Source organism: Aedes albopictus, chromosome 3 (assembly GCF_035046485.1).
Source record: "Aedes albopictus strain Foshan chromosome 3, AalbF5, whole genome shotgun sequence".
Taxonomy (NCBI): Eukaryota; Metazoa; Arthropoda; class Insecta; order Diptera; family Culicidae; genus Aedes; species Aedes albopictus.
This window is the reverse complement of record NC_085138.1, coordinates 220,324,136-220,564,313: the sequence shown is the minus strand read 5'-3', so window position 1 is coordinate 220,564,313 and position 240,178 is coordinate 220,324,136. Positions and strand designations below refer to the sequence as shown.

At 43.4% G+C, this 240,178-nt stretch overlaps 9 protein-coding genes and 2 long non-coding RNA genes across 16 annotated transcripts; 6 read left to right on the top strand and 5 right to left on the bottom strand.

Annotated features, from left to right (window-relative positions):
* Positions 1-5,359: 5,359 nt before the first annotated feature.
* Positions 5,360-7,500, bottom strand: LOC109417150 (kynurenine aminotransferase). Its single transcript, XM_019691276.3, has 4 exons — positions 7,144-7,500; positions 6,590-6,977; positions 6,236-6,527; positions 5,360-5,999 (listed from the first exon to the last, which is right to left on the bottom strand). The coding sequence occupies exons 1-4, from the start codon at positions 7,386-7,388 to the stop codon at positions 5,470-5,472; spliced, it is 1,455 nt and encodes a 484-aa protein (XP_019546821.3). The 5' UTR covers positions 7,389-7,500; the 3' UTR covers positions 5,360-5,469.
* A 1,267-nt stretch (positions 7,501-8,767) lies between these two features.
* On the bottom strand, positions 8,768-9,687 carry LOC109411963 (cytochrome c oxidase subunit 5A, mitochondrial). The gene is made up of 2 exons (XM_019685622.3): positions 9,530-9,687; positions 8,768-9,420 (listed from the first exon to the last, which is right to left on the bottom strand). Exon 2 carries the CDS (start codon positions 9,409-9,411, stop codon positions 8,953-8,955), a length of 459 nt encoding a protein of 152 aa, XP_019541167.1. The 5' UTR covers positions 9,412-9,420; positions 9,530-9,687; the 3' UTR covers positions 8,768-8,952.
* A 1,499-nt stretch (positions 9,688-11,186) lies between these two features.
* On the top strand, positions 11,187-28,992 carry LOC109411962 (uncharacterized protein CG16817). The gene is made up of 4 exons (XM_019685621.3): positions 11,187-11,388; positions 11,826-11,909; positions 11,977-12,236; positions 28,445-28,992. The coding sequence occupies exons 1-4, from the start codon at positions 11,372-11,374 to the stop codon at positions 28,606-28,608; spliced, it is 525 nt and encodes a 174-aa protein (XP_019541166.1). The 5' UTR covers positions 11,187-11,371; the 3' UTR covers positions 28,609-28,992.
* A 140-nt stretch (positions 28,993-29,132) lies between these two features.
* Positions 29,133-33,431, bottom strand: LOC134291357 (uncharacterized protein K02A2.6-like). Its single transcript, XM_062858994.1, has one exon. It carries the CDS (start codon positions 33,422-33,424, stop codon positions 30,356-30,358), a length of 3,069 nt encoding a protein of 1,022 aa, XP_062714978.1. The 5' UTR covers positions 33,425-33,431; the 3' UTR covers positions 29,133-30,355.
* Positions 33,432-33,546: 115 nt separating this feature from the next.
* Positions 33,547-34,644, bottom strand: LOC134290619 (uncharacterized). The gene has a single exon (XM_062857790.1). It carries the CDS (start codon positions 34,642-34,644, stop codon positions 33,547-33,549), a length of 1,098 nt encoding a protein of 365 aa, XP_062713774.1.
* Positions 34,645-71,671: 37,027 nt separating this feature from the next.
* LOC109417146 (protein mini spindles) lies at positions 71,672-134,184 on the top strand. Of its 5 annotated transcripts, none has more exons than XM_062858987.1 (16): positions 71,672-72,037; positions 85,122-86,251; positions 86,314-86,494; positions 89,087-90,332; positions 90,494-91,016; positions 99,362-100,366; positions 100,424-100,746; positions 101,264-101,419; positions 120,577-120,900; positions 120,992-121,181; positions 121,248-121,504; positions 130,625-130,718; positions 130,781-131,221; positions 131,287-131,416; positions 131,485-131,558; positions 132,475-134,184. In XM_062858987.1, the coding sequence occupies exons 2-16, from the start codon at positions 85,166-85,168 to the stop codon at positions 132,748-132,750; spliced, it is 6,306 nt and encodes a 2,101-aa protein (XP_062714971.1). In that variant the 5' UTR covers positions 71,672-72,037; positions 85,122-85,165; the 3' UTR covers positions 132,751-134,184. The 5 variants fall into 5 exon arrangements, with proteins under 5 accessions (XP_062714971.1, XP_029730105.2, XP_029730106.2 ...); XM_062858988.1 differs by lacking the exon at positions 71,672-72,037 and adding an exon at positions 72,517-73,064; XM_062858989.1 differs by lacking the exon at positions 71,672-72,037 and adding an exon at positions 84,317-84,335.
* Positions 101,427-108,213, top strand: LOC115267320 (uncharacterized). Its single transcript, XM_062858992.1, has 2 exons — positions 101,427-107,779; positions 107,856-108,213. The coding sequence occupies exon 1, from the start codon at positions 103,808-103,810 to the stop codon at positions 106,673-106,675; it is 2,868 nt and encodes a 955-aa protein (XP_062714976.1). The 5' UTR covers positions 101,427-103,807; the 3' UTR covers positions 106,676-107,779; positions 107,856-108,213.
* Positions 122,158-123,139, top strand: LOC115267319 (uncharacterized). The gene is made up of 3 exons (XR_003897736.2): positions 122,158-122,437; positions 122,500-122,585; positions 122,645-123,139. It is a non-coding gene; the product is annotated as an uncharacterized LOC115267319 (long non-coding RNA).
* LOC109433001 (uncharacterized) lies at positions 123,449-129,960 on the top strand. Of its 2 annotated transcripts, XM_062858991.1 has the most exons (4): positions 123,449-129,526; positions 129,589-129,674; positions 129,734-129,828; positions 129,887-129,956. In XM_062858991.1, the coding sequence occupies exon 1, from the start codon at positions 123,503-123,505 to the stop codon at positions 129,335-129,337; it is 5,835 nt and encodes a 1,944-aa protein (XP_062714975.1). In that variant the 5' UTR covers positions 123,449-123,502; the 3' UTR covers positions 129,338-129,526; positions 129,589-129,674; positions 129,734-129,828; positions 129,887-129,956. The 2 variants fall into 2 exon arrangements, with proteins under 2 accessions (XP_062714975.1, XP_062714974.1); XM_062858990.1 differs by having other exon boundaries at positions 129,734-129,960.
* Positions 134,185-139,659: 5,475 nt separating the features above from the next.
* On the bottom strand, positions 139,660-180,836 carry LOC109417145 (NACHT and WD repeat domain-containing protein 2). The gene is made up of 16 exons (XM_019691267.3): positions 180,577-180,836; positions 174,313-174,401; positions 158,361-158,551; positions 158,173-158,302; positions 157,960-158,104; positions 157,227-157,894; positions 156,965-157,165; positions 156,051-156,896; positions 155,597-155,989; positions 155,318-155,502; positions 151,395-151,624; positions 150,977-151,164; positions 150,600-150,913; positions 150,324-150,542; positions 139,955-141,044; positions 139,660-139,891 (listed from the first exon to the last, which is right to left on the bottom strand). Exons 1-16 carry the CDS (start codon positions 180,677-180,679, stop codon positions 139,757-139,759), a joined length of 5,127 nt encoding a protein of 1,708 aa, XP_019546812.3. The 5' UTR covers positions 180,680-180,836; the 3' UTR covers positions 139,660-139,756.
* Positions 141,074-174,179, top strand: LOC134291353 (uncharacterized). Its single transcript, XR_009999045.1, has 2 exons — positions 141,074-142,331; positions 173,914-174,179. It is a non-coding gene; the product is annotated as an uncharacterized LOC134291353 (long non-coding RNA).
* Positions 180,837-240,178: the final 59,342 nt, after the last annotated feature.

Below are 240,178 nucleotides of genomic sequence, written 5' to 3'. Positions count from 1 at the left end.
CCCCAGGATATGCCCCAGGAATTTCTTCAGGATTTCCTCCAGGAATTGCTTCTGAACATCATTCAGAAATTATATCAGCAATTCATTCAGAAATTTCTCCAGGAAATGCTCTAGGGATTTCTTCAGAGATTCTGCCAGGAAATTCTCTAGGAATACTTTCAGATTTTTTTCAAGAATTCCTCCAGACACTCTTCCAGAGGTTTTTCTGTCACGCTTTTTTTTTTTGTCTCCGCGTGTGTTTCAATCCAGCGGGTTCCGTGATGTATCTTAAAATTAGTTCGTGAGCGTGAAAACTTTTGCTTTTGCCAAGATTTAAATTTCGAGATTTTTCAAATGTTGCTTTCAATTGGTTAGAATGTGCGCTAGAATTGGTAATTTTTTTTGAGGGGAATAATAATTCTGCTTGAATTTGGGAAAAGTGAAAAATGCGGCATGCTTTAGTGTCATATGATCTTTTGGGGGCTTGCTTTCGGTGCAGAAGAAAAGTTAAGTGGACAAGTGAAGTGAGTGGCCCGCATTTAGTAGCAGCCGATATATTGTCGTCGGTGCAGAAAGTTAAAGGAGTCGAGGCGTGTAAGCCGCCATCCAACGATACAGAATTGGGTGAGATCTTTCTGATTTTTGTCTTAGTGACCATCACAAGAATTAGTCCGGTCTACAATCACCGGACCAAGACCAAATTTCTAATACATCTTCCCTTCCCATGTCCAAACTCCTAGTGCTTCCTCGTAGTAACGCAGAGAATTCCTCGGTTATTGGCCTAAGCGAGATTCACCTCATCACTTCCTTTCCTATCCTCATTTGATCTGCATTCGGACGCGGCCGGTGCTGGTATTGCTTTTTGAATGGTATTGGGATTCCAGCATTTACACAATGAGGGCCCATATAGCCGAGGCGGTAAACGCACGGGTATTCAGCATGACCATGCTGAGGGTGACGGGTTCAATTCCCGGTCGGTCCAGGATCTTTTCGTAAAGGAAATTTGCTTGACTTCCTTGGGCATAGAGTATCTTCGTGCCTGCCACACGATATACAGATGCAAAATGGTCATTGGCAGAGGAAGCTCTCAGTTAATAACTGTGGAAGTGCTCATAGAACACTAAGCTGAGAAGCAGGCTTTGTCCCAGTGAGGACGTTACGCCAAGAAGAGGAGAGGAGGAGGACAATGAGGAGAAAGCTAGTCCCAAGCATCATCTGTTGGTTCTTTGTATAAATGCAGCTGTCCTTGCAATAACAGAGGAGCAACCGCGAGCGGTCAATCATGCTCATGCTCAATCTTACAGAGATTTCTCCTGGATTTTCTTCAGGGTTTCCCCCACGAATATCTCCTGGGATATTCCCAGAGATTCCTGCAGAAATTCCTCCAAGGGTTCTTCCAGGAAATCCTCCTGGAATATATCAAGGGATTTTTTCAGAAATTTCTCCAGCAATTCCTCCCAGGATTCCACTGCAGATTTCTTCAGGAATTCTTCCAGGGATTGCTCCAAGAATTCATCCAAGAAATTTCTCCTGGAATTCCGGCTGGGTCTTATCCAAGTACTCCTCCAGGAATTATGCCCGGAATTTATTCAGAAATTTCTCCAGACATTCCTCCTGGATTCTCGCTAGAGATTTTCCCAGGAACTATTTCAAGGATTCCTCCAGGGATTCTGGGATTTCTACAAGGGATCCTCCAGAAATTTATGTAGAATTTCATCTAGGATTTCCTCATGAGATCTCTTCAGAAATTTGTTTAGGTATTCCTCCCATATTTTTATAAAGGAATTCCTCCAGGTTTACTTTCAAAAATTCTTCCTGGGATTCCTCCGGGAATTCCTACAGGGATTCTACAAGGCTTCCTCCAGGCACTCCTGTAGGAATTGTAACTGCGATTCATCCAGGTTTTTTCAGGGATTTATCCAGGAAGTCTTCCAGGGATTTCTCCGGGAATTCCACAAGTGAATTCGTCACAAATTCCCCCTCTCTATAAAAACTCATTCAGGAGTTCCTTCGGAAATATCAGAAATCCTACAAATATCTTTTCAGGGATGTGCCCAAGAACTTTTTCAGGATTACGTGATGTTTTTTTTATTGTTTCAAGAATTTGTAGAAGAATTCCTCCAGCGAATACACGAAAAGAAATTTCCTTAATAAATGTATTAGAAAATGTTATACATTTTCGCCATTTCGTTTTTCTAATAGAGCTCATTTGAGAGTGCACAACACAGCATAACACACAATAAATGTAATGTATAAGTTTAACTAATGAATTGCATTCGTTGTTTCTAATAACTGGTATTAGGAGTGTAATAGTATGTATGCGTCAAATCTAATGAAATTTATTACCGTATATTTTGATTATTGTCTTAATATTTTACTTTTTTTTCCTTTTTGGAATAAAAATAAAATTTAATCCTCGATTTGGACATGATAAGTTTATTGTATAATCATTATTTAAATCACTTTACATAAACGGACCTGAATCGGTTCCGATGCGTTCAATTCCTTCCTAAACTGCTCCTTATCGGCCAAGACGTGCGATCTCATTCGGTGTAAAGCTGATCTCCTTCCAAGATTCCGCCCCATTCTCGGCAACGACACCCATGGCTTCTGCTGCGGCGAGTGGAGCTGTACTTCCGAAACCGATGAGGTTGAACGGAAGATCCGGTCAGGGTGTTTCGCTGGTATTCAAGGAAACTTTCTTGGGTCCTTACTTGTGATCGCGTTCCAGACAAAGTTTCAATAGCTCCAGGGATACTCTGTAAAAGAAAAAAGTGGTGTGAGCTGCAGCATAAACTAAACATATATTTGATTTGGGTAATACCTACCGAGATCTGCAAACGTTTTATGCTGAGTACTTGGCTAAGTATCGCACAAAATAACTTCCAAAAAGACTTTTCTGCTGCGCGGAAACAAAACTATCGCGCGACAGCAATGGCTTCCTTCGTTGAAGACGACGAAGCCGTTTGTTTGTAGTGGAGAGAATTTTCAAAGCAATATCTTAAGTAATGTATTAGTAGAAAATTATACATTTTCACCATAACACAAAACTTATACATGGTATAAGATAACGTTATACCTTGCGTTATACCTTTCAATATGTTTTCTTATTAACAAAATAAGTTAATGTTATAAAAGCAATTAGAGCGTATCTAATAGAAAGGATGAATCGATCCTAATAAATAAAATAATTAAATTTCTTTTCTGGCAGATGATTTAAAACGGATGCATACAGAAAATTTTAGGTTAGTCTTGAAAAAAGTTCATAAATTTCAAAAGACTTCAGCTATTATTTTTCCTATGATTTGTTTGTAGACTTTAACAATATAAAAATCGGAGCAAAATAATGCACGAGTGAAAACCTTCGTCTGGAAGCCAGTTTTCGATTTCAAGGAAGGGAGGAATCCTTTGCGAAATTCTATAGAGACATCTCAGCGCTTTTCCGTTTCGTTGATCCACCAATACCAGATGACGAAAAGTTCTTCCTGGTGAAGAAGTACATGAACGAGAACTACGCAGCAATCGTAATAGCAGCAAGATCATGTTCACTGGAAGAAATTGTGGAAGTACATATGCGCCGGATACGACGAGACAAGAATGCTTCTGATGAGGCAACGCAGGATTCCGACTTCGCACAGCGTGCTTCTGGAACCGAACTTCGCCACGCCAGTAGCAACCCGTAAACCTCCACCAATTCAGCATCAACAACAACCACAGCGCTTCAACAGGGTCCATGCCGAAGACAATTGATTATAAATTGCAATTTCCTTCAGAAATTCTTATGAAGATTCCTGCAAAAATATCTTTATGGATTGCTTTGAAACCCTTCTATAGATTTCTGTAGTTTAAATCCTCCAGAAATGACCAGACAGGTCATTCACGATGCATGGGCTAAGGAATGGAGGACCAGTCGGTCCTTATTCCTAAGAAAAATCAAAGGAAATACGGAAGTTTGGGTAGACAGATGCAACTTTACCGGGTACTCACCTGCGGCGCTCGTAATACAGTAGAGCACATTCTTTGCGAGTGTCCTATTTTTGAGAATCTCAGGGGATTCTATCAACTGGGCAACATTACCGACGTGCTTCAAAACGACGAGGCAAATGAAACAGCTCTTATCCGTTTTCTCAAAGATTCAGGTTTACTTGCACTGATTTGATGCTTTTTTACTATCTCCTCAACAGCTCCCTACGCAACTATGTCGGGTGCACCCCGGCTTGGGGCATGCACCGCGGCGTTCTTTAAAAAAAAACCAAACCTAATTGGGTACAGACACTTGGCACTAAAACGAACAACGAAACGGATACCTGGAATACCAGTTATATTATAACAACGACCAAGGGAAGGATTCCGGATAACGAGCATGACAACATGACAATCAACTACGACAACCGAATAACCAAAAATATCTGACAGTATTATATTATTGTAAAGAAACTCGCCTTTGTAACATCAAACTCTGTAATAGACCACCTCAAACGATTACTATTTTTACCGAAATGAACCAGCCCTGGGCTGAAAATCTCGTTAATAAAGATAATAATAATAATAATCGTTTATATTTCTTTTGTAATTTGATCAAAATTTCCTTCAGAAAGTCTATTATAGATTCTTTTAAAAGAAGAAACCTATAATATTGCTTAGAAAACCTTCCATTATTTCCTTCCAAAATTGTTCCATGTTTACTAGAGATTGATCCATAAATTTCTGCTAGAATTCCCCTAGAAAACCTTTCATGAATAGACTGTGCTTCACAGGATCATTTCAGTAGGCAAGTTTTCACCACCTTTCATGAATTTCCTCATACAATCCTCCAGAAAACCATAAATTTGGAATTTCTTCAGAAATGTCTCTAGGTATTTCGTTTGCAAAACTGCCATTAATTTTATACCTACAAAATTTATCCAAAGATTATTTTTATTTAAAGCCTTCAATGTATTAGAAAATCTGCAAGAGATTCTTTAACAAACTTTTGCAGGGGTTCCTTCAAAATTTCTTCCAGTGGTTCTCCACAAATTATTACAGACATTCCTTCCCGAACTAATCCAGGAATTACTGCAAGAGTTACTATTTGAATTCCATTGGAAATTCTCGCTGAAATAATAATATAGGCAGAGCTACACGTGAACACGTCTTTACTGGGTGAGAACGTCGACAAAAGAGATAGAATTTTCATTTGAAATTTCTTAGCCTACTACTAATATAATTACATACAACTTATATCTAGTTAGGTTGCTAAGGGCAACGCATGGTCAGTACTCAGTAGCACACTCAACAGCTACGGTTCTGTCTAATCCAAATATTTGTGTGTAGATATAATTGGACCATACTAGCGATAAACCTGTCGAGGATAATATATCTAGGTAGTAAAACAATTCAGTCAATTTGATATAAATGGAAAACTTTATTTCGATATAAAACAATTTTTAGTTTTACTTCTCTGTTGAGAAAAACAAAAATGCTATAGGCACCTAATGGGTAATTGTAGTCCTAAGAGGAGCCCTTCCACTTGCGCAGGATTTCCGCCGCCTTCTGTAAATTTTCATCTTTTTTGAAGAAACAATACCGAACGAAATCTTCACCCAGGTGCTTGTTTGGTTCGCTGTAGAAGGCGGACGGAGGAATTCCCTGCAATCCGACCGATTTGGTCATCCACTTGGTAAAACGGTAGTCCTTCCGGGCGTCCGTTTCCCGCGTAAGGTCCACCTTGGAATCCAGGGCGGACCAATCGGCCACCATAAAGTAGCCTCCCTGCGGAACGGTAGGATTCATTCCAACCTCGGCCAAAAAGCTTGCCATGTAGTCACGCTTGGCCATCAGTTCGCCGGAAATGCTGTTGAAGTAGCACTCGGGACTCTTCAAGCGTTTCAGCTCAGTCTCGAACCCGACGGCAATCGCTTCCTGGATGGGGGTGGCACAGGTATAGACACAGTTTTGGTGAACCATCTGGAGGTTCTTTAGCAACGCTGCCGGACCGTAGGCCCATCCGATTTTCCAGCCAGTGAGGGAGAATGTTTTGCCTAAGGGAAAGTAATAAGGAACATTAGCAAAGAGATTAGAATATTACGCACGGTAGAAATGGTCTTCTCAGACCCAGAAAAAAAAATCTACTCAGTAACTTCGTCAGGTTGGACGATTGTAGAAATTTTCTCTAGATTAGCGATAAGACCTGATAAGAATTGTTATGTCGTTGAGCCGAATTTTTCTTACGGTATTTACCTACGCCAGTTTTCCCTAAACTGCAATTGCCACTTACCAGCGGAACCGATCGTGATGGTACGTTCCCACATGCCGGGCAGAGTGCAAATCCGGATGTGCTCGTACGGCTCGAATACCATATGCTCGTAAACCTCGTCCGAAACGCAGAGAACGTTCCACTTCTTGCAAAGATTGGCCACCACTTCCAGTTCGCTACGGTCCATCACCTTGCCCAATGGATTATGCGGGGTGTTTATAATGATCATTTTCGTCTTCTCGTTGAATAGGGCTTCCAGTTCGCTATTGTCCAGCACCCAATCGGCAGATGAGATGGTTCCTCCGGTTTTGTTCTAAAAGACGGACAGTTTTCAACACAAATTCAATCAACATCAAAGGAAAAATCCGAGCTCACCGGCTTGAGTGGTATAAATCGTGGCACTCCTCCAGCAGCTTTCACCATCGGTTCGTAGCAGTCGAAGAACGGCTCGATGATTATCACCTCATCGCCCTCGTCCACGTGCCCCTGGATAGTGGCATACAGCGCTTCGTAGGCACCGACGGTAACCAGAACCTCTGTCATCGGATCAATGGTGCGGTCTATCAGCTGCGAATAGAGTTTGCTCAGCGCCTGCACCAAGCGGGGATGGCCAAACCCTCTCGTGTACTGATTGGCCAAGGGATCAGGACTATTGGCAGCCGCTGCCAAGGCATCGAGGGCGTACTTAGGCGCATGGTAATCCGGGAAGCCTTGGCCTAGATTCAGAGGTTTATACTGGGCGGCCAGCTGGATATATTCCACCCTGGGAAAGAATAGATAAATTTACATCAACTTTTGATTTTAATTTCAAATAGCATTTTGGCCGGCTGTAAGGCAGTAATCACTCTAATACTTATCACACATAACTAGAAACAAGCTAATAAATCGATTAACTATATGCGATTAGCAACTATGCACAAACTACTTACCATACGCTCTTGGTGCTGCCTTGATAGCGCCGAGGAAGGTCAAATTTGTTGCTCATAGTTTCGTTCGATGTCGAGGTCATCGTTCGTACTGGTTTGCCGTTTCTGGGATGGACACTATTCGTCGCTACACTGGTCAATGCACTGCTTTTATGCTGCTGCACGAGAAACTGCAGACCCTGCTGCTGTACTACCGCGGTTCTTCTTATCGCAACACCGACCGAACTGTGGTTACGGAGAAACATCATCTGCTGATGGGGTTGTGAGTGACGTATAACAATCAAATAAGAAGGGCTTAAAAAATTAAACAGAAAAAAAAATCGCGGCTATCAAAGACGTTTCGAATCAAAATGACATAAGAGTCCACACGCGCGCAAGAAACTGGCAACAAGGGCTCTTATCAAAAATTCATTCGTTGTTTTGATTCATGAACAATGTTTAACAAATTTTGTTCCGACTGACTGGATGCGGCACCTTTCGGTAACTAGCGCAACTACGCATGGAGAAGATGACAAAAAGAGCAACTCCACCAGAACATGTGTGGAAAAATCAAGTTTATCATAATAAATTTCTTAGCTGTCTTTTGCACTCGAAAAATAAATGCATCGCACATAAATTCAAATTACGCATTTAGAATATAAATGCCACTGCACATATTTTCCATCCGACTATTAGATTTTATGTGCAACCTTGCGTGGAGAATGTTTATGTGCTCGCATATATAGGGCACTGCACTGTTTTGATTTTGTATGGGATTTTGACATTTCCTGGCCTTGTTGTTTACTAAATCTCAATGAGAGCGAAAGAGAGGGTGAGAGTTTCGTGCAGAGCCCTATAGGGCACTGCATTGTTTTGATTTTATATGGGACTAGCTGTCCCGGCAAACGTCGTACTGCCTGCCTACTGTGTTTTTTAACATGCAGCTCCATAGGGAGGTCCCCGGCGAAGTCATCTGTATGGGAGCCCCCTGTTTCAGAGAACGGAGAGGTCCCGCACCAAGTTAAGAACCTTCCCCGGCCCCAAAAATACCCACATACAAGATTTCACGCCGATCGGTCCAGTAGTTTTCGAATCCATAGCGGTCAGACAGACAGACAGACAGACAGAAATTCATTTTTATATATATAGATTTTGACGTTTCTTGGCCTTGTTGTTTACAAAATTTCTGTAAGAGTGAAAGAGAAGGAGAGAATTTCATTGGGAGCCATTTGTAGACTCAAAATTGGCTAAATTTGACCGCGTGAAGAAAATTAGCTCAAACTTAAATATAGTAAAACTTTAAGAAATAATCAAATTATGGGTTGACATGAGCTGAACTACACAGTTTATATTATGGGTTAAGCCCTAATCTATACGCTAAAATCTGTTTTCCGGCATTTTGTCGAAGTCAAAAGAAGAAAAGTACCCTAAACGGGCAGTGGCAAGAATATTGCCACCTCAAAAGTTTTTGTGGTAAACGGGCAGTGGCATCTATATTGCCACCAGCGTTTTTGGGCTTAACCTAGATTTTGAAGTTTCTTTCAAACAAAAATTGTTTTGTACATGTTATCATGTATATAATCATTTCCATAATAGTATGCGTTGACAACTCTTCTGGTTTTCTCGGCCTTAAAGGGTTAACACAAAATTCATATTTTTACCAGTTTTATTTCGCATTTCTTTCACTGTGACGACCAATCGCCAATGATTACATAACCATTCTTAAACGATTTTTTCTTATTCCGGAATATTTCCGACCACTTTATTCACTTATTTCAACTAATGTTGCTCCAGGGCCTCTTCTAGGTAGCACCATTGGTCAATACAACCCATTTAGTGCATATCGAAAACCGATTTCAACGCCAGCTCCGGCTGGTCGTAGCCCAGCTCCTCGGGTGTGTCGATGCCCAGTTCGGTCAGAGTTGGGCGAATTTCCTGCAGCAGATAGGGATAGATTTGGTTGACCTGGTTTCCGCACTTGTCCTTGCAGCCCTCCAGGAACCGGATGGCCAGAGCGTAGTCGTTCAATCGGCGGCAAGCCTTCAAGGCAGCAATGATCACCTTTGGCTCTGGAACCAGATCCATACCGAGCAGATCGTTCATTCCCTTGCGGGCCTCCCAGTGGTCAATGTCCGATCGGCTGAAGTAGGCCTCATAGCGAGCATCGAATTCTTCAGCACTCTCGTTGCTGTGCGAGTGGCGGACAGCTCCAGCAGCGCCCAGCCGGGATGTCGTCAAGCCGACGGTTCCGCGGAGAACACCGAAAAGTTGACCAGCTGCAGAGCGAAGCATGATTGTTTTCTAAAAATAAAATCAAACAGCTCGAATTAACGATAGAACGCCAACGAAATGTGTCCAGGTTCGCTGGAATTTGATAATTCCGGTCATGGAACCTGTTAAGTAACAATACCTTTTCGCTTTTCCTAGCACTTGCGAAACACTCACGATGGAAAAAAGTGTGACAGAAACAGATGGACGACGATCAAAATCTTTCAGAACGAGATAAAATTTTGACGTTTTTGACAGTGCCCTCGGGCTACCAGATGCGAAAAAATATCCCTTTACACGCAAATTAAAAGTTAGACGGTTTTTGGACAAAATATATGACCCTGTGACTGGGATCTTTTATGTTTTGCAAGATGACGTCACGAATGAACACTCGGTTCGTTCTCGTTCTTCCTGTCCTCTTCCTTCCCACACAAATTTTACAGTGTTTCCGGTGATTTGTTTGGATTCTCATTCGTTGCCGATTTTTTCCCTCGCGGGGAGAATATTTACGTTAAAGCTCAATTATTACCAAGAGAACTCAATTCTGGGTACACACTATTTTTATTTCGCTGGAAACCAGCAAAATTTTGCTGGTTTTTGACATGCTGTAAAACCAGCAATCCATCCAGCAAAATATTTCTTGCTGAATTTTCAGTAATGCGGTTTGACAGCTTGTTTTGCTGGTCGTTCAGCAATTTTGTCCGAGCTCGAGTCTGGCCGAAATGTTTTGTTTTTTTTTTTCTTTTCAGACGAAACAAAAATTGGTAGAAAAGTTCGTTTGAACTTAATGTTCGGTATCCAGAGATAGCAAACGCGATGGACGCTCATTACAGAAGTGGCGCATTCCATTTTAATGTACTCCGCGATGAAAAATATACATTTTTTGAATGAATTTTCACGTCCTTCTGCTCGCTCCAGTGTCTCGGGCAGGAGCGCACACACCAAATTTTGATTTTTTCGTCCAGCAAAATGAATTGCTGGAACGCCATCAGCAAACTGTAGTGTGCCGAAAATTCAGTAATGATAGCTGAAGATTCAGCAAAGTTAGAAATTGCTGAACATCAGCAAGAGAGTTGTCAAACACTTAGCATTTTCCTGGACACATTTTGTGCGCTCCTGCCCGAGACACTGGAGCGAGCAGAAGGACGTGAAAATTCATTCAAAAAATGTATATTTTTCATCGCGGAGTACATTAAAATGGAATGCGCCACTTCTGTAATGAGCGTCCATCGCGTTTGCTATCTCTGGATACCGAACATTAAGTTCAAACGAACATTTCTACCAATTTTTGTTTCGTCTGAAAAGAAAAAAAAAACAAAACATTTCGGCCAGACTCGAGCTCGGACAAAATTGCTGAACGACCAGCAAAACAAGCTGTCAAACCGCATTACTGAAAATTCAGCAAGAAATATTTTGCTGGATGGATTGCTGGTTTTACAGCATGTCAAAAACCAGCAAAATTTTGCTGGTTTCCAGCGAAATAAAAATAGTGTGCACAAAATGTGTCCAGGAAAATGCTAAGTGTTTGACAACTCTCTTGCTGATGTTCAGCAATTTCTAACTTTGCTGAATCTTCAGCTATCATTACTGAATTTTCGGCACACTACAGTTTGCTGATGGCGTTCCAGCAATTCATTTTGCTGGACGAAAAAATCAAAATTTGGTGTGTAGTTTGCCGGTTCCGTGATAGTTCACACACGTGCGTACATATAATTTCCCCTGGGGCTAATTTCCCTTTTTTGATCCCGATGCGCGTGTTTGACGTTTCGGCCGATCCGTCACCGTTCACGTCAGTCAGTGCAGTGCGCGAAGAAAATCCACACAGAAAGCGAACACGAGAGAAGACTGCTGCTGCGACGCAAAGACGCAGTGAAGAAAACTCGTTTTTCGTTACGCCTTTTGTTCGCCCCGGACTGGAGAAGAAAGTTGCGGCCCGATTCTGTCCTCTGCGTTTGTTTTAAATTGACGGAAAATTTAAGGAAAAATGTCTTCGGAAGTTGCGTGAGTATCGAAACCGTAGAAAACAAGTGTTGGATGGAACTATTCTGGGCTATATCGGTGCAGTTCTGCAGGCAGAGCGTTTCGCGTGTTCCCGGCGTCCATTTTTATCGATCTGTCGGTGATTAAGCTGTTTTCCGTCGAATCGGTACCCGGAAGATTTTACCTTTGCTAAATGAACCATTTCCGGTAAAATGTAAACCCATTTGCTTGCAGAAAGGTTGAAATTGAAATTCTAATTGCGTTAATTAAAACGTGAATTTGAGTGAAAAAATGTTGTCTGAAGAGGGGTGCGCCTTCCTTCCCGTTTCCATGACACTGACTGTTCATAACCTTTATTTACATAAAATCGCCGTGGTAGTCTAGAATGATCTCGAAAGTGAAATTATACTTTTCTTGGCATGAAGAATCGATTAATAATCAGTTCCTTTTCATTTCAGTGTTCCTCCCCCGGTCGTATGGGCCCAACGAAACGACGTCCTCTATCTGACCGTAAACGTAGAATGTCCGGATCCTACCTTCAAGTAAGTATAGAGATGTTTCACTCTTGTTGTGTGTTCCTATTAATAAAGCCGGATTCCCGCCCCGTAGGTTCACAGAGGATACCATGTATTTCAAAGGTGTGGGCCTACCAGACAAGAAAAACCACGAAGTCACCATCAACTTCTACGGCAAAATCAACCCGGACAAAGTGGTCAGTAAAAACATCAATCGGTGCATCGAGTTCGTGATCACCAAAGCCGACACGAAAGCCTCCTACTGGCCCAAACTAACGAACGACAAGAACAAACCCCACTGGCTCAAAGTTGATTTCAACCGGTGGAAGGACGAGGGGTCGGACGATGAAATGAGTGAGTAATTTCCCCTGTTATTACCCAACTTAGGAATTTTGCAGTACAATCGGCAAAACAATGCAAACGATGAAAATGAAAAGAAGCTTCAGTCTTGTAAAGTAAATTGAACTAGATGGTTGTGCAGTTGTTGGCTCTGCGAAATTGAAGGAATACCTATGCTGCTTCAGGGGGCCAGTTTCTTCATCTGTACACTACGATTTTAATCACTACACCGTCAACAAGCGCTGTTTATTCGACCCATATTCTTCATTACACCAACAAAGCCAGCCACGAAAATGTTTGACAATTCTCAGGTCATTTTGACAGACCACACACATGCAAGAAAAAGACGGATCATGTATGTTATGACGGATGTCATCATTGGCTTACCCGATGTACGCGGGGAGCTGAACGGGACGAAATAAAACGCGGCGGACTACATTTGAACTAATAATGGACTGTATTTAATTAACTTTACAAAGGTTACTGATTGGAAGAAAAAATGTTCGACCGTTCGGTCTGACGACTGTACTTGTTCTGTCTTGTTCATTGGTTTCTCTCTCGTTGTAGGAAGTTGGCCGACGCTGGCGGCGCGCGCCGACAGCGGCGACGTCCGGGTGCTAGGGGTGTGCAGGCGTTACCCAAAAGCGCGCAGGGTTGAACTGCACGCGAACATCCACCCGGCCCTTGAGGCGGATGCCTCAATCCAGTGGAAGCGGAACCAACTTGTGCACCGCTCGTTGGTATTCGTTCTGCCCTCGACGAACGGTTACGGTGCGGACTACACCATATTGATCCGGATGGGTTGCGACGATTCTTGCGAGTTCCCATGCCGCTGGTGACGTGTTGTCGTTCTTGATCAGGACCAACTGCCCCGAATCCAAGTTCTGTTGAACGGACTGCCATTTGTTACGAGGCTGAAGCGTGGCGACGTATTCGTTTCTCCATCGTGCCCAAATGTCGTCCACGTGGCGTTGAACACGTTGCCATCTGTCCAGACGGCCTTCCTGGAGGTGACGGATGTCAGGCTCGGGCAACAGATTCAGTGGTTGGTTGATGATAAAATGCCCCGGCGTGAGGGCTTCGAAGGAGTCGGGCGATGTGGAGAGCTGGCACAATGGACGCGAATTCAAGCACGCCTCGATTTGCGTCAAGACGGTTGAAAGCTCCTCATACGTCAGCGTCGCATGCCCAAGGACGGCCCGGAGATGTTTCTTGAAACTTTTCACGGCCGCCTCCCAAATTCCTCCCATATGGGGGGCGGATGGAGTGATGAACGTCCACTTCACTTTCAGGTCCGCTAGGTAGCGGCTAACAGCTTGGTTGAACTCCGGCGATTGCAGATGTTCGCGGATACTTCGGTCGGCACCCACGAAGTTCGTGCCGTGGTCAGACCAAATTTCGCTACAAAGACCACGACGACCACAGAAGCGCTTTAGGGCCGCCAAGAAAGCATTCGTGGACAGATCAGACACTGCCTCAAGGTGTACTGCCTTTGTTACAAGGCAAACAAAGACAGCAACGTAGCCCTTTATTGTCTTCGCCGATCGTAGGGTTGATGATCGCAGAAGGATTGGGCCCGCGTAGTCCACGCCGCAGTGCACGAAAGGACGAGCTGGAGTTGTGCGGACTGATGGCAGGCTTCCCATTAGTTGAGTGGCTGTTTTTCCTTTCAACCGACAGCAGCGCATGCAGCTCGCCACAGAGCCACGCACCACCGTCTGGCAGCCAACGATCCAATATCGCTGATTGAGTGTCGCGATCATCAGAGTTGGCCCTGCGTGTAGGTTACGGAGATGTACTTCTGACAGAAGCAACTTGGTATATTGGTGATCCTTCGGTATGATGATTGGGTGGCGAACGTCGTATGGTTGGCTTGAGTTCTGGAGGCGACCACCAACCCGTAGAGTGCCATCAGCGTCGACGAAAGGAAAGAGGTTCTTCAGCTTGCTGTTGCCTGGAAGAGGAGCGTTCTTGACCAGACAATCGATTTCCTTTTGGAAGCAGTCGCTTTGCGCTGCTCGTGCCAGCTGCAAACAGGAGTTGTCGATTTCCTTCGGTGTGAGCGGTCCTTCAAGTCGGGCCACACCACGTTTACGGGCCAAAGCGTTGTGTCGTAGGCGATTGATCCAGCACAACACGCGCCGAATATGGGACAAATTTGAGTATCGGTTGAGGAGGTACGTCAGTGTTTCGTGGCCACCGCTGGGACACGCCGTAGCACTAGCGTGCAAGCAGGTCACCGACGTTCGCTGTTCAAGAAGCTCGTCATCCACGACTGAACGAACAGATTGAGTAGGCCATTCGTCTTCTGGTTGTACAAGCCAACCGGGGCCCCTCCACCACAGCGGATGCACCAGTAGTTCCAAGGGCGTGACACCGCGCGAGGCGCAGTCGGCCGGATTGTCCTTTGATGACACGTGACGCCAGTGGTTCCTGGGAAGATGCTGCAAAATCTTAGAGGTGCGGTTGGCCACAAAAGTTTTCCACTTTCTTGGTAGCGAGGTGAGCCAGTGAAGAACAATTTCAGAATCGCTCCACGCAAATAGTTCGACCTCCAGATGCGAGAACGACTCCTGTACCTTGACCATCAGATCGACGAGTAGCTCCGCCGCCATGAGTTCCAGACGGGGCAGCGACACCTGGAGAATGGGAGCCACCCTGGTTTTGGCCACCACCAGATTCGTTTCAACCCTTCCATCCTGGTTAACGGTGCGTGCGTACACGACGGCTGCGTACGCGGCTTCAGAAGCGTCGGCAAAACCATGTAGTTGGAGCTTCCCTCCGGCGTGCGGAATCCATCTTCTAATTCGAATTCTTTCGATGTGGTGCAGGGTCTCCTTCAAGGTAATCCACTCCTCCAGGATGAATGCGGGAAGTGGATCGTCCCAGCCCAGGTCGTAGAGCCACAGGTGTTGGAACAGTATTTTCATTCGGATGATCACCGGCGCGATCCAGCCGAATGGATCGAAGAACTTTGAAGAATCGGACAGCAGTTGACGTTTGGTGTTTGTGCTGTCGATGTCGAACGAGAGTTTGAAGCTGAACGTGTCATCTTGAGGTGACCATCTGATCCCCAACGCCTTGACGGAATCATCTTCCTGCGGCAGCTTCATGTGGACCGGTTCATCTTGTACCGCATCGCTTTCTAACAGTTGCGGTTCGTTGCAGCTCCACTTGCGAAGAGCAAAGCCACCGCTATCCAAAACTTGAACGATGTCGTTGCGGAGAGATTTGGCTTCTTCGATGGTATCCGCCCCCGAGAGCAGATCATCTACGTAGAAATTTTTCGGAATCCGCTCGGATGCCAGCGGATGTGCGTCCTTGTTGTCTTCAGCAGCCTGTTGCAAGGCCGCCATACCTTGATACGCCGCGCTCGCGGTACCGTACGTAACGGTCAGCAAGCGGTAATGGTCCAAAGGTTGGTCGGGAGAATTGCGCCACAGTACTCGCTGGAAATCGGCATCTTCTTTGGCGACAAGAACTTGCCGATACATCTTTTCGACGTCGGCACAGAAAGCAATCCTGTAGGTGCGCCAGCGGGTGAACACGTTGAAGAGAGATTCGTTCACGTTCGGTCCCACTAGCAGGCGATCATTCAACGACACCCCGGAAGCACTCTTGCTCGAGGCGTCGAAAACGACGCGAAGCTTCGTCGTTGCGCTGTCCACCTTCCACACGCCGTGATGCGGAAGATAAAACGACTTCTCCGGTGCGACTTCCACCTCGCTTGGCGGAATTTTCTCCATGTGACCGAGAGCCTCATACTCAGTCATGAACTGTCGGTAGTGCTGTTGTAGTTCTGGATCGATGCTGAACTTCCTTTCCATTGCCTTGAACCGCCGGATGGCAGCGGTAGCCGATTCGCCCAGTTCTGGCTTGGTACGGTCGAAGGGTAGGCGAACCACGTATCGCCCTGTTTCAGTCCGAGAAAGGGTGGAGTGGAAGTGCTCGACAGCGCGCAGCTCGTCCGGGGTAAGCTGCTTGGATTTAGGCACCTCCTCCACTTCCCAGAATTTCCGGAGCGTTTGATCCAGATTCGTCGTCGTCGTCGCGAGTCCCAGTATCGGACGACCATCGGTGGCACGTGCTGTGTTGAAGTGGCCACCAACCAGGTAGCCGAAGATGGAATTCTGCGCAACTGGTACGCCTCGACCGTCGTAGAGCTTGCCCGGTTCTAGAATGGAAAAGAAAGCTTCTATTCCCAACAAAAGGTCAATCTTACCACATTCGTTGTAGGTTGGATCTGCGAGAGGCGCCTCGGCCAGGGCACCAACGTCGACGTCAAACTGGTGACTCGGTTGGTCCGGAACCAGGTGATTCAGGATTAGCGCATCCACCACGATGACGATACGATCGTCGAATCGCGATGAGATTTGCAGTGTGACCGCTCCTGTTGTCTTGCTGGGTTTCCCGTCGGTGATACCGCTCACGAGAATGTTGGCGTTGCGCCTTTCCAGGCCAAGACGTTCGAAGGCTTGCTTGCTGATGAGCGAGTTCATACAGGCGGAATCGACCATTGCCCGTACTTCGTGGAAGACGTTGTTCTTCCCCAACACCTTGACGACAGCCGTAGGCAGCAAACTTAAGAAGTTCACTGAACAGCTGGTCTTGAGATCCGCGACATACGATGCCACCGAATCCGCTTGTTTTGGTTCTCCTGCTTCTTGCTTCTTCGCAGCTGCTTCTTCCCGGGGCTGGCCTGAGTCGGAGGCAGAGCTGTCACTTGTGCAAAGCAGCGAGTGATGTTTTTGTTTGCACTGTTTGCACACCAGTGGGGATGTGCAGTTCTTCACGCCGTGGGTCGCTTTCAAGCAATTGAAGCAGAGCTTGGCTCGCTGAACGAGTTCCCGTCGATTAACCACCGGTATCCTCTTGAAGCTGGCACACTGGTATATCGTGTGAGCCTCTGTGCACTGCGGGCAAGCTTGCTGGGTGTTTGCATGGAAGCTTTGGATTTGTTTACCCACCTTCGTGTTCGGATCCACTTTCCGCTCCTGCTCCTTCTTCGTTGTGGCATCGGTCCCCTTCTTGGAAAAGGACGCGCAGGTTTCCAAGGCATCGCATCGCCGCTCAAGGAACGTGATGAAATCTTGGAAGCTGGGATTGTCCTCATCGACCAGCATTTGGGCCCACAGCGATCGGGTTTCTCGGTCGAGTTTCTCGAGGAGCAAATGGATCAGCCACGGGTCACGAGTTTCGTATTCCTCTCCTAGGGCCTTGAGCTGCCGCACTACATCATCCGAGGTTGAGGTAAGCTTGCGGAGTCCGACAAGGGTTGGCGCAGTAACTGGCGGCTGGTCCACAAACTCCTTGACGAGTGCCGCGACAGTGTACTTTTTCTTACCGTAAAACTCGTTGAGCCGGTCCCATACCTCCACGTAGTTGGCGTCGGTGATAGCATAAGAGCTAACCATCTTTTTCGCCTCCCCATCCAGGTGGGAAAGCAGGTACTGAAGCTTCACGGAGTTTTTCAGGTTCTTCGAATGGATGCAGCTTTCGAAGAGGTCCTTGAAGGATGGCCATTGTTTCCGGTCGCCTTTGAAGACTGGCAGGACAATCGTTGGCAACCGTACCTCCAGCGGAACTTGGCCCCTGGACGCCTGTGCGTCAGCAACCGGACGGGAAAGGCTAACGGAACCGACTTGGCCAGCCAACTGCGACACCGTGTTCGAAGCTGCAGCCTGGGACGTCATCAGGATTCGCTGCGAATCCAGAAGCAACCTGATTGCCTCCTTCAGATCATCCGCTGGTTCGACGATAGTTCCTTCACTGCTTCCGTGGGGGTTATGTTCACCGAGGAGCTTGATGTACCGCCCTTTCACGTCATAATACATTTCCTCGAATTCCAACCGATGGTTGAAAATCGAGTTAATTTCCACTAGCGCATCGACTTGTTCTTCTATTTCACTTTGCGCTTTATCAAATTGTTCACACAGGTCCGAAAGTTTGTGCAAGCGCTCCTGGATTTCACCGGCAGGAGGCTGCCTTTTTTCCACCACACTCGCGTTTTTCAGCTCCCACTTCATGCGCTCGAAAAGCACATCGCGGCGTCTGCGAATCGATTCCATAGCGGTTTCGCGAAATATCCGGTTCGAAGGACCAAAATGTACGCGGGGAGCTGAACGGGACGAAATAAAACGCGGCGGACTACATTTGAACTAATAATGGACTGTATTTAATTAACTTTACAAAGGTTACTGATTGGAAGAAAAAATGTTCGACCGTTCGGTCTGACGACTGTACTTGTTCTGTCTTGTTCATTGGTTTCTCTCTCGTTGTAGGAAGTTGGCCGACGCTGGCGGCGCGCGCCGACAGCGGCGACGTCCGGGTGCTAGGGGTGTGCAGGCGTTACCCAAAAGCGCGCAGGGTTGAACTGCACGCGAACACCCGACGTCTCCACTAGACAGAAATGTCTTGCCATTTTGCTGGACAGATGTGTCATGACAGAAATGTTCTCCCGCTGTTTGCATGGAAAGCGGCGGTGTTGATCATTTCTGTTACGTTTTCTCTTTCTGGCAGCAAAATGGCAAGACATTTCTGTCTAGTGGAGACGTAGGGTTAGATATGACCGACTCGCTCGGTAGGTTGGTTCAGACTGTTTTATTGTATTTCAAACTATCTTATTCTAATGTATGTACGCGCAAAGGTCCGAGACACTGCGCATATATAAAAATGCTGAGATCGCATGGTTCCCACGGGAAGGTAGGAACGATGCACACGTATTCTACTTTATCGATCTTGTTGCCGTCCTTTCCATGCTCATGTTACATCTGTCAAAATGAGCTGAGAATTGTCAGTCACTTTGAGGTTAGGTTCGTTGGTGCAATAAAGATTTGCCAAATCGGTAAATGTGCGAAATTTCAGCAAGACCATGCTGAAGATGACGAGTACGATTCTCGGTTGGTGTTAAATCTTTGTTTTGGAAATTTCCTTAACTTCCTCGGACATAGAGTTTTCTCGTGTCTGCCGCACACTGAGGATACTGCAACACCGAAAATCGAAGTTGGGGTGATTAGAAGCCTGTTAGGAAGTCAGTCACAGTCTTGAAATCTGAACGCAATGATATTGTAATTGTAATTGTAATTTATTATTCAACGTAAACCTGTCAGTTACATTAACTTTTAACCAAGTCAAGGACTAAAAACACATTAAAAATAAACAATATAGTAAACTAGATCTTATCTGATTGTACAAGCTATTCTTAGTTGTCTCTGTTGAGCGCAGCTTCAAGAGCTGCCAGTGAAGACTGTTGCCTAACATTCAGCGGAAGGGAATTCCAGGTGGATGCTCCGTACACCAGAACACCTTTCCGAGCGCTGGTGGTGTGATGTGGCAGAACGAAAGACCTGGCTCGCTCATTTCGTCCTACTGGTGTGTGCTGTCGGATGTAATCCGGATGACTGCCATGGTACGCACCGTACATGAAGTGGCATACACGGCGACGGTAGTTTTCTAGGAGCTCGCACCCAAGTATTGTGTGCCGCACCACTTGAGTTGAGTCTCGCCGTCGCAGTCCGTACACAAACCTCACCGACGACTTGAAGCAGCGATTTAGTTGCTCTCTTTGCGCAGCTGAGAGTCCAGGGAAAAAAACTACATCGGCGTAGGTGAAGATCGGTATTAGTACTGCTTGCATTAGTTTTCTCCGGGTTTGAACGGACAGTACTTTCTGAAATCGTCTGAATGTGCGCAGCGTGTTGTAGACTCTTTTGGTAATCTCGTTTACTTGGCCACCCCATTTCAAATTTGAGTCCATAAAATAGAGGTAATAAACTATAGAGGAAGAATGTCGCTGGCGTCGCTGCCGAAACATCTCTTGCTGGCGGAGATAGGCCGAGCTATAAGTGTCAAAGCGAAAAAGTATGCAGCTTGACAGATAGATACCCGACATGTTTGCGAGCGAGAACAAAGGGAACAGCAGCGACATTCGTCCTCTATAGTTTATTAACTCTATTGTCCATAATGATGCCGAGATTTTTTACTTCATTCGAAAGCGCAATGACCTCACCACAAAACCGGATGTCGTCTTGTGGAGTCACAGCACCTACTTTGCAGAAGATTATTGCTTTGGTCTTCTTGGGGTTTGGAAAAAGCTGTTTTTTTGTAGCCCACCGTTCGATCGCGGCGAGATCGGTGTTGATCAACTGCACTAGTCTGTTGACTTCGCTAATCGGCCCCGAAACGTACACCTGTAGGTCATCTGCGTACAGATGATACTCGCATCTAATAACGCTAGGCAGGCTGTTGATGTATAGCGAGAACAGCAGCGCGCTGAGACAAGAGCCTTGTGGTGTGCCGTCCGTTAGTACCCGAGGAGTCGATGAGCTACTGCCAAGGTTGACTCGTTGGCTTCGTTGATCCAGAACCGATGATATGAGCTGGCAAGCCGAGTCCGAGAAACCAAATTCTCTCTTCAGCTTCGTTTTCAGCAGACGATGTTTGACGCAGTTGAAGGCCAAAGAAAAGTCGACAAGGACCATTACCGTGCATCCGCCTCCGTCGAAGTTGTTGAGGATGTCATGGGTGACTTTCACTAGCGCCATTGTAGTGCTGTGGGCTTTCCGGTACCCAGACTGGTGCTTGGCTAGAGGAGAAGGGTTGGCTGATTCCAGATGTACGGTTATTTGAGATAGCACAATCTTCTCGAAAACTTTGGACACTGCAGGTAAGACGCTGATAGGTCTGAAGTCTTTAGGAGAAGTTGGGTTGGACGTTTTAGGTATGGGTGTTACCACAGCTTGTTTCCAGACAGAGGGGAATGATTGGGCTTGGATGACTGCGTTGAAGAGGTGCGAAAGAAGCGGTAGGATAAACGGAGAGAGCATTTTTATGAACGAGATTAGAATCTCGTCGGTTCCTTTAGCGTTGGTATCGATTTCATTGATTCTCCTACAAACTTCTTCCACATTGGTCTGTCGGAACTGAAAGCCACCTTCGGATTCATTCAATGCAGGTTCATCGAGACTTGATGCTGGACAAGGGATTCCGTGCTGCATTGACAGATGACCCTCGGAGAAAAACTGGTTCAGCTGCTCGGGATCAAACTCTTCAACGGCGCGGTTTGTCTTAGCGTTATTATGTATCCCCTCCCGCTTCAAATTGCTCCATAGTTGTTTAGCTGGAAGGTCGCTGCTGAACTGCGTCTCAGCATACCTCTTTTTCGCAGCGCTGATTAAGGTGTAGGCTCTGCTCTTCTTCGAGACGTACTCTTGCCATTGCGCATCTCCCCTGGTACGATTCGGATTCCGCACATAGAGGGAGTAAGCAAGGTCACGTATGGCAATTGCGTTTTGGATTTCGTCTGTGATCCACGGCGTGCGCTTGTCCCGAACACATATTGTTCGTTCTGGGGCGTGTCGATCCAGCAGCGCTCGAAGTTCAGTGTTTAGGAGTTGTGTTTTGTTGTTGATGTCTTGTTCTTCGTAGAAGTTCCGGAAGTCCTTCGATTGGAAGTCTGCTTGAAGTAACAGGGGGTCGATTCCGCGGAAGTTTCGTATTTGAATCCGTTGTGGCGCAGCCACTGGAACGCGTACATCGGCAACCAGGTAAACAGCTTCGTGATACGATATGGCATTTGCACTGACTGCTTTGGATTTTTTGATGAACTGGGGGTGATCGGTCACAAGTAGATCAATCGTGGTGGAGCTGTTTTCGGTTATCCTCGTGGCAGATGTTGGCAGCACAGTCAGATTGAAGGTAGCGTGTATACGTTGTAAGGCGATCAGATTTGTGGTGGGTTGACTGGTAGCGACATTAATGTTGTAATCCCCTATTAGGAAAATCCGGTCGAAAAGGTGTTGCAGAAGATCAAGCAAGAGCTTTTCGTATTGTTGTACAAAATGTGTACTATTTCCAGATGGGTTGTACAATACTACGATACAGGTGTTCAGTTCGCCGATTCTAGCTTGGACGGCTAGGTACTCGAGCCGTTGGCTAATGGGAACCGCTGGATCATAACAAGACTTCACAATAGGCACTGCTCTTATACCCTTTCTTACATAAATTCCTACGCCTCCGCAGGTTTTGGTACCCCTACCACGTCCGGAAGATAATGCGTGCTTAATAAAATTGTACCCGGGGATACGAATCGGTCCGACTGGGGAGGATTGTTTGAGTTTGGTCTCGGTAACACCAAAAAAATGGTGTTGGTTTCAGTCGAGCATTAGTTTGACACCGTCAATATGTCGTTCGAGGCTACGAACATTCAGGTGCCCAATTCGAAGTAGCTTAGTGTTTGTTGTCATCGTTATATGGTGGGGGTGGAAGAGTCGTCGTGTAGGTAGTGCTGCTACGGAGGTGAGACGTGGGAAGTTTCCGCTGATACTGCGTCGAAGAACACTGAAGAGTCGTCGTTTGTGGGGACAGAGTTGGTGAGTTCCAGGAGTTCGTTGATGCTGCTGACCAGTGTGTAATCCTCTTGACCATAAAGAAGAACAGAAACAGTGTCATTCCTTATGAAAACCGACTTGACTATCTTCCTTTGCTTCAGCCTAAGCGAGAGGTTGCGTATGCGGAAAGTGACAGAGCCTCGTTCATGGTAAACCGGTAGTTTAGTTGCAGGCCGTTGTCAAGAATCGACAGCTTTGCATCCCTGTGCTTCTTGTAGTACAACCGAAGAACAGTGTTCCTCGTCTCGTTACTGTCAAGTACGATGATGATTGTAGGGGTGATTGAACGGTCGGACCATTTCGAAGCTCGGACAGGCAATCGAAAGCACTTGTTGATGCACGGTACAAGCTGGGATACTCCAAGGAATTCGAAAATTTTATTTACGATGCTTTTTAGATTCTCATCGGATCGGTAGGGAATCTTATTGATGGCAATTCTGACGCAATTGATGTTATGCGAGGTTATGTTGGCAAGTTTAGCTCCGGATTCGATGATTTCGAGTTTCTGTTCAATATTTTCTAGAAACTTGGCTTGTGCTGAGTGCCGCTCGTGTGTTCTGTCTGCTTCCCGGACATAGTTCTGGAGACGTTCGAGCTGCTTCTTGCACCACGAACGGGATACCTCAGCTTCCTCTCGCAGCTTCTGCAGCTCCGTGGATAGATCGGTGATTTGTTTCGACAGAAGTTCGTGCGCACTGTTCGAGACATTACTGTCGGGAGGGGGGCCAGAAATTGCTTCGTTTGGTTTGGGAATTAAACTCCCCTATGAGCAGCAGGATGGACAAAAGTACCAGAAGTTTTTAAGCTCTGGTAAGACCAGCTTGTTAACCGAAATGCATGTTGCATGGAACCATTTCAGACAGCTGTCGCAGCAAACCCAGCTTACTTCGTCTGATTTCGGTTCCTGTTTTTTTTTTCCCTTTCCTCTTCTGCGCGTCGGAGGATTTGCACGACCACAGCTGCTGCAGGTATCTTCGTTGATCATGATATTGGCACTACGAGCACTACCGTACGACGATTTCCCGGGTGTTTTCACTGGTGTTGCATATGTAGTAAGTAAGGATTGTATATTATCAAGATGTATATTAACCAAATTTGAGACATATTTTATTTGTGTGAATACCTGGTATGATAAAAGTAATTTAAATTATTATGTGGGGAAAACAAAAAAAAAAACTTTATGTTGATTTACTATGATAAGTTTTGGGCGCGATTTTGTTCCAGTGTACTACATGCGATGAGCCTCTGTACGAATTCGCCCTGTCCCACTCACTCCCACAGAAAATTTGAAAACACCGCGCACAGTAAAAGTCACGTTTGACTTTTACTGTGCGAACTGTTTTCAAATTTTCTGTGGGAGTGAGAAGTACGCCAGATTTATGCAGAGAGGCTCATAAAAACATCGCATAGCCTGCTTGATGCTCTTGGAAAGAAAGCTGGTTCGAGCCAAACCGTCGCGTCGGCTCGTTGATCACACGGCGAACGCGTGAATGAAAAGAATAAGAATGAAATGTGTGCGAGAGTGAGATAAGTAGATGAAAGTGCGTTGGTGTGGGATTCGTCGGTCGGGACGGTGGTGGCCGAAAATGAATAGGACAGGCAGTTTGTTAACGAAGTTTGTGACAGAAGGATGTTTTTGTTATGTGATGCGAAACGATCGGGAGTTTGGTTAGATTGTTGCCGAGGATACCACATGGCGCAAACCAAAACAAAGTCCGAATTTTCGCTAGGAAGTAGGGTTAGAATCCGTCGGAAACGTTTTACACTCGGAACGTATGCGGTACGTTACGGACTGTCGCGACGCGATCGGAAATTGGTAGACGCGGTACTTAGCTACGTTCCGGAAGTATTAGTATCTTTTATTAAGTACTTTTACTATGGTTTTATTATTGACCTCGCGGCACCAAATCGGAGTTCACCAGTTGGACTAGCGAAGCGAAGTTTTCAGCAAACTTTCTGTCATTCCTCATCCGACCCGACATGCATCCCTGATGTTTTCGTTTTCAGTCCGACGCCGTGTCGACAATCACGACTTTATCCCAACTGGACGGCTGTCAGTGCGAGCGCGCCAAATTTTGCGTGAGTGAGCCTGTGGTGTTGGTGGTTAAGGACAGACTTGTTAGAGTCCCAAAATGGCCGCCACTATGACCGACTTTGACACCTACTCACGATTTCGATGGCACAAATCTCTTCGTAAACAAAACCAGCGCACATGAGATTTCTATTTTAAGCTTATTACATGTGAGCAAGAACAGAATAATAAAATGCACTGTTGTTTGAAGCTTGCTTCTTGAGATTTGTGCGTCTGAAGTTCTGATGCAATGTTCAAGCGGGATTTCATGACGTTTGTCCTTAAGGTGAAACGGTATGCTAGCCGCTATTTATAGGAAAAATTGTTTCGGTAATGTCAATCGGCTTTTTTTGCGAAAACGCAAACTGAAAAGTATTCATTTACTAAAAACAGTAAGCGCACGGGTACAATAAGTTAGCAAGTTCGGAATTTTGTGTGAAATTGATTTTTGTTTTCACAACGTAAAAATCTGGAGCTCGATTAGAATAGGTCGTATGTGCTTTTGTCGATTAAAAATTCGATCAGTTGGATTCGCTTATTATAGCGAAAATTGTTGAAATTGAGCAAAGTTGGTACATACAGCAGAATCCTCACAAAACAGGCTTTCTGTTCCAACATTGAAAGTTTGCAAAATATCTGCCATATTGCTACAATGACTAAAATGAAATGATCGAATTTTATATCGACAAAAGCACATACGACCTATTCAAATCGAGCTCCAGAAATGTTTCTGAGTACCATGGTGAGTTCGTCTCGTCTCACCTTAAGTTCGCTAGTAATGCAGTGAAGTTTGAGCGATGCTCATTCTTCGGTTTTCTTCCAAATCCACAATATTGTGTATTCAGTTCAAAGTTGGATTATCCCGACTGTTTGTGAAACTGTTCAGAACAGTCGTCGAATATCGAGGGGATGCTCGATGTATTCTACAGAAACCAATTAATCAGCAAATTTGTTCAAGCACATCATCATTTTAAGCGTATAGGTCTCCAGAATAACAAACATTAGCAATTATCCTGGAAATACTTTAAATAGGCTCCTAAAGGCCTATCTCAATTTCTGCATAATTCGATCAAGCATTGATTAAAACGACATGTTTACTCATTTTTTAAGTTTTCCTATTAGGTAAAGTCCATAAAACATATTTTCAAAATTTTTAATAACTTTTGCAACACTCCTTGTTTAGCACTCAATTTTGGGTAAATTTTGTTTACCGTGTATGTCAAACAGGAATATTTGCTGTCAAAAGTGAGCCAATGTGATGTCTTTTGCAACCCGCCGTTTCACTTTCGTTACGTCAAGGTTGACCTGGAATGTCAAACAAGACCTGATCATCATTATTTTATTTTCGAGTTTATTAACTATTCTGTCATTTTTTAAGTTTGGAAAAATTACCATTGAGATCAGAAAAGCATGCTCCTTCGTGTTATGCAGCAAAACCGGGAAAATATTTTTCATTTTAGGACCCTATTGCATTTATTAAACCTCACTTTAAAACATTTAAAACATTTATTGCGAAAAAAATATTTCCATAAATTTGTTGAGTGATAAACATTGCATCTAAACACCCCCCGACTTCCGCGCAAAAAGCTGGCGGCTTGGCTGCCGGCAACAGCTGATCAGAGCGACCGGTTTGCTGGCCTTGTTCCACCAATTGAATGTTTTTGAAAACGCGTTGGCGCGCGAAATCTTTCTCGCTCATTTCTGCTGTCAAATTCGTCACCGACTGTTTCACCGACCGTTTGAAACGCCGACTGTTTCGAACGGTCGTGAACAGTTTGGAACTGGACGGTCAATAAAATTTAGGACAGCGCGAAAACCGGCGTTTGCTTTGGGCCAGTGTTGCCAGTATTCACCCGACAAACGAGAGAGATAGTTGTTCCTAACCTTAATACAAAAAACACAAACAGATTGACGCATTAATGAAAAAAAAACCAGGTCTCAAAATTTTCAGTACATAGTCTGAAATGCCATCTATGTTGTCCCCAAGTTTAGATGCTTTTCACCATACAAAATAAAATGGATTTACTCCTGCTGATCAACTGTGGGTGTGCGCCAAGTGGGTAGTCCATTGATCAAAAATGCATACTCCCACATTCATTGTCCAATAACTTTTGCTTCTTTGCATGAAAAAGTACTTCGATCACTGGAATGTGATATTGTGATGTGATGCACAAATGATGAAAAAATATTTGGAATTTGTTATTTTCCTTTAAACTACAAGTGTATGAAAATTGACCCATTCTCACCGAGAAAACCGAATTTTATCCGCATTGATAACAAAGCAAGTTAATAAAGTTCTGGACAAGGTTGATACTAGAGACTGTATATATAGAGACACGCAAAGACAACTTCTTTTGAGTGTTGTTCTTCTTCTTCGCCCGACTTTGTTTTCACAATTTTGCAGGCTACAGTCACTATATACACAGTCTGGCGGACTGTCACTTTCGACCGGAGCCAATCGAGCATGACGTCATAGTGTCCACACCGATAAATGCTACACCGTGACGTCATGCTCGATTGGCTCCGGTCGAAAGTGACAGTCCGCCAGACTGTGTATATAGTGACTGTATTGCAGGCGTGCTCGATAGGTAGCCGATTTGACAGTTCGATACGTAGATTTGGTTTCACTCTTTGCGGGACTGTGTTATAAACAGACTGTAGTTGATACTACTTAATACCAGTAATATATTTTGTGATGGCTATGAGTTAGAGATTCTAAAAAGTATCAATCCACCTAAAAGTGTGATGTTTCATAGAGCCTTAAAAGTGTAAAATGCCACAGGCATTTTTTTTTCCAAGCTTTTTTCTATGATTTATCAAGCATTAACTAATTGCTCTAGAAGCCTATTTTTTGACAGGAACTGATGGCAACTACGAGGATGACACCATAAAAATTTTGATTCGATATTCGCAATCTTCTTTGTTGAGATATTTAAGATAATGTTTTGACCCAATCTCGCCCCTCTGATCCATGGTCACCTGCAATGACGGTACAGGTCGGACTCGATTATCCGGGTGACTCCAAAATTATTTCACCCCGGATAATCGAATCACCCGGATAATCGAGCCATGCTCCTTTTGTTTTATTTTTGGTGTTCTTAAATTAAAAACTGTTCCTTAAACATAGAAGCTAACATACATGACGTTGTAGTGCCGTCTGGTATTATTATAACCATGTTTTTTTGAAAATAAAATTTCAGCTGAAAAATGTGAAAAATTAAAAACATTTTCAAATAGGCTAAATTTTATTTACAGGCGTTGTCTTTGATGTTTATCACATCTTTGTGACATATTGTTATCTAAAAATTTGTAAACAAAGTCAAATCAAACTTTTCCCCGCATAATCGAGCCATTTTTGCCGGATAATCGAGCCCCGGTTAATTGAATCCCCGGATAATCGAGTCCGATCTGTACTTTCAATATGGGACGCTGATGATTTGGTTTTTTTTTCACACATTGACTTAAAAATCCGAAATTAATGGGACTGATATGCCAGTGGAGGCAGATTAGCGCTCTTAAAATGCTGGATAGGAACATCTTTTTTGCCCAAGACACGCCAGTTGCTTCACTAGGATTACGTTCAGTCCTATCTACGATTAGTTTCAAGCGTTAACTTTTTCGCCGTCCGGCAAGTAACCTTCCGAAAAAAAGATATCTCTGTTTCATGATTGCTGCGAATTACTGGGCTGTAGTATCTATACGATGTAGTTTTACAAATGATTCCGTTGCACAACTAATCCCTAAAACCTGTTCTGTGCTTTCAGACGAAGGAGACAACCAAATGTCGCTGGAAGACATGCTGCGGATGAAAAACGATAGCAAACTCTCCTTCGACGATCTCGATGATGACCAGGAAGATTCGGATGACGAAGCAATGCCTGGTTTAACTGAAGATAAGGACGACAAAGAGGAAGAAGAGAAGAAGTAATGGAAACTCCTATAGTAAGCTTCCTTTATGGCTATATTAACATACAGGAAAGCGCTCGGGACCGTTCGGAAAAAAATGCCAAGCAGTCAGAAATAATCATTGAAGTGTGTAATTTTATTTAAGATGTAAGAAGGTATGAACACAAAATATTAAAATTAGACCGTTAAGAAATGTTCGAGGGCGTTGCGTTCAGCAATTGAAATTCGTAGATGGGAGAGGATTTTCAAATAAGTAACTAAGAGATTACAAGTCTCTAGTAAAACACAATAGATTACAAGAACGAAAGATTCATTTCGAACCTTACATTTAATCGTTCTCTCATTTGCATTGGTTTAGTTTTCTGTTTTAATCTAAATAAGAAAATAAACATACATACATTACAAACTTAATGATTACTGTTTACGGTGAAAGAAAAAAATAATGCAAAATCTACTGTGTCCTCAAACTCAAGTATGATTCTGTAACATTAGCCCAAATGCCACTCTCTGGAATATTACGTTATTTTGGCATAAATGGTGTATGGATATTAACCCTTATGTGGCCGGCAGGGTATCCGGGTACCCAGCACCCATTTAAAATACACGGTGTAGAAAAAAGCAAAAAGTTTGTCGGCCACATAACGGTTAACGATTCCTATTTTCAATTTCGCTCTGTTATGGAGTTATATCGTTTGAGCCATTTGTTGGTCCTGTCACGTCCATCAATTCGACGAGCCCCAACGTCCCCTCTTCTATGAACGCGAACGATCAGATGCGTCAACACTGAGGACACAGATGTGTCCACAAACTGTGTCACTTCACAGTAATCTTTACACAATTCATCACTTTACATGTGGCATCCACGCACTAATGCATGAACCCTAGTACAAAGAATAAACATAATATTATATCCGAACAACACTCCGACATCCGCATGAGCCTTGTACAGATGCACGACACTCCGCGGTCTGTTGGCAACAAGCGATTGCAATCATCACTTCCCTCCCAATTCCCACATTGACCTGCAACCTGTAACCGGCACAGCAGACGCAACAGCGTTCAGTCTCAAATAAAGTCGAAATATATTTGTTTCAATGTAATGGAGTATTCAAATCAAATATTTTTCTTTTTGAATTGACGTCCAGGCTTCCGAATGCTAGAATTAAAAACAATAACAAAAGTGCTTTGAATCTAATACTAAAGTGTTATTGAATAAATGAAAAAAGCACTTAGGCCGTGGATCAATGATTATTTTTCTTTATTTCAAAGTCGTTTATTTTTGAATTTAATATATATTTTTCTGTGTGTGGGAGCTGATTTTTTAACCCTCTCTTTCCCATGGTAGCACAGGTGATCCACTACTTTGCACTGTTCATACAAATACAGGATAAGTTAGATCATTCCCATTTTTTCGTCAGGTGTTTGTATATGTTTAATGAACTATTATATCAAGTTGGGTCAAAATTTCTCTGCTCGTTTTTGTTCTGGAGCTAAATGATTGAGCGAAAGTCGGTATTTTTTTCTATTTTAATTCAAACTGTTACGATGGGAAATAAGGCCGAGAATTATGACTCGTAACAAACAATAACTTTATTAAAGCGAATATACAAATAAAGTACGAATTAAAATATACTGGACGCGCACGTTGCGGTACTTCTACTCGTGGTGAACGAACGATGACAGTCTCGGTATACGTGGCAGTTTGACCCGAGCCTTTGACAGTAGAAGGATAACAGAGTCGGCGCTAGGGGTGCCAACACCTCCCCTGTTTAATAAAGCTGATACGGCTCGTACCGAACTGGTGCGCGCCGCTGCCGGGACGATCTTCGCTGGATAACTTCCTCTAACTCAGGTTGCCTAACCGGAGTACGCAGTCGACGTCGTTGCTGATCAGGCTCCATCAAGCTACGCAAGAATTCCAACTGCAACTCGTCCAGTCCTTCAGGCTCCGCAGGCGGTTCAACTGTTTCTACTGCAGCACCAGAGCTAGATGGGTTCAAACTCCAAGTGTCGAGCAAGATCTCGAGCGGAACTTGAGGGCCGATAACCTCCGGCGGGCTGCTGCTAGTATCGTAGCGTTTTCGTAACTGGTTGCCGTGGCAGCGAATGAGCCGTTGTCGATCAGGCAGCCAAATGTTGTACATGACTTGCCCAATACGCTCCACTACTTCTCCTGGTACCCAGCTCCAATCGTTTCCGTGGTGTACTTGCGCGTACACTTTGTCCTTGACTTCGAAGCATTTCGTCTTAGCCCCATGTTTCTCGTTGTACTGGCTAGCTTGCTTGGAGTTGACATCCCTGTAGAACTTGCTTGGTGGTCTCATGAGCTCAAACGATGTTCGAAGCGGCTTGCCGAAAAGGATCTCGGCTGGTGATTTTCCTCCTGGTGCATTTCGGCTGGGTGTAGAGCGATAGCAGAGTAAGAAAGTATCTATGGCTTGTTCTAGATCTTCCCCTCCTGCTTGAATTTTCTTCATTGTTCTTTTGAAAGTATCGACGAATCTTTCTGCCAACCCATTGCTTTGGGGGTGGAAAGGCGCTGTTCTCAAGTGGGTGATACCGTTGGACTCGCAGAACCGTTCGAAAACGTCGCTGGTAAGCTGGGCCCCGTTGTCGGAGACTAGGACCTCCGGCATGCCGAATCGGCTGAAGATTTTGCGAAGAATTGCTATGGTGGCTTCTGATGTGATGCGCTTGGTTGGTACTACCTCCGGCCATTTGGAGAGTGAATCAACTAGCACAAGGTAGTAGGTATCGTTGACGGGTCCGGCAAAGTCCACGTGAACCCTCTGCCATGGTTTCTCGGGGACTGGCCAGGATTCCAATTTCGTTTTTGTGTCCGTCTTCGCTACAGCTGCGCATTCCTGACAGTTTCGGACCAAAGCAGTGATATGGTCGTCTATGTTTGGCCAATACACAAAAGTTCGCGCCAAGGATCTCATTCGATCGATCCCCGGGTGTCCTTTGTGTAGCTGATGAAGCACCTTCTGTTGGAGCTTCTTGGGAATGACAACTCGATCGCCGTACATCAGGACCTTTTGGGCTTCATACAGCGATTCCCGTCGAGCGAAAAACTGTTGTACGCCTGGATCTTCGGATGTTGCTTTACTTGGCCAACCTTTCCTGATGTAATCCCTCACCATGCGGAGGGTGTCGTCTTCGGATGTCGCCTCCGCTATCATTTTGTATGACACTGGTAGGTACTCGATAGATTGGCCGACGATGTTGCAGATAACCTTCTCGATTTCGATGGAAGCAATCACGAAATCCTCATCTGGCTTGATGTGAGAATTTATTAGTCGTGACAGAATGTCTGCGTGTCCGAAGTGATCCGTAGAAATGTACTCGATTTGGAAATCGTACAACAGCATAGTTAGGGCCCACCTTTGTAGGCGGTTGGCAGTGTAAGGGGGGATTCCTTGCTTGGAACCAAAAATAGCCACCAGCGGTTTATGGTCGGTCTGTAGGGTGAAGCGTCTTCCGTAGACCATTCGATGAAATTTGGTGACCGCGTAAACCAGCCCCAGTGCTTCTTTCTCGATTTGGCTGTATCGGGATTCAGCAGGGGTGAGGCTTCTGGAAGCATGGTACACTGCCTTTTCGGAGCCGTCTGGGAACCGATGAGCTATGCGGGCGCCAATGCCCACATTTGATGCGTCTGCTGATACAACTATGTCCATTCGGGGGTTATAGTGCGTCAGCATGAGTGGAGACTGCAAAATCTCCTTGAAACGATCGAATGACCGTTGGCACTCATCTGTCCATTCGAAACTGACTCCTTGCTTCAACAGTCCATCCAGCGGGTGACGAAGTTGTCGCATCTCCCGAATATACTTCCCGTAATAATTTATCGCACCTAAGTACGACCGCAGCGTCGGGACGTCGTTTGGCGGGGGCATGTTCACTATCGCTTTCACCTTTTCGGGATCAGGGCGGATGCCCTCCTTGTCCAGAAGTTGGCCCAGATAGTTCACCTGGCGCATGAAGAAACGGCATTTTTCAATTTTCACGGTGAATCCGTATTCCTGGAGGCGTTCTAGCACTTTGTACAGGTTCTTCCTATGCTCTTCTTCTGTGCGTCCCCCAACGAGGACGTCGTCGAGGTACGGACACGTGCAGTCTAGTCCGGCTAGCATCGCATCCATGATTTGTTGGAACGCTCCTGGGGCGCTCTTGATACCGGGTGACAACCGGTTAAACTGGTAGAGGCCCTTGTGAGTGTTGATATTGATCAGTTTCCTACTTTCTTCATCCACCTGGACCTGGAGGTACGCATCGGATAAATCGATATGGCTAAACATTGTGCAGTTAGCCATTCGATTGAAGATATCCTCCGGAAGAGGCAGTGGATAATTGTTTGCCTCCAGTGCGTTGTTGAGTCCGGTGGAAAAATCGGCGCATATCCTGACAGTGCGGTCTGGTTTACGTACCACCACGATTGGTGCAGCCCAATCTGCGTACGTAATTGGCGTGATGATACCGTTGTCCTGGAGTCGCTTCAGTTCATCTTCCACAACGGCCTCCATATTGTACGAAACCGGTCGCTTTGGCTTGAACACCGGCCTGGCGTCCTTCTTGAGCGACAAGTGCACCTGCATTTTGGAGCATAACCCCAACTGGCCGGTGAAAACGGTCGGGAACTTGGACTTCAGTTCGGCGACTTGGTGGTCTTCTTGTTTGGTGTCCACCAGTTTGCAAAAGGACGAGAATGGTACGTCCCACAGCCCAAACTCATCGAGGAGGTCTGAGCCTAAAACGTTTAGAGAGAGATTAGAGCTACAGACGTAACAGTTACCTTCTCGTTGGTCGCCACTGATCGAAATGTTGGCACGGAACATGGCATCGATTCCCAGCTTGTCACCGGATGCTGTCTGCACTTCACAGTCCGGTGGCGATGTTTTGGGCGCTCCGATCTTGACCCAGTTCTGTCTGGATATGATGGTAATATCGGAGCCGGAATCTAGCTGGAGGTTGACCGGAACACCGTTGATGGTTGTCTCGACGTATCTCCGGCTGCGCGTGACATTTTTAACGACGACAATTTTCGTTGAATGCTTGTTCCAATTTCCTTGCTTTCCTTTTCCCGGCTTTGGCCGAGGTTTGGATGAAAAACAGCTGCAATAGCCTCTTTGTGGCCCGTCCTACCGCAATCCCGGCACTTGTGATCCTTGAAGTTGCACTGGCTTGAAAAGTGCATGCCGCCACATGACCAACATGGCGTTTTCGGTGCTTGATCCTTCGCTCGGTTCGGTTTCTCCTTTCGATTCGGCTGCGTCCGAACGGCATTCGAGGCGACCACAGTTGACGAGGGTGGTTTTCCCCCAATGAGCACCGTGTCCCGCTTCAAATTGATGAGACTCTTACACTCTTCGACGATCTTCTCGAGGGTCATATCGCTGGTCTCGTTCATTCTGGATAGAAGGCGCATTCGGATGTCCGAATCCTTGGATGATTTCAGCCCACATACGAAGATAAGGCATTTGAACTGATCTTCCTTCAGTTCTTGGAGCTTGAAGTCAACACACGCCTTGTTTACTTTACACGAGTAACTGATAAAATCCTCATCTTCGTCCTTCATCGTCTGAAGGCACTGATAACGTCGATGGAACGTAGAGACAGGTGTGCCAAAGATAATCTTCAATTTGGCGACGGTTTCCTCGAACGTAAACTCCTTCGACAGTTTGGGGAGGATGAATGACGTGTACCGTTCGTGCGCTGAGGGATTCAGTTTTCTCAATAACAACCGCACCTTCGCATCGTCCGCAAGCTGAGCGGCGTCCTTCTCAAAAAGGTCAGCATAACGCGAAAACCAGGCATCGAATGAACAACCTTTCTCAAGGTCATAGGCGAATTCAGTGATATTTGTCGCTAGGGAGTCCAAAATCAGTTCATTGCGATTTGCATTCTGGACGTTCCCTTGGATTGCCGATACCTGCTGCGATAACTGTGTCATCAGCGCCTGCTGATTGCTGAGTATCTGCAAGATCGTTTCCTTGAATGGCTGCTCTCCGCCGCCCGACATCGATGATTGTGCTTGAGGTGGTTGCGACTGCGACATGTTTCCCCCACGGCGGTTATTGTCTAAACTTTCGACGCGAAAATAGACACGACGCGAAAATTCCGCAGACTCGTCGCCACTTTGTTACGATGGGAAATAAGGCCGAGAATTATGACTCGTAACAAACAATAACTTTATTAAAGCGAATATACAAATAAAGTACGAATTAAAATATACTGGACGCGCACGTTGCGGTACTTCTACTCGTGGTGAACGAACGATGACAGTCTCGGTATACGTGGCAGTTTGACCCGAGCCTTTGACAGTAGAAGGATAACAGAGTCGGCGCTAGGGGTGCCAACACAAACAATATTTGAATATTCAATATTCCGAAACATCAACATTATTTTCATCGGAAAAAAATACTAGCATGCCCTACAGTATGTATATTATCACAATAAAATACCGTTTCACAAACAAGTTGACGATAAAACACTAATTTCATGATCAAACATGTGGATCATCAGTGATCCATTGGGAACATAACGACATTTTTATCCTTCCCGATCTAAACTGTTCCTTGTTAACATGTTTGTTTACATTCAAGATATTTTCCATTATTAATAGGGTTTCATGTAAATATGCCATTATTTCATATAATGTAATCTATTTAGCGCCGGCAATAAGTCGTAGATGAATCCAGGAGGGTTTATATGGTACCAGGAGAGAATCCATAGATTCGAAGCGAATCATGTCCGAATAACTACTTATGATAACTGCAAGAAGTCCGACAAGTTTTATTTAAGGACATATATGAGCGAATCCAAAGATGGCCGTCACAATGGCTGCCTTGCAAATACCGAAAGCACGGATTTCATCATCCAAGCAACAAACAGAGATGAAAAAGCAATGAGTAGCCTTGCTCACTCGCGGTAAACACTGAGAAGCATGTTTGTTTTCGGGCATTTTGTGGATGACGAGATCGGTGCTCTCAAAAACGCGAGTCAAAAATGCATTTGGACGCGCTCCTATTTCACCTTAAAGTGTTACTATGGTCGGGACAACGGACACGGCAATAAAACCCGGAACAGTTACGGAGTAAAAGACAACACGTTCTGTATATTCAAAGTTGGGTTATAATACATGACAATAAAAGATAAACATTTAGCACTTGACATTCGTTCAAATACATAGGTGTAGCATATAATATTCAGTAGGGGCACGAAGCAGTGTTTGCAGACTCAACACGCCCCCTCAAACTCTGCACACATCCACTCCTAGGTTGGCTCGAAGATTCCGGAAGGCCGGAGCTGGTAAACTTTTAGTAAAAATATCTGCTTGCTGCATCTTCGAAGGAATGTAGTCGATCTGGATGCAGCCTCCCTCCAAAAGCTCTCGGACGTAGAAATGTTTCACGTCGATATGTTTCAAACGGCCTGAGTCCTTAGGATTGGATACGATCTTAATGGTGGATTGATTGTCCTCATAGAACCGGACTGGTTCCTTCGATGGCCACCCCAAGTCGCACAGGACACGAACCAGCCATTGGCTGTGACACGCAGCACCGCATAAGGCCACTAGCTCGGCTTCCGTTGACGATAAGGACACTGTTGGTTGTTTCCTAGCGAACCAGCAGACGCTAGCGCCAAATACTTTGAAAACGGCTCCCGATACTGATCGACGATCTACGATGTCATTGGCCCAATCAGCATCCGTATAAACTGCCAACAAGGTCTCGTCAGCGTCTCCTCTGTAGATTAGTCCAAGGTCTAGTGTTCCTTTTACATAACGCAGAACTCTTCGCAAGTGCACCCAATGTTCGTCGGTTGGGCAGGCTTGAAACTGGCTGAAGTAGTTGGCGGTTGCAGCTAGATCCGGCCTTGATGTTAACGACGCATACATAATGCAGCCTACTAGCTCACGATAGGGTTTCGACGTTCGTTTGGATTCCTCGCCTTTTGGCAACTTCAATCGATTTTCCATCGGCGTGGAGATTGGACTACAGTCCTCCATTTGGAAACGGGACAGAAGACCTTCCAGGTAGCGACGCTGGCTAATACACATGATTTTCTTCTCCTTGTTTCGATCGATCTTCATCCCAAGAAAGTTACGAACTTCTCCTACGTCGGTCATCTCAAATTTCTTCGCGAGACACGCCTTGACGGTGTAGATAAGCTTTTCGGATGGACTCACGATAAGAACATCATCGACGTACAGAACTAGAACCACCTGATCCTTCCCGGTACCACGAATGTAGAGACAAGGATCATTGACACTTCGCTCGAATCCTAATCGTTTCACAAACTCGTTGAAGCATTCATTCCACTGCCTTGAAGCTTGCTTCAGGCCGTAAAGCGATCGTTTTAGACGGCATACGAGGTTTTCCTTGCGGGTGAATCCCTCCGGTTGCTCCATATATATCTCTTCGGTTAATTCACCATTCAGGAAGGCCGTCTTAACGTCCATTTGATGGACGATCATTCCCTCGCGATTTGCCATTGCCAGCACCGTCCGCAGTGTATCCAGACGAGCTACAGGAGAGTAAGTCTCCGAATAGTCGAACCCTCGCTTCTGACTAAATCCTCTTGCAACCAATCTCGCTTTATATCGGGTTGGCTGCCCGTCTTCACCTGGCTTGATTTTGAAAATCCACTTACACGAGATTGCACTACGTCCCGCTGGGAGCTTCGTCAGAGTCCACGTACCGTTTCGTTCTAGTGAATCCATTTCCTCTTTCATTGCCTGTTGCCACAAGTTCCTATCGTCTCGGTTCTGCAAATCCGACAATGATTCTGGTAGATCCTCCACAAATGACAAAGCATTCAACGCAAAGCTCGCATGATCCACCTCGTAGTCCCTATGCCACACAGGTGCACTACGATTTCGGACCGATCTTCGTATAGCAACACTCTCCTCAGGATTTTCAGGACCACTTTCTGCACTAGGATTTTCTTCTTCAATCATGCTTGTAAACTCTTCATCTTCATCATCTTCTTCGCCGCTATTTGCTTCTTCTTCTTCACTAATTTCTTCGGTTTCTCTTCTTTCTTCATTTTCAATAGCAAACTCAATCACATCGTTCTTCTTGATATTCACTTTCTTCTGCGCATCTTTTTCTTCTTCCGCGCTCTTCGATTCCACAAAATCGACGTCACGTGCCACTACGATTGATCCAGTTTTTGGGTTCCACACTCTGTACCCGTTGGGTGCGTATCCAACAAAAACACCTCTCCATGCTTTTGCGTCCAATTTCTTACGGCGCTCTTTCGGTACATGTACGTAAGCGACACATCCAAAAGTTCGCAGTCGTGACACATCAGGGCGACGTCCGTTCCATAGTTCAACAAGAGTTTTTCCCGAGTCATTTGCACTAGTTGGACACCGATTTACAATGTACGCGGCTGTTTCAATCGCTTGCACCCAGAACACTTTTTCAATCTTCGCATCTTCGAGCATCGCCCGCACTCGCTCGACAAGTGTGCGATTCATTCGCTCACTAGTCCCATTTTGTTGGGGCGTGTACGGAACAGTGAAGTCCACCTGTATCCCTTTTCGACGGCAGAACGACAACAAAGCCTTATTCTGATATTCACCGCCGTTATCACACTTGAGCCGGGAAATATTCAGTCCGAATTTCGCGGTAACCAACGACTCATAATATTCGAACCAACCAAGCACTTCGTCTTTCGTCTTCATAGGAAATGTCATCACGAAATGGGTCCAATCATCCGTGAATGTCACAAAATAACGTTCACCGTTCCGACCGGCTGGCTGTACCGGCCCACACACATCGGAATGAATGACCTCGAGAACTCGCGACGATCGTTTGCCCTCGTGAGCGGAGAAAGGTTTACGCGACTGTTTGCCAATTATGCATGGCTCACACACAATCACTTTATCGTCCGAACCATCACACTGTGTGGGTTGCATGCCATCAACCAAATTTCTGCACACCAATTGTTCGAGCTGCCTCTTATTTAGATGTCCGAACCGGCGGTGCCACAACTCAAGACTCTTCTTAATACGACCACAAGCTATCAAAGATTCACTCTCACATTCATCGACAGTGTACAAGTTCAATTCGTATAGCTTGCCATGACGCGACCCCGAAGCAACTAATTCGGAACCGTTCCAGATGTGCACTTTTCCGTCATTGAACACTACTTTCATGCCTCGTTTTTCTACGTTTAACACAGAGAACAAATTAAAACGCAGTGACGGTACATAAAGCACATTGTTTACAGTGCAAGGGATGCACTCACCGTTGACCACGGAAATCAACTTCACTGTCCCACTATGCCGAGCCACAATAGTCTCTCCGTCTTTGGCTACTGCAATTTCCACAGGCTTTTTCAACGGCCTTAGCTCTTCGAAAAGTTCTTCGTCCTTCACTAGGTGGTCAGAACATCCCGAGTCCACAAACCACTGCACTCGCCGTTTTTCAGAAATTCCACTGCCGTTAGCCAAAGTAACGAACGACACTGCTTTATCATTCGCTAAGTTCGCATTTGGTCGCTGTTTTCCGTGCTTAAATCCTCGGTCCCGTTGTTGGTTTCGTGGGCACTCCGACAGTTTATGTCCTTCCTCCTGACAACCGAAACACCTCCATTTCTTCTTTTTCCTCTGCTTCTTCGATCCGGTGAACGCCGCTCCGTCTACTTTCGAAGCAGCCAATTCAACACCCGCTCCTCGCTGTTTGATCTCCTCGTCGAGTAAGCGGCACTTGACGAACTCCAAGGATAGACTCTCTTCTGGCATGGTTTCAAGTGCTGTTACGACGGTGGAATACACCGGCCCCAGAGTGAGAAGAAGATGACAAACGACGTCCAAATCTTCAATGACAGCTCCCGTCCCACGGTATTCTCTCACCAGCCGATCAAACTTGAGAAAGTGATCTTGCAGCGAACCGGATTCGAAACGCAACGATAACATTTGACGTTTCAAATGCATCCGGCTGGCAATACTTTTGCGTTCGAAGACGCGGGACAATGCATCCCAAATCTCTTTTGGCGAAACCTTTTCCTGTACATATTCTAATTGGGAATCGTGGATCCGGGATACCAACAAGGATTTGCACTTCCTATCTTTCTTCGCTCTTGCTTCCCGTTTTGCCTTCTTTTCTCTTTTCACCTCCGCAGAATCGTCCGCCTGCTCGATCAGCTCAACCAAATCTTCCACCTTCGTTTCGATGCAATCTGAAAGCTCATGTTCCTCCAGCAGCACTCGCACCCGAAACTTCCACGCGGTGAAGTTAGTGCCATCGAACAAAGGCAACAAAAACCGTTCGTGTTTCTCGTCATCCACCATTTCGACACTTTTTCCGACAACGCTACGCGACTCGCGACAACTGGGACCCGTAACCTAAAGTGTTACTATGGTCGGGACAACGGACACGGCAATAAAACCCGGAACAGTTACGGAGTAAAAGACAACACGTTCTGTATATTCAAAGTTGGGTTATAATACATGACAATAAAAGATAAACATTTAGCACTTGACATTCGTTCAAATACATAGATGTAGCATATAATATTCAGTAGGGGCACGAAGCAGTGTTTGCAGACTCAACATTATTAAGTTTTACAGAAGGGCTAGATAAGAATCTCGAGATGAATTAAAGGTGTAATAGACGATTTATAAATATATAGTTTTGAAAAAAAAACAATATACAAATAAAAAGCTAAATTTATATATGTGAATTCAGTGCATCCATCTTCCCAATGGATCACAGGTGATCCACCCAAAAAATCATTTTTTTCATTTCTAACGATATTTTGGAGTAAAACTATACATCTTTTGTTCTGGTGATTTTTTCAGAAACCATTTTATCTATTTTTAAATGTCAAAAAACCTTGTGGGAAAGAAAGGGTTAAAAAATGCCACGGGAGTGTGTTTGATTTGCCGCCGGAATTACCCGACAACGTTATATCTCTGGTACCTACTCGGTGATTATGGGAAAGTAGACAGGATATTTAGTACGGGAGAAATTCCCAGCCGGTCTCGGACTCAACCACGTACACACTGGCGTACGCGGTGTATATGTGGACATCGGAAAAGAAATCCCAGCATCACCGGATCGGATATAGGCGACTGGAGAGCGAGGGTATTCTACGATGGACTAAAGAGGAAATGTTTCTCTTGTAATATGGAAGGGCATCAAAGAGACTTTTGTCCAAAGCGGAAAGCTCGAACACAGAAGAAGAAAAAGAATAGGATGTTTCATATGCGGGAGTAGTTGAAACAGGAGTGAAATAATTTCTCATACTAATTTAATTCATCACTTAAAATGTTTCAATTTTTTATTCCTAGTTGGGTATATAAATCAGGGAACGTTCATAAATTACGTCTAACATTTTTGGGAGGGGGGGGGGTGTCTAGGAAAGTGTGACAGTACGTGTATAAGGTATAGGGAAATAGCGAGACAGAGGGGGGAGGGGGGGTCTAGAAATCCCAAAAAACGGTGGACGTAATAAATGAATCCCAAGTAACCACAAACATTATAACATTGCACGAATAGACCATTCCCGTCAAAAATTTTTATGTGCTTAACGGCTTTCCGACAATTTATCGAGCAAACTTTCTCAAAGAACACATATGTTTTGAAGCCTCTAACTATTGAAAAATAGCGAAAAACCTGCGAAGTAGCACTTTAGCCCTATAATCTCCTAGAAAATATTTTTTCACTAAACCCGATGAACCCCTTTCTCCCCTACGGCTTTCTCGGAGAGATGTGGAGAATTTTCGATCAGTTGGCTGTCAATAATGACGTTTGATATTTTGTTTTGATCTGCTCCCATCCGCGCTGTCCGCTCTCAAAACGACGACTACGAAAACAAAAAACGTCCCGGAAGATGTGGCCGGCATACTTTTTCGAGTTCAATTTTCGTTTTCAAATGGTTTTTGACAGTAGGAAGTTTAAGCTCTGCTATTATAGGAACAAGAACATCGCTTCATCAACGGAACACTGGAACGATTGAGCTAAGCCACCTGTAAGTAGCATTCCGCGGACTCGCCATGGCCTCGTTCGTTTTTCGAATCCTGTTTAACGATTTTGATTTCCTACAGGTAAGCCTTCAATCGACTTCTACCTGATGCAAAATCCGAGCGGACGGCAACTGTTTGGTCATTGACGGCCAGGTGCATTGGGTGTTCGAACCGTAGAACAGCGAAGCCGGGTATGAATCGTAGGTCAATCCATACGTGACACGGATCTTCTGGACCACACCGGTAGCTACGACGATTTTGTGCGCAGCAAAGTGCTGAGGAGGAATGCCTACGCCAAAAGATGATAATTCCTGGATAAATGGATTTCACGGAGAGGCTATTCAGAACGGTTACAAACAAGTTAGGATTCGTTCGCATATTACGTAAAGCTAAGATGGGAGGGGGGGGGTCTACTGCTGTGTTGAGCTTCATACAAAAATTCAAAATTCCCCAAACAAAAGTGGGGAGGAAGGGGATCTAAAATTGGGAAATTTTGCGTTACGTAATATGCAAATGAATAATTCATTAATATAACATAATAATAATTCTTAGTAGGGATGTCAGAATAGTTCCGGAATAAAATTGTTTTTATCAAGGAAGCGGATGATCTTTGAAAATGTCGTGAAAATCTTGGGAATTCAAGAAAATACTGAGAAAAAAACTGTTGTGTCCTAAGGAAATCGCTAATGTTCGAAATTACGAAGAGAAAATGGTTACTTTTAGGAAAAAAGGAATATTGAAAAACGATTTCAGAAGGCGTGGCTTCTAGGAGCAAGCCATAGGCTTTGGAAAAATCGGGTGATTCATTGGAATAAGGAGTAGTTATTGAACACGTCGGACGACTTGTACTTGTAGATTCATTCAGGAGTTCCTTCAGAAAATCCACCAGAAGTTCCTTCTAAGATTCTTCCTGGAGCTACTTTCAGGATTGCTTTCCGAATTATTACATGAATTCCATCAGAGACGAGCTACCTCTGGGAAATCTTTTTGTATTGTTAGCACTGAGTGGGGCTGTGTTGAGGACGAATCTCAGCAAGCCTTGATATATATAGCTGTAATGTCAAATTAGAAAATAAATTCAGTTCTTCTCTAACCACTAGTAAAGACAGACGTCTTAAGCTAACTCTCTACAGGTTATGGGCCTGTTGCATTGAAAAAATGCCATCGAACTCCACTTCAAGTTCCGGTGGATCATCAAGCCTCCCACCAATCGAGAGATTGGCCGGACGAGAAAATTGGTCGTCATGGAAGTTTGCTGCGAAAACTTTCCTGCAGCTGGAAGGACTCTGGGATGCAGTGAAGCCGAAGCAGAATCAAGACGGAACATTTGAAGCGGTCGATGAGAAGAAGGACCTCCAAGCCAGATTGAAGCTGATCCTGCTCCTGGACCCCACAATTTACGTCCACATCGAAGACGCGGAATCGGCGCGCGCGGCGTGGGAAAAATTGGAAACGGCATTCGAGGACAAGGGCCTGTCTCGGCAAATCGGCTTGCTCCACAAGCTCATCAAGTCGGATTTGGACTCGTGCGGCTCGATGGAAGAGTACGTGAACCAGGTAATTTCGACAGCGAACCAGCTGAACGCCATCGGATTCAAGTTACCGGATCTGTGGGTTGGAATGATTCTCCTGGCTGGTCTCCCGGACGAATATCGACCCATGATCATGGCGTTGGAAAATTCGGGCGTTGCCATAACAGGAGACTTCGTCAAGACCAAACTTCTCCAAGAGCGACCGTTGCGTAGCAACCAGAAAAACAGTCAAGCCTTCGCAACCAACAAACGGAAAGAAAATTTCAAGAAACATCAGCCTACTCCATCCAAGGGACCGCAATGCAGGAAATGTGGTCAGTACGGCCACATCGCGAGGTTCTGCAAGGATTCCAAGAAAGGCGAAACGTTTCGAACGGTACTTTCAACGTTTGGCAAGGGGGACGCGAACGAGTGGATCTTCGACTCGGCGGCGTATGCGCACATGACGAGCAACAAGCAGCTCCTGGAGAACCTCGAAAACGCCAACGGTAAGGTTGTTGCGGCGAATGGTGGCACGATGGACATCGTTGCATGCGGTGCGGCAAATCTCCAACCGAAGTGCAGAGGCGATCAAGACGGCGTTACGGTCAGTGACGTGCAACTGATTCCCGGATTAACGTCAAATCTTCTCTCGGTGAGTAGAATCGTGCAGAAGGGGTACTCGGTCAAGTTCGACAACGATGGATGCAAGGTGCACAATCCCAGGGGCGAGCTGGTGGCAACTGGTAGCCACGCAAACAATCAGTTCAAGCTGGATCAGGCGGTGAGTAACAAAAGGCAAAAGGCTTTGTCGTGTGGTGCCGCTGGAAGTTTCGAGCTCTGGCACAAACGGATGGGGCATCTCGGAGCCGGAAGTTTGAAGAAGCTTGCTGGTGGTCTGGCGACCGGCATCACGTTGAACAACGAAGCAGGTGCCGATTGTCGAATTTGTCCAATGGGGAAACAGTCGAAGCTACCATTTCCGAAGAAGGGCTCTCGTGCGGCGGATGTGCTGCAGGTAATTCATTCGGACATCAGCGGACCGATGGAAACGAATTCGATCGGTGGGAACCGATTCTACATCACTTTCATCGATGACAAGACGAGACGCATGTTCGTGTACTTTCTGAAAACGAAATCTGGAGATGAAGTACTCGGAGTCTTCAAGAGATTCCACGCGATGGCGGAGCGTCAAAGCGGAAAAAAGCTTAAAGCAATCCGGACGGATAACGGTAAGGAATACCTAAACAAAAATTTCCAAGACTATTTGCAGAAGGAAGGTATCAGGCACGAGACGACTAACGAGTATACGCCTCAACAAAATGGCTTGGCGGAACGCGCCAACCGGACCATCGTGGAAATGGCGCGGTGTCTGCTCTTCCAGGGCAATCTTCCTAAAGGTTTCTGGGCGGAAGCTGTGTCAACCGCAGTATACCTCATCAATCGTTCTCCGACCCGTGGACACAACCTCACCCCCGAGGAAGCATGGACTGGAAGGAAACCAAATCTTTCACATCTGCGTGTGTTCGGGACGAAAGCAATGGTTCAAGTTCCTAAGGAGAAGAGACGCAAGTGGGATCCCAAATCCCAAGAATGTGTTTTAACGGGCTTCGATGAAGAAACCAAAGGATATCGGTTATACGATCCGAAGAGGAAGTCAACCATCGTGAGTCGAGAGGTCGTTTTTTCTGGACGAAGGCGTTCCATCTGATGCGATGTCTCCGGCGGAACCACGCCGGAGGCCTACGACGTTCGTTCAACTGGATTTCGATAAACCGTTTGTGACCCCCGTTCCGGAGCAACCCGTGGCGGGACCAGAAGATCCAATAACCGAAGATGAAGCGGAATCAGATGACGACTACGGTGAATGTGTTTCAAGCCAAGATTGTGATACAAGCACTTCTACATTGACTGACCTTGTGCTCCCTTCGCGACAATCTTCAGAACCACCTCGGTCAAAGGTGTTGAGGCGCAGCGAACGGGAGCACGTCCTGCCAGGCAAGTACAAACATTTTCTTGTTGATACCACTGGCCTACCCGGTTTACCACTTCCACAGCCAACCTCCGACGATGATTCGAGCGACTTCCATGGGTTCCCTGATGACGACAGCACTGGCAGACCACACGATGACGATGGTCTTGTAGCGATGGCATCTGGCATGGATGGCGGATCAGGAGACGACCCCGCTTCGCACCAAGAAGCGCTGGCTCGGGACGATAGAGACACGTGGAAACGTGCCATGCAGGAGGAGTTCGACGCGCTGGTGGACAACAACACCTGGACCCTCACCCCGCTCCCGAAGGGCCGGAAAGCGATCAAGTGTAAATGGGTGTACAAGACGAAGTGTGATGCGGCCGGAAACCCTCAACGACACAAGGCACGTTTGGTCATAAAAGGCTATTCCCAGCGAAAGGGGGTAGATTACGATGAAACTTACGCTCCCGTTGTGCGATACAGTTCGCTGCGATACCTTTTCGCTCTCGCTGTGAAGCACGACCTCGCGATAGACCAAATGGATGCAGTAACGGCCTTCCTGCAAGGGGATCTCGACGAAGAGATTTATATGGAGCAGCCCCCATGCTTCGTAGACGGAAAACGGAAGACGATGGTATGCAAACTGAACAAGGCATTGTACGGTTTGAAGCAGTCGAGCCGAGTTTGGAACCACAAACTAGATGCGGCCCTGCGACGATTTGGATTAACACCAACACAGTACGATCCTTGCGTGTACATCGGTTTCCGAGGAGGCAAGGTCATGATCGTGGCCATATACGTAGACGACTTGATGATGTTCAGCAATGACCGAATGTGGACGAAGAAGTTGAAGGAATAGTTATCCAATTGTTTCCGGATGAAGGATCTAGGACAGGCGCAGCAATGTCTGGGAATTCGGATCGACAGAAGCAACGACAGCATCGCATTGGATCAGGAAGCCTACGTTGAGTCGGTTCTCAAGCGATTCAATATGGATCATTGCAAACCCGTAAAAGTTCCAATGAACAACAGCGAAAAGATTTCAAAGGACGCAAGCCCGAAGAACGAAGCCGAATCCGCACTGATGAAGGACGTCCCATATCAGGAAGCCGTTGGGTGCCTTATGTATTTGGCGCAGTGCACTCGACCGGATATTCTCTTCGCGGTAAATACGCTCAGTCGCTTCAACAACAACCCCGGAGTCAAGCACTGGAATGCGGTGAAGCACGTTCTGCGGTATCTACGCGGTACCTCTAGCTTCAAGCTGGTCTACAGGAAGGACATAGATTCCGGTATAATCGGCTACTGCGACGCTGATTGGGGATCCGATCCAGACGAGAGGAAATCGACTAGCGGCAACGTTTTCATGGCACAAGGCGGCGCGATTTCCTGGATGTGCAAGAAGCAGCCCACGGTAGCACTATCTACGTGTGAAGCTGAATATATGGCCGTTTCAGCTGCCGTGCAAGAAGCCTCTTGGTGGCGTGGAATATCGGCCCGACTGGATAACAGCAACGAAGCAATCGAAATCAGATGCGACAATCAGAGCTGCATCGCCTTTGCGAAGAATGGTGGGTATAATCCTCGTACGAAGCATATTGATATCCGCCACCACTTCATCAGGGATGCTCTCAGCCGTGGTGTGGTAAAACTGGAGTACGTTGGCACGGAGGAACAAATTGCCGATGGTCTCACCAAACCACTGCAGCGGACAAAGTTCGAAGAATGTCGGAAGATGATGGGAATCTCTGCGGCTTGAGGAGGAGTGTTGAGGACGAATCTCAGCAAGCCTTGATATATATATAGCTGTAATGTCAAATTAGAAAATGAAAATAAATTCAGTTCTTCTCTAACCACTAGTAAAGACAGACGTCTTAAGCTAACTCTCTACAGGCTGTCCATAAACCTCGTTGTCATTTTTTGAGAGATTCCCATCACGTGGTTTATGGATGGCCCCAGTTGGTGTCGGAAGTATCTTCTTTGACTTCCGCTGCCTTTCCTATGCGTTAAACATAACGTCGGAAGTAGTGCGCTATATGGAGCATCAGATTTACTATGTAACGCACTAATCGACGTTATGTTTTACGCATAGGAAGGGCAGCGTATGTCAATGAAGTTACTTCCGACATCAATTTAGTACTAATTCCACAATAGTTCCCCCAGAATTTTATTCTGATTCCTGTTGAACCTTGTGAATTCCACTACCTATGAATTTCTGGATTTTTCCAGGAAATCGATTTTTGATTCTTTCAAGGACTCATTCATGAATTGTTTGTGTTTCAGCGAAACCTTCAGAAATTATTTCAGATTCCTATTTGTTAATCCTTCAGGAATTCTGAATAGGATTTTAAAATAATATTGAGGAAGAAACTCTCGGTTGAACCTACATTTTTTTTTAGAAGATCCCAGGATTCCCCTCAAAGAGTTATTACTGGGAATTTTCCAGGAATTCTTGCTGGTGATTCTTCCAGGAATTCTTTCTCAAGATTCCTATTTCCCTCAAAGTACTCCTCCAAAAATTCCAACCGGGGTTTTCTCCCGGAAATGCCACCGAAAATGATGAGGTTGACCGAATTTTGAAGTTAGGTGCAGGGGTAGGAGGTCCGAAATAGGTATGTTATTACAATGCCGGCAGGGTGCCCGCGATGCTAGGATGATTGTGTCCGACGGTTTTCTATCGGTTCTCATTAAGCTGGGCGACTTCTTGTCTTTAGTGTACACAGTTCATTTTCACCGGTGGAAGTTGAGTGGACCTGGGATCGGTGGAGGGCTGGCGGGATTGCAATCATTTCGGTTTCGTGGGTGCCCGGGTACCTTCCGGCATCACACGGATGTATTTTTGCTGGCCATGGATTTTATTCAAACGGTGGTCACTTATTGCCTTGCTTCTCTTCTAGCTTATCAGCCGGTGAGGGCGAGGAGGTGACGTGTGGGAGTTTGACATTTCGAAACGTAAACATGCCAAAATGACGGCAGGGTTGAGCGCATATTCTCCACACCGAAAAACATCTCCACATCCCAGGGGTGAACACACTACTTCGCACGGTGATTTTAATTTCAAATTGGAGAGATTTTTTGAATTTTCAAAAATTTGTATGAAAATCAGGAATACATATAAAAATTATTTAAAAACGGCAATGATCATTGAAAGCAATTGTCTTTCGAAGAAAAATATAAAAAAGGGGGGTTAGGTCAGACGGGAATGGTCTATTAGACTGAATATCAACCTTTGCAATGCGAAATGCAGTAATTCCACACTTGTCATGCAATAATCCTTTAGATTGGCATTATCAATGTTGTTCGCGCCCATCGGACGCTCCGGTGGAAAATGTGCCCCACTTTCCCCTACGAGCATGAGCAACTCCACTCCAGCTCCCACAAACGTAAACACGGCAGCGACAGCAAGCCCAGCGCGGGACCACTCACCACTAACGATGATGTTTGATGATGACAGCTGCTTGCGAGCGCGTGTCGTCGCGGCGGCACCCAGTTGGAAGAACATGTGCAGGCCGCTCGTGAGTGACCGTGAGTTACTTCGTTCGAGCAGTGCAAGCGGATCTATGTGCTGCATCCCAGTCATCGCAAAGGAGTGATCCGAGCTGTCGACGTGAGGATTGGCAGAACAATCTACCGACGAGAAATCTCCAAACTTTACCGATCGAAGACAACTGCAATCCACATTGCAATGCTTCAGATGACTTCCAGCCCGGGGGTGCATGTTCGCTACCAGCATGTACGCTCCGGTGATAAACGTGCCCCACTTTCCCCTAATACGCGAGAGAAGACGGAAAACGTCAAACGCGGGAGCACCATCATCAGCAGCAAGTTGCTCACCCGCCGCCAGCACCACCATCATCGCCACTCATCAATGTAAACACGCGCTCGTGAGTGAACGCGCGCGCTGCCGCCATCGCCAGCGTCGGGAACTCAGCGTCATCATCATCATCGCCGTCATCGCGCGCGGAGAGAGCCGACCGCGTGTGTTGCAGTGACACCAGATTTCCGGATTGTTCTGGAGTTTTCGAATTCTTGTCGTGCAACATTTTTGAGCGCTATAAAAGCGAACATGGACCGACGTACTGCGAAACAGTTTGAATTGACCCGGCAAACGGTCAAGAAGTAGTGAAGTGTAATCGAAGTGTACAAGCGTTCGCGTGGCTTCGACAACGCGAAGTAGAAGTGTATAAGCGTTTGCGTGGCTTCAACAACGCAAAGTTAAGTTGAATAAAGTGCTTAGTGAAAAGTACAATCCCGTGTTTCTTTCTTGCGAGGAAGAAATTTCCCGCTTGAGGCACTGCGGCGCCTCAACATTTGGTCCTTCGAGCCGGATACCGTACCTGTGGAGTGGAACCGGCCTACAGTTCCCGGTTCACCGTCGAAGCGTCCTGCTGGTCATCGAGGCGACCAGTCGAGGAATCCCTGCCGGTCTGTGGACGATCGGCACCAACGGTGACGTCTTTGCCGCCGGCAAAGACACCATCCCATCGGAGAATTTCTACCGATCGACGAGTCGGTCGGTCCCAACGAAGATATCTGCTGGTCGAGGAAAGATCAGTGGAACCGAGATCCTTTCCCCTGGAGGATTTTACGCTGGTCAGCGAGGAGATCGGCACCAGCGAGTTGTTCCCCTGGTCAACGAGGCGACCAGTCGAGGAATCCCTGCCGGTCTGTGGACGATCGGCACCAACGGTGACTGCTTTGCCGCCGGCAAAGACACCATCCCGTCGAAGGAATCCCCCTGATCGACGAGTCGGTCGGTCCTAGCAAGGCGTCCAGCTGGTCATCGAGGAGACCAGCCGAGGAGTTTCGTACCGGTCAACGAGAGATCGGTATCAGCGGTCCTTACCGCCGGTGAGGACACCAGCGCATCGAAGAGGAATCCTGTCGGTCAGTGTACGACGAGCATCAAGGGTGACATCTTTGCCGCCGGTAAAGACGTCACCAACGAGAAGATTTCCTGCTGATCAACGAGGTCATCGGCCCCAGAAGAAGTGCTTCCCTGGCCAACGGGCGAGAGTGCCGGTCAGTGTACGATCGGCACTGGATGTATAATTTTTGTCGCCGGCAAGACCACCAAGAAGAGAGTTTCTAACGGTCAGTGAGGCTTGCGATCGGTGGCGTCAAAGTCTTCTGCTGATCAAGAAGGTATTAGTGGAAGCGGGACAGCCCCCGCTAGACACCAAGGAGAAGATCGCCGATCAGTGAGGCGTTTGTCCCTGACGAATCGTTCCCCTGGTCAACAAGGTAACCAGTCGACGATTTCCGCCGGTAAAGTAGATTGGCACCGTCTGTGGACTCTTGTGTGAGCACCGAAAAGAGGACTTGTCGACCAACTACCAACCGTCGAAGTTCCCCCGAACGTGGTGAAGCATTCGAGATAAGACACCGCACACCGGAATTTGAGAACTCCGCCATGCATGAGACACAGCTGCTCATACATCTCCGTGAACAGGTCTCGCGGAAGGCCCGGCACATCTTGGGAAACCTGGTGGAGGCAGAGCACGATTCGTCGAAGATAACATCATCGCTCCTGCGAGTGTACGAGAAGAAGTTAGGCACGTACTACCAGGAGTACGCCAAGCTTCACCAGGAGATCTTGGATCGCATCCCGGCATCGGAGTTTGAGGATCAGGGTGACCTGGAGATGGACTTCTACCGGCTGCACACCGAAGCGCTGCTAAGGATAGAGCAGCTATCCGCGAGCTTGGCTGGTGAGTATGAACTCAGCAAGAGTGAGCGCCGTGTTTTGGAAAGCTTCCAAAGCAGGCAGCGATCAGAACCTGCTCCGGAGGAGCTCTCAGGCCAGTCCAACGTGAAACCGCTACATCACGTTGCGACAACCGTCAGCAATATGGAGTCCGCTCAGAAAGAGCACTCTTATTGGTCCAGTGTGACACCAACAAATCACACTGTGACGCCTAACCAGTCACCAGCCAAGTCGCAGCCGAAAGAGTGCCGAACGTTTGATGGCTTTCATAATCGGCATCAGGTGGAGTCCGCCTCAGAAGAATTCTACGACTCATCCAGTCTAGAGCCGCCGGCAATCTCTGAGACGTCCAAGGACCAACCGAACAACGTTCATAGGGAACACGATAGGTCGTCCTGTACGAAGGAACCGCGTCACACAACGAGATGTGGCGTACCAAGCATTGAAGATCGACAAGGCGCGGAATGGAAGCCTGACTTCCCTCCCCACAGAGTTGACACCGACGAAGCAATCCAGCCAGTCCTGTATGCCGCTATCGAGTGGCACTGCGATCCCCGTCCAGGTAATCCAACCGGCCAGCAAGGATTGGAGATCTTCGGGAAGAGTGCGGATTCGCCACCAACCGCAGTGTGGTAGCGAGGAGCTCTCCGACGCGCCCAGAGTAGTGCCATCGACTCAGAATGTGCAATCAGGCCATCCAACACGAAGTCTACAAGCCAGAAAGTGCACGCTGCAACCCCGACGAGCAAACCCCAGCGTTGTCTTCTGTGTAACGAGGATCATCGCCACTTCGAGTGCCCTACGTTCAACAAGTGGACCACCGCGCAACGTACAGAGAAGATAAAGGAGTTGAACCTATGCTTCAACTGCCTAAGTCCAGGACATCGATCCGCCAAGTGCCCATCCAGGAAGACTTGTGCGGAGTGCCAGCGAAGGCACCACACGCTTCTGCATGAGATCCCGAGGCCATCACCAGAGAAGCTCGCTCAACCGGTACAGCAGGCAAGCACAGCTCCAGTGAACCAACCGGCGTCGCCATCGCAGTTACCTTCTCGATCATCGTCAAACACGGCTGTTCCGAACAACCAACCATTGGAGCAGAAGACGGTGATGCTCATGACAGCTCTGGTGAATTTGCGAGACCTCTGCAACAGGAAGGTACCCTGTCGTGTGCTTCTGGATTCTGGATCGCAGATGAGCTTTATTTCACGGAGTATGGCAGATCGTCTAGCGGTACACCGGGCTCCAACGCTTGTACCAATTACGGGAGTAGGTGCAACCAGGACTTGCGCTCATGAGAAGTTGACAGTGGCAGTCGAATCCAGGTACACTGACTTCTCAACGATGGTCGAATGCTTGGTGATTCCCAAGGTGACAGGAGTCATCCCCACGACCCAGCTGGATATCTCGGAGTGGCCGATTCCGACATCTGTGTTTCTGGCTGATCCCGAGTTTAATACGCCTGGCCAAATCGATATGCTGCTTGGCGTATCCCATTTCCTCCGACTGCTCAAATTGGGAAGAATCCGGCTGCGAGAGGACTTGCCCGACCTCCAGGAGACGCAATTTGGATGGGTGGTCGCTGGTGACGTCGAGGAAGAACAGAACGATCAGCAGTGCTACGTATCCACAGCCAGCACACTCTCCGAGACCATGAAAAGGTTTTGGGAAGTCGAAGAAGTCAACGATGCTGATCAACCTACGGACCAGGAGGAATGCGAAAAGAAGTTTCTGGATACCCACTATCGAGACGTGGACGGCAGATATGTTGTGTCGCTGCCTTTCCGAGAATATCCTCCCCAGCTGAAGGACAACCGAGAGTTAGCCCTGCGTCGCTTCTTTTCCCTCGAAAGGCGGATGAAGAAGGATCCTGCTCTCAAACTCCAGTACAGCAAGTTCATCGACGACTACGAAGCCCTGGGACACTGCCGAGAGATCATCGAGGATTGCGATGCACCGAGTCAACCCCGGTACTACATGCCCCATCATGCGGTACTTCGTCCATCGAGCTCCAGTACAAAGCTTCGTGTGGTGTTCGATGCATCAGCCAAGGCTTCGCCATCTGACGTTGCTCTCAATCAAGCTCTTCTGGTGGGAGCAACAGTGCAGAACGACATCTTCGTCATCCTCGTTCGCTTCCGGAAGCACTTCGTCGTGTTCACGGCTGATATTTCGAAGATGTATCGGCAGATCAAGGTAGTTCCAGCCCATTCGAGCTTCCAAAGGATTTTCTGGCGAGATGATCCTGCGCAACCTCTTCGGGTACTGGAGTTAACATCGGTGACGTATGGAACAGCGTGCGCTCCATTCCTCGCGACATGGTGTTTGTTGCAGCTGAGTATCGACGAGGCCGATTCCTTCCCTATCGCTGCGAACATCATCCGAGAAGATTGCTACGTCGACGGAGCTGATACCGTAGCTGAAGCCATCGAATGCCAGACCCAGCTTATTGGAATGCTGAAATCCGAGGGGTTCCCTGTCCATAAGTGGAGCTCCAACGCTACGAAGCTGCTTGAACGCATCCCTGAATCAGATCGTGAGGAATTGGTAAATCGCAGTTACAGCTGTGACGGAGTCATGAAAACACGGGGTATGCCTTGGAGTCGACTGAGGGATGAGGTTGCATTCGACGCGAATCATTTTACCGACTACTTGAAACCTCCGACCAAGCGATCTGTACTACCCGAAATCAGGAAGCTCTTCGACGTGATTGGCTTCCTTTCCCCGGTTATCAACATAGCCAAGCTGAAGAAACCATTGGTATCCCTGCAGGCCTTCGTGCGGAACCGTATTGAGAAAATACAGCTACTCACAGGCTCGTCGAATGTAAAATGGAGGTACATTTCAACGAAGGAACACCCGGATGACGTCGTCACGCGAGGACGGCTGCCAGAAGCACTGCGTACCGGCGAGTTGTGGTGGACTGAGCCCAAGTTTTTTCAATGTGCAGATTACGATGTGGAGATTCCAGCAGACCTTCCTGATGATGCTATCTCGGAGATACGAGCAACACCGATCGTCACTGCATCCGAAATCAACCAAGATGAGCTGCCTCTATTTTCAAAGTACAGCTCATTTCGTAAACTACAGCGTGTGACTGCTCTAGTTCAGCGATTTATTCGGAACTGCCGACTAAAGAACGCTTCACAGCGCGTTACCAGTCATCGTCCAACGATTCCAGAGTTACGAGATTCTCTGGAACTCATCGTGAAGGTTATCCAGCATGAGACGCTAGCGGATGAAATTCATTGCAGAGAAGCCAACCGTCATCCGATGCCGTTGCTTCGACAGGAATACTTCCAGCCCGGGGGCAGTATGTTCGCGCCCATCGGACGCTCCGGTGGAAAATGTGCCCCACTTTCCCCTACGAGCATGAGCAACTCCACTCCAGCTCCCACAAACGTAAACACGGTAGCGACAGCAAGCCCAGCGCGGGACCACTCACCACTAACGATGATGATTGATGATGACAGCTGCTTGCGAGCGCGTGTCGTCGCGGCGGCACCCAGTTGGAAGAACATGTGCAGGCCGCTCGTGAGTGACCGTGAGTTACTTCGTTCGAGCAGTACAGCCAGATCGACGGAAGGTTGTAGAATGTTTTATCCGGGAATATTGTAGAACATTCTGGATGCCTTCCGGTGTGCTATAAAAGGAGAGCACCACCACCGAACAACGAAATAGTATCATCTGACCCGGCAAACGGTCAAGTAGTGTTTAGTGCTAAGTGAAGAAAAGTGTAATACAAGCGTTGGCGTGGCTTGGACAACGCCAAGTGAAGTTAATAAAGTGTTTTAAATGAAAACCCGTGTGTTCTTTCTTGCGAGAAAGAAATTCCCCGTTTGAGGCACTGCGAAGCCCCAAACAAATGTGATGATGCATTGCATTTTTCTTTACATTCTGGTTTATTAAAAGGTGATCCAAAAAGATAATCCAATAATTCAACACTGCAAAAACTGAATAAATGCAATGTACAAACTAGCAAAGTTTACTCTAACAATACAATTATAAAAGCTTGACTCTAATGGTAAACAAATGAAATCAAGAAGATTGAACAATTTTACGGTCAACTCTAGCGGTCTTCAACATTTCTGGTTCGACTCCCGACCAACTTAATCCCCGTTTGAGCCACCGATCGACGACAGCAAAAGCTATTTAGAGATGAACTTTTCTATGTTCTGTAGGCTGCAATCTCTTAGAATTAAGGAAAATGCGTGTAGCTAGGTTAACGGTAATGGAAGGAATAAATTTATTTCTGACATACATGTATAAGGACTACTATGATTAACAACTTCAGTATTCTGGATTGCAAGGTTACTACGATGCACATGCTTCAACACTCCTCCTCAAGCGTAGTTTTCATGATCAATTTCAATCCAGATGCGTCTCTGAAGGTTTGTAATTTGATTTTTGATAAAGGCTTCGTCATCATATCGGCTATTTGTTCAGCCGTGGGGCAATATTGTACATCGATAACTTCATTTTTCTTCAAATCTTTCGTGAAGGCGTATTTTGTATCGATATGTTTTGAGCGTTTCTCCACTCTTTCGTTCTCCAGTTGGTGTATACAGCTTTGGTTATCCTCCATGATCTTGATCGGCTCACTGTTCTCACCAAAATCGTCCAGTAATTTCATCAACCACAGTAACTCCTGACAGGCTTCAGCTAGAGCGACGAATTCAGCTTCGGTTGATGATAACGCCACACAGTTCTGTTTGCGAGCGGCCCATGAAATCAATCCTCCACCGAAATATACGAGATATCCTGAGTTGGATTTCCTGTCGCTGACATCGCCTGCCCAGTCTGCATCCACGAAACACTTCAGGTAATCCTTGCTAGCGCCCAGATGCAACCGCAGGTCCCGGGTGGTCATCAAATAGCGTAACACTCTTTTGGCTTCTGTCCAATCAGCATAAGACGGTCTGCTCACTTTTCTCCCAAGGATTGATGTAGCGATAGCAATGTCTGATCTGGTCATCACAGATACGTACAATAGTGCTCCAATAAGGCTTTGGTACTCGTCATTCCTGGGTAGTGCTTCAGAATCCTCCTCCTTTCGTTGGATATATCCTGGGTCCATGGGGATTGCTGACGGCTTGGCATTTTGAAGGCCGAATTTCTCCGCAAGCTTGGAAATGTACGCCTTCTGACTCACCATGTAGCAGCCATTGTTGAATTCCACATGCATTCCCAGGAACAATTGCAAACTTCCGAGCAGCGACATTTTGAATCTCTTCTCCAAGGAAGCCATGATTTCTTGAAATTCGGTTTCGCTGCTACACGCGATTACCATGTCGTCTACATAAACTGCGATGAACGTGTGTCTCTTCTTCGTAATCCTCTTGTACAAACATGGATCAGCCGTAGATGCAACGAATCCCATTCTCCGAAGTACTTCATCCAGCGTTTTATTCCAAACACGACCAGCTTGCTTGAGGCCGTACAAGCTTCTTCTCAATCGGCAAACTGTGTTGGAACTGGGTTGTTCGATTCCTGGAGGTACCTTCATGAATATGGTTTCTTGCAACTCACCGTACAAATAGGCCGTCTTAATGTCCACGTGCTTGACAATCAGGTTCTCGCGAGAAGCAACAGTCAACAGGACCCGGAAGGTGGCTTGCTTCACAACAGGAGAGAAAACTTCTTCATAGTCCAATCCATAGCGCTGGGAAAAACCTTGGGCCACCAATCTGGCCTTGTAGCGCACGATTTCACCGTGTTCATTCGTCTTGCGTTTGTATATCCAGCGGCAACCGATGGCTTTTCTTCCGGGTTGTAGCTCAGTCACTTCCCACGTCCGATTCTCCGCCAGAGAGTCCAATTCTTCCTGCATCGCAGCAACCCACTGATTGCGCTCGGTACCGCTGACAGCTTCCGTGTATGAACGAGGCTCACCTTGCAAATTATCAACGACCGCGCCGGTGATTTCTTGATATCGAAGTGGAGGAATTGGCTTCTTTAGCGGTGTTGAGATAATTCCATATTCTGAATCTGCATGCGAAACTGAGCCGAAATCCAAATTTTCATGAATTTTGGTGCCCGGGAACCTATTTAAAAATCAATTTGAAGTTTGTATGGGAGCGATTTGTCGAATCACCCCTCGTCGCATTTTGTACTGGGTGGAGCTGTCAAACAGTTACCCAGCTGTCAAAAGGTGATTTCAAAAAATCTTTTTGAAATTGATTTTAGGTACCAAAATAAAGTTCTAAAAATCTGAAAAAAACCATAGTGGCTCAGAAAAAGGTGCTCTTTCGTATAAAATCAAAAAATTGATACATTTTTCTTAATTTAAAAACCCAATTCCCTTGGTAATTCGTTCCGAACGCCTCGGTGTGACGGTGACGTCCGCCTCTTGATCTTCAAACGACGATTCGGCAGCAGATTCAAACTCCTCCTGAAGATTGTCATCAGTGTCTCGTTCTTCCTGATCTACGACATCTGCCACAGGATCTTCCTCAACAGGAAACGGTTCTTGTTTCTGTTCATCCAGATCATATTCCCAAACTTCCGGTTTGCTCGCGATGTCTTGATTGGCCTGATGTCCTCCCGAATTGAGCTCCATGAAGTCCGCATCTCGGCTTACAACTAGCTTCAGCGATTTCATGTCCAGGAACCTCCACGCCTTATGGTCCATCGAATATCCAACGAACGTCATTTTCTGCGAAACAGGACTTAGCTTCTTCCGGAGTGGCTTCGGGACATGCACATAGGCTTCAGATCCAAAGACTCGCAAATGCTTCATATCCGGTTTCCGCCCGTACCAAATTTCATGTGGAGTGGCATCAACGGCTCTCGATGGAAGTACGTTCTGAAGATAAACCGCCGTATTCATTGCTTCCGCCCAGAATCGGTTGTCCAATTTGGCATCAGTCAGCATACATCTCGTCATTTCGGACAGGTATCGGTTTCTTCGTTCAGCAACTCCATTGGACTGGGGCGAGTAACTTGTAGTGTATTGTGCTTGGATACCGTTTTGCTTGTAAAACTTCCGCAGCTCTGCACTGACATATTCTCCACCATTGTCCGATCGTATGGCTTTCGGAACTCGACCTTGTTGCGTCTTGACCAATCGTACGAAATCTTGAATTTTCTCCGGAACTTCCGATTTTTTCTTCAGAAAGTAGAGCACATAGAAACGGCTATGGTCATCGATCAGGGTCACGAAGTACTTGAATCCGCTCAGTGAGTACGTATCCATGGGGCCGCAAACGTCGGTGTGTACCAGGTCCAACGTAGCCGTTGACTTTTTCTCGGTGGACTTCGGGAACGGTTTCCGAGCTTGCTTTCCCTCGAGACACGGTTCACAAACTTCGTCGGTTCCACAGTCACGTACCTGTATTCCGCTCGCCAAATTCTTGCTGATGATCTGTTGAATGACGGCTTCATCCCGGTGCCCGAAACGCCTATGCCAGGTGTGCTGGCAGTTCTCCGTGTGATTCTGTCCGGCAACCATCGCGCGTTCACCGTGGATCTTCAACCGGTACAGGCCTCCATGCTTGACTGCTACAGCAACTACTTCCGTCTTGGACAAAATTTGACAACCGTTTGTTCCAAACTGCACGTTTGCGCCTTTTCCGATCAGCTTACCCACCGAGATGAGGTTCATTTCCAATCCAGGGACGTAGAGAACATCGGACAAGGCCATGATCGTCCGATCGCCGTTGGAATCCACGCAGAAAACCCTGATAAAAAATATCATAAAAATACGATAAATTTTATTGTTACAACACCATTTTTTCGCAAAATATTCACCATTAAACGTATTGTAATTAAAACAGCACACTCACCACCACCCCTATTGTTCTATACCATCCGGCGAATGGTAAATGGCACTTTTACAATAAAAAATGGTGGTCGTTATGTATCTTAACCATAAAATTTTGAGAAAATTTTCATACACTTTTTCGCGAAAAACAATAGAATGTATTGTGTTTTTATGAGACATTTTTAGGGCAATTTTCAAAAGAAAACCATATATCTTAATGTTTTTTCATTGTTCTTACAATACAACTACAATTAATTGAATGGCGTCAAATAAATCCTTGTTGCAATAAAAATACAATAATATTTGTTGTTATTTGTAAGCAGTTTTCGCTTTTGAAAATTCATAGAATTTATATTTCCCGCTAACATTTATATCCAGCATTTACGAGCACTAACAGCCGCCTGAATGATATGCACATTTTATGATAAGAATCAAACACTCTGATGTCTGTCTGGTATGTGTTGCTTGGCAGCTGTTGATAAGATCTATCATCAATCTTTTCAAATAACTGCCAAATATCACAAGTCAGACCTCAGGTCGTATGATTCATACCATAAATCGTTCACAATTCATGTGGCCATTAGAATCTGTAAATGCTGAAGAAAAATGTTACCGAGAAATATGAATTCTTTGGTTTTTCAAAGGCGAAATCTGTTTACATAACAACAAATATTATTGCATGTTTATTTTCACATCGGTTCAATTCACCCCATTAAACAAATTGTATTTGTATTGTTATCAATGGTAGTTTACTATTTTCTAGATTCCTTTAATTTATTGGAAAACATTAGAAAAATCATTGTTCATCTTTTTCTTGTCGTAACGTCCTCGCTTGGCTTAAACCTGCTTTTCAGCTAGTTTTCTATAACTACTTCCTCAGTTATTCATTGAGAGCTTCCTCTGCCAACACGGCTTGACATCTGTCAGTCGTTGAAGTTTTAGCGAATAACATTCGATAACCGAAACATCTACTGCACTCAAATTTAAAACGAAAACTATAAAAAAAATATGTCAAGTGATTTTGTATTTGATTATACAAACATGATCCAAGCAACAATAATGTTTATTGTTATTTATTTGTTACGAATTGTTTTTAAGTGTAATTGAGAAATAAACTCTTTTTTAATAAAAAGTCCATGAGAACTTTGCAGGCACTTTTGCAACTATATAAAAACAACTTAAATTAATTTTTACTGATAGTAACTTTAAATTATTATAGAATTATTGAAAAACAATCGAATCAATTAGTCACTAATAAAGCTAATGTTAACTTATTGTACGAACTATATGGGCTTGATTTCTATTGTAAAAAGTAACAATAAATCTACTATGTGTTTTATTGTGAACAATAAAACCAGTCATATGTTAATAATATTTACCATGTAATGAATGGTGATTTTTTATCCGGGAATCTTCACCACCGTTCCAGTTCCTTGGACTTTGTGTTGAAGAACAACCTCTGGCAGCACGGTTGTGTCATCAGGCAACCGCCGCTACTGTGGTGTGCCCCACCGAACGGGCGGCACTGTGGTAGCTGTCAAATGTTTCCCTCCATTTTATTATTATCAAAGCGTATTCAAATCAATACAGACGTGTTTGTTATTTCTCTCGAAGTGTGTTCGTTTTATTACTTCCGGTTTCTCCGTGTCCATCCGAAAACCCATTTCAGGTTTTGGGTCCAGTAATCGCGTCGCGCGTGTGGAACAGTCGGAACATTTAGTGAAAAGTGGAACTCGTGATGGAGGAGGAAAAAGTCGAACGTGTTTTTCTGCCGCTGTTCGACGGCACAAACTATGCAGCATGGAAGTTCCGCATGCTGATACTCCTGGAGGAGCATGAGCTCGTGGAGTGTGTGGAAACTTTTGCTGCGGATGTGCCGGAACTGCAGGAAGTGCCGGGCGACAGTGAAGCAGTGAAGAAAACGAAAGAATTGGCAAGAGAGAAGAGGAAGAAAATGGACCGCAAGTGCAAATCGTTGCTAGTGTCGCGTATTCACGATTCGCAGCTGGAATATATCCAGGATAAACCCGCTCCGAAGGACATTTGGGATGCATTGCGTCGTGTGTTCGAGCGGCGCAGTATCGCGAGCAGGGTGCATCTGAAGCGGCAGATGCTCACAATGCGTTTCGAAGGTGGTACGCTGCAGCAACATTTTCTCCGGTTCGATAAATTAGTGCGCGAGTACCGGGCGACGGATGCGGTGTTGGAGGAGATCGACGTGATCTGCCACCTCCTACTGACTCTTGGCAGTTCGTATGCCACCGTGGTTACCGCGATTGAGACAATGCCGGAAGAAAACTTGTCGCTTGAGTTTGTGAAGTGTCGATTGCTAGACGAAGAAACCAAGCGAAAAGGTGTCGAAATGTGTTCCCCCGCCGCGTGTGGTGAAGCTGCTTTCTCCGGCTCGAAGAAGCCGGCGCCGACGAAGCCGAAGAACATGAAGTGTTTCGGGTGCAAGCAGGAGGGACACAAGTTATCGGAATGCCCTGTGAAGAAGAAGAGCGGGAACAAAAGTGCAAAATCGAAAGCAAATGTTGCCGAACAAGGTGGTGTTTGTTTTGCCGGCTTCAGCAGGGGTTCCGAAGTACAGTGTGGGTCGCGAAAAGTGAACTGGTTCATCGATTCTGGGTGTTCGGATCACCTGGTGAACGACAGATCGCTGTTCGAGGATCTGAAAGTGCTGGACCGTCCGATTGAAATCGCGATCGCGAAGAATGAACAGTGCATTGTGGCGAAGCATTCCGGGACTGTTCGTGTGCTCTCCCATGTCAACGGAAAGCAAATCGAGTGCACAGTGAAGAACGTATTGTACGTGCCAGAACTGAGATGCAATTTGTTTTCGGTGATGAGAGTGGACGATGCGGGGATGAAAGTGATCTACGAGAAAGGGAAAGTGAAAATTCTGCGGGGATCGGAAATAGTCGCCACTGGTTCGCGTGTCGGACGATTGTACGGTTTGAATTTTTCAACCGTCAAGGAGAGTGCGAAGGAATCGTTGCTCTCGTGCGGGCGGATTCCAAGGAGCTTGGAGCTGTGGCATCGTCGGTTCGGACATTTAAATGCCAGAAGCCTCGAAAAACTGATTCGCGATGAGATGGTGACCGGTTTGAAAGTGGACGGCGCAGTGAAAGACAGAGACATGACCGTGTGCGAGTCGTGCGTCGTTGGCAAGCAAACTCGAAAGCCTTTCGCAGTGCGTGATGGAAAACGTTCGTCGCGTGTGCTCGAGCTGGTTCACTCGGATGTGTGCGGTCCGGTTACGCCGGTTGGAGTATCGGGGGTGAAGTATTTCGTAACTTTCACCGATGACTGGAGCCATTTTGCCGTAGTGTTCCTGATCACATCGAAGGACGAGGTGTTCGAGTGTTTCCAGACGTACGAGGCGTTGGCGACGGCGAAGTTCGGGCAAAGGATCCATCGGCTGCGATGCGACAATGGTGGTGAGTACAAAAGCAAACAATTCGAACGTTTTTGTAAGTCCAAGGGCATCCAAGTGGAATGGACTGTTCCTCACACACCTGAGCAGAATGGAGTAAGCGAGCGGCTCAATCGAACTCTCGTAGAGAAGGCTCGATCCATGCTGGAGGACTCTGGAGTAGATAAGCGGTTCTGGGGTCAGGCGATTCAAACCGCAGCGTTTCTGCTGAACCGTAGTCCATCGTCGGCAATCGCACCGAATGTAACACCGTATGAGCTGTGGGAAGGTAGTAAGCCGGACGTGAGTAAACTTCGGACTTTCGGCTGTAGCGTATACGTGCACGTTCCGAAGGAGCAGCGAAGGAAGCTGGACGCGAAAGCGTGGAAGGGGATTTTCCTGGGATACGCCAACAATGGTTACCGCGTATGGAACCCACGGAGCGGAAAAATCATCCACGCTCGGGACGTAGATTTTCTGGAAGCTGGAGAGCCGAAGACGAAGGTCGACAGAACAGTTTCAAGTGACGTATTCTCGGTTCCGAAGAAGGATGACAGGCAGGACGATAGCGATGTCAAGGAAGAAGCAAACTCCGATGATGAGTCGAACGAAGAGTTCGACAGTTTCCGTAATGATGATGGGTCGGATTCTGCCGAAGAACCGCCGGAGGAAAATCATGGAAGTGGACCAAGCGAAGTAGCTGAACGAAGCAGCGGTGAATCAGGAAGACCGCGGCGGAATCGGAACGTTCCGTCCTGGCACGCGGATTACGAAGTGGACTATGCTGCATACGCGCTGAATGCAACTAGCTACGTGGAAAATCTTCCAAATTCCATAGCAGAAGCGAGGAATCGAAGCGACTGGGGCCTATGGCAGGCTGCCATCCAGGAGGAAATGGATTCTTTGAAGAAGAACGGGACGTGGAAGTTGGCGAAGCTACCGGCGAACCGTACACCGATTACCAACAAGTGGGTTTTCAAGGTGAAGCGCGGCGTGGACGGAGCACCGGATCGATACAAGGCTCGATTGGTGGCTCGGGGATTCAGCCAACGGTACGGGATAGACTACTGCGAAACATATTCTCCAGTTGCGAAGCTGGATACTCTGCGCACTGTGTTAGCTCTGGCGAACCAGGAGAAGTTGGTCGTTCATCAAATGGACGTGAAGACGGCCTTCTTGAACGGAACGTTAACGGAGGAGATTTTCATGGTACAACCAGAGGGATTCGAGCAAGGAGAAGGATTGGTTTGTCGTCTAGAGAAGTCCATCTACGGGTTGAAGCAGGCCTCACGCGCGTGGAATGAGCGGTTCCACAACTTCGTCGAGCAACGGCTGAAGTTCAAGCGAAGCGAGAACGACCAATGCCTGTATACTCGAAGGATTGGTTCGGAGAAGTTGATCATCGTTTTGTATGTTGACGACATTCTCATTGCGGGTTCGTTGAAGGCAGTCAAGATGGTGAAGGAGCTCCTGTCCCGAGAATTTGAAATGACCGACATGGGTGACATCAAAAGTTTCTTGGGGATGAGAATCGACTATGATTTGGAAGGCGGAGTAATGCGAATCAGCCAGCAGCAATATCACGAGGACGTTTTGAGAAGATTCGAGATGAGTGATTGCAAGCCGATTTCAACTCCGCTGGAGCATCGTCTGAAGTTGCCGAAAGGAATAGAGGAGAAAAGGATCACCAAGCCGTATCGAGAGCTCGTGGGTTGTTTGACCTATGCGGCAATGACAACGAGACCGGATTTGGCAGCGGCAGTGAATTTTCTAAGCCAGTTCCAGAGTTGTCCGAATGAGATTCACTGGGTGCACTTGAGAAGGGTCCTACGATACCTCAAGGGAACCGTTACCGTGGGATTAGTGTACCGCAGAGGAAGTGATGCTGCAGCAGTGGAAGTATACTCCGATGCTGATTGGGCCAATGATCAGTTCGATAGGCGCTCGGTCAGTGGCTGTATTTTCCAAGTGTTCGGAGCAACGGTTGGTTGGATAACCCGAAAGCAGCAGACAGTCTCCCTTTCATCGACGGAAGCAGAACTTACCGCATTGTGTACAGCAGCTTGTCACGAAATGTGGTTGATTCGATTGCTGGAAGATCTGTGGTGGAAACCGAAGGAGGCGACTACGTTCTACGAGGACAATCAGTCAGCGATGCGGATCACCGAGAATTCGAAGGATTTCGGTCGTCTGAAGCACGTGGATGTGAAATTCCACTTCTTGCGGGATCTGGTGAAGCAGGGGCGAATTCGACTTCAGTTCCTACCTTCGTCGGATCAGCCAGCCGATATGATGACCAAGGGTCTACCAGGGCCAGCTTTTCAGAGACATCGAGCTGCTATTGGTCTGTCGAGTTGCAGCGGTTGAGCAGGGGTGTTGAAGAACAACCTCTGGCAGCACGGTTGTGTCATCAGGCAACCGCCGCTACTGTGGTGTGCCCCACCGAACGGGCGGCACTGTGGTAGCTGTCAAATGTTTCCCTCCATTTTATTATTATCAAAGCGTATTCAAATCAATACAGACGTGTTTGTTATTTCTCTCGAAGTGTGTTCGTTTTATTACTTCCGGTTTCTCCGTGTCCATCCGAAAACCCATTTCACTTTGGCCTCTTTCCCATTTGCAAGATAGACACTCTTCTCCGAACTTGGCTTCTTACTTACCTTACCGGTCAGGCTAAGGCCGGGGTGGCCTCTGCTGTACATAGTAGTCGCCTCCATTCCACTCGGTCCATGGCTGTTTGTCTCCAGTTCCGCACTCTGCGTAGGGTCCGCAGATCGTCCTCCACTTGGTCGACCCACCTAGCTCGCTGCGCTCCACGTCTTCTTGTACCGGTCGGATGACTCTCGAGAACCATTTTAGTCGGGTTGCTATCCGTCATCCTGATGACGTGACCCGCCCACCGTAGCCTCCCGATTTTCGCGGTATGGACGATGGTTGGTTCTCCCAGCAGCTGATGCAGCTCGTGGTTCATTCGCCTTCTCCAAGTCCCGTCTTCCATCTGCACTCCGCCGTAGATGGTACGCAACACCTTCCGTTCGAAAACTCCTCTGCACGTAGGGTATGCAGGGGCATGTTTCGTGCCCATAGAGGACGACCGGTCTAATCAACGTTTTGTAGATGGTTAACTTCGTGTTACGGCGAACTTTATTCGATCGTAGAGTTCTGCGGAGTCCAAAGTAGGCACGATTTCCTGTCACAATGCGCCTCTGTATTTCTCTGCTGGTGTCGTTGTCGTCGGTCACCAGTGAGCCCAAGTACACGAATTCTTCAACCGCCTCGATTTCATCACCGTCGATATGAATTCGGGGTGGCGGGCGCGGCGATTCCTCCCTGGAGCCCTTTGCCATCATGTACTTTGTCTTCGACACATTAATGACTAATCCGATTCGCCTGGCTTCCCTCTTTAGTCGGATGTACGTTTCCGCCATCGTCTCAAATTTACGAGCAATAATATCAATATCATCGGCGAAACCAAGCAGCTGAACGGACTTCGTGAAAATCGTCCCACTCGTGTTTATCCCCGCTCTTCTTATTACACCCTCCAAAGCAATGTTGAACAGCAAGCACGAAAGACCATCACCTTGCCGTAACCCTCTGCGAGATTCGAAGGGACTCGAGAGTGTCCCTGATACTCGAACTACGCACATCACTCGATCCATCGTCGCCTTGATCAACCGTATCAGTTTATCCGGAAATCCGTATTCGTGCATAATCTGCCATAGCTGTTCTCGATCGATTGTATCATACGCCGATTTGAAATCGATGAACAAGTGATGTGTGGGCACGTTGTATTCGCGGCATTTCTGCAACACCTGGCGGATGGCGAACATCTGGTCCGTTGTAGCGCGTTCACCCATGAATCCAGCCTGATATTGCCCCACGAACTCTCTTGCAATCGGTGATAGACGGCGGCATAAAATTTGGGAGAGTATCTTGTAGGCAGCGCTCAGTAGTGTGATCGCGCGGTAGTTTCCGCAATCCAACTTGTTGCCCTTTTTGTAGATGGGACACACGATACCTTCCATCCATTCCTCCGGTAATACTTCCTCCTCCCAAATCTTGGTAATGACCCAGTGTAGTGCTCTCACCAGTGCTTCTCCACCGTATTTTAGAAGCTCGCTTGGTAGTTGATCTGCTCCAGCGGCTTTGTTGTTTTTCAACCGGCTAACCTCCTCCTCAATCTCTTGAAGGTCAGGGGCCGGAAGTCTTTCGTCCTGTGCACATACTCCTAGATCTGTTACCACGCCACCTTCGGTACTTGCAACGTCGCCATTGAGGTGCTCATCGTAATGCTGCCGCCACCTCTCGACCACCTCACGCTCGCTCGTGAGAATATTCCCGTGATTATCTCGGCACATGTCGGCTTGTGGCACAAAGCCTCTGCGCGAGCGGTTCAGCTTCTCGTAGAACTTTCGTGTGTCCTTAGCGCGGTACAGCTCTTCCATCGCTTCGCGATCTCGTTCTTCCTGCTGGCGCTTCTTCATCCGGAAGACTGAGTTCTGCCTGTTCCGCGCCTGTTTGTAACGTGCCTCATTCGCTCTCGTACGGTGTTGCAGCATTCTCGCCCATGCTGCATTCTTCTCGTTTTTCAACTGTTCACATTCGCCGTCGTACCAGTCGTTTCTGTGATTCGGAGTCGCGAAGCCTAGTGCTGTAGCCGAGGTACTGCCTATGGCGGATCGGATGTCCCTCCAGCCATCTTCAAGTGTAGCTGCGCCAAGCTGCTCTTCCGTTGGTAGGGCCACTGCTAACTGCTGCGCGTAGTCTTGAGCCACTTCTACGTTACGAAGTTGCTCGATGTTGAGCCGCGGCGTTCGACTTCGACGCGTGGTGATAACTGTCGAAAGTTTTGAGCGCATGCATACAGCGACTAAGTAGTGATCCGAATCTATATTCGCACTGCGGTATGTGCGGACGTTGGTTATATCCGAGAAGAATTTACCGTCGATTAGAACGTGGTCGATTTGGCTTTCTGTTTGGTGGTCGGGTGATCTCCAGGTGGCTTTGTGGATATCTTTGCGGGGAAAGAAGGTGCTTCGGACTACCATACCATGGGAGGCTGCAAAGTTTACGCATCGCTGGCCGTTATCATTCGATACGGCGTGCAGGCTGTTTCGCCCGATTACCGGTCTGTACATTTCCTCCCTTCCTACCTGCGCGTTCATGTCGCCGACAACGATTTTCACGTCACGCGGCGAGCAACCATCGTATGTTTGCTCTAACTGCGCGTAGAACGCTTCTTTCTCGTCATCTGGTCTCCCTTCGTGTGGGCAGTGGACGTTGATGATGCTGTAGTTGAAGAAACGGCCCTTAACTCTCAACATGCACATCCTTGCGTTGATCGGCTGCCACCCGATCACACGTTGTCGCATCTTGCCCAACACTATAAATCCTGTTCCCAGTTCATTGGTGGTGCCACAGCTTTGGTAGAAGGTAGCCGCTCGATGCCCGCTTTTCCACACTTTCTGTCCAGTCCAACAAAGTTCCTGCAACGCCACGATGTCGAAGTTGCGGGGATGTAGTTCGTCGTAGATTATCCTGTCACATCCTGCGAAACCTAGTGACTTGCAATTCCATGTTCCAAGTTTCCAATCGTAGTCCTTATTTCGTCGCGTGGGTCTTTGCCGATTGTATCGAGTTGGATTTTCTCCTATGTTATTCGCAATGGGGATTTTTACAGGTGGCTTATTGGGCCTACGCCAACACTCCTGTCTCGCCGGAGGGCCACCGTGCCAGTTCTGTTTAACGTCCCAACCAACACTGGGACGACCACGCTGATGGGGCTACCACCTTGGGTCTAGCTGGGCGTGGTGCAGCGTTTCTTACTCAGCCGCTGGATGCCAGAACAGACGCTGTTTGAGCCGCACCTCCTTGGTGAACAGACACTCGGATCGTACCTCCTCAATCTAGCTGAAGTCAGAAGGACAACAGTGCCCAGGCTGCGCTACCAGCTAAGCACACAACTCTTAGCTGGCGGTCTTTGTCATCGTTTGACCCGTGGAAGCATGAGGTAGGAACTTGTGAGGACCAGAGCTATATTGGACTCTCTCCTTATCGACTCACCGTTTTGCAGCCCCCGAACTTGGCTTCAGGGCTTCGAAAAAAAAAAAAAAAAAAAAAAGAACTTGGCTTCAGGGCTTCGAAAAAACTTCTGTCGCAGCACACATGGGACGTCGCGCCGGAATCAACGATCCAGTCAGCCCTCTTCCGATCAGCAGAATCCAGAACGAACGCGTACAGCTTGTCATGAGGCTTACCCTTACTAGTGCCAGGATTTTGCTTCGGTTTCGAGTTCTTGTTCGCAGGTTTGTCGAGATGGCTTGATCTTTTGAAGGCTTGGCAATCTTTCTTCTTGTGCCCCTTCATTCCGCAAAAATGGTAGGTGATCTTCTTTGCTTCTACCTTGAACGCGGATTCATCAACGACAGCATCATTCTCCTGTAGCTTTCGGGCGTAGTCCAAAACTTTTCCCTTGACGAAAGACATCTTCAGTTCATCGTCCTTCAGAACCAGCAACGCTGTCCGGATGCTTTCGTAGGATGCCGGAAGGCTTCGCAAAAGAATTGCCACTTGCACATCTTCTCCCAGGTCTTTTCCTGCACCTTGAAGTCTTGAAAACAGTTCCTCCAGTTCGTACATATGCGCTTCAAGATCTCCTCCTTCTGATAGCTTCTTATCGCAGACTTGACAGATGAGCGATACTCTTGAACACATTGTAGTCTTCTGGTGCTGCTCCTTCAATCGACTCCAGGTTTCCTTCGCAGTCTTGACGTCTCGGATGAGTGGATGTTGTCGCTTCTCGACCAATAAAGCAATTGTCGCTCGAGCCTTCCTGTCCCCTGTTGTCCACGCTGCAGTGACCGGGTTGGGAGCCGCATCGACGACGTACTTCCAGAGATCTTCACGCTCCAATAACATCTCCGCCTCAAACGACCACTGGGGGTAGTTCTCGTTTGTCAGCTTTTCTATACCGAGCTTCGAATCCATTTCGTATTGCTGCTCTCGGTTTCTTCACCTAGCTCTTACTGGGTCCACAACCTCTTAGAATTAAGGAAAATGCGTGTAGCTAGGTTAACGGTAATGGAAGGAATAAATTTATTTCTGACATACATGTATAAGGACTACTATGATTAACAACTTCAGTATTCTGGATTGCAAGGTTACTACGATGCACATGCTTCAACACAATCACATGCCAATAACGATAGAAATCACAATTGGCTTCTTTAGTGGTGTTGAGATAATTCCATATTCTGAATCTGCATGCCAAACTGAGCCGAAATCCAAATTTTCATCAATTTTGGTGCCCGGGAACCTATTTAAAAATCAATTTGAAATTTGTATGGGAGCGATTTGTCGAATCACCCCTCATCGCATTTTGTACTGAACGGAGCTGTCAAGCAGTTGCCCAGCTGTCAAAAGGTGATTTCAAAAAATCTCTTTGAAATTGATTTTAGGTACCAAAATAAAGTTCTAAAAATCTGAAAAAAATAATAGCGGCTCAGAAAAAGGTGCTCTTTCGTTTAAAAATAAAAAATCATTGAATTTTTCTTAATTTAAAAACCCAATTAGCATATGAGCAATGTGCGAAGGGTGTTTTAGTCGAGGTTTTTATTTTCTTATGTTGATTAAATATCTTCTAAAATGCATTATGTAATTTTCAGTAATTTATCGGAATGTGATAGTTTACTGTATTCTATTACATATGACATAGTCGTTTTACCCTCTACTGCAATGATTGCGATAGAAGAACATTTTCCTTTTAGTTAATGAAATATCTATTGTTATCACTGCAGCAGAAACGGTCCAAGGTGCCAGCGCGTATGGAACTCATCTAGCGGTCTTCAACACTTCTGGTTCGACTCCCGATCCGACTACAAAAAAAATAATGGTTAAAACATTAATGTGTGAGGGCATCAGTACCGTCGATAACGAAACGGTGCTAAAAATAGATTTTTGTTTTGGTTTTTCGTGTTGCACGTATCAAGCATGTCAAATGCAAATGTACAGCACATGCATTTATATAGTCTATTTTACGAAAGGACAACAGTGTTGATATTGATATTAACACTCACGGGCTTGGGCGCAACCTCCTGTCAAATTTTCATTCATGAAATGAGCGATCAGCTGATCCGAAACGTAAAATGGCTCACTTTAGCAATGGCTGTCAGCGTGCTGCAATATTAGAAATCCTCTACATAGAGATAAGCGGAAGTTACATATGTCGATTCGGCAACGCTGTTCATTTTGTTTACATCAGCTGCCAACACTTGCTGCAAAGCTAGATGTTCAAACTTTGTGCGTGACTTCGTAGTGGTTCAAGTTGTTTTGTTTACATTTTCTAATTATGGTAGATTTTTTTTTCAAAATTTTGAAAAAAATAGCGGAGCAATCGATGAAATCTGAAATTTATTGCAAAGTGTTAAGCTAAACATATCGGCAGAAATGAAGCAAGAAGCAGCAATGAAAGTTTTTTCGAGAAGTGCAGCAACAAAAGTTTCGTCATAAGCTTGAGCTTTTGAAAGCAGAATTAATTAAATTCTATCTTTTTACTAAACTTACATATACCGTCAATTTCTCGATATTAAAAATAAATAATTTTAATTTATTTAGTTCGGATTGCAATACCGTTCAATCGACGCCTTCTTACGAACGATCAGCCTGTTCATTTGGCTCACACTTTGACAGTTCTTTCTGCACGATTGGCTTACAATGGCCGCCTCCGCAGATCTCTATAATGTAGGATTACTATGCAATATGTGGCACTAATTTGATTTTAGTGGGGCCCTTTTCGACTTTAATATTGCTTCAATGGGGTGTTTAAAGTAATGCAGCATTATATTCATAATTTTAATTATCAATATATGGCAAAATTGATGCACTTATATACGGCTTCGTGGTTACTTGGGGAACCTTCCCTCATTGCGACCAGTTTTTAGATCTATTGTGACAAGTGCGGAATCTCAAATAATAGTGCGATTTGGTATCAGATCGTTTCGGTGTCTAAACCACACTTATGCGCTCATAATAAATCCACATTGGGCGGCGGCGATATGGCCGCGAGGAGATTCCCGCGATGCCGACGCAATGTCAAAATCCAACAGATACTGTCACCCACCCAGCAGCATCGCAGCAGCCTTCAGGCCATTCATATCAAAACAAAAGTTAACACAAATGGCAAATCAGGTGGCCAGAAATCGTAATAATATTTATCGCGACATTGATTCACTATACGCATACGCATCACCTCGTCGGCTTTGTGTTTAATAATCGGGATATTATTTAATGATGCTGCAGCGAGATGCGGCTTCATCTTTTCCATTTCCACATTGCGTCTGTATCGCGTGCATCTCCTCGCGGCTATATCGCCGCAGCCTCATGTGGATTTGATATAGGTAAGCGCCGCATGCAGATTTTCTGACCATCAGGTCGCTCATAGTGGTGCGGTCATATTTTGACAACTTGATGAAAAAGAAGAAGACAAACGCGTTTCGCGGATTTATCTTGCAAGGAACAATATCTTCCTTTGTTGTTTGCAGTTCAACTATTGGTAGTACAGTATTCTCTTCGGTTTCCTCTTCAATAATGTCGATCTTCCCTAAATCCACCTCATCCAGCAACGCGGTTGCAGCGCAACGCTATTGCCACTTGTGTTGCCGATTTCAAATGGCCGTTAAATTCCTTACACAGTTTTGGAACCGGACTTGGATGTCTGTTCTCTGTGGTGCAGTGTACACTATGCTACTTTTTTACACTGGGGTGTGACATCTGCGCGAAACCGTTGATTTCGAAACCACTTTTCGAACCTTTTTCGACCGAAACAAAAACGCACGTTTGACAGTTCGCCGTGATCGTTTTTTGTGTTCGGTTCGTTTTCGTCTTCGCACGCAAAAGGAAAAGAAAGGTCCGCCGAGCAGCGAGCGAGCGCAGCGCAGCAAAAGCAGGAAAATTTTGTCTTGTGTTATTGTTTCATGGACGCGAAGTGACAAAGTGGAAAATAATCGCGTTCGTTTTAGGAGTAAAAGATTGCTTTTGGTGTTAAAATTGTGTGCAATTTGTCACTTAATGTGTGGTGTTAGTGCGGTGGCCGTTTAAAATTGTAAGTAACAGTGTTGAGGCACAGAAAATGCGATTTTTCCGCACAGTCGTCGCGAGGAAACGGGACTGATTGTAGGGTGAAAAAATGTCTACTGCGATGGGTGATGACGGTGATGGCTGCTGGCTGTGCCGCAAAGTTGAGTAGGCCGTAACAAGAGTTTCTTCTCGCGGTTCATGAAAACATCCGCCGCATTCGAAGTAAGCGGTGAAGTTGTAGATTTCTCGCCGTTCTCACAGCTTGCTGCCACAGATAGGTTTTTTGGGAGATTTCTATGAGCGGTGCAATGCACAACGGTCCCAGAGGCGTATTTAGCTGGACAAAATCGTTTACGCCTATTACATTAAATAATTATCACCCGTTAAACCCGATTAATTGTAAACTGTTACTGGTTTACGTTCGATCAATAAATACAATTACAATTTGTTTTAGCTTTATTATAACATCAGTAACAGTTGTTTATAGAATATAGAAGCTGATAAGCTAGTAATAAAAAAAATCAAAAACATAGAAACTTTTGTGTCCAGTAAGTGCCGGTTTCGAAAGCATTGTGCAATGGAAGATGCGTTTAAATTTAGTATGCATTCAGTTTATTTTTGGCCAAACTTTCTAATTTTTCGTATGTAGGCACATGCCGAGTACGATGCACAGTGCGTTAGTGCATTTCGGTGTCTCGGGTTTCTTTATAGTTAAAAGTCACCGAGTGTTCCATTTTCTTTTGATTATCCATTCTTTCAATAGTGAGAAAACAATAAGATTAAGAAATACACATTCGGTAGTGTTGGGGAAAACTCCCGTTATTGAGGGCAACTAGGTGGTATGCTGTGCAGGTCGCAGTACTTTTGTTCCGGTTGTGAGCACTAGTTGTAGGTGTACGGTGTTGTCTGACATGGCTAAACAGTGAAAATGATAAAAATGTATAACAAGTGAACTAAACTGTGGCCAGAGGAAACTATAGCGGAGCTTACGAGGTTTGGAAAAGACCCTCGGACACACATAACCTTGTTTCCTAGTGTTTTACCAGCCAGCAGTGAGTGTTTATTCATAATATCGATTTTTCATGGTGTTGTTTTTTTTTTCACTTCTGTGGATTTCCGTCTCGTTTGTGATTTCTCCATAATGAGAGATGGTTGTAGGTATATGGGCAACAAATTATTTTCTTTTTATCATTTTTTAATCAATAATCGTTGATCTGAAATATATTCCTGATGCAACACAGCTTAAAAATAAATAAAATAAAAGTTAATAGTGAATAGTAGTTTGCAGACATCAATTAAAAAGTGAAGAAATGTACGTGAATTTTGCAACAGAATTGAGAATGTATTCTGGACAAAAATACTGTATTTTCAATAAAATTTCTGAGCTGGCGAAAAAAATAACAACGTTCTCGACTTCCATAAATCACCTCATGCTTAAATGATTCATTCTGAAACCTCACTTTTCGTTGCCACTCTTTTTGTATGAGACCTTTGAAATTTTTGTAGGGATCATCACACTGCCTAAAACCGCATCCCCCTCCTCAAAACGTAACATAATTCATTAATGTTCACTAATAGGGTAAAAGCATCAGGTTTGGCCATAGTGCGTTTCACCCTGTTGCGATCTGAATCAGCATAAATTTATTCTTTACTACTAGATCCTAATAGGGTATTGGTTCCCTTCTTAAGCATGTGGCTCCCATTTTTATCCTACGAAAAACAAAAGATTGTAGCGCTGTTTGTTTTGTTTCTTATTTTTGTATTTTTTATTAAAAGTGAGCACCCATGAAAACAAAAAGAAAGAAATCAATCGGTGCCGTAATCGCTTGTTTTCGAATAGGATGAATATGGGAGCATGAGATTACTGATGGAACACATACCCTACATATGATGTGATGATTAAAGCGGTGGACATCATATATTTTTATTGAAAAATACAAGAAAAAAAATTTCCTTAAGAAATGAGCTTCCATATGCCGATTTTGGCCATGGTGCTTCTAATTTGGTCACTCCCATAAGATTTTTTTTTCTGAAATCGAAGAAATTAAAGTTAAAGTACATATTGATTTCTGCATTTTTCCTACAAAATATAAAATGTCACATTGGTTGTTTTCATAGGATTCTTGGTTATTTTTATAAAAATGATTTCCCTTAGACTGGCCAAAACCGGTGCTCATACTCTACCGTGGAGGGCCCAGGCCCATATTCTGCGCATCTAAGACTTTTTCAATTTCAATCAGCTGTACTGCCGTGAATCGCAAGTCAGTCCCATATGTAAAAAGTAGGCATTGAGAAAATGGACTCTGAAAGTTTCAAAATCGATTTCTATCTAAAACTTCAAAAAATCACCATACTACCTACTTTGATTACTAAGCAAAGGGAATTTTAATCATAATACACAAAAGGATTTTGTAGCATTATCGAATACTACTACGTAAAACTTTTTAGTTATTCGCATACGCACATTTTAGTAAAATTTACTTTCATTTCTAAAGGCAATATAAACTTTTTCGCCATGACAAGGTGGCACAATCTTTGTTTGCAAACTGAAACTTCTTTCTTGTCTAACTCCAGGGTTTCCACTGTTTAAGAAAGTTCCACATCACATCATATATCGCATTTGACGAATGCTTGCATGAATCCATAAAATTTCCCCCGAGGTTGATAATAAATGTTTAAAACAAGTGGTTAGTCCGGTCGAACTATCAGATCAAAAATTCAAAAATCGTAAATTAGCCTTCAAAGTTCATAAACTAACTTGTTGAGCCGTAATTACATTCACCGGATTGCTAGAAACATAGAATATCCTAGTTATAACTATGGTGGCATTTATATGATGTTTGTTCATTAGTTATATGTTCAAAACTTAGTGTTGAAATGTCTGCGCAGAATTAGGACTACCGTTTAATACCGGTTCCTATGGAGCGGACCTGGTGTGATGGTTAGAACACTTGACTATCACGCCAAGGACCTGGGATCGAATCCCACTCCCGACAAACTCGCAAAATGTGAGTTCTTCCTTCGGAAGGGAAGTAAAGCGTGGGTCCCGAGATGAACTTAGCCTAGGGCTAAAAATCTCGTTAATACAGATACAAAAAAAAAATACCGGTTCCTAATTCTGCGCATTTAAGAAGAACAAGAAGATTAAGATAAGAAGAAGAAAATTCAATTGTTTTCTGCCGATTCTGATTCCTCGAAGACAGCAGTTACAGGATGCGCATGGAAAAGCAGACATTAGTCCTGTTCAACGACGTAGGTTGAACTTGCTCGAACTTGCTCCATCCCGCTCTTTCCCGTTTGTTGACAAATGGGTAAGAGTAGGATGCAGCAACTTCGAGCAAGTTCAACCTACGTCGTTGAACAGGACTATTCTCTTCATTATTTATGTCGCAAAATGCTTCAGCTCATGAAGCCAAGCTTGCGACCATTCATTTGCAAAGATTCACATTCATTTGCTATTATCTCAGTTCAGAAGCATGCTATCGAAAAACAATGTATGGATGAATTTACCTTTGTAGTTTTATCTAAAAGTTTGCCGAATAACATTGGGGTCGCACACGCATACCAAAGTCGTGAGCGAGCTGTGAAGGCAACTTTCCACAGCGTGAATATAATTTACATTCACCGCGTGGAGAGTTGCCTTCACAGCTTGCTCTCGACTTTGGTATACGTTTGCGACCCCAATGTTATTCGGCAAACTTTTAGATAAAACTACAAGGTTAAATTCATCCATACATTGTTTTTCGATAGCATGCTTCTGAACTGAGATAACAGCAAATGAATGTAAATCTTTGCAAATGAATGGTCGCAACCTTGCATGAAGCAACTTTTTAGCAGTTTCGCTAACGGACACAGATTTCAGGCAATTTATAGTACTTGCAACATCATTTTATTTTTTTTACAAAATAATGATCGTTGATTTGAATTTTTTTTCTTCACAAACTTTTTCATTACTATTGAAGCAATATTCAAAAAATATATTTGAAGCTAATATTGAACTAGCGTCCGTGATTTTGTGGTATATTCGAGAAAGGGCGCCGAATTAGGGACTGCGCAGAATTAGGGCTGGTCACGGTAATTTACTTTAAAGCAGCTTTTCCCTGGGCTTAGATCACAGAGAAATATACGTAACACTTAGAACAAATTTCTTGAGCTTAAGCTTAACCGCCGTAGATAGTATTCTAGTATCGCCAGACCAGCTACACTCACACAAGGAACTGTTAGTGTATAGCGTAGGAAGCCATGACTGTTCAAATAAAATTTTCACTTTCTGTTCACAAGTCGAACGAATAAGTCGTTTCTTTTACATTCTGAAGATACAATAGGTTATGGGCCTATCGTTTTTCAAGCCGAAGCTCTGAAGATTCAGGATGACTACCGGAAGTTCAGCGGGATCAAGCAGCAGTTCCGTGCAAGGAATTTCAAGCCTGCCAGGTATTGAGCGGTTATCCGGACGAGAGAACTGGGCTACGTGGAAGTTTGTCGTTCAAACGTACCTCGAGCTGGAAGATCTCTGGGGAGCCGTCAAGCCGGAGCAGAATCCGGGCGGAATCTACGAAGCTGTGGACCCTGCGAAGGACCGGAAAGCAAGAGTCAAGGTCATTCTTCTCCTTGAACCGGTGAACTATGTCCACGCCAAGGAGGCGAAAACAGCGCAGGAAGTGTGGGGGAACCTGGAGAAGGCGTTCGAAGATTCCGGCCTCACCCGGGGGATCGATCTCCTTCACAAGCTGGTGAAAACCGATCTGATGAGTTGTTCGTCGATGTCCGAATACGTAAATCGGATAATCTCCACGGCCCACCAACTCAACAGAAATGGATTCAACATTTCGGAGGAATGGATTGGTGCCCTGCTGCTCTGCGGACTCCCGGAGGAATACAGGCCAATGATCATGGCCCTGGAAAATTCCGGAACCAGGATTACCGGAGACGCAATAAAAACGAAGCTGCTGCAAGAGGTGCAAATTCCGTCGTCGGATGCGGCGTTGTTGTCGAAGGGTAAGCGTAGCCATGGCAACCAGTTGCACGGCAACCACAGCAGCAACGGCAACCAACATCGAGGCAGCCAATCGAAGCAATCTAATCAACCGAAAGGATCGAAGTGCAAAAAGTGTCAAAACTACGGACACATTGCGAGGGACTGCAGAAGTCCAAAAAAGGGAGATGCTTTCTGCTCCGTCCTGTCAACGTTCGAGGCCGCCAGTGATGCGACTGGTACTTGAATTCAGGCGCGACCAATCACATGACCCGAAGCAAGGTTCTGCTACAGGACCTGAAGCCGTCCAGTGGCACCGTAGTGGTTGCGAACAAGGTCGCTATGAAGATTGAAGCTACTGGAACCGCTGCACTCAAGCCCGTTTGCCAGGAAGAAGGAAGCGAAATTTCCGTGAGCGATGTCCAGTATATTCCGCAGCTGTCCGTCAACCTCCTATCCGTCAACAAAATCGTAAGCAGAAACTACTCGATGGTGTTTGACAACGCTGGCTGCAAGGTGTTCAACTCGAGTGGCGGCATGGTGGCAACAGGGAGCCACGAGAACGGACTGTTCAAGCTGGAGCAGCGCGAGCCATGTGGATCCGGCAAGGCATTGGCTGTTCCGCCGGAAGATTCCATGGAAGTTTGGCATCGGCGCATGGGGCATCTCAGAACGGCGAACCTGGAAAAACTCGAGTGGCATGAATTTAAATACTAACAGTATAAATAATTGCAGCGTGTGCGCCAAGGGGTAACAGTCACGAATGGCATTCGGAAAGAAGGGTTCCCGAGCGAAGGAACTGCTGGAGGTCGTCTACTCTGATATTTGCGGCCCCATGGAGGTACCGTCGCTAGGAGGTAGCAGGTACTATATCGTGTTCGTGGACGACAAATTCCGCCGCATGGTCGTCTATTTCCTACGAACGAAATCCGAAGACGAAGTTTTGAGGGCGTTTCAAGCCTTCCACGTGATGGCGGTTCGAAAATCAAGACCATTCGAACGGACAACGGACTGGAGTACACCAACAAGAAATTCCAGAGCAGAGAAGTTTGGCATCCGACATCAGTGAACGAACGACTACACCCCCAGCAGAACGGTATGGCAGAAAGGGCAAACCGGACGATCGTCGAGCGTGCAAGGTGCATGCTGTATGAGGCCAACCTACCAAAACCGTTTTGGGCGGAAGCTGTTTCGACGGCGGTGTACCTCATCAATCGATCGCCGACCCGTGGTCATGGTATGACACCCGAAGAGCGGAAAGAAGCCAAATTTGTTGAACGTTTGGATCTTTGGGACCAATGTGTTGGTGCACGTCCCAAAACAGAAGCGGCGTAAGTGGGATGCAAAGGCCCACGAATGCCGGTTGGTCGGATTCGACGATGACACGAAAGGCTATCGTGTATACGATTCAGCGACGAAGACAGTTTCGAGGAGCCGAGACGTCACGTTCATCAACGAGGACAACGTTGGTACCCGCCGGCAGCAGTCAAGAGCAGCAAGCCAACGAAGCCAACGGTTATCAAGCTAGACGTTGAAGAAGTGGTATCACTATCTCCGGACTCCGAAGAAGCGCTCGGCGGTCATCCGAATCTCGAGGATGATGCAATTGGCCAAGTTGAAGTCGAGGAAAGCGATTGGGACGATGAAGATTTCGAAGAAGCAGCAAGCAACATAAGTAGTTCTTCCGCCGATACTGTGACTGACATCTCTGTGCTCCCTCCACACCAAACTTCAAATCCACCTCCGTCACAGGTGTTGAGGCGCAGTGGTCGGGAGCACAACTTCCAGGCAAGTATAAGGATTTTGCAATTTCGAGCATAGGCTTGCCTCGTTGTAATTTTCCCCAGATTCCTGCAACCGATGGCAACAACCGTTCCGATGTGGCGAGTGAGGAAGCAAGTGGTCCACCCCTGGGACCTGGGACCTCAGGCCAGTTAGCCGGCATGGCATCTCAGCAGCAGAGTGACGAGCGACAAGCGATGCCCGACGACCCGGTAACGCACCAAGACGCGATACGTCGTGACGATGCGGACAAGTGGAAGGTGGTCTTGACGGAACTTCCTAAGGGCAGGAAGGCGATCCGTTGCAAGTGGATGCCGATGGGAACCTTGACCGACATAAGGCGCGGCTGGTCATCAAGGGATTTTCGCAGCGAAAGGGGGTGGATTATGACGAAACCTTCTCCCCGGTGGTTCGTCACAGTTCGCTACGATATCTATTCGCCATGGCGGCGAAGCACAACCTGGACATCCAGCAGATTGACGCTGTATCCGCTTTTCTCCAAGGAGACCTGGCGGAGGAAATCTACATGGAACAGCCTCCGTTGTTCGTCGATCGTCGGAATCCATCCCTGGTGTGCCGTCTCAACAAGGCCCTGTACGGGCTGAAGCAGTCCAGTCGAGTTTGGAACAAAAAGCTGGACCAGATGCTGAAGGAGTTTGGGCTGACTGACACGATCTATGCGTGTACTATCGCATCGAAGAGGCAGCATGATATTCGTGGCAGTCTACGTGGATGACGTCATGATATTCTCGAACGACCATGGATGGACACCACAAACCAAAGCGTTCCTGAGTGGCCATTTTCGCATGAAGGATCTTGGCGCAGCGAAGAACTACCTCGAAATCCGAATCACTCGGTCGGACGGAACCATAGCGTTGGACCAGGAGGCATACGTGGTTTCGCCATAGTGTACCAGTTATGGCTAACCCCATAAGGAATGCATGCAAATAGTGCGAAAAGGAACCGAAGTTAAAAAATGTAACCATAACTGGTACAGGGTTCCTATCATTGGCACACGCTGTAATCAAGATAAAAAGTATTTTTGGCTCCGTTTCTAATTTTTCCTGTGAAGTATGGAAACTAATCTGTCTTTTAACTTATCGATGACATTCGTTGGTCTTCTCATTATTTTTGTATAAATAGCTTTCCTTAGGTAGTGTCATAATTGGTACACGCACCCTACATGAGCTGTACACATCGATAGGAGAATATAGAGAAAGTGGATAGATATTGTCGCGCTTATCTTTTATTAGAGTCCTGCGGCGGTCGTACGCTCGCAAGGCATACCGCCGCATGACTGTCGCAAGGCAAAACAAAAGAAAAAGTGTTCCCGCCAAAAACAAAAGCACGTGGGTTTCGCGAAGTGACAGATGTTTTTGAATGTATTTGTGACGAACGGCAAGAGTAGCTCAGTGGAATTAGTGTTCTTGTTGTCAAACCCCATATAGTGGAATTATATACTTTTAAATCTGGTGACGCTGTTATGATTAGTGACTGTCGCACTAATATCAGAAGCCAGAGGCAGATAATCGCCATATTCTGATTTTTCTTGAGAGGCATAATACAAAGTAGAAGGAAAGGGACGGGCCAGGGATTGATCCCAAAACCTTCTGCATATGAATCAGAAGCGGTAGCCACTAGACCACCAAGCCCGTTGGTGATAGAAAACAGAAAAATGCGATTTATATTCAGAAAGTTATGAGCATGAATTTCCCTTGTTAATGAATCAGGATCAGGATAATCATTATTATTGTATCTATATTATGCGTGCAGTTGAAACCCGGAATTTTCGACTAGCGAAGTTGGATTTTTCTCCAAGTTGGATTTTCAACTAAATTGAGAATATTAGAATTAGGGTGCCTGTACCAGTTATCGCATTACCTAAGGAAAACTATATCTTCAAAAATAAGAAGAAGACCGACGAATGTCGTCGATAGGTTAAATGATTGATTAGTTAGAAAATACAAACAGGACCCAAAACTACTTTTAGTATTTACTACGGCGTATGCCAATGATAGGAACCCTGTACCAGTTATGGACACATTTGTTAATTTCGGTTCCACTTCGCACTATTTACATGCATTTCTTATGGGATTAGCCATAACTGGTACACTATGGCGAAATAGGGTGCAAGGAAGCCGAAATTTTAAGAAAAAATGATTTATTTCTATCTTGGGCAAATTGTGAAATTTTAATGAATGCAATCATCTCATGTTAACGTGATCTGTTGTTCACAAAAATTTTCTTGTTGATTTGCATCGTCTAAGGTTGAAAATCAGCTATGGCGAATTTGAGGTACTATAGCCATAACTGGTACACTGAGCCTATTGTGATTTTTCTAACACAGAATATGGATAGATCCTAGATGATACCAGATACGGAGATCTAAACTTATTCCTTGAGTAATCGCGCTCTAGTATGTTGCATAACACGTTGAAAAAAGCTCGTATTGTATTGATCATTAGCGTGATGCTGGTGGTGGTGGCCATCTGCGCGACTGATAAAAGATTAATCACGCTTTACTTCCCTTCCGAAGGAAGAACTCATATTTTGTGAGTTTGTCGGGAGTGGGATTCGATCCCAGATCCTCAGCATGATAGTCAAGTGTTCTAACCATCACACCAGGTCCGCTCCACTTTAATCAAATATTTTTGGTATTTCTTAGAAAATTTTCTTAAGACTGTTTTGAAATCTTTGAATCTTATTCTAGATGTGTTTAAGAGAGTTACAATTATTACTATAACATACGCCACGATATAAAAAGGGAATTTCTCTTTGTGATTAACCAAGGCGTCTTTTCTAAGATTTTCTCAGAGATTTCTCCAGGTTTCTCCACAGGAATTTTTCAAAACATTCTTCGTAGCTTTTCCAAAGACAATTTGACAAATTCAAAATTCCAGATAATCGAGCAATTTTAGTAATATGTTTAAAGACCCTGGGCTTGGATTATAACTTCCAGGAAGCTTTGATTTCAGGCATGTGGTCGATGGCCTTTGCAGTAATGATTAGAATAGCTGAATGTATAATCAATAGCAAACAATTCTGTAAGAATCAGATCTCCAAGTCATCTGATATAGTTATACTGATCATGACGCTGCATAGTATATCGAACATTTGTCGAAGTCATTTATGTGCCGGGAAAATATAATTCCAAGTTGGAGAGAATATTACAAACTGAGGGAGGGTAATAGGCCCAGTCAGACCCCTGAATGGGCAATATGGGTTAGTTTATGGGAATGCCATTGAAGGTTTGTAATATTCTCCGAGGCTTTCGAAATCCAACAGGGCGCGTCCCCGGGTTGCGGATAGGGGGAAAAGGGAGATTTTTCACATTTGTACTGTAATCAGCCAATGTGGTATTATCTCCTATGGTGTTGTAGTGCGAATGAATGATCTCATTCTATGGGAATTCGAACCTTGTAATGTATTGTTTATCAACTTCAATTTTCTAAGCTTGATAAGGTTTTGAAGACAAACATGAGATGAGAGGATTGCCTAATAGGAAAGTCACATCAGCAAAGCTTTTACATATGTAAATGCTATCCATGGGGTCATGTCTAGCATTTAATATGTATGGCAATGACTGATTCTTACCTAGCAGGGGTACTACAAGACCACGCGGACAATTCGATTAAAGGCTTAATTGGGGATAATATATTTTCCAGAACTGAAGGGACATTTTTTCCGGGGTGACTGGCGAGTCGGAGAGGGTAGAAGTTTCCGTTTGTTATAATTGGGTTTTTAAATTAAGACAAATTTATCGATTTTTTGATTTTATACGAAAGAGCACTTTTTTCTGAGCCACTATGATTTTTTTCAGATTTTTAGAACTTTATTTTGATACCTAAAATCAATTTCAAAGAGATTTTGTGAAATCACCTTTTGACAGCTGGGTAACTGCTTGACAGCTCAACCCAGTACAAAATGCGACGAGGGGTGATTCGACAAATCTCTCCCATACAAACTTCAAATTGATTTTTAAATAAGTTCCCGGGCACCATAATTCATGAAAATTTGGATTTCGGCTCAGTTTCGCATGCAGATTCAGAATATGGAATTATCTCAACACCGCTAAAAAAGCCAATTGACAAAATAAACAATCGGGCGCTTTTTCTTTCTATGACTTGCGTGGTATTTTGTGGATTATTGTTTTTTTGGTTTTGGAAGGTATGTGATTCACTATTGAGCCTTAAAATTATTTTGCATCTGAATAGCATTGATATCGTCAAGTCTGCACCAACACCCTAATCCCACACCAAAATACCCTTTTCCTATCCCATGGCGTTTATGTGGTCAGCAAAGACTATTCAGCCATTACCCCTCCTTATCATCGGCTTTGGACTGACTAGCGCTCTCATTGCCCCACCAAATGCTGCAAAATGAAAATGAAAATGAAAATGAAATTTTAGTAATATGTTTAAAGACGTTCTCTAGAAGACGGGCTTGAAGGTCTAGTGACTACCGCTTCTGATTCGTATGCAGAAGGTCATGGGTTCCCTGGCCCGTCCCTTTCATCCTACTTTGTATCTTTCTATCCACTTTTTCTCTCTTTCTTCTCTACATAGACAACTCATGTATATTTATATGTTCATAGCCATCGCTAGAACCAGAAACGAACTGCAAAAATTCCTTTCCCTTCCTTCCAATTTCCATAGCACACTGCATATAACGCCTACAAGTTATGCAACCAAAGCGAACTGTGCCGCTTGTCCTTCATAGTAATCATCACCCAATCTTATCACCTTACGAACATCGGTCTTTAGTAGCAACAACCAGCACACTCTAACATTCCTTTCCCTTCCCAACTGACTATAAGGACGTGGCCGGCGCCGCTATTGATCAAAAATGTATGAGCTGCTTTAATTGCACTTTGAAAATAAGTGGAGTGTCCCAGCCCTTGTTCACTTGGATCTCAGTGCAATTGGTACAAGCTCAGATCAATCACGGAGGAGCAACCATTGACATGTATAGTCAGATTTGATCGTTTGATCGTTGATCGTAAAGACGTTCTCTAGAGTTTTTACAAGGATTTCCAGAGTAAATAATTTGGAAATTTTAACAACATGGATTTCCTAGAATTCTTCTAGGCATTTCATTCGTATTCGGTCAAGAGTTCTAACAGGGAACATTATCAAGGATTCCTTCAAGAGTTATTCCAAAAAGTTCACAAATAATGTACTCTGATTATCATAACTACTTCTTCAAGTTTTTTTTTTAAATCCTCCAGAGATTTTCGAGGAATTGCTTCAGTGGACTCTAGAGAAATCTATTCAATAATGCGACATGATTTTATTTCCAACGATATCATTTGGCATTTCCATTACAAATCTCTATCATAATTTTAGTAGGATTTTTTCCGTAGCACTTAACACATTCAGAAAAGTGAGAACCGAACGCACCGAACGATTCGATTCTGATTGATGTCTTCATTCCTCATTTCCCTTTCGCACGCATTCTTCATCCGACGGCGCTGCGCGGAAGACACACCTACATCAGTGTTTATGACCTCACTTGATAGAGTTACCATATTAGGAAAACGACCACCTCATTGCTCGCGGTGTTTATGGTAACTAACCTTGAAGCCGGCGCAATTATTACACTAGTTTACAGCATTTTTGAACTCGGTAAGCTGATAATCATTTTTGGTGTAGAATCATGCTCTGAGTTCAAATACGCGAAGGAAAAAAATTACAGTAGAGCGGAAATTTTTTCGACTTTCCATACAAGGTTGATGATTTAAAATCGATTTTTGTTCTATTTTTAAGCAACGTCGTTCACTTCACACATTTAATTCTCCGTAATCAATGCTCCGATTGAGCTGAATTTTTTACTGTAACTCGCCTACATATGATATGTCAAATAAATGTTTAGAAAGAATTTTTAAATTGTTATTTTCTTATTGAAAAAAATAAAGGAGATCGTCCATAAAACTCATCAATATCTTGAATTTCATCAATCTGACGCAAAACCTGCATTCAGATGATCGAATGGTATTGTATTCAGCTTTCAATTTATAGAAAAAGATTTGAAATTGGTTGTACAAAATGCAAGATATTTGAATTTTAGTAAATTCTAAATTTTTAAAAGTTGTAAAACTCGATATTGAGCTAAAACTCAAAAACTGCTCTACTTAAAATTTTTTGAAGCACGGTTTCGAAATCAGTGCTAAATTGTACTTCAAAAATTTCGATCGTTGACACAAGTTCATGACTTTCGTTTTATTTTGTAAACTAGTGTTATTGGTCAGATTGTTGTCTTCCTCCTCAAAACGAGTTGAACTTTTACTTTCGCATCCGACTTAAAAATCAGTGCTGTTTCATAATATTTTGTTCACTTTTGTCTTTCATTGCAGCTTGAGTTTAAGATCTAAGCTCTCTTCATCAGTCGCTAATAGCCATGGAGGAGGATACCGAGTACAAGAAACTACCGATCGATGAGCGATGCGTGCATAAACTGTGGAAAGCTCGCGTCGATGGTTATGAGGAAGCGGCCAAACTGTTCCGCACAATAGATGACGAAAAATCGCCCGAATGGAACAAATATCTCGGATTGGTAAAGAAGTTCGTCACCGACAGCAATGCCGTGGCCCAGGAGAAGGGCCTCGAGGCGACGTTGGTATTTGTCGAGAACAGTGGCAATGCCGGCAAAACTGTCGGCGAAGTCATGAGCGGAATCGTTACAAAATGTATTGGAGCTCCCAAGGCCAAAACGAAGGATCTGGCTGGACAGATCACTCTTATGTACATTGAAATCGAGAAGCATGAGATTGTGCTAGAGGAACTGTTGAAAGGAACCGAACAGAAGAATCCCAAAATAGTGGCGGCTTGTGTGGTATCGATAACACAAGCCTTACGCGAGTTTGGTAACAAAGTTATCAGCATTAAGCCGATCGTCAAGAAACTTCCGACCTTGCTTAGCGATCGAGACAAGGCAGTACGAGACGAGTCCAAAGCACTGACGATTGAAATTTACCGATGGATTGGAGCTGCTTTCAAATCGCAGATTGCTTCTCTTCCGGCTGTTCTCCTTACAGAACTGGAAGCAGAGTTTGAGAAAGTCAGCGGCGACAAAGCGATTCCGACGCGATACCTTCGATCACAGCAGGAGAAGCAAATGTTGGCCGCAGTAGCCGCCAGCGGAAGTGGAGAAGTAGATGACGGCGGTGACGATAACGAAGCAGACGAGGCCGAAGAGATTGATCCTATGGATCTGATCGACCCGGTGGACATCCTTTCCAAACTACCGAAGGATTTCTACGAGAAGCTGGAAGCGAAAAAGTGGCAGGAACGAAAGGAATCCCTTGAAGCATTGGAAGCTCTACTGCAGAATCCAAAACTTCAGCCCGGCGACTATGGTGACGTGGTCCGTGCCCTCAAGAAAATCATCAGCAAAGACACCAATGTCGTTCTGGTGGCACTGGGAGGCAAATGTTTGGCCATGCTCGCTAGAGGATTGGCGAAGAAGTTCAACACTTATGCTGGGGTACATTTCTCAGCTTAGATTATTTCCGAATTTTAACTAATTTAATTTATCGATTTTTGTAGGCATGCGTCCCAGCGATCCTCGAAAAGTTTAAGGAAAAGAAAGCTAACGTCGTGACTGCCCTGAGGGATGCCATCGACGCCATCTATCCCTCCACGACGCTGGAGGCCATCCAGGAGGACATTCTGGAGGCACTGGGCAACAAAAATCCGAATGTTAAACTGGAGACTGCTTCATTTTTGGGTAAGATATTTATTCATTTAAATCACATTACCTATGATGAATTGGTATGGTTCATACAGCGTTTAGTAATATAACATTAGGCTGACTAAGGGTTCAACACAATAGATTGACAGTTAGGGATGTTCATTCTGTAATACACCTCTGAACGATAAAGACGTTGTCTTATTGAGTTACTACACAGCGTGACTTTGGATATTATCGGCAGGTTTTTTTCTCTTCGTCATGAGGGGTTTTTGTCAGCCAAATTTCCTGAAACTTGGTCGTATGATTCAGCTTGGTTGAAAAAGATATAAGGTCAACTTTGTGCTCGACAGGGATTATTTTATTTCTATATGATTTACCTATTTCAATCGCTAAAGATTGAATACCTATTTAATCGTTAAAAATCTCTGTGCGTGCATTTTAACTGCTACGTACACTAATGAAATGGAATGAGAAGCCTCAAACAGCTTCCGCAGTTTTCACAAACCCGGTATCATCTACATGCAGTTCAGTAGAACCTAAATCACTTAGCAGTGAGTTCATACACCTGTGTAAATCCTGTAAATCACATCAATGTTCCAGTAAGTGTGTGGTGGAACAAAACTACACGCTAAAATCGCTCAGCACTAAAGTGCATAATTTCCAGACTACACTAAAAATGTGTAACCCTTACACATTCACAAAATCAGCTCTTGCGTCCACAAAATCGTGAAATTCGCAAATATTTTCGTACGGCAATCTAGCTAGGTTTACTAGTGACCTTGGTAAACAAAAAAATATCGAAATTTCGCATCTAGAAGAGTACGAGCTGTTTTTGTGGATTGTGCTACTTTTCCCCGAACGCCGGTTCCCCGAGTTGCCCGTTTCCCCGAAAGTCAATTCCCCTAATGGCCCGTTTCCCCGAAAGTCAGTTCCCCGAATGGCCCGTTTCCCCGAAAAGACTATTACATTCTTGTTCAAAATGATCACGTGCCACAAAATGTTCGTGTCCTAGGACCAATGTTACTCAAAAAGATATTCTACTATAGTTAGACAGGTCGTTGGAATCAATTTGATTCTAGAAAGAACGAGCAGCAAAGGAAAGAAAAAGTCATACATATTACCATTTTTCATTCAGCAGGGTTTCAGCAGGTCTGAGGAACAATAAAACTTGAAAGAACCGCCTATAAAATAAAGAAGGGATTCGGGGAAATGGGTCATTCGGGGAAAAGTACCATTCGGGGAAACGGCATTCGGGGAATCGGCGTTCGGGGAAACGACATTCGGGGAAAAGTAGCACAACCGTTTTTGTGAATGTGTAACTGTTACACATTTTTGGTGTAGTCTGGAAATTATGTACATACTTATGAGTAGGCCTTACGCATTCTAGGTGCTGAGTGGTTTTAGCGTGTACATATGTTTTCAGGTAAACGTGAAGAATTTTTGGAGTGTATGATTGATTACCTTTAAACGTTCGCACCATGGATCCTGTCCGACACATCTCCTGCAGCGCTACGATGCCGAACATGCTGTCCTTCAGTAAATCGTCGAGTACGCGGGTGCTCCCGATAATATTGAGAGATCTCTCTTGTTTTGTTTCCTTTTCGCTGCTTGTTGGTTTTACGGCTAGCTCGTAAGGCCTGACACCAACTCCCAAACATTCCGTAGAACCATAGTGCACAGTTATGCTGGTACTCGGACGTTGATCAGCTGCCCAGGAAAGACGCTTAGGCTTGCAGAAACGAACGCCAGCTCTCACCCCTTCCTGTCATCCTATGATCAAAATTCCCACCGGGGTTGCTTTTCCAATCTTCCCGAAGGTTGTTGGCAGTTTCCGGCCTATACCATGGGGGGATAGGTATGAGAGTTACTGCGAAAAGGCTATAGTGATCTCAATGGCATTTGAATCACGCAATACCCAAGCTTTACCGTGTCATTTTCCCATAGGTGCATTATATTAACTTCAAGCTTGAGAGCATTCCTCTAGACTAAATAGATTTAACCCAAATTTTACTGAAGCTTCTTTGTGACAAAAGGAAGGTAGAACCGAGGCTTTTTTATGTTTGAGTTTTTTTTTTCATATGAAATTTAACGTTTCTGGCAATCGTCTATGGCTAGTTTCCACTTCGTACGTACTGTGCAAAAAGATAGGACAAGTAATGGTCAAGTAATGATTCCGCTTCAAAATTACTTGAGCGGTTCGCAGATGTGTAACACTCATAACGCCTCCCGTGCGAATCAAATGGAGCTGTCACTTTTCCTTGCGGAAAAATTGTCCGCGCTATTATTCCGTAAGGAAAAGTAACGTTTCTCCCCATACTGGATCAGTTCAGTTGTCAAAATTACTTGCGGAAAAAGAGGAAATTTTACTTGAACGCTCTACTTGGCAACACGAAACTTAGCTTATGCATTAAAAAACACAATTGATTTTTATTTCCTGTTACGTTTTGATTTTGCGTTCCGTTACTTCCCGTTTCATGAACAGAATGACGTTTGATTCGTTTTTGAAACGATAAAGAAGATGAAATTGAAAACACATTTAAAGCGATCAAATAAACGGGGATACTCGATACTCTCTTCTATTGTTCCATGCACATACTAACAAGTGTTGTAAATTGTTTCATTTTACAGCGCGAGCGTTCACCAAGACCTTACCAACAATACTCAACAAAAAACTCTTGAAAGCAATAATCACTGCACTTCTCAAAACGTTAAACGAACCGGATCCGGCTGTCCGTGACGCAGCTGCCGAGGCTCTTGGTACAGCTATGAAACTGGTGGGTGAGAAAGCCATCGGTCCCCATTTGACAGAAGTTGATGCTCTGAAGCTCGCAAAAATTAAGGAATGTTGCGAAAAAGCGGTAATTACTATTAAGATACCCGGCCCCAAGAAGGAACGCCCCGCGACCGCACCTCCGAAAACGACCTCGACGACAACAGGTGCCGTCAAAAAGGGAGGTTCCACTGAGCCTAAACCCGTCGCCAGACCAGCGACGGCGGGTGTGAAGAAAGCTGTTCCGGCGAAAAAGGCACCAGGTACTGGCGGTGGAGGAGGTGGGGGTGGAGGATCTGGTATAGCTAAATCCGCCAGCTCCTCAAAGGTACTTCCCACGGAACGTGATATGTCTGCTGAAGAAATCGATGAGAGGGCTGTTGAAATACTTCCTGCAGATGTCGTACAAGGGCTAGCTGACTCAAATTGGAAGACTCGCCTTGCCGCAGTGGAGTCGCTGACGGGTGTTATCTCTGAGCTGGACCCGAAATGTGGTCACTCCCAGGTTATACTGAGATTTATAGCAAAGAAGCCTGGCCTAAAAGATACGAATTTCCAAGTTTTGAAAGGCAAGCTTGAAAATGTGAGGGCTGTGATTGAAAAACTCGGACTGACAATCACCACGGCGGATTACATTATGAATGACATCACAGAGAAATTGGGCGATGTAAAAAACAGTGGACCTGCGGGCCAGGCGTTGACGGCCGTTGCCGAGGCCATCAAACTGGAATATGCCGTGTCCAAAGTGATGGAGTTTGCGTTTGAACAAAAATCGCCGAAGGTGCAGCAGGAAGCGTTAACCTGGGTAAACAACGCAATTAAGGAGTTCGGGTTCCAGGTCAATCCGAAGCTACTGCTGGAAGACTCGCGAAAGGCGGTTCAAAGTATCAATCCGGCTGTCCGAGCGGCTGGAATAGCTCTCTTAGGAACGATGTATCTCTTCATGGGTAACACGCTGGCTATGTTCTTCGAGAATGAGAAACCTGCTTTGAAACAGCAAATTCAGGCGGAGTTCGATAAATGTGCTGGACAGAAGCCACCCGCTCCAACCCGAGGCATATCCAAGTGCCCCAGCCGTGGTTCAGTGGATGATAACTTGGAAGAGTAAGTACTACGAAAAAAATCCATATCTGGCAAAGATCACCCTGAACATGGGTATCCCTACCGTTCTCATAACTGATTTATTGTTATTAGGCTGTTTTGTAGCTTTTCAGTAGAAACACTTATACATAAATCTGCATTTTATTCCTCTATTATTTTTGCAGCGACGCCGAAGCCGACGACCAGCCAGCGGTTAACCTTAACGATCTCCTACCAAGGGTGGACATTTCGTCCCAAATCACCGAGTCTTTGCTAGCTGAGCTGTCCGACAAGAACTGGAAAACCAGAAACGAAGGCTTGGAAAAGTTGAAGGGCATTGTCAATGAGGCCAAGCTCATTAAGCCCAATCTCGGCGATTTGCCCCAAGTGATGGCCCAACGGCTGGTCGACAGCAATGCGAAGATTGCCCAGACGTCTGTGGAGATTTGTCAGATAATAGCCATCGCCATGGGACCACCTTGCAAGCAATATGTGCGAGTGTTTTTCCCTGGGATTTTGAAGGGCCTAGGAGATGGCAAAGCATTCATCAGAAGTGCATGCATTTCCTGCATCAATACTTGGGGCGATCAAGCCGGATATAAGGAGTTCTTTGATGGTGAAATGATAGCAGATGCGCTGAAAACTGGAAGTCCAGCGCTGAAAACTGAACTGTGGGGTTGGATAGCGGAGAAGTTACCGCCACTACCGGTAAGAAATTTGTGTTATGTTTTTCAACGTTTTTCTTTTTATTTATTTTAAACATTGTACAAAACTGATACAGCCAGCGATTCAAAATTACACAGAGAATGATTGAGTTCTGGACTAGCTAGCCAATTCTTTCGGCTTCCGTAAGATCAATAAACGGCACCGGTTTATTCTTCAGATCATCCAGGAAGGGAGTAATTTTAAGAGGTTACACATACCTCGAGGGCAATAACATATCAAACATTTGTTATTGTATAATCTGAAAGTATACCATCTAGAGTATAGATTCTAGACAATGTACATTTTAAAGTGCATAAAGATTGGAGCGCTAAAACGGAAGTTACAACCCCTTAGTAGCGCGCACCTTCCATAAGGATAAGACAAGGCGCGAAACTTTGAACGCGATTATTGATTTATCGTCGTGGATAAAAATTAGGATACGAACAATTACAAACAATTTTTAAATTCGTCAACAGTTTTTATGATATCGTGATCACCGCAACGGTACTTTTTATATACACTTTTTAGCATGAGTAACGTCGATCGACACCTCGGAAGTTAGGGTACGGCCAGAGTGGAAGCGTCACGCGACGCGATGCGGATTTCCCATACGATTTGACAGCTCCTTCTTATTGATTGTTATTCCTTTGCGTGCAAATTTCCGCGCCGCGCCGTGTTGCGCGTCTACTCTGGCCGGTACCTTAGGGTAGTTGGAGCCCGATAAGAAGTTTAGTTTTTCGGGAATAACGTTTCATAAGATATCTTTAAAAAATCACAGAGAGTGTTGAACACTTGTAGCGATCGAACGTGTTTTATTGTCGTGCGAGATATTTTAACCGTCTATCGTTCTCATAGTTTTTTTTGTGTGTTTTTGTTACACGTTTTGTGCTATCACAGGGGTTACTGTAGCAGGTCTACGGTTTGTGATCAGTACATTTTAAAAGTTTTAATTTTTCCGCGAATTGTGCGCGATAGTTTCAAGTGCAAACCCCCTCATCCCATTCTTTTCTGTGAGGAAGGGAGCAACAGGGGGTGGATCTCATCACTGTGGCTAAACCGTCTTCGAAAGTGTGTTGCAAGGAGAAGTGCTACAGCACTGAACTGCATTGAACCCTATACAGTGAGAGTACGAAGAACGAAAACGTTGAGAGTAGCCTACTTCGGTGGAGACTGTAAAAGGCTAAGTGCAAGGCACTCATTCTGCCTTCGGTCGTTTTTTCCGTAGCGATCTAGTGACAAAGAAGAGCGTAATATCATATCTCGCGAGTGGACAGTGAAGAGAAGCCACACGTGCTGCTTGTATCAGCCGAAGATTTGTTTTGGTTTCGTTGGCGCTGTTTTTTGACTACAACCAGTGGTTGAAAGCGATATAATTTTTGGGGGGTCGCCGGAATGGCGACGGGACCGGGGGGTCCCAGCAAGAACTGGGATGACCCCCCCTCAAATGGTGGGATGATGATCGATGGAAGTTGCTCCGGTGCGACACTGCCCGCATACATGGACCCGAATCAGGAATATGGACCGATGCACATACTGAGGATTCAAGGAGTAAACGGCAGCAAGCTACCCGAAGCTCCCTTCATGATCCGGAAATCTATTGAGGCTTTTCTGGGATCTAGAATAGAAGGAGCTTTTCCTGAAGCAAGGACCGGTTCTTACGCTTTAAAAGTGAAAAACCCTAGGCATTTCAATCGTTTACTTGTAATGGCCAACCTATCGGACGGGACCCCGGTAGAAGTAATAGAACACCCAGCCTTAAACCAAACGAAATGTGTTGTTAGTTGTCGTGACGCTATTAAATTATCGGATGATGAGTTGCTAGAGGAATTGAGCGAACAAGGGGTGAAGGGGATTCGACGGATTACACGTAGAGAAGGTGGAGGAAGGATCAATACACCTACTATGATTCTTACGATAAGAGGGACGGGATTCCCTCAGTTTATCGATTTCGGGTACGTGCGCTGCAGAACCCGACACTACTACCCAGCACCCATGCAGTGCTTTAACTGCTGGGCATACGGCCACACCAAAACTCGCTGCCTAAACAAGCAGAAAATATGTGGAAACTGCTCAGTGGAACATATGGTTGCTGAAAATGAGAAATGCACTGAAGGAAAGTTCTGTCACAACTGCCAGTCAGACAGTCATGCTATTTCCGATCGAAAATGCCCTCTGTGGCAAAAAGAGAACAAAATTCAGCACGTCAAGGTGGACAGAAATATTTCGTATCCAGCAGCTAGAAGGATCGTTGAGCAAAATAGTGGACCTGGAACCTACGCCGGTGCTGTAGCAACTGGAAATCAAAACGAAATAGAAAAAATGAACCGAAAAATCGATGAGCTGATCGAGATAATCAAGCTTCGTGACCAACGTATAGAACAGCTTGAGGCCACACTTAACGAACGTAGGACCTCAGTAATTGACATTGGTGTCAATCATGCCCCCGCCAACGAAGTTCCATCTGCCATTAAGGCTATTCTTGAACAACAGGCACAAATGTTCCATAATGCCGTTCAGACAATGCTCAGGACTCACATACAAACTCAAAAAGAAGTTCAGGAACTTAAGAAGACCGTTTTCCATCCAGCCCCAGCCAATATCACCACCAAAGTAAACACGCCTGCCTCCGTTACTGCCCCCACTCAAGAAAACGTCAACATTCAGCAGCAAGAGGTAATTGAAGTCAACGTTTCAAGCAACAGCAGTTTCACTACACTTGTTGAAGAAAATGAAGCCACTACTGATGTTGAAGACCCACTCTCAAGAACCCTAACGAATGTAGATCAAATCACCGACCTGTTGGACACTAGCAGTGAAACGTCCAGTTCACCAGATAGCCCAAACCCGCAACTACCAATTGGAACACCAAGGCCCTCTGTTACCGGCAATAGTACACGAATCAAGGAAAACCCACATGGTAATCAGTCGGGCACCCCCAAGCGACCCTTCAACAAAGTAAACTCTCCCGAAACAACACAACCGAATAACAATGCATTAAAACTCCAGCGTCAACTGCCTTCTACCCGGAGCAGTCTCAAAAAGCACTTCTAAGAACTTCCCAGTCAAACAGCAACCACCGTTAAGCACCATCATGGCTGTATACCCATCGATCAATCCACTCTCCCACAATAGTCTGCTTTTCTCTACTAGTAGCCGGAGCACCATTGGACCGGAAACCATACCCCAACCGGAACCTCTGGATCGTCTCCGGCACCTGTGTGAAGAAACAGATGAAGAAACAATACCGTCGAAGAACTGTGCCTTGAGCAGTTGGGGCGCCGGCAGACCGGAAGCCTGGATCCCACCGGAACAGCCGAATCGACCCCAGCGTTCAACGGACGAAAATCGTATTCCAGCGATAGCCCCTGGTTGCTGGGGCCCCGTCAGTGCGGACGTCTTTTCCACACCGGAACTGCCGGACTACCTCCAGCCCCAGGGGAAAGCTGAAGGAGGGACGGACAAGGGTAACCACGCCTATTCCCCTCAGGACGACGAGGGACCGATGAAGAGTATGCAGAATGGAACCGGGACGCAAAAAGGGGTCTATCCCTATCCCCCGCGGGACTTCGTGGGACTCACAAATATCCAGCCACAAACAATGTCATCCGAGGAGTATACTGCAGCAACCAAGCCAAACCAACAAGTGTCGACTTTCGTTCACCTAACCGTCGAAATATTCGAATCGCTGCCCGCTTCCAGTACAGCCGTACTTCGCTTGACCTCCGTGCCCCCCGGACACCTCAGGATAATAAACCCGGGCGAATCTATCGCTTTTCTTGCCGCCAGGACATCCTTACTTACGGTGGATGTCACGCCGTCGTCTGCCCCCAGTCTGACGCAGCCTCTTTTGATCATCGTCAGCTACACGAAGCCTACCGTATCACCGCAATCCACAGAAGCCTTTGTGCATCCGCCTTCGATGCCCCCGGAGCACCCCGGGAGAGCATTCCTGGGTGGTAAGTCCCACCCGCTACTTCGATCATCCACCATCCAGCCTTTCAGCCTAACGACCAACTCCCGAGCTTTCCCTGTTCTTCGTTCCATCGGGGCATCATCGCCTTTTGTGGGTGGCACGCTGTTATCTGCTTTTGGTCTGGCTCTGCCTCATTCGGCCGTTGTTAACTACACGAGGCTTCATAATGTCACAGTCAACTAAAACAGCCAAGAACCCTGCACCGGCGCCCTCTAGGCGTCGCGAGTATTTCAACATAAATGACCAGACCCATCCTGAACAACGATCATCCTCCTCTTCGGTACCCGCCAATGTGACACCAAGCCTTCACGTTAGTAGCAGTCCTCTTTTCCCGATTCCGACATTACCGAAACCAATTAATTTCTTACTCCAATGGAACATAAACGGTTTCATGAACAATCTCGGTGATCTCGAGGTCCTCGTACAGTCCAACCTGCCTTGGTGCTTAGGACTGCAGGAAGTGAACAAAGTCACGATTCAGCAACTCAATCGATCTCTTCGAGGACAGTATCAATGGATACTGAAAAGAGGAAGCAACTTCCGTCACTCCGTGGCCATTGGAATACTTCAGGGGATCCCTTTTGAACCTTTGGACATCACTTCTGATCTTCCCGTCGTTGGAGTTCGCTTGAAAGGAAACACCAACCTCTCAATCGTGAACACTTACCTTCCCTGCGGATCAATCCCGGATCTTCAAAACAAAGTTCAGGAAATCCTTGTAAATGTGCCCGAACCCGTTATGTGGATTGGTGATATGAACGCTCACCACCCTGCATGGGGCGACCGTAAAACGGATCCCAAAGGAATCGCACTGCTAAATTGTTTCCAAGAAAATGATCTAACCGTCCTTAACGATGGGTCAACAACCTTCGAGAAAGGCCACTCTTCCTCCGCAATAGACATCTCAGTCGCTAGCACATCCGTAGCCTACAAATATGATTGGTGCGTAAACCCCGACCCTCATGGAAGTGATCATCATCCAATACAGATATCGACTTTTGCCGATATGCCCGCCTCTACGCGGCGACCCCGCTGGGTCTACGAACACGCAGACTGGGTGGCCTACGAGGATGCCATCCGGACAGCCCTTCAATCCCAAGAGCCCACTGACATTGCCTCCTTCTCCAACCTTATATACAAAGCCGCGGAAGATTCTATACCTCGCACCAGTGGCAGAGCGGGGCGCAAAGCTCTACACTGGTGGACGGAAGAAACTAAAATAGCAGTAAAGGCTAGAAGAAAAGCGCTCCGTGCGGCCAAAAGACTTCCTGCAAACCACCCTGACAAGGAACAAGCGCTAATCTCCTACCGAAAGTTACGCAACGAATGTCGGCAAGTTATACGAGATGCGAAAAAAGACAGCTGGGAAAAATTCCTGGAAAGCATAAGCTCTTCACAGTCATCATCCGAACTTTGGAGTAAAGTCAATGCACTATGCGGTAAGCGTAGATCAACACCCCTCACGCTTAACCACCAGAACTCCACAATTACCGACCCGGACAAAGTGGCCGACGTTCTCGGCGGTTACTTCGAAAGCCTAGCGTCGATTGATAAATACGAACCCGACTTTAAACGCCGCATCCAACCCTCAAGAATGTCCATTCGCAATCTCGTTATTCCAACGGACGTAAGAAATCTGCAAATTAATGAAGCCTTTTCGTTTAGCGAGCTTCTTCATTCGCTAAGCTGTAGCAACGGTAGATCGGCGGGCCCCGATGGAATAGGTTATCCCCTCCTGAAATATCTACCCGCCTCCGGTAAGTCCAAACTGCTCGAACTTTTCAATAAAATCTGGACTGAAGACTACTACCCGCACGAATGGAAAGAGAGCATCGTTATACCGATACCCAAGCCTAACTCAACTGGGCGGGAACCGGCCAATTTCCGGCCGATTTCTCTTACCTGTTGCATGGCCAAGGTTTTTGAGAGAATGGTCAACAGAAGACTCCGGCAGCATTTGGAAATTGGGCAGCATTTGGACAACCGGCAACATGCTTTCCGTGCTGGTTTTGGTACTAATACCTATTTCGCCACTTTGGGCCAAACCCTCAAGGAAGCCCAAGATGAAGGAATGCACACCGAGATCATCTCGCTGGACATAGCTAAGGCGTTCAACAGGACGTGGACCCCACTGGTATTGCAGCGTCTCATTGAAACAGGGCTCAATGGACATATTATTCGCTTCGTGCAAAATTTCCTAACGGAGAGAACTTTCCGAGTGGCCATCGGGAATACTCTCTCCAGGCGCTTTCAAGAGGAAACAGGTGTCCCCCAGGGATCGATTTTAGCGGTTACATTGTTCCTCGTGGCTATGAATAGTGTTTTCGACAATCTACCATCAAATATTTACATCTTTGTCTATGCTGATGACGTCCTACTTGTTATTCCCGGTCGGACTCTGGTACGAACCAGAATTAAAGCACAGGCTGCAGTCAACGCCGTGGCAAAATGGGCATCCTCGATGGGATTCCAGCTCTCCGCACCAAAAAGTGTCCGATGTCACGTTTGCTCCTCTGGCCACCGGATCCAAGGCCCCCCGATCAGAATAAGCAATCAACAGATCCCACTCAAGAACACTGTCAGAATCCTCGGCGTCCTTCTAGACAGAAAGCTTACATTTCGACAGCATTTTGAAACGGTCAAGAACAACTGCAGAACTCGGCTAAACCTAATCCGGACTATTTCGAAACCACACCGAACCAATAATCGGGCAATCCGATTCAGAGTCGCCCAAGCCATTATAGATAGCCGCCTTCTATACGGACTGGAACTTACATGTCTCGCCCTCGACCGGTTAGTCAACTCCCTCAGTCCCATTTACAATGGATACATACGCACCATCTCCGGGCTCCTGCCATCTACTCCAGCCGATGCTGCCTGTGCTGAAGCTGGACTCATCCCTTTTAGGCATCGTATTTCTATAGCCCTGTGCACAAAAGCAGCGGCATTCATCGCGAAGACAACCGGTGATGATAGGATCTACCTCCTCGAAGAGGCGTGTAGAGTCCTCCGTATAGTGGCCGGCGAGGATCTCCCCCCGGTGGCCAAGATCCACTGGCATGGAGACAAGTGCTGGCATTCGAAGAGCATTCATATTGACCGCAAAATTCAATCCAAGTTTCGAGCTGGCGATAACTCTGACCGATTACGAAAATCTGTCCTGGAGCTTCTTAGAAGCAAATATCCTAACCACGTCCATCGATTCACAGACGGATCTCTCTCCAACCGGGGAGTCGGAATCGGAGTATCCGGAGATGTTTCGTTCAGTTACAGTATGCCACCCCAGTGTTCTATTTTTTCCGCCGAGGCAGCCGCGATTCTTATAGCCGCAACAACCCCTGCCGATCGTCCCGTGTTGATTCTATCCGACTCTGCCAGCGTTATTTCTGCTTTGCAGTCTGAGACCCCCGATCACCCATGGATTCAAGCAATCATCAAAAATACTCCGAGATCTACAAGCTTCGCTTGGATTCCCGGCCATTGTGGAATACCTGGAAACGTCTCAGCCGATTCTCTTGCTGGTACCGGTCATTCCTCCCCCCGATATTCTGTCGACGTTCCTTTTCTCGACCTCAAACGTTGGCTCGTTTACACGTTTCGAAGACGATGGCAAACCGAATGGAATAGCATGAGAAGTCATCATTTGCGGAAAGTGAAGGAATCGATCGAAGCCTGGAAGGATACCCGCTCACATAAGGATCAGCAAAACATTTCCCGATTGCGGACAGGTCACTCTAGGCTGTCATACAATATGGGAGGCCGCCCTTTCCGGATACAGTGTCCAATATGTAATGTACACGCGACGGCAGAGCATGTACTTTGCGCTTGTCCAGAATATGAGTCTTCCAGGCAACTTCATGGCATCTCCGGAAGCATTCGGGATACACTTAGCGACGATCCAGCTGCTGTGAAAGCTTTATCTGATTTCCTCAAAACTACTGGACTCTTCAATAAGATTTGATCGTTCAAGATCGAGTAGTCAATTCGAGGAGGAACTCGAAAACCGTGGCGCACACTATAGTTATTAATGTTGCTTTGTTAGTCTTGTTCAAATTTGTTGTCTTTGCTTGTGTAGTAACCTCTAAAAGATAAAGCGGGAAGGGGTAATTTTGGTTAACTTACCCCTCTGATATAGGATAAGATGGTTAATCTGACTAGTGATGAACCCTCCTACGGAGGAAAATCACTTTAATAAAGAATAAAAAAAAAAAAAAAAATATCTTTAAATTGTCATAAAAAGCTTTTATGAGATTTTTGATAGGTCTAATGAATTTCTTAAGAAATTTTTGCCTCAGTATGAGCAAAATTACAAGCATTTATAAGATCACTTGGAACAAGCACAACAAAAACTTTATAATGCGTTTTTTTTTTTCAGACTAAAAGCATCCAGAAAGACGAGTTGGTTGCAATGTTGCCCCATCTGTACGCCAATATCTGTGATAGAAATGCGGATGTTCGCAAGAATGCCAATGAGGCCGTCCTGGGCATTATGATTCACTTGGGATACGATGCCATGATGAAGGCCTTGGACAAACAGAAGCCAACCTCGAAGAAGGACATTCAAGCCGCTCTGGACAAAGCCCGGCCAAATCTACCGGTCAAACCATTGCCGAAGAACAAACAACAGGCTCCTATCGTGGAGGAACCGAAGGTGGTACGCCCCGGAACCGCCAAAGCGCAGAAGGCCGTTCTCGGAGCTTCTGCCAAGGCAAATCCTCCGGCAGCATCGCGTAAAAAGGAGGAAGAGGTGGATAACTCTCCTCTTCTGGCAATAAACAACATGAAGAGTCAGCGCTTGTTGGACGAACAGAAATTGAAGGTTCTCAAGTGGACGTTTACTACTCCCAGAGAAGAATTTACAGATCTGTTGAAGGAGCAAATGACGTCGGCAAATGTGAACAAAGGGTTGATTGCGAACATGTTTCACGAAGATTTTCGGTACCATCTGAAGGTGATCGACGCACTGATAGAGGATTTGCCCAAGAACGACAAAGGATTGATCTGCAACTTGGATCTCATTATGAAATGGCTCTCTTTACGGTTCTACGATACCAATCCTTCTGTCTTGCTCAAAGGGCTGGACTATTTGAACCTGGTGTTCGCGATGTTGATCGAGAAGCAATATGTTCTCGCCGAAAACGAAGGCAGCTCTTTTGTGCCTCATTTGTTGACAAAGATAGGCGATCCAAAAGATGTGGTACGCAACGGGGTTCGAACTCTTTTACGGCAGATCTGCTTGGTATATCCCTTTGCGAAAGTTTTCGTGTTTGTGATGGATGCTCTCAAGTCGAAAAATGCGCGACAACGTGCGGAATGCTTGGATGAACTGGGCTTTCTGATTGAGACGTACGGTTTGTCGGTTTGTCAACCCACACAACAGGTATGCCCGAGGATTTTTATCAGCATTGTGAGCATTATAAATGACTTTCTTTTACAGGCTGCACTGAAAGAAATCGCCAAGCACATCTCGGATCGTGATAACTCCGTGCGTAATGCGGCGTTAAATGCAGTGGTGCAAGCGTACTTCCTTGCCGGCGAAAAGGTGTACAAACTCATCGGTCAACTGTCGGAGAAGGATCTGTCCATGCTGGACGAACGTATCAAGCGGTCGAAGAAAACGGCCGTCAAGAAACCAGCAAGCACCATAGAAATAGTCAAAGTGTCCTCTGCTACGGAAGTTAACGTTGTGGAGGCTGAAGTTGCCGAAGAGGAAGAGGAACCGGTTCCGGTGGAACAACCTGTGGAAACGTTACCCGCGCGGTAAGTACGCCAGCTTGAACTAAAGGTCACATATCAAAAAGATCGACAATGCACAGTTTTGTTCGCGAACTTCTTCTTTTTTTGAAAACTTCCATCGCTTTAGAACAAACAAGAAAACATTGTTGCTATTTACGGGGTTTTGAAAAAAATGTCGAATGGTCATTAAGCAAAATACCTTACAAGTGACCAGGATTTCGTATAGCCTTGCTCTTGGATTTTCATGAGACTTGAACGAAAGGCTTAATAAAGAAAGAGGGGGATCACAAACGTCAAAGGTATTTTTGAGAAAATATTAATTTCATTCCTCAGCATTTGATTTTATCTGGTTTCAATCTCTTTCGCGTTAAAATGTGCATTTATGCCACGTTGTAAGTTGATCTTTTTTGGTATGTTGTCCTGAGTTTGAACGCTTTGTCAAAAGTTTGAAGTTTGCTGCCACCACCAAGTTTGACCCATTCATCGTGCACACCATTGCTTTTTTTCGCTCAATCACCATCCGTTTTACCCCCGTATAAAGTAAGCGTAGATCGGTTATGTTTAACAATAACATAAGAACGTTCGACGATGGCGGCTCGGGACTTGTTGGCATATTAGTTTCGTTAATGGGCAGTGACGAGAGTGAAGTCGCCAACAAAAGACCTCGAGGAGATCCGGACATTCCGGAATGTTCTAAGTTAGTATTGTAGATAGATGAAGGTGAAGGCTTCAGTTGGTCGGGTCGCTGTTTGCTGTTTTTGTGTGTTGATGTGTTCAATCTGAGACCATTTTTGTCGCTGTGTTTATTTATTTTTTACTTTTACATAGGGGTAGGCGGGGCATTATGGACACCCTAAGGTTTTTGCCAACTTTACCTGGCAAGATGTCAAAAAAGTTTAGTTTTTTGATACATGTATCCTTTTAAAGTCTATTTAGCATCTATTGCATAAGAATGCTCACGAAGAAAAATGATTTATCCACTTTAAAAAATGTTACGAAAAATGTTAGTTTTTCATGACCGTCTTCAAGCATACGGGGCAGAATGGACACCCCCATGGGGCAATATGGACACCATGAGACTTTTACGAATTTCGTACATTATTTACACCTATAAAGTCATTTCATTACAAAACAACTATTTTGGTTGAATAATACGCCGAAGTAGTTCATTTTTGTTCAGTTAATTTAAATTCAGGCTGTTTTGGATAAAGCTTCGTTTTTGTTGTCATGTACAGCTGTGCCTAGAACAACTATTTTCCACTGCTGTCGTTTTTTGACCAATTTGTTTCACCCTATGTCTACTATAATGAACATTTAACCGGAAATGTACCGAAATCGAAGAATTTGGTTGGTTTGTGATTTAGCTTATATTTTTCCTTTGCCGCTTCTTTCAAAAAGGTGAGTGTCCATTTTGCCCCGGCAGCAGAAGATATTTCCAAACTTGATTTTTGATATAATAAAGAAGAAAATATAAACATGTTAAGTATGTAGATACAGCAAAACTACTTGCATGTGTTCTAGAAATATCAGGTTTTAATCGACCTGCAATAAATTAATCACTAAATCTTATTTTAGATAGTGTGAAAATTATAATTTCCATGCACAAAAAACGGAGGACGCAACTTTTTCGTGTAAAATCAAGTATAATTTTAATTTCGAATGTTTCTTTCCTGAAACTACGTTTTAGACAAATGGACTATATTCTCCATTCATTAAAAGTTCAAAAAAGTTCGCATATTTCAAAATATTGAGGGTGTCCATTCTGCCCCGGGTGTCCATAATGCCCCGCCTACCCCTACAGAACCATACGGGATAGTGCAACATAATCAATGTGAAGTAGAACTATGCTGACCCCACTCGCATATCAGTCCCATTTGAATTTTCATCACTATCTCAATGGAGGACAAAAAATACCAAACCATGAGCGTCCCATATTGAAAGTATCCGCATAACAGTCTTATCATGAATTTGTGTATCCTGTAACACAAAACTGATTTTTTTAGTAAACATAATATTTTTAACAGTTTTGTTTATTGGGATGCAAAGCAATCTGTGTAAGTTTTGAGATGATCGATTTTTTTTTTTAAATTACTGTTTTACATGAAAACGAAATTTTGAATGCCTATTTTTCAATTCCTACTTTTTACAAAATGGCACTGTTTAGAATAGAAAACGGGGGAAAATTTCTTCCAGTGTAACAATGAACTCGTTTGATTCGTTTTGAGGCATTTCTAGTTTAGTGCATTTATGAAATAATCATTTCCTGTAACACTGCAAAAGTAGTATAAAAACGGATTTTCGTCAAACCAGACGTGTTTTCATATCGTGACGAGAAATTACAGTCCACCGAAATTGCTTCCCACGTGTGATATCAACAGGTAGGGTGTGGGCACCGGTTATGGCCAGTCTAAGGGAAATCATTTTTATACAAATAACCAATAATCCAATGAAAACTACCAATGCGTTAAATGAAAGGTTTCGATCTATAATTTATTAAAAAAATGCAGAAATCAAGCTAATACTTGATTTTTGTATTAAAAGTGGCACTGGCCAAAATAGAAGCCTTGTCGCAGCCAATTACGTGTATTTCTTATGGGAGTGGCCAAATTAGAAGCACCCTGGTTGATGCGGCGTGTAGAGTTACATCGAGCGACCCCCCAGTATCGGACGACGCGCGCTCGGCGCGAACATGAGTGGAGAGAAAGAGAAGAAAAAGAGTCAATTTTTCAGTTGGAATAAATACGTTGAACAGTTCACACGCAGTGTTTCGATTCATTTGCAAATCCTCAGAAAAACCAATTCCTCCGATCTATTTCCCGAACATTTTGGTCCATTCGAGCCAGATGACCGTTTTTGGGATGGTTTTTTGTTGATTTGTGGGGAAATATCGGTAAAACGAGAGAACTTTCTGATTTCCACCTTGTGGAAAATTCAATCGGCGTCGACGCCGAGCGACGCGTCAGTGCAGTGTGTTGTGCGTACGCGAAACATGTATGATCGTGTTTGAAACACGGATTCTAAGTGAAGGGAATTCCCTGAATAAACTTGAACGATTTGTGAACGAACAGTGAAAAGTGGTGGTCCCATGACCGAAGAAACTCCTCATACGCTACGGAGTAAACACCCGAGAAAGCTGCTTGGTTCTGTGAGTGGTACACCGGCGGCGATTTACGAGTCCGTACAGAAGCAAAAGCAAAAACAAGTGAACAAAGAAATGGCGAAGAAACTGGACAGAATTCTCGATCATCGTGATCTGGTGAAGGAGCGGATGCTCCGGATACGTGAGAGTTTGAAGCAGAACGTCAACATTCACTGGCTCAAGCTACAACTGGAGACGCTTCGTCAGTGTAACGATGAGTTGCAGAAAACGTACGTCGAAATTTGTGACCTTGTTCCGCGAGAGCAGCGAGATGAACACAAGCAAAATCACTTCCGCTGCGAAGAGCTGCATAACGAGTTGTTTGTGTACATCCAAACGGAAGTCGCGAAGTGGAACGCGGCAGAAGAAGAAAAACAACGAGGAAGAATGAGTGCGTTAGCTCCTGTTTTCGTACCGCAGCAACCGGTGGCAGTGAACAACTCGATGCCTCACTTACAGGTACCACTGCCAACATTCGATGGCAGCCTTGAAAATTGGTATTCCTTCAAGTGTATATTCAAAACTATAATGAACAGGTATCCCCACGAATCCCCGGCCATCAAACTGTACCACTTGAAGAATTCGCTGGTCGGAAGCGCTGCCGGTAAGATAGACCAAGACGTAATCAACAACAACGATTACGAATCAGCGTGGAAGATGCTTGAGGAAACCTACGAGGACGAGCGACTCATCATCGATACCCATATAGACGCTCTACTCTCGTTGCCCAAGATGACGAGTGAGAACGCTACTGAGTTGCGGAACTTGCTTGATGCTTGCATGAAACACGTTGACGCACCGAAGAACCGATCGTTACCCGTTGAAGGACTCTCTGAGATGATCCTGGTCAATGTAGTAGCGAAACGATTGGGCAAGGAAACCAGGAAGTTGTGGGAGTCGCAGATTCCGGCTGATGAGTTACCTTCGTACACTGATATGATCGACTTCCTTCGAGACCGGAGCCGCATACTACAGAAGATGAAAAGCTACGAGCAGTACCCACCGGCTCCAACCAAGCAAAGAGGAAAATTCATTGACCAGAAGCCCGCCCAAGCCAGGAATGTTGCACAAACTTCAACGCAATCCAACGAAGTGTGTGCATGTTGCAACGGCGATCATGTAATCTACAAGTGCGATGTATTCGAGAATCTCACAGTGAGCGACCGATACACCAAAGTGAGACAAGCTGGCCTCTGTTTCAATTGTCTACGGCGTGGGCATCGTACTGCAGATTGCAACTCAGAAAGGACCTGCCGAACATGTAAGCGTAGACATCACAGCCTTCTCCATGAAGAAAAATCGACGACCACACAGCCGCAGGTTAGCCAACTTGCCGTGAAAGTAGAACCAGTCGCAAAAGAAGATCCAGAAAATGATGAACCAACGCAAGAATCGGTGAATTGTGCCCGTACGGGCATGACGAAACAAGTGCTCCTTTCGACGGCAGAAGTACTTGTTTGCGATGCCAGCAACAGACGGGTGCTATGCCGTGCGCTATTGGATTCCGGCTCCGATGCCAACCTCATCAGTGCGGCACTTGCGAAGAAGCTCAACGTCATCCTACAACATGTCAATATTCCGATTAGCGGCGTCAATAACGCCGCAACCCAAGTTAAGTATAAACTTCGTACCAAGATCAGCTCACGCGTTAATTCATTTGACGCAGTTCTAGATTTCCTGGTCGTGCCGACGATCACTGCTAACCTGCCCGTCACAAAGGTGGACACGCGCTCCTGGAACATACCCGCTAACATCGCTTTGGCGGATCCGTCGTTCCATGCTCCGGACGAAATCCAGATGATCATCGGTGCTGAACTATTTTTCGAGCTGCTCAAGGGCGGCCGCATGAAACTCGCTGGCGGAACACCGATGTTGGTAGAAACGCAACTTGGATGGATTGTAAGCGGTCCAGTCAAGGTCAACCGAACCGGTCCCGCATGTAGCGTATGCCAGTTCAACCATGCTGAAGAGCAACTTAACCGCACACTTGTGAGGTTCTGGGAGATAGAGGCGTGCAACGAAGCATCACCATACACACCAGCGGAACAAGCCATCGAAAAGCACTATGAACAAACAGTATCCCGCAACGAAACGGGTCGGTATGTTGTCAGACTACCGTTTAACGAAAACAAAGGTCAACTAGGTGACTCGTTGGAATCGGCCCGATCTCGATTCAACCGACTCCTGCGATCGTTCGTGAACGAAGAAAAAAGGAAGCGCTACTCCGAATTCATGGCAGAGTACCTAGCACTTGGCCATATGGTTGAAGTTCACGGTCAGCCCGATGATTGTTACTTCCTACCACATCACGCGGTCTACAAGGAGTCAAGCTCGAGTACAAAAATCCGTGTAGTGTTCGACGCGTCGGCGAAGACCACATCTGGTATATCGCTGAACGATGCTTTGGGGGTAGGACCGACAGTGCAAAACGATCTCATCACGATTCTTCTTCGATTCTGCTGCTATCCTGTGGTACTAACCGCCGACATTCCGAAGATGTACCGTCAGGTGCAAGTACATAACGACGACAGAAAGTTTCAGCGTATCCTGTGGCTCAACTCTAACAACGAAATAGCTGCATTCGAACTGACAACCGTTACGTACGGTTGCGCCAGTGCCCCCTATTTGGCAACGCGCACGTTGATGCAGTTGGCGAAAGATGAAGCTGCCGAGTTACCGCTTGGATCCAGAGTCATTGTGGAAAATAGTTACATCGACGACTTCCTCACAGGAGGTAACAGTGAGCAAGAGGTGATTGTAATCTACGAGCAACTCACTGAGCTACTGCGACGAGGGGGCTTTGGAATCCATTAGTTCTGCACCAATAGTAAAATCGTTCGTAACATCATTCCATCCGAACTTCAAGAAACACTTTTCGATTTCGAGGAAGCCGACATCAATAACGTCATCAGGACCCTTGGCGTCATTTGGAACCCTGACGACGACTATTTCACCTTCAACGTTAGTCCACTCCATGGTAAGGTGACGAGCGCATTGCCGACCAAGCGCAATGTACTTTCTGCCATTGGTCAGCTTTTCGATCCATGTGGGTATCTTGGTCCTGTGATTACGACAGCAAAGCTGCTGATGCAAGATCTATGGAGACTCAAACACAAAACTAGCACATCCGTAGCAGAGATGCGTCGAGACTATCGTACCCGAACCCACGAACAAAACAGTTGCGATAGCAACTGCGATCACTTCTTTCAGCGAACCGATCTTCACTGAAGCTAATTTTCCACCGATGAACAGTAGCCAGTCGGCTCAATCTACCCCTGATGAAACTGATACGTTCATCGAAATAGCGTCAAGAAGCAGACGCGCGCCGAAGCTGAACACCAAACCAAAACAGCTTCCATTTTGGACCAAGTAGCACGAGTAACGACAATAATGCCTGGTTTACATGGAGCACGTGACTTGATTCAAGTCAATGGAAAATGCCCAATAGACCATTCCCGTCAAAAAATTTTATGTGCTCTACGGCTTTCCGACAATTTATTGAGTAAACTTTCCCAAAGAACCCATATGTTTTGAAGTCTCTAACTATTGAAAAACAATGAAAAACCTGCGAAGTAGCACTTTAGCCCTATACTCTCCTCTAAAATATTTTTCCACAAAACCCGATGAACCCCTTTCTCCCCTATAGCTTGTTTGGAGAGATGCGGAGAATTTTCAATCAGCTGGCTGTCAAAATTGACGTTTGATATTTTTGTTTTGCTCTGCTGCCGTCCGCCCTCAAAACGACGCAACAAAAAAAAAAGCGGTTCCGAAGAATCTGATGTGGCCAGCATACTTTTTCGATTTCTATTCTGGATTTAAATGGTTGTTGATAGGAAGTTTACGGTCTGCTCGATATAAGACCACGCGAATACATCCCCCCAATGGAACACTGGAACCGAGACTGGAACTAAGCCACCCGTAAGTGATATTCCGCGGAGCCGCCCTGGCCAAGAAAGTTTGTTTTTGAAACCGTTCATCAAGTGTTTTCCTGCAGGTCGACTTCTCTCATGCAAAATCTGAGCGGACAACGACGGCCAGGTGCATTACGTGTTCGAATCGAAGAACAGCGAAGCCGGGTATGAATCGTAACCCAATCCATACGTGGCGCGGATCTTCTGGACCGCACGTTAGTGTGTCCCGTTATGCGAAGACTGTTTTTTGTGATGACACTGGGAACGGAACAAATTTATGTGGATCTATAGGATACATTGAATGCTAATTCGTACATAATGCCAAATTCAAAGCTAAGACGATTTTGGCCGCAGCGAAGTGCTGAAGAAGAATGCTTAGGGCCAATTTATTCACCTTGGCTTACCTATAATTCCTGAATAAATCTATTAATATCACGGAGAGAGCAATTCAGAACGGATACAAACATGTAGTTACTGGTGATGTTGGGTTAATTCCGAAATCTCTAAAAGTACTTTTAATGATTCTTTTCGAAATATTTAACAAGGGATTCTACCCTTCCATCTGGTATAATTGACACGAATGCCACAATAATGGTAAAGTGTCGTTAATAAATAGTAATAATAAAATCTGGTATAACTTTAAGAATAACTTCCTGGATTTTCTCCATAGGCCCCTCCAGAAATTTCTATACTGCAGTCCATTTTGTGATTCCTTCAGGATTTCCTCCCGGCGGACTTTCTGATATTCTTTTCAAAACTACTCCAGGTGTTCGTTTCGAAATTTTACTAATAGAAATCCTATACAGCATAGTTTCCCAAACTGTGGCTCGCGACCCCCCAGGGGGTCGCGAAGGACAGTTGAATAATTTACTGTAACAGACAACAAATGAGGGAATTTCTTTGGTGGGTCGTTTAAAGCACGTCTACTAGCAAATGGGGGTCACTCACCCAAAAAGTTAGGGAACTTATGCCATACAGTATTCCTTTCAACACTCTTGCAAAAATTCCTGCACCTGGAATCTTATCCGGGATGCCTCCTGAAATCCCTTCTGCAATTATTTCAGGAGTTCCTTCAAGGATCGGTCAAGAAGAATTTTATGGCATTTCATTCAAAATTCCTCTCAGAGTTCCTTCATCGGGGCTACCTCCAGGAATCTCATTGGAGATGCCGTCAGGAGTTTTATCCTGGATCGCTCGCTCCAGGTTTTTTTTATAGGAACCGGCATTCCTCCAAAAATCCCTCTTAGAGATATTTCTGGGATTTTTTTTCTGAATTTTTCTATAAGTTTTTTCGGGATTCTTGATGATTTATTTGAGAATCGAGATTGTTTTAGTAATTATATTCGGGATTCTCTTACGAATTTCGTTCGACATTCCTCCTAAAATATATCATCCGCCAGGAATGCTATCCTTGATTCTTTCATCTGGAGATCCTCTAAAGACGCAACCTGGAATACCTTCAGAAGAAATTCCTCCTTCTGTGATTCATTCAGGAGATCCATCTGGGATACCTCTAGGAATCTGTTCCGGATTTTTTCCAGGTGTCTTTTCTGGATACCCTATATTAGTTCCTTCTGGCATTTCTATAGGAAATTCTACTGGAGTTCCTTTAAAAGTCGCTTTAGGGAATTGGTTTAGAAGTTTCTTCAGGAGTTACTTCCGAAAAGCATTTAGGTATTTCATTCGGGATTCCTGAATGTAATTTCTTCCATGGACCCTCCAGAAATTCTTTCCGGAGTTCCTCCAGAAATTATATGATTCCTCAATGAATACTTTTCGGGATTCTTCCAGAATATTCATCCAGGAGTTCCTTTGGGGAATCCTCCAGAAGTTTCTTTCAAGATTCTTTCTAGAGTTCCTTTCGGATTCCTTTTGAACACGCTTTCTCTGGGAAATCCTTTTATAGTTCCCCTAGAATTTCATTCTCAGATTCCTTTTAAACTTCGTAGGATTCACGTAGGGATCTACCAGGAATTCCTGGATTTTTTCAGGAAATCGTTTTTTTAATTTTATTTCAGTTATTTCTTCAGAGACTCATTCATAAAATTTAATGTTTCAGCGAAACCTTCAGAAATTACTTCAAAGATTCCTTCACGATTCCCACTTGTTAATCCTCCAGAAATTCTGCAGAGGATTTCAAAATATTTTTCAAGAAGATACTGTGGAATAAATCCACTTAAAAATGCCGGAAGGATTTCCCTCTAGAGTTCTTGCTGGAGATTCCTCCAGGAGTTCTCGTTGGCGATTCTTCCAGGAGTTATTTTTCAAGACTTCTACAAGACTTCCTTCTACGGACACCACCGTAAATTCCAACCGGGGATTTCTCCAGGAATTGCCACCGGAGATGATGGGGTTGACCAAATTTTGAAGTGATGGGCAGGGGTAGGACCTCCGTAATAGGTGTCATTAAGTAGAATGCCGTCAAGGTGCCCGCGAGGCTGAGATGATTGTGCCTCCGACGGTTTTCTATCGGATTCAGATTGGCGGTGCGTTATCTGTTAAGTGCTCGTTTGCACTGGGAGTTGTGGTCCTGGGATCGGTGGAGGGCTGGCAGAGATGCGATCATTCCGGTTTTGTGGGTGCTCGGGTACCTTCAGGCATTCCAAGGATGTATTTTTCGCTGGCCACGGATATTATTCAAACGGTGGCTTATTGAATTGTTTCCAGATTCCAGCTAATCCTCCGGCAGGAGGTGTGATGGGAGTTTGACATTTCGAAATATAAACATGTCAAAATGACGGCAGGGTTGGGAGCATATTCTCCACACTGAAAACCATCTCCACATCCCAGGGGTGTACACACTACTTCGCACAGCGATTTTAATTTCAAATTGGAGAGATTTTTCGAATTTTCAAAAATTTGTATGAAAATCAGGAATACATATAAAAATTATTTAAAAACGGCAATGTTCATTAAAACCCATTGTCTTTCAAAGAAAAATATAAAAAAGGGGGGTTAGGTCAGACGGGAATGGTCTATTGAATGCGAATTGAACGTGTAAACACCAGCGTTTATCTCAGTTGAGCAACTGACTTGACTTGAACGAAAGTTGAACATGTTCAACTTTTTTGTTCAAGTCAAACGAAATCATCTCACTTGCCCCGTCTGAACACGCGATTCATGTGAGTTGAATTCAAGTCATCTGTCAAATGAGCTGAATTCAATGGGGCACCTTCGGTGTAGTACTAGATTTGTGGTAATGAGCTGAATTTTAGTATGGTGAGAAGGTCAATTCTCCGTTTCTGCAATGAAATTGTTCAAAAAGCGTGGTGTTCACCGACGGAGCAACACGCGAAAGTGGACAAAACGAACGACGAGAAAAAACCGACGGAAAAACTATTAAAAAACGAGAAAATTCTCGGAATAAAGTAAATGTACAAAAATGGCGTGCTTTTCGTTTCGTGTATTTCTTACTTCTAACCATACATGACATTTCTCTTAGAGGAAGCCATCGCCTCCGTCTCGGCTCGGCTCACTTGACGTTTCTTCCCATACATAAGATTTTCTTGCACATGGCCATCCATGTTTGGCCAAGGGGTCGTACAAAGAATCAGCAACACACACCCCGCCTTGAGGCGGATGCCTCAATTTACCGGCAGCACCACCAGCTTGTGTACAGGTCGTTGATATGTTGTTTGGCCTCTCTGTAGTGTCACGTTACGCACTACTCCGCTTCGATCTGGATGGAGCGCTGTCACGCGAGCGAGTTCCCAATACGCTGGCGGAGCACTATCGTTCTTCACCAGCACCAAATCAGCCACCTTCAGATTTTCTTCGGATGCTTGCCATTTGTTTCTTGTTTGCAACGATGTAACGTACTCGGTCTTGAAACGGTCCCAGAGATCCTCGACGACTCTCCGCAAGCGTTGATATTTGTCGAGGCGGTTCTCGGGGATGTCCGTTACCCTCGGTTCAGGAATAAGGTTTAGTGGCTGTCCAATGACGTAATGACCAGGGGTTAAAGCTTCGCAAGAATCAATTGATGAAGACAGTGCACACAGTGGGCGTGAATTTAAGCACGCCTCTATTTGTGCTAGTATTGTCGTCATATCCTCATAGGTCACTGTTTGTTTGCCAAGGACGATGCGAAGATGCTTTTTCATACTCTTCACAGCACTCTCCCATATTCCGCCCATATGGGGAGCTGACGGCGTTATAAAGGTCCACTTCACTCCGAGGCCACTCAAAAAATGATCAACTTCAGAGCCAAAGCTGACAGACTGTAGAAGATCTTTCAGTTGGCGGTCAGCGCCAACAAAATTCGTTCCATTGTCGGACCAGATTTGGCTGGGCAAGCCACGACGACTGCAAAAACGCTTCAATGCAGAAATGAAGGCACCTGACGACAAGTCCGTAACGGCTTCCAGGTGAATAGCCTTGGTCCCAAGACAAACAAACACTGCAATATAACCTTTGATTGTCTTTGTTGTTCTTACAACGCTAGCTTTCAAGACAATGGGACCTGCGTAGTCGACGCCTACGTTTTTGAAGGCACGTCCTCCTGCGATCCTCACCGTTGGTAGGGATCCCATAAGCTGCTTCGCGGTTTTGGCCTTCCACCTAGTACATCGCACGCAGTTATTGATGATAGTGCGTACAACTGCTTGACACCCAAGAATCCAGTACTTTTGATTGAGCGTAGCAATCACCAAGGTTGGTCCTGCATGTAGGTTGTCGATATGCAGAGCGGTGATCAGAAGTTCCGTGTAACGGTGAACCTTAGGCAAAATCATGGGGTGCTTCATTTCGAATGGTTGGTCCGAATTCTGTAGTCGTCCTCCTACACGAAGAGTTCCATTTCCATCCAAAAACGGAAACAGAGACTTGATTTGACTTTTAGATGCTAATGGATCTCCCTTTTTCAGGCACTGTATATCTCGTTGAAACTCGGCATGCTGAGCACACCTAACAAGCTGAAGATTTGCTTCATGTAGCTCCAACGGATCTAATTCGCCACTGACACGTTCGCCACGTTGCATTTTCGCCGACAGGTTGGACTTAAATCTGTTGATCCACGCAAAAACCCGTTGTGCCATCTTGAGTGATGAAAACCGGTTCAACAGGTAGCTTTCCACTTCGTAGGAAGTCATCGGTCCTAGCTCTGTAACCATCAGGCACTGCGATGAGCAGTTTTGTTCTACGAGAACCGTTTCCGGAGGCTCTGCTACAGACTGATGCTCCCAAGTTTCGTCAGCTTGGTATAACCACGTTGGACCTTTCCACCATAAGTTGAATTCCACCAAATCCTTCGGGTACAAACCTCGTGATGCACAGTCGGCTGGGTTGTCGCCCGATGCAATGTGGTTCCAGGAGCTTCGGGGGAGGAACTCCAAAATCGTGGAAGTCCGATTGGCAACGTACGTTTTCCATTTTCTCGGATGTGACGATAGCCATCCAAGAACGATCTCCGAATCAGTCCAAGCAAAACATGTTACCTCCAAATGCGACAAAGACTGAAGAAGTAACTTCATGAGGTCAGTGAGCAGCACCGCCGCGTTGAGTTCCAACCGTGGAAGTGACACTTGTTGGATAGGTGCAACTTTTGTTTTACTTGCCACCAGGGAAACGAAAACCTTGCCATTTTGATCAGTTGATCGAGCGTATACGACTGCAGCGTATGCAGCCTCCGAGGCGTCAGCGAATCCTAGAAGCTGTACTTTTCCTCCATGGTTGGGAATCCATCTCGGTATACGAATCTTTTCGATTGATTGCAGATCTGCCTTGATGTTGTTCCATTCGATTTCTACCGCCGCCGGTAGTGGGTCATCCCACAACAAATCTTGTAACCACAACGATTGATAGAGGATTTTAATGCGAACGATGACTGGTGCCAGCCAGCCCAACGGGTCGAAGAGTCGAGCTGTATCTGACAACATTTGACGTTTCGTGTTCCGCTTATCGAGGTCCATTTTCAATTGGTATCCAAAAGTGTCGGTCTCGGGGTACCACTGTATACCCAACGCCTTGACAGCGTCAGCTTCGGGTGTCAAATGAAGCGGGACTGCTGCGTCTGCTTCTGCACTCTCGTTGAATAGGCGAGGATCGTTCGATGACCATTTCCGTAGAGTGAACCCGGCCGCTGATGTTACCTGGATAATCTCGTTCCTGAGCTTGACTGCTTCTTCAAGTGTATTGGCACCCGATAGTAGATCATCCACATAAAAGTTCTTCGATATACGATCTGCTGCATCCGGGAACTGCGCCTGACTATCCCGACCTGCCTGTCGGAGGGATTCCACCGCCAAGTATGGAGCGCACGAGCTGCCGTACGTGACAGTTAGAAGCCTGTAGTGCTCGAGCGGTTGTCCGGGCTCCGGTGACCACACAATGCGCTGATAGTCGGCATCTTCCTTGCGCACCTTTACCTGTCGGTACATTTTTTCTGCATCAGCTGTGAATGCGACGACGTAGGTTCTGAAGCGGGAAAAAACCACCGGGACATCTTCGGTAATTTTTGGACCCACCAACAAACGGTCATTCAACGATACACCAGTTTCCGTTTTACTTGAGCCGTCAAAAACAACGCGCAGCTTGGTTGTTAGACTTTCACTTCGCAGAACTGCATGGTGTGGGTAGTAAAACCTTTGATTCGATGGCATCTCGATCTCATTGTCGGGTATTCGTTCCATATGACCAAGCTCCAAATAGTCAGCCATAAAGTCACAATACATTTTCTTGAAAACAGGATCGCTTGCAAATTTTCGGTGCATTGCGTTCAGTCGATGAATGGCTGCTGGAAGCGATTCCCCTAGTGGTGGTTTGGTTTCGTCGAAGGGGAGGCTCACCACAAACCTTCCTGATTCTTCACGGTGGTGCGTTGCTTGGAACACGTCGACAGCTTTCTGTTCTTCCGGCGTTCTAGGCTTCGGCTTGTTTATCTCCTCAACTTCCCAAAACTGCCGGAGCGTTTGATCAATATTCAACTCGGTGCACAAACTAACAATTGCAGTGTTGCATATTACATCATTTGTCACCCCGACTTGACCAGCAACAATCCAACCGAAAGCGGAATTCAATGCCACTGGAACTCCCATCTCGTCCTTTACTTTTCCATCCTCAACAACGGACAAAAACACATCTACTCCAAGGATCAGGTCAATTTTACTTGGTCTGCCAAAATGCGGATCCGCTAGCCGCAATGAATCCAGGCACTTTAGACGGCTGATATCAATTTCTCGACTTGGTAGATTCGTTGACAGCTTGCTCAACACGTACGCTTTCGTTCGACAGATCAGATTGTCATCAAATCGTGAGGAAATGTCCAGATTCACTACCCCTCGCGTTGTCTCCTTTGCTCCATTACCAACACCAGAAACTATCAGCTTGGCGTTGTCTCTCTCCAATCCAAGAACGGTGACACAATGTTCTGAAATTAGCGACGATTGGGAACCACTGTCGATCATGGCTCGGACTTCATGGAACTGCTTATCCTTTCCCTGGACGCGAACAACAGCTGTCGGCAACGTAGCAACGAAGATCGAAGTAGTCGATTTGCTTGATTTGACATTCGACGCACAGGATACAAGTTCATTGTTGTCTTCGGTGTCGCAGGTTGTAACCGATTCGTCCTCGACTGTGGAGACGTTGCTGGTCACCTCCGATTTGTCAACGGGACACAACAAGGTGTGGTGTCTTTGTTGACAACCTGATGTACGGCACACAGATCTTGACGGACACGAATTCGCGCAGTGGTTTGAGCGTAAACAATTGAAGCAGAGCCGCATCCGTTGTGCTATTTCCCGCCGCTCCTTCACTGATGCCTCCTTGAACGTAGAGCACTGGTAGATTCCGTGATCTCCCGAAGAGCACACTGGACAAGATGGCTGAGTGACACTGAAACTGGTGATTTCTTTCTTCACTGTTGGATTTTTCCGCTCTTCTTTAAAAATCTCCTTCTTGACAGGTTCCCAATGTTTACTGCCGAATGCAGCACAGGTCTCAAAGGTGTCACATTTTCGCTTGAGGAATTTGAGCAGTTCGTCGAAAGTAGGGTTGTCGATATCCACTATGTGTGATGCCCATTGGGAACGCAAATTCTCATCCAATTTCTTCACGACGATATGGATGAGCCAGGGGTCTCTGGACTCGTAAGCAGCGCCCATGGCTTTTAGCTGGCGTATCACCTCGTCAGAGGTCGATACGAGCTTCCGTAGATTCACGAGATTCGCTATTTTGATTACTGGCTGGTCACAAAATTCCTGGACAAGCGCCGAAACAGCAAACTTCGGCTTGTCGTACTGCTCTACAAGTGTATCCCACACCTCTTTGTAGTTGATGTCGGTGATTGCATAACTACTAACGAGGCTTTTTGCTTCCCCCTCAAGGTGAGACATGAGCAGCTGCAACTTGAGCGCATTCGTAAGGTTTTTCTTATCTACGCTGCTGATAAAAATGTCCTTGAACGATGCCCACTGCTTTCTGTCGCCCTTGAACGTAGGCAGACTGAACGATGGTAGTTGCGTGTCGATTGGATCTCCCCTTATGTTGCGAAGCTGGTCAGCTAACTCCTGCACGGTGGTTGAAGCTGCAGCTTGCCTGGTTAACAACGCTCTTTGTGTTTCCAGCAGCACACGAACGGCTTCCTTGAGTCCGGTTTCGGGTTCAATGTACGTTGCATCACTACTACCACCGCAGGATCCTTGCGGTTGTTTTGTTTCCAGCAACCGGGCATAGATTCCTTTGGTGATGTAGAACAGTTTCTCGTAATCCTCCCGTACGTTGAGCACCGACGGCAATTCTTCCTCCGTAGCTGCGTCTTCGATTTCACACTGAATTTTATCGAAATTCTCCTGCAATTCGACCAACTTCTGTAGCCGATCATTAACCTCAAAGGTTGGTGTTTCCAGCGTCACTTGTCTTGCACTCGCATGTTCCCGTTTCAGCCGCTCGAAGGCAACGAGCCGTTTCTTCAAAAGCGCTTCCATTGTCAGGAACCGGTCGCGGATTCTCTGCTATCCGGAGCAGAAGGACCAAATGTTCACCGACGGAGCAACACGCGAAAGTGGACAAAACGAACGACGAGAAAAAACCGACGGAAAAACTATTAAAAAACGAGAAAATTCTCGGAATAAAGTAAATTTACAAAAATGGCGTGCTTTTCGTTTCGTGTATTTCTTACTTCTAACCATACATGACATTTCTCTTAGAGGAAGCCATCGCCTCCGTCTCGGCTCGGCTCACTTGACGTTTCTTCCCATACATAAGATTTTCTTGCACATGGCCATCCATGTTTGGCCAAGGGGTCGTACAAAGAATCAGCAACACGTGGGTATTATGATTCCTTGCCTAATTTGATGCTGTTCGAGCAAAACTTTGGATAACTATGTTGTTTATGTTGCAAGAAATGGAGGAAACAACAACACTGTTGCCCAAAGTTTTGCTCAAACAGCATCAAATTAGGCAAGGAATCATAATACCCACGTGTTTTGCACCATTTCATTGTAGAAACGGAGAATTGACCTTCTCACCATACTAAAATTCAGCTCATTACTACACTGCCTATAACTGCATAATTGTAACATTTGCATATTTTGCTGTTATTAACTTATTATCGGGGATCATCGTCAAATTACAAGTACTTTCGACTACCTGAATAAAATTTTCAAGTTTGTTCTAGGATTTGTGAAATAAACACCAAGTCGTTTTGTCTCATTGACCATCATTAACTAATGTAACCGCATAACAGTCACACTGGGAAAATATACTGGTTTTAATGCGTGCCATCAATCATACTTAAGTCCGATTTATTGTCTGACAATAGGTCCAGCATACAAGAAGTGCTGTAGAAGATCTTGTTGCTAAACAATTGATTACAAATTAATGAAAAATGTTTACAGATTCGGTTCATTCCCATACTATTAAAATTTGCAACTTTGAGTCCCATTTTCTCCAATGCCTACTTCTGTCGAATGTTACTGTTATGCGGTTATGGGCAGTACAAATCTAGTACTTCACCGATCTGTCCTATTCAGTTTGCTTACGCACCGCACGAGTTGAAGAATATAAACACTTGCTTCAACTGAGATGCATTCAAGAGCATGCAAGTGGACACCCAAGTCATTTGCTCAGTCTAAACACGTCATTCCATTGGATTGAACATTTTTGAGAAGTTGATTGATTGATTGATTTGTCTTTATTAGAGAGACTTTTTTTGAGAAGTTTGCAACTCACATGCTCGTTTCAATTGAACAGTCTAAACCAGGCATAACGCTGACGACGGGAGCAGTTCCACTTTTCCGTACGAGACTCACAATGGCACTAACAAGCGACGGCTGTCAACCAAGCGCAGGAAGGAAAAAAAAGTTGTGTGCTATTCAAGAATCAAAGGGTGTGATACCGAATTGCCTAATTTAATTACTTCTAGGGTAATTCATGTATTTTGGACAGGCTGAGGACAACGTTGAAAAAATCGTCCCCTAGCTTCCTTAGAAAGCAATTGATTATTTTGTAAAGCTACCAATACGCTTATAATATGATTGTGCTTTGCGTTCCTGGTGACAAAAACTTAACGAAAGCATTTTAAGCTGAGAAAATCGCAATTTCCGATCGCCTGTAAGAATTGCATTTTGGACACCGAATATATGTTTTGGACACCCTCATGCATATATAATTTGGACAGGGCAATTATCTCAATGTTTAGCCATGAATACTGCTAAATCATGGAAGTAGCATAAATTAACAAATATTTTCTTGCAAATAATCAAATGTCTCAGCTTAACAGGCATCTTTTTTGATAACTATTACAGTCTTTGTTGAAATCGAGGAAATATCGCCAGACCCACAGAAAACGCCTCCAAGTATGCAATCGCAGAGCATCCCCATGTAGTTCGTCAGATGACCAAAATATATTTACAGTAGAAAACTTGTAATGTATTTTGGACAACACCTATTTTAAGCGTTCTAGATGAATGTTAAGAGATTGGCTGCCTAATGCTTCTTTATTGAACATGTTTCAATGCAATAAGGCTTTTAAATTTCTTACAATTATTAATTCAACGATTTTGAGGTGAATATGTATGTGACTGTGAAGTGTATGTCGTCTTGCATACCTGTGCATTTGAGGGGTTTTAGTGAAATAATTAACATTTTCGATAATTTTGAAGTAAATACTTAATTGTTAAGCGTATTTTCAACGTAAGTCATCAGAATAGGGTCTGTTTGATCCATTAATCGATATTGAGAAGTATCTACTTTTATTAGCTCTCCGGAACAAAGCATACATCGCCGTGCATGTCCAAATTATATACATGTCCAAATTATATTTTTTACCCTAGCAGCTGCCGCAAAACTGTTGCTTGGGTTTTGCGCTCTACGCTACCACGCTCTCGGTAAACCAACTACCCATTCCGATACTTGTTCAAAGGGAAGTTATGGGATGGGTATGGCGGGCTGCCGGATTCTTCGGAAAGAATCTACCATCGCTGTGGCGCGTTTAAAGAAAGGCCTCTGTCAAATCAATCAATCGAAAGGCGTCGTGATGGCGGCAAATAAAGTTCGACCAAACGAATGTGTCGACGGACGCTCTTGGCAAAAATAAGAAAGGCGATAAAATCCGTCTCCCTGCTTCGCAGAAATCTCACCAACTCAACAAACCGACATTGAACCGAAGCGATGAGGGTTCTCCGATACCTCAAAGTCACCAAGGATCATCTGCTGCATCTTTGGGCAGGCCACGATGGCAACTAGAAGTCACACTTCGAGTATATTTTGAAGTTCAGCGACGGGCTCGACTACTGAATCGTCGAATCAGCGAGTTTTGAACGGCGCTTCAAGACATCAAGGAGTTCCGGGCGGCTCCTCAACCACAACACGCGAGATTTCATGCCGGACGATCCTTTGTTATCACGATTCTGAATAAAGCCGACAAAATGTCAAAAGTCTGTCTATTTGGAGCTCATACGAAAAAAAAAAACTGTGGACCATCACAATCAAGAACACGTGTAGGAAGACATTAGGTACAAATATGTTGAGGCTTAGAAAGTCATCGACCTCATTTAAGCACAGTTCAAGGTAATTTCGTGGAATGTACTGCACGGTGCAACGGTGTCTTGTCCGACTTCATCCGTGTGGTTGCTTCCATACTGAAACTGCTGAATGTACGGATCCAGGAAGTAGAGCGGCTGACAAAAGAGTTGCCATATTCTTCCCAGAATTATTTTTTTCGATAAAAAATAATCTACCTAAACATGGGAGTTTCAGATTAAAATAAAAAATCCATAGTGTTACAAATGGCAATAAAAATCCATAGTCGGTGAATGGTAAACATGTAAAGGAATTTCGAACTACCAAGTATTCGAGTGTCATCGTTTAGCGAATTACAAACTTATTGCATAACTTAAATATATGCTGCACCCCTCACAATCTTAGTTTGTTACAGTATTCCATTTAATTTAAATTTCATCCCATTATATTTTAATATGTTTATCATTATGTTGTTATATTGGTACTTGCAGTTGGTTAAGGCTTTTTATTTGTTCGGATTGTGTAAGTTTGTATCGTTGATCGGGAGTTATGTTTAGTTTATTGTCTAATTTCATTTTCGCATTACCTAATTTTGTCCCTAACCCTATGTTTTTCCGCGTTACCTTTCAACCCAAAAACAAATTAAAATTGCAAGCATATTATTAATAACGCTAACTCGCTAATGTCCAGTCTCCATTTCTTTTAAACACTATCAATTTTAAGCATATGCGATACAATTTAGTAATTTGTTTCCTTTTTTTCTTTTTCACTGCGCTCTCACTCTTTGGACGATTATCTTTTGTCTCTTGATCGACTTGCACGAATGCTAAATCGTCCCTCCAGACCACCGGAAGTGAATCCTCCTAAAGTTAGTGGCCCCTTTAAGCTGGATGAAAATGTGATTGCCGATATTGAGTGCAACTGGGTTAAGGCCGATCAGCATCGGAAACTTGACTTGCCTCAGATCGATGTTTCGTTCATCTACGACTCGATCAAGGTGATTCCAGTGAGGGGCATTGCATATCCAGATGATAAGTTCCGGCAACTGTTGGCGCGAAACCTCCACCGGCCGATGAGTGCCCACTCCCGAGAATATGCAATGAGTCCGCCATCGCATCTTCGTTCTCCAGCCTACAGTGGACCGAACAAGCCAAAACCAACTGCAAAGTACGTTAAAGACTTGCCTTTCTACATGGCGTCTAGGTTGGAAGAATTGGAAGGTCTAATCCATTTCGTGATCGTTTCTTCCTCTGTCTAGCTTGGCGGATGCATTGCCCAAATTGGATCCGAATCTCCTGAAAACCATCCGAGGTATTGGAAGTCCAGACGCCTACACCGCCCACGCATCTATCAACGAGTTATCGGATATTCTGGAATCACAGGAAAAGCAGGCTGTCCTAAGAGATTACGAGGAAATCTACATCCAAAATATACTGCAACAATTCAAGGTAAATTTTCGCCACATGTTCCGCAATGGATGTTTGTGTCATAAAACACCTTTTTTATCATTGCAGTACCTTCAACAAAAGCCTTTGGTGGAATCGTTGGCAATGTATCAACCATTGCTGCACAGTATTTATTCCTTCTTTGCCTCGAAAACGTTGGGCAAGAATCTGTCGGTGAACACGATCAAAAGTATTATAGCGGTACTGCTTGGGCTCATGGCGGACAATAAACTCGGCGGCAGCGCGGACGATGCGCAGTTCACCAAGGTCGTCAACGGAATCTGTCTCAAGATTTTGGACCGGACTAACTTCACCAATCTAAACTGGTACGTATCTCTGCGGGAATTTTAGAAAGGTTAAGGGTGAAGATTTGGCTAGTCGTTTATTTTGGCCATGGTGAGCAAAAGGGGTGGCCAAAATGTTTGCGATAGGCAACTTTTTTTCTCTCTCAAAAATATTTAACATGCTGTAACGTTTCATAGAGTGCATCAAAAATGGCCTAATTTTGACTGTTTGTCAACCTATTATATGTGCATCATTGGTACAAATTTGGGCTCGATTGATTAATTTTTCGCGAAGCTAGAACCGTTTTCGTAAAACACTACTTTTTAGACAACAAATTTTTGATCTGTCTTGTCTCTGAAACCATTGATGTAAAAAAAAAAATACATTTTTTCGAGAAAACCCCAAAAATGTCAATCCATGATAACTTTTTTAAATGTTTAAAAAGTACCTATGTTTTGATAACATGGAAAGCACTAATATATTGTTGATAAACGTTCAATTCGGTTCACTGGTTTCTGAGATATGACAGTTCAAAAATAGGCTGTCTGAAAAATAGTGTTTTACGAAAACGATTCTAGCTTCGCAAAAGATTAACCAATCGGGCTCAAATTTGTACCAATGATGCATATATAATAGATTGACAAACAGTCAAAATTTGAGAATTGTTGATGCACTCTATGAACAGTTACAGTGTCGACGCAGAAAGTGACCAGCTGGCAACCCTGCCGCCAACCGTTTCGGAGGCGCCGCGTTATGCTTTCAAAGCGCCGCGGCAATGCGAATGACAGCCGTCACGCGAATGGGTCTACCTGTCAAATGATCATTTCCGGTTATTCGCTCCTCACAGTTATCACACGTTTCAGAGAGAAGATAGAAGTTTAAGACGGCATTTTGTGCAGTGATTATAAAAAAAACTAGTTAATAGAATTACTACAGTGAATATTAGTTCAGTGAATTTCCGTACAAAGCCTGTGGTTAGTTAGCTCAGTTTGCCCAATTATCCGATAAACTCAGATTGCAGATTGCCCGATTTCAGATTCCAAGAGAGTCAGTATCCGCGTCGATGACATCCGTGTCCGTAGTCCGCTGATCCTGTTATCGCAAGATCCTGTAAAGAGAAAAGTAAGTTGATTAGGAAACAGTATATAAAAGCTGAAAATGTAACAAAATACTTACCATAGGTCGAAGATCCGTTTGAAGATCGATTGATCGATCCGAAGATCGATTGAGGTTAGATTGCCATAAGGGCGTGTGAGCAACAAAAGCTTACCGAATTGTAAGTAGAATATATGAAATATGAGAATTTATACTTACCAAACCTTAACTTCTTATAGTTTGAAGCACCTGAATACACTAATCGCTATCAAAACCGATTTGGCTTTAATTCACGCCCCGAAACCCGACAAACTTCAAAAATTCGTGGCAACATGGATGGAAGTCAGGACAAGGAAGGATCGAAAGGACGAAATGGAGAGCAATCCAGTTGTCCCGATTGCCAACGACCAGATAGCGCGGAGGATATGGTCCAGTGCGACCATTGCGACGTTTGGAAGCACTTCACTTGCGCCGGAGTGAATGCAAGCGTCGCCGGCCGAGCATTTGTGTGTGGCGACTGTTCTGCTCAGCACACCGATGACGCAATTACGGTGCAAAGCGAATCCAGCCGCGCCAGTTCGACGTCGGTTTTTTCCGTCTGCCTCAGCCAGTTGGTGGAAAGACAGCAAATGGAGCGTGCCCGTATGGAACTCGAGCTGCAACGGCGCCATCTAGACGAACAACAGCAGCTGATTGACAAAGCTTTCGGCGATGAGGAAGAAGAAAACCATCACGGTGACGGTTTAACCGGTGGTACCACCAACGAAGTGACTCCACCAGCTCCCAGCAAGCGCTTTGCGACGCCGTCCCCACCCGGTGCACCGCTAGCATCGTCCGATCGTCGATCAAAGGCGCTATCTGACACTCCCAAGTCGGCTGCTCCAGTTGTGGTATCGATTCCACTTACGGCGCTGGAGCCGAACTCAGTGAAGCTTCTGCAAGGCATGAAAGACCCCCAAGTTGCCCTGCGGGAACTCAGAGCTAGGGTTGAGCTGTGCGAGAAGCGCGCCAATCCTACGCCCGACGACCTGGTTGACCTACAAGCTCAACTGGAACTGTGCCGGAAAATTCTGGAAGGGATCCAGACCAGTACATCGACCAACGAATCGGTTCAACGGCCGGACGCGAGCAGCACAATGAAGTTGCAGCCACCAAAGCCAGCGGCGAGCACGTCGCGCATGGTGAAGCAGACCGGTGCAATTCCGAAAACAAATCGGTCACTGCTTACGGTTCCCCAGGAAGATCGGATGCAGCCTAACAGTCCTTCTCAAGAAGGGGCAGTAGGAGGAGCCAGCCGACCGAGCGATATTTGGCCGCTGAAGCTGCCGGTAAGCCAATCTGGCGGACCATCGGTAAGTCGAGCATTCGAGTCATCGAAAATGCGTCCGAATCTCTTGGAACCCCCAGGTAAGCGTCAAGCCTTGAGTAATATGTTTGAAAATACTACCCTATTCGCCTCTGGCGATTGCCCCACGACCCATTTTCCAACAACCCGAGAGCAGCAGCGTGTTGACGCGCGCCCGGGAGAAAGTTGTCTGCCTCCTACACATTCCCATGAGCAGCTGCGAGATACACTCGCGCACTCGGGCTATGCGACTTTGCCCTACAGACAACCCGAACGCAATTCAACCGGTATACAAACGCGTAATTGCCCCTCGCGCGTGGTTGAATCCACTCCGCCCCCTCGTCAGTCAGATAGCTCCGAACCAAACCAAGTGATTTCCCAACCAGACCCATTCCGCCCCACACAACAGCAGCTTGCAGCAAGACAGTCCCTGGCTAAGGATCTTCCTCGATTCAGCGGAGACCCAGCTGAATGGCCAATCTTCATCTCGAACTACCGCTACACGACGGAAGCTTGTGGCTTTTCGGATGGAGAAAACATGCTTCGTCTACAACGGTGCTTGACTGGATCTGCGCTCGAAACAGTGCGCAGTCGGTTGGTGTTACCAGCAGCGGTACCTCAAGTGATCGAGACACTTCGCATGAGGTTTGGGCGACCGGAATTGCTGATCAACGCCCTGCTACGGAAGGTGCGGGACATTCCTGCCCCAAGGCCCGATCGGCTCGAAGGGCTGATCGATTTCGGGATGGCGGTGCAGGCTTTGTGCGACCATATTGAAGCGGCGAACGAACGCGCTCATCTATCGAATCCGTCGCTTTTGCAGGAGCTCGTGGCGAAGCTTCCCGCTGATCAACGGATGATGTGGGCCGGATATAAGCGAGGATTTCCTCACGCAGATTTGAAAACCTTCGGGGACTATATGTCATCGGTGGTGAGAGACGCAACTAGCGTAGTCACCTTTGAGCCGGACACGAGACGGAGCGGCACTCGAGACCGTCCGAGGCAAAAGGGATTCATCAACTCCCACGCGACGGAGTCATCCAGCAGATCAGGAGATTCAACGCGTGAGCCGAAGGAGACACCGAAACAGTTCGATTGCGCTCACTGCAACAAATGCGGACACCGAGTTCGCGATTGCAGTGCTTTCAAGCAGTTAAACGTTGACGACCGCTGGAGACGAGTTCGATCGTTGGGCTTGTGTCAGAACTGTTTGTTCAGCCACGGACGGCGTGCGTGTCGAGGTCGAAAAACGTGTGATATCGAAGGCTGCCAGTTTCGACACCATCCGCTCCTTCACTCCCCTAGAGGCCCTCCAAAATCATCGGAACACACGATGCAGGTGGCGGAAAATCACACCCATCGCCGCTTAACTTCTCCGACCCTCTTCCGAATCATTCCAGTAACCCTGCATGGAACTAAAGGCTCGATCAACACCTTCGCATTTCTTGACGAAGGGTCCGACCTGACACTGATAGAGAGTGATTTGGTTGCTTCGCTTGGGGTGAAAGGCACTCAACTACCGCTTTGCCTACGGTGGACAGGGAATACATCACGCGTGGAAAAGGAGTCACAGCAAATTACCATCGAAATCGCCGGAATTGGACAAGACAAACGGCACAAACTTCTGAACGCGAGAACCGTCAATAGCCTCGGACTACCACGCCAAACCTTCGAGGTTGAAAATGCGGTTAAGAAGCACAAACATCTGCAAGGTATTCCGCTCTCCAGCTACCGCGATGTAGTGCCCAAGATCCTCATTGGTGTAGACAACTTGCGGCTGGCACTGCCTCTGAAGGTGCGAGAAGGGGATGGGCCAGCACCGGTGGCGGTAAAAACCAGACTTGGCTGGTGCGTATACGGTCCCCGGGGGAGCAGTAGCCTTGAATCTCACAGCTTCCATATATGTGAGTGCTCTTGTGACGAAACACTTCACGAGGCGGTGAAAGACTTCTTTGCTATCGAAGGAGCTGGAGCGGGTCCGACAGCAACCTCGATGAAGAAGGAAGATGAACGGGCGCTAACCATAATGGAAGCGACAACTCACCGGGTTGGGAATCGCTTCGAAACGGGACTTATTTGGAAGGAAGACCATGTAGAGTTCCCGAACAGTTATTCCATGGCAGTGCGTCGGTTGGAATGCCTTGAACGCAGGATGGAGCGTGACCCGGGTCTGAAGGAGAATCTACACCGGCAAATACAGGAGTACGAAGCGAAAGGATATGCACACAAGGCTACAGCAGCAGAAATGGAAGCAGCGGATCCAAGGAGAGTGTGGCACCTCCCGGTCGGAGCGGTCAGTAACCCCAAGAAACCGGGGAAAGTCCGCGTCATCTGGGACGCTGCGGCCAAGGTGGACGGCGTATCGCTCAACAGTGCACTCCTCAAAGGCCCGGATCAACTTTCTTCCCTTCCTGCGATTCTCTTTCGTTTCCGATTGTACCAGGTGGCGGTCAGCTCGGATATACAGGAAATGTTCCACCAGATACAAATCCGAGAAGCCGACAAGAATTCCCAGCGTTTCTTGTGGCGCAATAACCCATCTGAAAAGCCGACGGTATACCTGATGGACGTTGCCACATTTGGTAGCACATGCTCGCCGGCGTCGGCCCAGTTCGTTAAAAATCGGAACGCCGAACAACACCTAGAGCTGTATCCGGAAGCGGTGAAAGCGATTATCGACGACCACTACGTGGACGATTACCTGGCTAGTTTCGGCACGGAAGAAGAAGCAGCAAAGGTGGCACGCGATGTACGACACGTACACGGTAACGGAGGTTTTAAGCTGCACAATTGGCGGTCCAATAGCTGCACAGTGCTAGAACGGCTGGGTGAAGTTCCACTGGCAGAGGAAAAGCAGCTGAAACTCGTCGACGGCGTGGCGACGGAAAGAGTGCTCGGAATGCTATGGTGTCCTTCCACGGATGAGCTGAGTTTTTCCACCCAGATGAGTGAGGAAGTCCAGGCGCTGATTAAAACGTCCACGCGACCGACAAAGAGGCAGGTACTACGGTGCGTGATGACGCTGTTTGATCCATTAGGGTTGCTCTCACCGTTCCTCATCCATGGCAAAGTCCTGATCCAGGACATCTGGAGAGAAGGCACTGAATGGGACGAGCAAGTCAGCGCAGACGTCTTTGCGAAATGGCGGCGGTGGGTGCAGATGATTGAGTACATTTCCGGGGTGCGCATCCCAAGATGTTACTTCCGGCTCGCGAATCAGAAGACATACCATAACTGCGAACTCCACGTGTTTGTCGATGCGAGTGAGGTGGCGTACTCTTGCGCAATCTATCTGCGCACGCTCGATACAGAAGCTAATCCACAGTGTTGTTTGATTGCCGCAAAATCGAAAGTGGCTCCGCTAAAGCCATGGTCGATTCCCAGGCTGGAACTACAAGGGTGCGTCTTGGGCGTTCGTTGGTCGAAGTTCGTTCGGGAAAACCACGGAGTTCCTGTTTCCAAGATGGTGTTTTGGACAGATTCCAGAACAGCTTTGGCCTGGATCATGGCCGACCCTAGGAACTACCGACAGTTCGTTTCCTTTAGAGTAGCCGAGATTCTGGAGCACACCACGGCAAGCGATTGGAGATGGGTGCCATCAAAATCCAACCCAGCAGATGAAGCTACTAAATGGGGAAGTGGCCCGTACTTCAACCCCAACAGTAAGTGGTTCCAGGGCCCCGAGTTCTTACGTCTACCGGAGACTGAGTGGCCTCGTCCCAAAGAGCCAGTGACCGCTACTTCAGAGGAAATACGTGCATCAATCCTGCACCATTGTTCGATCGAGCCGGTGATTGACTTCGTCCGGTTTTCCTCCTGGAACCGACTACTACGAGCAACAGCTTTCGCTCTCCGATTCGTAAACAACACAGACAAAACGCAGACAAAATATGCAGGCCAACTACAGCAAGCTGAACTTCGAGCAGCAGAGATTACGATTTTCAAGCTTGTACAACGCGAATCCTATCCCGACGAGATCGCTGCACTCTCCACCAAGGCGTCGAATGAAACCGGACAGGAGGCCATTGGGAAGCAGAGCTCCATCTACCGGCTAATGCCGATTCTGGACGAGAACGGCTTGTTGCGCGAGCGCGGACGGATCGGGGCGGCTGGAGACATCTGTTATAGCGTGCGTCATCCAATCATCCTTCCGAGAAAGCACCAGGTCACGGAGCTTCTGGTTTACCGATACCATCAGCAATATCGTCACGGCAATGCGGAAACCGTTGTTAACGAGATCCGCCAGATGTACAACATCCCAAGACTGCGTTTGGTAGTGAAGAAAGTAAGCCGTGACTGCCCATTCTGTAAGATACGTCGAGCGAGACCAGCGATTCCACCGATGGCGCCCCTTCCAGCTGCGCGCCTAGCTCATCATGAACGAGCCTTCACCTACACAGGGGTGGACTACTTCGGACCGCTGTTGGTGAAACTTGGAAGATCCAACGTTAAACGATGGATCGCACTGTTCACGTGCCTAACAGTGCGTGCCGTCCATCTCGAAGTCGCATATACGCTGTCTACGGAGTCGTGCATTTCTTGTGTTCGGCGATTTGTGGGTCGCCGGGGATCACCCGCCGAATTCTTCAGCGACAACGGCACAAATTTTCAAGGAGCCGAACGAGTACTGCGGCACCAGATAAGCCAGGGACTGTCCTCAACGTTCACCAACACCAACACGAAGTGGAACTTCATTCCACCGGGAGCACCGCATATGGGCGGAGCATGGGAACGCTTGGTACAGTCAGTGAAAGTCGCAATTGCTGAAGCGTACTCTGAAGGAAAGCTGGACGATGAGGGGCTGCAAACACTGGTCGTGGAGGCGGAACATATGGTGAACTCAAGGCCTCTGACGTATTTGCCACTCGAGACCGTAGAGGCAGAGGCACTTACGCCCAACCATTTTTTGTTGTTGAGCTCGTCCGGGGTAAAACAATACGGCAGAGGAGTTGCATCTGCAGTGCACAGTCAATCCAGTGTTCTGATCCGCCGAGAAATCCTGGGAAGATCCTGGGAGCTAATCCAGCGCCAACTGGACGTTTTTTGGAAGCGCTGGTTGACAGAATACCTGCCGGTGATCCGTCGGCAACCGAAATGGTTTGATGAATCCCGACCACTTACAGTAGGGGACCTGGTAATGGTCGCGGAGCCAACGACGCGCAACGGATGGGAACGAGGACGAATCGTCCGCACAATTCCGAACCCCGATGGCAGGCATCGCCAGGCCGTCGTGAAAATTGGGAACAAGACTCTGTTAAGACCCATGTCACGGTTGGCGCTGCTGGATATACAAAAGGTACGTGAAGTTCCGGAAGAATCCGGACTACACCCGGGGGAGACTGTCGACGCAGAAAGTGACCAGCTGGCAACCCTGCCGCCAACCGTTTCGGAGGCGCCGCGTTATGCTTTCAAAGCGCCGCGGCAATGCGAATGACAGCCGTCACGCGAATGGGTCTACCTGTCAAATGATCATTTCCGGTTATTCGCTCCTCACAGTTATCACACGTTTCAGAGAGAAGATAGAAGTTTAAGACGGCATTTTGTGCAGTGATTATAAAAAAAACTAGTTAATAGAATTACTACAGTGAATATTAGTTCAGTGAATTTCCGTACAAAGCCTGTGGTTAGTTAGCTCAGTTTGCCCAATTATCCGATAAACTCAGATTGCAGATTGCCCGATTTCAGATTCCAAGAGAGTCAGTATCCGCGTCGATGACATCCGTGTCCGTAGTCCGCTGATCCTGTTATCGCAAGATCCTGTAAAGAGAAAAGTAAGTTGATTAGGAAACAGTATATAAAAGCTGAAAATGTAACAAAATACTTACCATAGGTCGAAGATCCGTTTGAAGATCGATTGATCGATCCGAAGATCGATTGAGGTTAGATTGCCATAAGGGCGTGTGAGCAACAAAAGCTTACCGAATTGTAAGTAGAATATATGAAATATGAGAATTTATACTTACCAAACCTTAACTTCTTATAGTTTGAAGCACCTGAATACACTAATCGCTATCAAAACCGATTTGGCTTTAATTCACGCCCCGAAACCCGACATACAGCATGTTGAACTTTTTTTGAGAAAGAAAAAAAATTGCCTATCCCAAACATTTTGGCCACCCCCTGTATATTGCGGCAGGCGAAGATATGACGAAGCCACAGCTCGAATATTCTAGAGCACAAATCTGATTAACCGGAAGTCAGATCGCGCTAGTAACTTGATCGATTGGTAACCCACTGCTTTATCAAGACAAGAAATTTCGTTCCCGGCATCAATTCTTTCTAAAAAATCATCCTTGTTGTTAAATGTACAATTGTACTGAGAGAATTTAAAAATGATTCTCTAGATTACTTCTCGTGCTTTAACTTTAGTTAGTCCATTATTTACTGAAATCGTTCTTATACAAAACGTCCTTTATACCGTACGTTCATTATGATAAACATAACTCTTTATACCACGTGTCCTTTCTGTCAAATGTACCAGACCCATGATCACGAAAGACATCGAAATGTCATCCGCAACCCCAGCACATGATTGCGATCTATCTATCGTTGCACGGAGCAGCTTTATCAGTTTCGTCGGATAACCATGTTGTGGTTTCGTGGCCGTACGGCTAGTGTCAGCATTTAGTCGTATCGTGCTGGGGAGCGCGGGTTCGATTCCTGCCGCAGTTGAATTGAGTAACACCATTAATTAATCATGTTTTCTATGGTTTTCTTCTAGCGCATTGATACGATTACTCAAGGAATCTTGTCAAACAAGTTGCCTACCTAAATTTACGGATCTACTTATGAAATGTATCTGGCGGAATGTTAAGGTACCTCAACAGCACATTTATAAAATGAGTGTCCTTGCTCAATACTCTTATAAATATTGTAGGTTATTCCTGACCGGCTTCAGGACTTGGACTACGATTCCGTTTTGCTAGAAGTGCACGAGTTCATGCTTGCCTTACCGAGCGTATGGTGGCAGCAACGGCCTTCGGACACTCCCCTACGGACGGTGAAAACAATCATCCACAACATGACGAAAATCAAGGGCAATGCCATCCTGCAGCACTTGAACCGGATTCCCAGCCACTCAGAACTGAACACTTATATCCTTCGAATACTGAAAAATCTCAACAAGGAAACAGCCTCAAGTGCGACCAATCAGCACGCCTCCGCGGTAGCCAATTCGAATAGCGAAAACAACAATACTCAACACCGAAGCGGCAGCCGGCCTGTGCACGAAACTCATGAAGAAGTGTCCAACATCTTCAAGCTAATCTCGAATACAGACACTAGCCAAGAAGGGTTAGCAAAATTGCATGAATTCAAGGTAAGAAATACGAATTTGCAGAGCTGCAACATCTTCGATTAATCTTGTCTCATCTCCAAAAACAGTCCAAAAATCCAGATGTAGACATCCTCCCGTTTCTCAAAGGGGCTAGCGTCAGCTTCCAAAAGTACATCATCGACGGTTTGGCCGAACTGGATGCAAAGAAAAATAGCGTCAAAGAAAGTGATAAGAAAAGTAAGTACCAAATAGGGAACCATTTGTTCCAAAATTTCCACTAATTACGTTTTCAATATAAATTACAGTTATGGCACCGAATTGTTTGCCACAGTCGACCACCAATCCCGACTACTGGATGGAACGTCTGAATTCGCTCATGGTAAGTGTTACGTCCGTTCCGAGAAAACTGTTTGATGTCATTGTATGATCGAAACGTGACTAAGGATGATTAAATTTGGTTGGTTAAAATTGTTTTCGGTTTTATTATTTTGCTCGAATCACAAATTTAGAGAAGAATAATGAGCATGATGATGAGCAATTTGTAGCTCGCTACAGCTTGATTTAACGAAAACAATCGAAATTGCACAAGAAACCGCAAATATTACAGCTGGTGAGCGGTGGTGTACCATCCTCAATTTATATCTTCGTAGATCCTTAGCATCCTTTAGGTCCTTTCAAAAATCTGCCGCAGAGAGGTTTTTTAAGCAAGGGCATTCAATTTCTTGCTAACTATGTCTTTCAACAGATTTATTTGCAGTGCAGACGAAAACAACCTTAACCCGGGAGCGGTCGCGTCGTGTACTGAGTACACTCACCATGAAAAATACACGCTTGTGATACACAGCATGGACGTAGTGCCGCTGCAGGACTTGCAGATAGTCGAAGACGCGACTGCTCGAGGGTTAACTATCGTTTAAACTTTTATTCGTCGTTTATCATTATCATGTATTTTTTGTTTTGTTTTCATTAACGTGTATTTCAACTAAAAGCTAAATCGATAACAAATTTTGAAAACGACGTATAATCAATGGTGTAGCATTGATTATACGTCGTTTTCAAAATTTGTTACTGAATTCTATATTTAGCCATTATCATGTAATATCTGTCAAGCTCAGAATCATATTAGTACGTATTGTTTATTTGTTGTGTTAATCAGTATAGTGTGTGACGAGAAGTATAGAAGAAAAATGTCATCTTGAAGCAAAAGTATTCCATGGAAGATATATAGAGCATTAGTATGGCAACATTCCAATTTACAATATATTGTACAACTAAATAAATCTTCTTTTCCTCAGACAAAAACCAGCCAAACGGCGAACCACCAGTCCAGCGCAGTGCACAGTCAATATGCCGACAACAAAATCACAGACGAGAACCTGAATCTGAACCAGATGCAGCCGAAAGTGAATCTACTACGGAAGGAAGCGGTCGGCGGTTTAGGTTCCGGCCTGAGTCCCACCACTGGTACAGGAACCGGCGGTAGTGGTAATGCGAATATCGTTAGTAGTATCCCGTTGCACCGACGTGAATTGCTCGCGCAAAAACTAGAACAAATTAAGCAACAAAAGTGAACAAACTTCGCGTGGGAGAACTGAGTTGAGCTCAGTTTTTAGTTTGAGAACAATAACTGTAAAAAGGACGAATGAAGCGTTTTTTGAGGGCGCATTCCAGCGAATACAGGAAAAAAGAGGTCGATGTTCGATCAAGCTATTGAAAATCTCAGTTTTATATTGAACAAGTTTAGCCAATTATACTCTCATTGAACATCGGTGTGAAACGTTACATTTTTCTTCTTTCCGTTTTTATCATTAAAAAAAAAATGTTCTTCTGACATTGTTTTTTTTCTATATTAGGCTGAACATGTTTTCCAAAAAGGCCTTATGACGCATGAGCAGGAATAAAAACTCATAAAATGTAGTGCGCGACTTCAAATGTTTATTTTGTGTATTTTTTCAGCTATCTCCTCGTTTTCGCCGTATAGCTATTGAAAGGTGAACACAGAACACTGTAACACAGCAATTACTACTTATCACTAAAATACGCCACTATTTTCCACACAAGTAGCAAAGATTTACGAATATAATCAGACACTAGTAAACTCGCTTGTATTACAACACACTTAAACCATAGGGTCCGGCGAAATTTCTTCCATCGATTGGTTAAAATTACGTTTTAAATTGTTATTAGAAATGTTCTCCGTTCTCGGCTAAAATTGCGCGTGCGCTGCTATTAGCGAGCAGTTATTGTTCAAATTAAATCATATTCAGACTGAAACAAAAGCATACCATTTCGAATAGTGTTACTTTTACGATATAATTTGTGACATGCTTATCGGTCCATAAGCCAACTTGTTAGTATTATTTGAATCTCTAATAAACCACGAACTCCGAATTATCCATTGGAAGGTCTCTCCACGTGGCACGTTTTTGCTGTTGGTATGAACACTCGTTCGTATGATTGATTTTCTGTTTGAAATATTAGGTACTTGTTAAAACAAACACACCTAGTTACGTTGCTGAAAGTCAGTTGAACACTATCCGTTAAACCATCACTTGTTCCTAATTTTAGTGCCGGGTTTTGATTTGAATGACTACCGAACTTTAATATTTTTATCTTTTTACGAACCTATCCATCCAGTAAGACACGTATCTGTAAAAAAGCAAACGGGAGATGGCCACAACTTGTATTACTCCTACGAAAAATCGCAAAAGTAATAAAACTAAAATAACTGGAAAGTAAACTAGAGGTGTCCTCTCTGTTTCATGTATTGATTACATGACATTAAAATATAAAAAAAAAACATCTAGAACACACAGGAGGATAGCGCATTGTAATCTAGTTCTTAACTATTTGATCACTTTCAACTTAAACAGCATAGAAGAAAACAAAGCAGAAAATGGATTACAGATTCAAATATATATATTTATTACTGCAAAACATTCATGTTGAATATGTAAACTGATTTAGTAATGAAAGTAAACAATAAAAAACCATCACTAATAAAATTTGACTGAAATTATTTGTCCTAAATCCTGAATCTCTCACTCAGTCATGTATGCAGGGGACAACGTAGAAAATCCCATTCAGGGCGGATTTTCGGTTAAGCCTTGACCAAGGCCCATGTCTGATTCCCATTGATTTCCGTGTTGCAGTTTCATCGTCACGAGCCTTGGGATCTGGCTTTGCTGCAATCTCGTGCTTGATTGCAGATTTCTCCACCCTTTCTTAGTGTGTGGCCGACCCATTTCCATTTGGCAGGCGTATCAACAGCACCGACTTAACATTGGAATTGTACATTCTAATTTCGGTGCGTTGAATAATCTGACAGGATCTCTATATATTAAATGACATTTTCTTAAGGGTCTTCTTCTTTTGAAATAATGCCGTACAGTCGTTGGACATAGTCATTTGGCATAAAGTACAGAACTACAGAGGATACTCAAAATAACTGGGATTTTCACTTTTCAAAAAAATGTTCGCTGTAACTTTTCGAAAAGGGCATCAAATATTTTCTGTAATATTATGTTCAAATATTTACTGTAAGTTCATCAACTAGTTGTATATCAGTGGTCAAAATTTGGAAAAGATCGGGCTATTCTACACGAAGTTATAAAGGTTCTAGAAAAAGGTATAATTATTCTATAGCCAACTTTGAGCTGTTATATCTCCGGATTCAATGAACCGAATGCAATGAAATTTTGATCATTTACGACTTATATAATGAGCTATTAAAAACATTTGACTTAACTTAAAATTCTTCACCCGAAAGAAAATTATAACGATTAGATAATTTTTCTAATATAACACCAATTTATCTAAAACTTCGTCATCGTTTCAAAATTCGAGATAGTAATTATACTGCCGTGAATCGCATATCTGTCCCATTTGCATAGGAAATCCAGCAAAGATGGGACTGATATGCGATTCACGGCAGTATAGTTCATTTAAATTCCCTCTAATTAACTTGAATATATTTATGTTTCAAAGGAAAGCAACCAAATAGCCGGCATTAAGTTGAAAAAGTAATGAGATGCATATGAAAAATAGATAAATGTACTAAAAAAACATAGAATAAATAAAATCGCTATAACTTTTTTCTTAATAATAATTTCAAATTAAGTCAATTGTTTTTCAAATTTCATTATATAAGTCATAAATGAACAAAATTTCATTACATTCGGTTCATTGAATCCGGAGATATAACAGCTCAAAGTTGGCTATCGGATAATTATACCTTTTTTCTAGAATCTTTATAACTTCGTGTAGAATGGTTCGATCATTTCCAAATTTGAACCACTGATACAGTTGATGAACTCACAGTAAAAATTTGAGAATATGTGATGTCCTTTTCGAAAAGTTACAGCAAGTTGAACATTTCTTGAAAAGTGAAAATTTTACCTGTCCCAGTTATTTTGAGTATCCCCTGTACTTAGACAGGGCCTAGTATTTTAGGCACTTTTCCATTACAGCTCAGTTAATTTGAAACAGTCTTGAATTTTAGTAGGTACACGGCAAGATTACTATACGTACGTCACTACGTATAAAAAATAATGTCAATTGGTTCAAAATTAACTGAGTTACAGCGGAAGGGTGCCCAAAATAGAAGCTCTGCCGAAATGATTACACTTCTTATAGCCGTTTGGCGTAAATCGTCGCTTGGCATAATTTTCGTTCCCCAGTACTTGGAATAATTTTCGTTTTCCCGGTACACAAGAAAGGCTGCAAACGCACCATAGTTAATTATCGAGGAATTGTCGCTTTGTGTGCTACTTCGAAACTTTTTGAACTGATTGTCTTGGACTACCTCACGTATGTGGCAGCCCTAATCCCACCTAATGCATCTGACAGGAGCCAACATCTATCGTGTATCCACAATGGAATCCTTTGTGGATACACAAATGTTTACATACAACATGTTGGATTCTTAAAGATGGCGTCCTCGCACCCTGGTGGACTGCCTACCTATCGCAAAAATGCTCGAACTACCTCTCACCTGATTAACACGGATTTGTTCCGAAACGCTCAACAAGCACGAATCTCGCTTCGTATACTTCATTCATAGCTCGTCATATGGAAAAAGGCTTCCAAGTTGATGCTATTTATGCGGATCTGTCTGCAGCCTTTGACAAAATGAACCACGAAACTGCCTTAGCCAAGTTTGATAGATTGGGAATAGGCGGCAATCTTCTTGTCTGGATACGTTTGTACCTAACTGGACGGTCTATGCAAGTAAGGATTGGGGACCACCGTTCGTCAGCGTTTCCTGTCATCTCCGGAGTGCCGCAAGGGAGCCACCTAGGACTGTTTCTTTTTCTACTTTACATGAATGACTTGAACTTTATCCTAAAATGTGAGAAAAAGTCTTATGCGGATGACCTCAAACTTTTCTGGGTCATAAAAAAGCCAAAAGATGCTGAGTCTCCGTAAACGGCAGTACTTCCGATCGAAAACCTGTTCCATTTGGAGTCCCTCAAGGGTCTGTGCTGAGCCCTACACTATACAACATTTTCTCTGCCGATATAGTTAAAATCAACGGAGTCGAGTACTATTTTTTCGCCGACGACACCGGATTTTTGGTCTCTCATCACGATGCAGCAGGTGTTGTCGACACTCTCCAGGAAGCGCAGAACTCTATCCAAGAGTACCAGAGAAAATGGAAGGTTAAAGTCAATCCTGCCAAATCACAAGCTATTTTCTTTACCCGACGTCGAAGCCCTCGACATTTATCTCAAAGCCAAGTCTCCTGCGGTGGTGTGCCTGCTTGCTGGAGTGGAGAAAATCGACAACTAATTCCGGAGACTTATTCCTAAATTCCTGCAGAGCTGCGCCTCATCTGTTAATCCTCTTCTACAAGAGCTGGCCATTTAGACATGTGATATTAGATTTAAGCTTTTCTTTCTATCAATTTTTCCCAAGCTAATTTAAAGGTTTTTTTTCAAATTTTTCCTTTTTCGTCGATTTTTTGTTAGTTGTTGATTAGTTGTTGATTAGTGTTAAGATAGAAATAAATGTTGAATTGAATTGAAAAAAAAAGATGCTGAGTTTCTACAACAGCAACTGGAAATGTTTGCAACGTGGTGTGAACGCAACCGTATGGTTTTCAATCCCACGAAATGTTCTGTCATCTCGTTTGGTCGGAAACGGTCCATGCATATTCATGACTATGTTTTGGCTGGCGCCTCCGTTAAGCGTGAAAGCTCAGTTGAAGATCTAGGAGTAATCTTAGATTCGAAATTGACATATAAGGAGCACGTGTCTTATATTACATCAAAGGCCTCATCGCAATTGGGGTTTATTTTCCGCTTCGGGAAACATTTTCGCGACGTCTACTGTCTGAAAGCACTATATTGCGCCTTAGTACGTTCGACCTTGGAGTACTCAACTGTAGTTTGGGCTCCGTTCTACCAAAATTGAATTCGACGATTAGCAAGTGTCCAGCGAAAGTTTGTCCGATACGCTCTACGTAATCTCCAGTGGAATGATCCAATCAATCTTCCCAGGTACGAGGATCGTTGTAAATTGATTCATCTCGACCTTTTGAGTATTCGCCGAGATGTCGCTAAGGCCTGCTTCCCAAGCAACACACATGTTATAATAGAGTTACGACAGCGCAAGTTTTGGCTGTATATAAGTTTATTTTACGCAATTCTAACATTGTGTTGAAATAACGTAAAATAAACTTCTATACAACCAAAACTTGCGCTGTCGTAACTTTTATATAACATGTGTGTTACTTGGGTTTGTAAGCGACCTAGGTACTCACATCTAATATTGATTGTGCGGAGCTGTTATATCAATTGAGCGTGAATATCAGGAGACGCCCTCTACGTTCGAACAATTTCCTGCGGATTGATAGATCCAGAACAAACTACAGGATGAACGAATTCATTAGAAGCATGTGTCGTGTATTTGTTAATTGTTTTTTTCTAGATTCGATTTCCATCTAAGTAGAGTAAGGATTAGAGATAATTTTTTGCGTGTACTCTCTGTTTAATGTGAAATTATTGTCTGTTTTATTTTGTATTAACTTAAGTTTTGTCATTGGGGTGTTTTAACCTGTTGACATTAAAATCTTTATAAATAAATAAATAAATAAATAAAAGACAGACTTATAAAACTCTATGAAGACCGGCCGGGGGAAAACCGTCAACTCTAGACCTTGTTTAGTCTAACACCACCATATGTCATAACCTCTGTTGCCATGAACGGTTTATCCTAAATCCCGTTGTTTTCGACATCAAACCTTCTGTCCCTAAGGTCTCATCGAACAACTACCCGATGTTATGCCTGCGCCGTGCCAACTGGGTTGCCTTCCAAAGGATGGTGAATGTGAAGCCTAAACCAAATGATCAACCGATCAACTTTTCGCCACCAGACAAGACGAAATTGGAACTAACGCTGCCCTGACCAGGGATAGGAAATGTCATAAAAATGCCATTTCGTTATTTGCTAATTTCACTGCACTTAGTCGGAAATGTTAATCGGCGACAACATTGATTATCCATAACTAATCAGCGTTATCAACTGGTGATGCGCACGAACAGAAATTTACACCGAAAGTGGTGTAAATAGCAAAATGTCATGATATTTTTTCATCGAATTCCGCGACATTTCCCATCCCTGGGCCTGGCATATTACAAAAATTCACTGTGAGATGTATCAGTTGCTGTGCCACAACTCGTCTCTCGTGCATATGCAGTTGCAAAAATCTCCAAAGATACCGTTTTAGTTTTTTTGGGTTGGATATTTCGAATATCAGTAAAGATATCGCAATTTCGAGGTTTGGCCCTTCAGGGTTCTAGAATTACCGAGTTACAGTATAGAATACACCGCAGTTACACGTACCGAGCTTCTAATCGCAAGTCCTGTTTCGTCGCTGGGACATTATCATTGAGTTCGGTTCGTGTAACTCTGTTGCTGACCTTGACTGGCAGGGCTAGTCCCCTAATTTTCCGGTGGAGCATGGTACACAGTTTAGCTTAGAGTCCTTCACTGGTACTCAGATATTGACTAGTCGCCTCTTACATGGGCGAACAGATGCTGTTGTGCGCTGCTCCTAACCTAAAGAGAAACGGCGCATCAGATCTAAGACTCAAGATTACACCTTGAATCCACCTCCATTCCTTGTGGTCGCATCTACCTAGCCAACATAGTACGGGTCTATCGTGGCAATCGATTGTGGTGCAACAACAATTAGTTTTATCGCTTACCATGGTGAATTTCTCCAAATTTCTTTAAATCTGACGTTGAGTGACATCCATTTATTTCGTAAATCCAAAATCGCCATTTTGAATCCCATTTGCTGCATAAAAATCCAAAATTTGTGTATGGGCCGTAACGGTATTCGCACTTCTCCTAGACCATTACGTAATTTATGGATAACTCATTATTTCTTTCTTATGATAGATTCAGTAGATTTAGTAAAAACTTTCCACGGATTTAGTAAAAAAAAGAATGTCAAATAATACCAACGTCCTGCATTCATTTCAATAACATACTTTTATTACAATACAACTTTAGGTAACAAAGGTTAGAACAGATTGTAACGTACTATGTGTACTGTGTATCTTTAAGTGTTTAATCATCATTATCTTTATCATCGTCGTCCTCATCTTCATCTACCGGTGTTCCGAATCGAGTTGAGATGGATGCCAATCTCATCGCGGCTTTGAACCTGGCAGATGCCTTCTGTTTTGCAAGTTTCTTTTTCCACTGTAAACAAAATTAAATTCATTAGATTTTTTGAATATCTTTTAGTTTCGTAAAAATACTAACATTTGCATCACGCGAAGGCAATTGCTTGAGGAAGTCTTGCATTTCGGGCTTTTCTTGGTCAGCTATGGCCAACACGGAAATACAACCATCAACCGTGCCCAGGACTAGACTTTTACCATCCGAAGTGCTTTTGATGGCCGTGAGTTCGGCCTGCATACGGTAGTTGGCGATCATTTCAGTATCGCTGGTACGGAATACTCGCAAGGTTTTTCTACCACTGTGGTAGTACAGAACATACTCATCCGTATCCGTAAACATGCAAATGACCGTGAAAACTCCTTCGGCAACTTTTGGAATGAAGGTCTTCACTGTTGAACCTTTCTTGAGTTCCAACAGTTCAAGTCCTCCCCGAGATGGAGCATAAAGACCGAATTTGCCATCTTTCGTGCTCGTGCCGCCCCATTTCGGAATGGAACGAACATGTTTTCTGGTTTTAATGTCCATAATGCTTCCTTTTTCGTTGGTAATGACCGCCACTTGCGTGGGTTTATGCGGAAGTGGAAGCAACGAGGCAACTTCTTTAATATTGCATCCTTTCAACGAAATCTTGTGCTCGTGGGTTCCGTTGATGGCACTGTATACCCAGACCGAGTCTTTATTGTTCTTGTCCACGGAAGCACAAACTATATGCTGACCATCAGCTGTCACCACAGCACATCGGAATGGTAATCCTGGAACCAATCGAACGGGATATTCGAAATTGAATATCATTTGCCCATCCGGAATACTGCGAACTTTGACGTGCGCCATCAGCTTCTGCTCATCGCCTCCAGCGCTGGAAGCAGATGCGTTCGTAGCATTGGGACAGGAAACTGCTAAGAATTTCTCCCCGTTCTCCAAGAAGTTCAACTGTTGTATGCCCGGTTGAGAGTCCCGCGAAAGAACTTGCTCGGTTACCCTGTTCCAGATCAGGATTTTCCCTGTCTCCGATGATATGATGTATCGGCCGTCCGGTGTGATTTCGGCGTGCGTCACGATAGCTCCCAGTGGGCTGTCCGCAAGCTTTGCCAGCAATCGACCAGTTCGTATTTCCCAGACGCCAACGCAGCACCGTGTAACAGTGACTGCCAGCTCACCGTTCTCTGAAAGGCTGGGGAAAAAAAATGGAAATACATAATGTTATATTTGAGTATTAGCAGATCGAGGTCAATAATATATGGGTCATGTCAGTAAAGGACAGAGATGATCTCAGTCATAATCTGATCATCGTTAGTGTTCATGATTCGCCAAGCTTGTCATATAGGAGACAAAGTCATGGATGCGCTGGAGCGTGCGTTAGTCATGTTTGAACTTGGCAAAGTTTAAGGATGAGCTCGTTAGAATCTAGAGATGTTAGAAATCGAGGCGTGGATACGATCGTCCGACGAAATGAAACTTGGTGAGATCTGTCTGATTTACTTTTTGTACACTATATTGTTCTATAATCTATGACCATGGGTCATGGGTCACGTTTTAGTTTATTTTCAGAGAGCGAGTAATGGCGCATAAGCCTAGGCATTAGGGCCAGGACATGGAGTAAATACCTGTGTTCCATCCCAGGAAGGACCAAGGACCAAGGGGTGGCATTAACCTTCTTAGTTAGCATCGTCACCCCCACCGATTTTCACCGTATTTATTTTTCATGAACTGAGCGGTTGGTACGAGCTGCCCCCACTCATTGTCTTAATTGCTGAAATAAAAACGCTGCACAGTAAGCCTGGCTGCTTTAATGTTTGTAATGCATCTATGATGTACTGCAATTATTGATAATGACACGAAAAATTATGGAAGTAGTCGATTCTATCATTTTCCAGGATTCTTTCAATGAATGGCTGTGTATGTGTAGATCATTGGCCATGTCGATATAGGTTTTTTATACTTCAGAACTGCTCCAGGTATACCTTATAAGGCGTTGACACGTCGGCTATTCTTGCTTTCCCGAAACGAGTCGATATAAGGCTGGTGTCTCGGCTAACCATATGCCATAAAAGTCGAAGTAATTATTGATTGAATGATTTATCTTTATTATAGAGACTTTCAGCCTTTGGCTTGTTCGTCTCTACCACGAAGTAAGTTCAGCAATGGCTCCTGATTGTCTGTATCTCACAAACGGAAGGAAGTGCAGTTCGCCATCAAGCCGAACAAACAATTCTGACGGTCGTCAAAAACCGTCGTTAGATCCACCCCGCGCTACATTCCCCGGTGGAAAGGACCTGAGAGCACGAACCCCGCACGTAGTCAAGCGTCATGCGCAGGATCCGAAGGTAAAGCGATTTCATTTCATCGCGTTCGGCTGAAGCTCTCTAGGTGAAAGCCGTACGGAGGGAGGGTACGTTGATCCGTGAACTCGAGGAGAAGGTCGAAACCCGGGAAAACGCTTCAAGAAAACCCTGCGCAGGTACGTGGAAACCTTTTTATTCATGCCCATGATAGTTTCCGAAAGTGTTTCTCATCCGTTTTTGTGTAAATTTTAATACATCCCGACCCGAATGAATTAGCTTTTGAGAGAATAAATAAATTTGTTGAATTTTGAAGACCTGAGAGTCAATCGATATTGTTTTGGGCAGTTTTATTCACCCGTGACATTACCCTCTTTAGTTTCCGTTTTTGTTTCTGTTTGATAGATTGATATTTCAAGCTCCTCTCTTCATTTTGGTAAGTGTCCTAGATCAAGCGAGATTGATTTAGAAAGGATTCGGGAGAATACATTGAACAGTATCGGTATCCTCCAGGTTCATTGAGTTGGAAATCTGCCTAAAATTGAAACCGTTCACGAGTTCCATAAGGAAAAAGATCTCAAATCAGTCGGGCAAAGATTCGAGTATATATTAGAGTATATAGAGTATTCCTGGTGTGATCGGCTTTTCTGGAGGATTTGCCTTACAGTGAAGATCAGATCCGCTGTTGACCGGCTGTCTACGTAGCCGGTTGGACAGCATCTTACGGAAGTATTCGCTTTAGGAGAATGTGACAATCTAACTTACGGTATCTGCTTGGATTTGCAGATCAAGTGTCTATATTCTCTGTGTCGTTTAGGTGCTAATAGATGTGTCCATCATCTCATGCGTGTTTGTCAATGAAATCTCGCCGAACGCCGGAACGGAGTCATTGTGGGATATGGCGAACTTCTGTTATAACTTCTAGCGCGGAAGTTCCTTTTCCTCGTACTTTGATTATGCTAGGCAGCGCCTTTTCTCAAAAGAGGCGAGTCTTCTGCTCTTGGCTCTACTGATTGAGTTTTATACTTGGCTAGGTCCCATCCTGCGCCATTCTCACCTGCGGTGGGTTCATCTTCTCCAAACCCTCTCTATATTGCTATTCTAACCATTCATTTTGACGATTTCGTCCATACCGTGTACCCGACAATGCAGTACTTTCGCATCCAACCTTATCCGGTAACGCTGCTTCGAGATCAAGTTTGAGATTCTGCGCGTCTGGGCATTGTCTGGTTGCTTCATTCGCTACGACCTGCAGCGGGCATACGGATTAGACGTGTGCGCCGAAGCTCTTTTCACCGGCGGCGGCGTATATGGTAATTTGAGACAGCGGCGGTGGCGACGCCGGCGTCACGCCGAACACCCTATTCGGCGGCGGCGGCGGCGGCGTAACCGGCGCGACGAAAAAAAAATGTTCAATTCAATTTTTTTTTGTAATTTTTAATAAGATCTTATTTTACATTTAAAAAAAATCAACAAGGAAGAATTTGTTTTTTTCTTGGTGCCAAAGCTACGGTTTTCTAAAGTTTACACTGAATGAAAGTTCATCAATTATATGAATCTTCGGGATTTTTTTAATGACACAGGAATTTAGCTTTGAGATTTATTTAGTGTGTCTTCCAGAAACTTTTTTGTACGATTCCTTCTTCTCTTGTTTTCCTCATTCTTGGCATGGCGCATATATTACTTTAGAAATTCCTTTGAGATTGTTAGACATTTCTTACAAAACAAAACAATTAAGAATAAAAATAAAAATAAAACTTAAAAATTTCCGCATTGATACGCTCAAAGAACCCGATCAGGAAAGCCGAAGACTCCAAAACAACTATCTGCGTTTTTTTAAGTTTAAGTTTTTTTTTCAACTTCCCCTGGAAATTACTAAGTAATTTTAGCAGGAAGTTGTTCTGGAATTTCTCTGAAGTTTCCTTAAAACTTCTATTATGCATACACATACCATAAAAAATCCCTCCAAAAATGTGATTGGAAATTTTTCCAATGTTTTCATTAAAAAATACTTTGAGTATCATAAATGTGATTGTTTCAAGGATTGTTCGATAAATTACTACAAGGATTCTATTATTTCGATTGATATTTAATTCCTCTATGGATTCAAGTGTTTTAGGTAGACTCCCCACAAGGGTATTAGTCTCACATGGGTACCAAAATAACCTAAGACTGAAACTGAACATGATGCTATTGTACGGTTGCATGATTTCAAAACTCCACAATTACTGTGGCTTAAATTGATATTTTTAATATCCATGTCCTTAAAAAATCCAAAGATTTGTTCAAAGTATCTTTGGAATGTTCGCCGTGATTCCTTAATGAGCATTTATTCAATTTTTATTTGTATCAACGAGATTTTTAGCCCTAGGCTAGTTCATCTCGGGACCCCCGCTCTACTTACCTTTCGAAGGTAAAATTCACATTTCGTGAGTTTGTCGGGAGTTGTCCTTGTCGATCCCAGGTCCTTGGCGTGATAGTCACGTGCTTTAACCATCACATCAGGTCCGCTCCACATCCATTTATTTGTTCAGAAACTAATCCTTAATATTTTTTTCACAAATTGTCTAAATAATAAAAAAATGTCTTCATATTTCTAATACAAAATCTAGCGAAAGGTTTTCTAACAAATCTTTTTGAATTTTAATTTTTAAGACTTTTCCTGTGACACCTGTGACATTTTAAAATTGTTCCAAAGGTTAACTATTCAGAGTGTGCTCTTTTAGTTCATGCACACTTTATTCCAAGAGATGTTTTTAAGTTTTTCATAAGAATTTAAAAATCATAGAATAAATCATTAAATAATTCAGGATTTCTTCAGAATCTTCTTTTGAGATTCCTAAAAGGTTCCATATGAGATTCCTCCAGGAACTCCTGTTGGAGAACAACCAGAAGGAACTTGCTTGAGTATTTTCTCAACTAAATCCTGTAGGAACTCCATGAGGAATGCCATTAATAAAAAAAAAAAGAATTGTTCAGAAAACTCCCCAATAAACTCTGGGAAATAGAAAAATCTAAAAGGATTCCAGAATGAACTTATGGAGAAAATCTAGAAGGATCTGTAGGAATTCCAAATGGAACTTTTGGAGGAAATCAAAAAAGAGTTCTTTAGATGTGGATCCTGCAAAGTATTCCTGAAAAAAATCCAAAAACAATACCTGACAGGACCTGAAGAAATTCCAAGAATTTTTGAAGCAATCCCAGAAGTAGCTTCTAAAAAGAATCCCGGAGATGTTTTTGGAGGAATATTGAAAGAAGTTTTTGTAAGATTTCTGTAAGGATCTCAGAAAGAATTCCTGAAGGAACCCCAGAAGGAACTTAGGTAGGAATATCTCATGAAATGTCTGGAAGGAATTCCAGACTAAATTTTTGGAAGGAGTTTCTGTAGGAAAGTATTCCTGACGCAATCCCTGAGAGAACTTCTGAAGGGATCCCGGAAAAATCCCAAGTGAAATTGCTGGAATTACCGGCCTTATTTTCCTGGAATACCTTCTGGAAGTAAAAGAAAAACTGAATACATTCCTAAGGAATGAGAATCTTGATTGAAATGCCTGGAGGATTCCCGGAACTACTGTAGAAATCCCGGAGGAAATCCCTTGAAAACCCAAAAGGAATCTCTGAAGGAATCTTGAGAGGAGTTCCTTAAGGAACATTTTAGGAATCTCAGAAAGTATCCCAGAGGGAACTTCTGAAGGAATTTCAAAATTATCTCAGACGGAGCTCCCTGAGGAATCACAGAAGGAAATTCTAGAGAAAATTGTGAAGAAACCACGGAAGAAATTCCCAGAGGAATCACAGAAAAAATACTGGGGTAATCATAGATTCCTGGAGGAGTCTCGAAATCAATTTTTAGAGAAACTTCGTAAGGAATTTTGAAGGAAATTAGGAACTCCTGAAGTAATCTCAGAAGATATTTCTTAAAGTATCTCACAAAAAATCTCTGGAAAAGTCGCGAAAGTACTTTCTGGAGAATTCTTCGCAAGAGCACTTAAAGGAATCCCAGACAGAACTTCTTCAAGAATCTCAAGAGATACTCCAGGAAGAACCCCAGAGGGAACCTCTGAGGGAATCCTCAATGAACCCCTGGAAGAATCTCATCAAGAACTCTCTGGAAAGAAATGCCTGGAGGAGCCCTGGAAATTCGAAGGATTTCTTGGAGAAATGTGGGGTCCTATGGAATCAAAGAAGGACATCCCGGAGGGGTGCTACCATGTCGTCATCAAGTCATAAATTAGCATACTTTTTTACACATACACAAACTCTACATGTTGCATGAAATCAAATTACCCATGAAAAGCTTGAGATTTTTTTAAAACCGTAGAGTAAGGTGGGGCAAAAGTTCGATTCTAGTTGATAATTCAAATATTTTCAAGAAATAGAAGCAGATAAAAATAAATGAATACCGTGTGGTGTTTCTACCATCCATGAGCTAAAATTTTGCTGGACAAAGTTACGCCAAATGTCTTTTCAATTTTGAGTTACAACACTTTTTGTATGTGTGTATCTAATTCGAACTCTTGCCCCACCACTGGGGCAAAAGTTCGAATCTAGTGTTTGTGGTATTCCGCTATCCGTAGCACACTATTTCGACACTTTGGTAATTGGAATACCTAAAACCAATAAATATTTGATGTTGGAATTGGAATACACTTTAAAGTTCGATCTGGATTTAACCCAAATCAGGGTTAAATTTACTTCGCCAAAAATTAGTAGTTTTCCGCCTAATTCAGATAAAACAACATTTTTTTTTCAACTTCGATCAATTTTCTCACTAATTCCATCATTTTTAGAAATAATATGTACATTTTGCAGAATTTTAGGGTTTTACCTAAAGTTGCCACATGATCCGAACTCTTGCCCCACAATTCGAACTTTTGCCTCACTATGTGTAAAATAACCGAGGCATGCCGTGCGCTATAGGGACTCCCCCCGCCAATTCATTTGTATGGGAGCCACCCTTTCCAAAGAGGGAGGCGCCTCGGGCCTTGTTAAAAACTTTCCCGGCCCTAAAAATGCCCACATATAAATTTTCATGCTCATTGGTGAAGTCAGCAGTCAGTTGAGAGAAGTCAGCGAGAATCCTGAAGATAATGAATTGGAACTTCATCACCAAAGATGTTACAAAACCCTTGGCAGGTGTGATCCTAACCGACCTAAAACTTTCACGAATAAATCATAAAAGGTCTCAAAAATGCATCAAGAACCAACAAACAATAATGTAGCGCCAAAAAATCAAGTAATTCTGTATTACTTTAAAGATTCGACTAGTAGAATTCAAGAAGTCCACCAAAGATTAGTTCAAAGTCCTTCAGAGATTTATTCAAAAATTACTTTACAGATTCTAATGAAACATGCTGCAGCAATGAGTCCAGAATCATCCATAAAATACTGCAACAGTATTTTTTTATCTGTTGACGAGAAAAACAACATATGCCGTTTCCTGATCGGCGTGGGAAATTTTGTTCGGCGGCGTGGAAAAATTTGAACAGCGGCGCGCCGGAACGATTCGAGTGGCGGCGGCGGCGTGGAAAAAACGTCGGCGACGGCGGCGCGGCGCGGCGGCGCACACGTCTAATACGGATAATGTCATACCATACGTGCAGAATCTTGAATCAACGTTGCCGTGAGTGAGTGAGTGAGTTCTGCTCCAATACGATGAGTGCTTGCTCATTTTTTACTGCACAAAAATCAGTCTCTAGCTAGAGCGCACATGGCATGGCACCTGGTATTCTGGTTAATGGGAAGAGAGGGTCAGAAAGGGCCGACAATGAGTGTACGTAGTTTATAGACAGCGAAGTCCTTCACTCCCCGAACAGACCTTGTGGTTAACAGAAACTCTAGGTTTGATCTCTTCACTAGCCCTTACTATTAAGGCACATGTGATTAGCGTGTCGCTAGAAAGTGAACTGTCTAACCTGATACCCGATCTTGTTAAAAGAATGCAGGGTCATTAGGTGGACTGATCATTAGACCGAATGGTCACTATTGTAGAAGTCAGGTTGATGGTTGGGAATGAATGAATTTATGTGACAATGATTTCCTAGCTTGCCCATGGTCATCAGGATGAATTAAATTTCAGCAGTTATGAAACTGGAAGCGGATCTTTTGTTTTTACCTTTTTCAACAATTATTGCCAAAAACTATTTTAACAATAAAATAAGAAAGAATTTTGGTAAACTATTTTGGCAACGTTACTATAAAGGACGACCTATTTTCAAAAGAAGGAAAAATTCATGCTGAGGGTGACGTTGTTCAATTCCCGGTCGATCCAGAAACATTTCGTGAAGGAAATATGACTTCTTTAGTTATAGTGTATCTTCGTTCCTGCCACACGATATACACATGCAACATGGTCATTGGTAGCGGAAGCTCTCAGTTAATAACTGTGGAACTGCCCATAGAACAATAAGCTGAGAAGTAGCTTTTGTCCCAGTCACAATGGTCCGAATTCACGTTTTAGCAGGAAAAAAATCCGTATCTCTGTTTTCGTTAATTTTAGGCGTTTGGTGTCTTCAGAGAAGTTGTTTGCATTTGTTTGTTGCATCTTTTCCAAAAATTTTTGATTAGGGTGGTCCTTGTCCTAACTCAAATCTGGAAAAGATTTTTTTAATTTCAAGTCATACGCGATCGAGTTCTTCAGAAAAGTTGTAGGCAATGCTTTTTCGAGCAACTTTGCCGAATACGCCGTTTATCTAGCTCTTAATTTGAACATAATAGGTCAATTTTAAGTTTTGACTTAGGGTGAGCCCCCCCAAAACGGTTTTTTTGTAATAACTTTTTTATTTGATTTTTTTCGAAGATGCGAGTTTCGGAGCATTTGAAGAGCAAATAATGACGCATATTTATTCTGAACATTGCATGTTGCTAGGTCTTGTCATTCAAAAGTTATGGGCTATATTGACTTAAAAACAACGATGTCTTCAAATGCTTATATCTCATGGAGCTGGTAAAATAAAAAAAGTTCTTTAAGCGGCATTTGGAAGGTCACATATAAAGCCAAATATGGAGCAAATATTACAAGAACGTTATTTTTTAAATTGGAGTAAATCGACTCAAAAAATCCCCTTGAAAAATCGAAAAACTACATGTAACTCATACAATTTTAAAGATAGAGTCAAACTGTCTTCGGAAAAAATGTGGGTTTTTACCATACCTACACGTTTTCCATACACGACTTTTTTGTAAAACGTGAAACAAAAGCTTGAAATTGATAATTTGTTATAAAGAATATAATCGTTGTTTTCTTAGAAAAACATACCATGTACCCCTAAGAATCAAATTATCAATTTCAAGCTTTTGTTTCTCGTTTTGCAAAAAACTCGTGTATGGAAAACTTGTAGGCATGGTAAAAACCTACATTTTTTCTGAAGACAGTTTGACTCTATCTTTAAAATTGTATGAGTTATATGTAGTTTTTCGATTTTTTAAGGGGATTTTTGGAGTCGATTTATTCCAATTTAAAAAATAACGTTCTTGTAATATTTGCTCCACATTTGGCTTTATATGTGACCTTCCAAATGCCGCTTAAAGAACTTTTTTTATTTTACCAGCTCCTAGAGATATAAGCATTTGAAGACATCGTTGTTTTTAAGTCAAAATTGCCCATAACATTTGAATGACAAGACCTAGCAACGTGCAATGTTCAGAACAAATATGCGTCATTACATGCTCTTCAAATGCTCCGAAGCTCAAATCTTCGAAAAAAATCAAATAAAAAAGTTATTGCGAAAAAGCCGTTTTTGGGTGGCTCACCCTAAGTCAAAACTTAAAATTGACCTACTATGTTCAAATTAAGAGCTAGATAAACGGCGTATTCGGCAAAGTTGCTCGAAATAGCATTACCTGCAACTTTGCTGAAGAACTCGATCGCGTATGACTTAAAATTTAAAAGTTCTATTCCAGATTTGAGTTAAGACGCGGACCACCCTAATCAAAAATTTTTGGAAAAGATGCGGAAAACAAATTCAAACAACTTCTCTGAAGACACCAAATGCCAAAAATTAACGAAAACAGAGATACGGATTTTTTTTCCTGCTAAAACGTGGATTCGGACCATTGTGCAGTGGGAACGTAACGGCAAAGATAAGACCCAATGACCATTCGGCCGAATGACCTTCGGCCAAATGGCCTAACTTCATACAAAACAATTATCCCTAGTAATTTAAGCTTACCTTATTCCATCAATTTGCAGCTCATGCCTGTCAATCACATGAACCTGTTCAAAAATGTTGTTGATATTCCAGATTTTAACCGAGCGATCAATGCTGGATGTTATAACACTGTTCCATGTTCCAATAGTGAGTGCCTCAAGTTGCATGATTCTCCCGAAATGTGCATCCAAGACTTTCATCAGTTGTTTTGTTTTCACACACCAAACGTATAAGCTTTTCCTAAAATATGCAAAGTAACGAATATTCTCTATAATCGAACAATATTCAGCATCTTACCTCACGCCAGCAACCGCGTAATCCACCTTGGAGCTGATCATAACCGAATTCGACTGGGTCATCTTGGTGGAAATGTTGCGTACGCCATGGGGTAATGCAAGATATATGGCTTCCTCAGAGATGGGATCTTCCTGGTCGAAATCCCAAACGACGAACCCATTGGCAGTGCTGGCCAACAGAAATCGATCGTTTTGATCCATCTTGAGCTGAAGAGCCATCTCCTTGACATCATTCTCATAGCGTGGCAAATCGCGCACGTGTCTCCATTCAGCTGTTTTTTCCTCCTCGTTTTCTTCGTACTGGAATTCGCTCACCTGAAGGTAGTGTTGTACTGATGCTATTGAATCCTGAAGTGTTGAATATCTTTATGAAAATACCTGGTAAAGATTTTCCTGATGACAACAATACATCGTCTTCCTGTCTTTCTTCATTGTGACAACGCTGTGCATTTCAATCATGGGAATTTTTAAATTCTCTTTACTGGTGTATAGCATTAGTCTGGTATCGTTTATGGCACCAGACCACAATATTGCGAAGAAATCAGTGAAGGACACAAATTCCATAACTGTGAATGAATTAAATGATGTTGCATTTATATTAAATCTAGGGCTTTCTTAGAAGCCTTCACCCCTACATCTGCTTCTTAACCCTAGTAACCTAGTAACCCTAGATGATGGGGTGAAAATGACCTAGACAAGCTCGTTGAACGTGTACTATGCTACGTATATTGGTGTGCCTAGCGTAACATCTTAGGAGGGTTGAATGCATTATAAAAAAAAGTTGATCATTGCTTACATAACAGTTCCCACTCATCTGTAACATCCTCGAGTTTCTGTTTCTCGATCAAAGCTCCTCGCATGTCGTAATAGGCGTAGCGCAGTTTCGTATGTAGGAAAAGGTTCTTGTTTAGCAGGTATAGTCCGGTAATGGATTCTTCCTCATCGAATGGGTTTTCTATGATCGAGAACTCGCTGGACAGCATGTTGAGCAGCACGCTCTGACTGTTGTTTGTGTAAGCGGCAGCCCTAGTGGGAGGAAAAGATTGTTTTTCAGAAAAAAACCCTTATTTGCGAACCACTCAGAGGCGCATAATGAAGTCAAAATGCTAAGCAAAATGAAACCAATCTCTGAGTTCTGGTGGGATATAAACGCACGACTTTTCAATTTGTTTGACTGGATGCGTTACGCCATGCTCTTCATCGCATCTTTCCATTTACTTCGATTCTTAGATGTCCAACAATTTTTGAGAGTGCCTATGCATAGCGGGTATTAATTATTAGATGCCTAAGAATTGATTTCAGTTTCTGTATATGATATAAAATATAGTTTTGCATTATAGTTATTTATGCAATGAGATGTGAAATGAAGATTTTTTATAGCACGAGTCATACATTTATTCAAGGAGGATTGCTGTACAAAATCAAGGCTACAAGATGGTAGACATTATGGCAGCCACCTTTGAATTCCATCTCATATGCCCTTAATGTAGGGCTCTGGTCTATCTAGCATCTCTCAGAGGCGTGCGAGGCAGATATCGGAAGGTGAGCCACTCGGTGACACTCGCAAGGCCAGGTGAGTGTTAAACTCGAAGCAAAACGACTACAAAGCCCGTAGTCGGGGATGAGTTCGAATTGGATGGGCCTGAGAATGCCGGACCATCTCAGGTTGAAAGAAGCAGGGGACTGCGAACTTGTGTAGGGTGTCAGGTCAGCCACCGTAGGTTATGGCGGGTCAGAGTGAGGGCGTCAGTGGCCAGAAGAAGTCGAAAAAAAGGTCATGTAGTGTGGTTGCCAGTTAGCAAGATAAGAACTACACTCTCATCTTCAAGACCGACGAGTCAAAGTACTCGGAGGACCTAAAGGTGATGAGAAGCAAAGTAGAAGCCAGGACTACCTTTTTCCCGATCCACGAAACAACATTCTCTTTGCCGCCAAATTCTTCGTCTCTCCGGAACCACCAAGAAGGCATTGCGCCGGAGAGAGGTATGTGCAGTGCACATCGCACTATCAAGGTTATCGAGTAAACCAAGGTAGCATGCTGGCGCTTAGCCAGCTTCCAGGTGGTCCTTATAACGCTTCTTGTCCCTGGAAAGCGAACAGGGTCAACCACCACGCCCGCGCCAAACTGTGATGCAAGCACCATGAACTAATACTTGCGTGCAACGCGATTTGACCTTCTAAAGGTTCAGGCCATATCAGCTAGCACCAGAAGAAAATGATGACACTGGAGTTTCCATGTGTATATTATGTGGTAGGCACGAAAATACTCTATGGCCAAGAAAGTAATAAAAATTTATTACAAAAAAGTCTGTGGCTTGACCGGGGATCGCTCACGCCACCCTCTTTCGAGCCCTAAGTCCTTCGAGGTGTTGGTGTTGAAGTTCCCAGTGGGCGTGATCACCATCAACATCGCTGACAATGTAACTCGATCGCTGTGAAGTGGGGTTCAGGAAACAGGGATTGGCTCACCTCAAAACTAAGGTAGTTGTTGTGAACAACCGGAAGTCGGAGCAGCAGGCGATGATTAGGACAGGTGATCCCACTATCTAGCTCTCCGTCAAACATTTGGGGCTGAGGAACGATGATAAGCTCTCCTTTTACGCTTGCGCGTAGCTAGACCCCCCCCCCCCCTTCAGCTCCAATGTCGTGCGTGCTTATTATACATTATACCAGTGTGCACGACCTTCTAATTGAGATCTCTCCCGTTCCGAAGTAGTGAGCGTTGACGTAATGGACAACAATCGTGCTCGATATTGGAGCTGGGACAAGAGTATCTCTACAGCTGCAGTGGCAGAATGGAGGATGTGCAAAGATGTTTTTAGCTCGAATGCCGCGCCGTTTCACTGGCTTTCACCCAAATAATCTCGAAACTATACAAGAGGTGGCGCGTGGATTCGAGGAGTTGCTAGGACGGTCGCAACTTGAGTTGCAATCGATCTCAGGGTTCGGAAGTCGGCTATGCAGGTCATACCGAGAACCTGTGGTTGAACTCGACCCTTACATCGGGAAATTGGCCGTGTGTAAGTCTTCCTGATATGTCGTTGTAGTTACGGCGGCTCACTAGGTTGGAATGAAGCCTGTAGCATGGAATTGGATCTACGAAAAGATCCGGGATAGATAAAGACACGTCTTTCTGCAGTGAAAGTGGATAGCACCTTACTTGTGAAGAGATCAAATTGAGGTGCATGCAATATCAATCCAAAGCAGGCGTGGTGTCGAACTTGCCCGCCTTCCAAGGACACATGGAGTGATTAAAATGGATTTTTTGCAATTTCTCATCGTAATAGGCTGTTTTACCTCACGCAAATCTGACAGGAAAGGCCTACGTTCCCACACCAAATTAACAGTGCTGTAATGGTTCATTACAGCACTGATTTGCGTTGCGTAATGAACCATTACAGCACTGTTTTCAGTTTTGATCAATTTCATGATGCTTTCTGGACGCAGGTTTGAAAAATTGTGACAACTGCACAATATAACCTGCTATGATTAGACTTTCTTAAACATGGTTATGAACATCAGTGTGCAGTTTGATGAAAAAGTTTAGTTGAAAACTGCTCAAGTGGTAATTTATGAAATTGCAAAAAACGTTGTACGCAACTCGGTGCAGAACTCGATTTATACAGCACTCGACGTAATTATCCAACTCGGCAAGCCTCGTTGGATAAGTGTACGACTCGTGCTGTAAAAATCATCATTCTGCACCTTGTTGCGTAAACTACTATTACAAACTAGGTTTGTAGTAATGAGCTGGATTTTTTAATGATGAAATTGCAAGTTTTCCGTTTCTGTATCAAATGGCGCAAAAAGCGAAGGTATTATGATTCATTGCCTTGTTTGAAACCGTTAAAGCAAACCTTTAGGCAATTGTGGTGTTTTTTGTCTGTATTAACGAGATTTTTAACCCTAGGCTAGTTTATCTCGGAATTGTGGTGTTATATTATCCATTTTTTGCCTCTACAACAATACAGGAAAATAATGTGGCATGAGAGTCTACAAATTCGAAAACAAAAACTATGGACGTAATATTTGAATCTTCCTTAATATCGTCGAGCAAATGCCTTGATTCATGCAGCACTATAGCCCCTTAATTGGGCGGCTCATTTGTCTTCGTTCGGATTTGCTTCCAAACACATTATTTCACAGTTATTGAAAATACAAATAAAGTGAATTTTTGGATACAAGTAACTAGAATGGACATCATTGTAAGAATCCGTGCCATTCCTTAGGGGCGCGAGTTACCCCAATCTCTTCTAATGGTTATTTAACGTAAAACTACTGTACTAATCAAGTATTGTTACGGTCGCCATGTCACTGGTTCTAATTCATCCAATGGAGAATAGCTTATTCTGTTTTGAACTATCTAAACTATGGTGAGCTAATAAGCTATACCAAGTGAGGACAACACTAAAAGGATCTTCAACTGACTGACTATTATTGTCTAATTGTCAGAAGGAAGTTGACTAATTTATTTTATTTCCAGCGGGGATGGCATGCTCCTCAGTGTGTGTGTGCAAGTATTTGCGGTTTTAATATGAAAATGAGCTGCACTGTGCGCATTTTCAGTGCAGAATGCCATCCCTGATTGCCAGGCATACAACAGTGTATCAGCAGTGAAATGTAGATACGACCGCACAACATGTCTTTCTGTTACGCGTTAATTTCACAATCAAATCGTTTTCAAATTCGACATAAACCCAAATCCCCACACCTACTTACCACTTATTATCCGGGCTGAGAACTAACTGCTGCATAATTCCCTCCATACCCGGATTCACGTCACGCGTCAGGTCGGAAGTGGACAAATCCCAAGTGATGAATCGCGTCGAAATCGACACCATGTAGCGATAATCGCTGGTAAGACAGAACCCAAACACCGCAAACTGATGTCCCTCCAAGGAGTACTGATGGGTGTTTTGTTGTTTGGAGTTGTTAGAGAAAGAAAAACGGACAAAGAAAAGCAAAATGACTGCACATTTCAGTAAACGAGAGGATTACCTTTAATGGGCCACCCGGTGTGTGGAGACAGTGGTTCAATGGGATGAGGGCAGAGTCTTTAGGACCGGACTTATCGCAAGCTTCAAGCAACATCTTAATGTTGGGATTTCCGCCAATTTCGGGCAGCAAACGACCGATCAACTGCGCCGCCAGCATGTTGGGATAGACACCGAGAATAGCACCGCCTAGCCGAAGGGCATCGGCAACTAACATAAGCTCACGTTTGGCATCTTTATCGTCAATATTCACCGAACCATCTTCGAAATCGGCCAGCACGGCCTGCAAGGGACAACTGGACAACTTGGCGTGTAACCAGTCGTAGTTGAAGAGCACGTTTTCGTACAGGTCAGTGAATCGTCTCGATCGCACCAAATGGAAAGGCAACTCTCCGAACTGGAACGAGATTTGTTTTTTATGCAAATGCTAAATGACTAATAGGTATCTGGTTACTTACCTTTCGCAGATTATAGCGGGTAACCTTGCCTTCCTTATTAGTGAAAACTAGCGGTTGAATAGGAACCTTCCTGTCAGCAATGCCTTCTTTGTCCGTTAGACCGAAACGATGCCTTTGGATCTCCGTGTACTTGAATGGTTTCGGTTTACCGCCCCAGATTCCAAGATAATAATCGGCGATCATTGAGTGAAAATAGATTGCCATATTCATGTTCTTAAAGTATCGTTCCTTGGCGGTGTCTCTGAACTGTCTATGGTACCAGTTCATGACGTTGACTCCATCTGCTTCCCGTTCACTGAGATAGTTGGGCAGGTCATTACGGATTCGCGTCCACAACAATGGAGGAATACGCCGAACTGGGGGCAAATGGTACTGATAGACGTCATCCAGTACCCGATCATCCAGTGAGATCAAATCTTCCAGCTCACTCTCCGAAAGGCCTGACTTTGCCGCAGTGATGTAAGCCAGTGCGTGGAATACTAGGATTCGTCCGTGCTGCTTTTCAATACGCTCAAAAAGCATCATAATACTATCCATGACGGTCGAAGCCAGATGGGTATCCTGTGGCCGTGTGTAGCTCCTCCATCGACAGATTTCGGCAAACACGAGTTTGACGAAAATCGGTAGAGAGCATTTGCCGATCGCGTTTGCTACGAGTCGCCACTGATAATTGGAGAGATCCCGACAAGCAGTTGCCATCCACATCTTGATCACGTTCATTGCAAGGTCCTCGCCCAATGCCGTCACTTCGATGAAGTTGTCTTCGATGTCGATCATCCGGCGCAGCAAATGGTACTCCTGGGAAACTACTGGGTTGGATTCTTCCGCAGCGCATGTAACAATGATCTTAGATGAAGAAATGGATAAAAATGGGTTAAATGATTACACTTATTACACGCTGATTAGGATATTACCCGACAATGTGGCGGCAAACGAGTTGGTAGCCAAGAAACTTTGCTGGAATCCTGTGTTCCTGTCAGTTGATCAACTGAATCGAGGAATAGTAATAAAGGTTGTTGTTTATTAGCATAGGTCAGAAGCTGCTTGAAATGTGCTGTTAACGGAACTAAATCATCTGGTATTTGATCGAAAGGTAGCATGAAATTATACGATATCTGAAAAATGGACAATAATTATATAGTAGGCCGTGAAATTGAAAACTTCTCAGCAACGTACCTGTTGACATATTGAAATCAAAGTAGGCGTCAGTGCACTAGAGTCTGGAGTTGTTCCGAGGAACCGTATGATACTGATCGGTCGAACATCAGCGAACCATTCGGTGAATGTTAAAGCAGCACTTTTTGACAAAAGAGATGTTTTACCGCAACCTCCCTCGCCATACAAAACCAAAGGTTTATCACATGTTCCCAGCATATAGCTTTCAATTCGCTTCAGCTGTTCCTCACGTCCGTAGAACACCTTGACCGAGTTATTGCAGGCGTGCAAATGCTGCAGTATCTCAGTGACAATCTGACCCTGGGCACTGGAGTCCTCCTTCCGCATGGCACGATCTACAAGTTTAACAATATTTTTGTAGAAATGTGTAATGAAATGATTCAGATACTCCTCGTGGGTTTCGACATCCAACCCTTCGCGGCCGATCCATTCGATAGTGTACTTCTGGAGGTTGGATGCCTCGATTCGATTTGGTACGCGGACATCTCTGAGATCAGCAAGCAGTTTGCAGGCTTCTGTGTCCAAGCTACGATTCAGTATGTCCACGTACAAGGATGCTTTCTTCAAGTTCTGTAGATTTATATTGTTGATGTAGCGTAGATACGCCAGGCAATGGTTCTTGGTATTTTTTACATTCAGAACACCGTTGATAACCTCTCTCTCAGTGACTGCAAAATGTTCGAGTTTATGATCTTTGCTATCAATATTAGGTAATATGATTGTGGGTACATACCAGACATGAAATAGTTATGAGTTTGATCTTTGTCTAGTTTCCCTTGCGAAAATAGCGAAGCAGCTCCTTTGCGAAACAGTTTTTGCATTTTTGTCATGGTATCCCACCAAACTGCCTGATCTTCCGCTTGTAATTTGGGAACTCTCTGTTTTGAAGGATAATAAACTTTTCAAGTGTCGAACTGTGCAATTTTGAGCACTAATTTAAACATACCTTATTGTTAAAGTTAGTCAGGATTGATGAGATTGGTTGCAAAATTGAGATTGGAGGTACAGCATTGCTATCTTTCTTGTACCACAAGTCCAGAAGTGAGACATCAATACCCATAGCCGCGAGATCATCTCTGTAAAACCAATTCTCATCATATATTCATCAATCGTCTCATTTAAAGTTTAACATACCTTATCAACTGTAGCTCCGATGACAGGATATAGGTAGGTATAGGGCGATAGCCATACTTTTGACCCAGGAATACAACAAAATTCGGACCCATCGAAAGCCGTTGGCAATTTTTGATCTCACGCATGCACAGTTCAGTGGTCATGTGATCATCGGTGGCTTCGTCTCTTACGCCCCATCTCATGTCAACCACCTGTAGATGTAAAAAAGTTATCTATTCAGCGGAAGCATTCCGATTATTTAATATTGAATTGACGAATAACTAATTGATTATATTCTGTTTTTTAAGTGTTACTGTTTGATTCCAAGGGTCGCCAAGACGATCTTGGCACTCCGTGGACAATAATCACTCGTACATTTACTTAAGCAAACTCATGCTATTCCTGGATTCGCATACACTTTTACTTCATTTACTTTTATCGTCCCACGCTATCCATCTTCTATAATGTATTTCCTTGATCAGTATTGTATGGTACTTGACGTCCATCCTCGACACGCGATGCCCTCTCCCACTTTCGCACTGTCTAATTCCATCTTACGTTTCGCCTACCACCTGCTACACTTCTGAGATACTTTTCACCTGCTTCACTTTCTTTCCTTTTGTCGTTCACTGGTTCCACCTCTCCTTCATGGACCAGGGTGCGCAAATTGGCAATTATTACTCTCTTTCTCTTATCATTATCATTGACTGCAGTCTCTTGCCGACCTTCTGCCTGTCCCGTGTGCTCTTCGAGTGTGGTGACGCCTCGAATCCTTCATTGATTCATAGCGCCTAAGTATGGTGGTCGGGTATTGGTTTAACACCAAATTGAAGTTGGAAATTGAAATCGATCTCTCACTGCATCGGAAGTTCCTATGTACTCATCGATCTTCTGAAGGACCGCAGGTTCGGCAACCAACGTAGTGCATGTAGACTCAACATTTAGAGGCAATCATACCATCTACCAGGGAGATGAGAGCCTAGGATTCATTCCTAAGCGTACCTTACCCACACATCATTGTGGACTTACACCCTTTTGGCGCTATCCCAGGGGTGGTGATCAAGCGCCGGGTGCACAGGTAGGTCAGGTGAAGTAAGCCTAAGCGTGGCGGGAGCTCAGTTGTGGTACCTGCTGAACTTCTTCAGACACATCAGGAACGATCTGTAGAACTGGTCGATTTTAAGTCCAGGTGATAATTTCCACGCTGTGTACTACTGCAGTTGCTTTGTACCCGCCTAGGTGACTGAAAGACCAGTTCTCATCCATGCTAGATTCCCTATCCAGCGCATAAGTGGAATTGGGTCTTTTGGTCTTCGGTGGAAACACCTGGATAGTCGAATGGGGAGCCGCTTGACTAGTGAAAAAGGCTGGATTGCTTCTTAAATCTATGGCTAAATAACTACAGTGGGAAAGGTGCAAAGTTCAGCATGTATGCGATCTTCTGGAGTCTGAATGTAAACCCTAACTCCAGATTGGAGGGTCGATGATGGGTGCACAGTGTGCACACACAGTGGCCTTCTGGCTATTCGGAACAGGCTTGAACATGGAGCAAGACTGCCACAGCCGGAGGTGATCGATAGCCATCGGGGATAACTGTACAGTACAAACCGGTATGCATTTTCTATAATCTACGTGGTATCAGGTCCTTAGTCGTAAAGAAATTCATGTTCTGCAAAATATTTTTATGTTTGCCTATTTTTCTCGATTCTTAAAACTTTCCTCCTCTTCGACGCAAAATTGAGGGAAACAAAGGATTGCAAGTGCCATTAATCTGCTTCCGATAGAAATGGGAAGTTTCTTACTTATTTTACTAATTTTACAAATAGTATGGAACTACAAAATCATCTGAACATAATGTTCAAAGATGATAAAAATCCGTTTGATACAAAATTGGTTATAATTTCACATTCTCTCCATTGCATCTGGGCCCCTCTATTCTGTTATACTCAATAGGCAGAGCAATATAAGATAATTTGTTTATTGCAACAAAGTTTATCTCTGCAGTAACGACAGTTCGTGTCGTTTATACTTTTGCCGTAACGAAGACGTTTTCCTGCTTTTCCTTACTGTCAACCAGGTCACCACCATGATTTATGAAGTGGAATCAATCAAACTAATTGCTGCACATGAACTGCTTGACTCGGAAGTCGGAAAAGTTACCCGAAAACATTCCCCTTTTGAAAGCCACCGTTCAGTAATTGCGGCAACTGAATAAAAAGCGGAAAAAGTAGCAATCGTTTCGCATTGCTTGCTTTTCCTTTTCACAACCATAGGCGTGTTTGGGTGCTCCCGATGATGTTAAGAATCGACGTACCGAGCATTGGCGAAGACAAAGGGGGGCAAGGGGGGCACTTGACCCCCCTAACTATAGATTTCTGTTTAAATACACCAAAAAATGTATCAGAAAAATTAACAAAATAAATTGAATTAATTTGGCGCCAGCAAATTTCACTAGATACGCCAAAAAAATGTTTCAGAAAAATTAACAAAATAAATTGAATTGATTAGGTGCCAACAAATATCACTAGATACGCCAAAAAAATGTTTCAGAAAAATTATCAAAATAAATTGAATTAATTTGGTGCCAGCAAATTTCACTAGATACGCCAAAAAATGTTTCAGAAAAATCACTTCACTTCACTGAACTGAACTGAAGATATTTATATATAGGGACTCTGACTTTCTTAGTACTTACTCTGGTAAGGCAGAGTAAATTGCAAAATTGCAAAAGCGATCATTCTATCGCTAGAGAAACATCTGAGAACACTATAACGGACGTTTTAGGTTGGAGTATAATTTCTTTTGAATGAGACTTTGCCTACTATTTGGCGTTTTCTGATCAGGTTTGTGCTGCACTCTAGGTCATGCTGTATTTTAGTCAGAGTTTAAAATTTTCATTTTCAATGAGTGAAATTCAACGTGAAATTTGAAAATTCTCAACTGAGGGATCAAAATAAAATTCATTTTGATGAATGAATTTTTTCACCTATTCATTCATTTTTCTGTCACTGACAATTTTCACTGAGAAATATAACTGAACCGCAACTCCCGATTATACTTCCAATCACCTCAAAACTTGTGTATAGTAGTTAATTAGAATATTAATTATCGTCTCTATTCGTCCATTAAGTCGGACTGTGCGTCTGTTAACAGAAATTGGACATTTTACGACGTGCGAAAAAATATTCGTGACAGAGAATTGAATGAAAAAAGAGAGGTATTCAGCTGACAATGAATGTGGCCAAACGCGAATGAAAAAATGAGAATGTCAATCTTCACTTTCAATCTTCGAATTTTTTACTCTCTGATTTTAGTAGAAGCATTGTGCAAAAAATAAAAACGATTTTTTTGCTCAAAATCATAAAACCGATCATGCTACTGCATTTCTTTCTCTATTCAATACACAGTTTATACAATTTCTCTTGAATAATAAGAGAAGAAAAATTACAGTTGTGAATTAGGAAACTTCTTCCGATTGGTACTTCGCCGATAGTTCAACATTAAAAACAAATTGATGCCCGAAAGCATGTAACTTGCATGTAACATTTCGCTACCGTAGAACAGGGTATTTTTGATAATGCGGGTATCGTTGATTGTGCGGGAGGTATTGTATTTTGGATTTTATAAGATAGATTCTGTCAATCAGTTAAGCAAAAGGCACACGTAGGTCAAAATAATACATATGAAGAGCCATCTCAGGTGATTTTATTAATTGGAAGCAATTTTGTGAATTGGGACAGAAACCCCCATACGCTGATAAACGCGCAAAAGTATGCAATGCCCTTGGATTTTCATCTTAGTTTAAACTGTTGTGATCAAAATTTGTTACAAAAATCCAATCAATGTAAGTACAAATTTGTGATTTATTGATGCGCTTAACGAAAAGTTTTTTAAATGAGAAAATTTTGCCTGTCCAGATAATTTCATTTTTCCTTGTATACTTATGTACGTTTGCGGAGTACTGAGTAAAACTCCGTGAACTGAGCTATCAAGATTCATTATCTGAGAAATAATATGTTTACAGTTTATAAACATTTGATCATGCTACGCTTACTAAGTTCGATTGATTGGATTGTTGCAACAAATTTTGATCATAACAGTTTAACCTTACTTTTGCATCACGTTGGCAGCAGCTCGCTGATGTAGTGTATGGTTTGAGTCAAAAATTACCCTAATGCCAAAGGAGGTTTAAACTAGATGAAAACCCAAGGGCATTGCATACTTTTAGGCGTTTATCGGTGTATGAGAGTTTCTGTCCCAATGGATTAAATGCTTTGGCTGTTTTCCTACTCTCCGCATTGACCAATGTGGCGCTAACTTCTATGCGCGAAAAATCGCTAAAAGTAAATCGCAAAAATATTGTATGGCGAATAGCATCTAAAGGCGTATTTCTCGAAGAGGAACACAATATTCGAAAAAATATTTGGTAGCGGTTGTGCACAATGATGACCGGTTTGGTGCCTACCAAATATTTTTTCGATAAAAGCTTGCCATTTAGAGAAATTCGAGTTTAGATGCTTTTCGCCATACAAAATAAAATGGATTTACTCCTGCTGATCAACTGTGGGCGCGCGCCAAGCTGGTAGTCCATTCACAAAAATGTCGTCTATCAGTGGTTCAAATTGGCGAAAGATCGGGCTATTTTACACGAAGCTTTAATGACTTAACCCGGGAGCGGTCGCGTCGTGTGCTGAGTACACGCACCATGAAAAATGAGGTACACAGTGTGAGCGTGACGTCGTTGCAAGTAGGCAAAGACGCGACTGCTCGAGGGTTAATGAGCTTTGAAAAACGTTTGACTTAACCTTAAACTGTTTGTAGAAAAAAAAAGTTATAGCCGTTTAATTTATTTTATGAATTTTAAGTAAATTGGTGTATTTATTAATGAATGTAAGTAACCACGGACCTGAAGCCGTATTGCATGCAAATTTACGGTATATGTATTGCATCTTGCTTTGCTTTTTAGATTACCGTGCAAATGTTCAATCGTCTAAAATATTTGTTCACACGTCAAACACCAAAGAAAGTAGCAAGTAAACAAACCGATTATTCCATGCACCACCCAAAAAGTGTAACCGACGCTTAAAATTTCTAGCAGCGAAACGAACCAATGTATGCAGAAACTGGTGGGAACATATTGTGGTGTGACAAAAAATTTCTGCAGGGGGTCGAATACGGTGCAAAAAAAGCAATAAAGCAATCACTACTTTACATGAACACTTAAAGTTGGTTTAAAGTATAAAAAGGCAATAGGAAGCATTCAGTAAAGTACTAGATTGAAAGTAGTTAGCTGGTGCTGGATTTTTGTATAGTGAGATGCTAATTTCTCCGTTTCTGCAATTAAATGGTGCAAACAGCGTGGGTTATATGATTCCTTGCCTAATTTGATGTTGTTTGAGTAAAACCTTGGATTATTGTGTTGTTGACTTGGCAAGAAATGGACATTTCTGCAATGAAATGGTGCAAAAAGCGTGGGTGTTATGATTCCTTGCCTAATTTGATGCGGTTTGAGCAAAACTTTGGACAACAGTGTTGTAGTTTTCTCCATTTCTTGCAATATAAACAACATAGTTATCCAAAGTTTTACTCAAACAGCATCAAATTAGTCAAGAAATCATAATACTCACGCTTTTTGCACCATTTCATTGCAGAAATGGAGAATTGACCTTCTCACCATACAAAAATTCAGCTCATTACTACAAATCTAGTACTACACCGAACGTGCCCCATTATGCGAATTTATATGGCCTATAATTACCATCTTGCATTTGGAAACGATGTTGAAGTTTTTGCTAATTTTGTGTTATATTAGAAAAATAATCTAATCGCTATAATTTTATTTTCGTGTTATCAATTTTAAGTTAAGTTAAGCGTCTTTCGAAGCTCATTATATAAGTCATAAACGCTAAAAATTTTATTGCATATGGTTCATTGAATCCGGAGATATAACAGTTTAAGGTAAATATATAACAAAGCCACTACTCGAATTTTCAAGAGCACAAATCTGAGGAATTAGAAGAGGGATTGCGCTGAAAAGTTGATCGATCGGTCACCACCAGCGGGTCAAATTAAAGTAGTGGCTTCGTTATATATTCACCTTAAAGTTGGCTATCCGCTAATTTTGCTTTTTACTAGAATCTTTTCAACTTCAAGTGAAATAGCCCTATCTTTTTCAGATTTAGACCATAGACAGGCAACTAGTTGATCAACTTACAGTGAAAATTTCAGAATGTTTGATGCACTTAACGAAAAGTTGACCGTATTTTCAAAAGTACACCCATAACATGAAATCCTACCAAGAATTGAGATATGATGTTTTACTAGTTTCTATATTAAAACAATACAAAAATGTGTATGATGACTTCATAGGCTCACTGTATTAACCCGGGAGCGGTCGCGTTGTGTACTGAGTACACGCACCATGAAAAATGCACGCATGTGGTACACAGCGTGAGCGCGGCGTCCCTGCAGGTAGTCAAAGACGCGACTGCTCGAGGGTTAAGAAACGCTACAAGGTTTTTGTACCACTACACACACACACACCTTTTACCAAGCAGAGACAAACCAGGTTGCGTCTAAAAATAACTTTCGCTTTGCTTTACCCCACGTCTCCACTAGACAGAAATGTCTTGCCATTTTGCTGCCAGAAAGAGAAAACGTAACATAAATGATCAACATCGCTGATTTTCATGCAAACAGCGAGAGAACATTTCTGTCATGACATATCTGTTCGGATAAAAGGCAAGACATTTCTGTCTAGTGGAGACGTCGGGTTAGGAACGACGCGCTGATCTTCATGTGCAATTGTCTGCTGGTATTTTTCTTGTAGGATTACACCTAGAAATTCTATCAGAAATTCCACTAGAGATTTCTGCAGAAAAGCTTTCGCAGATTCTTTCAGCGATTCATGTAGGAATTACTCTATGGATGCCTTCAGATTTTTTTTGAGGAAATCTCTCAGTAATTCTTGGTGGAATTCCTCCAGAGATTCTTTTAGGTATTCGGGAGGGTTGCGGGATTGATACCATCCAGAATTGCTCCAGAGATTCCCTCAGGCATTTCTTCCAAAATTCCTCCACGAGTTATTCTTCTACAAGTTTCTCGAGAGCTTTATTCCTTGGCATTGGTTCAAGAAACATTTTTTGGAGTACCTGCAGAAAGCTCTTCAGTTCTTCCAAGATTTTTTTGAGAGTTTCCTTCAAAACATTCTTTTCCTTCAGAAATTTTCATAGTGATTCCTTGAAGAATTCCACCAGGGCTTTTGTTTTCAGAAATTTCAGCAGGATTTTCACTCATCTAGAGAAATTGTACAAGAAATCCTTCGAAGCATTTCTCCTGAGGTGTCTCCACAAGTTCTTTAATTACTTCAGAAATTTCTCCAAGGATTCCTTCAGAAATCCATCGAAAGTGTCCTTTTTGGAAGAAACTCCTCCAGAAATTCCTTAAGAAATATCTTCAGAAATTTCTTCATAAACTCCACCAAGAGTGTTTTTTTTTGGATTTTTTTCCAGAATTCTTCCATAAGTTTCTCATGATTTTTTTTAGGCATTACTTCAAAGATACAGGATCCTTAAGGGATTCCTTAAGAAATTCAAGAACTCCTCCAGTATTTTTTTGTGAAATTTTTGAATGAACAGCTGAAAAAATCTCTGGAGGAATCTTTGAAGGAATCACAGGAGATATTTCTAATGGAATTAGAAAACAATTTTAAAAAGAATCATTGTAGGGGTTTCTACAAGAATCCCAGAAGCAATTTCTCAAGAATTTGCTGGAGGAACACTTGGAGGAATTTCTTAAAGGTATTTCTAGGAGAATTCTACGAAGAAAAATCCAAGGAACATCTTTTGCTGATAATCATAAAGAAGTTCTTAAAACTGAAAGAGTCCCTGGAGATATTTCCAAAGAAATTCCTGAAGAAATTTCAGAAGAAATCCATGGAGGAATTACTTAAAAAAAGGTTCTCCAGTCTAATTCCTGTAAAATTCCCTGAAGGTATTTTTGAAGGAATTTCAGGAAAATTCCTGAAGGAATCTCAGGAAAATTCCTGAAGGAATCTCAGGAGGAATGTCTGAAGAAATATCTGAAGGAATAACAAGGAAAACTCCCTGGAAAAACGCTTCGTGGAACTCCAAGAAGAATTTATTGAGAAACTCTAGATGAGTTCTTGGAGAAATCCTTCAATAGAGAACCAGGAGGATTTTTTTAATATTCCTGGGGAAAAACCTTATGAGAAATTTCCAATTCAATTTGTGTAGAAATGGCTAGTAAAAATTTCTGGAAATTTTCTGAATCCGTGGAAAAAATTCTAGAGGTATCCTTGGAGGAAACGCTGGAGGAATTTCTGAGGAAATATTCAGAGGAATGCTACTGGAACACAAGAATCTCTGAATGAATTTCTGCAGGAATCCCTGGATCAATTCTCGCTAGAATCACTGGAATTAATAATGCAAGAATCTCTGCGGGAATTCTTGTTTGATTTTCTGGATGAACCCCTGAAGTAATTTCTGGAGACTTTACTGCGGGTGTTTCCAATGGAATCCTTAGGGAAATTCCCGAGGAAATCTCTGGAGGAGTTCGTGAAGAAATCCTGTATGAGTACCTGTAGAAATCACCGGAATATTTTCTAAAAAAATCGCTAGCTTACAGAATTTCTGAAACAATCTTTAAAAGAACGTCAGAATGCGAAGATGAACCAGCCTAGGGCTGGAAATCTTAATAAAGAAATTAAAACTTATGGTTTTCCTGGACAAACTTCTGATTCCTTCAGAGGGATTTTCTAAAAGACACTCTTGAAGACTTTCTGAAGTAATCCCTGGCGAAGTTTCAGAAGGAATCCATGGAAAATTTCCTTAACGAATTCTTGGATAAATTTCTGAAGAAAGTTTTAAGGGCTTATCTGAAAAATTTCTTAAAGATTCCTCTCAGCTGGAAGAATTTCTGGAAGGATCCATTGATTTTTTATTGATGAATACTGGAGTAATTTCTGAAGATATCCATAGTGCAATTTTGGAAGGAATTCATAGAAGGTTTTCTAAAGAATTCCTGCAAGAAATCTTTGGCGGAGCTTTATTATGAATCTTGGAAAAAAAAATTAAAGGGAACTCAGAAGGATGTTCTAAAGAAATTCTTCGTGAAATTTCTGGAGGAATTCTGAACTTTATAATTTCTGAAAGAAATTACTTGAAATATGTTTGAAGTAATCCGTGGGTGATTGTCCGAAAGAATCTCAGGAGAGATTTTTGGAAGAATCGCTTGAGCATTTCTTTCAGAAGCTTATGGAGCTCTGGAAGAATTTCTGTACAAGTCCATTAATGAATTTTTAAAAGAATCCCCGAAGAATTTTATAAAGAAATCTATGCAAGATTTTTTGAACGAAATCATTGGAGGATTTTTTAAAGCAATCCATGGAATGATTTCGAATGGAAGCTATTCTTTATAGAGGAGTTTTTTTTTAATTCTTTATTTCTGGATAAATCTTTAGGGAATTTCAGAGAAATTTCTGAATGAATCTATGGATTTACTGAAAGAATCCCTGAAACAATTCTTAAAGAAATTCTCAGAGAAATGATTTCATGGAAAACTTTCTAAAGGAATCACTAGAGGATTTTTTGTAGGAATCCGTGAATGGTTTTCTAAATGAATTATTTGAGAAATTTCTGGAGAAAGCTCTCGAAGAGTTTCTGAAAAAAATCTGATGAAGTTCATGGACGAATGTTTGAAAAAATCCTGCAAGATTTTCTAAAATAAACCGTTAAGATTTTTTTTGAATTTCCGAATAAATTTCCGAATGATTGCTTGATAGATTTCTTGGAAGAATTATTAAAGGAATCCCTTGAGGAATCCCTGAAGACGTTTTCGAAGGAATCCCTGAAAGAATTTCCAATAAAATATATAGAAGAATTTCTGAATACATCGGAGGAAGAATTTTTGAACTAAAACCAGGGAGTGGTTCCAATATCACAGAGGTTTTTTTTGTAAACATGAGTGCGCAAAAATAATCAATAATCAATTCGGCGGTTTTCTTATATTCAGGAGAAGCAATGTCTAAAATCATAGAGGATATTTTTTAACGTATGGAGGGAGGCATTGTAATATTCACAGGCGCAGAATATTTCGAAAAATCATTTTATTAAATTTAAGAAGGCGGAATAAAATTTTCTTTATACTGGAAAAAAGATTTTACTTACAAAATGGGAAGCAAAATATTTTAAAAAATGATTCAGGTAACTTTTCCTAAATTTATGAGGAAGCTCAAAATTTCGAGAAAATTACGTGAACATTCTTACATACAGGAGGCTCCTCAGCTCTTTCAAAATCACAAAGGATTTTTTCTTCCTCCAATGGGGGCACAAAAAAAATATCAAAAGGGAAATTTTTCCATGTGGACGCAGAAATATAAATAAAAAATCTTTAAAAAAAGTATAGGCGACTTTTTAACAATAAATAAGTAGGTAAGGTATAGTGATAATAATGATAATGATAAATGGAGAAATTTCTCCATAAAGCCTTTTTATGTTTTTAAGAGAACAAAAAATCTTAAAGTTTGAATAAAATTATGTTTGTACGAAAACATGATTGGTTATCATTTTACAAGAAGCGCATTCTTATTCTTGACTATTTTTTAATTTCCTGAAGAGCTGGTTACTCAGTGATTGACTTGGTGTAAACTTGATGACACGTGGTGCCACTGGTAATGCAAATCATATTTGTTTCTTATAAACTAAATTGTCAGTTGCATATTGATATATAAAATCTCCTGGATGCACTGATATGAAACATTATTGAATATAACAAAAAAATATTTTAGTGACGCGATCGAAAACAACATTAATTTGGAAAGTTTCGAAACTTGGATATTAAATTAACAAATACCAGTCAAATAAAACGCATGGAAAGGAAACATCCTAGAATAATATGGTATTGCAAAAAGTTTGCTGTCTGCGCAAAATAGTCTATGAAACTTATGATCAACATTGTAGCACACAGAGAATATTTTTTGGTCATGTAAAAAACAAGTAGGAATATTAAACGTCTTAAGCGCCACCATGATGCGATAGTATTTTAAAAAGCGCAATTTGTACCAACTTATGACCATGACCAACATTGTGCCACCGGCAAATAATGAACCGAATTCCATGATTTAAGCTCTTTTAATATGTACATATGTCTCTTGCCGCCAAATTACTATAACACTGGATACGCCAAATAATCACTGCCCCCCCATTATCAGGATCCTGGCTCCGCTACTGGTACCGAGTGTAGTTGCCATTGTCTAGCTCGTAGTATGTCTTTGTATTCTTGTGTGCTTTCAAGACTAACAATATGCAATAGGCCATATCCCCACCACATCTTCACCCATGACGACCATGCTGAAGGTGACGGGTTCGAGTCCCGGTCGGTCCAGGAACATTCCGTAATGGATCAGGATTTATCCCAGTGGGGACGTTACGCCAGGAAAAAAAGAAAGAGAAGAAGCATAGGCATCCAGACAAAGGTTATGTCCCTGTACCTTTTGCATCTCGATCAACCACGAGTGTCAAACCCTACCATGCTCTAGGGCGAATAGATAACTCCCCAGTCAACCAGTGATCGTATAAGATGTTGTATAAAATGTTAAAGTGGAGGCGATATGCGTACATTTGACATGCGCCTAAATGGAGGCATGCACGTATATGGTCTCCACTTTATCATCTTATGCAACATCTTATACGATTACTGGTTGTCTGGGTCGCGGAGTCCGAGAAACAACGGCCCGAGACTCGGTGACCTGTCAGCACGCTTGCAGCGACTCAGTGGCTGATATACAGCAATGTTTGACTGTTGGCATCAGCAATGTTCGACGAGACGCGCTGAAAGGATACCACGACAAGTTAACGACCACTCTCACACTGCTGTCAAAAAAACACTTGCTGATAATGGATACGTTGCTTGGTCATCTGCAAAATGTTGGCCTTATCCTGGACGAAAAGCTGAAGGTTGCCATTGTGCTGTGCAGTATGTCGCAGTCGTACCACTTTCTAGCATCAGCACTGGAGGCACGATCAGATGCTGACATAACAATGCCATTAGTAAAGTCAAAGCTTTTGGATGAATCCCACAAGCGATATGAACGTGACGATTCTACTGGTGAACGGACTTTACGCGTTTCTTCTGCAAGCAGCCCGGTCACTTTAAAACGGATTGTCGGAAGTGGCGGGCAATGAAAGCGACTGAGCACGGAACGGAATCTACAAAGAGCAGGAAATTAAGTAGCGGTCATCCGTTGTCGCATCACTCGCTTATAGTGACTTCCAAATCAACCCATTCCAAATATCCAACTCCTTGCCACCTATGGGAGAGACGGTGAGTTGCTGACCTCTTGTAAAGTAGGTGTCATATCATCACATCCTTTCTTATCCTCGTTACGGAGAAGATGGGCGTGGCCAGCAATGGTAGTTTTCATGTCTTTTTTACTTCAACCTCTGATTGGATATAGCTGTTCCTTCCCACCCAGTCAACACACGATCGCATATGATGTTGGATAGGATGCAAAAGTGGAGGCGATATACACACACTTTACACGCGGGTCAATGGAAGCAGGTACGCATATGGCCTCCACTTTAGCATCCTATTCAACATCATATAAGACTTCGTGTTAGCTGGGCAAATTGCATTCCATAAGCAATTAGAATAGCATTATTAAAGTTATAACATGACAACTTTAAGTATGCAATCTACGAATTATTCCGTTACCACGCAACGCAACGATTCCGACGACGTGTCTTGTTGTTACCACTCTGGAAAGACCCTGGTTCCAATATTGACTTAAGGTATCGCGGCCTGCTGGGTTTTGTCACCAACAGGAATTCCCCAGATTTCTGGTCATGATTACGGCAGGTCACAACCACCTCTTTTCCCAGGATAGGCTCTTCGCTTGTCACTGATCAACAACACTATTTCACTTTTAACTTTTCATTTATACTTAGGTGTGATGTGTAAGGTGTATCGTGTATTCGCGGGGTGAACGGATATGCTCCAACAAGATGGCAGTCGGTTGGCGTGTTTCACAAGGCTTGCAGTGTTTTTTCGGGCAATCGCCTGATAAGCCGGGAAATTCGGCTTGAAATTACCATAGATGAGGTCTACTTCATAGACTAATTTCAAGATCTCGATGTACCAAAGAAAACCATTAAATTTTGTGTGTCCAGTCCGGTACCCGAAAATATTCATAACCGTGTATTTTTTTCTGTGTAATTTTTTTTTTGTTGCAAATTATATTTAGCGTGTTACCACCGACGAACCGACGTGACAGTGGTGATTCAAAAGTGTCCCCCCCAAATTTAACGGTCGACCACCGAAGCAAGCGATCGTTTCTGTCAAATCAGCGCAGACGCGAACCGTTTCCTATACGAACACACGGGGGTTCGGTGTCGAGCTATCAAATCATCGCGAGCCGTTATAGAGGTGGCGATAGTGTTTGGCTATTTTTCATCATGGCGTCGCGGACAACAAATTTGAACTTATTTGTTCTAGCTGTCACGTCGGTTCGTCGGTGGTGTTACACCGATCTGACAGCTTTACGTACACATAAATTACGTAAGTGTGTACCGAGGATTGTTCACAATCTGCAACCTTAACTGCGGAAAAAATCGCGACAATGACGCCGCTGCCTGCTATGAGTCAAAGTAATAATGGGCCCCACGACATAAATATCACAAGGCAGGCTAGTAACCTATGTAAACATACATTTTGGATGTAAACATGTGACGTCATTCTAATCGTTCTTCACATGATCAAATTGATGTGGAGTACTATATCGCTTCTGAACGATTTGAATTACTTCATCAAAAAACTGTCAGTTTTCCGGAAGATATCACCTTCTAAATGTTGTACACCTTGAATGGGCCTGATTAAAGACCGAATGGGAAGTATTAGGGTGGGGTATTGCTGTTGGAGTTTTTCACTGATATTTGTATCTGATCTTCAATTTGGAAATCGATTTTTGGGAGTGGTCTACCTATCATTTTTATCTGTTATACAATTCAAATTTTAACCGAATTGTAGTTTGGCATTAAAAATTTCTCTCTACCATCTCTACTGTTTTTTTTTGCTCGGGATTAGAATTATAGGGTGATCGTACCAGATTGGCTAAAAGATCTCGGATGAGAAGATACCTACCACAGAGACTAAGAATCGGTTGCAGCGGCTTATAGCCTCTCCAGGCACTCCATCACCGACTTTTCTTTTGCTTACTGAAGGCTCACAAGTGTGGGTTATCCCCGTACGAAGTTGTCAATGAATGATCGTGCCATGGCTTATAAGGCACGCTGGACTAGCGGCAGATAGGTGGTCCCTTCCAGGGTCCACAGTCCGCACAACCTTAGTAGCCAGGCCCTCCGCTACCAGATGTGGTAGCGTTCTACACTGATGCTACAGGTAAAACCTTGAAAGCACCTGAGAACATTATAAAGTTCTCAAATGTTTTAGCACTGCGGTGCTACATCTACTCTACAATTCAGATTCGTAAGTATGCTAGGACCACACATTGCCCTAGGTACTAGGCGGGTATGGAAATGCTTTTAGTGGGCAGTGCCCACTGGGCACCCAGGAGATAATAAATTTGTTACCCCCATTCTGACCTGTCCGTTCTGCTACACCTGTGAGTCAATCATCTCTAGCCACTAGACACCTTCGCCTTGATTTGTGACGAACCTTCCTACGAAAGTGTTGTAGGGACCTGAACGTGATGGAAAGTGCGAGAGAAAAAATGCCAATCCCAGCCGGTGCGCGGTGTGATACGATAAACGTTCTGAAGGTATTTCTCTCACCTAGGCTCTGAGTACTCAGGCAGTTAGGCAGGTATGCCGGGGCGAATTGGCAATTATGTGCCATGATTAGTCTCCGGCCGTTATAGTTTTGTTTATTTCGGCACCCTTGACAACGGACGATGCCATAGGACAAGAATGCCAAGGAATGCCGGCGTGCCGGAATTGACTCCTCGTGTCTTGGTTATTGTTTTGCCGGTTCAGCAGACACACAGTGTGACCGACCGACCAACCGACCGGCTTCGTTTGTGTTATGAATGGAGGAAGGTTCCAAAATAAATCCAATATTTTTGGGGGGTTGAACTTTTATTATCTCATAGCTCTAGTATGCCTACCATATGTCTACTGTTCGGTTGGAATGTATGTACACATAAATAGGCCGATTCACAGCAAAGCAAGAGCCAAACAGTCAACGAGCATCAATTTTTGGACGAACGAGACAGGTGTTAAAAATGGAAATCAATAAAAAACAGTTCACTGGGCCATCGACAGTAGGTAAATCGCCTATTAATAGGTATAGAGAGATAGTGTCATGCAATGCAGTTTTGATTGCATGACACGGTGAAATGAGTCGCAATAAATGTAGCAGTCGTTGCACGCGACATGTTCATTGAGCTCTGACTTGATTCTAAAGGCGATGCACTCTTTAGAGAACAGTCACCAATGTAGAATATACCCACCACCTCATCTACGCAGACAGGAAAATTTTGCTCCCGAACCATCAGATTTTGGACAAGTTTATTCACATTTTTATTATGGCTTCATTACAGATTAGTTGCTTCATAAGCAGATGGTCATGGGTTCGATCCCAGCCCCGGCACTTTCATCAGTTGCTCTTTCCCCCTGAGACTAGCTGACACTGACCCTCTTCTGAGCCCATGGCTCAAGTGAACCCGGATACTTAAGCGCTGTACAAAGTGTATGTATTTACAGCTTCCAAATGGAATCGCTCACGCAGTGCCCTAGTGGACAATAGAGCTGTAAATTAGGTTAAGTGATTGAAGAATAAAAAAAAAATACAGATAAGTTGTTCAAAGCCTTTTGTTTTTCTTTTTCTTGGCGGAGCTTCCCAACTGGGCACTTTCACAATTATATGAGACACCTATTTGAAGCAGGTAAAAACAAAAACAAATATCATCAGACCGAAAAACAAAACGAAAGTGTCATACCTGGAATTCTAACCCATGTTTCTCTCGACAGTAGTCCTTAATCCGGGGGTAACATTTAGCCATTAAATTGTTTCTTTCCATGGTCGTATCTGAAATGAAGGAAATATGTTATTAAAGCAAAAATGTGCATCCTCGAAAATTGCATTCTTTTGAATATGTGTTTGCTGAAGCGCTGGAAAGTACGAATCGGAACTATATGCGAAGGATTTATGCAACTGTCTATGGTTTGTAAAAGAATGTGTTACATACATACATTTATTTGCTCAACATCACATTCAAGATAAGACATAACAATACTCGGTTTATGGCTGCCGCTCTCCATCCTTGGTCACGCCCAACACTTGCCAAGTCACGCCCCATTAGGGCAGTTCAGACTTCAAACATGTTAAAAATTCAAAGCTCCCATATGTTCATTACAATCCTTGGTACAAAACTAGAGTCCTGACAATTTTCAGCCATTTCGGTGGTGATTTTTTGGTGGCCCAAAAGCAAAATAGGTTTGTATGGGAATAACTCCGGATAATTTTCAAAAAAGATTCTCCACGCTGTAGAGCATTAACACATGGATGAAGTTATAGGCTCAAAGTCAAATTAAATTTTACAGATCTCAATGATGAATGTTATCGAAGACCGCAACTCATGTCGACTCACGAGACAGAAGTTATTAATCAATAATCATCCATGCATGTACAACAGAAGACCACAGCTTGACCGACACGCAATCGTAGTATGCGTGTTAGCTTCTTGCACATCTTGCAGTACATCGTGTATGAAGATGCACACGCGAGTGAGAATTTGTTTAATATCTTCTTCTTTTTTTGAAAAGTCTCCATAGTATTTACAAAAAAACCCATACAAACCTATTTTGCTCTTGGGCCCCCATTAAATCACCACTGCGCCTCCGAATTTCACGGCTCACGTTGTTGTCAGCCGTCAGTAAGGATCCAAGGTAGACGAATTCCTCCACCACCTCGAAAGTATCCCCGTCTATCGTAACATTACTACCCAGACGGATCCGGTCGTGTTTGGTTCCGCCTACCAGCATGTACTTTGTTTTTGAGGCATTAACCACCAGTCCGACCTTTGCTGCTTCGCGTTTCAGGCGGGTGTATAGCTCTGCCATCGTTCCAAATGTTCTGGCAATAATGTCCATGTCGTCCGCAAAGCACACAAATTGACCGGATTTTGTAAAAATCGTTCCCCGGCTGTTGAGCCCGGCTCGTCGCATCACACCTTCCAGAGCGATGTTGAAAAGAAGGCATGAGAGTCCATCACCTTTTCTCAGTCCCCGGCGAGATTCGAATGAACTGGATAGTTCACCCGAAACCCTTACGCAGTTTTGCACACCGTCCATCGTTGCTTTAATCAGTCTAGTCAGCTTCCCAGGAAAGCCGTTTTCGTCCATGATTCTTCATTAGACCTGTTCACTTTGAAACTTTTTTTCTCCGATTCTCCGTGGCACATCAAATTATCAATCCACATGCAAAAACAAGTCTTCAGTCCAAAATTGAGTCAAATTGATAAAGATTTAAAGGTGTATCAAATCAATTTTGTGTTTTTAGCCGTTTTCACAGAAATTTACTCAGAAATTCACTAAATTTCTCCGTAAAGGTGCCGAAAATACCGTTAGGATATAGTTAGAACAATACTCTACAACTTTGGCGAAGACACTACGGTGTTTAAATTGCGTATTTCGAAGTTATTCAACAATTTTAGGTAAAAAATCACGAAAAACACGATATTTTTACGATTTTAAATATTTAAGTCATGTAATTTTACATTATTTTACGTGACTAATTTGATTAGCTATTACTGCATTGTGTAACGAACATTTCGTCCATACATCGTTTTTGTGTAGGAATTCGTTTTCATTGACTAATTATCAAATGTATGCCACGTTGATACTAAAAATCGCACAGAGTTACCAGTACGAATTAAAACAAAGTTACCCATGATTAAGGACAGACTTGTTAGAATCCCAATATGGCCGCCACCATGGCCGACTTTGGCACCTACTCACGATTTTGAGGGCACAAATCTCTTCGTAAACAAAACCAGCGCACCTGAGCTTTTTATTTTAAGCTTATTACAAGTGAGCAAGAGCAGAATAATGTAATGCATTGTTGTTTGAAGCTTGCTTCTTGAGAATTGTGCTTCTGAAGTTTTGATGCTCTGTTGAACCGGGATTTCAAGACGTTTGTCCTTAAGACGCCATGCCATCGTATTGTTATGTCTTTCGATTTGAGTATCAGAAATGGCGCAGATGATAAGGCTCGAGCCTGCGGATCAGAAGGTCCCAGGTTCAAGCTCAAATATATGATAAACTTTTTTTTTCTTTGTAGCAGTTAGGATGATGAATCTGTCATGACTTACACACGCAATCTCCCAAATAATAATGATCGGGACCTGCCAATTAAGCCCATTCAAGGACTAGCTAGATATTAAGTTTACTTGTTGACAATAAATCGTGTCGACGAGATCAGCTGGGCGAAATACTGAGCATCAGTTTGATAACGATCAATTTAGCTAAAACAATTCAATACGATCTGCTTCTGGATGCAACATTTTTCATGCAACTGTGGGTGGAGCTTACTTGTATCTATCTACCCGCAAATCAACACAACTACACTGAAATAAATTTTGTTGTGAAAACTACCGATTCCATAGTAAAATTACTAACCGTACCTATGATTCTCAATCGACAACAAAATCTGTTAAGGTAACTGAAATATGCTTGAAATTACAATGCATTGTAGTAAATTCAACTAAAAGCGTAGTCGTCTCAACAACAAAACATTGTTAATTTTTCCCGGACACGCATTTTACAACACAGTGTGGTTAAAAATACAATGCTCATTTGTTAAATTAAGATTATTTTTAGTAATATTAACTGCACTGCTAGTTAAGTTGACAGTGTTTTAGTAGAATTAACTGGAAATTGTTGTCGGTTGAGAATCATAGGTACGGTTAGTAATTTTACTATGGAATCGGTAGTTTCCACAACAAAATTTATTTCAGTGTAGGTACACGATGAAGGGAAACTTCATTCTTACTATGCACTCTACGGTTACGAAACAAGGCTATGATGCCAAATTGCAATGAGATGCAGTGTGTAGTTTCATTAACTTATAGCTGGATCGAGACGCAAAAATCCTATTCCAGGACTCGAACCTTGAATCTTCGAATCGACAATCTCATGCTCAACCATATGCACCATTTTGAAACTGATGCAGATGAGACAAAGAAGTGTAATGACGTTTTAATCATGGGTAACTTTGTTTTATTTTGTGCTGGCAACTCTGTACAATTTTTAGTATCAACGTGGCAAACTTTTGATAATTAGTCAATGAAAACTTATTCCTACACTAAAATGCTGTTTGGACGAAATGTTCGTAATACATAGGAGCAATAGCTCATTAAATTAGTCACGTAAAACAATGTAAAATTACATGACTTTTACATAAAAAATCGTAAAAATGTTGTATTTTTTTCGTGATTTTTTAACGAAAATGGTTGAATAACTTTGAAATACGCAATTTAAACCGTAGTGTCTTCGGCAAAGTTGTAGAGTATTGTTCTGACTATATTTTAGCGGTGTTTTCGGTACCTTTTCGGTGCAATTTTTAATGCTCGAAAAAACACAAAATTGATTTGATACACCTCTAAACCTTTATTAATTTGGCTCATTTTTGGATTGAAGACCTGTTTTTGCATGTGGATTGATAATATGATGTGACACGGGCAGGTAAAAAAAAAAGTGAACAGGTCTATTCTTCATAGGTTGGTCTTCATTTGTAGAAACAAATGAAGTTTTTAACGTGAAATGATGATAATGGGTTGTTTTTATCGATAAACTCTAAGTAAGAACCAGGGTTCCTGATTTCCACTTTTCATATTCTTCCACATTCGAAGACAGTCAGCAGCGAACGGTTGTCGCTTTAGTTTGTGTGTTTGCTTGTCAGCGACGACTGCAAACTCCGGCGAAAGATGGGAAGCCACACTTGGAAATTACTCATTCGTCACATTCGCATCGCAAGCGATCGAGCGGTGATGCGATTCGTGAGTGATACGAGCGATGTTTTTTGTACGATTTTTTGATGTTTTCAAAAAATATTTATTATTTTTTTGCTGATCTAGCATTTCAACAACAATGTATTAAAATTGTATGCATTACATGCAGAAATTTTCTTCTAGTTATGGTAATAGCCGCTTCTATCGCTCACCAGCATTCTTCACCATTCGCCATTCATTCATTCGCTTGCAATCCAAACTGCGACGAACGGCAACGAATATCCATGTCAAGCAAATTGCGCATCGCTTCCCACTGGTAATGGGGTTGCGTGTTTGATCACGACAATCCGTTTGCTGCATCTTTCTCAATTCGCTTTAGCAAAGAGGAGTGAATATGAATGGTGTGAGGCGAATATACCGATCCTTGGTAAGAACAAAGAAATACAACTTTGGAAATAGTAGATAAATTCCCAGTTTGTTTATTGTTTTAAACAAGCGTCATATCTGCATGAGCATCCGTATCAACCAGATTCGGATTTCCTTTGTAGTGCTTTATCTGACGATAGCGATCGCCATCGATTCAATACAAATCGATATCGAAAATCTCTCACTTGTTGACCGGGATATTTCAGGAAATTTGGCCGATAAAACCCTCAAGACGAAGAGAACAAACCTGACGATAATACCGAAAGTCTTCTTAAACGACGGATATTGCATGTGCTGCAATTTGCGACCGGACGAACAATGTGTAAATTACATGGAACTAGGTTTTGTATGCCTTCCAATATTTTTGAGTTGAATTTTACACAAATGACGTATCTTTACAGGGTGCGGCAGGAAAAAATGCGAAAAGTTCAAGGCACTATTACACGCTAAATATGGAATATATATGACTATTTATCAGGCGATTGTTTTTTTGCGTGTTGGCAATTAGCATTTCTTCTGCGTCATATTTATTGATCTATGACGACATTTTATTCGCATCGGAATTATTTGAGATTGCATATTAACAGCGTAGGCCGAGTCCCGCACTTCTCGTAAAGTGTATTAAAAAGTTTATGGAGCGTAGGCTGGAACCTTTTCACCGAAATCTATGTGGCTTATGAACTCTAAACACATCGCTCATTTGTTCCATCTGATCCAACTACAAAGTACAGGGGATGGCCAAAATGTTTGGGATAGGCAACTTTTTTTTCTCCCACAAAAAAATTCAACGTGCTGTTACTTTTCATAGAGTGCATCAAAAAACCTCAAATTTTGACTGTTTGTCACCCTATTATATGTGCATCATTGGTACAAATTTGGGCTCGATTGATTAATTTTTCGCGAAGTTAGAACCGTTCGGGTAAAACACTATTTTTTGGACAACTAGTTTTTGAACTGTCATATCTCGGAAACCAGTGAACCAAATTGAATGAATTTTTTAACGTTTATCAACAATATATTGGTACTTAATACGACGTTATAAAATGTAATATTTTCTCACGGCGAATTAAGTTATACCGGGTTGAAATTTTTACCCATATAGAGGAAAATAAGTCAAATTTACAATACCTCACAAAAATTATTAAATGTGTTCTTCCTTCAATCTAAATAGGCTCTAATATATCTGATTAGAGATAATTTGAGAACAGAAGTGGAAAATCTTTGGATATCAACACGAAAATTTATTGACATTGATGTAAAAAAATTACATTTTTTCGAGAAAAATCCAAAACGTGTCAATCTATGATAACTTTGTTCTACGTTTAAAAAGTACATATGTTTTAATAGTTTGCGAAGCATTTACATGATCTTAGAGTACGTTCAAAATTTCATTCAATTCGATTCACTGGTTTCCGAGATATGACAGCTCAAAAATGAGTTGCCTAAAAAATAGTGCTTTACCCGAACGGTTCTAACTTAGCGAAATATCAATCAATCGAGCTCAAATTTGTACCAATGATGCACATATAGTAGGTTGACAAACAGTCAAAATTTGAGATTTTTTTATGCACTCTATGAAAAGCTATAAGCATGTTGAACTTTTTTGTGAGAGAAAAAAAAGTTGCCTATCCCAAACATTTTGACCATCCCCTGTATGTAATATTCTATCCTTTGCTAGAAACTACTTCAACGTAATTGCGTATCACACTTCGATTGCACATACATCGCATAATAGACTTGAACTTTGCAAAACTTCCGGAAAAAACTTTATTTTCAAGGTAACACATTGAGAGTGTAGGTCAAATGGTCGTTCGTTACATAACTCACCTGTGAACGTCGAGCTGGTAAAAATGCGAACGATTTTGGAGCTCACTGGGGGCAAATTTTCCAGCGACCCCGCGAAAATCGTATCGATAGTACGATCATCCATATTGCTGGATGATTTCCGTTAGTTCTTGCACTGTCCAACAGGAGATTTTTCTTGATTGATCACTTCAACTGTTCAACTCCAGATGTGGAGAAATTTTCCGGTTGGGTGTTTCGTTCACGAAAGATTCCTCAGAACTGCGGAAAAATCCTTTGCATAGTTGTTATTTTATCCCAACCGACGGCAATAGCACTTTGTTTGGTCGATAAGTTCCGCGTGAGTTCGGAAGGCTCTCACGTGGTGCATGCCTTTGGAGTGTTTATGAATTGCGCCCGGTGGAACATTTGAACTGTTTCCGAGTGATACAGTATGGCTTGGAATTATACAATGCAGCTAGATAAAGTTGTGTTTAGTAATTAGATGAGTTTTATCACAACAGGTTCAATTTTTTAATTTTTTTTTTAAATCTTTGTCTTGTTTTTCTACTTACCAGCATGAATCAGCTTTAATTGATTAAGCGTAAAATGAACATAAGTTAAAATACACGTTAATAATAATAATAATAAAAAAGATTTAGGCGAATAATGTTTTTTTTTTCATAAAATTCATATATGAAAATTATAAAAGGTACACCGAAACAATTTGAGACGAGTGGCATAAGATGAAACACGAAATTTTAAGAAAGATTTCAATACGATTTGAAAATGTATATTTTATTGAAAGATTGTTTCATTCAATGTTGACGCCCAGCCCAGCGGAATGCTAACGTATTCTCAGTGGAATTCTTTGGATTCCCAGCGTATTCTCAGCGGATTTTCAGCGGAATTCTAGTGGATTCCCAGCAGATTCCCAGCGGAATCCTAACGGATTCCCAGCGGAATCCTAACGGATTCCCAGCGGAATCCTAACGGATTCTCAGCGGAGTCCTAACGGATTCCCAGCGGAATCCTAACGGATTCCCAGCGGAATCCTAACGGATTCCCAGCGGAATCCTAACGGATTCCCAGCGGAATCCTAGCGGATTCCCAGCGAAATCCTAGTGAATTCCCAGCGGAATCTTTGTGGACTCCTAGCGGATTCCCAGCGGAATCCTAGCGGATGCCCAGCGGAATCCTAGCGGATTCTCAGCGGAATCCTAGCGGATTCACAGCGGAATCCTAGCGGATGCCCAGCGGAATCCTAGCGGATTCCCAGCGGAATCCTAGCGGGTTCCCAGCGGAATCCTAGCGGATTCCCAGCGGAATCCTAGCGGATTCCCAGCGGAATCCTAGCGGATTCCCAGCGGAATCCTAGCGGATTCCCAGCGGAATCCTAGCGGATTCCCAGCGGAATCCCAGTGGATTCCAAGCGGATTCCTAGCGGATTCCAAGCGGAATCCTAGCGGATTCCCAGTGGAAACCTGCACACTAAACACGAGTGGGACGATTTTCACGAAGTCCGTTCAGCTGCTTGGTTTCGCCGATGATATTGATATTATTGCTCGTAAATTTGAGACGATGGCGGAAACGTACATCCGACTAAAGAGTGAAGCCAGGCGAATCGGATTAGTCATTAATGTGTCGAAAACAAAGTACATGATGGCAAAGGGCTCCAGGGAGGAATCACCGCGCCCGCCACCCCGAATTCATATCGACGGTGATGAAATCGAGGCGGTTGAAGAATTCGTGTACTTGGGCTCACTGGTGACCGCCGACAACGACACCAGCAGAGAAATTCAGAGGCGCATTGTGGCAGGAAATCGTTCTTACTTTGGACTCCGCAGAACTCTACGATCGAATAAAGTTCGCCGTAACACGAAGTTAACCATCTACAAAACGCTGATTAGACCGGTCGTCCTCTATGGGCACGAAACATGGACCCTACGTGCAGAGGACCAACGCGCCCTTGGAGTTTTCGAACGGAAGGTGTTGCGTACCATCTACGGCGGATTGCAGATGGAAGACGGGACTTGGAGAAGGCGAATGAACCACGAGCTGCATCAGCTGCTGGGAGAACCAACCATCGTCCATACCGCGAAACTCGGGAGGCTACGGTGGGCGGGTCACGTCATCAGGATGTCGGATAGCAACCCGACTAAAATGGTTCTCGAGAGTCATCCGACCGGTACAAGAAGACGTGGAGCGCAGCGAGCTAGGTGGGTCGACCAAGTGGAGGACGATCTGCGGACCCTACGCAGAGTGCGGAACTGGAGACAAACAGCCATGGACCGAGTGGAATGGAGGCGGCTACTATGTACAGCAGAGGCCACCCCGGCCTTAGCCTGACCGGTAAGTAAGTAAGTAAGTAAGTAAGTAAGTAAGTAAGTAAGTAAGTAAGTAAGTAAGTAAGTAAGTAAGTAAGTAAGTAAGTAAGTAAGCACCTGCTCGGCAAACGCCGGCACCGCCGTGTCTCAGCAAATATTTATACTGAATCTCGGTAAAAAAATTCGTTTGTTAGCAGAATTTCGGCAAAACATTTCCTGAACCTCAGCAAATAAACAACAGGATTGCGAGATCTCGTTGAAAAACGAGTTTGCTGAGTGCTCGGCGGTGCCAATCTCGGTAAAAAGCAAAGAAAATTGCCGAGATTCAGCGAAAAAAATTAAGTGTGTAGCGGATTCCCAGCGGAATCCTAGCGGTTTCCCAGCGGAATCCTAGCGGTTTCCCAGCGGAATCCTAGCGGTTTCCCAGCGGAATCCTAGCGGTTTCCCAGCGGAATCCTAGCGGATTCCCAGCTGAATCCTAGCGGATTCCCAGCTGAATCCTAGCGGATTCCCAGCGGAAACCTAGCGGATTCCTAGCGGAAGCCTAGCGGATTTCCAGCGGAATCCTAGCGGATTCCCAGCGGAATCCCAGCGGATTCCCAGCGGAATCCTGGCGGGTTCCCAGCGGAATCCTAGCAGATTCCCAGCGGAATCCCAGCGGAATCCCAGCGGAATCCTAGCGGATTCCCAGCGGAATCCTAGCTGATTCCCAGCGGAATCCTACCGGATTCCCAGCGGAATCCTAGCGGAATCCCAGCGGATTCCCAGTGGAAACCTACACACTAAGATGAGCTCGGCAAACGCCGGCACCGCCGTGTCTCAGCAAATATTTATACTGAATCTCGGTAAAAAAATTCGTTTGTTAGCAGAATTTCGGCAAAACATTTCCTGAACCTCAGCAAATAAACAACAGGATTGCGAGATCTCGTTGAAAAACGAGTTTGCTGAGTGCTCGGCGGTGCCAATCTCGGTAAAAAGCAAAGAAAATTGCCGAGATTCAGCGAAAAAAATTAAGTGTGTAGCGGACTCCCAGAGGAATCCTAGCGGTTTCCCAGCGGAATCTTAGCGGATTCCCAGCGGAATCCTAGCGGATTCCCAGCAGAATCCTAGCGGATTCCCAGCGGAATCCTAGCGGATTCCCAGCGGAATCCTAGCGGATTCCCAGCGGAACCCTAGCGGATTCCCAGCGGAACCCTAGCGGATTCCCAGCGGAATCCTAGCGGATTCCCAGCGGAATCCTAGCGGATTCCCAGCGGAATCCTAGCGGATTCCCAGCGGAATCCTAGCGGATTCCCAGCGGAATCCTAGCGGATTCCCAGCGGAATCCTAGCGGATTCCCAGCGGAATCCTAGCGGATTCCCAGCGGAATCCTAGCGGATTCCCAGCGGAATCCTAGCGGATTCCCAGCGGAATCCTAACGGATTCCCAGCGGAATCCTAGCGGATTCCCAGCGGAATCCTAGCGGATTCCCAGCGGAATCCTAGCGGATTCCCAGCGGAATCCTAGCGGATTCCCAGCGGAATCCTAGCGGATTCCCAGCGGAATCCTAGCGGATTCCCAGCGGAATCCTAGCGGATTCCCAGCGGAATCCTAGCGGATTCCCAGCGGAATCCTAGCGGATTCCCAGCGGAATCCTAGCGGATTCCCAGCGGAATCCTAGCGGATTCCCAGCGGATTCCCAGCGGAATCCTAGCGGATTCCCAGCGGAATCCTAGCGGATTCCCAGCGGAATCCTAGCGGATTCCCAGCGGAATCATAGCGGATTCCCAGCGGAATCCTAGCGGATTCCCAGCGGAATCCTAGCGGATTCCCAGCGGAATCCTAGCGGATTCCCAGCGGAATCCTAGCGGATTCCCAGCGGAATCCTAGCGGATTCCCAGCGGAATCCTAGCGGATTCCCAGCGGAATCATAGCGGATTCCCAGCGGAATCCTAGCGGATTCCCAGCGGAATCCTAGCGGATTCCCAGCGGAATCCTAGCGGATTCCCAGCGGAATCCTAGCGGATTCCCAGCGGAACCCTAGCGGATTCCCAGCGGAACCCTAGCGGATTCCCAGCGGAATCCTAGCGGATTCCCAGCGGAATCCTAGCGGATTCCCAGCGCAATCCTAGCGGATTCCCCGGGGGAATCCCAGCGGAATCCCAGCGGAATCCTAGCGGATTCCCAGCGGAATCCTAGCTGATTCCCAGCGGAATCCTACCGGATTCCCAGCGGAATCCTAGCGGATTCCCAGCGGAATCCTAGCGGATTCCCAGCGGAATCCTAGCGGATTCCCAGCGGAATCCTAGCGGATTCCCAGCGGAATCCTAGCGGATTCCCAGCGGAATCCTAGCGGATTCCCAGCGGAATCCTAGCGGATTCCCAGCGGAATCCTAGCGGATTCCCAGCGGAATCCTAGCGGATTCCCAGCGGAATCCTAGCGGATTCCCAGCGGAATCCTAGCGGATTCCCAGCGGAATCCTAGCGGATTCCCAGCGGAATCCTAGCGGATTCCCAGCAGAATCCTAGCGGATTCCCAGCGGAATCCTAGCGGATTCCCAGCGGAATCCTAGCGGATTCCCAGTGCAATCTCAGCGGATTCCCAGTGGAATCCTAGCGGATTACCAGTGGAATCCTAGCGGATTACCAGTGGAATCCTAGCGGATTCCCAGTGGAGTCCTAGCGGATTCCCAGCGGAATCCTAGCAGATTCCCAGCGGAATCCTAGCGGATTCCCAGCGGAATCCTAGCGGATTCCCAGCGGAATCCTAGCGGATTCCCAGCGGAATCCTAGCGGATTCCCAGCGGAATCCTAGCGGATTCCCAGCGGAATCCTAGCGGATTCCCAGCGGAATCCTAGCGGATTCCCAGCGGAATCCTAGCGGATTCCCAGCGGAATCCTAGCGGATTCCCAGCGGAATCCTAGCGGATTCCCAGCGGAATCCTAGCGGATTCCCAGCGGAATCCTAGCGGATTCCCAGCGGAATCCTAGCGGATTCCCAGCGGAATCCTAGCGGATTCCCAGCGGAATCCTAGCGGATTCCCAGCGGAATCCTAGCGGATTCCCAGCGGAATCCTAGCGGATTCCCAGCGGAATCCTAGCGGATTCCCAGCGGAATCCTAGCGGATTCCCAGTGGAATCCCAGCGGAATCCTAGCGGAATCCCAGCGGAATCCTAGCGGATTCCCAGTGGAATCCTAGTGGATTCCCAGCGGAATCTCAGCGGAATCCTAGCGGATTCCCAGCGGAATCATAGCGGATTCCCAGCGGAATCCTAGTGGATTTCTAACGGATTCCCAGTGGAATCCTCGCGGATTCCCAGTGGAATCCCAGCGGATTCCCAGTGGAATCCCAGCGGATTCCCAGTGGAATCCTAGCGGATTCCCAGTGGAATCCTAGCGGATTCCCAGCGGAATCCTAGCGGGTTCCCAGCAAAATCCTAGCGGATTCCCAGCGGAATCCTAGCGGATTCCCAGCGGAATCCTAGCGGGTTCCCTGCAAAATCCTAGCGGATTCCCAGCGGAATCCTAGCGGATTCCCAGCGGAATCCCAGCGGATTCCCAGCGGAATCCTAGCGGATTCCCAGCGGAATCCTAGCGGATTCCCAGCGGAATCCTAGCGGATTCCAAGCGGAATCCTAGCGGATTCCCAGCGGAATCCTAGCGGATTCCCAGCGGAATCCTAGCGGATTCCCAGCGGAATCCTAGCGGATTCCCAGCGGAATCCTAGCGGATTCCCAGCGGAATCCTAGCGGATTCCCAGCGGAATCCTAGCGGATTCCCAGCGGAATCCTAGCGGATTCCCAGCGGAATCCTAGCGGATTCCCAGCGGAATCCTAGCGGATTCCCAGCGGAATCCTAGCGGATTCCCAGCGGAATCCTAGCGGATTCCCAGCGGAATCCTAGCGGATTCCCAGCGGAATCCTAGCGGATTCCCAGCGGAATCCTAGCGGATTCCCAGCGGAATCCTAGCGGATTCCCAGCGGAATCCTAGCGGATTCCCAGCGGAATCCTAGCGGATTCCCAGCGGAATCCTAGCGGATTCCCAGCGGAATCCTAGCGGATTCCCAGCGGAATCCTAGCGGATTCCCAGCGGAATCCTAGCGGATTCCCAGCGGAATCCTAGCGGATTCCCAGCGGAATCCTAGCGGATTCCCAGCGGAATCCTAGCGGATTCCCAGCGGAATCCTAGCGGATTCCCAGCGGAATCCTAGCGGATTCCCAGTGGAATCCTAGCGGATTCCCAGCGGAATCCTAGCGGATTCCCAGCGGAATCCTAGCGGATTCCCAGCGGAATCCTAGCGGATTCCCAGCGGAATCCTAGCGGATTCCCAGCGGAATCCTAGCGGATTCCCAGCGGAATCCTAGCGGATTCCCAGCGGAATCCTAGCGGATTCCCAGCGGAATCCTAGCGGATTCCCAGCGGAATCATAGCGGATTCCCAGCGGAATCCTAGCGGATTTCTAACGGATTCCCAGTGGAATCCTCGCGGATTCCCAGTGGAATCCCAGCGGATTCCCAGTGGAATCCTAGCGGATTCCCAGTGGAATCCTAGCGGATTCCCAGTAGAATCCTAGCGGATTCCCAGTGGAATCCTAGCGGATTCCCAGTGGAATCCTAGCGGATTCCCAGTGGAATCCTAGCGGATTCCCAGTGGAATCCTAGCGGATTCCCAGTGGAATCCTAGCGGATTCCCAGTGGAATCCTAGCGGATTCCCAGTGGAATCCTAGCGGATTCCCAGTGGAATCCTAGCGGATTCCCAGTGGAATCCTAGCGGATTCCCAGTGGAATCCTAGCGGATTCCCAGTGGAATCCTAGCGGATTCCCAGTGGAATCCTAGCGGATTCCAAGTGGAATCCTAGCGGATTCCCAGTGGAATCCTAGTGGATTCCCAGTGGAATCCTAGCGGATTCCCAGTGGAATCCTAGCGGATTCCCAGAGGAATCCTAGCGGATTCCCAGCGGAATCCTAGCGGATTCATCCTAGCGGATTCCCAGCGGATTCATCCTAGCGGATTCCCAGCGGAATCCTAGCGGATTCCCAGCGGAATCATAGCAGATTCACAGCGGAATCATATCGGATTCCCAGTGGAATCTCAGCGGATTCCCAGTGGAATCTCAGCGGATTCCCAGTGGAATCTCAGCGGATTCCCAGTGGTATCCTAGCGGATTCCCAGTGGAATCCTAGCGGATTCCCAGAGGAATCATATCGGATTCCCATTGGAATCATATCGGATTCCCATTGGAATCCTAGCAGATTCCCAGTGGAATCCTAGCGGATTCCCAGTGGAATCCTAGCGGATTCCCAGTGGAATCCTAGCGGATTCCCAGTGGAATCCTAGCGGATTCCCAGTGGAATCCTAGCGGATTCCCAGTGGAATCCTAGCGGATTCCCAGTGGAATCCTAGCGGATTCCCAGTGGAATCCTAGCGGATTCCCAGTGGAATCCTAGCGGATTCCCAGTGGAATCCTAGCGGATTCCCAGAGGAATCCTAGCGGATTCCCAGCGGAATCCTAGCGGATTCCCAGCGGAATCCTAGCGGATTCCCAGCGGAATCGTAGCGGATTCATCCTAGCGGATTCCCAGCGGATTCATCCTAGCGGATTCCCAGCGGAATCCTAGCGGATTCCCAGCGGAATCATAGCAGATTCACAGCGGAATCATAGCGGATTCCTAGCGGAATCCTAGCGGATTCCCAGCGGAATCCTAGCGGATTCCCAGCGGCATCCTAGCGGATTCCCAGCGTATTCCTAGCGGATTCCAAGCGGATTCCTAGCGGATTTCCAGCGGATTCCAAGCGGATTCCCAGCGGATTCCAAGCGGATTCCCAGCGAATTCCTAGCGGATTCCCAGCGGAATCCTAGCGGATTCCCAGCGGATTCCTAGCGGATTTCCAGCGGATTCCTAGCGGATTCCCAGCGGATTCCTAGCGGATTCCCAGCGGATTCCTAGCGGATCCCAGTGGATTCCTAGCGGATTCCCAGCGGAATCCTAGCGGATTCCCAGCGGATTCCTAGCGGATTCCCAGCGGAATCCTAGCGGATTCCCAGGGAAATCCTAGCGGATTCCCAGCGGAATCCTAGCGGATTCCCAGGGATATCCTAGCGGATTCCCAGCGGAATCTTAGTGGATTCCCTAGCGGATGCTCATCGGAATTCTAGTGTATTCCCAGCAAAATCCTAGAGGAATCGCAGCGCAATCCTAGCGGATTCCCGGCGGATTCCTAGCAAATTCCCAGCAGAATTCTAGCGGTTTCCCAATGGAATCTCAGCGGGATCCTAGCGGACTCCCATCGGAATCCTATAAGATTACTAGGGGAATCCTAGCAAAAACCAAGCGGATTACTAGCGAAATCTTAGCGGATGTTTTGAAATAATGGATATTCAGATGCTGAGTCAGCAATTGCATTTCCGAAAAAAATAACATCAAAGTTACACCACCTCACGGTGATAGCTCCATGAAACATATCCGGTTCTGACGTTCAGTCAGAACTCGCGGTACTCCTTAATAAACGTTGGACGCTGTATGACCGAGACGAAATGTTTTTCTTTTTCATCAAGGGTATTTGATTGGAAAATACCGGCAAATCAGGCAACTCACGAGCGCTGATGAAGCCCGGCACCCGCTGCACCGCATGTTTGTAGTCTTGTATGAATCAACCTACAACGGCACTTCTTCAACGTTGGCTGTTGTTGGCTTAGCAGGTTTTGTTTTCGGAGGAAAAGCTTTGGGTTACCGGAACTGGAATAGGCTTGCACAATCCGTGTGCTTTATCGAATTGTGACTATTCTCTCGTCAGAAGGTTCGGGGGTGGAGAGCCTTGACTGAGTGGTTCAATAGGTAGCTACCGTTTGTCTCGATTGAATGGTAGGAACGCAACAGTTGTTGTTTTCGGTGGTGCGTCAGTCAGTCAGTTTCGTTTTTGTCTGCCGGTGGCGGCCATTGCTATAGAAATGAGTGAGCTCATTTTTATTGCCTGTAGGGAAACCGGGTTTAGCGTAGTGCCTGTTTCCGATTTGGATCCTTAGATGCTGTGAATTTCACCCCGTTTTTGTTTTTAAGCCAAAATATCAATTGTTACGCTTCTTTTATGAGACAGATGATGCACTAAGTACCTCACGCTTATGGAGGTTATTGCTCTAGTGGAGTTGAATGTAGGTTATCATACCTTTTTTGTCCTCAGGATAAATGGCCCGACATATTTATGCAAATTTCCAAAAATAAAGCCATCAAGCATCTGTTGAGTTGATTGCTCAGGTCTCAGTTTCACTGTGCTGATTGTCCATCATCACGTAATTCATGCTTCCGCACATCATTATCCCCGGTGATAGTAAACCCCTCTACTTGCACATTACTGCTAGCTACACACAGAGGAGATTACGTAGGCGACACCCCACACAGGATCCATTTACATTGATTAGGTACTAAATTGGTCGCATTTCAAACGGGGGAACGCATTTTTCTCCCTCCATTTCGAGAACTTCATCAAATTAGAAGGTTGCGCGAGTGCGGATAGCCATAATGATGATTCGCAACCATGGAATGCAGCGTGATGCACTCATTGATTTGAAAAAGTAAGGGGCATTGGGGTACTCCCCAGCTTTTTGTCCTATACTAGTTGTAAGGGGCTGTCCATTAATTACGTAAGGGTTTATGGGGGGAGGGGGGGTTTGAGAAATCTTACGCGCCATACAAAAATATTTGGATTCTCATACAAAAAATCTTACAAGGGGGGGTGGGGGTGTCGAAAAATCGTAAAATTTCCCTTACGTAATTAATGGATAGCCCCTAAGCATTCGTTTTGAACTTTACTATTCGAGCATTCCATGAAGCTATCATATAACTTGAAGTTTAAAATGGAATAGTAGTAGAATTGAACATGTTCATTTTTTTTTGTTTTTTTTTATTGAACATTCTACACTATTCAAAATTTTTAGAACAAAACTTCATTTGGCGCTTTTTGCTAAACTTACATGCTATTTTTATGGACATAGCTGTACGACTCTTCTCTACCTCATTACTTCGAATGCCATTATCTCGACCGCCACTGCCCCGAACGCGCCCTGAAGAAGGTGTAATAAACACCGAAACGTCGGATATAGAGCGAAATCGTTTGATTGCTAGGTACCAAACGAAACCGAAAAATTACCCGGTTCCTAAACATCGTAAACCACTGCGTTAAATATTTTCTTGGGCAAACGTTTTGATCACCAAGTCAAGAAAAAGAGAAGGAAAAGGAAGAAGACGAATTATAAGAATAAGAAGTATTAGAAGAGGAAGAATAAAAGAAGAAATGTAAACATTGTGGCTGTCAGCGATCTGTCTTCTCTATCTCAGAGATTGAAAACCAGACCAACTACACTCACACAACGGCCACACAACCAACGGCGGGTGGTGTTTGCCGCTGCAAAAGCCGCGCTGAAGACCGAGATAAGGGCAAGCAAAAAGGTCTGCTTTGAGGGTATCCGTCAGAATGCCAATGCGAACCCGTGGGGTGATGCCTACAGGATCGTGATGGCCAAGACGAGAGATATAATGGCTCCTACAGAGCAATCTCCAGAGATGTTGGAGGGGAACATCGAGGGCCTTTTTCCGCGTTATAATTCTATTCCTTGCCCTCCTTTCGTAGGATAGCCGGAGAGTGGGGCTGATGATGAGGAGGCGGCCACCGATGTGGAACTTGCGGGGATAGCAAAGTCCCTTAGCGAAGGTAAGGCCCCAGGTCCTGACGGAGTTCCGAACCTGGCCATAAAAGTAGCTATTGCAGAGGCTTCCGAGTTGTTCAGGTCTGATATGCAGAAATGCCTGGACGAGGGAGGTTTCCCAGAAATTTGGAAGAGACAGAGCTTCTATTGCTAAAGGCGGGGAAACCACCCGGAGATCCGTCGGCATATAGACCAATATGCTTGATCGATACGGCGGCGAAGGTGCTCGAAAAGATGATCCTCAACAGAATGTTGAGGTACACTGAGGTTGTAAATGGTCTTTCGAGCACCCATGGGTTGCAGTTAGGCTTCCGGAAGGGGTCGACCGTAGACGCTATCCTGTCGGTTACAAAAACCATCGAGAGAGCGCTCCAGCGTAAGGGAAGGGGGATTTGCTAATGTACGGTAGCGACTCTGTATGTAAGGAACGCATTCAATAGAGTCTGGCCGGCTATTGCCGATGCGCTAATGCATCTGGGTATACTTCCAGAATCGAGTACTAGTTTACGACATAGAGGTGGGTCGAAAGTACTTTCACGTAAGCTTAGCAGTCCCACAAGTTTCCATCCTGGGTCCGGTGTTATGCAATATCATGGAAGACGAGGTGTTGAGGTTAAATTTCCTGGTCGGGTGGAGATCGTTAGCTTCGCTGACGACATTGCGCTGGAAGTCTACGGTGAATCGATCGAAGCAGTGGAGTTGACTACTGCCCAGTCGATCAGGGTTGTGGAGGCGAGGATGAGATCCAGGAATCTGGAATTGGCTCACCACAAAACTGAGGTGGTGGTTGTGAACAACCAAAAGTCGGAGCTGCAAGCGGTGATCAGTGTAGGCGATTGCACTTTCACTTCAAAGCGCTCCTTCGAAAACCTGGGTGTGATAATCGACGATAAGCTTACCTTCATTACACAGATCGAAAAAAAAGTGTAAAATTTTGTGACATATGATGCACATAATTGGAGCGTGGGATATCACAGAAGTTTACATGACATATCATGTAATATTCATGAAATATCATGTAAACTTCCATTATATGTCATGTAATTCAGCATCACGATGAGTGTTTACATGACATATAACACAAATTTACATGATATATCATGTAAATTATCATAACACTAAGTTTACACGATCAAAAACAAGTTTACATTACGTGTAAATCTCATTATTTTTATCTGTGTAGGCACGTTGATTATGCTTGCAAAAGAGCCTTTACAGCTATAGTGGCACTATCCCGGATGATGTCCAATAGCTCTGCAGTGTATGCCAGTAAGCACAAGCTTCTGACTAGTGTCGCTACGTCCATACTAAAGTATGGCGTCCCTGATTGGGGCACGGCGCTAAGTACCGTAAACCAGAGTCAAATTGATCTTCAGGTCGAAATCGATCAGCTAGATAAAGCATACTTGAAATAATTTCCTTACAAGTATCGTATAGTATCAGATTCCAACAGCACAGTACTTGCAAGGAAATTATTCAAAGTATGCCTAATCAAAGGGAAAAACGTTCTCATTGTTGGTCATGCACCACACTTTATTTTTAAAAAAAGAATGATTCGGATATTGTTGATCTAAAAAAATAATAAAATTTGTGCCATTTTGATGCTTAATTTACAGAATATATAAATCAGTTTTGTTCTTACAGTTGCAGTAAAATTAAAACAGGTAGTATAGCAATGGCCGTGTTCAAATGCGCTGATAATTAATATTTTAATTACCGTCTACCCTCGTTGGTTTGACGGCATCTAATCTGAACACTTTTTAATTTGGCCCTCGCTGATCTGCACATAGTTCAATCTAAAAAAGGTTCAAACGTCATTCGGTTCATGGAACGAGGTGAAACAGAACGCAGAATCAAAACAAAACAGCAAAAAGTGTTCCCATCAGTGTGTTTTTCGATGCTCACAGGGTTACTAGAAGTTAAAATTAAAAAATGAACCTCGTTGGTTTACATGAGGTGTCGTTCAAACCAACGGGGGTAGACGGTATCGTGTGAGGATTTAAATTTTGGTGACTATCAAGGAAAAATTCAAGGGGGTGCCAAACTTATCCTAGAGGGTGCCAGATACCCTTGGATCCCCCCTTAGCTACGCCAATGCTCGGTGTCCAGAAACCACGGATGACGTATGTACAAACATTCCCCGATAGTTGTAAGGACGTGGCCTGCACCGCTATTGTTTTTATGAAATACGCAACCGATTTGAAATCGATGGTTACGAACACAGCGATGTTAACCCTCGAGCAGTCGCGTCTTCGGCCACCCTCAGCGACACCACGCTCACGCTGTGTACCATAAGCGCGATTTTTTAATGGTGCGTGTACTCAGTACGCAGTTAAATTTCAAAATGTTTAAATTCTAAATGGAAGCCAAATTAAAGATGGTTGCCAATTCTTTTTTTTTTCAAGTTCAAATGGAAGGCCTACACTTTCACATCTTACAAAAGTGATGTTTGTACATGTTACAACATGTGTTTTCATGATATGTGATAAATTAGTCAAAAATATCATCATTTTTGTCACCTTGGCATTATTTAAACCAACCAAAGTAGTTGTGACCCTTATTATCATATTCTAGCGAATAAGCAAGAAACATTAAAAATCGCGTATAGGTACATTATGTAAGTAGCGGCCTGGTTTTAGCTAGAATTACCCCCCATGTATAAACTTGCCATCAGGCTCATTTCACCCCACTTCCTTCTAAATTGAATTGATTTAAATTTTGACGATTGCTGTTGCTGCGAATGAGGTGCACGAATGGTGCGCGTAGTTGGTACATGTGTAACAATGACTCTCTAATAGAGCTGATTGTCGAGATGAGGTTATAAAAGGTTTTACTGGCGCACTGGTGATCCAGTTTGTGTTTGGTTGGTTTCGAGATCGTTTGGTACGATTCGGTTTGCGAGATTCGCTTTCAGTTCCTGGAGTACGCTGGCGCTTCGTCGAGCGCATTCAGATCGATTTCACACACACAGGACTTAGGCACCGATTGATTGTGGACTCGTGAGTATTCTGCCCTTAGGTTTCGTTACAGGTCGTTGATGCTGCCGATGAGAGCTGCTTGGCTGCAAGTGTGAAATCGTCGTGATTTGGAGCTGATGAAATCCTTTAACCTTTTCCTTTTCCCCCATTTCCTCGGGATTTTATATGTGAATATAAAATCCCCCAAACATATCGTAAAGAGTTATTCGAGTAATTTCCAAACACAAAAAAAGGTTCATCGATGATGACTGATAAATAAAGTGCTCTAACAAAACTTTCCGAAATGCCGTGTGTAGTGGCTTACAAGCAAATATCATAACGTGACTTAACAGGCTTCTGAACATTTATGAAAGTGATTGTAGTGTAAGTCAGAATTATAACAATAGCAATACATTAAACTGAAGTTTGCAAAAATTACACGCCAGTGTTTCAAAACTCGATTTCAACAGGTGTCTCAGGTGAGAAATTTGTGATGCACACCACAGTTCAACATTCTCATGAATTATCTAAGAAAAACGGAGTGATCGTTATTTTAATAGGTTTTTGAAAACGAAAGTTAAGTAAGCAATTGCGAGTGACATTCAATTAATAATTTGTATATTGATTACAGTTTAATTGACAAAAGCTATACTGCCGGTGGACGCACAAATGTCCCATGTGCAAAAACAGACAATCGAGAAAATCGCGTCCAAAGTTCGAAAAAAGTAAATAGTCTCAACTATGAAGTATAAGTGCTGAATCGTTTTCTAGCATCAACCAAATTTTAATTTGAGCACTATTTTTTGTTTTAGAGCGATTTTATAGTTCCATAGGATTTCCAATGAAACGTGACGCTTATGCGTCCACTTTTAAGAATGTTACAAATCGGCCATGCATTTTTTCAACAATTTTCTGAACAAACTACCTATTTTTATTTCCCCATATGATAGTACCCCACGATACATGGTCATGGGCTGCGAAATCTCAATATTGCCAAACATGCACATGGGACAATTATGCTTCTACCGGCAGTATATGAAGTTTGTAATTAGAACCCGAAAAGTTGGTTAGTTAGGCTAATTTTCACTAATCAATATACAAAACTTGCGAAAATTATAATATCGGTATAAGTGCAGTATTGGCTTGATTGCAGAATTAAACATTTGCTGCATATTGAACAGCACACAAAAAAAAAAAAACAAATAGAGAATACTTGTGTTTTCGCTCGTATGATAATAAACCAAAGAAATATTAAACGTTCAGTTGAAGTTGTGTTTTAATACAAAGAAATATTTTGAAGAAATTTCCTTCAAATGAAATGTTAGTGTTCAGTTTGTATTATTCCGCTCTACACGAGGTTTAGAATGATACAAGCAGAGCAGGACATAGGGCCCCTAATAATGACACGATGAAGCTTGTTGCGTACAGAGAGTGGTACGTTTGGTGCTTGGTGAAACCGGCAACACTGATGCAAGGTTGCGAACTACAAGCGCCGGCGCTACCTAGAAACAATCGATTAGGCAGTGTTGTTTAATCAGTGAGCCCGGTAGGAACTGCACTGCGGTTAGGTGACCTGTCTGTCTCGTGAAGGAATACTAGATTGTAAGTTTGAATGAAATGTAATTTAGTATAATATAATAAAACTGAGCAAATTTGCAGTATTGAAGCTGCGTGAAATAACGCTGCTATCGATATGGTGTTCTGGTTCCGAGCGCGACTGACTTCCTAACAAAGCTATTTTTGTAAAATAACGGGACGTTATTTAGGGGTAGGCGGCGCATAATGAGCACCTTGTATTTCCACTGTAAATCTTCAAATTAACAAAACAAATTGCTTGATTGTAGCCTAATTATCTAAAATCCAATGAGTTGATGACAAAACATTAGTCAAAAAAATCTGATTACCTTGAAAAAATAATCAAAATGCGTAAAGTGGTCATGTACTGGGAAAATATTATAAGAATCAGGTGACCTAAAATAAGGTTTTGAGAATCGAAATCACTACTTAGCAGGTATCTATCGATTTTCTTGATACAGGGGATGGCCAAAATGTTTGGGATAGGCAACTTTTTTTTCTCTCACAAAAAAGTTCAACATGCTATAACTTTTCATAGAGCGCATCAAAAAATCTCAAATTTTGACTGTTTGTCAGCCCATTATATGTGCATCATTGATACAAATTTGGGCTCGATTGATTAATATTTCGCAAAGTTGGAACTGTTCGGGTAAAACACTATTTTTTAGACAACTCATTTTTGAGCTGTCATATCTCGGAAACCAGTAAACCGAATTGATTACAATTTTGAACGTACACTAGCAATATGTGAATGCTCCACAAACTATTGAAACATAGGTACTTTTCAAACGTTGAAAAAAGTTATCATGGATTGACACTTTTTGGATTTTTCTCGAAAAAATGTATTTTTTTACATCAATGTCAATGCATTTTAGTGTTGATATCCAAAGATTTTCCACTTATGTTCTCAAGTTATCTCTAATCAGATATATTGGAGCCTATTTAGATTGAAGGAAGAACACATTTAGTAATTTTTGTGTGGTATTGTTAATTTGACTTATTTTACTCTATATGGGTAAAAATTTCAACTCGGTATAACTTAATTCGCTGTGAGAAAATATTACATTTTATAATGTCGTATTAAGTGTCAATATATTGTTGATAAACGTTCAAAAATTCATTCAATTCGGTTCACCGGTTTCGGAGATATGACATTTAAAAAATTGGTTGTCTAAAAAATAGTGTTTTACGAGAACAGTTCTAGCTTTGTGAAAGATTACCCAATCAAGCCCAAATTTGTACCAATGATGCACATAAAATAGGTTGACAAACAGTCAAAATTTGAGATTTTTTTATGCACTCTGTGAAAAGTTACAGAATGTTGAATTGTTTCGTGGGAGAAAAAAAGTTACCTATCCCAAACATTTTGGCCATCCCCTGTATTCCCTAGGCCAATGAAATGTATTTGTAACACTTTTCAACTATTTGTATAATTATTTTGTTGAAAAAAAAATATGCTTCAAAGAGTTGGTAGTAGGGTGGGGCAAAATGAGCAACTGGTGAAAAAATAATGAAAATGGTAAACATCTTCAACAAACGAATTTTAATTATGGTTTTTTATGTTTTGATGCATATAGTAAGGTTTTGTCTGTAACTTTCAATTTATTAGCTTGAAAATTTCAGTATCTGTATATTATCACCGTTTAAAATTTCCTCAATAGAAGACTCCTTGAAACACCAAAATTCCCTACAAATTAAACCCCTTCAAATTCTCATTGATTGTTGACGGTATGCTTTATCATTAGCAAGAATAGTCAATTAGAATTTGATTGTGTGCAAAACTGGTATAGATCATCCTGCCCCACCTAGGGTGCTCATTATGCCCCACTCCCAAAACGCAACTCGCGATTTTATACGTTTTTAAAAACATAAAGTTTTACAACATTTATAACTTGATTCGGAATTTCAACGATTAGCTTTTGTCAGTTAAGGTTCAAATGAGGATTGAACGTTAACCTTCATTCAGCCAACGTGCATTTTCCACCTTCGGAAAAGCACAAAAATGGTCATAACTTTTTTGTTTTTCGATGGATTTTGATGAATTTTTCACAACTTCCCGAAAAACTCTTCTAGTTAATGATGCCGGGGGCATGTGTGCCTGGTCCACATGGTTCCGGAGTTATTCCGGATTGTCTTGGGGTGCCAAAATTGGCCACATGCTTTGCGCAACGTATATCTCTAAATCCCAATGAGGTAGAAGTATAGTGTCTTCGGCGAATTTGTTCAGCAGGTTAAGAACTAACTGGCAACGGTGACTTTGATTCGCGATTCGGCCACTAGGCGGCGCCAGTGTCAAAAATGTACAAACCCTCATATCTCAGAAACTTGATAAGATAGAATGATGCTGTCTTCGGCAAAATTCTTCAGCGAGCTCAGAACTATCTGATAGTAAAGTTTTTGGTTTGGGATTTATCCGCTAGGTGGCGCATTGTGTCTGAAAAATTCAAACACGTTTATCTCGATACCCTAATGAGGTACAAGCATGCCGTTTTATGCAAAGTTGTTCAGCAGGTTAAGAATTATCTGGCAATGGCGTCTTTCAATGATACATATTGCCCATTTTACTGGCATTTTACCAGGTTAGGTGGTATGTCTGAAACATACTGGAAAAACTTGTAATTAGAAGGCACGAAATATTGCTAATTGGCAAATTGAGAGATGAAATTTGTGACCGTGCCGAGCTCTCGACGCATACTAATTAGACACCAGCAAAACAAACTGCCTGGTGGCTAGGTATGCGGAGTGCGAGAGTAAGTCTCGGCTTCATATAAATAACTCGCTCGCACTTGTAGGTAGTGGGCACAAACAGGAGTGTGTGTGGATTGGCATCTAAGCCGAAAAGAGAGATGAGTTTGTGAAATAGGAGTGTTCACGGTGCGGCTTCCGAGTCAGTTTGGCTTTCTATTCCGCAGAACCATTACCTGTTCTGTGGCTTAGTTGGTTAAAGCGCCGGTCTAGCGAATACGGAGTCGTGGGTTCGAATCCCACCAGAACGCGATTTTTTTCACAAATTTCATCTCTCAATTTGCCAATTAGCAACATTTCGTGCCTTCTAATTAAAAGTTTTTCCAGAATGGCGTCTTTAGTTCGAGAATCGTCCGCTAGGTGGCGCCAGGGTCAAAAACCTTCAAACTTCTATATCTCAGAATCATGATAAGATAGATTAATGTCGTCTTCAACAAAGTTCTTCAGCAAGCTAAAAACTGTCTAATAGTTGAGTCTTTGGTTCGTGATTTATTCGCTAAGTGGTACCTTGTGTATAATATTTGAACAAGTGTATCTCGTTACTGTAATAAGCTAAAAGCATGACGTTTTCTGTAAAATTGTTGGGCAGGTTGAGATCTATCGGGCAATGGCGACGTTAGGTGACACCAGCAATCAAAGCATTCAAACAATTTTATCTCAAAAATAGGAAAACGTCCAGCAAATTGTCCCTAAAGTTAAAAAAAAATACACTACACCGTCTTCAACCACAGGTTGCACAGACTGAACAATCACTAACATTAGGCAACGGACAACACGGAACACCTAGTGGACTAGTGGAGGATTTTTCGTTTGAAGAAAAGTTTCCTCCGGCTGGAGCGGGAATCCAACCCTCACTCCGTGGTACTCACAATACGCCTAAACGACTGACGCCGCTAACCGCACGGCAATGCTTTAACACCGTCTTTGACCCCCTGCAGACAAATGTTGTCGCCCTACAATATTGCTTTTTTACGCCGTTTTTTCTTCCGGGTATGCCTCCGGGAATTTCAACAGGAACTCTTTAGGGAATTTTTCCACGAATTTCTCCGGGAATTTATCCAAGAATTCCACTGGGACTTCCTCAAGAATTTCCTCCAGGAATTTCTTCAGGAAATCTTCCGGGAATTCTTCTAGGACATCCTCCAGAAGTTCCTCCGGGAAATCCTCTAGCAGATCCTCCAGGAATTCCTCCGGGGATTCCTCCGAAAATTTCCCCAAAATTTCATCTAGGACTCCCATCAGCAACTCCTTTAGGAATTCCTTCGGTAATTTCTGCAGGAATTCTTCTGGGAATTTTTCCAGGAATTCCTCCAGACTTTCTTTCCAAGATTTTCTCCGGAAATTTCACTAAGAATTTCCCCAGCAATTCGTCCATGATAATTCCTCCATGAGCTCCTCTGGGAATTTCTTCAGAAATTCCTCCGGGATGTTCTATAGGAATTCCTCCAAGAATTTCTCTAGGAATTTCTCCGGGAATTTTTCCAGGAGTTTCTCCAGGAATATATCCGGGAATTTTCTAAGGAAAACTGTCCTTTTTTCTCACAAAAGTTAAATAACAGCATATTGTTTCCATGTTTTTAAATACAAACTATCAAATTTCATACGATACCTTTATTTTGTTGTATTCAAGCTTTTAATACAAATTCAACACTTAAAAAATTATTGTAAAAATAGTGTAAAAAACAAGCACTGGTTTGGATGAAAATTATATTTTGTTGGTATAAAATATTTTTTTATAACTTTTTACTTCAACTATCTCACGATAGGTATGACGGCTGATGATTCTGAAGTTTGCAAAAAAAAGACATTAAATTTTGGTGAAATTTGAACCGATTGTCCATTTCACCCCCTCGGCCTGATTTTGTTTAAAAAATTTTCCAAAACTTTTTTTTTACAAAACCTTTTTTTTTCGGTCAAATCTATTCTTCTACGTGGACTTTATTGGTTTAGGGTGTAGAACTTGTAATAATTTGAAAATAAGGCCGATGCAAATATTATTTTTCTTTTATGTCCGAGACCTCTCATCGGGTACGAGGGGGGGGGGGACAAAAATAAATAAGGAACAAACGAAAAAAAAAACTATAGAAAAATTACAAATTTACTATTGAAAAATAGTTGCTTGTAAAAAAAATTCTATTGAAAATGGAGTCATGGGACGCCATGTTTTTTTTTTCGCCCCTTCAATATTTTGAAGGGGGGGGGGGGGGGTGACATAAAACAAATTAAATATTTGCATTGGCCTAACTTACGAGAAAACCTTCCAGCAGATTTTACATTATTTCCGATTTTTCACGTGAGTTTTAAAGTCACAGGGTAACAAAAAAAAACTTTTGGTCTGTCTCAAGAACAAACGTAGATATGTGTCTCCGAAGGATTTTGGGACGCTGAATCCGAATCCGGGCTCAGATTTGCTATAACACGTCACAATTTTGAGCTATACCTCAATTTATAGGGCAAAATATGCGATTTTGGGCTTTTTGTACTACAAGACATTAAGCAAGGAAATATTTTTTAAGCCATCAAAAGGTTAATTGGTCAATTAACGTCTAAATTAACGACTCATGCAAAATATTTCATTTTACCAAATCGAATTTGATAGTTTTAAGCGATTTATGTTAGGAACGATATTTTCCATACAAGTCACCCTCCAAAAGTTGCATGCAAGTTTACATACTGGCATAAAATGCTTAAATCTATCAAATTTGATTTAGTTAAACGAAATATTTTGCATGAGTCGTTAATTCAGATGTTGATTCATCAATTTATCCTTTGATTGCTAACAAAATATATTTCCATGCTTGATGGCTTGCAGTCAAAAAAGCCCAAAATCGCATATTTTGCCCTATAAATTGAGGGATAGCTCAAAATTGTGACGTGTTAGAGCAAATCTGAGCCCGGATTCGGATTCAGCGGCCCAAAATCCTTCGGAGACACATAAGTTTGCTCTTGAGACAAAAAAATGTTGCGCTGTGGTATTTGTCATCTTGAAGAGGTTTATTTGATTTTAATGTTCAAGATCAGCAAAATTATAATGATTAATGCTGAGGCATAAGCTTCAATCGTTGAAACATTTTGAAAAACAATAAAAGCCATGAAACTGTACCCTGTCCATTTTACCCCACCTGTCCACTTTACCCCCACCACCCCTAGTTGGTTTTCTCATGATTCGTCATTTGTCGATCTCCGGTAAACTGGCGATGCTACAAAGTTTCAATCGTGTCTAGGTCTAGGCTGAGGGGAGTTTCCACCTTGGTGGAAAGAAGAACTAGTAGTACTAATACCGAAACCAGGGACAACATGTAACTCCAGCGATAACTACCATCCAATTACACTTCTTAGCGCTATCGCAAAAGTGTACGAACGCATAGTCAACCATCGCTTTATAACCTTTCTTGAAGAGGACAAAGTTCTACATCCAAGCCAACACGCATTCCGAGCACAGGCAGAGTGACATCAACGTATTTCGCCAAGTATTTCGCCGAGTTGAACGAAATCCTCGAAAATGCGAAACAAACTGACACTCACCTGGAGTTCGCCCAACTCCCCTAATAAAAATGTATTATACACTGCTGATAGGGTGAATGATTGTATCATTCCCTGTATGATCAAGATAATAGCCCGAAAGGGTTGTTAAGCACGTTGTATCATACTTTTCTATTAGGGTCGACATCCCGAAGGTGCCCAGACACCCTAAACCACCATCATCGCTTCCGATCCGGTCAGTAACCGGGTTATCGTTCTTCGTTTGGGGGCCCTTCTACTCTACACCGCTAGCTAGCACCCGTAAACCGCAAGTATACACCAAAATGCCAAAACTCTCTCTAATATGATCATAATGCCCCTGCATGGGCAAATAAAACTAATAATGTAAGATCAAGTTTTGTAGTTGGTCTTAGGGAACGTTCAAAAATTACGTCCAACATTTGGGGGAGGGGGTGGGGGTTCAACAAAAGTGTGACACTCTTCCCTTATTTTAGAACGCAAACCCTACATACCGTAATCCGGGGTCAAACTGATCACTTCAAAACATTTTTTGCGGATAACATCAGTGCCTGTTCAAATATTGCCAAAAGAATTTCTGTAAAACCAGTACCCAGTGGATCTCCATGGAACCATGTGACAGAATTTCGTTCAACAAATTTAAACTTTAAGTTAAATAACTTCAAATATCAAAATATTGGAAATGCCACTTTGGGGCGAAATTGCTCAGTATACAATTAAGCATCGGTTGGAAAGGAAAATTTCCTTCACCGCTTAAACGCCTAAAGGTAGGCAATTTCATTTAAAATAAGTGATTTCTATCTCAAAAATTAACTATTTCTTCATAAAATGAACTTTTTATAACTATTTCATTTTCTGATTAGCTGCATTACATGCCTACTAAGGCTCCACAAAAATGTTAAAACAGAGAATTCACGGGAAGTCCTGTTAGCAATTGATTGTTTAGTAGCAATGATTTCAGCTAAATGAGAAATACATTGCAAATTCCTTGAAAAAATAAGGCAAAACTAACTTATTTCTAAAAAATTAGAAGTCTACACTCATCTCTAGACATCTACGAATCAGATGACGTGAAAAGTTTATGATCATTACGACGTTTAAGAGTTCCTGGTATGGAATTACAATGTAGTACCCGAGTGATCAATTTCACCCCGGTTTACGGTACCACATTTTTAGTTTTTCCCGTTTATCATGCCCAGAAAGGGGTGCCCGAGCCTCTTGCTGCCTGTCTACTAGGAACAAAAAAAATCACCTTGTTTCGGATTCCTCTTGCTCCAAAAAGTAGTTCGGAACTGACATTGCAGAATCCCGCTCCTGCCTGTGAGTGGCAAAGGAGTGTCGTAAGTATCTGTGACGGTGCTTATGTAAATAAGCGACCCCGTGCTCGACATAAATTACCACCCACAATCTTCCCACTGAGCAGCCGAGGGGCTACATCTTTGAAAAAGCGCTTCGAAGGGATAGTGCAATCGCCTACATTGAATACCGCTTGCTGCTCCGACTTTCGGTGGTTCACAACCACCACCTTAGTTTTCTGTAGTGCCAATTCCAGTTTTCTGGAGCTCATCCAATCCTTCACAACTGCGATCAAGTAAGCTGCAGTCAATTCCACTTCTTTGATCGATTCACGGTAGAGCACCAGCTTATTGGCAGCTAAACCGGTGATGGCCACACCGGGTACTTTAATCTTCGCGGCACCGTGGATCGATTCTCTGTTCGAATTATCCGCCCAAGTAACCACGGCGCTGAAGCCTTATTGCATGCAGATATAAGGTGTATTTAGAGAAATCATTACTTTACATGCAAACTTAAGGTTGATTTAAAGTGGAAATGAGCAATTATAGAATCAAATTAAGATTATACTGGTATAATCTTAGTTCAGTCGCATAATTGTCATTTCCACTTTAAATCAAACATAACTGTTCATTTAAAGTAATGATTGCCCTAAATACACCTTATATATGCATGCAATAAGGCTTCAGCACCGTGGTTACTTGGGCGTGCTGTCAGCGGTGGAAACAGTTTATTTTTAGTTTTTATTTATGTGTATATTGACTATGATTTTAACCTAACGCTAATTCCACACTCAGGTGTTAACAGTACATACGCAGATGTCACACTCTGATTGCTTCTCATCGACTTCCTTTTTAAAGGTTGATTGAAATATTCAATAGTTGGTCGATTGTCCACTGGCGGCGTAGGCATCGTTTTTGTTCTTGTTTGACATTTTCTCACAACCGCCACCTAGTGATGGGGCGGCCAAACACAGTACTATTAGTATTGGGCTATTACGTTTTCATGGCGATTGTCGTGGCACAGTTCTCCCACAAATCTCATAAATCTCGTTTCAACATTTCTCGGACTTTATCATAAAACAATATAACTTTCCGTCATAAATTAAACACTTTCTCAGCGTGACACAAAAAACCCGAAACCTCCATCCAAATTCTTTGCCTACCAAAACATGCAGTCAGTAACGAAACCTTTTCCTTGTTTCCATAACCTTCTTAAAGTGCTTCCATATGCGCGCAATAAATTACACGCATATGCAAGACTCGAGTAGTTTACCAAACAACTCTAGCGCGTCGTTCTGCCATTCTTGTTTAACCTACCTACTTCCTATTTTCTGCTGTACTCAAAACTTAGTTCTTAAGTGTCAAGTAAAATAAAATTCATTCCTATTCGTAACTCCACACCGAGTAGTCGCGTTGTGAAGATATATCTCTGTATCCGAAGTCCGACATGCCTCATGGCGACCGTGACGAGAGATAAGTGATTAAAGTGCGCCTTCGTATAAAATCCATGCGACAGAAGTGCAAAAGTCGTCCAAAAATAATAACCGTCAAAGTGCAGCTTAAGCTATGGGAAACGAATCGTCAACCCCGAAACCGGTGACTCACGAGCAGATCGTGAGTATCATCAACGCCAGCAACGTAAAAGAAAAAGTGCATAGTGAAAAAACCGCCAAATCGGTAGAATTAATCGCATACATTCTACTAACGGTGATATGTGTAGCCACCTTGTTCCTAGTGTATCGACTCATCGTCAAGTACGAGCGAATCAAAAATCAAAGGGTCGTTGATCGGGCAATAAGCCTAAATAACGTCACCACATCTACGGCACCAGCGCATTAATCGAAGAACAAGAACAGACAGTGGACAAAAGTACGCGAACATTTAGACGCTAAACATAGAGGGAGTCAAATTAGTGAAGAGTGAAGAAGAACGATTTAAGTGAACTGACAACATAAGACGAAATGAGTGAAAAGATGAAGATCTGGCTAAGCGTAGCAATTTTGCTAACATCATTAATAGTGGGATACCTTCTGTGGGTATTCCTAAAGGAAGAATTTAGTGACATTCACATCTTACGATGTTGAACATTTACACAACCAGAACCCGAACATAGTGCAATGCGTGTGTGGCAAACCGCTCGAGAAGCATCGGAAAGGTAGCATTGACCAAGAGCAGACTTATGCCGATGTCAGCTGAAACCGCCGCTCTTCCAGAACCAGCACATGCAGCGAAACAACAGGTGGCGATGGACACTGGCAGTAAACGATAAGTAGAACAAATCTTTATAAATCTCCTAATGTTATGCCGAAAAGGGTCATTATTGAAAAAGTAGGAATTCTACTAAAAATAGAACAGCATTTTAGAAAATCTATAAATCAAAATATTTCCAGTAATACTCTTGACGCACATTTTAATAAGGCTATCATTTTATTCGCTGAAATAGATGAGCTTCTTTTAAAAAACCAAGACGAAATTCCAGATAAAGAATTTTTTACTTTTACTAGACAATCAAGAAACGCAATAGAGTATATTAAAGAAAGTGTCCGAGTTAGGAGAGTAACCAAAATTAATAATTTAAAACAAGTGGAAATGGCCACCGAAAATCCTTTTGATGCCAAGCTAGCTGCATCGGTCTTGATGCCATTCGACGGCGATGCCGAAAAACTTTCCGCTTTCATTGACGGTGTAAAATTTTTGAAAAAGGTGTATACCCAAGCACAACACGGAACGTTAAAGCTATTCCTTTTAACGAGAATTTCAGGTAAAGCCCGAGATGCATTACCTAACAATATCCAAGAGACTACTATTGATGCGATGATTGATCTCATCAAATCTGCCTGTGAAAGTAAAACTACTGCAGAACAGATATTGGCAAAAATTAAATCAGTCAAACGCGGATTGTCAAAACAACAATATTGTCAAGAAGTGGAAATTCTTTGCAATAAGCTTACCAATATTTACGTGAGAGAGAATGTTCCTCACGCGACCGCTAAAAAGTTAGCCACCAAAGCAGGTTTGGAAACTTTGATTAACAGTACATCTAACGAGACAGAAAAAATAATACTGCAAGCAGGAACATTTTCGACAATCGAAGAGGCAATCCAGAAAGTAAATGAGCTACCGGATAGTGTCGAGTCCAGTAACAGCATGAATCGTGTATTCCACGTAAATTCAAAAAGAATCATGCAAAAACGACAAACTCAGTACCGAGGGAACTATAATGTTGCTCCTCGTGGTTCCCATCAAAGTAATCAGCGTTACGGATCATACCCGATACGTTTTAATAACAATCAAAGTAGACCGTTCCCAAATAACAACAACTACCGTTACCGAACAGACAACCGTGGTCATGCACGCGGTTATCCGCGACAATTTAACAGAATATATTTTGCTGACAATCAATCGAGCTCACCAATGCAAAACGTTTTTCCCAATCCGCCCCCGGGCGTGCAAAGCCAAGGTCAGCATTTCGCAAACGCTAATACAGTACAACCACCGAATATGACTCAACCAAATCAACCTTTTTTTGGAACAGTAGGGCAGTATACACAATCAATGTAGCTGCCTCCAATTTCATTAATGTGCCAATTAGCGTATCTAATAAAAACTGTTCGTTCCTGGTAGATTCAGGAGCAGACATTTCATTATTGAAAACACGATGTATCTCACGTCCAATATCAATTAATCAAAATAATACTTGCGTTTTACGCGGAATAACACCCGGTGAAGCTACTTGCAGAGGAACAATCAATTGTTTTTCTTATATACAAAATACAGCTGTGAATAGCCTGTTTCATCTGATAGAAGACGATTTCCCGATACCAACTGACGGTATACTGGGAAGAGATTTCCTTACTACATACCGATGTGAAATAAATTACGATACGTGGATTTTAGCAGCATACGTAAATAACATCCGACTTGAAATCCCAATTTGCAATAATCTAAATGGGTCTGCGTGGATACCAGCTAGATCTGAAGTATTTAGATTGATAAACAATTTTAATGTTCATGGAGATGTCATAATTAATTCCGCTGAGCTTGCACCAGGCGTGTTTTGTGCCAACGCCATTGTGAATAGTTCCGCACCTTATGCTAAAATTATAAACACTAATGAATATCCTGTGCAACTTGCAAATTTTAATTTAAAAACTTCCAATCTTAACGACTTTTACATAGCTAAAATTGACTGTAATAATACAGATAGAATCGAAAAATTGAATGCAGAACTAAATTTTAACGATATACCTGCATCCGCCAAACAATCTTTACAACAATTATGTCACGAATACAATGATATATTTAGTTTAAAGGATGATTTATTAACGTGTAACAATTTTTATCAACAAAAAATTAGCCTAAAAGATAAATCACCGGTATACATTAAAAACTACCGGAATGCACAGTGTCACAAGGAAGAAATCTGTCGTCAAGTAGATAATTTAATTGCAAACGATATAATTGAACCTTCGGTGTCTAGTTACAACTCACCATTATTACTTGTTCCCAAGAAGTCAACTACTTCCGAAAAGAAATGGAGATTAGTAGTTGATTTTCGTCAATTGAACAAAAAATTGCTTGCGGATAAATTTCCTCTTCCAAGGATTGACGATATTCTCGATCAACTTGGCAGAGCCAAATATTTTTCGACGCTTGATCTCATGTCAGGTTTTCACCAGATTGAGATCGAGAAAAATTCCAGAGAGTTCACCGCGTTCTCGTTGCAGGAACGTGGACATTTTCAGTATAAAAGATTGCCGTTTGGACTAAATATAAGCCCAAACAGTTTCCAACGAATGATGTCAATAGCACTCAGTGGCTTGAGTCCCGAGTGTGCATTCTTGTACATTGACGATGTTATTGTCGTAGGTTGTTCAATTGAACACCATCTGAAAAACTTGAGGAATGTTTTCGAATGTTTCAGGCAAAGAAACCTGAAACTGAACCCTTCAAAATGTAATTTTTTCAAAGCAGAAGTTACATTTCTAGGTCATAAAATCACCGATAAAGGTATCTTGCCTGATAATTCAAAATTTGATGTAATAAAAAATTACCCACAACCTCAAAACGCAGACCAAGTTCGAAGTTTTGTAGCCATGTGTAATTATTACAGGAGATTTATTCCTGGTTTTGCAAATATTTGTTGTCCTTTGAACAAATTATTAAGAAAAAATACAGTTTTTGTGTGGTCAGAACAATGCAAGTCCGCCTTTGAAACATTAAAGACTATGCTACTTTCACCACAAATATTACAGTATCCAGATTATCAAAAACCATTTATATTGACTACAGACGCATCAGATTTCGCTTGCGGGGCAGTTTTGTCCCAAATGCATGGAAGCAATGATCTACCTGTTTCTTTCGCCAGTCGCGCGTTTACAAAAGGCGAAGCAAATAAGCACATCATTGAGAAAGAATTAGCCGCTATTCACTGGGCTATCATGCATTATCAACCCTACTTATTAGGTCGTAAATTTTTGGTGCGTACTGATCACCGACCGTTAGTTTACCTCTTTGGAATGAAGAACCCTTCTTCAAAGTTGACGCGAATGAGGATTGATCTCGAAGAATTCGACTTTGAAGTAGAGTTCGTCCCAGGTAAAAGTAACGTTGTGGCTGACGCATTGTCTAGAATTAATATTACATCAGATAAATTAAAGTCAATTAACATTTTACAAGTACAGACCAGGTCAATGCTACGCAAACCTTGTTTAGTCAACAATAACATACAAAGCAGAGTACCGGAGCCTGATCAACTCCACGTGTATGAAGCAGTTAGCAATGAACAAATACATAAACAAAAAAAATTGCAATTTTCATTACATCAAAATAAAAATAAATCAACTATGGCAATTCTTCTCGAAAAAAATTTCAAAACGAGTCTAACTCTAGCGTTAGGTCTCACAATTAACAATGTTAACTTGCCAGAAATATTTAAGCTGATTGAAAAGGGTACCCTACAATTAATGAAACAAAATAAAATCGAAAATGAGTGTATTGCTATTTCGACTAGCGATACCATATTTAATTATATAAGTATCAATGATTTCAAAACAATAGGAAATCAAGTTTTGAAAAATATTAAAATTATCATTTATCATCCTCCTAGAAAAATAAACAACCCAAACGAAATTCAAGCTATTTTACAACATTACCATAGTACACCAATCGGAGGTCATGTTGGTATTAACCGATTGTACAAAAAATTGAAAAATTTATATATTTGGTCAAATATGAAATATTTAGTTACTAAATATGTCAAATCCTGCGAAATTTGTAAAAGGAACAAACATTTTTCGTCGGTTCAAAGTAAAATGATAAAAACTTCAACTCCATGCAAATCATTCGACATAGTTGCAATAGATACGATTGGACCATTCACAATGAGTAGCAAAGGAAACAGATACGCAGTTACTATACAATGCGATCTGAGTAAATACGTCATAGCTATACCTGTTCCGGATAAATCAGCTGACACGATTGCCAGAGCAGTAGTGGAAGGATGTATTTTGATATACGGACCAATGAAAGCAATTCGAACAGATCAAGGTACAGAGTACAAAGGTATCTTTGAATCAGTTTGTAAACTGCTCAATATCGATCGCATTCTAGCAACAGCATATCACCCACAAACTTTGGGAGCGTTGGAAAGGAATCACAGATGTTTAAACGAATATCTGAGAATCTTTGTCAACGATCTTAAAGATAATTGGGATGAATGGTTATCTTTTTACTGCTTTAGTTATAATACTACTCCCAACTCGGAACACAATTACAGCCCTTTTGAAATAGTATTTGGAAAGCCCGTAAATACATTTGATCAGATAAATCTAGACCAAATCACTCCTATTTATAACCACGACTCATACGTAAATGAAATAAGATATAAACTACAGTTTATACACAATGAAATCCTAAGAAAAATCGAGAATGTCAAACTATCAAGAACAGAAGAAGCAAATAAAGATGTAACACCAACAAAATTGAGCATTGGAGATAAAGTGTATTTAAAATTGGAAAATAGAAGAAAATTAGATATTGTACAAGATGGTCCCTATATAATAATAGATCTAGATGAATCAAATGCTACTATAAAACATCAAACAACTGCTAATATTTTGAAAGTCCATCGAACAAGATTAATTAAGCAAAAATCCTGAAAAATCAAGAATAACAGAATGCTAAAACGACCGCATAAAGCCTATAATTTGTCTCAAAATTTAGAATGGTTACACCATTCTTCCTAAGGAGGGAGGTGTCGTGGCACAGTTCTCCCACAAATCTCATAAATCTCGTTTCAACATTTCTCGGACTTTATCATAAAACAATATAACTTTCCGTCATAAATTAAACACTTTCTCAGCGTGACACAAAAAACCCGAAACCTCCATCCAAATTCTTTGCCTACCAAAACATGCAGTCAGTAACGAAACCTTTTCCTTGTTTCCATAACCTTCTTAAAGTGCTTCCATATGCGCGCAATAAATTACACGCATATGCAAGACTCGAGTAGTTTACCAAACAACTCTAGCGCGTCGTTCTGCCATTCTTGTTTAACCTACCTACTTCCTATTTTCTGCTGTACTCAAAACTTAGTTCTTAAGTGTCAAGTAAAATAAAATTCATTCCTATTCGTAACTCCACACCGAGTAGTCGCGTTGTGAAGATATATCTCTGTATCCGAAGTCCGACATGCCTCACGATGTTGTTAATGAAATTTGTTCTAAGTGTTACGCAAGGTGTTACGTCTGTTTCTTTGTGGTACATATATAAAATCATTGTTTTTGCGTAATAGGCATTTTATTATTTTTGCAAATGGAATTCCATGTTTATCTAAGCGTGAATACGTGCATATAAAGAAAAACTCATATCGTCTGGGAGCTACAGAGGAGGTGGCGCGTGAACTCGGAGAACCCAGCCAACCACATATCGTAAATCATTGTGTGGAAAAATCGTATATTTTCATATATTGAATCAGAATTGTATAATAATATGTAGGTATATTTGTTGACAATGATTGCGTAAAATCGCATTTCATGCCAAATTAAATTTCAATTGCGATTTTGTTTCATATAGTCGTCTCCGATCATAAAAGGTGCGAGATACTATCGGTAGGATCGCACAAAATCGAATTGAATCGGGAAAAAAACATACATTCTTAGTGTCAAGTTGCAAATTCGCTAGCATCGTATATATGATTTCTTTGAATCGTGGAAATCGTCGCTCACATCGTATATGAATCTGCTAAATCGAGCTTGCTATCTTAAGGTATGATGAAAATCGATGAAATCGTATACAACTATAACAATGTTGTAAATTGATCGTTTGCGTCACACTTGCGTCGTATACGAAGTGAATGAAATCGTAGAAATCGTATATTCATTTTTACAGTCGCATATGATTGTTACTGCACTTTTATTAGTCGAATCTTAATCTCGAAAATCGTAAATGGTTTGTTTACATATTTGTATGATGGAGAAAAAGAAAAAAAGGTATTCATTACAAATTTATATTTTTGTTGTTGTTAACATATTCCAACCATGGTAGCAATAATTTCAACCAAATATATAGGTTCTCATACTAGCAGATGACTTACAATAAGTGATGTATAGATTCGAACAACGATGTGAGTTCCGGGCCTCTTGCACGGCACCACTATTGGTACCACTCAATGCACAACAACAACGCTCCCACCACAAGTCTCGCACCATATCATAATTTTTATTCGTTTCATGCCATTCACTTTGAACTCTCTATTTTCAACTTGGCAATATAGCCAATAGAGATGACGCGCAGTTCTCAATCCAAGGACTTAAGTTCGATTCCCACTGAACTCCAATTGGTTTTTTATATTTGAAAATCTTGAGTCGTATATTGGTACTCGCAATCGTAATAAGATCATGCATGATCGTATATTTAGACGGATAAAATCGGCGAAATCGTAGAAATTTTTCGAGAAATCGTGAATTATGTTGGATGGAATCGCAGTAATCGTATATATGTTTCGATATGGCCTCCACTTTAGTATGTATATGCCTGTTTCGTGCATTGAACACGATTACTTCGTTGCTATATATGTGTGACTATTTCAGTTGCAATTTCGATATAGCAACCAAATTGCTGGCCGGGAATGGCTGGTCCAGATGCAGTACAAGAGGTGGTCCAGGGGTTCGAAGTCTGCTTCGTAGGTCATACCGGTGCCCTGCGGTCGAGATCGACCCTTACAGCGATTAAGTGGCCGCGGAGAGGAAGTCCCGGTAGCGGTGCTGTCGTGGCGTCGGTCTACTGGGTTGGATCCGAGCCCGCGGTTGGAAAGGGGCAAGGGTCGGGGCAGGTGGAGACCCTGCTGTCAGCAACCTTCTGGTGCAGCTGATAGGGCCTGAAGGGTAGTGATACCCTTGCCTTCAGCAGGTCAGATCGGGTTGCACGTGGGCATCAGTTCTTGATATCTGCAAAGCAGTTGGGCGCGGGCGGGGTTGACCCTGCCCGCTTTCCGAGGACAAAGGGAGTGGCGAGGACCACTCGGGAAACTGGCTAAGCGCCAGCATGTTACCGTGATGGACTCTTCAGAGCGAGTCATCGATGTTCGTTGCTGCTAGGCTACGCAGTTAACCTTGAGAGTGCGATGTGCACTAGTCCCTCTCTGAAGCAATACCTTCTTGGTGGTTCCGGAGAGACGTAGGGTTTGGCGACCATAGGAATGGTTTAGTGGGTACTAGGAGAGAGTAGTCCTGGCTTTTACTTTTGTTATAGAAGACGGCCTCAGTCCCACACTACCCTAACCTTCCTGTTAGGGTGTCTGTTAAGCAGATTATCCCCCTATGGTTTAGAAGAAAAAAAAAAAACCGGCAGCTACACGGACATGCAGTGAGACATGGTAGCACGGGGGTGAATCTTCGTCGCGAAAAGCACTGCTCGTTTGATAGCTGAACACTAGCGAACCTTGTAGTGGAAGTCAAGCTTTTGCCTACAGCGAGCATAGGGAGACGGCGTAGCACGCTTAGATGATTTTTTTTATTTTTCCATGGAAATTCATTCCAATCTAGGTTCTCCAAGTGACAATTTCACGACTTCCACCTCGAAACTTCAAATTTGTTCGAAGATACACATCTGTTCTGTGATGGTAGTCTTGATTTCTGTGTGATATATTTGGCGCCATGTGCAGCAACGTTGACTGCTGGGAGGCTGAAGGATCAATGTCATAGTTTCTCCAGTTGGATAGAAATCGATAACTAATTAATGAGACGTCCGATTTGAATGCGGTCTTCGATGAAGTTGTAGCTAATAGAATAGCCTAACCCAAAAGGATACTTGGAATAATTTTGCATTTGATTGGAAGAAAAACATCATTTACCAGTGGTAATTCCTATACAAACTTTGAAGGGCTTGTGCAGTCTCAGTTGTCAGCCAAATTAGCTCAAATTTTCATTTAATACCATTTGAATTGATAAAAAGATAATCAAATCTCTCCGTAAGATATGCCTTTGGCCAGTTGACAACTTGCAAAATAAGACAGCGTGCTCCGCAACGATATAGTGTTTCAATCAGAACAATTGTAGTGACACATTTCATTCCCACAATCTGCCCATTGGACTAATTAGTAGTTCACACTTCATGATCCAACCTCTTCGTTAGAACGCAAACATACGATGATGCCTATATCCAGTATAGTGAAGCAAAGTGGGTGATTTATTATCTGAATCGCACTAACCGCATGTTCTCTTCGGTTGCTTGCCCAACGGAGGGTGTCGTCCAATCCAATCCATTCAACACCCAGGAAAGGCAGGGTGTGGTGGGCAAATAATATTCTTGTCGTGTCGGTCAGTCGGCCGGCGATGTGGGCCATCAGCAGGCGATGTATTTTTAACAACTGCAGCGTAAAGAGAGATGGAACGGCGTTTCCAGATTCAGTTATTGTTAAAAAAAAAAAGATTTCATTGCAAACAGCTGCAAGCTTTCGTCTATTCGATTTAACGCCTAAGACCAAAAGATTAATCTCCTGAACAAAAATGACGGTCTCCCAAACATGGCCTAACGATTATATTTCCTAAAATTTGATTAAGATATGTATTAAGTGACATTGCACTTAAACAGTTTATCTTTCAATATTAACGCAGCGAAAAGCATCGTGGACGAGAGACCGCAGAAGCCAGTCTCACAGACAGGGTGCATAAATTTCAATGATACTAAACGGACGTCGATGTCATTGTAATGTTTATTTGCTGCACTGGCTTTCGATGTCCAGCGCATCATGCACTGATAATATGGTGTATATGGGCACAACGGTCAGTTCGAGAACAGCTTGCACGCGGTAGTACTCTTCCAGTCCTGCATCACATGAATGGGAAGAACTCAACCAGAACTGCCAGGATAAAGGAATATGTGCGGATTCCTTTTTTTTCTCTCACCGGTTGGTGTTGTTTTTCGATTTCCTATTGAATCCGGCGATAGCTTTAGGAAAAGGCACCGAACTGATGTGTCTATTGTGCAAATTGGCTCTCATCGTTCGTTTTGCAAATGACTGCGTACGATAGCCTGCTGATGGCTGTGAATGGAGATTTTTTCCCCTAGGCGTCGTGATCTGGGTCTGTTCGATGAAAGCAACCTTTTTGCTTTTCTTCTATGCCACATACAGGGATAAGGTTTAATATCCCCAAAGTAACACAGAAAACATCTTTGGAAATCTCAATTTTGAAAGATGTTTTTTAAGTTTTTTTTTTGTTTTTATTAATGTGTATTTTAACTTATAGCTAATTCTACACTTGGATGTTTTTTAAGTGTAATATAAACGTCTTAGAATACATTTTGTGTTATTATCTAGCTGTAAATATGTTAGAAGATAACAAACAGTATCGAAAAATATCATTTTTGGTACCATGCATGAAAAACTTTTATATTACAATTAAACAACATAAGAATCTCGCACACGAAATAATTGTATCATGTTGCAACTCTACGAAGTGGAACAAGAAGAAGCAAACAATCTTTGTGGTGGACTAGGAAATTTATAGGATGCTGGTGCCAAAGGGTTATCTGTTTCACAGGTGGATAGACGGTGAGCGGTTCACGGCTGCTTCTTTCAAGAACCAGTAGAGCTTTTTACGAATGTACATATAATCAACCATATGCCGTATTTTGTTCTCTTGCAACCCGTGATCGCGTCTTGTTCAGGCCACCGTCAATGTTCCGTTTAACATTGAACCTGGCCCTATGAGATGAACTCCGGCTTCCCAAGCAGAGAAACTATATTAAAATCCGGCCAGCTAACGCAAACGTAAAACAGCAGCCTGAATCTAACTGGCCGCTCTAGCATATCAACGTTCGAAAGACAAATTTTAAACTGTGCTGCAGAAAAATTTGGTTAATCCTGGGTTTCAGGAATCAATCGATGTAAATCAATCGTACATTGCAAGCACTGCCGGCACTAATATCAGCTGCTCTTGATGGCTAAAGACACTCCACCTTCGGTTGGCATTAAACCCTCCGGGATCCTGTTTCAGGAATCCGATATACTGCTTCGTATCGACCACCTAAAATCCTCCTAAATCCTGTAAACCTCCAATGGGCCACCGCGACCAACAGAAGACGCTTGTGAGATTATTATTGGCAATGTTTTGATATTTTGACAGCTGTTGGGCCATTAAGAATATAGCTATAAATAAGTTATGTTTACGTTGTAGAGATGTACACAAAACAAAAATATAACTTATTTATAGTTCTGTTCAACAGAAGTTTTTTAGATGTATTACCATTGTAATTTCAACTTATTTAAATCCGAACACTGGAATTCTTGAACTATGTTTTGTGTATTTTACCCAGATTACAATACCGGACAAAAATATAGATACACAAATTAAAATTTGAAACAAATTGGATTATTTCCCTTGTTTTTTAAAAGACATTATGAAAACTGTTTTTTTTTTCAACTAGAAACTTTTCAATCTAACTTCAGTCGTAGCAAGTAGGGCACCGTACATAAATTACGGAACGTTTCAGGGGGGAGTCTTTCGTGGCGTTACGATCTATACAAAAAATTCTAGGTGTTTATACAAAAAGCGTTACAAAAGGGAGGGAGAAGGTCTGAAATGGTCGATTTTGGCGTTACGTAATTTGTGTACCATGCCTATGAGCTATAACTTTGATAGAAATTCAAGTTGATCTCAACATTTTTGAAGGGCACTGTAAGCTACATGGAAGCTTGCATGGAAGAGCTGCCATATTGCTTTTCATGTAGATTAAGAAAAAGATGTCATCAAACCGCACCTTATAATTGGTTCAAAATTTAATTTTCAATTCATTTCAATGGCGGCTGAATTATGGATGAGTAAAAACAACTGTTTCACCATAAATCCGAAACCGCAAGAGGAACATCTCTACTGCTATTGACTGTTAACAATGTCGCGAATTATTGCCGTGAAGAATTTTTTACAAAACGTCATGTATGATCATTGCCATTTATCACTTAGATTTATTTTTTTTCCAAATTGCAAGAGTATACTTCTACCATTATTTTGCTGTTTTGTTCTATTCATATTCGTTTGTAAAATAAAAGGTATCCATAGGTTGTGTTACCTACATATAGCACAAGTAGAACCTATGCATATGCTATGTCATATAACAGTTGTGCATCAGTTATATAGCTTTGAAGTAGCTTAATTGAAACTAATATATATATATATAATTGTATTTTAAAAGTATTTTCCAAGTTGTTTTATTGACACATACCTTAATTTGAGCAAATCGATACATGAAAGTTCGATGGAATGCAATTATTAGTACTAAAAGTGTATTGGAAAACATCTTATACAACCAAAAAGATGTTTTATAAGCCGCCATTTTTTGCGCTGTTTTCAATATATAAGTGTTCAATATTGTGTAAATAATGCAAGAATAATACAACAGAGCTTGTACGAAAAGTGTATTTTAAACTATTATAGAGCAAGATGTGTTACTTGGGCCGTTCTTGTTTGAGGTTGAAGTATACCAAATATATATCATGGAATGCATAGATGCTGTAATGGAGTTGGTGGCACGGTAAAGGCTGGACAATGCGTACCGGAAGGAATAAAAAACATACGCCTTAGCCTATTTCCAGCAACTCCTATTCCTATCCCACGTTGAGTCTACCGGAGTTCGAGCAACCTTTGGGGAGATCCGGTAACCTACCTCAATGGAAACTTCGATCGTAGGTTGACAGGGACGGAGGGATACGCAATCCTCAGCAAGGCCGCCCAAGAACCTTCCATCTCGTGGTGGGATTTTGAACTGCTTCAAGTAGATGATTGCAGTTTCCCCGCAGGGTAGAGTATAGTCTTCCCACGGAAAATGATGAAGATTGCAGCTGAGCAGACACAAACCAAAATAAGCATACTCGTAACAACAGGGGCCCGAGAATACTCGCACTTCTTTATTCGTGAGTAAACGAAGCAAGCAAGCACTAGCATGTGATTCGCGAAGCTTCGTGTGTTTTTTGCATTTTGACGAAAACCGCATTTTAACGACTGGCAGTGCTGCTTTTCAGGAACAATGAAGCATAAAGCATTAGTTTATGCTGGATAATCACAGGAATTGCTATTATAACCACAATAAAATACACTTCCCGCACCTACACTAGTTCTTCACGAATAAAAACTCATGAGTGTTTCTGTTTTTGTTTTGCTTCTTACTCACGAAGCAGGCGGGCGCGAAATAACTCACACACTGTTCACTCTTGGAATCGTGAGTAAACCTTGTGTTGGCTTTACACTCGCGAATTGATGAGATGTAACTCCATCACTGATAGGAGTAATTCCATCATTGAGTCTAGCTAAATGAAACAACATTTATAACGAATTATTTCTGTCATATGTATACATTTTCGGTTCACACAAAACCATACAAACTTCTTTTATTTATTTATTTGTTTATTTATTTATTTATTCCCCATCACTAATCTGACAACAGTGTCTACAAGAATAAAACTTATATTAAAATTGCATTAACGCATTTGAAATTAACAAACGTTGCTTGAAACAATTTAAACTAACAGAAAAAATCAAACAAATCATACACACGATTAAACAAACAACACATTACACGAATTGGTTCATTCTGACCATAATTTGTGCGTCCTAACTCTAATCTAATAAGATTAGAGCGTCTTAAGCTACGAAATGTTACATTGATATTGATCTTGGAAAGAATGTTAGGTGCATCTATACTACCGACAAGCACTTTTTGCACAAATAATACTCTTTCCAGCTGACGCCGCCTGGAAAGTGTGTCCATTCCAAGAAGTCGGCAGCGATTCTGATATGGGGGTTATTCTACCAGCGAGTAGTACAACGCACGTAGACAGTATGGATCTCTAAATTCCTTGGAGATCCTGAAGAAAAATCCCAGATTCCGATTCGCCTTTGCAATAATCACGGAATAGTGCTCTCTACAGGAGAGTTTGGAGTCCAAGTGAACTCCAAGATCCTTTACCACCGAAACTCTTTTCAGCTGTTCACCACCAATGTTGTAACTCCAATTCATTGGATCTTTTTTGTGCGTGAAGGAGATTACCGGGCATTTACTCGTACTGATTCATTGATCCCACAACATTCAGCGAGCACGTTGACGAGTCTTTGAAGCTCCCGACAATTCTGAGCCGAGTTCACGATCAGGTAAATTTTCAGATCATCCGCATTTAAGGAGAAACTTCAGAGAATACAAACATGGCTGCCACAATGGCTGACTTGGTCCCCTACTCACGTTTTCAAGAGCACCAATCTATAAAATTCGTAAACAAATGTTCTCGATTTGTAAAAGCTGCCTTTTTTAGCAAGTGAGCAAAGCCAGGAAAAACAAGCGCGGCTTGGTTTGATGCTTTGTTCGTCAGATTTGTGCCTTCAAAGTTTGTATGAAAACTTGCAATGGGATTTCTTGATGTTTCACCTTAATAGCCGACATTCTCGAGGCAGTACAGCACACACATCGTTGAAACACAAAGAAAAAAGAAGTGGGCCAAGGTTGCTGCCTTGGGGAACACCAGAGGGATTTGAGAAGTATCTGGACTAAGCTGTTCCAATTTTGACACACAGATGACGCACACTGGGGCAGGATTGAAAATATACGGAAAAAACCTCTAGCTCGTCGAGATGTCGAGATCCACACTTGATGTCTTCAGAGAAAATATTTCTATGAACAAGGTCGATATTCTGAACGGTAGTTTATTTTTTTAATGTTATTCGCATAAAAGCCCTATAAGTAATTTTGGCCATCTTTCATTTTAGCGATATGGTGTCTTCGGCATAGTTGTTCGACTATTTATGCTTAAAAAGTTTGCCGAAGACGTCAAATTTCCAAAGCCTACTATTCTTGAGATATTTTTTCTTTTTAATTACTTAAGGCCGGACGGGACGGTGGTTGATTCGTCCGCCATTGCTCGGTTGCTTGTAAAATGCAAATCTCAACTTCTACTTCATAGAATTGACTAGAAATTTGATCGTTCATTTGCTCACTTGTGGTGCACAATCGACTAAAGTTTCAGCTACGTCAGTGCAGTGGAAATTGATATTTGATTCTTCAAAATCGCGAGGCAAATTGTCAGAAAGAGAGGGATGATAGGAAAAATTACACGTCGTCCCGTGCGGCCTTAACCTAATTTACAGCTCTATTGTCCACTGGGGCACTACGTGAGCAATTTCAATTGACAGCTGCACTTACATTTTTGTACAGCGCCTAGATTCTATTCTACTTTATCGAACTGGTTGCCTTTTTGCTGCTTTCATTTTTTCTACTTTAAACCTAGTAGAATGATGAGCACAAGGATGATGCTGGATGGCCGTTGTTCCTTTCCAGTTCGATTGGGGATCCATTATGAGTAGCAGTTCGCCGATGTCCAGGTATCCGGGTCCGTTTGAGCCATGGCACTCAGAAGAGGGTCAGTGTCAGCCGCTCTCGGTGAAGAGCACCTGACGAAAAATTGCAAGTGCCGGGGCTGGGAATCAAACCCATGACCATCCGCATATAAAGCGAACGTGTGACCAACTACGCCACGGGCCCCGGCAACTCTTGAGATATTAGCCGTTTTATAAAATACCTACCTCAAATCGAGTTTTTTCATTAAATTACGTTAGTATACAAATCTACCGTTAGTTTTCGAGTTATAATAATGAAAAATACTCAAATATAACATACATCATAGAAATTAGTTGAAAAAAAAAAACAAAATATGCATTGATTTTTTATAGAAAAATCCTGAAAATCACGCAAAATGTATATAGGACGTTCTTGCAGTCGGGCAAGTTCGGGCAAGTAACGGCGATCATCAGAAAAATACATAAGCTTTCATGTAAATTTTTTTCACCGACATGATATTTGATGATTTTTTTTAAATGGCGTTCAAAGTTTACTGTTTTGTGTGAATTGGTACAACATTTTTGCAGATATATTACCATGTTGAATGATGCCAAGTGAACCATGAGAAGTATAAATACAATCTAGTTACAGGTTTAGTAATTTTTGAGCTTCAAATAAATTGTAAAACACAAAAATGTCCGAAACGCCAATAAAAGTGATTTTTTAGATCATTGAACACACAAACAAAAATCTATTAAATAAGATTATATAAGATAATGATAAAACCAAGGCAAATGGCGCTTCGGACATTTTTGTGTTTTACAATTTGTTTGAAGCTTAAAAATAACTAAACCTGTGACTAGATTGCATTTATACTTCTCATGGTTCACTTGGCATCATACAGCATGGTAATATATCTGCAAAAATGTTGTACTAATTCACACAAAACAGTAAACTTTGAACGCTGAAAACAATTTACATGAAAGCTTATGTATTTTTCTGGTGATCGCCGATGAAAAAACTTGCCCGAACTTGCCCGACTGCAAGAACGTCCTATATACATTTTGCGTGATTTTCAGGATTTTTCTATAAAAAATCAAGGCATATTTTGTTTTTTTTTCAACTAATTTCTTTGATATATGTTATATTTGAGTATTTTTCATTGTTATAACACGAAAACTAATGTTATATTTGTTTACAAACGAAATGAAAAAATTCAATTTTAGGTAGGTATTTTATAAAACGGCTAATATCTCAAGAACAGTAGGCTTTGGAAGTTTGACATCTTCGGCAAACTTTTTAAGCATAAATAGCCGAACAACTTTGCTTAAGACACCATATCGCTAAAATGAAAGATGACCAAAATGACTTATAGGACTTTTATGCGAATAACGTAAGAAAAATATGCTACCGTTCAGAATATCGACCTTGTTCATAGAAATTTTTTCTCTGAAGACATCAAGTATGGATCTCGACATCTCGACGAGCTAGAGGTTTTTTCTGTGTATTTTCAATCCTGCCCCAGTACAGTGTGCGACGATCTACCAAATACGATTTAAGCCACTGAACAAAACTCGATGCAGCACCCATCGTTTCCATCTTCGCAAGAAGCCCTCCCCCTCCCGTGGCTACTCCAGTGCCCTACTTACAAATACTCCTTCCCGAGACAACTATGGGGATGCTGTGGATTCCACGGTTTCCAATAACAACGCTTGTCGAACTAACATTCCTTCCCTTTCCCGATGACTTCAAGGACGTGGCCGGCGCCGTTATTGACTTTCAAATATTGAACTTTCGAATTGTGCACATTGAGAGTGTGCAGCTCTGTGCTACTTCGATTGTTCTGGTTAATCACGGAGTAGCAACTACAATGTGTACGGTTATCTTTGCTTTACTTTTGCTTTGCTTTGTATTCTGTATCAGAAAAAATAATAGAAATGAATAAAGGTACAGATTAAAACAAAGGATTCAAATAGAAACAAAATGCCATAGAGCTCGCAATTCGAGATCATGGCGACATAAATATATCACTGCTAGATGCATTAATCTTCGTTTAATTTCATCCCACTTCTCGAGTTCATCTTCGGCAGGTAGTGAATCGGTCCATGGTGCGGATGAGATAAATGTGTGGACAATTGATTTTTAATATGACCATATTGAGTTTATGCATATACATTTCGAAGAACGACAATTCCAGCGTGTGCTCAAGTAATTTGTTATTCCGAAATCGATACACATGCTGCATGACAAGTGGTCGGTAGTCGATCTTTGTGAGTAACGATAGAGATGCGCTACAGATGATATGGAAAACATTTGTTACATGACAGTGAATCAACAATTTATCTGCGCATTTTTTTTTTTAATAATAATGAATCCCGGTTTATTGTGCTGCTAGTAATGACCAATCAAGTAAATTACCCCACATATTTTATTGTCGGCAATATTCGTCTACCAGATGCTACTTACGGAGTAAGAGCAACCGGATAAACTAATCAACGATAAGAAACACATTAGTAATGCTTCCAAAAGCTATAACTTCTCGTCAATTAGTGCCAGTAAGGTAGTTGGATGTATACTTATAGCAAACGTACCAAAAAGATAATAGTTTGGATCAAACCGATGACCACTTTATCAAGAAGACTAGTAGCATTGCTGGAAATTGGGAGACACTATTAGCAGCGCTGCCCACGGATCAAGGTGTAATTATTCATGATAGTGAAAATCTTCATACTAGCACCAACACACTGTTACACTTTTATACAAAAGTACCACTTTAGTTCAGAAGCTGCCTTCTGATGCCTGTGGTCACGCTTGTCGTTAGTATGGGAAAATATCACCGATCAATGTTATTGTTGACGCACATACCAGCGTTGATGGCATGATCACTATCGGGTCCGAATGAATGGGGGGAATAACTGGAACTAGCACACTGTGACCAAGACTACTGATTTACACATACGACAATTGTAGTTCAAATGGATCGGTTTGTTCTAACTGCGCGCGCGTATATGTATTTCATCCTGTGTATCGCTTATACTAGGACTAAGGACTAAGGACTTATTATGGACCACTAACTACTAACAACTAATTACCAACTACTAACTGGATCATGGTTCTATGGCGGTTTTATAGGGATCATACCCAAGTAACCACGATGCTGAAGCCTTATTGCATGCAGGTATACGGTGTACTTAGAGCAAATATATGCTCTAAGTATACTTTAGAGTAACTTTATATGCAAACTTAAAGTTGATTTAAAGTGGAAATGGGCAATTATGCGACTGCTCTAAGATTATACCAGTATAATCTTAATTTGATTCTACAATTGCCCACTTCCACTTTAAATCAACCTTAAGTTTGCATGTAAAGTAATGATTGCACTAAATACACCGTATATCTGCATGCAATAAGGCTACAGCACCGTGGTTACTTGGGTAGTCACAAACATTTTTGGAAGAACAGATATTGCAGTACTTTGGGACAAAGCGAAGATAAACAACATGTGTATGTAAAATAATGAACTGAATCCGAACTCTGGTCCGCTGATTGATAGGTACGTACTATACCTCTCGGCTGTATCGCCGAATTGTGAGACCAACGATAAATGTAAAACTGTTTCTAGCTACTTGGTCAGACAGGTTTGTTGATATCTTGTGCAACCAACTCGAACTCACATGATGGATGTAAAATGGAGTCAAATATGCCATTCAGTCATGAAATGTTTACGTTCATTGATGGCATACGTCACGCGTATATTTTTAATTTTTTAAGAGTGTATCTACAAACATAAATGTATAGCTTAGCTTAGCTTAGCTTAGCTTAGCTTAGCTTAGCTTAGACTGACTGCACACATCTATGGTTGCTATTCCGTGATTGACCCGAATCAATGACAGTTGCACAATGAATCAACTGAATAATTGACTGGGAGTGGTCAATATTCTCACTGTGCACGCTTCAGAGACTCTCTTTAACAGTACAATAACGGCGCCGGCCACGTCCTTGCAGTCAGGTTGGAATTGGGAAGGAATATTAGTAACAATCTTTGTTAAGTGAAGGCCCGCGTTTACCGCTGCGACTCCACCAAAGGCTGCAGGAAGGAGTGTTTGTTAGTAGGAAAGGTATCGTTGGGTCTGGATTCACTTTGATAAGTAATATGACCTTCGTGTCATGCTGGTTGCCGCGCTATTGTTTGCTTTACGCGGAAAACAAACAATCGACCACCCGCATCAGGTGGTCGCTTAATATTTACTGTAAACGACGCGAAAAAATATTAATTTAATACGCTATTATTCGCTTCACTCGGAAAGCAAACAATCGATCACCCACGTCAGGTGGTCACTTAATATTTCGAATCAAACCGCGGAAGCTAGTCGCCAAATATTTAACTGCAAATAACACGACCGAACATGCAAGCTGACGCATTATTGTTCACTTCATATGAGAAGCAAACAACTGATCACCCACGTCAGGTGATCGTTCAGTGTTGCTACAAAAGACGCGACACAACAAAATGCTCATTTCCGAATAGGGAAACAGAAAAATCGAACGACCGAAGCAAAAGCGCGCGACATCGGCACCCGGACGAAATCGTATCACACACTGATGCGCGCTGGGCCCACCGCCGTAGAAATGCTCACTTCCGAATACAAAACTTACTAGAAAATTAATCGAACCACCGAAGCAAAAGCGCGCGGCACCCGGACGAAATCGTATCACACACTGATGCGCGCTGGGCCCGCCGCCGTAGAAATGCTCACTTCCGAATACAAAACTTACTAGAAAATGAATCGAACCACCGAAGCAAAAGCGCGCGACACCGGCACCCGGACGAAATCGTATCACACACTGATGCGCGCTGGGCCCACCGCCGTAGAAATGCTCACTTCCGAATACAAAACTTACTAGAAAATGAATCGAATCACCGAAGCAAAAGCGCGCGACACCGGCACCCGGACGAAATCGTATCACACACTGATGCGCGCTGGGCCCACCGCCGTAGAAATGCTCACTTCCGAATACAAAACTTACTAGAAAATTAATCGAACCACCGAAGCAAAAGCGCGCGGCACCCGGACGAAATCGTATCACACACTGATGCGCGCTGGGCCCACCGCCGTAGAAATGCTCACTTCCGAATACAAAACTTACTAGAAAATTAATCGAACCACCGAAGCAAAAGCGCGCGGCACCCGGACGAAATCGTATCACACACTGATGCGCGCTGGGCCCACCGCCGTAGAAATGCTCACTTCCGAATACAAAACTTACTAGAAAATGAATCGAACCACCGAAGCAAAAGCGCGCGACATCGGCACCCGGACGAAATCGTATCACACACTGATGCGCGCTGGGCCCACCGCCGTAGAAATGCTCACTTCCGAATACAAAACTTACTAGAAAATTAATCGAACCACCGAAGCAAAAGCGCGCGGCACCCGGACGAAATCGTATCACACACTGATGCACGCTGGGCCCGCCGCCGTCGAAATGCTCACTTCCGAATACAAAACTTACTAGAAAATTAATCGAACCACCGAAGCAAAAGCGCGCGGCACCCGGACGAAATCGTATCACACACTGATGCGCGCTGGGCCCGCCGCCGTAGAAATGCTCACTTCCGAATACAAAACTTACTAGAAAATTAATCGAACCACCGAAGCAAAAGCGCGCGGCACCCGGACGAAATCGTATCACACACTGATGCGCGCTGGGCCCACCGCCGTCGAAATGCTCACTTCCGAATACAAAACTTACTAGAAAATTAATCGAACCACCGAAGCAAAAGCGCGCGGCACCCGGACGAAATCGTATCACACACTGATGCGCGCTGGGCCCGCCGCCGTAGAAATGCTCACTTCCGAATACAAAACTTACTAGAAAATTAATCGAACCACCGAAGCAAAAGCGCGCGGCACCCGGACGAAATCGTATCACACACTGATGCGCGCTGGGCCCGCCGCCGTAGAAATGCTCACTTCCGAATACAAAACTTACTAGAAAATTAATCGAACCACCGAAGCAAAAGCGCGCGGCACCCGGACGAAATCGTATCACACACTGATGCGCGCTGGGCCCACCGCCGTAGAAATGCTCACTTCCGAATACAAAACTTACTAGAAAATTAATCGAACCACCGAAGCAAAAGCGCGCGGCACTCGGACGAAATCGTATCACACACTGATGCACGCTGGGCCCACCGCCGTAGAAATGCTCACTTCCGAATACAAAACTTACTAGAAAATGAATCGAACCACCGAAGCAAAAGCGCGCGACATCGGCACCCGGACGAAATCGTATCACACACTGATGCGCGCTGGGCCCACCGCCGTAGAAATGCTCACTTCCGAATACAAAACTTACTAGAAAATTAATCGAACCACCGAAGCAAAAGCGCGCGGCACCCGGACGAAATCGTATCACACACTGATGCACGCTGGGCCCGCCGCCGTCGAAATGCTCACTTCCGAATACAAAACTTACTAGAAAATTAATCGAACCACCGAAGCAAAAGCGCGCGGCACCCGGACGAAATCGTATCACACACTGATGCGCGCTGGGCCCGCCGCCGTAGAAATGCTCACTTCCGAATACAAAACTTACTAGAAAATTAATCGAACCACCGAAGCAAAAGCGCGCGGCACCCGGACGAAATCGTATCACACACTGATGCGCGCTGGGCCCACCGCCGTAGAAATGCTCACTTCCGAATACAAAACTTACTAGAAAATTAATCGAACCACCGAAGCAAAAGCGCGCGGCACCCGGACGAAATCGTATCACACACTGATGCGCGCTGGGCCCGCCGCCGTAGAAATGCTCACTTCCGAATACAAAACTTACTAGAAAATGAATCGAACCACCGAAGCAAAAGCGCGCGACACCGGCACCCGGACGAAATCGTATCACACACTGATGCGCGCTGGGCCCACCGCCGTAGAAATGCTCACTTCCGAATACAAAACTTACTAGAAAATGAATCGAATCACCGAAGCAAAAGCGCGCGACACCGGCACCCGGACGAAATCGTATCACACACTGATGCGCGCTGGGCCCACCGCCGTAGAAATGCTCACTTCCGAATACAAAACTTACTAGAAAATTAATCGAACCACCGAAGCAAAAGCGCGCGGCACCCGGACGAAATCGTATCACACACTGATGCACGCTGGGCCCGCCGCCGTCGAAATGCTCACTTCCGAATACAAAACTTACTAGAAAATTAATCGAACCACCGAAGCAAAAGCGCGCGGCACCCGGACGAAATCGTATCACACACTGATGCGCGCTGGGCCCGCCGCCGTAGAAATGCTCACTTCCGAATACAAAACTTACTAGAAAATGAATCGAACCACCGAAGCAAAAGCGCGCGACACCGGCACCCGGACGAAATCGTATCACACACTGATGCGCGCTGGGCCCACCGCCGTAGAAATGCTCACTTCCGAATACAAAACTTACTAGAAAATGAATCGAATCACCGAAGCAAAAGCGCGCGACACCGGCACCCGGACGAAATCGTATCACACACTGATGCGCGCTGGGCCCACCGCCGTAGAAATGCTCACTTCCGAATACAAAACTTACTAGAAAATGAATCGAACCACCGAAGCAAAAGCGCGCGACATCGGCACCCGGACGAAATCGTATCACACACTGATGCGCGCTGGGCCCGCCGCCGTCGAAATGCTCACTTCCGAATACAAAACTTACTAGAAAATTAATCGAACCACCGAAGCAAAAGCGCGCGGCACCCGGACGAAATCGTATCACACACTGATGCACGCTGGGCCCGCCGCCGTCGAAATGCTCACTTCCGAATACAAAACTTACTAGAAAATTAATCGAACCACCGAAGCAAAAGCGCGCGGCACCCGGACGAAATCGTATCACACACTGATGCGCGCTGGGCCCGCCGCCGTAGAAATGCTCACTTCCGAATACAAAACTTACTAGAAAATTAATCGAACCACCGAAGCAAAAGCGCGCGGCACCCGGACGAAATCGTATCACACACTGATGCGCGCTGGGCCCGCCGCCGTAGAAATGCTCACTTCCGAATACAAAACTTACTAGAAAATTAATCGAACCACCGAAGCAAAAGCGCGCGGCACCCGGACGAAATCGTATCACACACTGATGCGCGCTGGGCCCGCCGCCGTAGAAATGCTCACTTCCGAATACAAAACTTACTAGAAAATGAATCGAACCACCGAAGCAAAAGCGCGCGACACCGGCACCCGGACGAAATCGTATCACACACTGATGCGCGCTGGGCCCACCGCCGTAGAAATGCTCACTTCCGAATACAAAACTTACTAGAAAATGAATCGAATCACCGAAGCAAAAGCGCGCGACACCGGCACCCGGACGAAATCGTATCACACACTGATGCACGCTGGGCCCGCCGCCGTCGAAATGCTCACTTCCGAATACAAAACTTACTAGAAAATTAATCGAACCACCGAAGCAAAAGCGCGCGGCACCCGGACGAAATCGTATCACACACACTTAAGAGTGTATCTACAAACATAAATGTATAGCACAGACAAACAGACGTATCACTTGGAACAAAATGCGATAAAAATCATCGTCACGAAAACATAATCGCCCACTGCTAATTACGCTGTGGTTCGCAAACCCACTGTGTAGATGGCGGTAGTGAGCAAATGTCAAACAGGAGCAAAAACGATGCGAGCGCCATGAGCGAGCGATTTGCGAACTACATAATATTTGAATAATCTTTGAAAAAGTAAAACAATGGGAAGGAAGGTGGCCCACACTTGTATGAAAAACATTTTTTTTAAAAATACCAAGTCTTACCTCCTGAATCACTTATTTTGGACTCAGAAGCTACGTTTAAAATTTGAGCAAAATCAATAAAGCCTAAGGGGCGCTCAACGAGCTTGAAGTTTGTATGAGAAATCTTGGCCAAATGTATGCAGAAATCCTAAGTTTTCGAATTTTAACGCTAGATGGCGCTGTAAACCATTTGGTACTTTTGTAAGTGACTATATGCCAAACAACTGTCGAAGACCGCAAACTGATCCAATGTCTGTGAAAAGGTAAAGTGAGGTGAAACATTATTGTTATTTTTCCAGTACATGTAAAGGAATAATATCAATAATTAAATATCAATACTTTGCCTCACTTTACCTACACAGATCGAAAAGATAGTGTAAATTTCTGTGACATATAATGCACATGATTGGAGCGTGGGATTTAACTGAAGTTTACATGACATGTAATGTAAATCTCATGAAATATCATATAAAATTCCAATATATGTCATGTAATTCAGCATGACTCAGAGTTTTTACATGTCATATAACACAAATTTACATGATATATCATGTAAACCATCATAACGATAAGTTTACATGACTAAAATGAAGATTACATGACATGACGTGTACATAACTTTTTTCACAGACGTTGGATCACTTTGCGGTCTTCGACAAAGTTGTTTGGTATATAGTCACCTGCAAAAATACCAAAGGGTTTGAATATTGAATGTTTACAGCGCCACCTAGCGGCAAAATTCGAAAACTTAAAATTTCTGCATACATTTGGCCAAGATTTCCCATACAAACTTCAAGCTTGTTGAGCGCACCCTTAGGCTTTATCGATTTCGCTCAAATTTTGAACGTAGCTTCTGAGAGTCCAAAACAACTAATTGGGGAGGTAAGACTTGACATTTTTCAAACTTTTTGTTTTTCATATACTAAGTGTGGGCCACCCTAATGGGAAGTGTGTAGAGTGAGACGTCTGTTTATCTGTGTGTATAGTATCAGCTACACTGCATCGGAACTGCATCGATTATGCCGACAATCTTTACAGAGATCGCTACCATCTATTACAATGCAACTTTCCTATTGCGAACTTCTATTCACGCATAAACAAATGTCTTCAGCAAAATTTGCGTATTGACCAAAGGCTATGACCGATGGCCATTCACTATTTGGAACTGTGATGGCAACAATGATCGATCTATATGAAATGATGCTTGCCATCAAAATCAAGTTATGTTTTAGACTTCTCTATCTCGGGATCCAAAGGAGATCCAAGTGTCGATCAAAAACATATGGTCCTAGATAAGCGTCGTCTTCATTCACATTTGTGTGATTCATCAATTAGTGGATAATTTTGCCGCTAGGTGGTTTCAAACTTGTCTGTCTCAGTATCCAACGCATATCATATAGGAAAGTGGCGTCTTCGGTAAAGTTGTTCAGAAGGATAACAGCAATCTGTTCATATATCAATCTCACATAAATATCTGAACGTCTGAAAATCAACGGAACTGTATTAAACATTATGGTTAGTTCAAATATTACTTAACACTAAATTTTACCGCCTCCCTCCCTCACGTAAAAAACTTTTGTATGGGGCATTTTGAAAATTTGTATGAGTTGTGTCACGATCTGAATTATATTCATATTCCATTTAGACCCCTATTATCGATATGTTTATCCCTTTGGGCTTTCGATTGAACCGTTCCGAATGAAACGATCGGAAACAGATCCAACACAATTGGCTCTGACGGCAGCAAAAATGCACTCACTCCAATGGGAAATCCCATTTGTATCTGTCATCGTGTGCGTGAAGAAGTATAAACAAACGTGTTTTGTCCCGTTTTTTCTCACGTTTGCCATACGACTCCCGCCAGGCGGCAGCACTGCGGCGCTGTCAAGGCCTATACAAAAAAATGAATAGACGCGGCGACGGTCTCATTAGTGGAACAGAACTCGAAGCGTAAAGTTATTCAGACAATCGAATCATAGTCTTTATCTACCTTGTTAAAAAAACTTAAAAGTGGTGACGAGGATGCGATACAGTGACCCCACAATTTATGAATCGGCAAAAATGACCACAGTTTATGGATCACTCCATTTGATCAACATGGTGATTCATAAATAGTGTACACAAATTAAGGTGATTCATCGGTGTGGGGTCACTGTATCTAGTGGTTCCGCTAATATGGTAGCTGCAATCGGGAGATAGGTATTCTGGTCGGGAAGGTGGAATTGCGTGGAGAATGCTTGCAAAAGTGTATCGAGCATCTGGCAAATACCTTAGTGAAGATGCAGACCGGGAGGCTAGTAGCTGTCGTGGTCCTGTGAAGAGCCGATTAGGGTACAGACCTTATGAACGGACAGCGCAACCGGGAGGACCAGGAGGACAGCAAGCAGTAGCTTCATCCAGCGCATCCATTTTCCAGCAAGAAGTGGACAAGGTCTTGGAAGGGATTGAAAACGTTACAGTTTATCTGGATGACGTTTTGATTGCCGGGAAATTCCGAGAAGAGTGCTATAAAAAACTTTTGGTGGTGCTAGATAGATTAGCTAATGCTAGCATAAAAATTAATTTCGATAAATGCAAATTCTTTGTGAACAAACTCACTCATTTAGGACACTTAATAAGTGACAAAGGACTAATGCCTTGTCCACGGAAAATTTTGACAATAGAAAAGGCGAATCCTCCAAAAAAAATGAGTCTGAATTGAAATCTTTCCTGGGATTAATAAACTATTATTACGAAATAATTCCACATTTATCGGCCAGGTTGCACCATTTTGTACAATTTACTTAAAAGTAGTACAAAGTTCAATTGATACGGCAACTGCCAAAGAGCTTTTGAGGAAAGTAAAGAAGCATTTGTAAATGCCAACATTTTAGAATTTTTTGACGCCAAGAAACCAATTGTAGTAATTTCCGATGCTTGTAGTTATGGCTTAGATGTACTAATAGCTCATGTTGTAAATGACGTAGAGAAGCAGGGCCCATATAGCCGAGGCGGTAAACGCACGGGTATTCAGCATGACCATGCTGAGGGTGACGGGTTCGATTCCCGGTCGGTCCAGGATCTTTTCGTAAAGGAAATTTCCTTGACTTCCTTGGGCATAGAGTATCTTCGTGCCTGCCACACGATATACGCATGCAAAATGGTCATTGGCAGAGGAAGCTCTCAGTTAATAACTGTGGAAGTGCTCATAGAACACTAAGCTGAGAAGCAGGCTTTGTCCCAATGAGGACGTTACGCCAAGAAGAAGAAGAAGAAACCTATCAATTTTACATCCTTCACCCTGAACTCGGCCCAGAAGAAACATCCTATATTGCATTTAGAGGCTTTAGATTTAGTATGCACCATTAAGGTGGCCCACACTTATATGAAAAACAAAAAAATCGAAAAATACCAAGTCATACCTCCTAAATCAGTTGTTTTAGACACCCGGAAGCTACGCTCAAAATTTGAGCAAAATCAATTAACCCTAAGGGGGCGCTCAAAACGCTTGAAGTTTGTATGGGAAAACTTGGCCAAATGTATGAAGAAATTTTAAGTTTTTGAATTTTGCTGCTAGGTGGCGCCGCAAGCGTTCAATAATCAAACGATTTGGTATTATTCTAGGTGACTATATGCCACACAACTTTGTCTAAGACCGCAAAGTGATCCAACGTCTATGAAAAAAGTTATACCCTAGTGAGGATACACTTTATTGTGAGGATACACTTTATTGTTGTTTTTCCAATACATGTAAAGGAATAATATCAATAATGAAATCTCAATACTTTGCCTCACTTTGCCTAGGGTATAACTTTTTTCGCAGCCATCGGATCACTTCGCGGTCTTCGACAAAGTTCTTTGGCATATAGTAACCTACAAGTATACAAAAGGGTTTGTTTATTGAACGCTTACAGCGCCACCTAGCGGCAAAATTCGAAAACTTAATTGGTCAAGTTTTCCCATACAAACTTCAAGCGTTTTGAGCGCCCCCTTAGGCTCAATCGATTTTGCTCAAATTTCGAACGTAGCTTCTGGGAGTCCAAAACAACTGATTTAGGAGGTAAGACATGGCATTTTTCGAAATTTTTGTTTTTCATATAAGTGTGGGCCACCCTAATGCACAATTAACAAATCCATAAATATTTATACGGACAGCATTTTACAATTTATACGGACCTCAAACCTTTGGTTGGAATTTTCGGAAAAGAAGGTTAACATTCTATTTATGTTACACGACTCCAAAGATTTATTTTAGATTTGTCTTTTTATGACTTTGATATAATATACAGGCCATCTCATAGATTAGCAAATGCTGACTTTTGTTCTAGATTCCCTTTGCGGCAGGCGGTTCCTGAGGAACTGGATGCTAATGTAATTAAAAGTAAATTTTAGTAAACATATACCCATCGAATCGAAATTGATTGCAGAAGGTACTAAGCACTTAATTTACAAAACTGCAGATAACTTTTATTTAATAGGAAAAAAAAAGACATCTCTAATTTTTTGATATGTTATGTATAAATGACTCAGCTTTCAAATTTTGAAAATCGGTGGTTGCCATCATGGTGAAAAAAATGTTTTGGTATAAAAATCGAAAATGGCGGCCAAAATCAATATGGCCGACCCAACTTTTTATTGTTGTAAATAGTAGCTCTATCTTTCCTCTTTTCAACAATAACTCGTTTTGAGGTGGTTTTTGGAGAAACTTTCCAGTTATAACGGGTTTAATTGAGCCACCATTTGACCAAAATCGAGGGGTCTGCAAAAAATGTTGTGGCTCTAACTAACGGGGGCTCCATCAATTTGAGTAACGCAGGATGGATAAAGGCTACCTTCATTAAAAAGGATTCCGGGTCATTTGGCCGAACGCCATTTGACCGAATGCCGTTTGGCCGGACACCATTAAAAAGTATTCTCCCAATACTTTCCAGATACTCATTGGAAGCGCAAACGTAATGGCTCATCGGACGCAGATCAAGATATGTAACGATGCACAATCCTGACAAAGGCCAAACGTCCTGATCTACCGGCGTGAACCAGGAAAAGCAAACGAGGTACATGGAGTTTCATCCAAACAGCATGGGTATCAAGACCAGCGACTCCAGCTTCCGAGGGGGAGAAGTAAAAGGAAACAACCGGTGGCGGAGGAAGAATCAATGGAGCTCAGGAGGTCTAAACGAAAGTGAGGGAAACAATAGTAAAGATTATTTTTATTTGTTATTGAGTGACCGTAACTTCGGTATAGAAAAGATGTGGATTATCACTCTTTCTGAACTTTGAACAATGAATTCAAATGTTGTGTCACGATCTGATTTATATTTATATTCCATTTAGAACCCTATTATGCATATGTTTTTTATTGGGTATTTGGCCCTTTGGGCTTTCGATTGAACCATTCCGAATGGAACGATCGGAAATAGATCTAACACAATACAAAAAGATCAATAGACGAGGCGAACAGAACTCGAAGCGTAAAGTTATTTAGTTAATCGAATCATAGTCTTTAACTACCTAGTTAAACAAACTTAAAAGTATGAAGCGTTACACAACGCTAGACCCACTCCATTGCCCTTCAGGGATACGTAATATTTGAACGAACCATAAGAAATTGAAGTAAGAAAATCCATATTTAAAAAAAATTAACGTATGACACATGGTGACAGCTTGATGTGCACTTTTGATTCGCGTCTGACGTATTGAGCATGGTTGTATTAAAAAAGGCTGGACAGATTGAATGAAACTTAACACATGACAGACAAAGGACGAACGGAGCATGTACAAGTGGATACGGAGAAGAAACTATTCTCACGAAAAGTTTCATCGCCCTCACCTCATTGCGTAATGCTTTTTATATATTATTTTCATTCGTAAATTTTAACTTAGGCTAATTCTTCACACCATTGCATAGTGCAATTAAAAGCTTGGTGACCCTAACCGTACGGCCACGAGACTCCACAATGGTCAATTATCAAATTTATTTTTAGGGACCGTTTATAAACCACGTAGAATTTTTGGAGGAATGTGGGGGTCTGGTCAAAGTCTACGTCCCATACAATTTATCAAATTACTGTATGGACAAAAGTCTACAGGGGAGGGAGGAGGGTCTGAGAAGACAAAAGTTTGGTCTACGTGGTTTATGAATAGTCCCTCATTACTAGGGACAATGGAAATTCGTGGCAAAATTTCTTATATTTTGCGGAATACTATTGTGAATTTCGCGGCAATGTCGCAGTCCCATGTTTTTGACCATTTTGTTGAAGAAAACTTCAATTTTGCATGTCAAATGAATAATTAATTTGGTTTTGTGAGACGCAAAAATAATTTCGGCGAAAAAGTAACAAATTTGACGAAAAATCTGTATGCAATGAACTTTTATTATACAGATACGGAATCGTAAATAATCCCACTGTCGAAAATTATCTGTCAATTTGTGACTAGAAATTTGAAATTATTGGAAATATGTTAGGTATTTTCACAGTTTTGTCAAATATCGCCACATTTCGCGGGATTTCTTAAAATTTCGCGGCCAAAGCCTGTTTTCGCGGATTTCGCGGCTTCCGCGAAATCGCGAATTTCCATTGTCCCTACTTATTACCAACAATTATAGAATGTTTGTGTCGCAATGTGACACAACGTACTACACTTGAGTGCACTATAACATTATCGAATATTCGAATTGACTATATCACGCCTGATCTTAGATATTGAGATTTTTTGAATCTGCATGGCCAGTGTTGCCAGCAATCATAGAATGTTTGTGTGGCTATGTGAGAGAATGTACTATCCTTGAGTGCACTATAACATTGTCGAACATTTGAATTACCTATCTCAAACTGAATCTTATATCACAGACAAACAGACGTAACACTTCGAACATTTTTCGATTCAAATCATAGTCACGGAAACATATTCGCCCAATGCTAAAATGACTAAGTTTGGCCGACCATCAACTAGGTGGCGGTAGTGAGCAAACGTCAAACTCGAACAAAAACGATGTGAGCGCCACAGGTGGGTAGTTGACCAACTATCAAATTTTAAAAAGATCGTTAAATCGAAGTACGATGGGAATTATCAGAGTGTTACGCCTGTTTGTCTGTTCTTATATGTTCAGCTTTATTTGAATCTGCATGACCATTGTTGCCAGCAATAATTAAATTTTTGTCTCGCAATGCAAAACAACGTCTCACACTTCAATGCACTATAACATTGTCGAATAGTCTAATTGCCTATCTCACACAAGATCTGAGATATTGAGCTTTATTTGAATCTGCATGGTTAGTGTTGTCAGGATTTTTTTTTGTTGTCGTGTAAAGCAATGTACTACAATTAAGGAGCACTTTAACATTATATAACATTCGGATTGACTATATGGCATCCCTGCCCTCACACCATATCTGAAATATTGAACTGTATTTGAATTTGTATTATTAGTGTTGCCTGTTGCTACAGGAATTTTATTTTATTAAATGACGCCAAAGATTTATGTGTTATATAATAACACCAAAGATGCAACTTGACTTTTAGATAGTCTGAACTAAACATTCGAAATAGATATTTTATCTCCAAACCGTGTTGATAGATATTTGACAATACGCAGTGTTATCAATTGCAGAGATAATTTTAAACAACCGGTTTTTACAATGACAAGTACTAAGGTTAAGCTTAATGATTTGCGTGTTACGTTCAATCATACTACAATGAACTTGTGAACTCAACATTGATTTTTATTAGGATCTCACTGTCATCAATTTCTCTTCATCAATCCTCTCTTTGTGTCATTAACCCTCGAGCGATCGCGCTGTTGTATTTTGTACAACACGTTGAAAAAATCTCGCTTATTGTACTCAGCATTAGCGTGGTGCTGACGCAGGTAGTCAACCGCGCGAGTTACGGAAGGTTAAAGAACGTGTATTGAGATTTCCAAAGATTTTTTGGGTAAAATCCTTAGAAGACGGCTACATCTTGCTATAGAAACAAGGAGAATGATGATTTTGTTTGTTTTGAACAAGTTTTAGCGAAATAGAGGGTAGTATGTAGAAGAAAGAGACAGGTTGCAGTGTACAAAGATGTCTTTGGGGCAAATGTATGCAATCTTAAAATATCATTTGCGAAGCTCTTGACGTATGTGTTTGTCCAAATTGTTTCAAATACAGGCTTCATGTTTATTTATGGGCCCAGGTCAAGGCTAAAACGAGCTGACGCCCAGGATGAAGATCTTTCCCGTTGGCTCCAGGTGTGCCCAGGATACATGAGTTAGAAATTCATCATTTGTCAAGTACAAGGATTTTAAAGTGATTCAATGAAAAATGATTGAACATTTCATGAGGTGGGCCAAATAACCCGTTTTATAGAGCTAAATTTGAGCCAAAAAAAAAAATAATTGCAAAAATATTGACTTTAGAATTCAAGCGGAATCTTCACGTAGGTACACCCTTTTAATTTCTAAGACTCGTTTTACTTGGATTATTCCATGTCATAAGTGGCCTCCTCTTCTTGGCGTAACGTCCTCACTGGGACAAAGCCTGCTTCTCAGCTTAGTGTTCTATGAGCACTTCCACAGTTATTAACTGAGAGCTTCCTCTGCCAATGACCATTTTGCATGTGTATATCGTGTGACAGGCACGAAGATACTCTATGCCCAAGGAAGTCAAGGAAATTTCCTTTACGAAAAGATCCTGGACCGACCGGGAATCGAACCCGTCACCCTCAGCATGGTCATGCTGAATACCCGTGCGTTTACCGCCTCGGCTATATGGGCATAAGTGGCCTAAGCATCGAAAATTTCGTTGTTGAAAAATGCTAAGCAAACAAATTAGCTCTCAACTGTTATGTATAACCAACGAGAAATTACAATCCAATTCAAATGTGGTAGATACTGCGCGACCATTTCTATAAGACAGCAACCAATGGAATGGTGTTCTCAGTCTAGTGCTTTTTATTATAATATGTATCGTTTCTTACTACTGCATAGTTCTCGAATGCCGCAGAGTCAGGCTTCTGATTCTGAGCACTTTTATGCCAATCCTCATTCTCCGAAAGCGAATTGCACCTCCTGTAGCGGAGGAGTTTCTCAAACTATAGTAAATATGCATCATGCAGTGCAATATGAAAAGCTTTCGCTCTCCCAAACACTCAATTTCAGGCGGAGCTGCATTTCCAGAGACCATGTGAAAGTATCGCCACGTGGTGTGGCTAACACCACGCAGGCTCCGGCTCCCGAGGAATATGCACCTGGAGGAGAAGCCGAACCGAACACTTTTTCGTGTGTGCGTCTCCAGTGATAATCGTACCGGCAGCCGAGCAAGACCTACGATAATTGAGGATGCTGTGGATGTCAGCATGTCGAAATCATCGCAATCGTCATCGCTGTATCACAGTCGATTTAGTTTGCAAAGCGTGACGACCAATCTGATTAATCAAGCCAATTTAGGCGGTAATTCCAACATGTGTTACAATGTAAGTTGAATATAGTAGGAAGTGATGGAGCTAAGTGAACCGAAAATGTATAAATTATTATATCTCGAAAGAATATAAATGAGTGGTTCAGTGATAGTGTAAAGCCTTGTTGATTCCAAAACTACACAGTTTAGTAGAGAAATGGTTAATTCAATAGTGCCTTCTGCTAGTGATTTTTTTCTCAAGATAGGTTATTATCTACCTGAAATACAAAATTTATTGTTTAAATAAATAATGTCGTTATATTAGGTTTCGTGACGTAGATTCATAGGTTTCATGATTAATACGTGGTTTCATGATTTTTTTCAACTGGTGCTTGAGTGCTCGGGCTTCATCTGTTAGAACACAAAAACAATAACTGTAACCGCTCATAACTCGCGAACGGAACGTCCGATTGGTTCGCCTTTGTTTTGTTCTGTTAGTTAACAACCAAAGAAGGATTTTTAGGCACACGACTATGCGAAATGAAGAGTTTTTAGATTTTTCGTACGTTTTGAACAGAGAAACTTTCAATTGTAGCGAAAAAACGCAGTAGGCAAGACCAAGTTTGCCCGGGACAGCTAGTCTATATATATAAGAATGAGTTTGAAGTTCCTTTGAGGCAACAAAACTCACAAACGAATGAACCGATCAACATAACTCTTTCATGGTTCAATTTGTATTCATGGTGGCTGTGTTTATATGCAAAAAAAGTTAAGAAAATCAACTAGAAAAGTAAGAAAATTGATAAAGTACTGATTTTTCATGAGCTGGGAAAGAAATCTACACAATCGAAATGAAACCAATCTAGAGTGCGGTGCTTTTTTTTGCTGAACAGTTGCCAAACCACCACAAGACGGCAAGACAAAGTTTGCCCGGGACAGCTAGTTCTGTATAAAAGGATTTGTTTTAGGTAAACCAATGATGCGAATCTGGGTAATGATTTTGTGATAATTTGTAGCATGAAAAAAAAAAATTGATTCCAGGAAAATTTAAGACCGTACGAAGGGATATTTTCCTGCAAAACCATCATAGGTACCCATGCCGAATAAGTGTTATTTTGTCCTTTGACAGAATCATATGTGGATGATATCAAATGCTCAACCTTAGGTGTAGTGGTAATGAAAACCCTTGAAACCCCCCACTTTTAGCGATGGTGCGCCAATTGATAGTGCTGGGAATCATGGAATTGGGAGCACGAAATCATACATCATAAAGCCTGACCCGCAATAAACGGGACACAGAAATACAGCTATAGCTCTGCAATAGATACATTAAAATTGCTCAAATTTGGCCTAATAGATGTGTTCGTTTCACCTACAAAATTTCATGTGAATTGGTGCAGTACTTTTCGTTATAGCAATGAATGAGTAGAATGTGTGCCATGGAATTTTGTACAGCCCTTAGTTTTGCTTGTCAGCGCTGTAAGTTTTGAATTTTGCTATGGAAATGGCTAAAATTTTGAACACAAACCTCTCAATCTACATTTGTTGCATAGGCAAAATTTCAAAAAAAATCGATGCACTA

Coding starts and splice junctions, on each gene's coding strand:
- LOC115267320 (XM_062858992.1), top strand. CDS start 103,808: ATGACCGAAGAAACTCCTCATACGCTACGGAGTAAACACCCGAGAAAG.
- LOC109411963 (XM_019685622.3), bottom strand. CDS start 9,411: ATGCTTCGCTCTGCAGCTGGTCAACTTTTCGGTGTTCTCCGCGGAACC.
- LOC134290619 (XM_062857790.1), bottom strand. CDS start 34,644: ATGTCGCAGTCGCAACCACCTCAAGCACAATCATCGATGTCGGGCGGC.
- LOC134291357 (XM_062858994.1), bottom strand. CDS start 33,424: ATGTTCCGTGCCAACATTTCGATCAGTGGCGACCAACGAGAAGGTAAC.
- LOC109411962 (XM_019685621.3), top strand. Junction 11,910..11,976: donor TGTCCGGATCCTACCTTCAA/GTAAGTATAGAG, acceptor CCCGCCCCGTAG/GTTCACAGAGGATACCATGT. Junction 12,237..28,444: donor GGGGTCGGACGATGAAATGA/GTGAGTAATTTC, acceptor CTGTGCTTTCAG/ACGAAGGAGACAACCAAATG.
- LOC109433001 (XM_062858990.1), top strand. CDS start 123,503: ATGAAAGACCCCCAAGTTGCCCTGCGGGAACTCAGAGCTAGGGTTGAG.
- LOC109417146 (XM_062858987.1), top strand. CDS start 85,166: ATGGAGGAGGATACCGAGTACAAGAAACTACCGATCGATGAGCGATGC. Junction 90,333..90,493: donor GTGGATGATAACTTGGAAGA/GTAAGTACTACG, acceptor TTATTTTTGCAG/CGACGCCGAAGCCGACGACC. Junction 130,719..130,780: donor GTATCTGGCGGAATGTTAAG/GTACCTCAACAG, acceptor TAAATATTGTAG/GTTATTCCTGACCGGCTTCA.
- LOC109417145 (XM_019691267.3), bottom strand. CDS start 180,679: ATGGATGATCGTACTATCGATACGATTTTCGCGGGGTCGCTGGAAAAT. Junction 158,105..158,172: donor TGACTAACTTTAACAATAAG/GTATGTTTAAAT, acceptor CCTTCAAAACAG/AGAGTTCCCAAATTACAAGC. Junction 150,914..150,976: donor ATCAGGAAAATCTTTACCAG/GTATTTTCATAA, acceptor CACTACCTTCAG/GTGAGCGAATTCCAGTACGA.
- LOC109417150 (XM_019691276.3), bottom strand. CDS start 7,388: ATGATGTTTCTCCGTAACCACAGTTCGGTCGGTGTTGCGATAAGAAGA. Junction 6,978..7,143: donor GGCAGCACCAAGAGCGTATG/GTAAGTAGTTTG, acceptor ATTCTTTCCCAG/GGTGGAATATATCCAGCTGG. Junction 6,528..6,589: donor GATTTATACCACTCAAGCCG/GTGAGCTCGGAT, acceptor TCCGTCTTTTAG/AACAAAACCGGAGGAACCAT.